General features: G+C 40.1%; 5 protein-coding genes and 1 long non-coding RNA gene across 11 annotated transcripts; 2 read left to right on the top strand and 4 right to left on the bottom strand.

Moving 5' to 3' along the window:
- Positions 1 to 22363: 22363 nt before the first annotated feature.
- epb41l5 (erythrocyte membrane protein band 4.1 like 5) lies at positions 22364 to 66139 on the bottom strand. Of its 3 annotated transcripts, none has more exons than XM_037789315.1 (26): positions 65969 to 66139; positions 63780 to 63991; positions 58048 to 58152; positions 56463 to 56505; positions 56083 to 56161; positions 55613 to 55657; positions 54219 to 54271; positions 51895 to 52015; positions 51536 to 51623; positions 51250 to 51338; positions 51064 to 51133; positions 48409 to 48578; positions 46745 to 46851; positions 46244 to 46262; positions 45211 to 45256; positions 44169 to 44284; positions 36664 to 36815; positions 36098 to 36195; positions 35771 to 35905; positions 35573 to 35640; positions 34656 to 34778; positions 33050 to 33131; positions 32560 to 32640; positions 31943 to 32005; positions 31538 to 31674; positions 22364 to 22526 (listed from the first exon to the last, which is right to left on the bottom strand). In XM_037789315.1, the coding sequence occupies exons 2-26, from the start codon at positions 63960 to 63962 to the stop codon at positions 22379 to 22381; spliced, it is 2421 nt and encodes an 806-aa protein (XP_037645243.1). In that variant the 5' UTR covers positions 63963 to 63991; positions 65969 to 66139; the 3' UTR covers positions 22364 to 22378. The 3 variants fall into 3 exon arrangements, with proteins under 3 accessions (XP_037645243.1, XP_037645244.1, XP_037645245.1); XM_037789316.1 differs by lacking the exon at positions 22364 to 22526 and adding an exon at positions 29685 to 31023 and having other exon boundaries at positions 65969 to 66138; XM_037789317.1 differs by lacking the exons at positions 22364 to 22526; positions 31538 to 31674 and adding an exon at positions 29685 to 31023 and having other exon boundaries at positions 65969 to 66138.
- Positions 66140 to 71629: 5490 nt separating this feature from the next.
- ptpn4a (protein tyrosine phosphatase non-receptor type 4a) lies at positions 71630 to 157431 on the bottom strand. Of its 4 annotated transcripts, none has more exons than XM_037790321.1 (27): positions 156786 to 157431; positions 119426 to 119580; positions 108762 to 108869; positions 106949 to 106991; positions 106257 to 106335; positions 104579 to 104623; positions 103367 to 103419; positions 100249 to 100369; positions 98571 to 98658; positions 96533 to 96621; positions 90311 to 90374; positions 88964 to 89136; positions 87961 to 88029; positions 87724 to 87879; positions 86911 to 87075; positions 81959 to 82118; positions 81115 to 81198; positions 80801 to 80857; positions 80413 to 80569; positions 78850 to 79016; positions 78525 to 78615; positions 78302 to 78363; positions 76478 to 76624; positions 75358 to 75486; positions 73179 to 73327; positions 72790 to 72925; positions 71630 to 72680 (listed from the first exon to the last, which is right to left on the bottom strand). In XM_037790321.1, exons 2-27 carry the CDS (start codon positions 119561 to 119563, stop codon positions 72204 to 72206), a joined length of 3207 nt encoding a protein of 1068 aa, XP_037646249.1. In that variant the 5' UTR covers positions 119564 to 119580; positions 156786 to 157431; the 3' UTR covers positions 71630 to 72203. The 4 variants fall into 4 exon arrangements, with proteins under 4 accessions (XP_037646249.1, XP_037646250.1, XP_037646247.1 ...); XM_037790322.1 differs by lacking the exon at positions 156786 to 157431 and adding an exon at positions 144041 to 144061; XM_037790319.1 differs by lacking the exon at positions 156786 to 157431 and adding an exon at positions 137176 to 137298.
- Positions 157418 to 159540, top strand: LOC119500550. Its single transcript, XR_005209638.1, has 2 exons — positions 157418 to 157557; positions 158975 to 159540. It is a non-coding gene; the product is annotated as an uncharacterized LOC119500550 (long non-coding RNA).
- A 1127-nt stretch (positions 159541 to 160667) lies between these two features.
- On the bottom strand, positions 160668 to 164628 carry tmem177 (transmembrane protein 177). Its single transcript, XM_037790324.1, has 3 exons — positions 164519 to 164628; positions 162808 to 163062; positions 160668 to 161736 (listed from the first exon to the last, which is right to left on the bottom strand). Exons 2-3 carry the CDS (start codon positions 163060 to 163062, stop codon positions 161005 to 161007), a joined length of 987 nt encoding a protein of 328 aa, XP_037646252.1. The 5' UTR covers positions 164519 to 164628; the 3' UTR covers positions 160668 to 161004.
- Positions 164629 to 166842: 2214 nt separating this feature from the next.
- LOC119500546 (nuclear factor 7, brain-like) lies at positions 166843 to 171608 on the bottom strand. The gene is made up of 2 exons (XM_037790323.1): positions 170868 to 171608; positions 166843 to 169515 (listed from the first exon to the last, which is right to left on the bottom strand). Exons 1-2 carry the CDS (start codon positions 170972 to 170974, stop codon positions 168027 to 168029), a joined length of 1596 nt encoding a protein of 531 aa, XP_037646251.1. The 5' UTR covers positions 170975 to 171608; the 3' UTR covers positions 166843 to 168026.
- A 5007-nt stretch (positions 171609 to 176615) lies between these two features.
- On the top strand, positions 176616 to 193533 carry si:ch73-116o1.2 (ras-related protein M-Ras). The gene is made up of 6 exons (XM_037790325.1): positions 176616 to 176893; positions 185805 to 186063; positions 187670 to 187823; positions 188462 to 188561; positions 190184 to 190263; positions 192276 to 193533. The coding sequence occupies exons 2-6, from the start codon at positions 185871 to 185873 to the stop codon at positions 192373 to 192375; spliced, it is 627 nt and encodes a 208-aa protein (XP_037646253.1). The 5' UTR covers positions 176616 to 176893; positions 185805 to 185870; the 3' UTR covers positions 192376 to 193533.
- Positions 193534 to 205660: the final 12127 nt, after the last annotated feature.

Raw genomic sequence — 205660 nt, 5'->3', positions numbered from 1 at the left:
CCAACAGAAAGGTCCGGGACAGCCAGTGGATATGTGGCCTCTCAGCCATGTTCTCATTCCCAGGGCGTCAAATACTGACATTTTGTCAAGGCTGTCAGCGTTAGATACCGTCGCGCACAGCACCCTTTAGTGGCGGTATGACCGAGCTTTCCATTAAATACAATGTAAACCCATCCATGTCAAGGAACTGTGGTGGTGTAGCTTTAAGAGCAAAAAGGGACACACCAGGCGGGCGGGACGGGAGGTGAATGAGTCCAACAAACACAAGGCTTTCATCCAGGAGACCACTGTTCGTGTCCCATGCATCACGTTACAATCAGCTGTTCAATCATGTCCCTTGTTCACAACATTCACTATCATTTTCACTTGTACAAATGTATTAATTTTAAGCCCAACTATGTTGTTTTTTCTTAAACCTAACTACGTGTTTTTATTGCCTTAACCCAAGCAAAGTGTTTTTATTTAACTCACAACATAAAGCACGTGTTTACTGCGAGCAAAAAATGACGCCGAGGGGTCTGACAAAGCGTCAGTATGTGACAAGTGGAGCCTTCTTGTTGTTTTGCTATAGCATTAACCATTGAGCTGCTCTATTATGAACCATTACTCCTAATATAATGTCAACTACAAATATTACATTTGCATAATGGGAGTCACCACACCAACAACAAACCCCAATAAAAAAATCTAAATTTGCATGAAATATTTCAACATCTGCCCTCACTGAGGCTGGAAATGAGCTAAGCCACACTGTTAGTTTCACAGAAGAACAGTTGATTTGATTCTCTGCATTATTATTATTATATCATTATTGTTTCTACCTTGTTGGCAATGCAGATTAAATATACATGCCTTCAGCTGAGACAGAAACTAGTATATTGATGCATACATAATCCCTTCTTTTCCTCTTTCCTTCCTTCTTTCTTTTCCTCCAGCCCTCGAAATTATTGTATATTTTGCTGACATAATTATTTTTGTAGCAAATAATCTGGTCAAATATTAGTTTCATTGTTCTCCCTTTCTGCCTTCTTTCACTCCATCTTTGCACCTGTTCCATTTGCTCTTTGTGCTCCCAGCCAATTCCCTCTCATTGATAAACTTTAAATTATTTGAATATCATTTCGAGGGAACAGAGCGGCGCTGCTATCAGCAGAGAGGGGACGGGACTGAAAAGGATTTTTAATATAATGAGCTACAAATTTAATTTGCACGCTGTGCAGCCTCTTACTGAATCTTGTTTTTCAATTTGTAGGAAACATGAAGTAAGCTAAGTGCAAAATGTCTCCTTTACAGACTGTATAAAATCCATTAGGTGTTTTGTTTTGTTTTATCTTCCCCCACCTGGGTGGGCGTCTGGGTGAGAGAGCTGTTCCTGGTTTTGGCAGCTTCCAGCACCCGGCTCTCCTAATGTCCCGAACTCACTGGCTGCACGCTGCTAAATCAAATTACATTTCATCAGACAAAAGCTCTTTTTTTTTCTCACTACACCAGTACAAATAAGATTGTTGTAAATCTAATCACAGTATAAGGTTTATTGCTTTCTCATTTCTGGGTTTTCATTTGGTTGGCTGTTTGCCAGGTGCTGGCAACTGTCCCGGAAATTTTGCCAAATTAAAAAGTTACTCTAAAACTGTGAGGCTCACCTGAGAAACTAGTTTAGTTCATAATTAACTCTTTATTTGCATGTTTTATTCTCTGCTTTTTATCCATTCTTAATGTTTTGTACATTATTCGTTGCCAATAGAAAAAAGATCATGGACGGACAAAAGGTTTGATAACCAGATCTAAAATGTAACTGCTTTTGGTGATTTTAACATCCACTGAATAAAAACACAACCTTTTATAGGTTGAGAGTGTTCTACGGCCATTTCATTTGATTTGATAAACATAGGGAAACAACACTGATGACCTACCGTGATCACAAAATACGATAAAGCAGCATAAAAATCCTACTATCAGGAGAATGACAATGAACTACAAATTGTCAAAAAATAAATAAAAAAACTAGAGGCAATCAAGTGAGCAGTCTACCATTAGAAAAATACTAATATATCCTCTAAATGCACAAGACCAACATCCACACATTCACATAGAACCAGGCATTCCTCCTCATTACATACTGTATATGTTTGTATGATATCTTATGAAAAGTTATTCCTTGTTTTTTTGTGTTTTCCTAAAAAAATCCAGCAGCATGTGAAGCACGTCTCAATTTCCGCTCCAATCTTTTCAAAATAAACTTCTGTTCAGGCAAAAAAAAAAAACGACTTAGTTTAGGTTTAGGAGAAGATCATAGTTTGGCTTAAAATAACTCCAGAAGTGACGTAATTTACGGATGTTATGTGACAAAAAAAATAACGTTGACTTCTGGTTTCACACGGAACACAAACGGTGGTCTCCTGGGTGAAAGTCTGGTGTTTTTGGACCGACCCATCCACCCCGACCTCCTCCCTACGCGGCGTTTCTCGCTCTTTATACTTCCTGGTTCACGATTACGTGGATTACATACAAATTTATTTTATGGGATATATTACTACGTGCGTACGAAAAGGTGTATGAGGACAGCCTGTCACTGGTGAGTTTGAAGATTTATTGTGCCTGTAGCCAAGCATACCTCTTGGTGTTAAGTACTTTTATGTATGCATGGTATAGATATGACTGAATTTTTCTTGTTGCAATTTAGGAAGCCTGAATATTCTGCCAGAAGAACCTGACTGGACCTTTTCATCATGTATTGTCCTCACATCTTTTCTTTCTTTCCTCCACTTTATTCAATATGTATTCTACTCCATGCTACTGTGAATAATCTAGAAAATCTCATCTTCCTCGCTTCTCTTATGAAACATTATATCATCAGTGTCTTCCTCGCCTGCCTTCTTTCTTTCTTTTTTCCATCCCTCTTATTTATTTGTAAAACATTTCATCAGTCAGCATTACAGCGAGCACATTCTGTTATGATGATATCAGTCTTTCCGTTCGGTAGCCTTTGGCTTATCTAAAACGGCTGCTCTGCCACAGACACTTGTGCTTTTAGAGGTGGTTGTTGACACTGAGACTCTTAAACTATCCAAGGCTGCGGTTTCTCCCCCTCAGTGGAGTGTGAGTGTTGACTTATGCAGATCCAGCCTCTGTGTGTGAATGTTGCAGGTCTTATTGAAAACCTTCAAGTAGGCACGACACACACACACATTCTCTCCAGATATAAGTAGTAAACATAAATACCTGCAAATACGCGCATATGGGTGTGTGTGTGTGTGTGTGTGTGTTGCAGAAACAGAAGGCCACACAAGCACAAAAACACACTGCACACCGGCATACCTCCTGCTGACTCTTATCCTATAAATAGCAACAATAACCCTCAACAGGGCCTCTAAGGGAGCCACAGAGTGGCCTGCTGCAGTGCCAACACTTTCATCTGGGTAGGTGGCACAAGTGTGTGTGTGTGTGTTGCAGCGGGTGTTGCTGGCACCAGAGTGTTTTGTACTCCCCGTCCTCACCCACACAGCCAACTTTACCTCACTGCAAAGGCTCAAACCCACACATAGGGCCTACCTGTCAATATGTGTTGGATCAAACCCGACCTGCCCACTGAGAAACTTTTCACTCAGTGTGCTTTTCAGAGTTACGTGGAGTCATACTTTAATGTTAGATTTTTTTAAAAAGTGACTAACAGTATCAACAGTGTGTTTTAGGCAAGCATACAGTAGCCTCAGTGCCTGGCATCATTTGTGCTGTCTGTGTTTATTTGACCCAAGCAGCTAATATAACCAACTAACTGTACAGACGTTAGCTTTAAGCTTGAAGCACCAACCGTGTCTGTGGGAGTGTGTTCGGCTCAGCCTGACTGAATTCAGAACTGCCTCCAGTCTCCCTTCATCTATCTCATCTCTGTATGTTTCTGAAGTAGATTTATAAATCCCCAGAATACGCACAAGTTTTGCTCAAGTTGAAACATTTTGAACTTGAGTCTTTCCGATGACTTTGAATGCATCCTCAGGTTCTGTCTGAACACTCAGTCCCAGTGAGTTCAACAGAAACACAATTTCACCGCCTTTGTGTGAACACATTCTACGCTTGTACGGTGAAAATGACACTGAAGGTTGTGAACACCGGATACAAATGAACAGCTGATTGTAAAGTAAAAGTGAAACTTAACGCACGGGACACAAACAGCGGTGTCCTGCATGAAAGTCTTGTGTTTGTTGGACCAATCCACCTCTGCTCCCGCCCGCCTTGTGTCTCCATCGCTCTTTAAACTACGTCACCACACTCCCAGCACACTTTCTCTAAGCGTTTACTGTTGCCGTGGATGGGTTTACATTTTAGTTAATGGAAAGCTTGGTGCATCACATACCGGCGCTAAAGGGTGCCTTCTGCGTCGGACCGAAAAGGTGACGCCGAGGGGTCTGACAAAGCGCCAGTATGTGACGAGTTGGGATGAGAACGTGTTGGCCGATCAAGTGAGCAATCTACCATTAGAGAAATACCAATATCCTCTAAATGCACAATAAAAACAGCTCATACGTAACACTATCTAACATCATATATTCTCATATTCACCAGACACGGAGCATCCTTATTATATAAAATCACTTCTTTAGAGAGAAAAAGAGGTTTCTGGTGAGCTGTGATAATTTTGTTTTTTAAAAAAAATGTCACATAATGAAACCAAAGAAAAAATAAGTAATGATGCAAGTCAAGTCTGTCATCACGAGGTTTCTAATAATGCCTCTGTTTTCCTGTGTGTGTGTGTGTGTGTGTGTGTGTGTGTTGCACTCTTTACCTCTCTAAGGGATGAAAGTCCTCTATCATTAATTTTCTAATAATGCGCCCGTGGCTTCACATGTGAACAGAGCTCCAAACACATCAATCACAGTTTACAGAGTGTGTGTGTGTGTGTGTGTGTGTGTGTGTGTGTGTGTGTGTGTGTTTGTGTGGTGTTATTTGTGGTTATTTGTGTGGTTTCCTGTCGGTGCCTGGGAGTGTGTTTCTGTGTTTCACCATGTTGTGCATTTAGCAGCGGCTCGGGGCAGTGTGTGCTTATTGGCTCGGTGACAGACTAGTGTATTATTCATCACCTGATGGAGAGTGACAGATGACTCCCTGAATGAGTCCATGCATGTGTATCGACGTGTTCATTTTAACAAGTGATAAACAGAAGCTGGTGCGGATGTGTTTTTATGGAAGCGTGTCTCTTTGTACCTTTTGTGTACTTTATGCGTGTACAAGAAACAGGTAGGAAGAGACACAGAAGAAGTGTGTGTGTGTGTGTGTGTGTCCTGATTTAGAAAATATCTATCAATCAAAACAGAATGAAAGAAGCCAAGAAGAGGAAGAGAGAGTGAGAAGGTGTTTCTTGTCTGTAACCCTGTCTCCTACAAAATTATGTTACCATCCAACTAAACTGCATCCTCAATTACGTTTCGAGGGAAATGTATTTTCTCCTGGATTACAGTTTTAGTTTTAAACACGTGATTAACATTATATATTGAAACAAAACAAAACAAAAACACAACAAAACTACTTGGTTAGGTTTAATAAAAATATCATGGTTTGGCTTAAAATAAGTACATTTGTTACATTATTTAAAGAAACAGTGTGTAACATTTCGGGGAGGTATTGGTAGAAATGGAATATAATATTCATAATGATGTTTTCATTAGTGTATAATCACCTGACACTAATAACTGCTGTGTTTTCATTAGCTTAGAATGAGTCCTTCATATCTACATATGCAGCGGGTCCTCTTCACTGAGTCTGCCATGTTGCTTCGCCATGTTTCCACAGTAGCCCAGAACGGACAAACCAGACACTGGCTCTAGAGAGAGCCTTTCACGAAAACCGGTCTCCTGGTTGAAAGTCTTGTGTTTGGTTGTATTAATAAAATGTTTACTGACACTCTTAGCAACTAAAGCATGATTAACATTCTCATGGTTAATTAGGCCCTCGTCATCCAGGTTGAATACCCATGGCATGACGTGTTTACTTTGTTAACAGTTAACCAAAACCACAACCTTTCCCTAACATTAACCTTTTATTGCCTAAACGTATAATCACTGGAATCAGGATGTGACTCCCTGCTGCTTTAAAGAGTACTTTTACTGTTGATACTAAAGTACATTTTGCTGATAAAGCTTGTTTTGAATGCAGAATGTTTACTTGTAATGGAGTGTTTTTCCAATTAAAGACTATTAAACAGATCTAAATATTTTTGTTCTGCTTCAGGTGGTCGGTGGTAAGCAATATGCAGGAGCGGAAAGACACAAAGAAGCTACAAAATACATGAACACTGTGTAAATCGTGAATTGAGATACATGCAACCACAACTATACAAAGCCCCGGGCCTATCTGACTATATCCACTCAAAATCCTAAAAGTTCCTATACCACATTCATTATACTGCACAAGACTGGTCTTAATCAGAGAAAGAGAGAGTGTGTGTGAGAGAGAGAGAAAGAGAGAGAGAGAGAGAGAGAGAGAGAGAGAGAGAGAGAGAGAGAGACCAGTGGAGGTTAATTTCCTGCTGAGTTAAGAGAAGTTACTGGACCTTGAACACCTCCTGCACAGCAGGGTGTTTGTGTGAGTGTAAGGTATGTGTGTAGTGCATTCTGTGTGCCTTCCAGTGTGTTTACTGCGTGTGTGCTTGTGTGTTTGCGTGTGTGTGTGTGTGTGTGTGTGTGTGTGTGTGTGTGTGTGTGCGCGTGTGTGTGTGTGTGTGCGTGTCCTTCTCTAGTCTCCTCTCAGCATGCAGCAGTGAGTGGCAGCTGGTGATTTTGAGCAACAACTGTTCAGACCTGAGGAACCCCGGTGTGCAGCTGTAAATAAAAGCTCATTCTGATTTATACGGTGGCTCTCAACCAATTTGGCCCCCCATACCTTATGTCCCTCCTTCCACACCAAACAGCAGACAGACAAAGTGAGGGACTAGCTGGTGGAGACATAGCGGAGAATTTAGCAACTAATGCCTATAGTTCATATTACACTTTACACTTTAGCCCAGATTTACCCTCCGCCGACAACAGCCCCAGATCATAGGCTAATCAACGGTAGAGTGTAACTGCAAAGTGAGCGTGTGACACGAGTTTCTGACGGGGAGTCAGGGGATTAGAAAATGTCACAAAACGCATCAAATATCTACAGCGGATCGCACCGCTCTCTCTCTCTTGTCATCCTTTCGCTTTCCTGTCTTTTTCCTTCTGTCTGTGGATTGTTGCAATGGGGGGGAAATGAAATCAGGCCAAGAGTTTGCAGGGAGGTGGGGTCACGGACATCAACCTTTTTGACTCGCGACTCAAAAAGGTTGAGAATCACTGATCTGAGAGATTTTGCTGTCAAAGCTGTAATTTCTGTATCAAGCAGTTAATGCAAACTCCTACTGCTCCTGCTTCACATTCAAAGCTTTCCACACACAAACCACAGGAAGACTTTGATTTTCACTAAGGTTAGCAACCTACATCTTACTGTGTTTGATTAAAAAAAAGTAGTCTATATCAGATCAGATCAAAAAGAGTGAGAAGCAAAACATGTAAAAGATAACAGCCACAGTGAGCTGAACAGAAGTTGCAGGTGACCAAAGCTTACTGCCATTTGGGCGAATCTTAAAACCTCCAATAACTGTTACATACGGGTATGTGTGTTTCATGGTTTAAAGACGTGAGTGTCGGGTGGAGAAGAGGATGCATCTCCATCCAAACTTCCACTCCAACCTCGTCTCTGAGAGGTTTTTGCAGCACAATAACAACGTCACGACCACAAGAGATCTCTGTATAACGTAAACATGACTCACGTTAAATATTTGAACATGTTGTTTTTATGGCGACAACAGTCTGTTGTGCTTGCACATTTGTGAGTGTATGTGTGTATATTCTTACTTGTCCAACTGCTTTTGGATTACTGTGAACGCCTGTGTGTATCTGTGTGTGTGGGTGTGCGTGTGATGTCATTATCCCTAATAGAGAACCACAGGTGGCTCTATTAATCAGTCTAAACACTGCAGCAAACACTCTGACACCGACTGGCAGCACTTCTCTCCCCTGTATGCAGAACACTATATCCTCCTCCAAACTTCTATTCTTGTCCTCATAGATCAAACACAAGATATTGTTCTGTCTAATTCCAGTTAAGTGGTGTTTTCTGCCTCAAATCAGACCTTTGCTGTTGGACAAAAGCATTTAGTTAAGTTCAGGGAAAAACATTGTAATCTGGGTTAAAATAACTACGAAGACAAAGACAACTACACGTTGTTGGTTTCTGCTCTTTTCATAATTAGTACGGTCGCTAGAGGTCGCTGTTGTGTTCTTTTATTCCTTCTTTCGGTGATCTAGCATTTGAATAGATGATAAAAACCTACTAATGGGTGTAGTAGGCCCCTATTGATCCACATTTATGGTGCTTATAGCGACTAATAATGCCTATTTAATAGCCTGACAACAGATTCAAGCTCAGAAAGAATGAACAAGTGAAATTTCAGGTTCACTTATACGTGACTTTTGGATCTTCATCCTTCATGTTTTAATTTTGAAAAAATATATTGAATGTTTAATTAAAGCTTTTTATTCTTTTAGACATTTTGGACTCCACATGTCACTGGTTTCCTAATCCTGTAAGATGTAACATGTCTGCTGTAATATTATTTCACATTGTAGTAGAAATAAATTGTCAGACATTTCTTCATTAGCCAAGACAACTAAATTATTAATGATCGCACGTTTATCAATGTGCCTTATTCGTTCCAGTCACCCTTGCTTTACCCCTTTCCTCTAGCTCTGTATAAATTCTCCGTCTCTTTTTCTCCTCCTCACATACTTGTGTCCTCTCTCTCCTCTCTGTCTTTCCCTCCCTACAGGCTACGGAGGCCCTTTTCTTATGAGAACCCTAGATCTCAGTCGCAGCTTTACAATGGCTCAATATTGTATCATCTATCACTCTGCATAGAGCTGCGGGCCGCATCAGCCTCAACGGACAGGAAACAAGATTTATTACAGAGGACGACGCCCTGCATGTGTGGTGGGAGGAGAGACGAAAGGGAGATGGAGACGCAGTTGGACAGAAATGAAGACTGAAATGTGGCAGACAGACAAACAGACAAACAGACAGAGAGGGAGCAAAGATGGAGACAGGAAAAGGTGTTTTTTGGCAGGAGACAGTGCAAGGTAGAGATGGAAGCAAAGAGAAATGAATGTAAGAGGAAGAGAAATAAGCAGAGAGAAAAGATAGATGAAGAGAAGGAGAAGGCTAATGAGCTTGAGTGATTGAGAGTATAACGTGTGTGTGTGTGTGTGTGTACATGATAGACGTAGTGCTTAAAGGCCAACGCCTGGCTGCGTGTCCATTAGGTGTTTAGTAATGACTGAGGTTATGTGTGTGTGTGTGTGTGTGCCTTCAGTAATCATCTGTGTCAGTGTGATTGATGACTGACTACAGTCGCTGTTTAAACATTTAAAATCTTTCAGGACGGAGGAGCAGAGGAGGAGAGTGATGGTGAGAAGAAAGATGGAGAGAGAGCAGAGGGTCTCAACGATCAAATTGAATCCTACATAAGCAGAAATCCACATCAACACCATCAATGTCAAAGCTTTCCTTCCAAGCTCTGTTCACACTCACACTCACGAGTAACAATACATCCTGACTTTGCTTTTAAAGTGCTATATTTTGCTGATGACTCACCATATCGCAGAGTAAGAAGAGTGTGAATGGAAGTTAAACTAACTCACGCTGGCATCCGGTTTAAGAAAATAGTTAAAGGGATAGTTCAGGTGTTTTGATGTAGGGTTGTATGGTTTTAATTAAAGTCAAGTCAGTCGTATTTGTATAGCCCAATATCACAAATCACAAATTTGCCTCAGGGGGCTTTACAATCTGCACAGGGTACGACACCTTCTGTCCTTTACAGTACGACCCTCTCATCGGATGAGAACAAACTTAACCAAAAAAAACATTTTTAACAGGGAAAAAAATTAGAAAAAACCTCAGGAAGAGCAACAGAGGAAGGATCCCTCTTATTGGATGGACAGACGTGCAATAGATGCTGTGTGTACAGATTAACAACATAATTAAAATACAATATAGACAAACCATATGACAAAATAAAAATGATATATATAATGTGAACGTACATGAAGAGATGGATCCAGGAGGAACTTAAGCAGCGTCCAGGCGTCGCCAAACGGATAGAGCCAGAGCAACACGACCTCCTCTCCACCATGTAACCTATAGAGAGAGGACCAGATTTTTGCTTTTAGCTCCCCGTTGCTTTGGTAATGTAAACGTATGTCTCCCATGCCAATAAGCCCCTTTGGACCGAATTAAAACATTGAATTACATTGTAGTCAGGTGCGTCTCATACCGGTGCTAAAGGGTGCCTTGTGCGTCGGTATCAAACGCTGTCGGCCGCGACAAAGCCTCGAATGAGAACAGGCTGCAAATACACGCACGAGGAACAAAGTTAAAAGGTTTTGCAGATAAATTAGTTCTTAAAGCTTAAAGAGTCATAAAGAACTAACTCCTAGTCGTATAGCCATGCTGATTGATTGAGATCTCTGCCTTTAACGGCCAACACAATACAATGGAGGAATGGAATTGACTTTTGAAAGTATCACAGTGTTTGTCTCTGCAGAAACAACATCCCAGTTACTCTGGATAATCATTAGAGTTCACTTTCTACAGTTTTTTACTGGGACTACTTGTTTGGTAGAAAGTAAAAAGAAAATATATGTTGTTTTGTTTTCGTGATGTGGGTGAACGGCACAAACTGCCGGCAGCACTGTAAGACATCAGTAACAGTAAACATCATTTATTTTAAATTGTGGAGTTTTTGGATTGCTTGGCTCGCACAAGACTCTAGAAACTGTTTTGTTTTTTTTGTGCACTGCGAGGGAGGTGAAACAGTTTTGGCAGGAGAAATGTGATCATTCAGTGTTTGGCCGATAAGACGTTGGACGCCACACAGAAAGCTAACAGGTGTGGGACACGGAGGTGGAAACAGTGGGAGGACTGGAGGGAGAGAAGAGAAGTCACAAATAAAGGAAGAATAAAAGGAAGGAAAAGTTGCCGTGGATGACAGATGGGTTGGAAAAAAATAAGTGTTTTACAGAGAAAAAGGCATGAAGGACAGAGGCGTGGAGGAGAGGGGGAAATGAGACAGACAAGCAGAGTGTGTGTGTGGGTGTGTGTGTGTGTGTGTGAGTGTGTACCAGCCTCAGACAGACAGTCACTCCAACAGTCTGGATGCTCGACTGTTCTCAGGCTTTCCAATATAATTCAGCCGTTCCGCCATGTCAAGTTCCCCAACGCGACCCTGTAGGGCCCGCCACGCCTCCCTTTCTCCTCGCTTCCATATATGGGCATCCTGTCCCCCCGCGGCGCTCAAAGGGATTATTATGTTTATGTCGGCGCTGCTCCAGTGACCCTGTGACAGAGAAGAAGAGAGATTGTTCATGCTATTTCTACCCTGCTTTCTGTGACGGCAAACCGTCTCCGGGACTTCAGTGTCGGACAGATGTGTGTGTGTGTGTGTGTGTGGGTGTGTGGGTGTGTGTGTTTGGGTATAATGGAAAGATTAAAGCATCAAATACATACAAGATACTCACAGATACTTAAAACAATAGTTGGACATTTTGATAAATACGCTTATTCACATTCTTGTTGAGAGCAAGATGAGTAGATTGATTGATAACGGTTAGGTTTAGGCAACAAAACCACTTAGTAAGGTTTAAGAAAAGTATGTAAACTAAGTAAAATACGTACGGGAACAACGTTACAGAGCCTAACAGAGAGTCGTCATCTTAAATACCCATACTGCATGCATACGCACATGTGACATACCACACCTGTTTAAAATATTAATTAGAAAATATATTAAATATTAAACAGATGCACCAGCAGTATATCAAGGCTACATGTTTTAATATATATATAAAAAAGGTACAGTAGGCACATAAGGAGTGAACACATAAAAAAGCTTTTAAACCAAGTACATTATTATAGTTATTAATACATATATTGGTGACCATGTACTAAATTATATGATTTCAAACCATTTTATTTGCTGTGTTGATGAGGTTTAAAAGTTGAATTTCGGTAAACAGTTTAGAGTTTAGATGTACAGTCGTGCCAGTGCAGTGCACTGAATCTGCAAGAGAAAGAGCAAGAAATTGAGACAAAGAGCGAAGAAAGGCGACGCTTGAAAGGAGAGAGGAGAAGGAGACTGAGAAAAAGGTCTTTAAATGAGTGTGTAGAAAAGCGTCCTGGCATTGGAGCAGACACGCCCCATCACACAACAGTCGAGACATTAACTTCTCTACTCTCTCTGTTTCCCCCCCGCCATCACTCTTTCTCTCCCTCCCTCTTTCCTTCCCTCCATCTGCTCTGCCGCTGCACCTGGCCTCTTCACTTTCTCTCACTCCATTTCCTCTCTTTTACTCCTTTTTTTCTCCCCCCCTTCTCTCATCATTTCTCTTTCTTCTCTGTTCGCGCCATCTTACCCTCCTCCTCTTCCTCTTTCTCCCCTTTTTTTGCAACTGAATAGTTCTTTCTCTGCTGTGTGTCTTCCTCAATCTGTCTCTTCTCTCCATCTGACAGCGTCTCCATCTCTACCATTGCCGCTTTTGACACCGGCGTCTCCTCCCTCTCTTTCCGGCTGACTTTTCCTTTTACGGCATTAAAGATAATCTCTAAATCTTTCTTGTTCAACCCATATTCTTCATTTTCTCGTCCTTTAGAGACCTCTCTTTCTACTCCACCCTCCCTGTCTCCCCATCCGGGGGGCTCTCTGTCTCTCCATCTTGGCCCAGCATGAGTGGGCCACGTCTGGGCCCAGAGAGTTAGGACCGCAGGGTGACTCTCCAAAAAACCCTGGAAGGGTCTGACATGGTGGCCATATGGCGGAGCATTGAGCGAACAGCTCTACACACTCAGACGGGGAGACGCACCACAGTCTCCGACAGACGCCCCCTCACGTGTGAAGGAATGGATTGTGTCCCCCCGCGGCCGGTGGGCATGTCCACCACTCATTAGTTTCCCATGGAGAATTGATATTATTCACAAAGCTGCTTGGCTCGCCTCGGATCACAACCCCGACCGCGTGAATAGGTGGATGACGTGTGTGTGATGTGGGAGTGCACAAGTTAAGAAGAATTAAGAAGGGGATTTAGTGAACCATTACAAATTTAACGTCAGTCTCATAAAAACACATTTGTATTCACCCAGACTGGCTAAAACCACAAATATGGACCTGCAAACTGTCTTATTTCCACCTTGAATAAAGCAAAAATAAATTAAGAGTAGATTTTGTATAAATGTGAAACATATTAAAAGTATATAAGAAAACTAGAGTCTACAGCCACGCTAGCTGCTCTGTGCAATGCTTTGAGCCAAATAATGATAATCCTAACACGTTGATGTTTAGCTGGTATAATGTTTACCTTCATCACCTTCTAAATTTAGTGTGTTAGCATGCTAATATATGCCAATATGAAATAACACATCAGTTTTACTGGTGTTTGATCATAAATCAAAGTACTGGACGAATAGAAATTCTGATCTGGTGATGGAGCGAGAGCTGCGTTTTCCAAACTTTTTTTTCTAGGAATCCACTTTTTTTTTTTAAATTACGAACTATCATGAATCAATATCACAATAAGCCTCATCTATAATTGTAAGAAGAGTGAAACTTCTTATCTTATGCATGTGTTATTGAAAAAAAATATAAATGAGATCATATAAATACATTTAAGAGGAGATAACAGGCCCCTTGTTTTTTCCCTCATCAATAAAACAAACAGAATGCCTTTCATATTAGATTCAATGTTATAAGTAGGCTACAATTATCAAAACAATACGAACACTCAGTCACTTTCATGTGGCTCAAAGGTTTACTGCAGACATAAATGTTAAATAAAAGACCATGGAAGGAATTCTGCAAATTTATTTGGCAACCCGAATATAATCGCCTTTGGGTCCCAACCCAGTCTTTGACTGAGCTAGAGGATACCTAGGTCACCAAAGTAATTCTGATTCATGCTTGACGAAGGTCTCTCCATGAATCAATGCTGATACTGTGTTGTCCTGCTTCAGACTCCCGTTTTCTGCAGTGTGTAGTGTGCGCGCATGCACGTGAGAGGTGGAGCGAGTGAGAACGAGCGCAGTGTGTGAGTGAAGGCAAGCAGGCAGGTAGAGGAGCAGAGAAGCATCGACTCCAGCCCTGGAGACCAAAGCTATGATCTCCCCTGTGTCTTTTGGCCGCGGTCGGGGGGCTGGAGCAGGAAGAGTTGACACTGTTTTGCAAGACGGGCTACACTAGATATAACTTTGCGGTTTTGGTGCTTCTGTGTAGTTTGTGTTGGAACAGCGTAGCCACACACGAGACACCAACCCGATTTATACGTGTAAGAAGTTACAAACACTCCCTTTAAGTTCAAACGAAAAAAAATGTTTTTAGTTAAAGATGTCGCCTTTTGTATTATTTTGATGTTTTACCGATCCGATTCTTTGCTTTAACTTTTCTATTGTTGTAATGTTTGTGTTTCATGCAGTCTGATTACAGGCTTGGTCCTCGCTGGTATTTTTGTTGTCATAGAGAAAGATGATGCTACATATGTGTGTGTATGTGCATGTTATGCAGTAGAAATAGTTTTGAATGTCACTGAGATATGATGCATTGTGTCGCAGTACGGGGAAGTGGTAAAGCAGTGATTGTCCTTACATTGGCTTTTTTTTCTAATAAGACAATCATTTTTATTCATGCCGCTGATTCTGCCCTATTCAGTGTGTTCCTCATCATTACACACACACTGACTAAATTAAAAAGATTATTCACTTTTGACAATTTCAGTGCTCCTTTTTACGACTGGCCCATCACAGTCAGAGTTCATGTGAAAAGATAATGTCTGCACCCAACAGAAAGAGTTTTTTTGTCCATTTCTTTATCTTTCTTCTACTGTAAGTGACAGCTGGCTCGTCTCCTGAAAGATTGTTATTCGATGAAATGCATCAGAATTCGGGTTGGTTGTGACACTTAAATTTACTTATTCACATTTGTTGGAAGGGTTGGGCACCCTGTACCATTACTTCTTACTTTAAGGTTACTTTACATTAATGTAATTGCACTGCTTTCTACAGTAACTCAGTACTAGGATGCACCACCAGTGATCAAATTACAGTTACACGCCAGGTGAATTTTTTGTTGTTTTTTGTGTGACATTTTATGCATTTCTTCTGGAGTTGACAGTAGAGATGACACAAAATGAAAGTGGAGAGAGAGAGATGGGGAATGACATGAAACAAAGGTCTCCAGCTGGACTCAAACTGGGAATGTTGAGACTCAATTAGCACTTTAAACCACCAACAGAGTGGCCAAGTGAAAATTGCATTTTATTTAATCTATTATTGCAATGTATTTTGCCATCATGTATGTGGGATTAGCAGGAGTTGGATGGTGTGGAAGGTGTTTACACTCAATAATATAAATGTATGCCATGCAGAAAAAAAAATAAAATGTAAGTTGTTTCCAGGTCCTGAGTGGCAGCAACATTCACAAGCAATCTGTCAAAGCACCTGGACAGAAAACATGTGTTTCAGGTAATGATTAAAATGCCCAAAAACACAGATACAGAGCAGCACATTACAACAACCAGCATTGTGCAGCAGTTGCACCGTGAGAACCGAAGACACGTCAGCAACCTAATCTCACGGGAAGGCGTATAAATAGCATGACATTACAAGGACATTCCACGTGTCACGAGGATGCATCTTAGGCTTTTTGCGTAGGCATTTGTACACCACGCAACAAAACTACGGTAACGTCCGCAGTTAGGTTTAGGCGACAAAACCACTTAGTTACGTTTAGGAAAACCGTCATGGCTCAAAATAAGAACGTAAACTAAGTAAAATACGTACGGAAACAATATAACATACTGTAAGTACGGAAAACACGTCACTCATGGCACTAAAAAACACGTTGCAAACTAACGTTACTTACAAAGCAAAACACCGGTCTCGAACACCAGCCTCTTGGTTGAAAATCCTGTGTTTGTTGGACCCATCTTAAGCAGTCTTTTCACTTTTTATTCTACATCACTTGCTCTGAGCGTAGCATATTTACGTGGATGCGTTTACATTGCAGTCAGTGCAGACTACATGACGTACAAATTACTTATTGCCGGCTAAATGTCTTTTTTTTTGAGCATCTGGGCCGGGTTGCGCAGTAGAGAAAATGCTGCTCAAGAATCACGGCAGCATCTCTCCAGACTCCTCTGCATGTGTTGCCCTTGGCGATTAAACTAACTCTGAAATCCCTGACTAACGCTGTGTATGTAACCACATTTGCATATGTAAAATCTATGAGTGTTGTTTTGAGACTTGTGCGAGCTCGTATTAGTTTGAGGAACAAAGCGTTGAGTTTTAACTGGGGCATCGGAAACACAAAAACAAACACATGACAAGGACAACAACACGGTCTTCAAAACAAAAACAAGCAAACTCCACACGTCTACTTCCTCTTTGTGCTGAACCATCAAAACACAACACACAAACCAAAGTTTAGATTGACCCATCCTCCATCAGTCTGTGTTTCTCTTCATGGATCTAATGATTAATATCCTCTGCTCCTCTTTTTCTATGAAGATTTTCATTGAACTGCAACATAAATGTTTGGCGACAATGTAAACACGTGTGTTTATAGAAATTTGTGTGTACGAGGATGAGTGGACAATAACCCTTTGGAAGACTTTCCATTTCCTGTTCTCAAATCCAGAGTCTGTCTGTTGCCAGTTTGCGCTCCCACACAGCCAGGTGTCACATATTGGGTTTGATTAGACTTCTGTTCAGGTTGAAGTTGGGTGGAGCTCTGCTGGAAATCAAGAGGTCACCAAAATCCATATATACTAATAAAAACTATGTAATTTGTGAGACAATATTTCATTAATTCTTTCACTGTGAACATTCAAATTGATTTTGGACATATGCAAAACTTTATGAACTGGAAAATGGGTACAAACGTACAAAATAATGTGTGATGTGATATTTTGTGATCTATGGACAGCAATATTAACTCTATTATTCAGCTTGTGATTATCCATCTATCCATTATCCGTAAACGCTCATCCTATTCAGGGTCGCAGGGAGCTCATGATTATTCTTGGTAAATTCCACATCCTCAAATCATCGTTTGATTGTTGAACTCAAGCAATATGGCACCTTACTCGAAAATGTTAAGAACAAAATAAGCTGCAAAGACTTTCAATATTTTAAAAGAAATACAACTTTAAATGAACAGACTTTGGACTCCAACATTCTGACACTAAAACGGCCTTTTTCAGACCAACACATCAGGAGAAAATTACCTTTTGTTCGAGACCTTTCTTTGTCTCAGCAACACACTCTCACGCCCTAGCTAAGTCTTAAATATCTAATGTTGGCAAAAGACAATATAAATACATTATGCAAATACAACCCAATCACATTCATTCATCCACACAAGGTTCACAACACTTCCAAAAGAGGAGGGGGGATGGGGAGGAGAGGTAAACACGCCATGACCACCCCCACTTCGGAGACTGGAAGATACCATTTCAAACTATTGGCGGAGCTTGTAATGTGTCATCTTTGTTATAAAGCATCTCTGTTAACGCTGAACAAAAACTAAAGTAGCCTATTGGACAAATTGAGATTTAGACCTGATGGTGGTAGATGTAAAGTCCAGGAACACCAAAGTTAATGTCTGTACAAAATTGAATTGCGATAGGCTACTTTGCCATTAATATAAAAAAAATACCCCTATCTTATGACTAATATTATCATAGAACATATCTTTATTTGCTTCCAAAAACACTCTTACTGTAAAATGACCAGAACTTGTGGAGCGCGATTAACTTCTTATGCAGCCTACACAATTGCAACAGTCACAACTTGTTATTTTCTCTCATGGTCATTCACTTCATTTTCACACTTTTATCTGAACCACTGATGTTTCCAGTGAACCAACACTAAGTCTGTCTTTTAATGAGCTGTTGCTGCACGATGAACCCTTAAGCTTCGTAACATTGTTATATTTTAAGATAAAACTGAGTCAAAAAATATAAATATAATGTGCTGTTGTCTGGGCAGATGGTGTCTTTATGGCACACTGACAGAGAGAGACCCTTCTGTATTTAGGCCTGCAGACTGACAGAATTACACTTCGCTAATTAACTTGAATAAGGCAGCTTGACACTCTACCAGGAAAGTGATGCACCGCTACCAGTCAGTGTGTGTGGTTGTGTGTTAAGGGATGGAGAGATGAGGAAAAAGAGTGATAGAAGTGACATGCTAATGAGTAACTAATCATTACTTTCAGTTTGATTCAGTGGAATAATGACGTCTTCAGTTAAGCAAATGTGACCCATTCTGTCATCTGAGATATTCTGAGTGTGTGTTTGCAGCATTTGCGTGGACAGTATGTGTGTCCATAGGCTCGTGCATCTTTCCCTTTTGAGTTAATTGACACTGTGCACAGACTGCAGTCGCCCGTCTCAATAATGGTTGTTATGGAAACGGCGTTTGGTGTGACAGATGCGTTTGTGGCAGATCAGGATGCGGCAAACCACGAGGGACACACATGGATTTGGATGAAGCGCCGGCAAATAGATAGCTGAACAATACAAAGCATAAGAACACAATACAAAATCAGCACAATGGACACAGTGGATGAACACATTCATAGAATAAAAAGGGATTACTAAATGCCAACAAACTGGTATGAATATTTCAATCTGCATTATTATTCCACCTGATTAAAGACACAGACTTAAATAAGGGAAAATATTATGAATCATATCATTCCCATGTGCAATTAAAAAAGGTTTCTCCTGTGTTATTCTAATCACTTTGGGAAGGTAAGCTGCAAACCTGTCGCCTAAAAATGGCGTTCCCATACAACTAAACTGTATTCTCTATGACGTTTCAAGGGAAACATATATTCTCCTGGATTACGGTCATAGTTTGAAACACGTGGTTATCATTGTTAATTAAACAAAACAAAAAGGCAACAAAACTTCTTGGTTAGGTTTAGGAAAACATCACAGTTTGGCTTAAAATAAGTTTGTACGTAACTTAAAATAAGTCAACGTGGACTTTTGGCTTCACTCAGGGCACGAACTGTGGCCTTTTGGGTTACAGTCTCGTGTTTGTCTGACTATCCACCACCCCAATCTTTCGTACGTGGACTTACGCGGACTTTGATCAAAAACATAGTTGTGCAGCTCGGTCTCAATAAATGGCGTATGAAAGACATGGCAATTTGTAAGTAATTTTGTGTGCAATAGCAATGCTGTTCTTGCTTTTTGGTTTTCCTACTTATATTACATGGTTTACGGACGTATTTTACTTAGTTTACATACTTACATACTTTAAGCCCAATTATGACGTTTTCCCTAAACCCCAAAAAAGTGGTTTTGTTGCCTAAACCTAACTACGGCAGTTACCGAAACATAACATAACCCGGACCATTTCACGGTAATGACGTGGTGGGAAATGACATGCGTAAAGCCTAAAATGTGTTATCATGACACGCAGAATGTCCTGCTATTTATACGTCTTCCCATGAGATCAGGTTGATTTGTGATTCGTCAAAAACAAATGTAATCCGAGAGAAAATACATTTCCCTTTGAAACGTAACTGACAATGCAGTTTTGTTATATGGGAACATAATTTTTAGGAGACAGGGCTGAGCGGAGATGTGTAAATATAAACAAGGTTGTAGCCGAGTTAAACTGCTTTAAACTCTGTAAATGTGGCAATAAAGAAGTTTAATGGAACTTTTCCTGATTGATGTCAGTCTTTCTGTTAAACCACTGATTTAAACAGAAAGAATATAAACTCAGGACTTACTCAATAATGGATTCTGGTAGCTAATGAATTAAATGTCAAGATGGAAAAGCTAAAGAGTTCAAAGGCTTAAAGCAACACAACCACAGGAGCTTTAATGTCCTACAGAGCCGAGCGACCAGCAGACAGAGATGACATGCGGATCGTCAACAAACATTTTGGCCGCAGCTCGTTTTGGAAAATTGGCTGCAGCTGCGTTTTCATGGTTGTTGTCTGTTTCTGTGCTTCCTTGTGTCCTTTGATTCTCTGCCCACGTTTGATTGGGCCAGACAGGTTCGGTCCAGGTTTGCCTGGCCTGATTTCTCCTAATTGCTTTGGGCATGATCTGGTCAGGTTTCACTTTACTCTGCAGGTTTTTTTCTTTCTTTTGTTAACAGTATGAATGTGACCCCCTGGACCCTGCCAGCACATTCAGTGACATTGGAGGAGCTTGTTAGTCTGCTCTGGGTTACACAGTTGACACAAAATCAAAATGTTTTGGCTTAATAGTCGCTGCTGTGGCTCAGGCTTTGATCAGGTTTAAACAGAGTCCAGGTCCACATGAAGCCACATTCATGGGGCCCAAAGAAACTACTACTACCCAAGTGATTCACCTCATTAAAAATGATTCTGTTTCGCAAATCAACTGGACAATAAAGTTCATTATTCCAATCCGGTCTCACGAGAAGGTGTATAAATACTACGGACATTACACGGACATTCTGCGTGTCATGAGTACGCATTTTAGCTTTTTTGCATGTCATTTGTACGCCACTTTCTGCGTGTCATTTGTTTCGTCACGCAAACATCTGCAGTTAGGTTTAGGCAAGACAACCACTTAGTGAGGTTAAGGGAAAACATCATTGTTGCGCTTAAAATATGTAAAACACGTACAGAAACAATGTAACACAACTCCAGAAAACACGAAAAAAAATTTCATTAACGTTTCTTACAACGGTCTCGAACCAAGTCTCCTGGTTAAAGGGCTGCTGTTTGTTGGACCCGTCAACCATAAGTCTAATTCTTACTGTAGCATTTATACACCGATGCGTTTACATTGCAGTCAGTACAGGATACATGGCGTACAAATGACATGCAGAAATCAAGAAAGGCGTTTTTGTTTTTTTAAGATAATTTTTTGGACATTTTTTTCCTTTATTAGATAGTGACAGTGATAATGACAGATGTGAAAGGGGGAGCGAGAGAGAGTACAGCATGTAGCCAAGGGCCGCGGGTCGGATTTGAAACCAATCCACTGCGGTAAGGACTGAGTTGGTACGTGGGACGCCTGTGAAAGCCGTTCTTATTGCACGCTAAACGCCTTGCGCATTATCGTTCAATTTTGTACGAACTGGCTGCAACTCATTATCATCTTTCAAACATGTTTACTTCTTTACTAATGTTGCTGGGAGATCTTTGCTGTTGTTTTCTGACATTGTTCATTAAATTATTCATTAATTCATAAAACAATGGACAAAAATATGACTTAAAAGCCCCAAAATTATGATTAATTATACAGCATTCACCTGTTTGTGGTACGCTGGTCTACTACAGTTCCCTGTGAAAACAAAACAAATTTAAAATCTGTTGTTATTACTGCCCCACTGTTAGTGCACACTGAAGACTTGAAGATGTCAATGTGGTTCAGTGATTATTCAAGGAGATGGCCTAACGAGGGGAAAATGTGGTAATCTGGCCGTCATCATTTGATACAGTGTGACATCAGTCCAATACTTTCACCAGGTGTGCCGCGACTAATGAGAGCTGAGAGGGAGAGCTTATTGGTCGCTGCCTGAGAGAGAAAGCTAGTGAGTATTAGAAAGGAAGAGACACCTGCTCCCAGTGTGTGTGTGTGTGTGTGCGTGCGTGCGTGTGTGTGTGTGTGTGTGTGTGAGAAATGATAGGAGTGATATGAACGAGCATGCAACATCACCTACCGTATGTGTGTGTATTCCAGCGTGTGCAGACACTCCTGTAGACTTGGTGCCAGGTGTTTGTGCGTGCATGTGTGTGTGTGTGTGTGTGTGTGTGTGTGTGTGTGTGTGTGTGGTTGTGTGTGTGTCTGTGTGTCTGGTCTGGCTTGGTGGGTAGATGTGCTGTCCCATCGGCATGTGGGATGATTGGCAGCGCCCGTTTGGGAGTCGTTGATAACACACAAGAGGGCGACCGCCACAGATGAGCTCTGTCAAGCTGTCTGCCCGTCAGACGCCCACACACACTCACACACACACACACTCTCTCACACACACACACACACACACTCCTTCTCTCTGTCTCCTTCACACAAGTCAAGTCACGTTTATTTAGAGAGCACATTTAAAAAAACAACAAATGCTGACCAAAGAGATTAAACACACAAAACACAGGAATTATCCAATAAAAACATCAGATATAAATAAGAGAATATCAGTAAATTAATAAAAGAATATCTTGATGCTCATCATCATCTTCATGATGATAATTAAGACACTAAAGAAAAGAGATGGGTCTTTAGACAGGTATTAAAGGTATCAACGAAGGGGGAAGATGTTATAGGCTTTATTCACGGAAGACATTTTGACTTGTCACGGTAGGAAAAGCACAGGTGTAAATAATGAAATGAGTGATGGCTGAAATCCATTTAGCCGTTTTGATTGCAGGTTCCTGGTATCTGCATGCTGGATCACTGTCACTCTCACCGGAACACCTGAACAGAGCAGAGCCATAGTTACTGTTGTTAGTAACACCTGTGCTTTTCCTACTATGACAAGTCAAAATCTCTGCTGTGAAAAAGGCCTGCTGTTAGTGGCAAACTGTTCCACAGTTTGGGGCCAACAACTGGAAATCACCTTTGAATTTTAACTGGATACGTGGAGTGCAAAGCAGTGATTGATCTGACCATTTGCAAACGGCGCATTCAGAAGCTTTGTACACCAAACATCCTCCCAACCTCCCAAATGCTACTTCCCTCTTTGCCTCTCATTATCCACATAGCCACCATTGTTTGACCAATGCTGTTGTGTGTCTTGTGTTAATAAACAGAAGATATCAGTGCCTCAAAAACCTCAAGTTTCGATGACAAAAGATGTTACCAACCGGGCCAATAGCAGCACTGATGTCATTCTTCCACTTTAACCTAAAACTCAGCTGCAAAACACAGACAATGTGAACACAGCTGCCAAAGCATTGAAGCAGCACTCCCCTTTGCCATTCTCAATAGCTGTATTGAAATATACTCCTCCAAATGTCAGCCTAGTCTTTTCAAGCCGTCCACAAACAAGTGACAGAGATTTCCTGACACATCAGAAGATCCATATGAATGAGACGGTCTCTGCCTGCAGAGGAGGAGGAGAGGGCTGTTGTTGCTGTTATCAGTATGCCAGGTTCAATGGCTGGCCACAGGCAGGGCTGACAGGTGTGTGTGTGTGTGTGTGTGTGTGTGTGCGTGTGTGCGTGTGTGTGTGTTTGTGTGTGTGTGTGTGTGTAGAGAGGATACTGTGGGGATTTTAGGCCTGTGAGAAGTATGTGTTTGAAAGCAGAGATATTCTGTGTGTTAAACACAAAGAGTCAAAGCAAGAGTCACTGTGTGTATTGCACCTTATTATATTTTCCTTATATATGCTTCACTTGGGGTCTATTTTTTTCTATTTTCTTAACCATGACCATGATCTTTCCCTTACCCAAGTAATCAGTTTATGTTTCTTTAACTTGACCAAACACTAAATGATTCTCTTGGCGGCAGTGGAACAAGTTATAACATATATACATATGATGCCATAAAGCTGATATGGCAAATGTGTTATCAAACAGTTCCCTATATTTACACATCCAGCAGACATGGAGCAACATTAGCTTTCATTTGGAGTTGTGTTCCTGGCCACCAGATACTTGTAAGTCCAACATTCACTCTCCTTTTAGCTCTGTTTTGGTCTCCACCAACTCCATGGTAAATGGACTTTCATTTCTATAGCACTTTTCTAGTCTTCTGACCACTCAAAGTGCTTTACACTACACGTCAATACACACACACACACACACATTTATACACTGATGGCTGAGGCTGCCATACAAGGTGCCAACCTGCCCATCAGGATCTAATATAAATACTCATTCACACACCGATGGCTCAGCCTTCGGGAGCAATATCGAGTGCAGTATCTTGCCCAAGGACACTCCAACATGCGAACCGGAGAAGCCGGGGATCGAACTGCCGATCTTCGGATTAGTGGACGACCCGCTCTACCGCTTGACCTCTGCGCCTTTAGCACCCATTAGCTACACACTAACTTAGTCTGCTGTGTAGAGCTGGGAAGGTAGCATACAGTGGGTTTATGAACAGTATGTCATATAAGTTCATCAGGTGAGCTGGCAGAAATCGACTTACTCTAAACCTCTGAATGATCCAAATACTCACAATAAACAGAAGATTTCATCTAGTTTTATACAGAGGATGGAACAACAATATACAATGTGTGTGTACGTGTGTATTGTGTGTGTGTGTACAACCTCACCTGGCACACAAACACACACACACACATACAAATGCATATAGTGCACACTTACTGACACAATGCAGCCCTTTAGGGATCAATTACCGCTCACTGGCGTCTTTATCATCTGAAAGCTTTGACTATGAATACCTCCCCACACCGACCAGACACACACACACACACACACACACGTATACACACACGCCGAGGCTATAAACCCATTCTGATAGTTGAGATGTATAAGCTTCTTTTCAAAATGCCCTGTCAGAGAACGCTATCTCCTGCTACAGCTCGCCAAACAGACACAATAGCCTTTATTGTAATGACTGACAGAGAGGATCTCGTGTGTGTGTGTTTGTGTGTGTGTGAGACAGAGAGAGAGAGATAGAGAGAGACAGAGAGAGAGAGAGAGACAGAGAGAGACTGTCTTTTCATTGTTTACCTGTTGAATTTTCAAGACCTCTCGATACACCTGAGACTTGAGGGGTGTACCATGAAGCGAGTTCTTTGCCTGAACTGGCTCGATGAAAGCCTGAAGCCCCAGTCAGAGATAACGGCTACCATGATGGTGGTTATCAACCGTCTCTGTTAACCCAGGATTTCTTCCTCAGGCTCTTTGTGTGTTCCCATAAAAGGCATCATTTGGAGCGTCATTTGACTCTTCTACTGCACAAAAATGGACCGATCGAGTGCCGTCTACTTCAGCCTATCAAGAGAAAGATTACAACTTGTGTAAATTTGTAAGTTAATATATTTATTTGACCACTCTCAACGCCTATTGACGAGTCAAACAAACACTTTGCACTTGCATTTATACAGCAGCTTTCTAGTCTTTTGACCACTCAAAGCGCTTTACACTACATGTCAGCATTCACCCATTCACACACACATTCATACACTGATGACAGAGGCTGCCATGCAAGATGCCAACCTGCCCATCAGGATCTAAGTGTGATACGAGGCATCCCACACACCCACACAAAGAGCAGTATCTTTACTTCTCCTTTTCCTCTTCCTCGTCCAGATGCTCCACCATTTGTTCACGTTTTGCTGGAGGAAACTTGTCATCATGGTCAGTTTATCCTGCAGCAACAGGAAACATCACCAGGACCTGACAGTCAGAACAGAGAAAGCGATGGAGACAGATGCGAGGGCAGGTGTAGAGTACGTTTCACCAACATCTGGATTTTACCCAGAATGTGAAAACGTATTTTAATTAGGAACACAAAAAAACCCTGCTTGATACAGGTGTCAGGTCCAATCCCAGGTCTGAGACTTAATGGGTAAGTCTAACTAAGCAATGCTGACTAAAAATGTTCCTACTTAACGTGTGTTCAGACAGAAAGAGAAGCAAATTTGACCACCAGTCCATGTTTATCCACCCCAAACAACCAATGTCAACAAAGCACAGAGAAGCTCGGATTAACACACACACAAAGGGAAAGTGACTTCATTCTCTGCTCAGGTAGACATTACTCCTCTATATCTTTACTTAGACAATATTGATTGACACTATATTATTGCTCTGAATATTGTTTAAAGAATCTTTAAACTTTCATTTAATGAATCCCTCTCAAAATGAAACCTAACAGCTGGTCAATAAAACTATAAACAAGGCTGATAAACAATACTGATATCCACCTTCAAAGAGTATTAACAATTAAGAGAGGACGTAATGTTTGCTTTAGTGGGATCTGAACTGGTGACATCAGGGTACGGGCCTCGAGCCAAATCTCCATGAATCCACCCGGAGCTTTGAGCATGCTTAAGCAATCATGACCTGGCATAAGGTCCATGTACGTAATCAATTATTCATTTGGAAGGTGGGGGAACATCGGCCCATCTGCTGAGGGGAGCAGTCCTGGCTGAGTTATTGAGCTGTGTGCTGTCTGCCGTTTACTAACGGTCCAGCTATGTATCGCTCTGTAGCGCGGACCAGTCGCAGTCAATCAGTTTCAAATCACTGCGGTTTGAAATGTGAACCAATATGGCAACTGACAAATAACAGCAGAGTCTTTGCTTTTTTATTCTGGGACTGATTGAAGATTTTTCTAACATGTTGCAGGCAGATGATGTGTTTTGTTCTTGTTGATGGAGCAGCTGAAGAGATGACGGACAGTTCATTTATTAAAAAAAAGTAGCTTAAACTGGCTCGTACAAGCCTTACTGGTTATTTGTTCACCCCTTCTAATACCAATCCACTCTCACGAATAACTGCTGTGACCTGCTGCAGACATTGAATCTGATTAACAGACCTCCCTGAGCAAATGAGACACTAATCTTGAACCTGGAGATATTAGACTGTGATTTATAGACCCGGCAAAGAATATCCAGGAGGGAAATATTCACTGAAATCCTGTTTAAGTCTCTGGTTGGGTTTGTATGGATTTTTTATTATAATATATCAGATAAGAAAATGATAATTCCATATATTGATAATAAAAGATCCACTTCTGCTGAGCCGGCACACTCACTCTGGAGCTCTACTACACTTAGAGGTCAGCATAATGCATTGTGGTACTCTATATAGGTTACTTTATCTAACCAGAAGATAAACTATAGGGTGCTGTAACTTAAGATTTCAGTCCTGGTTGATCAAGAATTTGTAGTTGAGAGAAAACAATGGACTTGTGCTCAGAGTTTAGCAGTCTGGAGTCTTTTTTGTTGATACATGAGCATAGAAATATTATAGAAAAGTTCTATTTTTACGTACATGAGCTTCAAGTTTTGAGAATTGTGTGCATAGTTAAATTTTGTGTGTGTATACAACGGAGAAAATCTGTATACAGAATTTGTCTTCCGGGAATGCCACCCAAACACCATTGTGTTACCTCATTTGACTATATATAGTGACTTAACAGAAATTTATTTAAATGAAAATCTTCGAGATTGCCTCTTTAAAGAGATCTGATTCATTCAGCACGATAGTTTGTACCTAAATAAATGAGCAAACACATCCTGTAACAGTTAAATATTAAACATTTTAACAGAATGTGTGTTTACAATGTGTTGCAGTCTCATAATATATTGGGTAATGTTGCACCTTGATTATTAAAGTAAAATACAATCAACAGTGCCATCTTTAAAGGGTATTTGTTCAGCTTGTTCATATTCAACTAGCTTCTTGGAAGAGCCTATACTTTCATAAAGTCCCAACTCTTTTAATGCCTTACAGCTTAGATATTAGCAGTATTGAATGAAGTGCATATATTTGCAGCCGTAAAGGAGATCTGACATGGAGTGAAAAAAATCAGCTGATCAACTTTACTCTACAAAAATGGTAAAAATGGTACTTTGCTGCCATCCAGTGGTGAACTGACTAACACACATTAAAGACTGTTACCAGCTGGATGAATTTGTTTACAGCTCAGAGACAAACAGCTACAACACTGAGATAGTTCGTCCCCTAAGTAGGCTGTAGAGTGAAAATGTCCTTAGTTAAAAAGCCTCGATCGGTTAGTTTTTTTGTTTTTTTTTACTGTGTGACTTTGGTGAATCCAAACTAAACAAAGTCACACACGTAAAAAAACATTTTGAATACACAGGCTTCTGCTGAGTCAGTTGTTAATTCTACATTTCTGATACAGATACAAGAGCTTTACTTCTCACAGAGTAAGTGAATTTAAACAGGACTGAAAAATCTGATTATTATTATTTTTTTGTTCCAGGTCATTGTTTCATAGCTGGTTTAGCAAAAAAAAAGAAATCACATCTGGTCCATCTGGACAGTAAATCAGATTGTTGAATAAATCCAACCTCCTTTGCAAGCAAATCATTTCAACAATAAAATGAATGAACAACAAGTGAATCCTACTGTAGCAAAGCTTTACTGAATCATGATCAGGTATTCCAGAAAAAAAGTTCATATAAAATTGCATCTGAGACGTCACAATCTGTGTTGTTCCAGTCAGTTTGATCGGTAATATGTTTCCAACTTTTACTGTAATTAGAAAACACCTCAATGCAGAAATCTTCTCTGTGTGTCGCAACATTACTGCCAACATCATTCTCAAAAAAATATATATAAATCTACTTCATATCTACAGCCAGCTGATGCCATTATACTGACAACACATTAGAACTGTACGCTACAACACTTTTGGACAACATGTAATATTTGAACACTGAGTAGTAGCATAAATAACTGTCGCGGCTAAGAAGATGTTGAAAAACAGTCAGCTTCCCTTGTTTAAGACAGATAATGAATAAACTACAGATATAGCTTAAATGAGGATCCAGACTTAGTTATGTACGGGATAATTACAGTAGATAAAAAGTGTATCTTTTAAGAGTCAATGTGATATACTTCATTAATAACTCAATTCCACATGTACGTATAAAATCAGCTTTTAAGATATTTCACAGGTTTTCCTCCAGTTATGAACTATATCAGCAATTGAGAATTTAACAAGTGGTAAAGGTTTTCATAATGTGGCATCTCCAGCGATCTCCAATGAGACTATTTGAATACATTCATCTCCATAAGGCAGAGTCGTAGCTACAGCGTGTTAACACCAGGAGCCATGTTCAATAACAGGGTCAGATTACTGTCTAAAAGGAATTCAGATATCCAGTTAGGTAATCCAAAAACTGGGATCACAGTTAAATTTAAAAGGTTTCAACAGCAACTGAGCCGCCGCTTGTATTTACATCGACAATTAAAGACGTTAAAATTATTGTGAGTGAAACATTGTCACAGGTAGAGGCCGTGATTTCAACTGAAAACAAAGTGTAGAATCACATTTTAGACAACATTTTAAAACATAATCTTCAACTTAAAGGGATAGTTTGGGTGTTTTGAAGTGGGGTTGTATGAGATACTTATCCAATGTCAGTGTATTACCTACAGTAGATGACAGTCAGCACGCCTGCAGCTTGGAGAAACAGACAGGAGTACTGACAAAGGAGCAAAGCAATGTACTGCTGTGGATGGGGCCGTCAGCAAATCCTATTTAGCCACCTAAAAGAAAGCCCCCCCTAAAAAAATCGATATCGTTTAAATGTATGCTATATTTAGAATATTTTCTCAACTTTACCTTGCTGTCAGACAGCCTTTTTCAACGGGAAAGTGAAGCTATTGTATCCATCTATGCTCTTGCCAAAGCAACCAGACTCAATTGAAAAAAAATAGTTTTTTTTTGTGAATCCAAACTAACCAAAATCGCACAATAACACAAACAAACAAATCGAGGCAGCGGTACACCAGCAACTCCCGTGAATTACTGTTTTTTTTCCAAAGGAGTTCGGTTGCTTTGGCAAGAGCATAGATAATGGCTTCACTTCCCCATATTCTAAATATAGCATACACTTAAACTGATATTGATTTTATTTAGGTGAGCCTTTTTTTAAGGTGGCTGAAATACGTTTTTCTGCCGGCCCCGTCCAAAGCAGAACATTGCTTTGTTTCCGTGCTGGTGCTCCTGTCTATTTCTCCAAACTGGGGGCGTGCCGACCGTCATCCACTGCAGGTAGTAACACTGGCTATGGATAAGTACCTCATACAACCCCACTTCAAAACACCCAAACTATCCCTTTAAAGTCATAAGGGTACACAAAGGAGCAGATCATCGAGGGTCCAAAAAGAGACAGAGAACTAACTTTCATTATGTTCAATCCCTCAAAATGTGTGAATTTCAAAGTATTGCAATGAGCAAATTGAAACATTGAAAAAGACAAAAAAAAACAGGATAATAAAAACATCAAAGTGGTCATCTCTATCCCAAAAAAAAATTATTTTAAGGTCCAGTGTTGCAAAAGTAATCCAGTGAAGTTTTCATATCCAGTGGCTGCCAACAGACGAGTTTCACATGTAGTATTGACTGGGTTTAAAAAAGGTTTGTAGTGTGCTACAAGGACAGTATCATATCCACACTTCATCTCGTAAAGAGTCCAGGCGTTTTTTATCTCTTAGAATCCACATATCGAGTCACTGTCTTTCTTTTTTTTTTAATAGATTTCTCTTTTTAGTCCTTCATCCAGTGTACTTCAGCACAGCAGCGCTACATGCTGTGTGATCTGTGCGTGTACAGAAGAGCTCAGAGTAGCAGGGATCCAGTGGTGTGAATAACCAGGAATAAAACAGCATGATTAAAAAAAAAAAAAGGGGGAGGAAAGTAGCGCTAAAAGACACAACCTACCCTTTGAGTCATAAGCCTCATGCTTTTAACGTACCTACAGTGTCATGAGATTTTGTGCGTCAGTCCCAACACCAGACTTTCCATCACTTGTCATCTACAAGGAGATGGTGCTACTTATGAGAGACTGAGGTTTGGTTGACTGGATGGATTAACACAGGTCACTAACAGTGAACTCATACAGGAGATTCACAAGTTAGGTGTTCTTAAGAGGTTAATACTTGAGCTACATGTTTAACTGTTTTACAAAAACTAGGCTTTGTGTTGTGTTATCACAAAAAACTGTCATCATATTCCTATTATTTTCCTGTGTTAGTTCAGTTTGTTTAAAATTGTGTGTTGTGGTGTTTGTAAGCTGCCTCTTCCCTGGTTCCAGTTTCCTCTTTTAGCCCTCCGTGTTCAGCACATCTCCAGCTTGCTTGTGTACGGATGGGTGAGGGGGTCGAGGGGGGTGAGGTGGGAAAGTAGTCAGGGAGACGAAGGTTGTGCTGGCTGCTCCTCGTTTCTCCATCAGAGCTCAGTGGTCAGGAGACCTCTGGGTTTGGCTCCATTCTCCGAGGCTGGCTGCTGACCCACAGTGCTGTGGGACAGAACGACTGCGTCAGAGATGGAGACTACTTTGCTGGTAAAAGCATTAAACATACACTTTCATGTTGACTGAGAAGTTATGAGCATGTCGGTCCTGAAAAATAATACTACTCTAAAAAGAATGAATCCCATCGCTGCATTCATTCAACATGTGAAAATACTATGATCAGGAACAGAGAGAAACTTTGACCAGTGGTGGATGAAGTGCTCAGAAAGTAGCAATACCTTCGTGTAAAAAAGACTCGGTTACAAGTAAGTACAAGTCATACATTCAAAATCTTACTTAAGTAAAAGTACAAAAGCTGTGTTTTACAGACAGAAACAAGGTTGAAGAAGCCTAAAAGTGAGCTCTTAATTTCTCAAAGTAGCCAGACCAAGCAAGAATCAAACTCTTCATTGTTGGGATTTCAGCCAAAGAAGGGAGACATTTTCCTGCTCGACCAGCAGAGGTCAGCATACTACCAAGCTTGCTTTAAAAACAAGCTTTGAATCTCAAAGAGTTTTACCTGCTGGAGATGGTGTTACGTGTGTGAGCGAGGTGGGGGAGGACTGGGGTGAGAGCTGCTCCCCCATCTGCGGGGAGAAGAGGGTTGACCTTAGCGGGGTCAAGGTCGAGCAGGCCGTTAGTAAAGACGCCGGGAGGCTGCATTAGAAGGGGATGAGGGAGAAGGAAGGAAGGTCATTCTCTACGTAGCTTCTACATCAGCCAAAGTGAACAGCAACTATGCAGGTGGAAAATTAAACACTGAGCCTTGTGTCACCAGTTTCAGGACAATGGATAAAACAGTTAAATACACAAGAAAACATTTTGAAACATTTCAGAAGAACCTGTAGGGGGAAGACAAAAGAGCCAGATAGACAGCTGAACAGGAGAAAAGTTAGACGAGTAAATACAGAGATTTATGACTCACAGCGGTTGTAGGAATGATCCAGCGAGGTGTGATGAGAGGTTTGGGCTGCTGCACTGGTGGGAACTGAAAGACCATCAGAATAATGTTGTCACACTATATTGACCATTTAAATTTATAGTGGTGCATTCAACCACCTCTGATCACTGATACAGGTTTACTTCAATAGATCCCTGCTAACCCACAGAACTATGTTACATCAAAATACCAAATTAAGTTTCCTTTTCAGTTCAGTTTCTCTCACATTTCTTTCTCCCATCATGTGAATGACAATCTGTTGTGAATATTTATCATCACTAACATTTAATTAAATCCTAGCTCTAATAGAAATGCCAGTACACTAAAGCCTGTTAGTGTTGGAACCATGAAGACATGGGTTTATCCTTTCTGAATGAGGGTGAATAAGTGATGTATTGTTGCAGTCCAGCTGGGTGGTTAGATTGTGTTAGTCTTTAGTCAAAGATCGGAGGTTTCCTCCCTGCAATGGCAAATCTTTCCTTCCTAGTATTCTCAAATAAGTCAATAAATCCTGTCCTTTCAAAAAGATGCTTACACAAATATATTTTTCAGGAATTGATTAAATTAAGGAGTTCTACTCATACGGTAAGACTGAGACATACCATAGGAGTTGGATCTGTGAAATCAATCAGGTTGTCAGACAGTGGGGCGGTGTGTTGCAGGTCAACTTCCTCTGCTTTAACCTGCAGGATGACACAAACACACCACAACACAACATATAAACAAAGAAATCTCCACAAATCCTGTATTAGACAATGTGTTTACATCAACACGACACATACAGTAGATCAAAGAGGCGCCATACAAGCAGCATGCATAGAGTACATCTTTAATAAAGTGGCAATAGACAAGTTTTGTGCTTTAACTTATCATTATAAAGTAAATGTTGATTGCACAATGTAATGTAAAGAATAACAACACCATCTGCGTTTAGATTGGTTCAGGAATGTAGATCATCTGGTATAGTCACCTTTCAGTCCATCTTTAATAATAAAGTGTGTACCCTTTATGTGAGTCAGATCAAATGGATAATAGAATGTAAAATGGACCTGTACCCTCATAACATGTAATAAATGAAATGTTATGAGTTACCTTTGGTGCCATGCCTTCGCTGGCAGATTCAGAGGGCATCTTAGGAACAGAGGGGTTCACATCTTCAGCGAGCCGCTCGGCACTGATGAACGGAAAAATTAATGAGCAAAGGACAGAGAATTTCAAGTTTCCTCACAGAAACATTAACAGAAATGTATTTCAAGTTCTTCATCCTTGAGTGAAATAAAAACATTTTTCTTTGGTACATTTTTCTTGTTCATATGATTTTAGAAACCCCTTTATTATCGGATCCTATCATGCAGCCCAAGGTGATGTCTTCAAATTACATGGTTCAATAGACCAAAACCCTAACGTACTTTTACACTGGTATTAAACATAGAAAAGCTTGCTAGATTAACAAGTTAAATTATTAATGGACTTTATTGATATTCTGTGATTGACAAATTGATGAATCAATGTATTGTTTCAGCCCACATGAGTCTACGTTCTCCAGACTGTAGAAGATAAACAGCCAGGATAGTTGCGAGCGTTTACTGCATCAATGAGCCCGAGGCCAAACAGCCTTTGTGAATTGTCCGTTCAAGCGTCTGCGTGTGTGTCTGTATTTTTGTGTCACCCTTCTGTAAACACCAATTGAGCAGAGACGCCAGCAGTATCCAGGCAGAACTCTAGTCATGTGACTCAACACACCCAGACACACACACAAACAAACACACACACACACACACACACATAGATGCATGCACACTGCTTAAACATGCCAACAGATGTCAGCAAAGACCACTAAGAACAAGCAACACCTTTATCTCTGATGGATTATTGTGAATTGTGTATTATATTTGTTTTATTTCCTGTTAGGGGGAAAGCAGGCCTATATAGAGTTATACAGTAAAGATACAGGAACTGAGCAGTAAAGTTGACGACACTGAAAGAAAAATAGGTTGGCAATGTACTTTTAACTATTGTTTATCCTCTGTTATTCATTCATTCTTAAAATCTGAATGGTCTGAAGAGCCTGTTCTTTCTTCCTACTGTCAAGGTCCTGACAGCTGAAGTTGGTCAAGTGAACATGATCATTACATAAGGTGTGTTTAAAGTCATCGGCACAGTGACCTATATCAATTTACGGCATCCTAATTTGGGCAGTATAATAATTAATCAATTCCAAACTTCTATATGATTTAAATAATAATACGCAAAGATTATTTAGAGCTGCATCGATTAATCGTTCAGTTATCAACTATTAAATTAATCACCAACTATTCTGATATTCGATTCATCTGTTTGTGTAATTATTTAAGAAAAAAAAAGTAAAGATTCTCTGATTCCAGCTTCTTCACTGGGAATATTTTCTAGTTTCTCTACTCTTCTATTACAGTAAACTGAATATCTTTGAGTTATGGACAAAACAAGACATTTTACAACTTAAAGTTAGATAAAAGAGAGGAGAAAAACAGATATGTGTGTCTCCCTCCTCTCAGAAGGATTAGGAATCTGCAGCTACTGCCAAAGATTCCCTCCTCCACTGATCTATTGTACCGGTTTCTCTTGTCTTCTACAGCTACAGTGGGAATAATGAATACATGTATACAGAATTTACCTGGTAGACAAATTACAGTGTGCAGTTTTTACTTTACTGACTGACCTGGCCCCTGCTGATGTGACCATCGAGGATTGCTTGAGCAGCTCCCAGGACTCTTGGATGTCGGGGCGACTGCTGACGGTCAGAGACGAGTTACTGCCCAGTCGTCCGGTACGCACTTTCAACCTGGAAACAGACGGTACATGTTCTTGATTTGTGCCAGGGATTTTGTGTTTTACTTAATGTGCAATTCCTGCATAAAATATTCAAAGAAAAGAAAAAAACGTGGCCCTCAAGATGAGATCAAATCACTACTTTTACACTGAGTATTATATCCTCACAATAATAAACAAATATAACATGATTCAAGTTTTGAATGGGGTACAGGAAAGGAAGGCATGGAGAAAATAGATGACATTTAAAATGGATTTTGATAAATTAGAACAGGAAAATATATATTATATATACTGTTTCAAACAGAAATCTAATGTGGCTCATTCTCCGCCTACCATCCCGAGCCGCTGTCTGCCTCTGATACAGCGACAGGGATTTGCGTGACAATCTGTGGAGCCTTGCTTGTAAGAATGAGCTGCAGGTGATGTAATGTTTTCTGAGCTACGCTAATAATCCTCATGAATATTCAAGTAGTTGATCAGCTCCAGCAGCAGCAGGGAGAGCTAAGATTGGCTTAGACAATGTGTTGACAGTTGGCATGAGTCAGGAAGATGGAGGAGGAGGAAAAGGAGGGAGAAGGCCCAATTTCAAGACAATGGAGCACGAGTGACAATGGCTTCTCTCCTGTCCATGTGAGCTCTGTACTGACTGACTGTAACGTTTAAAAAGGATGCTGAAAGAACTAAATAGACAAGACTTGGCAGAAACACATTCATTGTTTTCTTTATAATTTCTAACACTTGGAAGTTTAGTCTAATATCACATTTATAAATAAAATAATGAGTTATTGCAGTGTGCGGTCATACCTGGCAGAGGCTTCCTGCAAGTTACAGTTCTTATCTCCAACAACGACGACGTAGTCCTCCAAAGATCCCTACACAGACGAACAGAGAGAGTAATGATTTTAGTTAACAATAATAACAGTTCTAGACATGTTCATTGGCCTTTTATACCTTTCAAAGTACAATCACAATGGATGGAGTTTTGTGGTGTGTGTTCCTCACCTTGAGGGCAGCAGCCTCGGCTTGTGCTTTCAGGATGTTGCTCTTCAGACCCACTGGGGTGCACAGTGGAGTGACTACTGGACTACTGCCGGTACTGCTCAGACCACACTTCTCTGTGATCTTCACCACATCCTCCTGTTTGAGCAGGGTCGAATGGGACACACAAACCCCATACAAAAAAAGAGAGAAAAATCGGGTTATTTCTTCTGAACATACTAATTACTCTATACTGGGGCTTAGACCTAATACAACGTGTTACTAGTCTTAATCTAGGTTTTTTTAGGTCCTGGGGTAAAAGTACAAAATACTATATGAACAAACACCCACCTGATTGTTCATGGCCATATTGACATTGATGTTATTTCTTGGAGTACCGAGATGCGGACTGCCCTCCAACTCCAGCTGCTTCAGACGAGCTGCTGCTTCTGCAAAGACACAACGTAAAAAACATTGAACTTAAACTTTATTTTAGTCGTCACATACATTACATATATGAAATTTGACCTCTGCATTTAATCCATCCTAAGCATGCAGGTGGACATGAAATACCTTGCCTATTACTGACTGGAAAGATCTCATAGCATAAAACCGTAGAGCAATCATTAATTGCAAAGGGGCGTTTCCTCTCCTCATCCCTCTGTGTGTACAAATGTAGACGCACACTGGAGCGTTTCGAGGCTGATGCCTCCATGCACTGTCTCTCTGGCTTCGCGCCTGTGTGTAATGCAGCCACTGGTCAAATCTATATTGTAAAATCAATTGCTTAGTATTTAAGGAAACCTTAACTTAAGGGGTTTTGTGCAACCTCATTTCTGAGTAACAACATTTCTCATATAATTTTCGTTGTCACACTGAGTTCACTTTGTGGGTTGCTAGGTTTTCTGTAGCCTCACCAGCGAGGCAGAGAGGATCTTCCCCGGTGACACTGGGCGTGGCGTAGGCATTGCTTGGTCCGGCCTCGTCTGTAGCCGTCACCGCGGGAACGACAGGAGCCCTGAGGACGTCATCAATGCACGTCTCCATCAGGTCAGCAACCATGGGCATACTAGAGACAGAAAGAAGGAGAAGAGGATGTAAAAGAAGCAGCAGATCAAGATGAAGGTTTAAAGATAATCATGTTTATATATAAAGAGAGAGGAGATAATTCAAGTGTTAAATTACACAGCTGTAAAACTTACCTGCGGCATCCATAAGACATGAATGGACTCTGCAAAGATGTCAAAACTGGCCCATGATGATATGTCAGAGGACATTTTAGAATAACTTCCCACAAACGACAACAAAAAAATATAATAGGATGTCCATTTAGGCCCCTGTATTTGGGAAAAATATCTGGAAGCCTCTGGCACAAGCAAACCATGTAGGTTCAGAGGTGCTCCAGGGTGTTTGGCAAGTATAGCCAGGCATCCACAGCACTTAGAATTTAAAGAAAAAGTAATACAAGAAAGTCAAAGACAGTTACTGTTATTTCCACCAGAAAGATATGAGACCTGTGTGTCCAAAGAGGGAAGCTCTTAAAATAAATAACCCTGCTGAAAAGAGGTAAAGAAGCATGATTCAGTTCATGGAAATAAGTCTTCAAAGCAAGCAATAACTTTTGTGGGGAAAAAAAACCTGTGGTGTAATATTCTAAGAATTTGAAGCGACCTGAAGCAAGAACATTTGATACGTGGATTTTGGTAGAAGCTCTTCCAGCAGCCTCGTAATTCCCTCATATTTCTGTAGCCTGAAGACACAGTGAAACATGAGGAAGTGTATATATTACTGTATAATACTGCCTGAGAGAACAGGAGCTAAAGCACAACACACACAAAGATGAAGAAGTAAAGAAAAATACAATGCTTCGTCTTAGGACTCAAACCAAATGTACAGAAACACTCCCACATGTTAAGTAATCCATGAAGGAAGCAGTGAGGATCCTCATGTGGGCTGTAAACACAATGCGTTGTATTGTATTTACACTGAAATACGACACAGATTTCATTGGGAGATGATAAGAAGAAGCATTACAGTTACAGCTAATATCTTGTCATGTTCCATCCTAAAAGTAGCCTGGTGTATAGTATTCCTTTGTCACTGTGCTTCATAGTCAACAGCAACAATTTTACCAACCCACTAGTTTGTGGCTAGTGTTATTTAAAATCATATTTATTATGTTTTTGACAGCTAAGGTAAAACTTCAGCGACAGCAAAATAAGATACAAAATACTGACCAAAAGCCCAACAGCCTGGTAGTGCTTCTCTAACAGTGTGTATACTGTAGTGTGATAAAAGTGATGAAACACATGTAAAACTATATCTTGTGTATCAAGAGTAATCCTGTCTTTATTCTCTGAAATGATTTTAAACATACAGTTCAGAAAGATACACATCCTTTGGTCAAAGTTATGTTGTAAACATTCAACTAAGAAATAATATTAAGAAATCATCTTCATTGGTTGAACTGTGCAAGGAACCGTTGTACAGTAGTGTATTCGAGGTGTAGGTACTGTAAGCATTCAGTGATTATCAGTTAAATCAACTATAAATATATCAGCCAAACCCAGCATTAGCTTGCTGGTTGGGTCATTTCATAATAACCCTCCCAGCTGTCCCTACACCACTGCAGCAGTGTTCACAAAACAAATAAACAGATAAACAATTTACATTCGATTTACATTCACATTTTGATGGAACTATGCTTGTTGGATAACTCGCCAGAAGTTGGATGAGAAGGTCATTATCAATTTAATTTCGGAAAGCACATTGCTATTGAGTGAGAGACAATTTTGTTCCGCTCATTTTCTGTAACCAGTTGAGCATTAAAGCATGGTGGAATTAGCAAGATAGCTAACTAATGGACAGCTGGCTACTTAACTAGCGTGTTATTTCCACTATGCTTTAATGCTACACTGGTAGTCCGTCCGGTCTCTTCCTGGCAAGCTGCGACCACACTTTACAGCCCCACTGACACGTTATCACCATAACGACTAACAACAATCGACATTTTCTTTTGTACTAGTCAGATGACCACAGAAAACAGTTCAATGTCTGTTCTACTCCTTTTCTATTTCTATGGTCCAGGGTATGTTTAGGGACAAACAGCTAACTCCCAACAGAAGACCAAAAAGCATCTTCCAACATTTCTAAAATATGTTCAACACACAAGCAACAATGTGCAAATATAACAGATTCAGATTTTTTTGACCTGCTTCTATTTTTCGTTCTAAGCTAGGCTAACGACCTCAGACAAATCTCTACAGAGAAGAGATAGATATTGACCTTATTAAAGCTGCAACAATTAATTGAGTAGTTGTCAACTATCAAATTAATCGCCAACTATTTTGATAATCGATTAATCTGTTTGAGTAATTTTTTAAGAAAACAAAAAGTATAAATTCTCTGATTCCAGCTTCTTAAATATGAATATTTTCTGGTTTCTTTACTCCCCTATGACAGTAAACTGAATATCTTTGGGTTGTGGACAAATCAAGACATTTAAGGATTTCATTAGGAAATACTGAATGACCATGTGCACCATTTTCTGACATTTTATAGAGCAAACAACTAATCGATTAATTGAGAAAATAAGCAACAGATTAATCGACAATGAAGATAATCGTTAGTTGCAGCCCTAGACCTTCTCATCCAAATACTTTTTTGAAACAGAGCAGCAGATCCACGAAATGTGCAGAACAGATTAAATACGAAATAGATAAAATCATATAAAATCATTTGATAGAACTAATTAATACAGCGACAGTGTAAAAAACAGAAAACTAATTTTGAGAGAATGACATTGGGAGCAGAAGAGGACTTAGTTAAACCCTCCAGGCAGAAACTGTGTGACTTATTGTTTCCTTGCTGAGTCGAGAGTGGAGTCGCATTCCTAAGCCTCACATTGATACCATCTCACCCCGGCTAGCCAGTTTCGCCATGAGGTCAAGAGTGAAGGACAGAGGAAGGAAACAAGAGAGGAGAGACAGAAAGAAAGTGTACAGTAAAAGGTAACAAAATGGAGAAAATGGGAGAGAAAAGAGGGGGAAAGGAGCTGATAACTTTTAAGAACTCTCACCGGAGCAAGGGTCGGGGATAAGTGGAGGGAACTGACTGAAACATTGAGAAGAAAAGGGCAGAATAAGTGTGATGGCAAGCTTGGAGAGGTGTCAGTCTGTTACCAGACGGATTATGTGATACTTGGAATATTTCTGTTAATAAGGCACATCCGCATTCACACCAAATGTGTCCTTCCATGTGGTCCAGTCACTACCACAAATACCAGACGTTTTTTTTCATGGATGAGTCACTGTTGAGCCATTTCCATTTATTAGTGTGCTGTCCAATTCATGTCAGTACAGAGGGTGAGACCGTTGTCAGCTCCTCGGATCTGTCCCGACTCCTCGTGGGGAGCTTACATGAGCAGGAAGGGTGGAGGGAAGAGGAGACCTGAGGAGGACATGGTGGAAGGGGACAAACAGGAAGGGGGATGTAAAGACACAGGGAGTGAGTGAGTGAGGGGGAGTGTAGGTAAGTAAACTAAAAGCGAGACTAGCGGGGGAGAGGAAGGGAAGCATTGAATGAAAACAGCAAAGAGAGGGAGATTGTATGCAAATGAATGAAGGAGAGAGATAACATAGAGAGACAGCTAGTTTAACAGGTATAAAGAAAAATAGGAATAGGGGAGGAGCAGAGCAGAATTTGAGGCAGCTGATAACACGAGTCTGCGAGAAAAAGAGCGTGATTCTTTGGAGTGTATGACTTGACATGTAGGCTAACTTTGTAGTCTGCCCTTACATAAAGGCCCAGACACACCGAGCCGACATCAAAGAAATAGAGGTGATGAAGACCGAGTGTTGTGTCACCTCACGTCGCTTTTGTCTTGGCCCACAAGTTGCACTTGATCACACCGCAAAGATTACAGTCGACAGCAAGTTAGCACGTACGTTCTGCATCTGCGTGAGTGGAAATAACTCTCCACACCAGCAGGTGGTGATAATCTGTATTCGTCATTCAAAATGAGAAACCGGAAGACAGAGGACGGCGGATATAGAAGCCGTTGTTATGATACATACATGAAATAAATTTGCTTGCTTTCCTCACTTCCATTTCTCTTCTCGTGCACTGATTTGTTTAAGCTGAACAGCCAATCAGAGTGATTTTTCTCACTGACGAGCTCCGTCGCCGATTCAACATGCTGAATCGGCCAAAAAACCTCAGACACGGGCAGACTAGAGCCGATGGTGCAGGACACACCTCAAAAACTAAACCGTAAGACGCTCACTAACGGCCTAAAACTGTCCAATGGATGACTGTAGGCTTGGTGTGTCAGGGCCTTATAAGTAAACAGGGTTTCTTGAGGATTTCTACAGTCGTGCTCAGAGCTCCGTTTTATTTTGTCATAGGAAATCATTTGATTTTAAACTACGGCTTGGCAAGAGAAATCATGCTACTGATAGTGTTATTTTAGTGAATGCAAAACAACATGATTAAATAAATAAGGCGTTCATGGTCGTGATAAGTCCAACACTGACATGATACTGAATAAGACATGCAACTTATGGTACATTGCATCTGCTACACCGTACACTAGTGTACATTTAAGTGTACTGTGACAAGTGTTGTGACATGTACACTTGAGTTAAGTGAAGTGGACTGGATGTCTCTGGAGCGTCAGTGACCTGGCTTTGCACCTCCAGCGGCTGAGGTCTGATGGCTTGTGTCAAATGTGCGTTTATATATTCAGTTCTGGAGGCTCCGAGCCGGAAGCCGTTATTCGTGATGACAGCTCCACTAGGAGCACGAGAGGCAAGGGGGCAGACGGTTTCCCATCACCACTGTAACACGATGAACTTTGACTAGATATACAGTGGATGAACTTCTATTGACCTTTTATATTTTCCATATACTCTCTTGTTAGCGATGGAGGATAAAATGTGATGAATTTCTTCCAATGGCATTAATCTAAGAGTAGGGTTTACGTTAGCCGGCATATGCCGTTTTTTTTTGCCGGTATCTTGTGTAGTTGACCAGCAGATGAAATTATCAACGGCCAAAATGTCCGTTGGGAAATTTGCTTTCCAGCACAAAGTGAATAGAGTACGTTTTAAAGGACATTGCGGGAAAGAAAATTGAAAAATAAGCATTTACTGCCTTTTAGGGTTTATTGTTTACCCTTCAAGCAACAAAGTCTGAAAGACGAGGATACAGCAGCATAATTAGTGTGATAGGTCATCACTCTGTCGATGCACTGGCCCTGTCCAAGGTCACGTCTGTGCATCCTGTTTTTCAGGGTAATAAATGAAGAAAAAAAGGCCTCTGCTCTAATGCCACGCAATCCTCTTAGTACAACTGACCAGAAATTTGCTTTACTAGAAACAGGATCAGACTGAGCTGCAAATCTGAATGAGCTTTGTTCCCCACAAGCCAGCGTAGTCTGATCAGGAAGTAAGAGTGCCTACTTTACAGTGGAAGAAATAAAAACATGAAGGCATTTTTTCTTCCCGTCTCACAACTAAAAACCTGAAACGTTTTTTTTGTTAAGTCCCTAGCATCACTAATTCTGTTGGCCATAAGCTGACTGGCAACTTCCACTCATCCTCAGATATTGTTATAATATTTTGTGAACAATTTTACAATTAAAAATTATAAATAAGGGTTTATATATTAGTAGGTGGTTCACAGGATGCACAGCATGACATTAGATGACAGAAAGTAAAGTCCTCTACACACTGGATTGCAGCGAAGTCTTGAACAGAACAGATCCAAAGCTGAAATCACATCACTGATTCATGATGCCAAAAACTAGATCCCAGCACAGACAGCACCCCAAATCACCACATAGTTTCCTGCACCGATTAGGTTGGCATTTCATGCTGATCGAAAGTAGACAGACAGCAAATCACAGGAGATAATTCCATCGCAAGAAAACCCTTCTCCAAAGCCAAAAATCAGAAAGCCCGCCACTGCACAGCGATTGATTGGTTAAAGCCGGAGCAATGGCAAGGTTTAGAGTTTGATCGTACCTACCTGGCCTGCCTCCACACAAGACCAATTATGTCCTCAGTACATGTTAATACTGGAACACACAGGGGGACATTGCAGGTTTATATGAGAGGAGGGCGCATACATATTTGTATGTACATTTGCTTGTTCATTCACACACACGTTTCACACAACACATGAAAATGAATCCAGAAATACCAGATTTATCCTAGACAAAAGAAGCAGACCTATAGTATATTTATACACACTGCTCAGAGGCAGCAACTCTGACAGAATACTGAGAGACAAAAATACAGCATAACAGAGGACATAATGAGCTATGAGATTTAAACCCACAAAAAAACATTAAAAAATATATTACAGGTGGTATTGAGAAGAAGTCCGCTGAGTACTAGGACAGTTATATCAAATTAAAGGCAGGAGAAATGCTTACAGGAGTATGTCTACCTCTTCAACTACTCACTGCCCGTCCCTGTTGGCCACTCACTCTCAGTTTGCTACCTATCTAACTGCAGGCCACCTTTTTGAGCTTGAATCCGCCACCTGCTTGAATATTGTACTACTGCATTATAGTCTTGTGGTATGTGAACTCTACTAAGAGACATAAATGCATGTAGGGCAGCAACCAACGAATATTTTCATTGTCAATTAATCTGTGGATTATTTTCTCAAATATTCAGTCCCAGGATGACGTCCTCAATTTTCTTGTTTGGTTCACAACTCAAAAATATTCAGTTTACTGTCAAAGAGGAGTAAAGAAACCAGAAAATATTCATATTTAAGAAGCTGGAATCAGAGAACTTTGACTTTTTTTTCTTAAAAAATAAATGCTCAACCGATTTATCGATTATTAAAAGAGTTGACAATTAATTTCAGTTGACAACTAACCGATTAATCGTTGCAGCTCTACATGCATGCAGAAACACAAGTAACTACCTCTTTAAGGCCATCGTGTTTCTGAGAACAGCTCCATGTACATGTTACAAGTACACAACCTGTATTTCATCATGCACACTTGCAAACAGAGCAGGAACTTGAAAATAGAAGAGCCAAGTGTATAAAAATACACACAAAAATAATCTCTCTTTACTCCTCCAACCTTCTTTCCTGCCTTCCCTGGTTACAGCAAGACCGGGTCAGTGGATAAGCCCTGTTAAGCCACTCTCATGGCATTAGACCATGAAAAACACACCTAGCTGTCCACCCAAGTCTTCCAGCAACCAACAGGGATCAGTCGGCCCGCCCCAACCATCCCTAACCTGGACTCGTTTCATCATCAGTGAGCAAGCACTGTTGTAACCTGCCACTGGCTTATTAGCATATTTCAACAAATATTGTGTGAAAGGTGAGCTTTAAAAATAAATAAATAAATAGACAGACATTCAAAAGAACTGACTCTGAACTCTCAGGTACCAACCTCCTCTTTTCTCCTCCAGGACTCCTGGGTAGAGCTTCGATTTCCATCGGTGCACAGGCAGACGCAGCTACCGGGCTGACCACAGGCACTCCTGACCAGGCACCTCTGGGAGAAGGCTGGAGGCAGAAAGAAAGAGAGGAAATATATTGGAAGGTATTGAGAATATTGAGCAAAGGAAAAAATACACAGTTGGAATCTTTCATGTCATTGTCAACGCACTGTAATAATCTAAGCTGTTTTATGTTAGCCAACTGTATCTAGTCACACCAACTAACATTTTTTTATGTGAAAACATCAACAATTACTGGTCCTGTATCATTCCCTGTAGTTTGTCAAGTAATGTCAAATTAATTTTATTTGTATAGCCCAATATCAAAAATCACAAGTTTGATTCTTAGTTGATGCTTTGGGTTTCATGTCTGAGTTCAAAACCTGTCTAAGTCTGTTGCTCTGCTCTGTTTTGTTTACCTGTATAATAATAGAGTGCTGCAGGGATGATGTATTTTTGAAGACCAACCAGGAAGTTAGCATTGCACTGATTCCCTCGACAAAAAGCCAAAGAGATTTTTCCATTGGGTTTTGGATTATTGCTGAAAATAAGCTTGTTCAGTAAAATAATCTCCACAAATGAAAACCACTTTTATTATTTTTGAAGCATGAATACAATCGTCAGAAGTAAAAAGCTAACGCTATAAGCTAAAGGCAGACTAGTGTTTGGCGGGATGACGTTTAGTAGTCTCATTTAGCTACTTATTAGCTACTGTCTTTTTTAAGACACATAGAGGCTTCAAAATTCACGAATGGGATATTTACTGACATATTTTATATCGTATAACAAAACGTTAAAATCTCTTCAGCTTGTGTTAACCACAGGCCTTACTTCACCAAAAACCCATTCTAAAAACCCATCGACTTCGAGACGAGGGAACCGCAAGTGCTAAAATGCTAATTCATATCCGGGTTTTAGGACTCATTCCTCTATATGGACTCTATGGAGGAAGGATTAAAATACACACACCGATACACAAGTTTTTCTCCTCACCTTGATGCCTCTGCTGGAGCTGACTCCGTTGCCCGAGGAATGAGGCCTGAGCAAAGAAAGAAATTGAGATTTTATTCAAAGAACAAATAGCAAGCACCTTTAAAGAACTCTTAATAGTGTATAAAGATTCATACTATAAATAACTGAACTGGTTTTCATTGTGGCCTGAACATTTAAGGACACTCAAGATCACTTAAGAAATAAACCAGGGACTATTAAAGTCTCCCACAATGCTTTTCACCGAGCACATTGCTCATGTTAATTTGTCTGAGCAGCCACCATGGCTTTGTATTTTGTGTCTAGCCTTCAGGCTGTGACATATGAACCACATTTTGGGGCAATGCAGAGGTACAATTTAGTAAAATATATGACTATACTTTTTTCCATTATGCTCTTTTTAAAGTCTATTGAAAGTCTACCAGGTTGTCCATGAGTCATTTTGCAAATCCCCATCCTTCTATAAGGCGGCAATGCTGCGTCCTTTTGACACAGCTTTAAATATTGCAAATGCTTTGTTGCCTCAAAAGGACCTGAACTGTCACAGTCTGGGTCTGTCCAATCAAGTGTGACAAACAGTCATAGGAGCGTTTATCATCACAATGCTTTGAGTCAACTGGTCCCATGGCTGCTTAAAACTACCACTGACATCATGTCTTTGGCCTTCACACACACACACACACACACATCCCTGTAACAAAAGGCTACTTCTGCAACAAGATTACAAGTCAAAGCTCATGAATAAGACTATGTGAGTCAGAGCACTTTAAGCAACAGTACTTGATAACTGTAGATATATTTATATGACATTCCCAGTGGAAGGCTTTCCATTGTTGTTATTTATCGTAAATGACACAATGTAAACAGGATAACACAGCAGCGGTGATAGATATTGATAGATAAAATGAGATATAATTTCTACACAAATCCACTGATGTGAATGTGATCACCCTAAATTAAAGCTGTACAACAAGTAGATAAAGTCATTTAATTAGTCAATGGCATAATCACATAGTTTAAATATGAGTGTACTCACTCCTGGTGATGGAACGGTCCTGTAAAACACAACAAACAGACAAGTGTTAGTTCAGATACATTCAAAAGAATATAAACAAATACACATGGGTGCATTTCTATTTCTGCATGCAAGGGCAATGTCTCACAATATACGTATATACATATACTATAGAGCTGCAACAATGTTTCTGGTTTCTTTACTCCTCTATGACAGTAAACTGAATATCTTTGAGTTGTGGACAAAACAAAGCATTTGAGGACGTCGTCTCGGGCTTTGGGAAACACTGATTGACATTTTTTACCATTTTCTGACATTTTATAACCAAACAACTAATCGATTAATCGACAAAATTATCAACAAATTAATTGACAAGTTGCAGCCCTAATATATCATGTACACGTGCTTGCATTTATATTTTCTGCTATGTAATGCATTTTAAGTGTTGATATTGATTGTTATGTATATGGGCAGTATACAGTATTCTCATGTGCTGTGCAGGTGTGTGAGTGTTAGCCTCACCTCTGTGCTGCATGGTTCTTCTGGAGTAACGTCGGCTGGGCCTTCTCTCAAAGGAGGCTGACCGCCTGGCTTTATTGCCCTTGGTTGTCTGGTACTCCGTCTTTCCACTGGTCACACAAACAAACAAAAAAGTATTTTACACTTCTGTTTGTTTCCAACTATACAGTAACCTGATCAATGCAGACCAAACCATTAAATACAAAAGAGACCTTTCCCTAATGATACTTGGATAAATGAAATTGTCCAAAAAAAACAAGAGGCACAGCGGTGACCCCTGCTGAACTCTGGACCCATCCAAGCGATAACCTTCTATTAACAACAAACCCTGTAACCTCTGTGCAAAACCAACATTACTGCCAATGCTTACCCAACTGGGTAATGTTTAAAACACACACAGAAGGGAACGAGCTGCCGACTGCAGCATGTTGACACTGAGTGCCTGTCTTGTACCACTGCAAGTATCTGTGTGTACACACGTGGGCTTTTTTTGTATGTACAGAGAATGATACTGTGCGTCCAACTAGGATTATCTCTGTTGTTAAGTTCAAACACAGTACAGAAACAAACACACTGTTCTCAAAAGTTGTGGCACTTAACTCATCAGCATAACACACTGGAGTGCTCATGCTGACCACACCAGATTTTTTAGATCAACAGGAAGAGACTCGTTAATGTCAAAGTGAACCAACCAACAGTTGGACCTTTCTGATAAAACAATGTACTACAATTGCTTGTAAATCTTGTCTGTTATGCGACTTGACTGAAAGCAGTTGTTGTCACCATTGATTTAGGTGTTATATGAAATGGGGCTGAATACTGGTAGAATCATTTATTTTAGGTTTTATATTTGCACTTAATTTAGATTAAAATAAAGAGATATATTTTTACCTTTCAGTTGATTAGTGGGGAAAAATCAGTGTAGTTTAACAATAAAAACATGAAAAAAATAGCTAGAGCATTAATTGTTTTTGCAGCAGGAAGTTAAGGCTTCTGTCTTTTGCGTCATCACATTGTATGCTCAGGATGACGTCATAAAGTTATGTTAAGTGCGGAACGTAACAAAACTATCAAAATGCCTTTGCACTTGTTCTGCTCATTAAAATGAGCATTTCTCAAAAACTAAAAAGCACAGTTCAAATATCCTATGGAGTGTTAAGAAATATTTTGTTCATGTTTCTACATTTAGAATTTTTTTTTGGATTAGTATGTTTTGTGTATTTATTTAGTAACAATTTTGTATTTTTCTTTTTTAATTTCTAACAATTTCAATATTTTTGTCAATTATAATGGTATACTGATTTATATAATCTTTTAGCTTTGGTTGTACAGATTTTAGGGATATGAAGAATTTGAAGATACTCCAAGAAATGAAATCACAATAAGCAAAAGTACCAATGTAGGCACTGGGGGACCATTTCTATTGCAGAGTTCAAATGGGTAAAACTCATTCCCACCAAAAATCTGCGTAGTAACTGTTGCCATGTCGGGCTTTGCATGCAGAGTTTATTTAGTGAATTTAATATCGCCAGAGAACTTTAAGCCCTGTGTATTTGATACAAAAGGATATTGCAACCTTTGTGTATCAACCCACTCAGCCAAGAAAAAAAGTGCTTCATTCAAAAGCATCTTTAACCCTTTGATCTGCCAGTACATCAGTCTATTACCTGTATCTGAAGCGTGATCCCATGCGTATGAATCCGGAGCGAGCAGAGTTCTTGTGTACCGGCCCTCTCAGCCTGAAGAAAGCATGGTGCTCCACGGCACACTTCCAGAGGTGCTTACAGGCCTTAGGGTGGTCCATCCTGAAGACAAAGGTGTGCTCCTGTTCTTTGCCCTGGGAGGAGATTTGGGTGATACAGAGGAGAGGATAAGTTCTCAATACGGTGATATACTACATGTACTTTACATAGTAGACATCTCCAGTAAGAGTGGAACCTGTAGCCATGGCACGGTGTTTGTCACCCGCCAGTCTTCAGTCCTAGCCAACATATTTTCAGTAAAACAAAGCTCATGTGCTAGCTCTTGCTTATGGAAGGAGACCAATATGTGAAGAATGAATGGCTGCACTACAGTGTACAGGTGCTGCCGCGGTAAATCGGATTTCTCGCTGAGGTATTAAATCTACATGGTGCCCAAAAAGGACCCCTGACTCCAACCTCCAAATAAAAACTGGCACATTTAAAACATAGTTAACTTCAGTATTGCAGGAGTAAAACGATTCTCACAAGCAGATTTTTCTGTGGTAATGATGCAAATAAACAAAAAATCTCAACAACAAGCATGGCTGCCACAGTTAAGTCTGCTTTGTTTGGCATTGTTATTGCTCAACTGACAGTGTGCTAAAATGAAATGTGTTAGTCTTCTCATGCCCCTTTAGGTCTAATCAAAACAGACCTGAGACCTGTAGCAATTTATTGTAGGTAGGACCCGATCACCAGTCAACTAGAAAGCAAAACTTGGATTCAGTAGGGTTCTCTGGTCTTCCCAAAGACCTCTAATAATGACAACAGACGAATTTAATGCCCAAACAGAGAGACGGAAGCACATTCAAGATCACAGACAAACTGTGCAATGTGACAAATACGCTTCTTGATAGATAAATCAAGTATATACACAGTAAGTTCCTGTGGTGAAAAGTCTAGCATACAGCATAGCGTGTTTAGGACAGAGGCAAGAGCTCTGTGTGTGCGTGTGTGTGTGTGCGTGTGTGTGTGTAGGAGTCGGAGAATGGTGCATACCAGAAATACCAGAGGGGGCAGGCTTCTTTATTAACCTCACTCACAGACCTCCAGGATGGACATAAACAGACTCTCCTTCTCTCTCATATACACTCGCCTCTGGCTAGAACAATACTAAGCCTTGTTTCATTTTGAACTGAAACCAGCCTCCTTTAGGGCTCAGGCACAGCTTCAAACAAAAGTTTTATGAGGAATATCCCTTGATTGAACATCTAAAAAAGGTCTAGCATGGTTTGTAAATAATTTTGTCTTCGTCCTGTTAGCATGTGTTAGCACGGCTTGAAGACTTTTCAGTTTGCCGATGGCTTTTAGTAAATAATTTCTTACACTGCACTGTAACTTTTATTCTTGTATTTTATACCTGTGTCTTATACTATTTTACCTTGTTTTTTATTTTCTATTCTCTTGGATTTTAAATGACTGTTTAATTGTATTTAAATGTCCTTTTATAATGTGTTTCTATAGCACTTTGTTTTGATGCTTTTGATGTTTTGAATTGCCTTGCTGCTGAAATGTGCTATATAAATAAACTTGACCTGCATTAAAGTGCAAAGTAAATGGTTAATGGACTTGCATTTATATATTGCCTTTCTAGTCTCCCGACCACTCAAAGCAATTTACACTACATGCCACTATTCACACACACATTCATACAATGATAGCAGAGGCTGCCACAAAATGTGCCAAGAGCTCATCAGGATCTAATCTAAATACTCATTCACACACCGATGGCACAGCCTTTGGGAGCAATTTGGTGTTCAGTATCTTGCCCAAGGACACTTCAACATGCCGACTAGAGGAGCCGGAGATTGAACAGCCAATCTTCTGATTAGTGGACGACCCATCTACTTCCTGAGTCACAGGCTTCTTTAATTGTTTCCTTTTTTTGTATCAAGACAGATGCGATGGGGTCAGTTTTTTTTTTTTTTTACAAGCTGTTCAATCAAATATTTTGCACTTCACAGCGGATGGCAGATGAAGTCAGCTTGTATTCACAGCAGTACTGTGGTTAGATGTTTATCTTGGTTGTGAATGACAGATGGGAACAGCTCACTACACAATCAACAAACAAAAGCTGTATATTTAGACATCATTTTGCATACCTTCACAATGGTCTGAATAATTGGTCCCTTACAAATGGACCCCAGAGAAGGTGACAATGCGGTAGGAGTGATTTGAGAAGCACATTTTAATACTTTTTTTGCCATGACACTGTGTCTCTATCTGTTATTGCCTAACTGCGCCTGCCATCCTCTCCAAAGCCGCAAAGTTAGTAGAGTCTGGTGAGTGTTTGATACCCACATGAGATGGTTGCGTGCTCTTTCAGAGTCATTCACAAGCCCACACCTGCATAAAGTGCTTACGATACCATCTATAATAACTGCAATGAATTGGTAATACATTTAGGTGTGGTATTCATTTGTGTGCTCCGGCTTACAACAGGCACATTCATTCCAATGACAAGGTACCGTATGTGGGGAGCATTGACATCGGGTCATTGATAATGAGACTGGATGCATGTTCTTCATTTTCAACATTCCACTGTATGGTGAGTATGTGAGTGAGTGTGCTCATGTTCACCTGGTCATCGTCCTCCACTACAATAAGCGTCAGTTTGCTCTTCTTGAAATCCAGACAGGTAATCTTGGGCCTATAAAAGTGTTTTTAACAAACACACACAGACGAAAGGAATAATGAAAACTCAAAGGTGTTTCTATAAAGCATTGAAGTAAATATTTCAGTAAATTAGGACATAACCAAGCATACCAGAAGAAGAGCCCTATCTTGGTTTCTCCTTCAAACACCAGAACTCCGGTGGGTGTCAAACCCAGACTGTACTCATTACCATCTCTTGCCTGCAGGGCAGATATAAAGAGTAAAGAAAAAGAAAGAAAGAAGAAAAGACAACGTTATGACCCTTTCACATTTTATGTTCTTATGCACATTCCTTCCACTTCCTCCCCTGCACATTCCTTTCCCTCTTTCATGAAGGGCACTTCCGATTTAGGATATACAGTCTATCAGCTAGTGAGAAAGAGTATGTGTCAGTTACCTTGACCATATGCATGTCCACGCCATACATTTCTAGCCACTTGGCTTTATTCAGGTAGTTAATTTCAGCTTGGGCTGGCATCTGACCTCTGAAGGAGAGGAGGGAAAGAAGGGAGGAGGAGAAACAAAACAGAAAGAAATGTTCGCACGATCAAAAACATAACTGCCGAAATGATGAAAAAGATGTGTTTATGCATTATTGCCAGTAACTGCCCAGGACCACACAGCATACAGATTACAGAATGAAGCACATCCATTTATTATCATAAGATATCTGTGGCCATTTTGTAAAGGCATTCCTTAGTTTAACTGACTGGCTATACAGTATGTGCAGTAGCTAAGTTAACGTGAAACGCTTACCTGCACTCCTTCCATCCGTTGTATATCGCTAGCTCCACGTCCTCAGTCTGGTTGGGGATGAAGCGAAACTCTGACACAAGGTCCAGATTATGTTCTAATGGGTCACAATCACCTAGCTCAGCTGAAAACAAACAGACATGCACACATATCAGTTCACACTCTGAGCAACACGGGTTCAGTGTTCACTAAGTCTGTGACCTTAAAGCCCTGGAATAAGACCCTACGATGAGTGCCTGATACTGTGGCAGTAGGTAATCTTAATGGACAAAATAATAAACAAACTCTCCCTCAATGTCACAGCAAAGATAAAGTTGTTTAGCATTAGATCAGGGACTGATGGGTATCGGATCTCTCTCTGGACAAGAGGTCATAGATTTTATCAGTTGAAAAAAGGAGATAAAAAGATTGAGGCAAGAAAAAACATAAATCTTCACTAGATAAGAATGAGAATAGTGTGTTGAAAAGAAGACAAAGTGGAAAAAAGACAGAAAAAATTCATCTCTGGTACTGTGGTGTAGAGAAATAGGACAGACACTGAAAAGTGTTGGGGTGTTTAGCTGGTCCAGCTGTGAGCGTAGTCTCAGGATACAGAGGAGAGAAAAGATAATTTTATCCTATCCCTATCCCAGCTATTGTCAGTGGACCAAAACATAATTCTGAATAAAGGAAAATGAAGGGAGGAAGCTCAGCCGAAGGAAAGAGAGAAGACAGAAAGGGTGCTGGATTAGGGGGCCTCCAAAGAGGACGGAGCACTAATGAGCTGGCATTTACCCCACAGTGACTGTGTGTGTGTGTTCAAGAGTTTGTGCACGCAATCCCATTCCATAAACGTCTCTAATGATTCACACTGTTGTTCCTCTGAAACAGCACTCTTTATGTTGCTCTTGCAGTTAAATGCTGCATTTCTAATTATTAGAAATATGTGTAGTTTAAAAGGTAGGGTCTCTTTAGCATTCAACATCTGGTAAAAGAGAAATCTATTTCTGCTTTTTAGTGCCTTTTTAAATTTACTTTATGTAGCTATGGAAACACCAGGCTCTCCTCCTCTAAACTTTCTAACTCAAAGTTTGATAAGCAAATATTCCCAGGAAACAGGAGATACTATTCCTGCAGTTGCAGAGATATTTGACTGACAGCACCACTGAATTAATAGGAGGTGAGAGAGAGGTAAGATAAACCTAGTCTAGGTTGATGTGGCAACAATATCCTTCAGCTTCTCCTGTAAAAATCTGTAGCAGTTGCACCACCACCTCAGCTGGCGTCTCTTAAGGCAGAGGAGCAACGACTCACTTCTAAAGTTCTTCTGAAAGTCATTGTTCTTCCCCCTATAAAGCTGCAGTTGGTCATTTTGAGCAAATATGATAAAAAGTCTCCAAGCAGCTGTCAATCACTGCTTGCAAAACTCACAAACTCCGATCAAACGGTCAAACTAGGCTGATCAAATATGAATCAAGATTCTGTTACTGTAATGCCTATTTCTCGCAAAAAAATGTTTTCAGAAACATTTGATCACAATCACTTCTGATTCACTTTACTACCAGCCAGTACTTTCACATCTTGGAGCCACAAACGATAATTTTTTTCATTAAATTTGTTCTTTGAGGTGGAAGGAATTGCTGTGTCTATTAACGCTTTGATTTTTATTTAGATTCTGGATTAGTTAATGTGTCTGAATAATCCCATGAGCTACACCTATCCTTGTTTTGCAGTCTTATTGTAGTGGAGGGGTTTATGTGCCTCAGAGCCCAGAGCAGCTATGGTGCCGGGAGCGTCAGTCAAAGAGGATGGTGATTCACAAAGACAGCCATGACTGGTTGGAAAAGATCAAGGAGAACTCTTGTGGAGCAGAGACACATGGGTCCACCCCTGAAACTGGGCTTGTGAGTACAGTGCAAGGCTCTGGTGAGTGCACAGCTCAACTGAGATGTGGGGACATTGCTTTATGGGTTCAACAGTTACAAAGCAAGTGTAGGGGTTGGGAGCAATGTCTGTTGGGCCTGTGGCACGGTTATAACATAGAGTAGCTCTTATGATAGGGATTTAGTCACTGCAGATTGAAAAATATTAGACTTCTTGGTATGTGAGTGCACCATGCTCCAACCTAAAACTGACAAATACTTGTCTGACTCACACCACACTAACTAGTATATGCACATGTTATATTCTTGCTACACAGGGCTTTTGGGGCTCTGTTCAGTGAACACAGTACACATCTCAACTTTGCAAAAGGAGTGCGCACTGCAAAATAATGGCAGCTAATACAGAGGTGATCCCAATTACCAAACACAGAGCTGGACAGAATCCAGGATACCTGCTGTGCTTACCCTGTATTGAGAAGGCAGCCAACTCCACCGCTGTGTCGAACGGACATTCTAGCCTGAAAATACAGACGTGGTCAGAGTCAATGATCAATGAAGCTAACGCACTGCCCTAGGCCATTAAAAATTCCCCTATGATCTTCACTGAGGCCTAATGGTCTCTGTTGTTATTCAGCCAAACAATCCAAAAAAAAGTTTCATTGTAGTAAAACTCACACAGTGCATTCCCAGTCCACTTATTGGCTACAATTAATAATTCGGTAACACTTTATATGACACCCATGTCTATAATGCATTATAAACATACTTATAATGCACTATAATCTGCTTATAGCGTTGTATAATCATAGTTATAAGCACTCATAAATATTAAAAATGAACACATTATAAAGAATTTTATCATTATCATTTTTTTGCAAGGATCAGGTGTATTATAATTACCATTGTTGTAATACATTATAATATTTTATAATGCATTATAATCACTGTTATAATGCATTATAATTACAAGTTGCTATAAGTGGTCATTGGGTGCTTTAATAAAGTGAAACAAAGTTCACTAAATCTCTGCAAGAACCACACACAAAACCTTGTAAAATTATTTTTTACTTTACTTAAAGCAAACAATGATCACTTACTTATAACTATGATTATACAGTGCTATAAGCAGATTAAAAGACATTATAAGTATGATTATAATACGTTATAGACATGGGCGTCATAGAAGGTGTTACCAATAATCCTGTAAGCTTCTTATAGTAACATGGCCGTGACTACCAACACAACAACTCATGCTTAAAGAGATAATAACTGATGAAGGCAGGAAGTAGTAGTAGTAGTCTTGGTCAAGAGATTTAAAAGTTAGTTGTGTGAAATAAAAGTTAAATGAGAGGACAGCTGGGCTACTTTAATATGACAAATTAAATGCTGTACTCAACAATAACTGTTAAAGGACCAGTGAAATGTTGACTTGGGCCAGTAGTGAGTGGCCAGTTTCTGTGTTTTTCACCCTGTGTGATAAGCTCTGAACAATCAGACTAGAAAAACACTCTGAATGTTTTGAACAAACATGGGAGCAGGTACCCTGAACTACAGAGTCAAACATTTACGGTTATTAGGTTGCTTCATTGGAAAAAAAACCTTTTTTTAGGGATTTTCTAGAAGAGTAGATCAAGCTTGTTTGTTTTGAAAGACTTCTACAACAATTATCTACTGGCAGCACCTAAAATGTTAACTGCCACCACCAGGTCTGTTTAACGTTATGACAAGTTATCTATCTCTCCGTCTGCCTGGCTTTCTTACTGAACATTTATTTGGAGTACCATGACACCATGATAAAACAATCTGTGCATCATTCAGGTGGATGGCCGTTGAAAATTAAAATGCAGGAAGTTACTTACTTTCCACTGAGGATATCTTGCTTTAACTGTAACACAAATAGGTATCTGAAAGAAAAACAAAACAATGCAGTTAAATATGGTGATGAAATGTGACTAAATATTGCAGTTTTATGGAATATGATACAGAAACAACCATCTGTGCAAAACTGGCAGCATGAAACACCGCAGCAAATGACATTTTGTTTATAAATCAATGGATAAATATCCCAAAAAGTACTTGCTACAACGCTTTAAGAAGAACCCTGTAGGAAACCTACATTTCTTATTTCTGCATATAAAAAGCGGCATTTCACTTCATTTTTATGTTTGAACACACACAAGAAACAACCCACTTGTATAGCAACACTCTTCCTGCAGAAGACATAACACTGACTTTCTTTTAATATATGACATTGACAGATTTACAAAATAAACAAGGTTTTTAAAATGTGAGCTCAAGAGAAAGTTGAAATGTTTGTGGCTTGACTCACCTGGTGAGCTCCTCGTGCAGGTTGTTCGGTTCTGAGGAGTAAAACTTAACTTTCAGGTGAAGGCAGTATGGTGGGCCGACTAAAGGACAGATCAAAATGACAGCTGAGTAAATATTATCAAGCTTAACAATCATATATCATGTGATAACAAAAATACCATAGTGACATTTTGTTTTAGTAAACTTGTCTTAAAGTCCAGATGCACCACATTCACTTACACTCGCACAAACATCACAAAAACATAACTTACACTTATGTCTAATAATACAGAATTGTAAACAGAGCAGTTGTTTTCATAGGATGGTTTGATATATAGCAAGTAATTATGCATGTTTGGGGAGAAGAGAAGTAATGGGTAGAGGGAGAGACTGTATACTTACTTTTCACTTGTTTTTTGATACTTTTTGTGACATCAAGCCAGTGCTGAAACAACATGAAGGTTATAACGATGTTAAAAACACAGCAGCTTCAACAATGTAGAGATGAGGTTAGGTTTAGTAACAAATCTACACCGATAGCAATTAGATATTACATATAGGGTGCTTTCACACCCACCAAGCGAAAAAATAATAGATTGTTGCACTTTAGTTCTGGTCTGGTTCCTATTCACACTGACTTTTTACAAACGAGAAGTTATACAGACTGACAGGTAACTCACTTTTGACCTATTAATATGCGAAAATACACACTCTGACGTGCTTATACACATGGCCTTAAATACAGATCACGTCCTGAACAGATTTCACGATCAGCAGATGGATTTATTAGTAGTTTAGCTTTTGAAATCATGCAAAAATCACATATCTGCTATCATAAAATCCTGTGGTTGGTTCATTGCTTTCACACAACAAACAAACTGTACCAGAGCTTTCACACCAGCCCAAACGGACCGTACTAATCGGGCAAACGGACCTGAGTTCGTTTTAACCGAACCAAACGGGTTAGGTGTGGAAGCACCGTCTATTATAGCTGCCTTTATTCAATTTACAATTTTAGATGTGCAACTGGAGGAACGAACAACAATTAAGTGGACAATTACATTAATGAAAAGTTGAATTCTGGGAGGTCCTTTGTCAAAATGCACAGACACACTAAAGTCAGTGTTCTGCTCTGTGCTGTAATTCTTCTTGGAAGTTTAGGCTCTATGAGGCATGAAAAATGTCAAGGAGAGGCGGTAGAAGTGGTGTTAGTGTGTGTGCATATGTTAGAGAGAGACGGAGAGAGATAACAGAGGAACTCACAGCCCTCTCTAGTCTCCTCTCCCCCACATTCCTTATCACAGCCCCCCTCTCTCTCTCCCTCTCTACTTCAGCTCTCTCTCCCACCCTTTTGCCTCTCTACCTCCACCCCTCTCCTCGGTGTCCCTCCCTTCAGTTACATCCTCCCACCAGCTTTCCCTCCTTCCACGGCCTTCACAGAGCATCAGGGTGAAGGGACAGAGTTACTGGCAGACCAGTGACTTGAAACAGTTTGTCTCAAGCAGACCACAGTCTGACTCCCAGAGCTGACAAAAGTCCCATAACCAATCCCCTTAGCCTGTTCACTGGCAGGGAAAGTCCCTGCCTAAAGCCTTCCTTCAAATGGGTGAGTCGTGATTTGGACTGAAATCTGAAGTCTGGCTGTGAGCAGCAGCTGAGAAGACTGCCCGAAATAACAGTACTGAACACATGGTTAAAATACTGATTAGTTCAGTACAGTAAATATTGTGATTAATTACTGGCATCAACAATTGCAGGAACAACATTCTTTGACAATATTTGTTTGTCAAAATGTTTCAACATTGTTGACAAGTCAATTTTATATGTTCATTAATTTTAGAAACAAAGAAATCTTGAAACGTGATGATACAAAACAAACCCAACTAAATAGGCAACCCACGGTATGGCAATGAAACAAAACATTAAAAAAAAGCTAACAGTTCAAAATGACACTGGATTATTGTGTAACGTGTATCTTCATTCTTACCGGCACTTGTGCCGAGTCCATGAAGCGCAGTCCGAAGTAGTCTTTCTCTACGATATCCAGATGGTACATGATCTGGTCAAACAGCTCCTCGCCTCTGGCTTTTTTCTGATCAGGGAAACACAAACAAACAAACAGAGGACTTAGATATCTGAGAGAAAAATTGCCTCACCTAGACTCATGAAACTAGTGATAGTAAAAATAAATTTACAGTGTGAATACTGATACTCATGAGGACGATCATGTTCTGTCAGCAATACACACATGATAGGTAAGAAAAGCAATGATTGGGATGATCCATATCTCAAAATATCCAGTGCTGCTGTTATATATTATATGATTATTATAATAAATAACAATTATTATATCATAATTCTTTAATATGAACATACCATCTTTCAGTGTCAATATATATCGTACCCACTCTATATACAGTATAGATACATCTATACATGTACATACTGTACATAATCATCCAGCCTATGTATATCCATTCAGTATTTAATTTTTTTGCACAATTTTTATTGTTTGTTTATAAGTTACGGTAAACTTGACTTGTATATAGATGTTTTATTCTAATTTTATTTTCATTGTTGTTCATTGGTGCTTTTTACATGTATTTATATAATATTTATAAACCTATTATTTCACCACTTGTGTACATTACAGTCCTGTCTATTCTTTACCTTTATTTGTCTAGCTTTGTTGTCCTTTTTACAAGCTGTTATTTCTTTTTCTGTACATCTACATTTAAGTACATCGAGAGAGATGACATTTTTTTTTTTTATTTATTTTAATTAGACACATACTTTGCCAATAAAGGTGATTCTGTTTCTGATTTGTCTGAAGAAGTTCAAAAGACCAAAATATTATTTCCCCCTCTGGCCTAAAATAAATGTTTGGACCTCTTTTTTTGCACCTCTCCAAAATATTGTTTTGAGCAGAGCTTTGTTTAAGTGTACAAGCTCTGATTTGTGTTTGTGTGGATTTGAATAGAGAGAGATATGCGAAAATATTAACATGAGGTACTTGTGAAGTAAGTTTGAACAGGTGTGGCCCTCTCTGACAAGGCCGTACCAGTTACTGCCTGTGTTCTGCCTGGGACTGGGAGATCTCTCCCTCACATGTGCACTCACTCTCACACACTCGCTCACACACTCGCTCACACACTCGCTCACACACTCGCTCACACACTCGCTCACACAGGCATCCAACTTCCAAACCCCACCATGAGGCACAGCGACAGGGCTGCCATGGTAACGGGGACTGAAGTGCCCCAGACGCCGAGGAGCTGAGGGAAGTGGGGTGGCTGGAAACATCATGTGATCATCTGGCTCTGTGGGCCCTTCACTATGTCAGGAAAAGCCGCTATTCAAGATCAGGCTGCTGCTGCTGCATTTTTTCCTTTTTTTAATCTGCAATTTCTGTAATGGCACTGAAATTATCTGTAATTTTAACCAAGAGTAGGACTGACTTTCTACTCTTTCCCATATTTTTTCTCACATATTTACAAAACATTTTCACCAGTCTTGATTTTCTCTCATGTTTTTATGAAAATCAAAAGCATGTTAGAACCACAGCATCCATGATTTATTGTTTCTTTGAGCCATCTCGTAAACAAAAATATCAACGTCAAGTCCCCACACAGGATGCAGGGTAACTAATCATGGCATTCATGTGACTGGCCCGTTAGTAGTCAAGTCCAAAAGGTTTCCCTTCAGTAAATTACTGGGGTGTAAGGAAGGTATTTTGTGCACTTGTTCACTATTGGTGATGTTCTCTTCGCATCAGGACTTTAGAATGTCTTTTCCATTTGCAGCACTAGTTTCATCACCAACTTTTAAGGTAAAATTTACAAAATATGTGCAAAATTTTACCCACAGAAACCAGGGACAAATCACAGCATATAAAAAAAGAAACATGGCAACATTACATGAGGAAATGAGAGGGTTCATGGGTGCTCTAAAGGTTTAGTAGAAAGTAGCAGCGAACACAGCTCCAAATCTTGAATAGTGTTGGGTGTGCGGTAGTTGCAAGGACAGAAAAAACAAATCACCTGCACTCACAGATAAAGGGTCTTTCTTTGTTTCTTGTGTCAGCTATAAGCCATCATCAGCGTGACTGTCACTGTGATTTGTTTCTTCTGTTCTAAAGGTTTCCCTGTGTGTCCTACACACACACACACTCTCTCTCTCTCACACACACTAAAACACACCCCAAGAGAGCTCCTGGGCAGCTCAGGGGGGCTGGCCCCATGCTAGCTGGCATAGTTGACAAGGCATACCGCACCCCTACAGTACCCAGGGAGAGAGAGAGAGTACAAAGGACTCATTGTGTATGTGTGTGTGTGCCTGTTATACTGCCTGCAGTATTGTTGGGCTGTTTGCAGTCTTTCTGCCTGCCTGTGAGCATACAGCTCTGTCTCTCAGACGCTGAGTGTCACAATGTTTAAGTTACAATTGAGGTATTTATCTGATGTGGCAATTTACAAGTCCATTAATCCAACCAACCAGCGTAGTAATGCATCCATTTTAAATGGCCAAAACACAATGTCTAGGACAGGTGGACGACTAGAGGACTTTAAGAAGGAAAACCATGTGGTTTGGATTATTTTACGCACTTGACTGTTCATTTATAGTATGGCTGTCCAAAATGGGAGTAATACTCCGTAAGCGATAATGTTCGGGCCATGTTTACACTGCAAGAGATAAGTTAAAGCAAGCTTCAACAGACAGCAACATCAACAGAATGACTTATTTTATGTAAAAATAAGTCTACAATGAGAGGAAAGGAGGATGGAGGAGGTGACAGAGTGGGTGGCTGTAGGGTGGGGAATGGGTGGAGAAAGATAAAGAGAGAAGACAAGGAAGTAAATAAATTCAATGGGAAGGAATGTGAATCATAAGGCTGTGTGGAATTATGTTTGGACATGGATGCTGCCAAACAAAGGTATCCCTAGGAGGCAACCCTTTGGGTGGCCTTACATACTAGTGACACACACACACACAGCTGGAACGCCAGTAAAGCATGTGAATGAGCCCTATTCAGTTGTGGCATCTATTTACAACCACCTGAACATCTAAAAAGAAAAAAAAGAAAAACGGCACCATTTCGCAGGGGGTCCTCCAAATTTATGCCAGCTTGAGTTGACTTGACAACTGTTTAGCCGGCACCTGCCAATATGCAAACTATTAAATGTGTAACATAAATCTTGTTAACCCCAAAACAAACAATAACATTGAGAAAATATGTATGTATTTTGCAGAGCAATACAACATGAATCCGAACTACGACAAGGGAAACTATAATATTTTAATTGACAACCAAACTTTGTTAAACATTCACTCCTACTCCACAATCCCTGGAGTCTTTTACACCGTATGCTTAAGCAAAGAAAGATTGCTAGCAAAAGACAGTAATGTGCTAAGTTTAGCTTTTTTTCCTCAGAGTCTGGTTGACTAAATGATAAGCATGGCTGAAACACAGATAGTGGGAAGCTGCAATGTTTCCCTGCAAACCTGCTCAGCTTCCCTCTCTTCTGTCAGAGGATCTGTCTGTACTCTGTGCTGTTCCTCCAATAAACGTTCAGTTCCCCATCATATCTGAGCATTTAGGAACAACTCAGACAGCATAGAACAACCACAATAACAAAAAAACATTCAACACTATCAAGGCCCCTCAAGGGTGAATATACACAAGTTACCTTGAATCAATTCTCTTAACTAATTAGACACAACGCTACTGGTTTAGCTCACATTTCCCCAGCAGGGATCTGCGGGAAGGAGGGAAATGCATTTTCATCTGGATCTTCTAAATTAGAGCAGAAATTAAAAGTCCTGAATTATTAATTCCACATTGTACTCACGCAAACTACAAATAAGTAAGGCCCTGATGACAAAATACTCACTGCTAAATTTTGCACCAATCTACTGTGCACACGAATCCCTTCTCCTCCAGTTTATCTCGAATGACTTATAAATGTCACTATTTTTGCAGACTTTATCTCTTTGGCCTAGATGTCAGGCAAACATCGGACTTTTGCAGAAGTCCAGGTCAGTCCTCTCCAACTCATGTTAACATGTTGTTTACCTGTGTCCATCTCAACAAATACCCGAACAGGCAGCCTGTGTTCTGGTGAGCTTGTACTGTTGTGCGTACCAAGACAACTGGTCCAAGACCGCTTGCAAGACGTGGTCTCGGACCGGTTGTTTTGGTCCGCACAAGAGTATGATTACTGCATTCACAACTGCGCAAACGAACCGCACAAGAGTTCAATTAAAATGGATTTAATGTTGGCTTATGAAAGCATTGTTAGGCTAGTGTGAAGTCAATGAACTCCATAAATGAAAAAGGAAATACAAACAAATCCCAACTAACAAGTAACACTGGTAAAACAGTCTCGTACAAATTCCAGTAATCACTTCAGTCCAAAAGAGAGAGGGAGGGAGAGAGAGAGAGAGAGAGAAACAGAGAGAGAGAAAGAGAAACAGTCGGAGCAGATAACATTCCACTAAAAGAAAGACTGAATAACCTCACTATGCACACAATGCTTAGCTCATAGGAAGGATTACATGTTAATGATTTGGCAGCTCTTACACTAAGACATGCTCAAAAATGTGTGACATCACATGTGATCAAGATAAGATTGAGTCATTTGGGACAGTTAGATACCAGACCGACTGGCCTCGATGGAATGCTGCAGGTTTGGCACATGCAATGCCAGTGGAAAACAAAAGGTACCCAAAGAGCTGTGAGCTGAGGAGCAAAAATAAAGATCACATGAGGGAAAAACATCCATATATTCATGCCCTCAGTTCTAAAATGATGTGTAAAATGACACATGGTGTTATTCCTAGAAGAAGCTTTGTGTTTGTCTAAGAAAAGTCGATACAAATAAACAAATAACATAAACATGAGAAAGAAGAAAAGGAGGAAAAACAGGAGAAAAAAGACAGAAGAGAGAGTAAGAAGTGGGGGGAGTGGAGTTCTGCCAAAGAACATATATTGCCAAGAAGTGAAAGTCCATTGTTCATTCCATTGCAACATCAGCGCCCAGCAGCAAAGCTACGCTTCCGCCATTTTGGACTGAAAGCGACTACCGGACACCAGTAAAACGTCTGCCTAAAAAATATCCATACAAAAGTATAACAAAATTATTTCTATTCTATTGTCATTTTCCACCAAAATGGCCTGTATTGAACAATACAATATTATAAATATAATAAGCGTTTTCAGTCCAAAATGGCAACAGCGGCTGTTGTAAAAAAACAAAAACACTGGAGTTCCATCTCTTTGCTTCTATACTCTTTGGTTCTGCTCTGTGTCCACTTGGTGATGAGCCCTACATGTCATGTGATGCTGTCATGTGATTAAGTGTGTTCGCCCCAGAGAGGATCATGGTATTACAGGTGATCAGCAACACTACCACAACACACACACGCACACGCACAAACACACACTATAGCTCAAAAGGACTGCTCTACTGACACATTCTTCTTGTGCAGCCACTAAAAGTTCTTCAGGGCTTCCAAAGTGCTGTTACTCTGAAGTTAAATGTGAATTCAAAAGTCCTTCCAAATGTTGTGACACCCTGCTTCTCACTACAATCAAGTAGAGAAGAATGCACAACCTCCACAATGATGCCTGGAGATTAACAAGCATCTGGGTGGTGATCACTGTTAACATCCACACTATGGCACAACCTAAAAGGCTCAAACTATAGCAACCCTCCTTACCGGCAGGTCAACGCTGACGTCTGTCCCGTCCAGTAAAGAGACGCGGCAGGTGATGATAGACTTTGCATCCCCAGCAGCAGGGATGTGCGTCACGGCACGCTGGGCCTCCCGTAACCGACTTTTCTCTGCATGTTTGCGGATGGAGCGTCGCCCCAGCGTCCTGCGCAGGAAACTCAGCATCATGGGGGAGAGGGAAGGTTACACTGCCACACCTGTAAGAGAAGAGAATAGATATATTAACACATATAAGAAATTAAACATGAGATGTAGTTTCACATATTTTTAGTGTGGATTGTTATAATGTCAGCTGGCTAGTTATCCACCATGAATACCTGACATAAACTGCAAACTAACAGGTGCATATATATATATATATATATATATATTAGGGCTGTCAAAGTTAGCGTGATAATAACGTGTTAATGCAAATTAGTTTTAACGCCACTATTTCTTTCACAAATTAATGCAACTTGTGATTTCGGAGGTTGTGGCAGGCTCAGTTTTAAAGCTAAAGGGAAGAGAAATCCATTGGTACCAACCATGTCATACTAGCTTGTCGCGAAAGAGGCTAAATGACGCTCCAAACTTGTGCCAAATTTTGGCGAGGAAGGGTTCCCTTGACCTCTGACCTCAAGTTATTTGAATCTAGGCCGAAGAGATAAAGTCTGCAAAAATAGTGACATTTATAAAGTCATTTGAGATAAACTGGAGGAGAAGGGATTCATGTGCACAGTAGATTGGTGCCGAGTCAAAGTGAAAACACTTTGACAGCAATATTTCAAAGTCTGCGATTCCCTGCATAGAAGTGGCAGCTCTCGAGACGAAAAAGCAAAAATGTGCTCCTTATCACATGTCCATCAGCAAATGCATTTTTTTATTTGGTTTGCTTTAATTTGTGCACTGTGAAACCAAACTGGACGACTCTCATACTAGCTTGTCGCGAAGGAGACTAAATAACGCTCGAAACTTGCGCAAAATTGTCAAGATATGTGAATGTAAATGGGTTCTATGGGTACCCACGAGTCTCCCCTTTACAGACAAGCCCACTTTATGATAATCACATGCAGTTTGGAGCAAGTCATAGTCAAGTCAGCACACTGACACACTGACAGCTGTTGTTGCCTGATTTGAGCATATATTTTATGCTAAATGCAGTACCTGTGAGGGTTTCTGGACAATATTTGTCATTGTTTTGTGTTGTTGATTAATTTCCAATAATAAATATAAACATATGTTTGCATAAAGCAACATATTTGTCCACTCCCATGTTGATAAGAGTATTAAATAATTGACAAATCCCCCTTTAAGGTACATTTTGAACAGATAAAAAACGTGTGAATATCTAATATTTGGGTCTAGGCAAGGCAATTTGCTACTATTATGTGGTCTTAACATTTGGTAACTAAATAGATTGCCTAGCTACCACTTATGTCTGTAAACTGACTGTTGACGTCACAGGTGATAAACAAAGATAAATGGTGGCTAACCAAGATAGTTATCTGTCATCTTCTAACAAGTCAAAAACTGGTCGTTAACTGAACTAACGGTTTTCAGTGTCATAACGGTTACTATAATACAGCTAACGTTAACCTAACGAGGGTAAAAACGCCTTATAGTTAAACATTTAATTACTTTTAACGTTACTGTGCAACTTAATTCGACGAATACAAGAAGCAAAGCAAGAAAAAAGAAGATATTTGAGCTGGAGTTTACACATTTAGCTAGCTAAATTAATTTAAAAAAGTTGGCTGACCGTTAGTCGACCGTTAGTTAGCTGACCGTTAGTCGACTTCAAGGATGTAACCGTTAACATCATATATTTGCTATTTGTGGTTTAAGGTCGTAAAAGAAACCGCTGACAAAGTCTGAAATATAAAAGACAAGCTAAAAAAACGTCTATAGTCTTTTAAAATAATAATAATAAAGCAAAACATAAACATTTGATCCCTTTATTTTCACAACTGTGAGGCCTGAGGTAACGTTACCAGTGTAAGCAACAGGTGTGCGCTTGTTTTACAACACAAGCTCTAACCGTTAGTGAAGAATAGAACAGAATGCACGAGACTCCGACCACACCAGCGGGTCCCGTACAGTAAAACAAGCGCCGCCTTGTTGCTCAGAGAGACATACACTTGCTCCGCAGCCACTTGTTTGTGGATGTCTGCTGGAGGATATAAATGCATACTTACAAAGACCTCCTCGTATGAATTCACGGTGAAAGCATGTCCGCTTGCATTGTAGACGACTAAACAGCAGCCTCGTACGTTTCCATGGTTTGTAACTTGTTGTTTTTTACCTCTGCGGGTGATTTTCTCTCCCAGGTCCCAACAAAAAGTAGGAGGCAGAGCTTCACTCCGGATGTGACGTCACGATAAATCCCTAACAAAAAGGTAATTAGCATATTTAAAGAGACACACCTTTTTTTAGTTTGAGCTGGAATGGTTAGTTAAAGTTTGCTTTTTTGTATTTTTTTTATTACCTAAAAACACTTAAATTATTGTTGCCCTGGCTGATTATATTCAACATTTCATATATATATATTTTTAATACAAGGCCAGATAAAACAAGCCTGCTAATCAATCAATTATACATTATTATATACAAATAATCATACATTCATGAAATAATTGTCATGCGATTTAAAACTTCCAGTATTAAGAAAATTGGCCTCCTCATTCATTTTCTGAATTTGAGCCATGCAGTGTGCTGTCACCATTAGACAGCAGCACCTCCTGCTGGTTGGATAATAGGGAATAATGGTTTAAAAATGTGGTCAGAAACTAACAGACCTGTTTAACCTGTGGTTCATTTAGGGTTAAGAGGTCATTAAGCATTGGCAGGCACTGTGTAAAAGGAGTTAGTTTCCTGCTCTTAACAACTATTTTTAATGTTTTAAGTGTCTTTATGACGACATTGAATCCCTGCTAGGATGCGGGACACTGCTTTCAACATTATCCTGACTCTCACCTTATTATTTTCAAATAAATATTAGGGGTGCACAATTAATCGAAATTTTATTGAAATCGCAATATGGCCTACTGCAATTTTCAAATTGCAGGATGAGGAGGAAATCGCAATATTAGTTAAAGGTGAAATGTGTGGGAAAATACCGTTTCAAATTAAATATTGTAGTGCTGAGATGTCCCGGCCTACACATCAGATTCTACAGACTTAAGAAAACATCTATGTTTGGTACTTTGGTTCTTTGTTTGGTTTGTTTTTCAATGAAAATGAGTATAATGATCTAATATCGCAAAATATTTGCCAAAAATAAATCCCCAGAAATGATGCTTTATGGGTGCTACTGTACTGTATATACTATAAACAAGCCATATTTATGTCTGAGTCAATTGTCAAGAACTGCCTGCAACGATATGGCATGATCACTAAAATGTATGTGGACAGCGTATACTAGGGCTGCAACTAACAATTATTTTCATTGTCAGTTAATCTGTCGATTATTTTCTTGATGAATTGATTAGTTGTTTTGTTATAAAATGTCAGAAAAAGGTGAAAAATGTCGATCAGTGTTTCCCAAAGCCCAAGCTGATGTCCTCAAATGTCTTGTTTTGTCCTCAACAAAGCTATTCAGTTTACTGTCATAGAGGAGTAAAGAAACCAGAACATATTCACATTTAAGAAGCTGGAATCAGAGAATTTCTACTTAAAAAAAAAAGACTAAAACCGATTGATCGATTATCAAAATAGGTGCCGATTAATTTAATAGTTGACAAATAATAGATTAATTGTCCAGCTCTAGCGTATATGCTGTGCAGATACAGTGTTTCACCCCTCAACCCTGCAAAATGTCTAGTTATACTCCCTCAAAAATGTGCCTCTGCTCCGCCACACAATACTAATAATCTCATACTATATGCTAGTATACATATAACCCAGCTGTGGTCTATACATTTAAGCAGGCCTTCTTGAACTATTATAAGACTGCATCACCTTTAAAAATGAGCACTGGTATACGTCAGAAAGTATGGCGACTGTTCCTTTGTGTGTTAAAACTGTTATCATTACAAGAAGTACAGTAGATGCATCTTTTTTTCTGTTTAAGGGCTTTAGTGTGCAGTAATAGCTCCCATTATGGCTCGATAATACCATTATAAAAGGAGATGGTTAGATCCAAAGTACCTTCTTCTATCAGATCATCTGACATGATCATAAATCTTTAAGGTTGGCTTGTTTCAAGGCAGTGGGAAAGCCGTTTGTTTCACTAGAAAACCTTCTTTCACAACTGAAAAACGATTTTCTTTTTGCTCTTGAAAAGCCTTCTTCTGTCAGTGTGTTTGTATTTTTCTTTGTTAAATCTCAAACATCAAAAATACAAAACAAGTGGTTGTGGTCGAGGTCTTCAGCATCTCTTTCACCTGCTCGCTGCTCACTCTCTGTCATTGCCCAACCTCACTTTTACAGTGTGGAAAAGCCAGTTGATCTGAATCCACGTCTCCATGCTTTGACAGACAAGCTTCAATTGTTCACAATCGAGCTCATAGACAAAGCGCCGTAAAAACCATGATACCAGAAAGAAACAAGCAACTGAGGACAAAGGTTTTTATGACACAGGTAGGAGTTAACCAAGGGTATAATACGGTAAAACATTTCTCAGTATTTTGTGTTTCATTATATATACACTCGCTGTTATAGATTACGTCTCAAACAAAACAAAAACTTTTGAAATAGCAGTCTTGAAATACACACCAGTTGTGTCACATTTGAATCATCCAAAAAAGGAAAAGAAATCAAAAATAAAATCAAAACAAAATCTTTCTGCTCACAATTGATTTTCCCTTTTATTTTAAAGATTTTTTTTTCATATACAACATTGTATTTACATGGTCTAGTATTATTTACACAAAATTAACAAGTGGCACTGTGTAGTTAGGAGTTCTTTTTTTTTTTTCTTGTTCCCTACTAGTCTTGTTTTTAAACAAAATAAAAATGACAAATTAAAAAAAAAAACAATGCTTTATGTCTCCAAATTTTTCTCCAGTAGCACTACCTGCCACTCAGCCTTCTACAAAGTGCTGTCCTGTCTCTACCCGACTAGAGCTGTTTTCATCTTTACAAAAATACAACTAACCCGAGCCCTCCCCGCGTCTGGTCCCCTTCCACACTACCTTTGATCAGTACCCTAAACGCACACACACACTACCAATTATGTGTCAACAACAAAACACTTTGAACACAGACAGCTCGTTGCTGGACATTTTGTGCAGATGGAAACTCTGGCAGCCCTGATTTATCAATTATTAACTTTTCACTGCGGGGCCCAAGTTTTTATTTTCCTGTTAGAAATAACTTGTTATTGATGCGGCTTTGTCACAAGGCCTTCAGCGTTAATTAAATTTGATCCAAAAATGGATGATAAGAAGCCACTGGGTGCTGAACGGTTGTTCTTTTGATTAGAAGCTCATACATGTAGGGGTCTGCCGATAACAAAAAAAAAAAGTTCTCGTCCTGTGGAAAACAAGCCTGATTCTGCGCTACTGTACCCATGGTATTCTGCTCAGATGTGTCATTTGCCTTGAGGCCGTGCAGAGAGAGTGGGATCCTTGTATAATGATCCAAAAGAAGAGGCATCTGGGGAGGAACAATGAGAAGAATGGACTGTGGATGTTGCGTGGGCTCTGCTGAAATGACTGATGTTGCCTGAGAGAGGCAGATTTTTTTGGGAGAGGGAGAGATAAAAAAATTGAGAGAGAAGAGGAAAGCTTCTTGATCCCACCTCTCCGTGTGGCAAAAGTATGATTCAGCTGTTTAAAAGGGAGGTTTTGAAATGTTTCACACGCAAAAAAAAAAGACTCTCCAAGAAGGCTCTAGCTGAGTTTCTTCAGTAAAACTTGAGACCAGGTGAGATTAGGTTTGTGGCTTTTATGGCACAACCCTTCATTCCAGTTAACGGACAAGCAGGCTTAGACCAGACAGCTAACAAACTAGATGTTAGAGATGGAGGAGGGAGAGAAAGAAGAGGAGGACACACACACTCTCACACACTCACAGCAGTAGGTTTTTCCAGCAGAATCCAATGACAGCAGGTACCGAAGCAGTCCGTAAGAAAAATATCTCAACTTATCAAGAGGCTACACTTCATTCCATACCACTATGTAAAGTACAAATTTAAACCTGTACTTAGACAAAAAAAAAAAAAGACTTGATGCTGGGATTTGTGAATTAAAAAATACAAGTCATCACTTCTTATTAACACGTCATCATCTCGGCTTTAAAACAACATGTGCCTTAAAATGAAGTACCGTTTGGGAAAGATCAATAAAAATAAAATTAAAAAAAGGAAAAGTGTTGGTTGAATGTTCTGTTTGTGCTGCTTCTTTGAACTGTTCTCTGGCAGACAATCAGACAGATTGAGAAAGAAAATTAAACAGCAAAGGTTGGTTTAAAGCACCGCTCCAGTGACCTCTGAATGCTGGGGGTCATACGACAGCTCGCACAAAGCGATGAGCCACCAGTCTCAACTGCAAATGTGTGAGGAGAGATACTGTTTACAGGATTCAAATGTATATTAACCCTCTGTATGTAAACACTGAGGGGAGGTCAGTGGAGGGAGTCACGTTTATACCATTCACACTAAGGTTGAGATCAGTTCACTGTCAATTCAGCAAGCGATTGATTGCATGAAAATTCTAGCAGCTTTCAAGAACTAATTAAAACATACAGGTGTCTGATTTGTTTGGGTACTTTTGGTGCCTTCAAATGGTGTCGTGTTTACCGTGTTCGCGAGAAGATGCCATATGAACGCTCTCATATTCACGATCTTGTAAGTGGAAAGTTTCTGAAAGCTCAGAGTTCACGAGTTGTGACGTGTTTGTTGATGTTGTGAGAAATGGCGGAGGCCATCGAAGTTCATGTTTTGGTGCATAAAAAGTTAATATATTGTAATTTTAGTCGTATATTGTTTTTCTTCATAATTAATAGGTCTGAGGAAAATGTTGATATTCCCAACGGCCTCATCTTTTTCCTCTGTCATTATGCATTTCCTGCATTATGTCACACACTTGTTAGCTTGCGTAATTGTTAGCCTCTGTGGCTTCTAGACACGGACAGTAACGTTACTTCCCATGTTGTAAACACAAGCTCACGAGTTTCATTTGAAGGCACCATATGACCACGATTTGCTTCTCAGGTTCAGGGGGGAACCAATCAGAGAGAAGCCACAGAGCTTCCCATACGGCGGGGATTTGTTGTCAGTGTCTGGCTCAAGGACACTTCAGGGTTTGAATTAAATATCTAATTGACTGCATGTGAATTTAATGAGAGAAGTGAACTGAGCTCAGCCTTGTTTCTTAGCTTCATCAGCCAGGAGACGGCTGGGAAATAGCTTAGATTGTAACTCAGTGAGGCTGCGTGTCTACTGGGGCCTCTCTTTATGACGCTGCCTTCATAATGTGCTGTTACGCAATGTGACGTGAATTTGTTTTGAATAATCAATCAAAGCTGAAAGTTTAATTTCATATCGTTATGTCACTGGGAGGTCTGGCTGTAGCCGCTGTGGCAGAAGTGAAAGAGAGGTGCCCAGTAAACACTGGCCGTGAGGATTGTAAACCAGTTATGATCTTCACCACGCCAAACGATGGCCGCTTCAGAGCGCACGTGTCTGTAAGCTCAAAAACACAGCACAAAGCAGGATCAAGAGTACAACTCGCCACAGCATTTGAACAAGAGGTGAGACACAAAGTGCTTTCAGCTGTCCATCTGTCAGTCTGGGCTGTCAGAAACTTAGACGAGAAAGCTGAGAAAGATAAAAACCCAAGTACAATAAATTAATTTTTTTTTCTCCACGAAAAGCAAAAGAAATAAAGAAGTAGTTAGAAGAAGAGGAATCACACTACTTTACTACCTAAGATTTAATCAGGAAAGCATGAAGCTCTAGATTCATACAAACAAACATACAAGTTTTTTTTTTGTTCAGTGGACAGGGTTTGACACAAACTAAAACACAATAAATACTCTTTCTGAGGAACAAAAGATAAGGTATATCTCTTTATCAGCTAAAAGGACACTAAAAAAAGGCAGGTCCGTCTGGCAGACTCGCTCAGAAGGGGGCAGGGCGACCCTTTGAGGAAAAAAAAAACTTCCCATCGACGGGGGCAGCCCTTCCCCTTCGTACTTATGGCACTACAGCAATTCCCCATCCACTTTTATTCTCTCGTACTTTTATCTTTTCATTCTTTGTAGACTGTTTTCGTTTACCCTGAACATACAATATCCCCTAATGGTACCTATTCAACACAGCTGGGTTTCTTTTTTTATTCTAGCTTGTCCACGACTTTCACGTTTGTTTGTTCGTTTGTGTGTCTTTTTTCCATTTTTGTCAGCATAAAGTGCAACAGTGCTTTTGTTCTCTCCTCCGGCCACCTGGCCTCCTCCTGGTAACCCCCGACAACTGCCAAACGTCTAAAGTCAAGGGTTAGCAGGATCAGGGTCAGGGTCAGGATCAGGGTTCACGCTGGTCTCGCTGGTGGCGCTTGCAGCGCTGGCGCTGGTGGCGCTTGCAGCGCTATTGGCGCTGGCGGCGCTCGCAGCACTGGTGGCGCTAGCGGCGCTTGCGACGCTTGCGACGCTTGCGACGCTTGTGACGCTTGCAACGCTATGCTCCTCCACTTCCTCCTCCTCTTCATCCTCTTCTGTCACTTCCCCCACATCCAGCACCTCCACCTCTTCGTCGTCATCATCCTCTTCATCCAGACCTCCTTCCAGCAACTCCACCACAGCCGACTCCCCCTCTTCCATCTCTGATGCTGCTCCTCCTGCTTTCCTCTCCTCCTCCCTCTCCTCGTCCACCTTGTCTCTCAGCTGGTAGACGACGGTCTTGAATGGTTTGACGAGGCCCTCCTCGTAGACTCTCAGGATGGCCTCACATACAAAGCGGTACTGACTCTGATGGAGAGACAGAGACAGAGAGAGAGACAGAGAGAGAGAGAGATTTCAGCTGCTGGTTTAAAGTGTCTGAAAGCAGCTAGACAGACAGATGAATGTGTCTACATACAGGTGTTTGTATCATCATGGCCCTCTGGTCTCTCATGGTCCTGACGATGTCTAGAGGATACACTGGCTGACCGCACTCCATTAGACACAACGCCGTCTCCATGGTGATCAGAACCCCTGTCCGACCAATCCCAGCACTGGAAAAAAGACGGACGACAGAGAATTAGAGTCTGTGAACATGCAGAGACCAAAATATACACAACACCGGTCAGTACAACACACAGGCATCAAAATATACCAAACACCGGACAGTACAACACACAGAGACCAAAACACACACAACACTGGTCTATGTCTAGGACTCTGTCAGTCAATCAACATCAAACAACACACCAAACAGTCGATAATGGATCCACCACTTCAGATAATTCAAAGAAAGAGTAACTGTACCTGCAGTGTACCACCATCGGCTGGTCTTGTCCGGCCCGTTTGGTCCGTACCAGAGATACAAAGTCCAGGAAATCAGTGGAGTCATCGGGGACGCCGTGGTCCGGCCAAGCCAGGTACTGGATCTGGGTAAGCTCTCTCTCCTGCTCACTCTGAACACACACACACACAGAGAGAAGGAAAAGAAGAAGACAAATTATATTATGCACTGCCTTTCAGAAAAGCTTCTTTATTACTGGAAACAAACGGTCTCACCTCAGTCAAGACCCAAGCTTACGGAGTAATGAATTATTCTCAGATATCACTCATCCTCAGAACCCAAAACAAGTTATTGTATTTCATGTGGGCGACCTCCTAGCATGTTTCATTGAGCTCTGCGTCCTAGGGGGAGACTGCACAGCACCCTGTTTGTGTAATTATGGCCTTTAAACGTGTTATGAAACGAGCAGTGTGAATAACAAACAGTGGTTTTATTTTCTTCCTCTCTGCTGGACCACTTGGTGATTCGCGTTGTTCTTTCCCAATTTTATTAAACCCCCGATACTGAAGACAATATTTTCTGCTACAAAATGTACATTTTTATGTTGCTGCGATCAAACTATAAATAAATATATGTCACATTTTGTCACAGGGAAAGAAAAACAGACAAAGAGGATAGTATAGCAAGGTAATGTGCACTCAGTGAATAAGAAAATAAAGAATTAGCGAGATTTAAACCCAACATAATGACGACTTTTACACACATACAGAACCTACAGCAGATAACCACTGACCGCTGTTTCATGTGCGACTCAGAGCCCCTGTGTTCCTCTTTAATATTGCCTCGCTGCATCGCCATGGTAACACATCTATCTCCATGGCAACAATCACAGGCAGAGGAGAATGCTAATTGCCTCCTACAGCCATATATTTCAAAGGTCATGATGCATGGGCAACACACACGGGGAAGTAATCAGGAAAACACAGAGAACAGGACGTGATGAGGAAACAGCAGGAGCATTTCATCCTCCATTAAAAGTTCATTTTCAATTTGATTTAGTCCTCAATACCGGCGTGGGTGTGTCAAATTTATCACATGACACAATGATGTTGACATAAGAAGGCTTCAAATGTCAAAATAAGACAAACTAACATTCTCCATTTCTGTTTTTCAAACTATCGTCGTCCCACTCTCTGCTCCTCTCTCTCTCTCTCTATTTCAGCAATGTGACTGACTAGGGTGGTTAGGTTGTCATGGTAACCAGAGATCCCAATACGTGGCCCGCATGCAGCAGAGGGAGCCAGAAAAAGAACAGCCCACACTGGTCACTATGGCAACACACCTCCTCGGGGTCCTCAGCGGCTCATCCTTCCTGAGACACGCTGGTCCCTCGCTTTGATTGGACCCAGCGTCTCCCTCTGTGATGCCTTCGGCCTCCTCGCTATCCTGCGCCGCTTCACTCTCTTGTTCCTCTGATTTGCTCCTAATTTTCCTTCCCTGTTTTTTCCCTTTTGAGTGTGTGTGCGTGTTCCTGACTTAGGCTACCTTCAGGGACACATTTCAGACTAAAGACCGGTTAATAGGGGACAAAAGCTGTGTCCCCAATTTGGAAAAAAGCTGATTTCTGGGTCAGTGGTTAAGGTTAGGGTTAGAGTAAGAGCGCTTTCACATCAGGGACCCGGATCCGATCACACTTGACCCCAAAGTCCAGCTCGTTTGATTAGTGTGAACGCTCCGTACTCGGGCACGGTTCGTTAATCCATACTCGAGTCCACTTGAAAAGGTGGTGTGGAGTACGGTTCATGTGTACTCAGGTACGGTTCGCATCAGGTGTGAAAGCCGAAAGCAGGAAGGCAGGCGAGAGGTTCTTTAAAATAAAAACAACAGTAAGCGATGGGGCTAGATGACATTTGTGATTTTATTTAGCTAGTTTAATGGTCTGCCTCTGATGAACGAGAGATGCTCAGCTGCTCAGCGGGCAGAGAGAGAGAGACAGCGGGGGGGAAACAGAGTGCAGAGCCGGCATATTTTCACATCGAACTCAAACCGGAGTTGGTGATTTTTGGAAAGACCAACGACGATGGTTTTGGTGAGTTTTATTTAGTTTCTGTCAAGTTTGAATGAAGTTTTTTATGACGCTCCGCCACTAGAACACCTGATTTCAACATAAACAAGTAAACGTGTGTGTGTGTGTGTGACTACCTGTGTGTGCATGAGAGTCATCTCCCGGACCAGGAAGGCAGAGTTGCCCTCTTCATTGTGGCACGTTACTGTAAAGTCTCCGTAGGTGGTGCTGCTGTCTGGATTGGGCCAATACTGGTGACACTTTACCTGTAAACACAGACACAGTATTCTGTTTACAACTGAACATTTAATTCACTTTAACACGCCACAACTGGGGTCAGAGGTCAGGCTCTGCTACAGAATAGCATCTCTCTTAAGCTAGCCAACTGTTCTTTGCTATCATAATACACAAACATATAGCATATAAAATACATTCAGTCCATCTGGGATCATTAAAAACCTCCAGTGGCATGTAGAAAAGATGACGATTCTCAAAGTTTCCTTTTGCAACTAAACAATTCTTTCTAATGTCAAGAGAATTATCAAACTCTGCATATTTGCAAATTCACACCTAGTTTGATGATTAAGGGATCCTAGTTCTATTGTTTTCACAGTTACAGAACTTTTACTCACTTTGTGTATCATGAATAATGCTCGAATGAACAAAAGATGAAGAAGAAGTTGCATAAAAACAGTGTTGTAAATGATGAAATATTGTGACAGAAGAATTGAGATTGAGAGACGTGTATTTCATGATACACCGTCATTATTTTGACATTTAACAGACTTACTCAGTACCAGAGATTGGGATTCTACTAGGGCTGTCAATCGATTAAAATAGTTAATCGCGATTAATCATCCATTTTTTATCTGTTCAAAATATACCTTAAAGGGACATTTGTCAAGTATTTAATACTTGTCAACATGGGAGTGGGCAAATATGCTGCTTTATGCAAATGAATGTATATATTTATTATTGGAAATCAATTAACAACACAAAACAATGACAAATATTGTCCAGAATAGACAACAGACAGCCCTAGATTCTACAAATGGCAAACCTGGGTTTTATTAGGCTCGCTAAATTCAAAGCGATGCAGCCCTCTCTTTATGTTGTCAGTGTCAAGCTATATTGTGTAGTTGCGGCCAGCAATGCCACATGTACAGTAAAGGTTTCAATAGATTCCCTGGCAACAAAAAAATATGTTTTTTCCATCATGCTGCAGTCCATACTGTTTGTGGTTTCCAGTCTACATACCCGTCCTCTCTCGACCTGTGTAGTCAGCATGACCACCATAGACGAGCCCTGCTCCCACGTCATTTGCCAGAAGTCGGGGCAGGTGTTGGGCAGGGGGCCCTGGCACGCTATGTAGCGGTTTATAAGACTCGATGCTGGAATCTCCATCTACAGAGAGAGACAGAGACACACATACAGAGATATTAGGTTGCAAGGATCTCCCTTTACAGCTACTCTTTCTAAATTATTTTCAATTGAAAGGATTTGCTTTGTGTGTTTTCTGCAGTGCAGAGAGCCAAATGTTCTCAGGTTACTCTAAAAAAGGTACAACCACTTCAAGTCTGGCCAAAAAATAAATCAAGCCCCTTCCAGACATGCTCTTCAATACTTTAACGTGTTAGCAGCGCTTGGTCTCCTGTTTGAATAAGCCTCTGAGTCACTTACAAGGTCAGACCCAGAAACATTATCATGGCACTAAAATATTAATTGAATGCCATCCCACAACGCCGACGTTACAGCAGCACAAGGTTAAGTAAACAGAGACATATTAATTGTGCGTCTTGGTCCAACTTCTAAAGAGCACTGCTGCACATTTGATTTTAATTTCTTGTTGACACAGATAAAATCAGGTTCTCGAGGAGATTCTTCTCATGTCAAATCAGTCGAATAAATGTGCTTTCATGGATACTTTTTACCACACAATGAGGCGCAAGAGAGGAAAACACATCTCAGAAAACTACTATAACCATTGGAGCTGCAAGGATTAATCGATTAGTTGTCAACTACTAAATTAATCGCCAACTATTTTGATAATCAATTAACCTGTGTGAGTATTTTTTAAAGAAAAAAAAGTGAAATTTCTCTGACTTTAGCTTCTTAAATGTGAATATTTTCTGGTTTCTTTACTCCTCTATGACAGTAAACTGAATATCTTTGAGTTGTGGACAAAACAAGACATTTGAGGACGTCACCCCCGGACTTTGGGAACCACTGATCGACATTTTCTGACATTTTCTAGACCAAACAACTAATCGATTAATTGAGAAAACAGTCGACAGATTATTCAACAATGAAAATAATCGTTAGTTGCAGCCCTAACAACCATCAGACCATCATTCTCTCTAAACTTTCATCAATGCCAGCTCGATGAATATCCAAACACTTCACATACAGAGGAAACTAAATGAGAATAACAACTGTCATTTTTAACTGTATGCCTGGGCCCTGTCAGATTCACAATAAGCAGCAAGATGTGTTTCATCTAATAAATGATGACATTAATGAGAAAATGTATTAGTGGATGTAAAGGGTTGATTAGACGAGTGAGAAGCTGTGTCCTTCACGCTCACAATGATCATTAATTAGAGATAAGAGATAAACAATCATTCAACTGAAAAAGAACAGTTTTAAAAATCCATCTTTGATGCATCCTGTGAGAAAACTGAGAATACTGTTCTTCCACCATATTTTCCAACTCACTGCTGTTTCTCAGTGTGCTACTCTATCTGTAAAGGTCCCACCATGTTTAATACAAACATCACAGGGCATTTATGTAACTTCCAGAAAGGCATTACTTAAACAGATGTCTGAAAGGGGCTTAAATGAATAACATCCACAAGCTGCTGATAGCTTAACTGACTCAAAAACATGCAAAACATTAACTCACGATGTTATCCGCTTGTGAGGCTCATGTGGTTAATTCATTCACCAGTACAACGACCATAGTGTTTCAACATGTGTTTTGATGGTTAGCACAACAGACCACCCACTACGTCTCAGACGAGCAGAACGCAGAGATACTGATGGAGGGATGAAAGAGAGAGAAACGAGGAGGAACAAACTCACATTGATGTAATTTGCATTGATGTAGTCATCTGTGCTCTTCAGAATGACCCGCGTGGCATCATCTGCAGAGGGAGAGAAGAAGAAGAGAAGGGAGTGAAAATTACAGATGGAGAAAAACAAAGAAACTATTGACAAACGTGCATGGAGAAGAGAGAAGGGAAGGAACAATGTTGGTACATATTTAAACACAACAGAAAACAGAGAACCGTGTGCGGTCACGTACATGGAGAGATGTCTCTGTAGCGATTTTTGGAAACGTTCTGAGGTAATTTGGCACACAGCATGGTCATCCCCGGCCTCTTCCTGTACAGTTGCTGTAAGAAAAGGAACACACATATATATATATATTAACAAATTTGTGTCAAAGACTTTATTTAATCTTATAGGTTGTGAATGTTTCATTTACATATCTTGAGGTCAGAGTTCAAGGGACCCCTTTGAAAATGGGGAAGTTACAGGAATGTGAAGGAGGAAAGAAATGTGTGACAAAAATAAAAAGCCATCAACCAATCAAAAACAATTCCACAAGTTTGTCTCTTTCTCCTCACATCAAACTGTGCCAGTATGGCTCCACCGATCAGGCCCTCCTTCAGTGTGACCATGGAGTCCCTCAAAGCATGCTGGTCTAGCTGGGCGGGGTCCTGAGGGGACTTCTCAGGGATATACTGAAAATCTGGTTCCGAGTCCACCTTCTCCTCCACCACGTCATAGATGGCTGAATGGGACAGAGGAGAAATATGTCACAGTTTATATACACACAGCTGTTTTATGTAGGTTGAGGCCCGGGGGAGTTCATTTACCGTTAAGTTCATAATGAAGAAGGAAAACAAGATAAACTAGTCACAGCTAAAGGAATATATAGTTCATGCAAATATCTACATGCCGACATTTCAGAGAAACAGCTAAATCAAATAATGTAAATTGCCAGGCATTCAATACATTGATGCAATCATATATCTACTGTGATGTAAGAGAGGAGAGAATACATAAATCTCTCTCTGACCCAGTTAAAATACCAAGAATTTCCATCATCTTTAAAAGCTCCCCTCCCATTTCTCTGATGCAGATTAAAGGAAATGATTTGCCGTCATTCGACACGGTGAACACATACAGCTGAGATGTACAGAAAGCTAAATGAACAACTTCATACATTGTCCTATAAAACTACAAGAGTGAGAGTGAACAGTCCAGAACAGAACAGAAGAAGACTGCTGACCAGATGTGTAGCTGTTAATCTTCAGGAGTGGGCTGAACCAGCTGGCCGTGTGTTACGCTTTGTCTAGTTTAGTGTTTACAAATCGGAGAACCGTGCATCACTGTATTAAAATGTGTTGCACCACACAAAGTAGAGATTAGCTGTTACTAAATGTTTACGCCCAGTAACTAACAGATGAACCTGTGATGATGTAGCTGGCTGAAACAACTGAAAAAATGCAAATATATGACCTGATATATGAAAAAATTAATTTTCATACTCATGAGATGATAACTCAGCCATCTCCATGACAACAGAGCAAACTCTATCTGTTGAGGAAGACCGTGAAATAAGGTTTATAATGTTGTTATTTATGGCAGTTATGTCACAGCTTGTGATGCTACAGTGATTTCCTGTTTACACTGTTGATTGCTTTTGATTGGACAGCGCTAGAGATGTTTCCTAGCAATGATTTACACGAGGGCTTCGTCCGAAATCACATACTATGCACTACACTGTGTACTATCGTTCAACATACTTTTGTGTGAATAAACAGTAATATGTATCTTTTCGGACGCACTGAGGGGTAATTTACGTCGTCACTTCCTAAGAGCCTCCTTGCCGGTTGGAGATGTGTAACCATGGTAACACATTGACGTTACAGAGATGTCCGTTAACATCTGTTATGAACGTTGTCTCCACTGCCACACTGCATTGTGGGATATTTATAAATTATTAAAACACTAGTTTGACACAGACACACTCTTCTTTGTCATTGGTCGAGGCTGCGACTTTGCCAGTCAAAAATCACCAAAGTTGAACTCGCAGATCGCGATACTGCGAATTTCACACATGTGACTGTCAGTGCCAAAAGGTAAAAGTGATACAGTTTATCCAACCAATGGGAACAACTCACCGTTCGGTCTGACCAATAGGATGAGCTCTCCAGAGTGGCTCTCACAGCTGGCTTTGATGAACATGACCACCTGGTCGTGGGTGTGGTCAGAGATGTCCCGCCCGTTAATTAACACCACCTGGTCGCCCTCGTTAAGTCGAGGAACACACAGGTCGGCCTGAAGAGGGAAAGAGAGGAAGAGGAGGAAGAGAGATGGAGAAGAGACAAATGGAGACACATTGAGTACGGTGGCATAACATCATTATTAGATTAGTAACATGTTTAGTTTGATAAAATGTCTCTAGTAGGGGGGGAAATGTCTTCACATATGAGAAGATAGTGGCAATTTGTGAGGCTGCATTTGTTTCATTAGTCATCTACTGACTATATGTGGTGGTTGTTGACTTACCGATGTTCCCGGAGCCACTCGAGACACAATGATGGGCATCTTCTGGTCAGCTCCACCCTGAAGACACACACAGGCAAGATCAGTTGCCAGCACAAAGCGTTGCACACATTTTCTCTCTTTCTAGGGAGCAGTTTAGGCAAGAAGTGGTCATGATGCATGCAGACAATTTGTGCCAAGGATTTTGACTAGTTGGCATAAACAAGTGGGGAAATGAAGACAAGATAAATGAAGAGATGAACCAAGGAACAAAAAAACGATAGGTGGTCCATGAACAGACTTTTTCCGATTGTGTCCCAATTATTATCAGCTCTCACCTTGACATTGAAGCCAAAACGTCCGTGTTCATCAGGTCTCATCTTGATCAGAACCAGATTATCATGAGGGACAACTCCATTTAGCTGCAGGAGCAAATTGGGATACAGATGCATCAGATTCACATACTGCTTTCCTCCAAACCATCCTCCTCTGGGGCTCTGGCTCTAACACTAGGCAATACTACTTGTTTTATAGTTGAGAAACTGTATATTGTTTTACCCGGTTCTACTGTTGCATTAAGAGTAAATTTGCACTTGACTGGAATACAAACTCCACCTCTTCAATATAAGATCAAGATTTAAAGCAGCAATTAATTAATTTACTTATTTATCTTATTTATTTATTTATTTAATCTATTTTTCTTTTCCATTATGGACATGTGGGCGTGGGGAGGAATTGATGGCTGATGCTGTTTCTATTGACTGTATTGAAATATATATTATAGTATATGAAAATCTCAAACATATTGTTTTAAAAAAAGGATTTAAAGCAGCAAAAAAAAATATTTTTGGCCACTTGGGGTCAGAAAAAACACCAAAACAAACTGACAAAACAGAAAAATTGCTTTGCAGAATAAAATAACCTTTTTAATTGTGAGAAGTAGTCATTGGAGGCATCTTAGGTTGTCATTTAATTTCATTGCTACTTAGAACCCCCAAATGCACATAAATATAAAACAATTTATTTAATGAAATCTCCTGAGGACATGCGCTTGTGCAACACATTTTATCAAATATATTGAAGAGGACTACTGGGGTGAGTATTTTACTAAAATGCTTTATCATCCTACTAACCTTTTTTAAATATGTAACGAGTGTTACTGTCTTGTTGTGACATACTGACCGTGGTCTTATCAGCGTTGACGGGAACATCGTACATCTCGTTGAGGTGGTTGTCCAGGAGGCTCTGCTGGGAGTGGGCCTGGATGATCTGGCTCAAGGTCTTCCTGCTCAGCTGCTTGGGTGGCAGAGCTGGAGGCTGGCCGTCTATCCCCTCTGGAGACCTGAGGGAAGTCAACAGAGAGAGAGAGAGGGGGAAGAGGGAGTTTAGTTTTTTATGGAACAAGTATTTCTCCCAACCAATCTGATTGTTCCAGCCATGGTGTTATTCTCTTTTGCATCACTATTGTACATGATCACACTTGTATAGAAGTAAAGAACAAAACATTACTTCTAGTGATGCACCAATGTGATTCTCAGTATCTGTATCAGTATCGGTCCGATACTGGCCCAAGTCTCGGATCGGAAGAAAAACTCAGATCTCTACTTGAGTAAAAGTAGTAATAGTACAATTGAAAATACTAGCTACAAGTAAAAGTCCGGCATTCAAAATATTAGGCTACACAAGTAAAAATATTAACATCAACATATACTTAAAGTACCAAAAGTATGATGCATGCAAGTGTTCATCACTTTAATGTTGCAGCTGGTAAATGTGGAGCTCATTTTAATATACTGTTGAATATACTGCTGAGTAGTTTAATCTATAATAATACATCATAATTTATTAGTTAGTAGTATTTAGTAATAATAATCTGAATCTGCAAAGTATCTCAAGTATTAAATTTATTAAACTTGGTTGTTTAAGAGAGGTAAAAAAAGACGGTATCGAATTGGTATCGGTATCGGCAGATACTCAAGGTTGCGGTATCGGACATTAAAAAGTGGCATCTCTAATTACTTCATTACAAAAGTTAAATTAAAAATGAAACTTGCTGTTTGGCAGAATAACTGCTGATGAAACGAGGGAAACGAGGGAAACAGCCTGGCACTTTAAAGATAGTGGCAAACCAAAAGGTACAAACAGAAAAAAGGTACGGGGAAAAGACATAAGTAATAATGGTCTAGCTGAAGATTGTCGTGTTTGTTAAAGAGGTGGGTGCTTTGGTAGGAAAAGAGACAAACAGATAAAGGGGAGTGAGAGAGAAAGAGATTGCAAGAGACAGAGAGGCTTAATAGCACTGTGTTAGTCACAATGCATTAACCTCAATAAAAGGGCTGCAAGAGGAAGGAAAACACCCCTCCCACCCCCAACCCCCCCTCCATCATCCAGACAATAAAAGGCAGTCAGTGTGTACGATGAAACAACACGATCAGTCAGGTAAGGCTTTCAGCAGCATCATGGCTCTCTCTCTGGGGGGTAAAAGCCAGTCATTTCACTCTACGTCTGTATCTGGAAGTGTGTGTGTGTGTGTGTGCAGGCACTCCTCAGGGGCGAGAGCACCAGTCAAAGAGCATTGCCTTTGTTTTGGCTGCTGCTACTGGTGCCACTTTGTGTCTTAAACACACACACGGAAACTAACATGTATTATGGGTCAAAACCAGGTCAGGCTTTCAGCAGGCCTGAGCTGAGACGGAACATCCTCCCTGCATTACTGTGTTTCCTCAACACGACATGGATGGGTGAAACGGATATGAAAGTATCTTCACATCATACCACAACGTAGCCAAGGCCCTGGTATAAGGAGATTTAACCCCTTTTCTACACCTGACATCACTAAGCTCTAGGGGGGGGAAAAAACATATACAATACAGCATACCTTTTGCATGGCAATATTGTATAGATACACGGACGTCATGTATATAGATCTTTTATTATTATCAACTAACCTCTTAACAATTCAACGGCCCGACACAGTTGCATGCAACGCTGTGTTATATTATATGATATAATTGTACCTTTTTGTTGCCAGACACTGTCAAGGAAATATAGACAGTGCATTTTCAAAAACCATCACTGTAGTGCGCCGCGGTTAGCTAAACAGATAATTTTCACTCTACACAACTAAAAACAGAACATTATAGAGCGAGTGTCTGCGGGTTATGGCTCTGTTGTACTGCTGATGTGTGGAACTGACACAGCGTATAACTGTGGCCTGTGGGAGGGAACGCAGATTCTAATTTAGCTTTTATTGGAGGAAAATCTTGGGAGGAACGTTGGGAGAAATTTGGGCCTGAGTGAAGTGACAGACGTGAAAATATTGAAATAAGTTTTGAGTCGTGTCAGCTAAGATTGCAAACATACAGTCACTGTATATGAATGTTAAAGATTAAGGATGCCTGATGCTCACCAAAGAATGCAGACTGATCTATTTACAGCAAAGAGGTGGTTATTACATATTAGATTTAGAACTGATATCTCCCAAACAATCAAATTGAATCTGGACTGGAACCAAATCTTTTAAGAGAACATCACAATTGGGTTGGCGGAGGAGGTAATTCGGAGTCACAAAAGCGAAGCACGTTTCTTTTAACAATAATCTACTTTTGGAAAATTGTAACCAGTGAACTATATCTGGAATATTTGCAGCCCAATAGTAATATCTGAGATTAGGAAGGTCCAGCCCACCCTAAAGGATTTCTTTTCTCATCTTTGGGGTTTTTCATGGATAAACTAATCTTCTCAACAGACCGGAAAAACTATTCAGGCAAGAAAATTGGGAGATTGGGAACTTGGGATGCCGAAACTGCTCACCAGGTTCCCCTTTTCCTGCCATGCAGTGGTTGTCTAAATGAGCTCTATTTACAGAAAGTTATCAAGTAAAGGCATCGTGTAAACAGCTCAGTTTAATCTTACATTATAATAACATTATGGTGAATAGCTTTTGTGCTACAGGCTGAATGTGGGTGTGGACAATAACAGCACGCATACACGAGAACAATCATTGTCACGTCTTTGATTATTTTGTCTGCAAATTACATAAAAATATGGTCGAGCAATTAATGACCTATTGCTTTTTCAAATCACAGGATGAGGAAGAAATTGCAATATTTGTTAAAGGATTAATTGTGCAGCGCTATGACTATCATGATGGACAAATCACATAAAGCCAATAAAATAATATGGATGGGTAATGTGTGTGTGTGTGTGAGTGTGTGTGTGTGTGTGAGTATGTGTGTGTGTGTGTGTGCGTGTGTGTGTGTGTGTGTGTGTGTGTGTGTGTGTGTGTGTGTGTGTGTGTGTGTGTGTGCGTGTGTGCGTGTGTGTTGTCTGAGGAAGAGAGAGCAGGTGATTATGTCATCGTTTGGCTCTGTAACAGAGCGATGAGCCAACAACTTGGCGTGTGTGTTTAGCTTTGTAGGCAGCGGAACTACCACTGTAATGTTACTTAATCACTCTGATTTCCAACTGAGAAATGTTCCATCTTTCCATCTTTATTCTTTCTCTCTCTTTCACACACACACACACACACACACACTCCTACTGTGGCAACAGATGAAGCATGCCGTATCTACTGTACACAATGCATCTTTCGCCTCATTCAAATCAGAGACTTAAACACAAATGGTTTCAGGCCAGCAGCACATATGTGCATCTTATATCCATGACTCATTTCCAGCTCAATATAGCAAAATGATCCAGCTGGACAATCAAACATAGCATGATATTTAAACGTGTATTAAGTGTCTTTTTCCTAATCAGAACAACAATTTTGACAACCAGTCATTGATAAATGCTGTTAAATTTGCACAGACCATCGACCATTCTCATAGACTTCTATACAATCAGACTTCTTTTTGCAACCAGAGGACAACATATCGTCATTCAAAGCCAACAGAAACAAAATAAAACTCACCAAAACCGTCTTGGTTTGTCTTTTCCACCGGCCTCTTCCACTGTTCCAACAATATGGTTGAAATAAACTCTTAATCCATAGCGTTAGATGGGAAAATGTGCCGACCCTACATTCCCCGTGATTATCGAATGCACATCCCTAGCACAGACTGGTAGAAACGTCGTCACTGAATATCATTTTATTACCGTACTAGCTCGGAGAAAGGCTCACACCAGCATCGCTGAGTGAGTGAGCGAGCACCTGGGCAAGAGAGCGAATGAGTGGAGGCAAGTTTGCAAACAAGTCGTTGTTAAGTGTTTCCACCTCATATTCCACCAAGTTTTTGATCAATTAGCCAACAAAGACCAAACTCCTGAAGGCCGCGCTACAGTTTCAGGCAACGTTTGCAACAAAGAGGATTAGAAGGTGAGGTATGTGAGTGCTGAAGTTTACTGAAAGAGATTCGAAATAATAGTTTTCTGTTTTCAGAATCAATAATGTACAATAGCAGGAACATTTCATGAATGCACCAATATTTTATTTTCTTCTCTAATGTCCCGCCATTCTTTAGAAGAACCGATCTTCTAAAATTTTAACATGAATAGTTTAAAAAGTCACTCATAACTCACTTTACTTTTACTCATAGGCTTTCAGGCTTTGATACAGAAATGTTGAACTTTATTAGTTCAAGGAATTCGCCCAAATACTTTATAGTGTGTGAGCACAATAAGGACATGCCGAAAACACACACACACATGCTCACACACTAATTCCTAGTTCAGCCCTGTTGTATAACCTCTCCGCCCTGCTACCCGCTATAAACACATTTTACAGGCTGTTTTTCAAAGGCTTCATCTTTCAATGGGGCCAGCTAAGTGACAGTGGGAGAGGGTGTGAACTGTTGGGAGAAGCCACAGGCACAGACAGACATTTAAAAACCAGCCAACTCAGCAGCAAAGTCAGACAGAGTGGCACTAACGCTGATGAGTAAAATTAAACTTCTAAATTAAAGGGGGGCTTTTTTGGTGGGGGTGCTTTATTTATGACTCGGTTAATTTACAGGGAAATTTCCCTGCCACCAAGGCAAAGGTTGGTGTGTTTTTTTTCCCCCCAAAGACAAACAGCTTTAAAGAAAGTGTGCAGGATGTGTGTGTGCATCAAAAACAAAGAATACAGAAGAAGAAAGGACACGTGGGAAAATGAGAATGATAGTAACAAGTTTCCCATGACAGAGACTTACGGTGTGGAGTCCAAGCTGATGCTGTTGGCCTGCGTGGACGACGCTGACTTGTGATTGGAGGAGGAGAAGACAGGCAGGCTTGGTGAGGCGTGGATCACATGATCGACCAGGTGGCCAACGGACGACGGGCGTAGTCGTGTTCCTTCTTGTACAAACAGTGAGTTTCTGATGAACAAAGACACATAGTGTTTAAGAGCTGAGAATACAACTTCAAAAGTTTTTTTGGTACTTAACAAAATGTGAAAATGTAAACTGCAGTCCAACAGGCAACAACAGCTGTCAGTGTGCTGACTTAACTATGACTTGCCCCAAACTGCATGCGATTATCATAAAGTGGGCATGTCCGTAGAGGGGAGACTCGTGGGTACCCATAGAACCTGTTTTCATTCACATATCTTGAGGTCATAGCTCAAGGGACCCCTTTGAAAAGTTTTTCCTGGCCAAAATTTAGTGCAAGTTTGGAGCATTATTTAACTTCCTTCGCTACAAGCTAGTATGACATGGTTGGTACTGATAGATTCCTAGTTTCATATGATACCCGCTACACCCCCCAAAAGATCGGATGGGTTAATGCGTTAAAGAAATTGGTGGCGTTAAAACAAATTTGCGTTAACTAATTAGCGTTTTAACTTTGACAGCCCTAGAAATGATGCAGTGTTTTCTTGATTTTTATGGGAGAAATAATCCAGTCAGAGCTCAGAGGTCATGGTTGGGCTTCAGAGACTCTCTCAAGGACACTTCTAGTCCTGAAATGATTCAACGATGATCTTCAATGAACCTCAACCTGATATGAACCCTGAAACTTGGACTCACTGATTGGGCGTCCCAGGCGGCGAGCGAGTTGGCAGGCTCTGGGTCTCCAGTCTCTCATCTGATAGGCTGTTCCTGCTGACCGACTCCCAGTCCGTTCCGCCCACCAACTTCCTGGCCAATGGCTTGCTGGGAGATCTACGCAGACCGAGACATTTGCTAGGTTGTGACCAAAATAAAAACAATAGTAGCAACATAAATTCATGTGGTGTTCATTGAACTAAGCGAGAAAGACAATACCTGGCAAACACTCTGTCCTTGATGCCTTTATCCTTTCCATACTGCACAGACTGCACCTCCGTCCGCCCGCTAGAGACAGAAACAACAACAACTGTCGGTGGACTGTCAAGGAAAATCAAACTTTAACTGGAATAAAACAAGCTGACTCTTAACTCTTGGATTTGTAATTTCCAAAGTTATGTTTATATTTACTTGCCCTATTTTCTTCATGGACATGTCTACCTTAACATACTCAATATGGATATTTTAGCATATGATACGCTGTTAAAAACATGTTAATAGCACAATTCAAAAGTGTATCCTTGCTGGAAAGTCAGTCAATATCTTAAGAGCGAAAACACACACACACACACACACACACACACACACACACACACACACACACCGTTAAGACAAACATCAGAGCAAGACTCGCTGTGGTTACATCACTGCTGCTCAATTATGCATCGCAAGACCTCCAATTCTCACTCACATTTCTTAGAAAAAGGGAAAATAGCCATGAAGTGAAACTAAGTTGTCACAAGGCATAACACAGTACCGAGTAAAATGTTTGTAGAATTGATTTTATTTTGATCATTCCATCCCATTTTCAACTTTAAAATGTACGGTATATCACCAATGTAAAGTTAGAGAGGTGCACGTGGACACCATGAATAATTAAGTTGTGGTTTTCTGCAGGAAGATAGCATGAGAGAGACCCACAGTAGCCTTCCAGTGTTTCAGCCTCTCAACCCAAAGTGAAACAACTGCATCAACCTCCAAACAAACATGTGCTTCCTGTTTCCCTGGAGTGGGACTATTGCTCAAAGTCAGACAGAGGCAATACAGACAAAGCATCCACAAGTCTGGTCCATGTACAGTGTGAGTGTCTGAATGAGTGTTTGTACATGTCAATCTGTCAAAGTCTGGCTGTCAAGGGAAGACTTTTCAGAAACTCTGTGTTGCTCCGTGGATTCTCTCCACAGTGTATACTATATATATGTTTGTGTCCTCTTGTTCTTACCAGTATCTGAACTTTGAGCCGAGAGTGAAGTAGTGAGCAAAGAAGTTCTTCTGTGGTGGGATGGGCCGATCCAGCCTGAAGAAGGTGTGGTGCTCCACACAGGCCTTCCACAGGTTTTTACAGGCCCGGTAATTCACCATGTTGAAACCCAGCAGCGTTTCCCGGGTCTCAGTCTGTGTGCGGGGAAGGAAAGAGACAAAAAGTTAGTGGGCGTTGAATAACACCTTGGCATTCAGCACGTGAGGTGACTGTGGGTGACCAGCGTTCAGACAGTTTATCCGTTTCAACTGTTTATCCATTACTTTTAGCATTAATCGCTATGGAAATCATGTTATGCGCTCGGTATGGCACACCCTTGGTCACCTCTACAGAACACCGTTAAGCTTAATGATCTTCGGTACACAGGCGGAGTTTCTCAAAACTAAACTATTGGTCCCAAAGACATCAATCAAAGTGTAGATTATTTAGGGATATTCCCCTGAAGAACGAGCACACAAACATGTTTGTCTGGCTCTTAACAACAGAGGAGTGCTCCCTGGTGTGGTGCTGAAGGGTGAAAAGTGTACGGAACATCGTTAGTCTACATTTACCACTTCAACTGTTTATCCATTATACTTTTTAGCTTACATTTCCATTACCTTTCATTGTATTCAGGTGATATAGCTGACTCAATATGTGGTTATATTTTCTAAATCAAATTCGTAACTTCTAGCTATATAATCTGTTGAACTACTCTACAATCTTTCCTTTAACCCTGGCAACTGCAGCGGTACCCCGTGGGGTACAAGTACACTTGGTTGGGAATCAAACAATTGTAAGCTACTGGGGATGATGTTTATTTATTTCAATAGAAAGTTAATCTAACACGCAAAAGCAGGTTGTGTGCAGATACAAATATATATGCTGAAGGCCAGTGCAACTCTCTACGGAGGAGGAGGAGACAAGAAATGGGAGAGACAAAAAAATGAAAATAAAGGAACAGCAATAACTCACTTTTTTACATTAAAAAGAAGGCTTCAAATGTGAGAGCCGTCTGTAAAATTGTTTGTTACATTGAGAACAAAAAGAGATGCACGTGTCAAACAAGGGATGCTGGAGGACACAGTGGGGGAATTAGAGCAGAGTCAACCAGGTCACAGACAGCAGGAGGTTAATCTGACACTGATTACACACACACATATACAGACGCATCGCAGCAGTACATCTACAGTATATACACACAGTTATACAGTCAGTATGTACAGAAACACACACAGGGTAAACTCCATCTGTTCAAACGTCACAATTGCGGGAGGGAGGTGTTGGTTAAGAAGTGTGTGTTGTGTATGTGTGTGTATGTAAACCTACCGCCTCTCTTCTCAGCTGGATGAAGAACTGTTTGCACTTGAAGGAGATTTTCACTATTTTCAACCTGGAAGCAGGAAAAGATAAAGTTATTGTCTCCACAGTTAATGAGCCTATAAACCTGTATTGAGACACTGATGTTACATTTTCACACTTTTGTTTAAGGTCAGTCATTATACTTTGGAAAATATAAGTAGTAGACATAGCCCAACACAAAACAGTGTAAGAAACCTGAACACAATTACCATGGTATAGCTTGTTAATTGATCATTTTGTAATACTCAAAAGGAATAAAATCAAATGGCAAATGTGTTTCACAATTGTTTTACAGTAAAGTATATGAAAATGTGTTTTTAGCATTTCAATACGGATAAAAAAAAACACAGTAACACAACCAAATCTATTAATAATGTACAAAAAAGAGGTCAGTGTCGTGCGATGGAGTCAAGCAGTGTCACGACCTGATGTTTGACATTATGATCACTGCTTTTTAATTTAATTGTGTTTGCTGAAAGGCCAGCTATTGTGATAATATTCAATGGTTATTGCACTAATATAATCATTAATACTGTTTTTTATATATATAGAGATAGCACTGAAGAAAGTAGCACTGCTTCCGATTCTTGTCATATTATCTGAGTAAGAAAATAAACCAAATACATTGAAAGAAAAACAAAGAACAGCTTTATTTTCAGCAGCTTTCAGGATGATATAAGTGGTTATTTGTCACAACATTGTGATCCTCAACATCTATAGTTTTTCCCTTGTAACTTTAAGGTGGGGGAAATCATCTTATTCCACACTGCGTGACATTATATTAAACACATATTCTGTATCAGCTTCTTCCAGTCCATCGTTGAAGCTTTATGATGTGAGTAAATATTCAAACCCCAAACTCCATAATTTGTTACGACTGAATATAACAATTGCTATTTCTGGAAGCTAATTTACAGCGCTCTGTACAGCTCCATCATTCTCGTCCACCCAGGACATCTTTCTGATGCTATTTTTTCATGGGTGGAACTAGGTAGCTAGCTGGGTATGCAGGAAGATGACGTTGACATTCCTTACCCCGCTTATAAAGCTCTAATTGGTCGACTGTTTAACCAACATGCCGTAAATGAGCAAAACACCAGACTTATTTTAATCGCTGCAAGAAATCAGAGATCTGGGTGACTATTCAGACGTCTGAAACCAAGCTGGGCATATTTTTGGAAACTTTGTGATAAAAACTGGAATTTAAAATGTTTTACAAGTCTGAACAATGTTTGAACGCACAGCATAACTTTGTAATGACTGACCCTCCGGCATCTCAGTGGTATTTGAAAGGTTAAAATATATAATAAAATATGAATATCTTTTAATTTTTCCATGCACAAGTTGAAGCCTAGCCCAATCAGCCCTATTTAAGCATTATATAGGGCTGTCGCAGTGAAGGAACTTTCTCTTGGGGGATAATGATTGGCTCAACAGCGCAATATACAATATTATTAACCTTTTTCTTTTTTTGGGGGAGAGGAGTTATTCTGTGGTATTTGTACAGCCCCTCCTCCATTGTGATTGGGTGGCTGGGTAAAACGTGACAGTGACGAGCACAGCGTTTCACCCAAAATTCAACATTTCTCAACTCTGCGACCAGAAAAAACACCAAACGTGCAGAACAGACGCTCAGCGTCTCGTCACGCTGCTGGCGTTTGTAGCATAGCGGAAATACACGGCACTTCCATTGCAAAGAATTCAAAAAAGAAAAAAACTTGACCGTAACGGTTGTGGCGGTTGCACGTCACCCCCTGCAGTTGGCTTGCAATAATGCAGTTTTTGCGACAGTCTTAGCACTTTATAGGTGAATTAACGCATTCATGACTGGCATGTAGATAAACGAAGAGCATGTCCACACTTCACTTTCAGGAATCATAAATAGAATAGAAAAGCACACTTCTCAATGAATGAAAGTAAGCTGATCCATGTGTCACATCCCCACTGACCCACAACCTCCGACCAACCGTTCCTCCTTCCATAGCTGGAGGGTGAGAAGAGTATGACCACGCCGGAGTCTCCCAATGGTTCAACGATGCCTATCCTTTCTCATCAATCTGTGTATTATCTAGTTATAGATAGGTATAAAATAATATTGGAACCAGTAGACCACACACGCGGCCGCAGTAAGAGGTCTGCTGACGAGCAGCAGAGCAGAGTAACATAATCCCTTCCTAGAGCTCTGTTGCTGCTGTGACTCATCGCTCGCTGCTGCTAAATATATTTTACATACTTACTCACACACTCTTGCATGGACAAACACACACACACACACACACACACACACACACACACACACACATGCTTAGGCAGAGTGTGAGTCATGCCCCATCTAAGTGTGGCTCATTTGTCAGGCTGCTGTGAACAGAAATAGGAAAGAGGCAAAAAAATCTAAATGTCTCTCCCTCTTGACCCTTCATTACTGTATCTTACAGTTCAGTTTATAGTAGAAGAGAGGGACAACGAGGAGAAGAGAGGAGAAGGGACAGATGTAGAAACAGTGAGCCTTTGTTTAAGAGAGGATGAAGAAAGAAAACATGAAGAAGAGAGAAGAAAATCAGTGAGGGTGGAGAGACACTGCTGACTATTGTGTTGCTCGCTCTTTCTCACACATGGCAGTGGACAGCTGTTGGGGACACCACTGTTGGTCTCTAAATTTAGCTCAGCTGACTGGATATGCAGACACACACACACAAGCAAACTGTTTTTTCTCCACTTCGGGGGAGGACTTTGCATTGATTCATTATTATCCTAACCCTAACCCTAGCCCTAACCAAAAGCCAAGTCTTTACCCTAAACATTTCATGGTTTGACCCCAAATGGGAGGCCAGTCCCCAGATTTATGACTTTGGTCCCCATAATGTCAGTAATACCAAACCCTTCATTCTATAAACCTTACACGATCACACACTCATCTTATGCCGACCTTACACCAAACAACTTTTCAAGCGATTTCACTGTTGCAGACATATTTCCAATCATGTCAGGATAAAATCACAAGAGTTTTGCTAGAGTTGCGATGTGCTCCTCTGATGTAAAATGAATCATAAAACTCAGTCCAAGCTGTCTTAAGTCAGTCTTTTTCCCGTTCTTGACGTTCCGATAAAATCAAAGAAGTTTAATATTATCGTAAGTTCAATGACGTGAACATTGTCAACAACCAATAGGTGCACTCTCTCTCCAGCACCAAACAGGAAGCAGCAAATGGGGTAGAAATTAAACATGGAGATACTGGTGGAGTCTTTGACGTGTCCTCCCATTTGTACTATGATAGAGTGGAGAAGGAAAAAAGCTGCAGCTCTCGAAATCCCCAGTGTGCTATATGCTATAGCTAGCTAACCACTTGGTGCCTTCAAATGGGGTTGTGTTTACCGTGTTCACGAGAAGAGTCCATATGAACCCCCCCACTCTTGTGGTATTCACGACCTCATAAATTGTAAAGTTTCTGGAAGCTCTGAGTTCACGAGTTGTGACGTGTTTGTTGACGTTGTCAGAAATGGCGGGGAGGCCATGGAAGTACATTTTTTGGTGCATAAAAAGTTAATGTATTGTAATTTTAGTCGTATATTGCTTTTCTTTGTAGTTTTATAATATGTCTGAGGAAAATGTTGATATTCCCAACGGCTTCATCTTTTTCCTCTGTCATGCCTTTGCATTTCCTGCATTATGTTACCAATTTGCTAGCTTGCTAAATTGTCAGCCTTCGTGGCTTCTAGTTGCCGACAGTAACGTTATTATTGCCGTTGCTTGGCAGCGGTGTTCTCACGACTTAACCACTTGAACGCAAAGCATATCGTGTACACGACTTCCCATGTTGTAAACACGAGCTCACGAGTTTCATTTGAAGGCACCAACTGTCCCAAACGGGGCTACTTACAAGCTTACGTTAGCCGTAACGTAACCGTACGTTTCAGCTGCCTTCAATCATCTAAATCTGGCTGCAGTACTCGTTCTCCCTCTTTCTCTCATAGATACATGTGTGTGTCGATTTATATGATCGAAGCCAGCAATCTTCAGCTGAAACATACAGATAGCTCGTAGGTTAATGGCAAACATTCCAGTTGCTAAAGTTAGATTGCAAGTAGCCCCATTTAGGGCGAGTTTTTCTTCTTGTAAATTTCCACCAGGATGTGACATCATATCAAAAGGAATCTAGTTGTAGTCTTGTAAACAGTGACCCTGCAAGATCCACAGTCTTTGCAAAATATTATTGTCTAAAAACTCTGTGACTTAAGACACATTGTCTTTAGATGTGAGAGGGTGTCAAACTCCTAGTGTGTGGTAGGCATTACTGTTGTCAGACGTCCACTGATGTTCACACGCATACACACCAGCTGCTATGTGCATTTGGTCAGGGTGTGTGTGTGTGTGGGTGTGTGTGTGTGTGTTAAGCCTACACACGAGTGAATTATCTTCCGGAGTTACAGGGATTTGAGTAGTTACTATCCCACCCCCGGCACCCATTAACATTTAGCCTCCCACAGTGCAGCAGCAGAGGATGGGAGATTTCCAAGAATCAATGCTTTGGAGAGAGAACGAGAGCTAGTAGACATAAAGAGTGATGTGAGTAAGTGAATTAGACAGAGAGAGGTGAAAAGAGGACAAAGAGAGAAGGAGAGCGAGCAGATTGGATGCCTGTAATATTTCCAGGAAACCTAGTTCAACACAAAGCCCCTCGCCCTAGAAAAATCTGGTGGAATCATCTGCATAATTCTAGCAACTAAGGCTTAATGTCAATAATCACTATGTGAGAGGCTACCAAAATATTACGCAGCACATTTCTCAGCAAAAAGGGTTCGTGGAGGCGGTTCAAGTGGAGCTGGCAGCAGGTTGATGGACAGAGAGGTGGGTTTGTGACTAGAACATCCACAGTTTGATTCCCCAGCTGAGGGGAAATCTGGCTGGGAAATGACTGAGATGTGATCTCTAGTCCATAGAAAGACAGTGGAGCTCCTAACAGTGACTGTGTTTTTAGTAGGAAAATATCAACGGAGAAAGCTTGTTGTTTTCTACTTTCTTTCTACTTATTCACACCGGAGAGCTGCCAGGTTTTCTGCTGTTGCCTACAGAGTAGCTCCACTGAAACTGTTGGTTTTCAGCTACCTTGCTTGCGGGCTTGATTCGTTTAAGCTTAACATCCAATCAGAGTGATTTCTGTCACCGATGGGCTCCGCCGTTTCAACATGCTGAATCGGCCGAAAGACACTGCCGCGAAAACTAGGCCGACAGACACTCATCGACGCCGGACCATTGGCTTGGTGTGTCAGGGCCTTTAGGCCTAGTCGTACATAGTTATTTTTGTAAACAGCGTTCTTCCTTTGTTCTAAAAAAAAAAAAAAAATCACGTTCACACAAGCGCGTTTTCTAAAAAAAAAAATCTCTGTCCAAATGAAAACGCAAAAACACAACTGAAGCACTGTCAAGCCAGTGGGCAGGTTGGGCCACACACACATACACAGGCGACGGAGTCTGTGTTGTGGGAGTGTTGCATTGGATAAGTAGCAGTGACCTCCGTAGACACCTCTGTTCCTCAATATAGTGGAAGAGTAACTGTACATTTATGTGTAAACATGTAAAAAGCAGGTTATTTGGCCACGTCATGGATGTCTTAATGCTGCCGATGCACAACATGTCACTTCATTACTGACGCCTCACAAAGGAGATAACAGTGCACACTCAAACCTCAGTTTTCCCTGTCTACATGTCAACATTGAAAACAGAGTTTCTGAAAATCTTCAACCTGGCCGGAGTTTTACAAAAGCCATTTGGGTGTGGACGAAAGCACAAAACTTACAGAAAAAGCTACGTTTACAAAAATACCCATGTATGTGTGGACAAGGCCAGAGTCTCTACTTCCGCTGCTGCACCAATGATTACACATCCACTAAATCCATCGCCACTGCAACTCACCCCAAAACTGCCTCACTGAAAATAAATCGTGGACGAAAGCCAACTCTCTAAAACTGGACTGTGACAAATCTGATATGCTCATCACCGGTCCCAAAGTTCTCACCAAAACCACCCACAACTGCTGCCTCACCATCCACAACTTCACTCTGCCTTCCTCAACACATATTTACAACTTTGGAGAAAGTAACCTCTCAGCGGAACAACATGCAAATCCCACCTGGAACCGGCAAACTAAATGACACGTTGTTATGTTGTGTGCATGATATGTGTGTCACTCACCATGGGAAATAGTTGATCCGTACCCTGTTCTTGTAAATAACAATGCCGGCGGACATCACCCCAAGAAGTATCTCTGTGTTGCTCTGGTCCTGAGGAGAGGAGAAAACAGAGTGTGTAAAGGAGAGTGTGTAGTGAAGCAGAGCCAAACAGAGACACAACAAGAGTACAACAGAAAAACAGAGAGGCTTCCTCAGTGCTACCAACTGAGTAGAGGTTAATGAGACACTGAGAGAAACCCACACAGATGGAAATAAGAATCTGTGTGGGACCAGAAGAGAGCATGTGAGGAACGACGGGATCAGGCCAGGGTCCAATAGACATCTATGGTAAAATAAGAGAAGAACTTCTAACATGTTTCGACTCTGGTCCATATTGATTATCTCATTTAGAAATGTAATTTTATACAGTACTGCGCTGGACATCCTGCATGTGCAATTTGATACTGATGATGACAGAGAGCTGAAACATGTTCCTCTTGTGCTGCTTTATGAAGACAACACAATTGATTATCTTAAAGTTTTAATCAATAATTATAAATAGACTAAACTGGAAAACCAGCCTGGAGACCGTTAACCACCTCAGATTGACATATTTTGTTCATGATGGTTTCTAGCTGGTGACCACAGGAATGGTTTCTTTCTTGATTATTCCATTGCTGCATACATACATACCATAAATGGGTTTAACCCTTTACCATGCCACCCTCTGTTTTTAGAGAGGGTAGGTGTGGGGGACAGGGATGTTCAGCGGTAGATTAAAAAGTCAACACTAGATGTTACATAGAAGTGGTATACATCATCTGAAAGCTGGGAACCTGAAGATTAATTTGAGATGCAGCTCAGCACTGTGTGTCAAGTTCTTCTAGTCATAAATCAGAAATAAAAATGAATGAATGAATGAATGAATTGATTAATTAAAATAAATTGTGAAAGGGTTTAGAAAATTATGTCAGAAGTATGTGATGGTCATTTCCATGCTCTATTATTTAAGTTGTTGCAGTCATTTTTGGGTTGATACCATTTGTTACACCGATTTGGTGCTAAATTTAACGTTTTTCCACCAGAGAATTGATATAAATGATCAATAATCCCTCAAATAGACCACATTAAGTCACCAAGACCTTGAGGAACACCATAGAAAAAGCCATGACGTGATTTGGTATTAAAAAAAAAAACTTTTGACATTTTGAGATTTCTGCAAGAATTGCATTTTCCGGCGATGAGATGGCGAGCGCTTCTGTTGTGTAAACTTCTCAGAAACCCCGTTATTGTAAATCTACCTAGGAACACCATCCATCCTCTGAATGCTCTAGGTCTCTAGTTTGTGTCTGTAAAGTTTCACGAGGCTGTGATTACCCTAGAGGTCACCACAGGAGTCTTTGGTTTTTAATTCAAGTGTTGTCTCATGTGAGGCAGTTATTCTTTTTTTGTATGGAAGTTCCAAATAAAAGAAAAAAATAATCAAATGTAATGAAGTATGGCTGTTTTAAATGATTTCTTAATTGAATTTATAGAACATTTGATATATACTGTTACCGCGATATAAAATGGCATGTACCGTGATAAAAGATTTGGCCATATCGCCCGCCATCCAATAGAAATACTAAGACAGCAATATGTTGCTGTTTCAGTCAGAGCTGAATGTAAATGTGTGGCATTTCTGCAAGATGTGGGCATCAACATCAACTGTACACACTGCAGCTCCTCCAACCTGTTCCTCATTCCTCCTCATCTGCTGAGGGAATGAAAACAGCCTTGGATCAACCATGTTGTGACAGATTGGGACTTCATGATATAAACTGTGATACCACTGGTTGGATGGACTACATGATCTAGTACTGCTCAGGGAGAGGGAGGAGTGAGACGGCCAGAGTGAGATCATTGATCACATGTCTAACAGGTCGGATGACTTTTGCTGGGAATAAAACTATGAGGCACTAGACAAACAGCAACACAGAAACTCAAAACGTATATACAGTACAGCCGTCTTTAACACACCAAAACAGACCAGTGTTAACGCAGAATAAAAGCTTACTTACCCTTGCATAGTGCAGCTCTACCCCGTAGAGCTCCAGCGTCCGTGCTGTGTTCAGATAATTAAACTCTGACTGGGCAGGAGATAGACCACTGAGAGGGAGAGAGAAGGGACGGGTACAAAGACAGATGGGGATGTGTGTGAGAGCGAAGGGAGTGACGATGACGACAGGGTAGGTAAGAAAAAAAGAGAGTGTGTTAAAGAGACATATGGAGAAGGAGAGAGGAAGGGAAGGGCACAAAAACAAACATGAGTGATCAGAGATAATGAATGAATTAACAGCAGGGAAAAGGTCAGATAAACTGTGCCATAGAAGTCATTAGTGTGCGTATGTGTAAGCGTAACAGTATGTTGTGAATCTTACATATTAATCAATATATAATTTAACTAATTTGACAGGTCTCAATATGATGCACATTTCGTTGTTGTTGTTTGTCTTTTGGCTGCTCCTGTTAGGGCTCGCCACAGCGGATCATCTGAGATTTCATGATCCGCATGTTTGACTTGGCACAGGTTTTACGCTGGATGCCCTTCCTGACGCAACACCCAACAACTTTACTGCAACAAATACAGCTGTTTGTGTTACTGTGTCACTACAGATTTTCAACAGAGTTAACAGGCAATGCAACCCTTTTACAATCAAATTAACAGACCAGCCCTCAATGTGTGAACATATACAATACAATATCCTCGCCACAGACCGAAGAGATGGTAACACTGTAGGGGTGGGGTGGCGATACACGGATGTCAAGTATCGATCTAATGAACCTCTTAACAATCCAATGCTGTTCTGTCTAACAGGGGTTGTAGCGGGGCTCAGTCTTAAAGGTAGAGTGAAGATACTGGTATCATATTAAACTGGAAAACCTACCATAACCATGACATGTTAGCTTGTCAGGAAAAATGATAATAACGCTCCAAATTTACGCTACATTTTGGCAAGGAAAATCTGGCATGGCCATTTTCAAAGGCACCTCTGACCTCAAGATCTGTGAATGAAAACTCTGAGATGAACAGAGTGAAAACGATATCTTAGTGATAAAACAGATGTTGACAAACTGCATAACTTGCAGTTGAAGAAAAGGTAATAAATCGAAATATATCTTATCGCATACTCAGCGTATCGCAAAATGTTGAAAGTCGCAAGAGGATTTTATCATGACTTATGATACCGTATCGTGGTAATATCGTATCGTGGGGCCTCGGTGATTCCCACCTCTATAAGACTGTGTGAATAAATATCTTAAAGAATATGTCAAAAACTAAATGCCAAAGGAATTTAAATGTGGCTGTAAAAAAACAAAAGACAGTAAGATCAAAAATACAGCTTTTTTTACTCACAGATGAAGAAAGGAGTGATTGTAGATAACAGGATAGAAAGATAAAGAGTGAAATGATCCCCAGATCTCTAACAGCGTTTCAGATTTGATTTGGCATAGCTTTTACGCTGGATGTCCTTCCTGACACAACCCCCAACAGCAACAAATGTCTCTGCAGTGAAGATGAACTGCCACTTTATCTGGACATAGAGCAATCTGTTCAAGGCCTGGAAACCAATTCATTTTTGAGTGATTTTCCTGCCACATGCACGGCAGAATGTGTCAGTTCCTTTTGTGTTTTTACTTCTGAATGTGTGTGGGATCACTACTGTGCTGCGCTTTGTTTTGTGTATCTCGGCGTACCTGTGCTGCTGGTGATGTTTGGCGACCTCTTTGTGGAAGTCTTGCGGAGGGGCGGGCATGAAGCAGAACTCCGACAGATAGCCGGCTGTATGCTCCGTTTCACTGTAGTCCCCCAGCTCAGCTAGAGAGAGAGAGACAGAGAGAGATTGATGTTATATCAACGCTCAGAGAAAAGAAAGTAAGTCACAGATAAAGGCTCTGTGGAGGTATTTGTGTGTATGTGTGAATACAACAAATATCTTAAAGAATATGTCAAAAAACTAAAAGGCAAGTGTAGATGTTTCTTTTCTAATGAATTGAATATTTCATACAGCAGATGGCCAGAGGCATTTAAATGTGGCTCAAAGTAACAAAAGACAGTAGGATCAAAAATACAGCTGTTTTTGCTCACAGATGAAGAAAGGAGTGATTGTAGATAACAGGATAGAAAGATAAAGAGTGAAATGATCCCCAGATCTCTACCAGCGTTCAGAGCCCTCAGAGAGAGGAGGAGCTCAAAGCGAAGCTCCAAAGCCATTAGCTCGCCAGCTAGCGGTTGAAGCTCAAAAGCATCAATTTACTCAAGTAGTCCCCCCTGGACTAACCTGCTAGCCGCTAGCCTAAGCGTATTGATCAATGAATCAATTCAGGCTCACCCGCTTATTGATGCGCACACGCCTCCAGGGAGAAATTTATGTACAGTCGATAGCTTACATAGAACAGTGGGCTAATGTTGGTTTTACTTTATGCTGCAGTTATTACTTTAACAAGGTTCAATGTTAACACCAATGAAGCTCAAAGACCAGCTGACGACCTGATCTCTCTCTTTATGTATTCAGCTATTGATGTGAAATCAATACTAGCTCCAGCTCAGGCTCCTTATAATGATGCTATTGACCAACGCAGCACAAACAAGACATTCAACTCTCCATTCGTGATGATGGATTAACGTGCATTGTGGGTAATTTAGTCCAAGTGTGTAAGCGTGTGTGTGTGTATTTATGCTTTTCCTTTATAACAATTACCATTTGACAGAAAAACTGAATGTATCCAACATTCACCACTATCAATATGAATACATTCACAAAAGCAACATTATGCATCTCAATGAAATCCAGCTTTAAGGCCGTCTGCATTTTTTTTGTGTGATTAATTTGCACGTCAATATATTTTTATTCGAACTGTTGTTTTTGTCATGAATACATTCACACAGAACGTGAATATTACATGGCGAAAAAGCGTAATTCTTTTACAGAACAAGTTTGATTTTTCTGAGCTTTCTCACCAAGAAAAAAGGCATGCCATCAACTAATCATAATGTGTGGAACAGGTTGAGTTGCGCCTTTATTTATAAAGATTATGAAAGTCCAAACCAAGACGGCAAACTTTATTACTCCTTTCAACCTTGACAAAGGCAGCACAGACCTGATCCACTCCTTTTGTTCTTATCTTTCACAATAAAAGCCCTAGACATATAATATTTGCAAAGTGAGTATTTCACATTATTTTTGTGTCATTTATTCATCTTGCTTAATCTTGTGTAAAGGCCTTTAAAGAAGTTTATTGATGAACATTTTTTGTATAGATGAAAAGCTGAATTACACAAACTCATATCTACCGCTTTAAAATAAACAAAAAACAATTGTTATTTCAAGATGTTTTATAGAGGACCTACTATGTTTTTGTGCTTTTTCCCTTTTCTTTAGGGCAGACGCTCACCGATGGCCCCATACTGTCCGCCGGCCGACTGTCAGCTGGTGTGTGAGGGCCTTTAGTGTGTTATATAGTTTTTTGTGCATGTAAAAGGTCTGCAAAGTTACAAAGTCCACGCCAAAGGGAGATACTCTCCCCCACAGAATCACTGCTCCTGACCTCCCTGAAACGCCTTGATTAAAGTCCCGCCTTTTCTTCCGTAACGTGGTGATGTCACCAAGTAACATACTTGCATAATACCTGCTTAGCGGCCAGTTTAGCATGCCCTCAAACAAAGCTAGTTAGAGCGGAGCTGGAGTGGAGTCCTAAGAGTTTAGTTTGGTTGACCCATCACAATAGAGTGGGCCAGCTGACCAATCAGAGCAGACTGTTTTTTTTTTTTTAACATTAAACCATGTAAATATGTTCTAGTAGAAAACCAAATACAAGAATGCAGCTGAAAATGAACATAATAAATCCTCTTTAACCAAAATGCCTTATTTCCAAGGAAGTGGTTGCTATGTTTTCAGACAGTATTTGTTCAATTTTAAACAAGAATGTAGGTCTACTGGGTGGGATTTGTGGTGTTTTGAGAATGCGAGCTTTAGTGTGGGATTTAGAGTGATCAGTGGGCCGAGCTAACTGAATTAGCAGCATAGCAGCTGCTTCAAGCCGTTTTCCCCAAAGCAAACATTTATCTTCATAATCTGGGCTGGCACTGAGAGAAGTGACGACATGGACCTAGCTACAGAGAGTGTGTGTGTGTGTGTGTGTGTGTGTGTGTGTGTGTGTGTGGGGGTAAAAAGCAGTAGTGTCATGATGGTGGTAGACTAGGCCAAATCTCTTCTCTGACCTATATACTGTAGCTGTAACAAATTCCCCACAAAATATGGCAGGAGAGGTGGAGGACAGAAAGCGGGAGAGGGCGGAGGGGAGGGGGGGTTGTGAGTGTGAAAAAAAGGGATAAGCAGAAAGGGATGAGACAGACTAAACACAGATAAAAGAAAGAAACAGACAGGCTGCGTGACAACAATGAGCAGCAGTAAAAGAGAAAGAGCGAGTGACACAGACAGACAGAGCAGTGTGTCAGGAGTCATTATTGTGATGACAGAGGGGCCCAGTCAGCCTTTAACCCAAACGCTAAATCACAACTGCACATTTCCATTCGCCTCTCTACCATATTTGACCAATGAGAAGAATTTTTTACTAGTCTGACTGTATAAAAAAAACAAAAACCACAATCACATTAAATATTTATATCACTGCAAATAATATCAAATATCACCACACAGCTTAATTGAATCATAATGGCTTCAGAGCAGCAGCTATAAATGCACTGGAGCAACCACAGCCATTACATTTAACAGTGTGTGGAGCTAAAGGGAGGCCTAATGAATTGCCTTTCCATCGCTGTATAGAGTGGATGTATCCAGGGAGCGCTACTTACATTGAACAGAATAGGACGCCAGCAGTGCGGCTGTGTTGTGTGGACAGGGCAATCTGGAAACCACAGGAACACACACACACACACACACACACACAAAGAGACACACAGATAGTCAGCTTTGGATCAATACAAAACTGCAATTACTCATCTTTGATAATAACAGTAATATTGAAAAAAACATGAATTATTTTTTTTATTTGAAGAGACCAAGAGAGACAAAGCAGTAAAGCTTATCATCACTGACAATAATGAGCTTGTATGTATGTGTATTAGGGGTGGGCGATATATTGAATATACTCAATGTACTACGGCTTGTTCTACGTGGGAAATGACTATATTGCGAACATCGAGTACAAATATTAATTGTCACGTAATATTTTTAAGCCACCGGCATGAGACTCGCTTTAGTGTTTCGCTTCTCCCGCAGCTCTCTCCCTCTCACAGACACACTCTCCTGGGTGAGTGTGTGTGGTGTATGAGCATGGATGTATGTATGAGGCGTGTGTTTTTGTATCCGGAGGGAAGCAGGGAACAGGAAGAGAGCCTGGAGAGAGCGGAAGAAGTGACGCGCCAAAGGGAGTTTATATATGTTGGCTGGAAAAGGTTTGAAAAAGACGGTTAAACTAGCCGTCACGTTGTTTTGAGGGTGCGTGTATATATTAGGCATTACGGTAAGGGCGTGTAAGAACTGGTTCCAAAATAATAGTTATCTTCCGGTGAACTTGATAGACAGTTTAACATAAATTTAATAAGTCAGTCAGCCAATAATAAATAAAGAAATAAAACAAAGTTAATAAATATAAAATAATAAATAAAATGAATGACTGACTGTATTTCGGAGAAAAATTGGGATTTCAGTTGTGTGAATAATTAGTCAAACTTAATAAGAATACATTTCCAAAGACCAATTTGACAGTACACCGCCGAGTGTTCAGATTAGTTTGTTGATTACGTTGGTATGATCATACTCATGAAAGAGTTGAATCAAACACATGTTATTTTAGAGAAAACATGAAAATATCAAGATATATATTGTTTATCGTTATATAGCCTAAAAATATTGAGATATTATTTATAAGCCATATCGCCCAGCCTTAATGTGTATGCATATAAACTCATATTTTCTCCAGTCATTCACCTCTTGGCTGAATTTAGACCCACTAACGCTGTCCACCAACGCTAATAAACCTAGTACCTATTGACGACACTCACCTTCCAGTTACTATATCCTGCTTGATCTGAAGATAATATTGGTACCTGGGGGGGGGACAACACACAGCATTAGGATAAAAGACACCAGTGCACTATTACCGCTGTTTAAATTGAATATTATGTAGAGACAAGCAGCCAACAGATGCCTGCTGGTCAGATTATAATGTGAAACTTCTGATGGCTGTTATGTAAAATGAACGGACGCCCTTCAGCAGAGGCCTTTGTTTAATTAGTAGTACAATTTAGCTAATTTGCCATAACAGAAATAATGCAAAGGGGAAAGAAAGGGCTTTTCTTGTCATGTGTTTTTATAACAAATATCAATGGAAACAATATATACTGTACATGTAAACTGATATGATAAAGGAAGACTAGTTATATTACTGAAAATATCACCCTACTACTACTAGCAATACTTTAAGGAGCCATTGTTATCATCAGTATTGTTTAGCCCAGTGTTGCTGTGTACCGACTACACCTCCGATGTCATAACACATCGTCGACGAAGCTGTCAGGAGTGCGTTTGTTGTCGTGTTTTGACTGTACAATACATCAGATCAGCGTGTCAGATCCGAGGCTCACCATTCACTGTTACGATCCGTATAAAAACTGTTGATAAGACTCAGAGAGCGACGCCACGGCTGAGATGCTGAAATAAACACCAGGCGGGAAAAAAAAGAGGCGACACGGCGCTGTGACGCCTCCTCTGCATGTTGTTTATGTAGAACGCAGACCTTATGTTTGCAGAACTGTGGGCTGGAGTCCACTTTACAGCCTTGATGCACAACACACTGTTGTCTTATTTTCTTTAATGAGCCTGCGTCAGCGAGACAATGAGCCCTGGTTATCATAAAAACATTATTTATATCATTACTGTGTTTACTTAACATCCACAGAAAGAACATACCTTTACTTTTTAAATACACTATACAATATGTTCTTTCTTGCATGATTTCTTTTCTCTACTCTTAGTAATTGTACCAATTCCTCCTGAAGTAACAGGTAGCCAGCTGTTTAATCTGATGATACATCTGCTCTAAAAAAATACATTTTGTTGCTGTGCATAATTTCTAATGCAGATTACAATCTAATTGACATTTGTATATTTATTACATGAATACAAAGTAATGAAACAGCGTTTTTTACTGGCTCGCTGCAAATTCTCCTGCCTTTTCCCTCACCAAGGGTGAGGCATTGCTGTTTTTCGCCGGCTCTATAGCGCAAGCCCGTGTGCAGAACGGCGCCCCTTTGCCGGAGCTCTTCGCCGGTTGGCAAAGTCTCACTTTGGGGGGCATTACGTGACCAGGCATTAGCAATCCACCTGACAAGGGCGGCTTCAATCACAGGTGCTTTCCCTGTGTGCATTCGCTTTTTATTCAGAGAAAATGACTTTTTTTCCCGTCGTGATCTCAATGTGCATGCAGCACCAGCCTCAGGTATCCAGGCAGAGAGTAGTCTAACGTAGTTTCGAAATGTTTTTCCATATGTTGTCATTTATGAAAAAGACCTAAAATGAAGACTGTAAGAGGACTACTTGATTGTTATAACTGAATTATTTTTAACAGCGTTTGTATAGGAATGATTCTCTCCCGAGATTTTTTATCATCATTGTAACCGTGATCACTATAAGCGGTTTCCACTGTAACAGTCTTTTTCTCTGTAAAATGAACACTCTTACCGTGTGTATTCTTCCTGAAGTTTACCGGGGTCTGTCACAAAGAATTTGACTCTGAAGCTCAAGTTATAGGGCGACCCTCCTGGAAAAATAATAATGAACAATTAGAGGGGAAAACACAACATGGCAGATCTGTGAGTGGATCCAAACTGTAAGTATAAGCTTTTATACTGTAATTTCTTTTTTTTGTAACTGTTACAGGATATAAAAAAGTGGTATAAATGACTCGAAGTGTAAAATAAGCAAGCCTACATTTCTACAAACACACCAATCTAACTGTACTGTGTGTAAAACACAATATCCCTGTGGTTATTCCTCAATGAATCAATCACTCAGCATAAATACAGAGTTGAAACACAGTTCAATTATTGCTGGAGGACGACTGCGTTTCTCACTCGGGCTACTTCTTAATTCCTCTACATGTTACAAATTCTATTACTCATTATCAAAAAGGAAGAGCAGAGTTGAAATGAAGTTGAACCATTGCTTACAGCAGATTCTGAATTTTAAATCATCAGTGTGGACAAGAGATTTGAGCTTGAGGTGGATTTTTAACCTTCACTGCTGCTTCAAACAGCTGGTAAATTGTGAAATTCAAGCAATCGCGTTGGACTTGAATGAACCGTCTTTGCTTTACTATTTTCTGTTGACTCTGGACTTGTTAGTTAAGGTGGTGTGTTGCGGACTTCACCTACTTTTCAACTGTTTCCTGACGGGCTTGTTGGGATCGAGCCAGCGCTGTAAAAAATTGATTGAGAGACACTTAGAGACACCTTCCAGAGCATGGTTACACAAGTTAAATTATTCACCACAGGCCACTCAAACACCTGACAGAAACACTCAAACACTGTCCACATGGATACAGACATATCAATATACTATTCACACTGACATGCAGTAAATGTACATTCTAGAGAGTTATTTACACACAGTCATGACGTATTTGGTTTTATGAGACTGATCCAAATACAGAGCATCTCTAGAGTCCTCTTGTAGGCAAACACACACACACAAACAACACAGGTTTGAAGTCAGTGCACCCACACAATGGATAAAGGCTACGTTCACATTACAGGGTTTAATGCTCAACTACGACTTGAGTTTGAAGTGACCCATATCTGACATCAGTGTGAACGAATCTCTGCTCTGAAGCGCCTCACTTGCAACCGATACCGTCACAACACATGGGGGGGCTCCCCCTTGGTCCGAAAATACACACTGGAGTTGTTGGAGTCCAGTGACTGCCAGACTCCATTAACATATTGCTCAATTTAACAGATCTAGGTTCCCCGATACACAGATGAGACTCCTAAATCATAACGTATGACTTTGTATGACTCCTAAAGAGAGACTTTTCATTTCGGCTGATATTTAACTTTAACAGCTCTTCTGTGAACCGAGTTAAATAAACTAAAGGAAGATGTGTGACATCACGAAACACCGCCAGTCAGCACGTCCACGCAATTTTTATAACACGTGATTTTATTAAATCAGAGTTCTGCTTTGTGAAACATGTGAAAAGTCTGTTTGATAAATCAATTTACATTGTAAATGACTGAAGAGGCAAATAAAGTCCTCTGTTGACATATTGTTAAATTTAACAGAGCCGAGCTTACCGGTACACATCTACACCTTCTAAAAGATAGTTCATGATTTATTACGACTCATAAACAGACACTAACTCATTCGAACATGATTCAACATAATTTGCACAGCAGAGATATATCTTAAATCTTATCTTAAATTCTAATTTTATTGTATTTTTTTCTTTTATCTAGTATAAAGTAGTTGGTATGTACATTTATATAGAGATTTGTAAATACGGTGTTTTGTGTGAGTGGTGCATGTTTTTTATGATCTATGTAAATTGCTGCTTTAACACCGCAATTTCCCTCTGGGGATCAATAAAGTCAGTCTATCTATCTATCTATTTAATTCTGTATTAATTTTAGCTCCATGTAAATTGAATAAACGTGATAAAGATAAAGCTCATCTGCCTTAACGACGCAGTTTGTAACTGCTAATTTATTAAATCAGAGTTCTACTGAGTGAAACATGACGCAGAATTTAGCAGAAGAACTCTGTAATGTAGAAACAGTCTTTTTTGTCAGATAATAAATATAATCAGTGTCTGATTGACGCACTGTCACTGTGGAGAGAGAAGTTCTTCTTCTTCTGTAGTTTCAACAGACCGCTCAAACACTGTATGGTGAGTGATCAGCACCTGCGCAGTGAAGTATAACGTGGAAAAACACACATGAATTTTGATATGAGCGTTCTCACAGCGGTCGCATGGACCACATACGAAAGTGTCCCAGATCTGATCGGAAAAACTCCGATTTCTGTGTCACATGTGAGCAAAAAAAGAATTCAATTTGGGCCACATTTGCTTGTAATGTGAACGTAGCCTAAGACAACTTTCTTCTGACATATTTTATAGCTGAAACATCCTACACCTATTCACATTCACTCACACACACACCTATAGATTGATAACATCATACTCACTGGCGCATCTAAGGAGTCATCAGCCAAGTGCAGGCCAAAGTAGTCTCTCTCAGTCAGCTCCAGGTGCTTAAAGACAGCATCCAGCAACACCTGTCCATGATCCGACTTCTGCAGAGAGGGACACAAAACACACCATGAATTAAAACTCGTTTCTCAATATCCATAAAAGCAGAAGGAAGAGATAGACGGAAAAAGACCTCTGAATCACGTCCTCGCCATGCTCCTCGGTGAGAGGTCACAAGAGAAACACTGAGGTCACGTGAAATAGACATCTAAATTATTTAAATGCTCCGGAAAAATTTCACCACGTTCAGATTCATGTGTGATTCATCCATGTTAAGCCTTATTTAATATCTTTCTAACCACACGGGGAGGAACATGTATAAGGAATTAAGTTGATGCGTGTCTGTGGGCTGTTGTCGTATATTTATCTATTTCACTACGTGGTTTGTTCAGTGACCGTGTAACGCCATCTGACATCAAGTTACACACAGCCATAAAAAACACATATGAAACATTGTTAGCTTGTAAATTTGACATTAAGAAATACATAGAGAGGTGTTTAGAGCCATTAACATATAGATGTACATATGAGCTTGTTTAAATGTGACCTCAGATTCACCAGCTGTCTTAAAGACAACAGTAACATTTGGTGATTTGTCTTGTTGGGTAAGCATCTGATCATAACATCAAACATATTACATTCACATATAGAAACTAGGGCTGTCCTCGACCAAAGAAATTCTTAGTTTACGCTCGACAATTGTTACGCCACGCAACTAAACTATGGAAACGTCCGCAGTTAGGTTCAGACTAGAGATGTTAATAATTAACCGTTAACCATCATTAAGAATTTTAATCGGTTAAAAGGTTAAAAGTTTAAAAGAAATATTAAAAACTAATAGAAAAGCTGATCAAAACTCAGAGGAGCAGCTTGTCACTTTGAGGAAAAAAGCTGGTCCACCTTAAGAGAGTCTGAGCCGGTGTTGCAAGATACAGGAAGGTCTTGAGCTGAGGAGGTGTAGCATTCATTCACCGACAAATAAACTGTACACACACTGCTACATTTACAGCTATAACAGCACCGACAACCACACACTCACCGCCACCACCACACACACAGTCTGACGGAAAGTCGCTATCATTACGCCGCACTGACAGACCGCATGTTTGTGACAACGGTGAGCACAAAGCCACCAGCAGCGCTACATCTCCGAACATACTACAAACCAAACTGACACAGTCTGTCGGACACTCGCTATCATTACGTCAGGTAAACAAACAGCTGTCAACCTCGCAGCTCAACTACATGGTGCGGTGGCTGCAACAGTAACTCTACCGGATGGGTGAACTGGGGACTCATTTGTTTGTTGTGCTCATACAATGCAGCTGGCGCACCGCTGCATGAGACGCACTAATCTTGTCGGTTAATAATTGGTTAACGAGGGTCAGTTATCAGATAGGAAAAAATTTCTAAATTAGCATCCCTAGTTCAGGCAACAAAACATCTTAGTTCGAGTTAGGAAAACTGTCATGGTTGCCCTTAAAATAAGTTGCACGCTAAACGCCTTGCGCATTATCATGGCACTCATACATCTTTTCCTTTTTATTCTTTTTTTTAATCATTCATACATGATAGTAATAGTAAAGCCCTAGGGAAGTGAGCAAGAAGCGGGGGGAAGGAGAACAGAGGGTATCAGGGTTGACTCACTCCTAACGAGGCTTTAACAGCAGTAGATTGCTAGCAGACACACACACATACACGCACACACATACAAACACACACATACACACACACACACACTCACAGAGCGCTAAAAGACTGCCGGTGATCCTAGAGGGCTGCCATGTCAACATGTCAACTGTCAACCATCATTCCATTCGTTCCCCACACACACTCTTTACTCACACATGCTGGGCTGGAAAAGTGTGTCACCAGGGTAAAGGGGCGAGGTGGACGAGAACACTGTGTGTGTGTGTGTGTGTGTGTTCTCCCATGGGAGATCTGATGGAGTTACACACTCACACTGCCTCCTTCTCTCTCAAAGTGGCGGCAGGATCAGGTGTGAATTTCTGCTCCACTTGTGGTCCCACAGTTTATCCTCTCGCCCTTCCTACTCTCTCATGAAGCGATGGGATATTAATGATCCGTTTCATAAATGATTCCTCCGCCTCTCATCCCTCTCTCTCCCTCTTTTCCCTTCGTCTTGTTTTTCTCAGTGGCTCTAGGAAATTCCTTTTCTTTTACAACCTCGGTTGTTTTCAGCCGCTGACTGTTCCTACCGTTATTATGACATTTAACCCACTGCTTCCATTGCAATGATACAACAAAAATCAATTTGTTTTAAAAAAAAAAAGGGTATGAAATCCAAAATGTACATTATAGTCATTCATTACGGTGTTATTATTATTGCATAAACAGTCTTCTTCAGTTAAAAAGCGAATAATATAAAGCACGAAGCAGCACTTCCTGTCCAAAACCTTTTTAAAGCAGAACTTATAGATTTGAAGTTACTTAGTCATGTCAAAGCAGATACTTTGAACTCTCAGTCTCTTCTTTCTCGGAATGTTCCTCTTTCCACGTCCCGCTCTTATGGAGGCCTGACCTCAGACAGACGGTGGTTTCAGTCTTCTTTCTTTACTCTTTCACCACACTGCTTTGTTTTTTTTCAGAGTTCCTCTGTAGTAAATTTCTGACTCTTCTGTATCTGCTGCTTTCTGATCTTTTGGCAGATTTCATCAAACAGTTGCCCACACATCATCGTCTGTGTTTATTGATAAGTTTCCAGTTAGTTAAAGGCAGCAACCAGTTGAATTGTTGCTACGTTTTTTTTTTGGAACAGATAAAAAATGTGTGATTAATTTGCGATAAAATATTTTAATCGATTGACAGCCTGAGAAAACACTGAAGTGGACTGAAAATATCTGACACTGACAGACAAAATAACACACAGTTTATTCAGAGACAAACTGTCTGTTTGATTAACTAAAAAGAGCAATGATTCAACCAGCGGACCGGATAGCAGACTGGGGTCACACACACAAAATGAGGAAGTGAAAAAACATGCAAGCCTCTAATATGATGTTTCCCCATGTACGGCTATTCATAGACATGTCTGAGAAACTATGTGTGTGTGTGTGTGTGTGTGTGTGTGTGTGTGTGTGTGTGTGTGTGTGTGTGTGTGTTTGTCCACTGCTTCCCCTTTGTATGTAGCAGCTTTTCAAGTTGGATGTGGGAGCCCTCTGTGCACTTTCTATACTGCGCTCCCAGGAAACCCATCGCCACTCTGTATGTGTGTGTGTGTCTGTTTATATACATGTGTGTGTGTGTGCGTGTGTGTGTGTGTGTGTGTGTGTGCTAGCCTTTTCTGGTATTCTAACAGCATGCGAGCCAAATGTGCAATGGCGGCCAGTAAAGAAGCAAACAGCAATACACTGTTACACACTTTCACAGGATTCTCTCTCTGTACTTTAAAGGCTGGCCCACACCAAAAGATATTTCAAATCTTAACAGTTTTTGAAATTTGTGAGAAACGCCACACATAACGACATGTTATGTTAAATTTAATAGATTTGTTCCTATAGTGTGTGGAGAGCAGCGATTTGGCCAAAACAGAACACCACACTAACAGATTCACCCATGAACAACAAGAGTCCCGACTAAACAAAACGGGCTCAAACGTGACTTTATTGTAAACAAACACTGCGGACGACGGGCAGGAAGAATTAGCCATGTTAGCTTTGGCACTACTTTGTACTGAAAATTCATGAAGGATGGACGAAGTCATGGAGACACGTTAAATAAACACTTGTGTTGTTACCACAAATCAACAAATTGGTCCTCCATTTCTCGGGTCCATCTTACTACTACCTTATGCTTCGCGCTTTGCATCAGCTCATGCATTAGCTCATGCATTAGCTCATGCATTAGCGGCGGCCAACATGATGGCAGTTGTTGTCCTTCCGCTTCAGTCAGCTTGGTTCTCAATTGGCTATCGTTCTTTCCCGCGTGACTGAGTCATCGGCTGTCCTCGGGGTTCCCCACATACAACAGGATATCCGATCGTAAATATTGAACACTGACCATCGTCGGGTCGGGGGGGGGGGGGAATCGGGCCTAAAATTGTCTTGATTCTCGTGTAGTGTGTACCCGGCATTACACAACAAATTACAGCAGTAAGCTCCATACTGTGGATAGTTCATGTGCTACAGTGAGAGAAAGAGTCACAAAGAGCAAAGATAGAAAGAGTAACAGAACAAGTACTAAAAGGAGAAGAAAAAGAGAGAGAAATATAGGGAGAACAACAGACGACTGAGAGTTGGTAAGAGGAAGACAGAGAGTCATAGAGGCCCACGGAGAGAGAAGAAGAGAGAGCGAGCAGGGAAAAAGAGAAAAGGAGTGATTGACGATGCGGTTGTGCGAGACAAACGCTCTTTGTGTTGATCTCCATCAGTCCAGCAGCACCACTGACTGAAATAGTGTCTGTGTGCGTGAGAGCGAGGAGAGAAGAAGAGGGAGACTTGGTGATAGAGCGCCATCAGAGCACAAGAGATCGGCTGAGAGAGAGAGAGCGAGAGAGAGCGAGAGAGAGATGCTCTGATACGTTTTTCACCCTGAGGGTTTATCTAAAGTGTTGGAGGGGAAAAGAGCCCTGAACATCCATCACACCAGACGGACCGAAATCCAAAAGTGGCGCTCGAGGGAAAATCAGTGTGTTTTTATGGCAGGTTAACAAAAAAAAAGTGTGACACGTTTATTTCCCTCCTTATTTCTTTTCCTTCCACAGGAAACAGCTGAATGTGCTGCGTGTACGTGTTTGTGTTAAACAATGATGGAAATTCAGGAATGCGTGTGGCAGCTTGTCCAGACAGGAAGAGGACTACGTGAAGGAGGAGTTGTTCACATCTACCTCTCTCTCTCTTTCTCTGTTTCCAAAACACACACACAATTCTGGAGAAAACTCCGTTAACTTACCACAGTCTAAATATCAACCCAATGCTTTATATGAATCCACCAATAACATTTAAAGAGGTTATACTATAGTCTTTGACACTTGAGTAAAGGAAAACACCCCTACTGTCACACAGCCGGCTTACACGTTACAGCTGTGATGGAGCTGAGGTAGGCCTGACAGTTGTAGCCCCAAAAAACAGTTAGTGAACATTTTCAAGGCTGCTAAATATTAGTATGCCTAATCTAAACTCACATCTTAGATAGCTCATTGATGTTTGTAACAAGAGACTTGCTGAGTTTATCGGAAAAACACAACGGCGTATGAGGGCCATTGCAGGTAAGAAAGAATGACTATGAAGCCGGGGGAGGGAGATAATATTCAGAGAAAAAAAACTCGGAATTTCCGAGATAAAAGTGGTAAATTTACGAGAAAAACTTTTACAAAGTTATAGATTTATCAAGAAAATATCTGAAAAATATTGGTGGCTCAACTGTGGTAATGAAAAATAATGTTGTTTTTTTTTGTTTAAGGTACCACATTGCTTCACTTTGCACATATGCCAACGTTAAACACTGCGGTAACGTGACCCGCCAAGTTCAAAATATATTATATTGTAGAGGACTCTCCATCCATCCATGCATTGTCATCCACTTATCTGGGGCCGGTTCTGTTTTGTAGCTGTTCTTTCAATCATATCACAAGATTAAATGATTGATTGATGTTCCATAACAACTGGGCAAACTCCATCTGTTGACGAAGATCATACGATATACTGTAATCAAATGACCCCCTGAATAACTACTGAATGGACCTCGTGGTGAGGCTGTTTTCTGGAAAGCCCGTCTAAAGGATTAAATCCTTTCCTCAGATTTTATCTACAAAAACAACATCATCTTACATATATTTATGGATACACAAATAGGAAACAACTTGAGTTGTATATCCCAGCCGCACTACTACCCACTTCTGGAGAGAGAAGGAGCTCTGTCCCACGGCCACACCCATCCCACATCACAAACACAAATATACTGCTGAGCCTTTCAGTTTTCACACAAAGTCTAACACATAATTAAAATGAAATAATTTTAACAAAAACACACAGAGCGGTTGTAGTCTATATTTTGGCTCAGCCAGTGCTAACTCTTGGAGCATTTCATATTAGGACTGTACTAAAAGAATAATGAGATAATGAGATGATGGGTCATTGGTCAGCTAAAGGGAAATTAATATATGGAGTGGAAAAAACACTCAGCTAGCTTCAGTGATATTGTGCTGGAGAAAATGTAACATGACTGTAAAGCTTTAACTTTTGAGATAACGCTCGTCATTTATCATCACTCATCAGTGTGTTGTTTTGTAGGAAAATATGTTTATATCAGGCAGCTACCAGGTCTGAAAAGTGAAGCCAATGCTGAAGTGCCTTAAACTTGCATTCTTTCTTTTGCGAGTCCTCTGGTTGCAAAAAGAAGTCTCATTGTATAGAAGTCTATGAGAAAATGAGCCTACTTCTAACTTGATTTATTATCTCAGTAAACATTGTAAACATGAGTTTATGGTCTCAATCGCTAGTTTCAAGTCTTATTCAATACAGCATGATGTTCATTTAGTAAATTATGGTCCCATTTAGAGTCAAATAGACCATAAAGCAGGGATGCTTTAGGGCGTGGCTACCTTGTGAATGACAGATTGCTACCACAGCGTTGTCCGGTCTGAGAGTTGTTCGTGTTTTCCTCTTAGGACTTTGACCCTTTCACAGTGTGTTTTTGGTTCATGAAAGTTCATTTTACCCTTTTTAGTCACCTAAACATGTCTTATTCAGCGTTCGGTTGTACTTTGCTCCACCCTCTTGTGTCACTTCAGGTTGCAAAAGAACTAAAAGCCGAACTCGAGGCTTCAAAACGGCAGTCCACAAACCAGTGGGTGACGTCACGGTGACTACGTCCACCTCTTATATACAGTCTATCATCTGATGATGATGATGATGATGATGATGGTGATGGTTTGTACGATATTATTATTATTATTTTGCTGCTGTGTATTTGTGACAAATTGTTTTTTGTTTCTATTGTAGGCCATTGTTTGTTGTTTCATATATAGAGGAATTTTACTTTTCTGATCCTTACATTTTGTTTGTTTTGTCTTTTCTTGTTTTATTGACAGATTTTAAAACAGTTTTTATTGTTAATGTTCTTGTGTGGGCCACAGAAAGACTATCAACCACTTTGTGGAAGCTAATGGGGATGCAAATAAAGATTGAGAATTATACAGTCTATGGTTTGTATTCCTCAAAGTACGAAAAAAAGTATGGCCTTCAAAGCCATTGGCGAAAGTTAAGGAAAGAGTTACTAGCAAAACTATAATTGTTTAGAAAGAAAATCTACTGTTTTTAAGTAACGTTGCATTTGTATTCCATCCAGAGTCTCAATCAGCAGTAAATTACAGCTGTTTCACAGGATTATTTATCCGTTGCCTCTTGCTGCTCTTACTGACTCATTATTAAGAGCTACTTCATTACTAGATAGCTCTTGCGGACAGCAGCATGTTTATGTGGTGTGTAGTGGTTACTATGGTTACCGCTGCATGTCACTTTACTCTGAATAAATCCTGCTTCTGACCCTGCTTTTGTATTTGTAGAGAGGTGGGTCAGTAGTGGGCTGGGCTTTTTTTAATTTCTTGTCATCTATCAAGCCTTCAACCAGATTCTGCTTCATACTGGTGTAATGGTGTCACAGCCAAAGACTTCCCATCTATAAAGATCATCAGTACGAGCCCTCATGTGCACCCACCACCCACCCTTTTCGCACCACGAGCGCTCCGGTTCCCATGACAATAAGCGACTGCTTCTGGATTTTCACTCTCCGCTAGAATCAAGGCCAGTCAGGGCCAGGGAGAGGATCAATAGAAGTATTGTTGCTCTCAGGATGGCTTGTCTTTCCAGGAAGTTAGTGCTGCTGCAGGGGTCTGATCAATGACACTGACAGAGAGACTGACAGAGAGCGAGTCATTCATTCAGCGAGAGGCGGGGAGAGAGGCGAATGGAGCAGGAAGCAGAGAGGGAGAGGAAAGAGTAAGAAGAAATGTAAAGAAAGGAAATGGAGAGGAGAGATTTTATAAAAGAGACTGTGTAAAGCCCCCGACACACCAAGCCGACGGTCGGTGAGCGTCTTTCGGGTCTAGTCTGCCCGTGTTGGAGGTTTTTCAGCTGACTCAGCAGGTTGAATCAGCGGCGGAGCCCATCAGTGAGAGAAATCCCTCTGATTGGCTGTTAGCTTCAACGAATCAGTGCACGAGAAGAGAAACAGAAGTGAGGAAAGCAAGCCAACGACTAAAGTCAAGAGCACACTAGGCTTGTCGCATTCGTCGGTGTTACACGGTGGTCAGGCACACATCGATTACATTACGTACCCACCGCCCCCACCGTCATTTTGATTTTTTTATAGAAGTAAAACCCATTTACTTAATTTTGGCGTATCAGCTGATATTTTCACAACGACATCAGGAAGGAAGCTAAGAGTTATTTCCTTTAAGACACTAATAGTCTTAGCGGTGTGTTCAAGCGCAACTTGTTGGCCAAGACAAAGGCGACGTGAGGCATCCATCGCTTCTAGGTCTTTGATGACGGTTTGGTGCGTCTGGGCCTTAAGATGGCGATTCACAATGATGGCTAACGTGAATATCCATCCATGAAGAGAACACGATGCAAATAGAAGTTTACTGGCCTTTTGGTTGAATCCCAAAATTGTTTTCTGTACACGGTTCATACGCAGAATTTGTGTTTCGTCTCTTCTGGTGGGAACAGCAGAAAGAGCAGAAGAGTGCCAGGAAGTGAAAGACAAACAGCTACAGGCTAGCTTGTGGCAAAAACATTCAAAAAATGTTTTGCTTTTCGTCATCTGCTCCTCTCTCACAACGAAACAAAAAAATAATGCTATTATGTAACAACTCTGCAAAGTCATAATGTGCATATTTGTGTATTTCTCTATGCATGCATATACATGTTCACATGCAGTCACAGGATGTGATCTGTCAGAGGGGATGTTATTAGAGGAATTGTGTTTTCTGACTCACAAAGGGAATTTCCCTTCTCGTGCTGTCAGAAGTCAGATCAAACACACGGTGACACAGAGAGACACAAAGACAGAGAGGAGAGGAAATGTGTTATCACATGAAGCGACAGACGACTGTCACAAGTCAACGTGTCACCTGGCTTCGGGTAAAACATACAACACACACACACACACACACACACAGCCACGCAGTCTGTTTCTCTCCCCTCGAGGTGCGACTGACTGATTGTAAAACAAGATAAAGACCGACCACCTGATCAGCTACTGATGGAAGCCAGCGTGAGAACAGGAAACATCACAATAGAACAGAAAAAAATACTTTTTAAATGTCTGCAAACATGCAGAGACACACAGAGGCCTTTTCCCCACCAACTCTCAAGTTAATTTGAAGTGGGCTTGAGGGGAAATTTACAGTAATGGGAGAAGTGGAGGGAGGAGGGGGCACAACACTGTTGCTCTCATTTCATGTTTCTCTTCCGAGGGGGTTTTGCTCGGTTTAATGTACGATTATTTGAGGGCTCATTTCATGGCTTAATGAACATCCCATTTTGTTTGAATATCAATTTTTAAAGGAACAGCGTGTAGGATATGACGGTATCTATCAACTTCTGTGTAGGTTTGCTACGGTGGCCGACGCGAAAAAACACGAATGGTGCTCTCTAGAGCCAGTTGTTGTAAGAGTGCATAGAGTGTGTGTGCACGTGGGAAGTGAGTGGTGAAGCAAGAGAGAGAGAGAGCAGCTGCGACGGCAGCGAGTAACGTTATCGACTCCGACCCAAGCAGGAAAAGTGTACAGAGTTTGGTTTGTCTGTTCTGGGCTACTGTAGAAACATGACGGTGCAACATGGCGGACTCCCTGAAGACGACCCGCTCCTTATGCAGATATAAACGGCTCATTCTAAGGTAACGAAAACACAAATATTCTTATTTTTAGGTGATTATACACTAAAGAAAACATACTTATATATATTATATTCCATTTCTGCCAATAGATAGCAGACTTGTCCTTTGAATAAACCTCGTTCTGGAGCATAACCAGGCTCTAAGTTTTGGAACTACAGTACATCATTTGGGGGCTTTGGGGCATGTACACAGGAAGTATGATGTTGCCATGGACTCGGTTAGCTGTAGGTTACAACATGAGTGCTGTTTTTTATACTATATTTGTTTACATCATCATTAAAAGTATGTAGAATTAGCAATTAACAGTTCCTGTTTGCAATGTACCCGAGGATGTACAGACATCTGCACGGGATTACTTTGATCCTGAAGAAAACTTAAAGACGTTATGATTCTCAGGCAAGTTCTGGCTTTATAAGGAGCATCTTTATTCCAAGGATTGACATCAGAGATAATTAAATTTTCTGGAAGTGTAAGTTACACTGAATATAAGTTAAGAGTTAAGACTCCAAGAAGGAGCATGAATTTTGATGCAAATTGTGGCTTGCTACGTACACCCACTTCAACTCTGCCACGCCTCCTTGGGGAGGGGCGCTTCACAGTTGGAAAACATCTGTTCTCTTAGAATGCAGTATTTAATCATGTAAGTCATGTCAAACCTATACAGCACATTTGCCATATCTTATTCTAACAAAGTCACTTTTGTTAAAATCTCTTATAGACCAGGGAGAGCGGTACTTACGCAGACTTTGAATGCCTGGACAGTGTTGTCCAGCAGCAGTATGTTGCACACAACCTGTGTGTGCTGCCTGTCTCGCTCCAGCTCCGTCGCCCGGACATTGTAGGATCTGCCAGCAGGCAAGTGGAAGCGCGCGCTCATCACGCTCCTACCAGGGTCTGGAACGAGCAAAACACACAGCAGAGAGGAGAAAATGATGAGAAACAAGAGGTGAAACGGCAAAAACAGTAGGACAGGAAAAGAAATAGAGCGTCATTAAAGCAATGCTGTATGACAACTTAGTTGTGCTAAAGTCAGAAAACACACTTTGGAAAAGGTTCAATCCATCTACAAAGAACATGTACAGTACGACATCATGTATTTTTCTCCCCACTGCCTTAGTGAAGGCAGCCACACAGCAAGGCAAGCCCGTACAAGCACGGCGAGGCAGCAAAGACCGACTGCTTCATGAGAAAAGAATGTCAATGAGTAGGCAAGCAGCAGATCCCCTACCAGGGGATGGAAACTATACAGCAGCGCAGCACTAAATCACTCACGAGCTACTATAAAACGAAATGAGGAAAAAAATAACTTAGGAAAAAAGCTTAAAATGCTTGCAATCCTCCATGTTTCATTAAATGTATAATTTCATCACCAACAGAACACCAACCTGTCTGGAAGTGATTGGTTGGTAAATGATGGCAGAGCAAACAGTGGCTGAGGGTGCCCTGTCTGCTCATCAGTGGGAATAAATAACAATAATTCAATCTGAAGCTGCTCCATTTACAACAAACCAAAGCCCATTATTACCGAGGCCACGTCTGACTGCTTTCCTTGTCTCCGTCGATTGCAAACTGGTCGCATGTGGCTTCAATCCAAGTCTACAGTACACAGATAAAAAATGGCCTCTTATACTTTGCAGTATATCTTCACTTTGCAGCATAAGAATGATTAATTATCTCTTATAATAACAGCCTAACCTACTATTTCCCGATATTGGCTTACCACAGTTAAAATGGTATTGGCATATACTGTGTAGTTACATGTATTAGGGTGCATTTTTACTTATTTTATTTATTCCTTAAAGTTATTTTGAGGAACTTTTCTCTGGTTATGAAACAGTCTCAATTTAATACTGATGCCTCGATATGATCTACATAAGTAAATGAGACCAAGAAGATTGTCTATCTCCAGTGGTGGAGGAAGTATCAGATCCTTTACGTGAGTAAAAGTACTAATATCACATTTTGAAAATACTCCACTACAAGTAAAAGTCCTCCAGCAGCGACCAGCCCACCGCGGACAGACCCAGATCCAGCTTCGCCTCGCTGCTCCGCCGGTCCCCGCTGAGATCAACACCTACACAACGCAGCTGGAGGCCTAGGCCGTATTGCTGGGCCCGCTGGAGGGAAGGGAGGCTCGGGAGAACCAGAACCAGGACTAAGTGGGGCAGACTGTCAGACCTTGCTGTAGTAAAATGAGAGGTTTTCTAAAGGGACTCTGGTGCTACTGTTTTTGTCCATCGGGACCGTCAAAATCGACACTAAATTGAAGTTCCTTGTAGTATCTTTAAAGGATTAGTTCAACATTTAAGGAAATATGCTTATTCTGAGATCTTCACTGGTTGCCTGGCAACCTCACAGTGGTGACAAAACTCCAGGAAGTTAATGCCCCTTGACAAGAAATAGTCCAGCACATAACCCACCGTAACACCATGTTGTGTTGTTTTTACACTTTGTTGTTAGTACGGGTTAAACAACCAAGATATCCCCTGTTAATTTGTGAGCTTTAGAGGAACCGGTAGACATATTTTGTTACTGGCTGACTGTTTCCCTCTGTTTCCATTCTAAGCTAAGCTAACAAGCTGATGGCGATAGCTTTATATTTAGCATACAGAGTGGGATCAGTCTTTTCATCTAACTTGCAAGAAAGCAAATAAGCGTACTTCCCTCAATGTCAGACTATTTCTTTCTCTAAATAATTATTGTACAGTTAGAATTAGCATTCAACATGTGCTATTATCTTGTACGTGTATTAACTTATATTTACTGTCATATATATATACTGTCAGCTAAAATGTTAATGCTAACATGTTCTGGTCTGATGTGTATGCACTGAGAGTTTCACATGCCAGCTCTTTCTGTTTTCGTGTAGTTGCAGCAGTGTTTTGCTTGATTTTGTTGGGGACCATATGCTGCTGCAGTGGGATCTGTGCCCTTCCTGTCCGCCTCATGCTTTTTTTTTTTATTCTTTGGTGATCTGTCTTGACAGGAGACATAATAACCCCACAAGGGTCATGGCCCCGTCATCAAGAGCTGCAGTATTTGCAACGATGGCTCTGTGTGAGCGTATTTGTGTGTGTATATAGTATATATGGAGGGCCCTCTGCGCGTCTGAGCTGCTTGTCACTACACATCAGCACAAACCCCCATGACCACTGGCAGATGGTGTGTGTACGTACACACGCACATACTAATGTATAGTTGAGGAGGCCACCACTAACAGCAGCAGCAGCCCGCCTCGTCACCTCCAGACACTCAAGCTCCACTTGCATCATTAACAGGTGGTTTTATAATATGTACAGTGTATAATTTATTGCATATGTTGAGTGATTGCATCTTAAACACGTTATTCTCAGTCAACAGGGGAATCTCAACCACAGAAAGTGCAGAAACAGTCCTACACTTCTGGAGCAGGTTCATATGATGTGAGGGAAACATGGGACATCCATGATGGATATTTCAAAATAGCTTTCAGGAATAACATGCATAATTCTTAGATACCCGAGTACATGATGACGTTATCAACATATTTTTAAAGGAGCACTCAAAACCAGTTTTACACATCAATATAAGTTTCATGACTCAGGGCAATACTTCTTAAGCCGCACACACATGCTGCGCTGACTGTGCCATTGTTTTCTTCTGGTTCTGACTAGGCGGAAGCGCTACCCTTGGCGTGGTACACCGCTCGAAATTGCCACGGAGCCCTGCGCTCAAAGTTCAAATTATTTCAACTTTGACCTCGGCTGCCGCTGACCTTTCAAAGCGCAACCAATGAGATAACAGCTGCAACTGTTGTTGTTGCCTAGAAACAGTGAATGGCCTTCCTTGCGCACTTTTTGAAAGAAAAATTATGAGCTTTGGCTTCACATCGCAAAACGATCTACTCGTACAGAAGGAGTAGGAAGTACACAACATTTCTAAAATTGTACAGTGTATGCCCAGCTTAACACTCATAACTCAAAACTGAGTGTCTCCACAAAAAATCACACAAAGGCACCACTTTATATCTTGTGTTTACAAGAGATGTGCTCATAAGTTTCTTGGAAATAAGTCATTCAGCATAAAAAATGACTAATCGACTAAAACCAAAACCAAAACGACCAATTAGTTGACTAATCGACTACGAGGGGGCGTTTCTACCAGGGTTATCTCAGTTTGGGCTTGGAGACTACACATTTTTACTGGAAGGTTTGCTGCATTTCTCTATAGCAGTGGCACACCTCTCCTGAAATAAAGACCTCCCCCACTAACGTCAGAAGAAATTCCTACGCTGTTATGAAATACAGTATTAGCCTACACAGGAAAGAGAGCAGAGGCGTTACACATCACACAGCATGGATAATGCGTGAAGTCATTTAGTACGTAAACTGATCACAATGCAAGATGCATTCATATCCGTCTGGTTCAGCTCAGCAGGTGACGGTGCTAACCACCTCCACTAACAACTTCCTGGAAGAAACCCTGGTAACAAACTGGGGGTGTGGAGTTGGAAAACGTGGGCATTTATCCGGCAGGGAGGCGCTAACTAGCTGCATTACAGGAAGTGTAGGATCCAGTGGTTCACAGCTAGCAGGTGATATCCAACCAGGCGTGATGACGCTGTAGGTCATCCTGGTGGTGAGATACATTTTTCTGACAGCCAACAGAACAACCACATGCACGCACAATCAAGGCGCATACGAACTGACGCATGCACACTGACGCCGGCCGCAGGACTGTCGGCTCGGGAAACGGAGCGAATGGACCAGCGAGATGAGCAGAGGAGTGCAGAGATCAAGCCATGCAGAAGGAAGGAAAGGAAGGAAGGAAGGGACCCTCTCCTATCGCTGGCTCACACTGTGGAGCAGTTACAGGATACATAGATGATGAGGTCTGACACACAGACTCTCTCCACAGGCCGCCTCGCCTCCCCGCGCTCTTCCTGTCCTAACATTTCTCTGCCATCCCGCTGAAGACAATTGGATATTCTGAATTAGGCTTTATTCTGAATGGAGCATTTTCCCCACTAAGACATGTGGGATTTGCAGATATTAATCAGGTTTTAGGAGCAATCTTTGGACATGTATTCAGCGGATTCATGCGTTTTTAATTCTTTATCAATATAAGCGGTTGATCACTGTAACCGTGATCACTATAAGCGGTTTCCATTGTATTATGTTTTGCACAGCTATATAGTCTGCTTTAAAGTAATGTATGTTTGCTCTGCTCTTCTACATCCTCATGTCATTGTTTTCTCATTTATACTCTCTGTTTTGCTGTTTTATTCTATTAATTTCGGTTCTGTCCTGCTCTACTGTATCCTATTCTATTGCATCGTTGTCCATTCTACTCGTTTCTATTCTATGATTTTCTGCTCTACTGTGTTTCTTTTCAGTTTTGCTCTGCTGAGCTGGACAGGGCAGCAGCCACGCTCCCCTGAGAGAAGCCTCCGGAACTCCGGAAGCACGCTACCATTATTGCTTCCTGTAGTCAGCAGAGCTTACAAACAGGCAGGAGTGAGTGTGTGTGTGTGTGTGTGTGTGTGTGTGTGTGTGTGTGTGTTGACCCCTAAAGCTTCCCTCAGTGGTGGGCTCCTCTGGCTCTCTCAGCTTATTGCAAACACAGACGGTCCTGGAGCCTTCCCGTCTGTACACAGAGGAATACACGCCCTTCATATACACACATATATACGAACGCATCCGCTGCAACACATTAATAACTGAGACACGCATGTTATCCAACATCAAAATCAGGCTGCGCTGATACATACTTGCACACAAACACAGAAACACAACAATAAAAGTTTTCCGAATGTTACCTACTGAACTACGATTCTCCCCGGATATTTCTTATTTATACACATCAGAATAAAAGTCTTCAAAGGAAAAGCTGCACAACAGGCAACGTCCTTTCCCGGTTCGAATATGGGACGACTAATGAACTTCATTTGCCCCATACATTTCTATTTATACCCCCCAATTCCTTCAAAAGAAACTCAAAAAGAAATGCCTTGTGTGTTATTTTCTGCTCCTTTGTGTTGCTTTAAAACAATTGAAATAAGAGGCTCACAGTTGGGAATCCCAGAGGAATTATACATCACCGCTCCACAGCGTTTCATAAAGCGGAAACTAGGCCACAGACAAACAGGTGGTCAATTACAGATGTGTGCCAGTGTGTGTGTGTGTGTGTGTGTGTGTGTGCAGACAGCTTGTGACTGCTGTGAGTTTTCATAATAAATGATTGAGATAAACTACTTTAAAGCGCTCATAGATCTTTCCCTCTCTGCGTATGACGTTTAAATAAGGACATATAAATGAAACATGCAGCAAAAACAAAGAGGTATGCTGGGTATTAAGCTAGGAAGGCCAAGATTTGCTCTTAGCCTAGGAAGAAAAAAATAGGCACTTTCCTTTGCGCCCACACGTCCTCTTTCTACCTGTCCTTCTTTATTTATTTTTTTCGGTAACACTTCATTTTACAGGTCCGCAACTAAGGTAGGTAATTAGCAAGTAATCTATTTGAAATTTCTTTGGAATTGCTGCCAAATTACCCCAATATTTACCTCAAAATTTATCAAAAAATTACTTTTTTATAAACATGATTTAATAATTATATGCTAAAATAGCATATAATGGTTAAAATAGGGCCCTTAGGCTTGAGAAGCGGCTGTGCGCTGCTCTTCATCGGAGTTCGAAAACCAAAACTGATAGAAGACACTTCTCATCAGGCACAAATCTCACCATTGTGGGACTTATTGTCTCCACAAATGTAACCTGGTAGCTAATGTAATGATTCAGGGGGATTTTTTAAGAAATTTTAAAGAAGTTATTTGCTAATTATTATCTATTTATCAGCAGAAATTGAAATAAAGCACATCAATTAACGCTATTGTATTCTTTTCCTGGAAATGTATTTAATAAATTACCAGCTATTGGGAAATAGCGGAATATAATTATTAAATAATGTTTATAATAGAGCAGCGCACAGCTCTTCTCAAGCCTAAGGGCCATATTTTAACGATTATATGATATTTTAGCATATAATTATTAAATAATGTTTATAATAATAGGTAAATATTGGGGTGATTTGGCAGTAATGAAGGAAAAGACAAATACTAATACTAATAATAATCATATTCATAATCTTAGTCATTAAGATAACAATATTACTAAAAAAATGTATGTAAACAGGCAAATATCAGCAATGACAGAAAACAATGAGCTGACAGACATAGAGCAGAAACATAAAAAATACAGCCTTGGGGTGTTTGTTTTTTTAACGGTTTAAGACGGAGTATGGGTAAAGGGTGGGATTGTAATATGAAGATGATAGTAGTGACGAGGTGACATTTAGCTCACTGGCATATTGAGAGACAGGATCAGGCATGATAAATGTTTATTGAATTCTGTGATTTGATTATTTTGTTTGGCAGAGACTTGCTCTAGTGATATACAGTATGTTCTGAGATATGATGTCCCTCTTTAGACCCCTACGCCTGCCCTCATTGAACTTTGCCCAGTTTTCGCCACCCTGTTCCCTCCCAATGTTTGGTGTCGCACCCTTTTTTCCTCCCCCTCCCACACCCGGTCACCCCCCATGATCCCTTTAATACTACTTATTTTATGTAGGGCAACAACAGCAGCAGACAGAGTGCTGTTTCATGTCTCTGTGTGTGTGTGTAACTGACAGATTCAAACAAAGCATTTAAAATGTGTGTGTGTGTAGGGGAGGAGGGGTACCAGGGAAGTTGCAGCTTAAGGAATGTGGGCAGCAAAAGACCTCTGACCTCCTTTAGGGATAGCCATATGTGGCCCTGGCTGATGGTGAAGTCATACAGTGCAGCTTGTAATCGGATTGCTAAAGGCTCTGAGAAAAGAAGAGTTGATTTTTTCTGAATTCATTTATTAAGAAAACTCAGATTTTATGTTGATGGTGTAGTTGAAATGTTTGTCTTGGTCTACTGCCAAACCAGCACATGCATAAAAAAACGACAACACCAGCAGTCAGATACAATAAAAAGGCTTGGTTGGGTGTTAAGATGCTTTTGCAGCAGGCCAACCTTTATATGTTACACTTCCACCACTGTGAAACCAAAAGCGTATGGGCGGTAAATCGTGCGGCGGTAGAAATGTGTCCACCGCTTGAGATATTGGCAATACCATTTCCACCGCGGTAGCAATGATCTCGCAAATCCAGCTACCTCGCAAGGTCACGTGATTTGGGCGGATGTGGAGGAGGAGAGTAAAGTAGAGCAGGAGGAGGCATCGCGACCAACCCAAGAGGAGGAACAAGTCTGGTTACAGTTGGTGCCTTTAAATGAAACTCGTGAGCTCATGTTTACAACATGGGAAGTTGTGTACATCATGTGCTTGGCGTTCAAGTGGTTAAGTCGTTATAATGCAGGAAATGCAAAGGCATAATGACAGAGGAAAAAGATGAGGCCGTTGGGAATATCAACATTTTCCTCAGACATATTATAAAATTACGAAGAAAAACAATATACAATTAAAATAACAATATATTCACTTATTATGTACCAAAAAATGTACTTCCATGGCCTCCGCCATTTCTGACAACGTCAGCAAACACGTCATAACTCGTGAACTCGGAGCTTTCAGAAACTTTCCACTTACAAGGTCGTGAATACGACAAGAGGGGGGCATTCATATAGACGGTAAACACGGTAAACACGGTAAACACGACTCCATTTGAAGGCAGTAAATATTACCAGACGTTTGTAGTTTATTCCAACAGTGTTTTGTCAGCTTTTTGAACTGAAAGATGAGCAAATCCTGCAGGAGAAGTCAAGTCTTTTTCTCTTTTGGTATCCTCTAAAATTCAAATTTGTGTGATTTTTTTATTGCACCGACTGAAGTCAGGCTGGTATTCATTTGCACCTGTTAACCTTAAAATCTGTAACACTTGAAACTCTTGTTCTCAGGAACCTTAAAGCTATCATTTAGAAAGAATTTTGGTTTAAGTGTTTTGAGTCATTTGTTTTTAACTCAAGGGTTTTGTTTGTATGCACATAAAAGAAGAAAATAATCAATGTGATGAAGAACGGTATGGTTATTTTAAACCATTTCTTAATTTAATTTGCAGAACAATTACTGTACAGTGATATAAATCGTTACAGGGATATAAAATTAGATTAACCGTGATGGAAGATTTTGGCCATATCGCCCACCCCTACCAAAAACAACTGACATTACAGTCCAGTTATTGCTGAAAAACTTGCATTGTAATCGTCCATTAGAGCTACTTCTTGGTTCAAGTTTGAATTATAGCACATGGCCTCAGTTTCAGTGAAGTGATTTAGAAAGTGTGTTTCAAGTTTTAAAAAGAGTTAGCGTAAATAAGTCAATTGTAGTGATTATTATGAGAGGAGAACGTCATGTCGGGTTTCTCATCTTCGGTCTGAAAAAGTTGCACACGTCTGCAAACCTCTGCTTGAACTTCACTGAACCCTTATGGAATAAAGTGCATGAATGAAAAGCCTGAGTCAGCCTGCCCGACTGCACTGATTACAAAAACTAGAGAGTTCAATTCAGTTCTTCTCAGCTGCCTTATATTTTTCATTTCGACGTAAAAACGTGCTACAACAGTGAACAGGAAAGCAGTAACTTTCACTGTTCTTTCACTGGATGAAGCTGATTAACAGCCAGAGACACACAAGAGAGCCACAGACTTTAAACAACAACAACAACAACAACCCACATTAGCGTTCTCCATCTCATCTACAAACAAGGCAGCGTGTCTTATTTGATACTAAATCTAAAAGTCACTTTGACATTGACTTCTGACTGCAAAAAGGAACAACAAAAGGAACTCCATTTCGGTGATAAAAATGTAAACAAACCCATGTTTACTGTGAAAACTCCACAGGGTACATTTAAGATGCTCCATTTGTACTTTTGTGCATTTGTTCTGTTTTGCAACAAATAAAGTTGTGTGTCGGTCAGTCAGACACTGCAGCTTCTGATTGTGACATCGGTCTTCTAATAACTATGAATAGCTATTCCAATGAAACTTTATACATTTATTTTTGTTGCAGCTGTTGTTGAACTGCTGTTAAATGTTGTAGTTAGTGTGTTAGTTAATTTTTATCCTGATATTATTTTTGTTATGCTAGTATATCTGAAAATGGATTATGAGAACAAAAAAAAGTCTGTATGACTTTATTTTCTGGACAGTGAGCAGTTTGTACAAGACCTCAGTGAAAGATAAATGTATGATACTGAGACTATTCCATTAACATTTGCTAACCATGGTGGTTTTTCCATTAAAATGATCATGTTTAGCAGCTTTTCCCAACCGAGCCCCGACCCCTTCTCAATCACTTACTGTATCATAAAAACTGAAATTAAATCTTTTAATTGTGTGACTGCTTATTTTCTGGCAAGGGTGGAAACTGGTTAATAAGCTTCATCATTTCATTAAATCTGAAGAGCTGCAGTTCAGAAAACTCTTCTATCACTTCCACTAGGTTTCCTCCTGTGGTATTTACAGAGGGCCAACGCCACTGCAAGTAGACCTACAGTAAACATTATCCAACTGAACGCCGCAAGGGTCAAACTAGGTGAGTCAATCAGTAAGCTAACAGGTTAAAGGATTTAGAGGTAGGACGGCAGCATATGTTATTTCAGTTCAAATAACTTTTTCTGTCATGTTGAAGGAAATGTGCCTTATTTCACATATAGAAACATGAAGTTCAGGATATTTTAGGGCAAATATAGCAGGAATAAAATTAACTGCATGTTTCTTTTCACCCATGCTGATAACTCTGTTATCATTAGAGTACTCTTTTTTTCTTTATATTAGACTCTTTAACTTGTCATAGCAGAAAAAGCACAGGTAGAACCAGGGCTGGGCAATATGGCCAAAATCTTCTATCACAAATAAATAGTCTGTATGAAATGAACCAAATGGTAAGGCCCATTTTTGTATACTCAATGTGTGAATTAAATGCTTGACAAATGAAAAGTACTGAGTATTTTCTCATTTGAACTTAAGTGCAAACTTAACATCACAGTTTTAAGTGAAAAAATAGAGAAAATAAGAAAGAAATATGGGCCTGGCCTTATCGCGATAGAAACAATATAGAAAAATTCATACGATAGACATTTTTATGATATATATCGTCATATTGCCCCAGCCTGAGGTGGAACTAATAACATTAAGAAAGGATCTGGCCCAGCAGCTACTGCAGAGCAATGCAGCGATTAATTATGTTATTAATTACACCTGTGTTTGACAAGACAACAACATGTCTCATCTTATGAAAAAACTCGACACAACCAAAGATGTTGAAGATAAGCTGCTTTGGTAGACACATTTCTGACACAACCCTTCTAGTGCGTCCTAATGTACTGAAACTCTAGGATTAAAAAAACGGGTATCAGATCTAATTCTGACTGGACCACCACATGAGAGAAGCCCCACTAGACTTCTCCTGATAACAGCTTTTCCTTGTTTTTCTCCTCTCCTCTCCAACTGTCTTTAACTGTCAGTACGGTCTGTGAGGCCATTATGCAAATTATAGTCATCAGTGGCAGAGAGAAGCCGTTTACTAATACACACACACACACACACACACAGAGCCATTCATAAAAACACCTGTCGCAGAGATTCCTACTGAATCAAAGATAGTGATAATGGAGACTGACGGGCGTTTTCAGCTCATTCTGGTCAATGTCACTACTGCACTCATCTCCTCTAGATGGATCTCACATGTTCTACCATCATAATATCCACATCCACCTCTCCTCTCTCCTTGCCTTCATTAGCGTCTATGTTCTTCTTCTCTCCACTCTAATCTCCTCTTCTATACGTCTTCGTGCACCTTTTTCTCTTTTACAGCTGCTTGTTAGCTAGTTTTCTCTTATCACCTTGCTCCCCTCCTCAGTTGTTTTCCTGAGTTTTTCCCCACTCTCTCTCTCTCCCCTCTTGACCTTGCTAACATACATTTCCTGAAGTCGAGGAGACAAATTAATGTGCATGGATATTTCTTCTGCCATCAAATGGCTTCATAACATTCATTCTTTCTATTGAGTCAAAGAGCAAAACAATGGTTGCTATTAGGGATGTCATGATACCAGAAATTTAGTTGTCGACACCAATACCAGGGAAATTCCACGATTCTCGATACCAATACGATACCACGGTAAAAAACAAAAGTAAAACAATAAATCCCATGTACTTCAACATTTATTCAAGTTTCATTTTACAAGATTACATTTAAATACATCATGATAACGTTAGAATTTACCTTTGCCCAATACTCACTGAATAGAGCTTGAATGCATCATAATGTAAATCAATGGCACCTCCTCTAACGTTAACTAACTTTTCAGATTTTTGGCATTGATTTGGTACTAAAGTATTGGTAACATTCATTCTTTCTACACAGTCATTGAGCGTAATGTTCTTTAATTATTATTTTTCTCCATGTTGGAAGAAACAAGTGAAAGTAAAACACTGTTCTGGATACTCTAAAAAGTGGCAAGAGTTACGTCAGGCTTTTCCAACTATTACTGTGATTTACTAGAAATGGCTACAGGTGGACAAGTTGGGAAAGAGACAACTCCACTCCCTCTCTATATAACCTCTTCTGTTGAAACAGCCTCCGGCGAGGAGCACATTCCTCTAATCAATGTGACTTCCACAAAAACGTTAGCCCCTGGCAACTACAAAAGCTCAAATAGCTGAGGATATTTCATTGGATGGTTCGCATGACAGAATTTACAGTTTTGTGGTTGTCAGTCTACAAGACAACATTCAGCTCACATAAATAATGACAGTAAAGACTGTGGAAAACTAGAGGTTTCTTTTGAAAATATCCAAAACAGAGTAATAAACTAACTGTTGTGTGCTTATAAAAACACCTAGGAATGTGATATTTCCACTAATGTTCTCAGTTACTGTCCTAAATATTCCAGAGAAAGAAAAGCGTCCAGCTGTGGAAACCTTCGTGTGAACACCTTTGTCTGATTTACGTCAACAGCATTATGATCATAACTGCTGTGAGCGCCGCAGTAACCACAGTGAACACACACCCAGGCTCTTCCTCAGGCACACTTTGACTTCTCTTGATGTTTTTCAATTTACATATAGCACAAATGTCACTGTGATGGCTGGCTAGCAGCGGTGGAGAAAACCCACATTTTAAGGGTTTCCTGCTTTCAGCAAACACGGCAACTAACAACTTGCTGCTCCTCTGTAAATTCATGAACATAAAACACAGCAAATACATTAAATTTGAATTCAATTGATGCGTATTATTTTGTGATGCTATCTAGATGTTTATCTGGCACTACATAAACTACCAGAATATGATCGGGTTCCTGTCGTGCTGTCCAGCAGTTTCATGTAACATCCAACTTTTACATATAAAATTATTCATTCACAGTGTTCAAGTTGTGCTGCACAACAAGAGTCCTGGGTCCGATTCGATATATATTGAGATTTTTAAGTAATGCGATTCGATATTGTGATTTATTAAGACTTTTGTTCACTTTTTATAACACTAGACCATTTGGAAAGGTTGAATCATACACTTCTAGGGAAAATATCTAAATCAATACAGTAAAAATGTTTGATTTCCAGCATGTACGTAGTCAGAGATGTCCTGAGGTCAAATATATCTGTCACTGTCAGGAATTATTTATTCATTTTTTTCCAGCAACCCAAAAATCAAAGAATTTAAAATATGCGGGTGCAGGTCGTATCCATGCAGACACTCCGCCGTTTTCAACTTTTTTGTTTCGGCTCGCTGCGTTTTGTTTTGGTTGACGGATACGGAATGGTTACTCAGACTACAACAATAAAAGCAGTAACTTCCTTCTACCTCTGCATAGACTCAAATAAATGAAATATATCGATTCTGGCATTAAAAAAATCTATTTCAAAATCATAAAAAATCCTGCGATACATAAGTGAATACATTTTTTTCCACACCCCTAGTAACCACCTCTGCAGGCAGCACAGGTGACCACTATTATAAAGATGTGACACTCTCTAGATATATTTGACACAGGTCTTTTATACTACCTTCATTAATTTAAGTTGCAAGGAGGTCCTCAACAAGAAAAAGCAAGTATCACCTCAAAGTCAATTTTCCCTGGACTAATGGATTAGTTGGAAAAGAATAAAATAATATCTTGGCTTGTCAGAGTGGATTTTTTTTAAACATACAGGTCATTATCTACCACTACTACAATGTAGTGGGGACAAATTTAAAGGAATTTCAAATGAAAAAGCTAAACTGAACACACAGATTGGAAACATGAGAGGGGTGGGGACAGTGTTACCTCATTTATATAACAAGAGGCCCTCCTCTCTACAGTAATGCACACACACACACACACACTCACACACAAGAATGCACACACAGAAAAACAGAGAAACAGAGATGCAGGTTTGATTAAAGCAGCACATTCCCCTGATTTTTCCTTTCCTGCTGACGCCGGCACCTTTAAATGTTACCGGGGGTCGTGTTCTGAGCACGCTGCACATTTCCACCCGCATCCACCTCAACCCTGCACATTCCTGCCCCGCCAGCAGGGAGGCCAGGTGTTCTGTACTACGCACACGCACACAACACACAACACACACACCCTGCTGCTATAGGTTAGCGGCATAACAACTCAGCTACATGGCTGAGAACTACAGCCACATTTACACCTGACAGAAACAATAATGTCTGTAGTCAAATATTATCAAGTGAATTATTTCTAGTAACATGTATGTAGAACCTGGACCATTTAATGGGCAAGTATAGTGACTAGTTGAGGTGATGTAGTCACAATGGACTTTTAGATAATGCGCATTTCCGGGCCAAAGTTTCCAGTTTGTCAACAGACGTTTCCCCTTCTAGCAACCAGTGGTTTCAGTTCACTTCAGTATACTTTAAAAATGAGCTTGAAACCTGCCTGGGAGGACAATTCTGCAGTATTGACAGTTAGTATGAGCAATTTATAGTTATTGAGCCACCTGCACTGTGCTTTAAACACTCGTGTGGAGTAGGGGTGTAAGAAAATATCATGTATTACGATATATTTTGGGATACTGTATCGAATCTCAGAAAAACTATTGATTTTTAATAGTTTGCATGCAAAGATTAACTCAGTCAATACTTTATTTAATTTACAAAGAGATGCACCCTCTCAGTGTACGTGCCCTCTCAAAGTAGTGCTATGATGTTGGATGTTACAGCGACTGTGATAAATAAAAATGTGCATCCCACTGTTCTGATTGCATAAACATGTGAAGCTTCAAATACCTTCATATATTACTCGCCGAAGCATCAAAGCCCAAAAAATGGTATTCGGTACAGCCCTAGTAAGCTGAATCAATAAGAAACAAACTTTGACATTTGCCCTCCTTCACCACTCAGAAGCAGCTTTAGCCTCTCTTTGTACCATGTTGTTATTCTTCTGATAAAAGATCTATCTGGAGGGTATAAATTCTTTAACCACCGCTCTCAGCAAGTGTGTGTTTAACGGTGTGTAGGATCAATATAGTTAATCAGCCTCCCATCATTGGAGTGTAAAAGCTCCCTTGACACCATAAAGAACAAACACACACACTGTGCACATAAGCACAATGCATATTCATGTGTGTGGGAGAGTTGATCTCAGCTCTTTTGCATCTCAATTGTTTAAGCTTCAATACGGACTGTGTGTGAATATCCACAGTAACCTATGGCATCCACACATATAAAACATAGATGTTTACATGCCTATCTGTATAGAAGGATCACAGTTCTCCACAACAAATTCTGTTGAAAGCTAAAAAAAAAAAAATTATGATATTTCAATACAGTTCTGCAGGTGTATATTGTAGGTCAAAGTTTACTGTCTGAGCATCAGGGACCTGCGATTTTCTCGGGTGTCAACACTCCCAACATTAAAAATAAGAAAGGAATTACGCAGCTTTAAGCACTTTGATGCTGATCATGTGAGAGCAGCTCTAGCTTTGGCCTGAAGGCAGCGGGGCAGTCATACAGGTCTCACAGTGAATGAACCCGATTGTCATGAAGTATGAAACTATTCCACCGCCATTCTGTTTTGTAATTCAGTGAAAGGCAACGTCACAGATTTTTTTGGGGTCAAGAAGACCGAATTACTTGAATTTAAGCAAATAACTGACGTTATGAATGAACAGTGCAGACTAGCAGAATAAATTGTTAGTATAATAATGGCAGAATAATTAATGGAATAAAATAGTCAACCAACTCAAAGTTAATCTAGTGGGGGTTTTTTTCAGAACAGAAAAATCCACACCGGTGTTTTACTTTCAGCACCTTGTGCTACTGGTAACAACACATAGGATGAGGTTAATATAAATATATACTCAAGGTAGGGCTGCACAGTTAACCGAATATTAATGGTCATCACAATTTTGGCTTCCCACAATTAAATGAACATGATTTCATCAGATTCTCGTTGAGAACGGGTTCCTAGTTGTCTGATTCCTTGGAATCACATGCCTCCATGACTATTGATTCCTCTCATTGATGCTTTCCCACAGTTACACAATACGCATGCACAATGACGCAACGGCATGCGCACGCTGTATCATGTTTCAGTTTGTTTGGGACCGGAGACACGGCAGCGTGGTGTAATAAACCAGAGGGGACGCACCCTATTTTTTCCCTGATAATACTACACTGTGTACAACAAATCCATGTTCAAATTGGCAGGAGGAGAGTTAGTAACGTTAGCTGTTAGCAGCCGGTGGGCAGCACAGTCCTGCTTGGCTAAATAAAGAACAGAGCTACTAACGTTAACGGAGGTTCTATTCAAGCTCTATTCAATAAAAAATGGACAAAGAATTGTGCGAAGGGTAATTATAACATTATCATGATGTGTTCGAATGTAAAAAATTCGATCTGCCAAAATTTCTGAGTGCCAGACAAAAAAATACCCTGATTGCATTATTGACGCTTAAAACTTGTGCTCCGCTCATAGAAAATGCATATCAAAACAAACGTTTCCTAAACCGACAGCCAGCCACCAGCCGGCGATCAAGATGTTGCCTCATTTTCAGGGAGCTGTCATGCCGCTACACAATGCACCCTACAGCGGCAGCCTGTGAAAATATTTTCCTGAAAATTGCCGCTGCAGTCCAGAGAAGAAGAGTAATACACAACAGAGAGCAGAAAGGAAAATGCACTGAATTCAGGTGAAGAAGAACCGTAAGTCTTATTTTGATGCAAAGATTTGTACATTAGGAGGGATGTAGCACAACAAGGAAGTGAAAGCAAAGCTCTAATTATTTATGTTTTATGCGAAAGTGCAATAAAAATATTTTGTCCCTAAAATCAATGAATAATCGTGATGAATAATCGTGATCTCAATATTATGTAATATAATCGTGATTATCATTTTGGCCACAATCGTGCTGCTGCCCTATATTAAGGCATGATTTTTGGCATTACTGAAGCAACTAAATCTGTCCGGCGTCTCTTAGGAAGAGATAGAGAGAGGATAGCATCATGTGACATAGTCATGATGACTACATGATTTCCTTAATCCCCTGCACCCTCAGGATAACCCTCTATTCCTATTCTTAGAGGCTATATCTGTTCAGACCTACACTAAACCAATCAGAACTCATCTCATCAAATTTCAACCCATCTCGTTCATTACCCGTCTCCCCCTCACACTACTCAAGCCTTTTTTCGAAGAAGCCTCGGATCTTCTATTCTTTCTCTTTGCTGAGAAGCAGAATTAGACCGAGGTTGACATTTAAAATGAGAGATCGGCAGCGGGTAGTTGAGGAAAGAGTACCAGGAAAAGGCTTTTATCATCAGCCTAATCCTTCAGAGGCAATGCAACAGTCATTTTCCAGGAAACTCAGCACCTCCTGCCGCTGATCGGAGCTTTACTAAAATGTGTCCATATTATTATCAATGCCGTACTGTCTCTAAAAGGTCACTTGCTCAGGCACTGAAAAGAGATTGCCTGATTAATTTTTCACATTTAACAATGAGTTCTCAAGGTCTCTGCGGAAAGATTACAATACAGCCTAATCTGCAGGCCTATTTATACTATAGACATTTAACAAACTGAAGGAATGATGAAGAGATAGAATATAATGACACAATAGGATGCACAAAAGAAACAAAAAATATAAGCACTTTAAATCCCTGCCTGGATGCATCTGGATGGGTTCTTACCTCCAGCTAAAACATCTACAGTTGGTTATGTTAATGTAACATATGCACACACACATTTGCATTATTACACAACTACTATAACGTGTCAATTGAAAGCGGAGAGGGAAACCAACCTCATTTAAGAACGCGGTGAGGACAAATCGCTTCTACCTTTGGTAATATACGACCAAAAATACAAACATATATATTAGGGCTGTCAAAGATAACGTAATAATAACGTGTTAATGCAAATTTGTTTTAACGCCAATAATTTCTTTAACGCATTAACCCAATGTGCGATTTTTAGGTTGTAACTGGCTCAGTTTTAAAGCTAGAGTGAAGATACTTACATCGTATGAAACTGGGAAAATCAAGGAATCCATTGGTACCAACCATGTCATACTAGCTTGTCACAAAGGAGGTTAAATAATGCTCCAAACTTAGGCTAAATTTTGGCCATTTTCAAAGGGGTCCCTTGACCTCTGACCTCAAGATATGTTAATGTAAATGGGTTGATGGATACCCACAAGTCTCCCGTTTACAGACATGCCCACTTTATAATAATCACATGCAGTTTGGCGCAAGTCATAGTCAAGTCAGCACACTGACACACTGACAGCTGTTGTTGCCATGTTATGATTTGAGCATATTTTTTATGCTAAATGCAGTACCTGTGAGGGTTTCTAGACAATATTTGTCATTGTTTTGTGTTGTTAATTGATTTCCAATAACAAATATATACATACATTTGCATAAAGCAAGCATATTAGCCCACTCCCATGTTAATAAGAGTATTAAATACTTGAGAAATCTCCCTTCAAGGTACATTTTGAACAGATAAATGTGTGATTAATTTGCGATTCATCACGATTTAATATTTTAATCATATATACACATCAGTATACACGCAGTACAACATGCTCAAACACACTCTGTCTCATTCACACCCACATGCTCAATTATGGCACATTTCCACCAGATCCAGTGACGGAGGGCGCCTCAACGCTTTCCCTTCATTTCCTATGGAAAGCAGGAGAAGCAGTCGCCCAGTGCATGGTGGGAGTGTTGCGGCAAGTTGGAGGGGGTTGAAAAGATTCAACTTTATGCAAATGAGCCCGTCTAGCGTGACACGTCGGGCTCACGAAACTTGGACCAAGCTGTCAAACTAGGCGATCTAGTTCTAAAATGAAACAATACTCAGCAGTGGCATAGACTATTTCTCGCCTAAAATGTTTTCAGAAGTAGATTTTGGTGGATTGTTTTGACGGACAGAAAGTTTACAATAAGGCTGCCATGCTGTTTCCTGTTTGAGGTGTTTGGGTCCGGTGGACATGTATCAAACTCGTGCACAACATCTGCTGCTTTAAAACATCTGAAAATTAATTGTCTGGGTGCCTTCAGCACAAATGTTCACTTCTGAGAGAAACAGTTTTTGTGTGTGTGTGTGTGTATACGCCCACGGATGGGACATACTGTAGGCTTAGAGAGTCTCCTCGATACTGCTGATAAAAGGGATTCTGCTTGATTTATAATTCATGAAACTTGAAGCTCTGCATGAGTTTCTCTCTCTCTCTCTCTCTCTCTCTCTCTCTCTCTCTCTCTCTCTCTCTCTCTCTCTCTCTCTGTCTCTGTCTCTGTCTCTGTCTCTGTGATATTTTGTGATGATCGCCATCTTTTAAGTCAAAACAGTAAGCTCTTAGAAACAAACGACAGTCTGCTCGTGTGACTTATTTAAAAAAAAACACAATTCAACATAAGGTTGCTGCGGTTCAATGTGTGTCTGGTCTACCACGTTGCTTTCTATGTCACATTTTCTCGTCAGACAGCAGCATGGTTTTGACCTGCTGTGGTTCAAACCTAGAAGTTTCTGCAGCTGGGGGAAAAAACAGGTGTAATTTTTAAATTGTTTGGGTTGTGTGTGGCTAGCAGTACTGTGGATGCTCAAGATAGAAGACCTATAAACTCTCCACATATACAATCTATAAGCTTAACAACCTTAAGGTGGATAAACTGCAAGCCCAGAAAGAGGAAGAAGTGATTCAACAGTGGAATTGATGATTAAACAGTTTGATTGAATGTATTACAGAGCTCATGTAACGAGAAGCATGTGTGTGGGAGAGGTGTTAGGGGATGTCTCTGCACCACTGGTTGTATGAAGAGGTGAAGATGAAGAGATGGAGGTGGGTGGAACACATTGTGGTTGGTAAACAGGGCCAAAACAGGAAAGCGTGGGCCCACCTGACAATCACCTCACAGCCTGTACAACGTTTCCACGCTGTAGAAAATAAGGTTAGCTTCTCCTGGTGAACAAATACTGAGATGGCAATTAGTTTGGTTTTTGCACGTCCTGAGAGGTATGAAGCCAGAATTCCCTTTCAAGGCCACAGTTTGCTTCATACAAAATACTGAGGTGCACGCTCATGTGTTCAACTCAAACAGCTGATACAAAATCTCCCGAGATCATCAGGCTTTTTAAGGTTATTTCTGCTAGCATCACTCAGCACAGTGCACCGTCAAAGTCCTGACACAGTAGCGAGTAACGGCCTTTTTCTCATAGAGCAGGCGTATCTTTGACACAGAATACAGTCAGTGTGACAATAACATGCTGTAGCTTATCAAACTATAACTCCAACCTGCCTAACTGTGGCCAGAGCATAGAGAGGTGAAGTCCCGCCCCTTCCGGTGGACCCAATGGGACCTTATTTCGGAAAAAATATGTACGGTAAAATATTGCTGTTAGTACGAGTCAGGACGTAATGTTTAAAAAAAACTAATATTGATATGAACACTGCCTTTGTTGTATACATTTTCATAACATACCAAAACATCAACGCCCTGCCTTTCCAAACAAGTATATTTGCATGCACAAATACTACCAAAACTGTTTCATAAGCCATGGAAAGGCCGAAAAATTTAAGCAATTGCTATTAGGTTGATTCTATGTAATCTGTAGCATTTAGCATGTTTAAATTACATTGGTAATGTACATGGACTACATGTTCTTTGTAGTTTTATAAGGTTACATATGTAGGCCAGTACAGCTATGTATGTGTGGTGATGTTACCAAGCAGATGGCATTTCCTCTGCAGCACTGACCTGATATACACAACAACCTCAAACCAGGTTTCACAAACATGGGTTAGACAGTGTTTCATTTAGCCTGTTCTGCATTAATCTGATTTTACAAAAGAAGATTAGTGCAACCCCAGACCTAAGAGAGGGCTTAAATGAACCAATGAAACAGATTCAACTCCGGAGTAATGCTGTTATATATAGTAGTATGTAGTACATCCGTAATGTTGTAGAGAATAGAAATGTTAAGAAAATGGACCACAAAGCACAAGAAACAAACAGACTGACTTTGGATGGCTTCATATAGTGTTTGATGATGTAATGTTTGGCTGTGGAGTAACGTTTAGTAGTGCAGTCTGTTTAGATTCATGTCTAATAGCTATTGTTGCCTTTTTTATTCCACTAAACGTGTAAACTATACACATTTTAAGGCTGTTTACTACTAAAGACACCCAGATGTTTATAAGTCTTGATTATCTGGACTCCAATGTCAGATGAACACCTACTCTTCTAAACTCTTTCTGTGAAATCACTCTAAATGCTTTTGTTTTGTCACCTTGCTCCTATTGAACATAGGCACAATAGCATCCCATTCACTTCCAACCAGCGTACACAGCTGCGTTCTTCTAGAATTGTATTGTATTGTTGTTGTTGTTGTTGGAGTTTATCAATGAAAGAGCGTGTTTGTTGCGTTCATGTAGCTATGACAATTTATCAACTCCTAAAAAAATCAATACACTGCAATTGTATTGAAACACAACCGATCATATAGCAGGATATCAAGGGCAAGTCCTCAACTGTTGCATCTGCCCTCAAATGGCCTGAAGAACAAACCTAACAAACTCAAATTACTGCCACTGCTCACAGTAGTAGCTTAGCCAGTGTTAATCAGTTGCTAGGTTAATGCTCGAGCAAGAGGTGCTAAAATATGCATAGATTCATAGTCCTGTAATTAATGTGTCACAGATTAAAGTGTCCAAGAAATGTCATGTATTGTCCTCTTGCTAGTAGCTTCCATGCTGGCGTAGAGACCAAGAAAGAGAGAGAGGCAGAGAGAGCAGGCCGAGCAGCCGTGAGTCAGCCAGAGCCAGCCCCCTGCCTCATGCTGAAATCAGAGAAACCACAAGAATGTAACAGCTTCTGTTATTATCCCTCCCTGCTGCCTCGCTGCCTGATAGCCTGCCCCAGAAAACAGCAGCGAGGCCGCCTGTTTCTCCCTCTCACACACACACACACAATCCTGTTCTCAGGTTCTCATCTCTGACACACACAGATTCTCTCAGGGTATGGTTGTTTTGCGCGCTCTTTCTGCGCGCACACACACACACACACACACACACACACACACACACACACACACACACACACACACACACACACACACACTGTATATAAGCTCATACACACACAGGACTTGACAGTGCAAAATCACATAGACTGCAATTTGTTTTTCCAACTGTGAATTGCTGCAAACCCAGTAGGGCTGTCAGACACGCAGAAACATCTAGACCAATGCCCACAGAAAAACCAAGCTGATACAGTACATAGCTAACCGGCAAACACACAGTAAAATAGGTCAATGGACTGAAAGAATGACACTGATATACTATCCAATATTTTGATATTCAGCAACTTGCTGTGTAACTAATCAATGCTTTAAATGGACACTTAAAATGTAAATGAACTGTTACAAGTTACTTTACAATACTTTTTTCCTACATCTTTTTATTTTTATTTTGATGTTGAAAGGGTTGCCAGGTTGCTACAAATACTAACAAATACTACTACAAATAGTCAATGTTTACATTTTAACAAGCTAACATGTTATCTAGAAGTCCAACCATGTTTTAATGTAAATCATGTGACATGTCAGCTGTCAATTTAGCCGTCTATAGCTACAAGATCAATCCATCTTACACATTTAATACCAACATACAGTAAGCTTACGTGTCCCTGTTTAACTCACCAATTAGCTACAGTCGTGTTAAGCAGCTATACAGCAACAATGGATGACTAACGTTAGCTTGCTAAGGTAAGACAACTTTTTTTGCTACACAGTTATAGCAGCAGTGCCAGCTGCAACACAGCATTATCGGCTTCATCTATCTGTTTAAGTGATGGCTTTTTGGCATTCAAAGATAGGTCTCTGTCACATGAATGTCCTGTAATCTTTCTATTCAAACATAGATTTGCTATATTGTGATATAAATCGATATTTTAAAATATCCTTATTAATATTAACTGGGAAACGTATTCATTTCAACCAATTGCCAAGCCTGCACACACATGCACTTTCAAGATCCTTCTCCCAGTGAGAAATCAGTGACCAACTATTGAACTGAGAGAAAAAAATAAAATAAAGTAATGAGCACGATATACGTTATACATTTTATTTGCAGTGTCTCACGGTTCCTAAATACAACTAAAGGGTCCTTGTGGAACAAGTTAGCTTGAGGAAAGGATCATCCCTATCCTCAGGCTGTGAGTTAGAGTTAAGGACACACCCTCCTAAAAGCATGCCCATCAGCCTTTGTAACCAGATATCTCTACACATGTTGTTGATCCTTTCACTCTTACTTTCTCTACTGCATCATCGCACGTGCACAGTGACGACACTCACAGCCCCACCTACATTCGTCACACGTCTGTTGACTAAAACAGATTATGGAAAGACAAAAACAACAAACAACTTTGTTTTGAACAAGGATTCAAGACCAGTAAGGATAAAAATAAAGGAGAGAAGGAGGGAAGGCTAGAAAACAAGCCTGACGTGGAGAAGCAGTATGAAGTAAAAACAGCAGCACTAAAGTCCTGTGTTTTTAGACTGCTCTTTATGTTCCTGTTTGAGTTGGATATGGAACCCCTTTGCGTTTCCTCCACACATCTCCAAGCAAAACAAGCAGCGGGTAAAACAAGGTTTTACCATGTAAACTGTTGATGGTCCAGAAATAACCCTGTCAAGTGTCACACAAAAACACACAAAGAGGGCAGGAAACTTAAGGTTTAGAAATACGGAAACCAAAGTAAATTAAAGTCTCTCACTAGTAGGGGTGGGGGAGAAAAAAATCGATACAGCATAGTATCACGATAGTTTGCGCTGCAATATTTTATTGACACAGGGACGTCAAGTATCGATCTTTTATTACAAACTATTAACCTCTTAACAATCCGGTTGCTATTCTGTATTTCAGAGGTTGTAGCGGGCTCAGTCTTAAAGCTAGAATGAAGATACTGGTATCATATGAAACTACAAAACTCAAGGAATCGGTGGTACCAACCATGTCATGTTATCTTGTCGGGAAGAATGCTAAATAACACTCCAAAGTTGTGTTAAATTCTGGCAAGGAAAAACTGGCATGGCCATTTTCAAAGGGTTCCCTTGACCTCTAACCTCAAGATATGTGAATGAAAACTCTGAGATGTACTGAGTGAAAACGGTATCTTATTAGATAAAACAGATGTTGACAAACTGCATCATTTGCAGTTGAAAAAACTGTAATAAATCACAATATATCTTGTCGAAATAGATGAATTATTTGAAGATGGAAACGGGTACTATAACCCCTAGTGTCGCCACTTTTCAGCCACATGATTGTTAGTAATTTCATCGAGTTAAACTCTGGAGAGATATTAGTGTTTTTCTTTAACCCCAACTGGTCACATCTCAACCGGAGATCAAAAACAATGAACCTTGCTAATTCTCATGAGGGGGGAAAACAGCAGAGTAAGGAGCGCAATCCATTTTTGGCTCTGCCCCACTGTTCTTAAGCAACTGCGTCCTTTGACCTCCTGAGGTATTCAAGGCTCTTTAAGCAGCTGTTTCAAAGGCAGACCTGAGGATCTGAAGCTGACACACACACACATACACACACACACACACACACACACACACACTCGCTAAGCTCAGGTTGCACAAGCAGCAGGTTATAAAGGGCACATGGCAATAGATCTACAAGTCTTTGCTGAGCAAATCGCAATACACCTTTAGGAAATGGTGCGTGTAAATGTGCATAGAAGGACTTGAGTTTTCTATGCATTTTGGGGGATAGTGGTGAGGATGATAGTGAAGGAAAGGACAAGCCAAAACACGCACTGGAACATAACTCTTGAGTAAAGAGCAAGGAGCCAGCTGTACTCACATACCTGAGGAGTGTAAAGGTGGGGGTGGGGCTGCAGCGGAGAGGAGCCCTCTCTTTCAGATGAGAGATGTTTAGGTGTAATGATCCAGTGGTTATTCTATAACAATGTGACATGGAGCAGCGATTGGTCAGGAAGGACTGATCTCACCATATTATCCCCATGCTCAGTCTATTTTAGATGCTTGACAAAGATTGATGCACTAATTCCCAACACTTGTGTGTAACTTTTTTAACCATATCTGGGCTAAGTTCTAACTACATTTTTAGTATGTATTTAGATTTTAATAAGGGACTACACCTCTACTCCCTGTGCTCAAATTCAACAGACGACTTCCACGAAAAGTCAAATATGATATGATCATATCACTCTCTGAGCAGCTTGCCAACATACTTGAGCCAAGGGGTGTGGTCACACAACACTGACTATGTTTACATGCACACAAATATTCCACTATTATTCTGAATATGAAAATATTCTGAATTTACTATGAGTCATGTACAGAGCATATTCCATTTGGATATTTTGAATTAGGTCTTATACCGAATGGAGCATTTTCTGATTAAGATATGTGGGATATGAAGATAATATTCAGGTTTTAGGAGCATTCTTTGGACATGGATACAGTGCATATGAAACATGCGTTTTGGGGGTTTTACGGCCTCTTGCCTGTTTGCAGCTCTGTGTGTTGTACACAAACCAACTAGCCGACAGTTTGCAGAGATGCATGCGCAAAAGAAAAGCCCACATTTCCAGTTGGAAGGAGAAACACAGCTACCTTTAAACATTAAAGATTAGGATATCAACAGGTTTTTGGATATGAGCAAATATCACAACGCCAACCTTTCAAGAAGGTGGATGAAGAAATGAAAGGCTGTGTTCGCACGGTCGAACAAGTCCGCCCGCCGGTTATGTTAATCGGAGTATGCACAGCTGCATGTAAAGGGGAATATTCGTGGAATATTCATTTTCATTAATAATAAGGGCAAAAAAGTGAATATTTTGTGCATATAAATGTAGTCAACGCCTCATTTTCATTTGCTTTGCTAAAGTTTGCACACACTTTCAAGCATTTTAACACATGACTACTTTCCTCACAAAGTAAACTGAACACTGCCGGACCAGTATGTTGCTGACAAACACTTCAACATTTACATTTAACATTTACATTAGCTGACAGCTGAGACAAACCATGGATGCAACTGCAAGCAAACATAACATGCCTACCCTAGAGTTAAATTAATGAATGATGTTCAACAACCAATAGCAGCACCAACCGCCAAGGAGCTCATTAGTATTTAGGTTCAGACTGATCAGGAACAAGCAATAATATAAAACTGGTTCTTGGTATCAATCTCAAAATACTATAGATCTCTGGATGGATAAAATGAGAAGAGAGTCAGCCAGAACAGCTTTTAAAGTAGAGCTACACATGTTCCTTTACGAAAAAAATAGTAAATATTTGAACTTTTGAATGTACTATGAGAATTGGATAGCGTCCCAAAATGGTACCATGTTTATATAAAAACTGCCTGTTTATTTTAATCCTGCATTAAGTATGTTTTTTATCAATAAAGCCAAACATCTACTACTGCTTTGCTTCACATCACATCCACCCATTGATGCCAATCATTGACCCCCGGTCCCCGGCTGTTTTGTCCAGCCATCCTCGTCTCCCATTCCTCCATATAACCAAAGACCATCTCTGCATCTATCCATGTCATATCCAGCGATCATCAATGATCATGTTAATCCTTTAATGTCTTTATGTTTTGCTGTCTTAATCCAACCTCTGCAAGGCTAGCGTAGTTTCATCTCACACAGCCTCCTAAACTATAATCTAGCTATCTTTATCTCGTGGCTCTGCTGGCATAATCTAGCCCTGCATTTTTCAGAAACTGGGTTAGAACACACAAGTGACTCATAATAGGGCAGATACCGATGATGAATTACAACAGATATCTAGAGCCACTATTTATGTTGCCAAGGCCTAAAGGCTTGTGGGCCAGTGGAGTAAAAAGTCAATCTCCCCTACTAAATCACGTTTTGAGTCATTTTGTAGATGCAGGTCCCAGAAGACCGAGTGGTCTTCAGAAAAATCGAACAGAAAACGATACTTAACGCTGGGATATCAGTATTTTAAAAGCTAGAGCGATTTCCAAGAGTCTGTACAGTATATTTGAACGCGATATGCTCTACAAATTTTACCCCACCTGCAACAATTTAAAATAACAGTAAATAAGTCATTTGTTTCAATGTCATTGACAAAAATGTGTGGGAGCAAAACAATGTACTGCTGTGGACGGGGCCGGCAGCAAACGTATTTTAGCCACTTAAAAGAGAGGCCCACCAGATCAATAGCAGTTTAAGTGTACGCTACATTTAGAATATTTTCACCTGTTTACACTGCTGTCAGACAGCCCTTATTCGATGGGGAATTGATGCCATTGTTTCCATCTACACTCTCGCCAAAGCCACCAGACTCCATTGAAAAAACTTGTAATTTTACCTCGCAGAACACGGGGGTTTGCTGGCGTACCACTGCCTCGATCGGTTAGTTTGTTTGTACTATCGTGTTGCTTTGGTGAATCTGAACTTACCAAAGTCACACAATAACAGAAATAAACTAACAGATCGAGCAACGGTAGCCAATATATTGGTAGCCAATATAACCAGCAACTCCGTGTTCTGCGAGGTCAAATTCTGGTTGCTTTAGCGAGAGCATAGATAACAGCTTCAGTTCCCCTTTAGAAAAATACACTGTATAGCTGTCTCACAGCAAGGTAAACCAGCAAATATATTCTAAATGTAGCGTACACTTAAACTGATATTGATTTTTTTAGGTGGGCCTTAAGGTGTCGGCCCCGTCCACAGCAGTATATTGCTTTGCTCCCGTGCAGTAACTCCTGTCTGCTTCTTCAAACGGGGGGCGTGCCGACCGTCATCTACTGTAGGTAATACACTGACTATGGATAAGTACCTCATATAACCCTATGTAACCCATATGAAACATAGGGCTACTAAACCCATTATGTCATTTAGAGGTGTAGTTGCATATTGTTCCCAGAGGGAGGCGCAACATGCAGTCTGTGGAAGTCAAGTGTAGAGGATGTGACGTGCAGCATGTGTATTTCTCACTTCCCTTGAGATCGCTACCTGGATACGTCGTGAAATCGTGCTCTGAACAGACTGTTAAGCTAACACGACATACAACGCCATTAAGTAGTCCGGAAAGTATTATTTTCTTTAAACGTCTAAGCCGTTGAGCTACGTCTTTAGTTGGAGTCCCAACTACTTTCTGTTAAGATGTAAACTGCTGGAACCCGGTGAGTTGAAACACACGTGCTGTTTTGGCTAGTCTGTTTTAACCACTATGTAAGGAGAAAAAGATGCATAAAACGTGTTGTTTAAGTTCAGATACTGTTCATAAAAACCAACCGAGGTTACAAGAATGTTTTGTAAGGTATTTGACGAACTTTAGTGCCTGTTTTATTACTGTTTTATGATGCTAAAAAGATCGCTAAAGCTAACGGCTAATCGCTAGCTAAGGCTGTTAGATGGTCTATGCTAACTGCTGGTTTAAGCTAATCGCTAAGCTAATTTCTAGCTCTGGTTGGTAGCTTAAGGATAGCGTGGTGAAGTTTAAAGGTGTGTTGTGGTTTGTTTACATTACAGCCACTCTGGTTAAGTGAGGCTAACACATAGTAATGGTCTAGTACAACTGCACCGTGATGCAACAGATTTTGGTTATTAAAATGTTAATTTAAACAGCAGTAATTCATTTGATAACACCAGTTAACTTCATGTGTGTGCTTAATATAAGTTAGTTCATAATTAAAGGTTAAATATATTAAAAACTATATAAAAAGTGTTTGAGAAGATGGATGAATAATTCATTGTAAGTTAAAATACCAACTGTATTACAAGATACTGTATGGTAATCCATTGTTTTGAAGTATATCCTTAGTTATTGGTTATACATGATGAGATACTGTGAAAGCAGATAAGAACTGAATGAGCAAGATTACTTACTATCCTGCACTATTTTTGTAGGTTGGGTTTTCTTTTGGTTCTATTAAACGACAATCGAATCTGGAGGATTCAGTGATGGCGAGCCAAGCCCAGTGAGACTGTGGACGGTCGTGGAAACGGTGTGGCCAACCGTAGGACCTGCCACAGAGGACATCTGACTGCTCAATTCTGTTGGATACCAGATAAGAACACGAACACACTTTTACTACCCGGCTAGTTGGGTAGTAGGAACTAAAATATTGGAACATGAAATAGTGTGGTGGTGTATTCACATTACACCCACACCAAGACAGAAATTGCACTCTTTGGATCATCTTAATTAGAGGAAGAGGATTTCATCTTAAAGGACACTGATTTTGGGGGAATTTTCTATTTTATTTGTATTTTGAAAGAGCTCTCTTTTATTTATTTTTACATTTCATTTCATACTTTGACATCTATCTGAAGCATTTTGAATGTTGTTGAATTGTTGTGGTGCAATAAAATTGTCAACTGTTCAATCTATAATAACTCTCCTGAGTTATTTAAGGCAACTGCTCATCGAACCTAGGTAGATGTTGGCGTATTCATTATTCCCATCGGCTGAGTACCAGAGGCGCTACACCTACTTCAAAACATCTGAACTGTCCCTTTAATAGATATTTGTTAGCTATTACGGCAATATGGGATCACCAGACCTGATTTCTGCTACACTTAATAATAAGGGTGTCAAAAATATTTACAGATAAGAATCGGATATTGTGCACACATGTAGAGAGTCACAATTCTCTCTTGTGTTGTCTGAATCATGTATACTTGAATGTAACTGTTGTGAGAGAGAGAAATAAGAAGTAGGGGGTCTGTCTCTAGCTCCTCTCGCTGGCTGGATAACATGCTGTTTCAGCTAATCAAACCATTATGACTGCCCACTAACAGAGAACACCATTACCATAATATGCAGTTTCATCTGATTAGTTATGCATGATCCAGATACGCCAACACTGGGCAGAGAAAGAGAGCGATAGAGCGAGCGAGAGAGAGAGAGAGAAAGAGAGACAAGAGGGAGGGATGGAAGAGGTGACCCTGATCTGATAAAAATACGTCTAAAATGAAATCTTAAAATGGAACAGAAGGAGAGCTACAAACTCACGGTCCATGAAAAAGGTACTAAAGAGTGATTTAATGATTTGTCAAAGAAATGACTCACAAAACTCCTTATATAAGCATGAAGAATCACTGATATACATGTATATGACGATACTACCACTGTCCAACTATGAATGAATGTTGTTTATTTCTAAATAAAATAACATCTTTTTCCCGCTAGAACTGAACCCATCTACATATAATTCACAAGGCCACTGTTATTTTTGTCCCAGTGTTCATAGGCAGAAAATAATTATTTTTAGTCTTAAAACTTATGCGAACATGTTGGTCTTCTCTAGGGCTGCAACTATCGATTATTTTCACCAGTAATCGATTACTTGTTTGGTCTATAAAATGTCAAAAAATTGTGAAAAATGTTGATCAGTGTTTCCCAGAGCTCAAGATGACGTCCTCAAGATGTCTTGTTTTGTCAACAACTCAAATATATTCAGTTTACTCTCATAGGAGTAAAGAAACCATAAAATATTCACATTTAAAGCTGAAATCTGTGGATTTTGACTTTTTTTCTTAAAAGGATACTCAAAATGATTAATTGATTATCAAAATCGTTGGCCATTAATTAAATAGTTGAGAACTAATCGATTAATTGCAGCCCTAGTCTTCTTCTATTTTCTGAATTATATTGAGAGACTACAATGCTAAAGGCCTTAATGATGCATCCACATGATACTTTATTTTTAATATTCTTTACATGCCTATTAATGTGGCACTACTTGCTTTTCATTTTGGGAGTCTGGATCTGTCGAGGCACCTTTGTCCTGGCGTTCTGTAGTTGTGGTATCTTGCACAGAATAAACACAGCTGTGTTTGGGGCTTGGGAGATGATTTTCACTAAGGAGTTGTGCCATATCCGCCCCAGCAACAGACCACTAACTAGCTGCCTCTCTGAGAGCTATCTGGCTGGATATTTATGTGAATGGATGGCTGTTTGGCTGGTTCACTTAAGGACTGCCAGTCAGACTCAAAGTACTGTAGCTCAGGACAATGATGGTGATCTGAGGGTGCTACCAGCCTGGGACATGTTTGGCAAAATTGTATTTGTGCCGTCCTGTGGCGACTCTTTTCCAGAATGACTTATTGGCAGTAATTTCCCTTCATGTAATTAGTGATGCACAACATTGAAGGAATAAGCTGGCACAAAACCACCAGTAACTTGGCAACAGTCGGGTCGGTGTGCAGCCAGTGTTAACTGAAAATGGCCGAACTCTGTCTATCAATGGCTCTGCTTACTGTGCTTCCCAACTGCAAATAGGACTGTGAGCTTTCCAAAGGGTTATAATAGAACGAGCAGGCAGCTGGTCCTCTTGGTTAAACATGAACAGGCTGCTCTTTGACAGGGCTGTCACCAACAGTCAGCGTAGGTCACAGCGAGCCTCGTCTCACTCAAATAAAGGAGGAGGATCTTATTAAAAGGTAAGTACCACTCAATTTGAAACATGTACAAGAGTTGGGCTGTATTTGAAACCTCATACTATACTAGTAGTACATACTGATTTGGCAAAAATGTAGCATGTAGTATGTAGTATGTAAACAAAAGCAAAATCTACAGTATGCCAAAAATACCCGGAATGTCATACTACAAAATCGGACCAGTCTACCTAGCCTACTGTATCCCACAATGCAAAACGCTGGACAGTCTATGGTCACAACAACAGCAACCAAAAACGGCTTTTTTTTAAATATATTTTTCGTAGCTGTTTCATCACTAAATTCACTTCTGAACATTTTTGAGGTGAGAAATTAACTGTAGATTTTGAATACTGGCAGTTTTACGATATTAGATGGCAAATTGTATATTTGTTCCAACGTTTTCGGAGTTGAGAAGCTCCACAAACTGCCGTGACGGCTAGCTAGCGCCTGCCGGGGTCGCTACCTCACCAGCCGGGCAGTTACGCTCACAGACCGCTATGAGCTGGCTGGAGCTCTCAAGACACCGGTCTCGTAGACAAGAGGCTTTTATTTCCTTGTTTAAATATCACAACACAAATGTCCATTATAAAATTAACAGGAACCTGTGGTTATCCGCCTTTTTTGGAGTTGAAAAGCTCCACAATCGCCCGCAGGCGTAGCTCGCTCGAGAGCCGGCCAGTGACGCTCTACAAAGCAGCAGGCGGTGGCGAGGGAAAGAGCTGTATTGTATACTGCGTGCTGCATTCGTCAGTAGTATGTAGTAGGCGGTTGGCGGAGTTTTAATAACCAAGTCATTCATTTGTGTATGGGGTCAAAAAAATCAACTTGGAGTAATATAATTTTATAAAAAAACTACATTATTGTGACATAAGTGAAAGTGAATTAATACTTTTTTTCATAGCTCTTCTGGCAAGCCTACTAATGTAAGATACGCCAGAATCTTTGAAGCCAGATAGTGTATCTCGCCCGCAGCAGCACCCAGCCAGCCGTCTTCTTACCATCACTGTCAGTTAGCACCAATACTGAGCTGTCAGCACTACTGAGCACCATGCTGAAAGGAAGGGTGTGTCTCTACAACGCTGAGACTAAGCAGACATAAGGTGTCAGAGTAAGATAGAGAGGAAAGCGAAGGGTAGAAAACTCAAAGCAAAGAGGTGAGAAAGGAGGAAGTGTTGGAGAGACAGAAACTGAAAGCTCAGGGTGCATAAAAGATGACGTCCTGCTGGACTGACACAATTATGAGACGCAGCATTAAAATCCAAAACATCTAACACACATAAAGAAGTGGTAGTTTCCTACTAAACACTGACTTCTTGTATGAAACAGAGGATCTTGAGTCTTATAATGTCCTACACATTCTCTGATGTTCGGTGCCCATCCCACAGTGTATACACATCTCAGCCTTTCAACCCGACGAGAACAATGGCCGACCTTTGACTGCTTTGCTATGTGGGCTAGTTTATGATGTTTAACCAGGAGGCTGTCATCTTAATGCATCTTCTCTACAGGCACCAGCCAAACCTGTGGAGACACATCTGGAAAATGGCATGATGATGATAAATTGGTGGTGAGAAGTCTGAGGACGTCTAAGTGGACGTGAATTTGCTGCACCTCCTAGTTTACCACATTAGAGTTGCAACGAATCGATTAGTTTTGTCAACTATTAAATTAATCTGCAACTATTTTGATAATTGATTAATCAGTTTGGGTAATTCTTTGCGAAAAAAAAGTCAAATATCTCTGATTCCAGCTTCTTAAATGTGAATATTTTCTGGTTTCTTTACTCCTCTATGACAGTAAACTGAATATCTTTGAATTGTGGACAAAACAAGACATTTGAAGACATCACACTGATCGACATTTTTCACCATTTTCTGAAATTTTATAGACCAAAAACTAATTGATGAATAAGAAAATAGTCGACAGATTAATCGACAATGAAAATAATCCTTAGTTGTAACTCTATACCACATTAACACTAGTAAACCAGCCTAATGCACTCATCAACCAAAGCATTGAAGATATAGTGTTAGCAGTAAAACAGAATTATTCAAACAGTAATCCTCACTTCATACCTTCTTCAGTTCAAGACGAAAAAACAGAATATCATCAAGTGATGGATAAAGAAGAAATTACTCACAAAACTCTAATAGTAAACCTATTCTTTGCCCTTGTTGTCAAGCTACAGGCAATGTCGACCAACAAACTCTGAAACTGCCTGCAGGCTACGCCCCAAGACTGAGAATAATTCCAACTAAAGTGAGACCTTTGGCAGAAATGATTAGTCAACCTCCAGATTTTATTGTGTTGGTGAACAATAGCCAAAAATGACTAAGAATTGTTGGGAATAAACGCAAGGGTAAATTACAGTTTGCCCCCGCATCATGTCCACACTTAAATTTGAGCAAGTTGCTTTGAGATCTGATGATACCACCTAACTCCCAATGTGCTCCCATGGGACCCCCTGCCCTTTGCTAGCAGGTGCAGATTATCCCCATTACCCCAGCCACACCTGTGCCTCCTCTGTCGTCCAGTATCCATATCCATCTCCTCACAACTGCCCCTCACTTTTTACTATCTGTTCTCTCTCTCTATGTCTCACACACATCTGCTGTACACCGTGGGGATGGCCGGTTCAGGTGCGCTGCTCAAGTAAACCAGGGCCATCGCCACAGGCAATTTAATCCTCACCAGCTGAGTCCATCCACTCCTAAAACTCAAGGCTTCTCTGTGTTTGGGGAGCGCAAAAGCAAAGAAATGTACAGGTCAATCCAGGATTCTCCTCAGCACACCATTTACGAATTTATAATATGCATATGGTTAAAGTGCACGTAACAAAATCTGTGAAAATAAAACTTTGCTCAGCATTATTTAGTCACGTTTAAGTGCCAACGGCACCACATCTTACTATATGTTTCAGCTGTCAGAGATGGGATGGGCCTTTTAAAGAAACATACTGGATGCCTGACTCTCCTATTTTTACTCTGGCTGAGCTAAAAATCCACTGTTGCAAAAATAATCCTGACTACCACAGCTTTAATATATAATATGGTGCCTAGAATGGTGGACCAAATAAAAAAATGTGCAACATGGCAGGCCTAATTCCCAAGATAAGTAGTTCAGCTTCAGCAACCATCAGGATTCCCAAATGTATTCAGGTCAAACATGGATGTCAAAGACATCCATGTTTTTGGACCCCCATCTGCTGAGGTTTTTGTTTATATGGATTCCTTCCGAAATGGATACTGTAGAAAAGCTATTGTCAGAACAATTACGACTGTTAAATCTTACAGATTACAAAAAACAAAACAGTAAAATTACACAGGATATACACACTGTCGTTGATTGACCTACAGTAGGTATCGCAATTTTTTTTTTATGATTTTGAAATCGATTTTTTAATGCTAGAATACACATATTTGCTTCATTTGAGTCTGTACGTTCCGTATCCGTCAACCAACACAAACTGCAGTCGGCAGCGGCGAGCCGAAACCAAAAAGTAGAAAACGAGGGAGGTTCCACGTGGATACAACCTGCACCGTCACATTTTAAATCCGAAACACTACACATACAGTAAAGTATGGAAACACTTTGGATATCACACATAACCAGGAAAAGCAGAGCTAGACATCACAGCTAAAGCTGCACGATAACTCTGTCGTGGACAGGAAACGTTATCGTATCGTAACGTGCTGTCAGGCCAGCCGTCACTCTCATCTCCGTGGTCAAATCGGCCGACGCTACAACTGTAGAGCACCCATATACTGACATTTATGTTAAATGCATTCAAACAGCGCCGATGGAGCTGACCATGGATGTACAAAGAGAACAGATGACGGGGAGAACTAGCGATACACTTGGTGAAGTTAGCGGAAGTATACATGTGTGACTACGTCCAGTTTTCAAAATGTTCAAAAGATGTCAACTAAAAAACAAGAAATACGATTGATTGGATTATGTTTACCAGAAGAATAAAACATGACATGTCCCTTATAAAGTAAAAAGAAAATTTGTGAGGGAAATGTCTTTATTCTCTGATTTTTGGGTTGTTTGAAAAAAATTCAATAAATAACATCTGACAATGACTGATATATTTGACTTCAGGATATCTATGACTACATACATGCTGAAAATCAAACATTTTTACCTTATTAATTTAGATATTTTTCAAAGTAACAGTCCCTAGAAGTGTATGATTCAACTTTTTCCCATGGCAAATCGCAATAAATCGTAATATCGAATCGCAATACTTGTAGAATCGGCACCCAAGTATCGTTATCATATCGAATCGGGAGATAGGTGTATCGTGCAGCCCTAGTTTTTGGAGAACACTTGAAAAACTGAACCAAGCTGCTGGATTTCATTCACAATTCCTCCCTTTTGCTGCCCCCTAAACTGAGCTCCCATTCAGAACCAATTGTGACTCTCTAAAAAAGCAATGACTCTAATGTCATTTTTGCAGCTTAGATAACGATAGAGAGAGAAAAAGACAAGAAGAAAGAAAGCCAAGGAAGGAAGGAGAGGAGGGAGAGATAGATAGAGGCTAGACAAACAGGACAGAGCAGGGTCCATATGATGTGAGCAGCGGCAGCAGACTGGCGAGCAGCAGGCAGCACAGGAACCCACTGCGACCCAAAAGATGTGGCACGGATGGTGGAGGATTACGTCATCGAGAAAAAGGAGGACGCCTCATCATCACAGCAAAAAACCTTCACATCTATTACTTAACAGTTAACAGATTATCAATCAGCATGCACGGGTGCTTTTATATACCATTTATGTTTGCAAAAAAACAATTATTGATGCATGCGCAACAATGAGCTGCTTATATCCACACATATAGGCCTATAATGTGACATGAGAATACTGTGACAAACGGTGCTCCACCAAACCTATGGCAATTATTGACGTCTTTTTTATGTGAAGGCTCTGTGCTCGCTATATCTATCTACCTGCAAAATAAACACATTATCTCAGTCAAACAACACCTCCACTACAATTCGGCATAGCAAAATAACCCAAATAATCACTAATTAATGTCTAAATGATGAAGAAATGTCATCTTTTCAACGCAGAAATGGTGCTCCACACCAAACCTATAGCAATTATTGACGTCTTTTATATGTGAAGGTTCTGTGCTCGCTATATGTATTTACCTGCAAAATAAACACATTATCTCAATCAAACAACACTCCCACTAAAATTCGGCATAGCAAAATAACCCAAATAATCACTAATTAATGTCTAAATGATGAAGAAATGTCATCTTTTAACGCACACACTGTGCTTCCCATTGAACACCAACTGGTCATTAAAGGGCTTATTGGACATTGTCTATGAATGAGCTATTAACAAACCTATTGAACTCAAACAAAACGGCTCACTTGATTAAAGTTTAATAATTAAATTAAACCTTTTAAATACATACCAACACTGCGCACACAGCTGCGTAAAGTAAGCAGCCAAGATATTGAATGGAGAGAGAAGCAGCAGCCTGCTAACATGCTACACAACCACCTGGCTATTAAATGGATTAAAAATGTATATTACGGCCTTATACTTATTATAGCGAGGTGCCACTCAATTAGACACAAGTGTATTAACAAAACAAGCCTAATTTGAGAAGCGTTATCACAATATTAGTAGCCTTTTTTAGCTGTGCAACTTGGGGTTAAAAAGTGACAGCGCTAAGCTAAAGTCAGTTGGAAGCAAAAGCTAACGTCAGTTGGAGACTAAAGCTAACGTCAGTTTGAATTTAAAGCTAACGTCAGTTGGAAGCAAAAGCTAATGTCAGTTGGAACCTAACGCTAACGTCAGTTGGACACTAAAGCTAACGTCAGTTGGAGACTAATGTCAGTTGGAGACTAAAGCTAACGTTAGTTTGAATTTAAAGCTAACGTCAGTTGGAGACTAATGTCAGTTGGAGACTAAAGCTAACGTTAGTTTGAATTTAAAGCTAACGTCAGTTGGAGACTAATGTCAGTTGGAGACTAAAGCTAACGTTAGTTTGAATTTAAAGCAAACGTCAGTTGGAATCTAAAGCTAACGTCAGTTGGAGACTAAAGCTAACGTTAGTTTGAATTTAAAGCTAACGTCAGTTGGAATCTAAAGCTAACGTCAGTTGGAAACACTGTTGGCCTGGTGAGTGAGTCTCTTTTCTTACCGTCATAAACTGCTCCAGGGGCGTCCAGTTTTTAAGGAATATAATTGTTTTGCCGTGTGAGGAAATGTTTTGTGTAGGGGCCAAATAGCCCGAACATCCAGAAGAAAAAAAAGGATCAGTTCACCCGCTGCCGACGATGAAACCCGAGCATCATCACCATCATCATCACTAGTATCACCGTCTTCATCAGTTCAGGCTCGCTGGGAGTCCGGCTGCTGCTGCTGCTGCTGCTGCCTCACCACCTCACACACATCCATCCAGATCCAGATCCAGAACCAGCTTCCAGCTTCCAGCATCCAGCAGAGCAGAGCGGGGCCTCCTCCTCCGGGGCTCGACCATGCGACTCGGTGCTCGGCGACGACGACGGATAATAATCCACAAGACCTCCGAGGAGCTCCCCCGCAGTAAGCATTGGCGACTAGACGACTAGGAGGCGACTAGCAGTAGGCATTTCAGGGTCGAAAGAGAATGAAGAATATATTCCCACGGTGTGCGTACAAGTAAAGATGGGCGAAAAGGTGAAGAATCTTTGGACATCAAGTCACAGAAATAGTCCAAACGTGTGTGACTTTTCCTCTCTCTCCGTTGTTGTCAGCGTCCCCTGGTCTGGTTCTCTCTCTCTGCAGCTGCTCCGCTCTGCTCTGCCTGCAGCACAGCAGCGAGCAGCACAGCGACGTCATGGCGCAAACAGAGCGCACAGCCATGGCGCACAGGGGCGGAGCCACGGAGCGGAGCCGGGAGGCGCGCTGTTTGGAAAGGAGCGCACCTCCAGGTAGGACTACTGCTCCAAAATACACTACCATCTTTTTAATATCCCTTATTAGGTATTATATTGTAGGTCTATGGTACGACGGTATGACAGAGTATTAGGGCCACATTGGGGGAAAAAAATAAATCTGAGATTTCGAGATTAAAGACAATATTACGAGAATAGAGTCATAAATCTATACGAAAAAAGTCGTAATATTATGAGAATAAAGTCAGAAGTCTACGAGAAAGAAAAAGTTGTGATATGAGAATAAAGTCAGAAGTTTACGAGAAAAAAAAGTCGTAATATGAGAATAAAGTCATACGTTTATGAGAAAAAAAGGGGTAATATGAGAAAAAGTCACAATATTATAAACCAGTAATTTTACGTGTTATTTTCTTTTTTTCTCGTAAATTTATGACTTTATTCTGGAAATCTCCGATTTTTCCCCCCTTTTTTTGTTTGTCTTTTTACCTAGAATGGCTTTTTTGATAGTAAAGGTTGCTGACACCTGCCTTATCTTAATATGTACTGCAAAACGTATGGGTGTATATGGGTGTTTCTGCAACTAGGCTGCGGGCATTTTTAAGTCCCAGCAATGAAATTTGGGATTTTTGTTATAATTTGCAGTGCAATGCTTGATAACTATACACACAGTCTTATTGACCATCTTGACATAAAAAGTAATTACTAAATAATATGATTTAATGAAATTTATAAAGCATTTTATGGGTCCAAACACCCCTTTTCTTCATGTTCAATGTTGAGATAGCCTACGTAAAATTAATTAATTCACTTATATGACATTATGTCAAAAGGAATTTTTTTTTCACATTACTATACACCATATTAAAATTATTCATTTACAACACATGTAGAATATGTGTAGCCTAATGTATTGCAATGCAGTTTGCTTATATCATTATGTAAAACACATAAAAATTAAATAAAATTTAATTTATTATTATTTTTAAAGGCATTTAAAAAAAAATGTTCTAATGTGTTTGCAGAGGGCATTGGCAATGAGAATTTATGTCATAATATGGCTGATAATGCCTTGTTCGTAGTGGGAACCAAACGTCAGATATCTTCCACAGAAATAAACAAAATAATCATTTTAGACATGCCAATTTTTTTTTTAATTCACAATCAGATTTTTTTTCAGGAGAAGCCAAACTTTTATTCAGCACCGTTCTAAAAGCTCTGTGAATGTATTCTTTTTTTTTTATATACAGTATATTTATATATTCGTCTACATAAAAATATGATCAATAAGCCCTTTAAATAAAGTTATTCATTCATTGGAATGCATTATTAACTTGAATTTAATTTATAAAAGAACCATGTCCCTACAGGAATCTTAATTTCAGAATGAATATCACTGTGTGACTTTTAAAATGAATGTAATTATGAAAATGTTCTTGTTCTCATTCACTTCAAGTCCAAGCCTGCCCATTCAGACCAGATGAATGTGTGGCCATGTCATTCATAAGACGCTGTAACAGAGGGATAGTAACACATTGTGAGAGTGCTGATGTGGGCTGTACTGACCTCAAGTGGCTTGAAAAAGAAACAGCCTACAATGCAGCTAACAATGGACCGTTGTACAGTAACTGTGTTTGGCATACAATGAAGAACGCAGATGAAGCGGAGTGGAGAGAACAAGACAACAAGCCCAGTGTTGTTGATACGCATATCTTAATAGACACTTTGTAGTCGGGGAAATGATGGAGTAGATCTAAAAATACACTCAAAACGTTGTTCTTTTTTTTACATTCATCATCAGATATTTATTTATTGATTTTTTTCAACTGTGTTTTTAATATATAAAGGGGCTTATTTTGGGCTTTTTTGATGCATAGTGCAGGGTGTCAAAGCCCACAATCTGCTGCATAATCGTGGATCTGGAACTAATCTTGCATCTTGCTCAAGGGCACTGTGACTTGCTGTCAGAGAACACTGAACCCAAGCTGTCCTGATTAAAAGCAGTCCCTCTACTCCACCAGATCTGCTGTCTGGATGCTTTTTATGTCCAGATTTTATCTCAACACGTGCCTTCTAGTTTCGACCCATTGAAAGAAAAAAACACAGTGGATTGTGGATTCCACTTAGTAGCTACTTCTACGGCATCCTCTACCTCAGGACAATGATGTTATAAGTCAGTGAATGTCTATCCTCAACACTATTAATTATATGCTTCTATATTTAGCTCAGTCCACAGGGTACAAGATTGGAACTGTAATTAAAACAGCATATCTGAAGCTTGTTAATATGCAGACAGACGACCTGAGGGAACTCGGGTGCTATATGATGAGTTGTGAGCCACAATAAGCTGCATATTAAGATTAATATCGCTAAACACATTAGTTAGGGTCATGCAAATGATGTGTGGGTACATCGAGTGTTACTTTGAGACCTGACCGGAGAGGAATAAAAGAACACTGCTGTTCATTATAGTGAATACAATTATTCATATAAGGACAAATGGATGGCTATGGGTATAAAGAGCACAGGGAAAGAGCTTTTATATAGTTGCACTGGGAAAATACTGCATTAACCAGTTCAATATCATGATGTCTACTTTAAGAATACACATATGAGCGGTACATACGGCTGCATTGTTTGGGGTTCATTGTCTCCAGGGCTGCAACTGACGATTATTTTCATTGTTGATTAATTTGTTGATTATTTTCTCCATTAATCGATTAGTTGTTTGGTCTATAAAATGTCAGAAAATGGTGAAAAATGTCTATGTCTATGTTTCCCAAATCCCAAGATGTCATCCTCAAATGTCTTGTTTTGTCCACAACTCAAATATATTCAGTTTACGGTCATAGGAGTAAAGAAACCAGAAAATATTCACATTTAACGGACCAATATGGAATATATTTACTATAATTATTCATAAAATGACCATTATATGTCATCAGAGATTAAGGAAACATGTTGAATTGAAATACTGGATTCTCTGACAACAATGCTACAGCCAGTATGTTCTCCTCTGAAATTGCAACACTGATCATTCCTAACAGATTCTAACTGTAATATCTAGAGCCAAAGAACAATGGCACCTTATTCTGCATGACAAAGACTGTTCACTCATATCTATTCAACAACATATATTTCATCAGCTCTTAACAGGTTTCAAAAATGTTTATTTGCACATTGGGTAACCACCTAAATCTTGTCTTTTCAGTCTCGCTAGCCACTAAATATTTGACACTTCCGGACTTTACAAAACTTGTCTTGTAATTTGCATTGTTCTGCACTTCAGGATACATAAAACGTTGCACAAAATAACATTCAGCACACGCGGGATGACATATTTCTATGAAAAATATGTCAAAAAACTATTTGGACAAGGTTTTTTGCTTCTAAAAAACGCTCAGGAAGCCTCCTACTCTGCTATTTTTCACAGTGATAAGCACAGCTTCATTCATCATTACAGGTTCAGGTGACATCCATTTCTTTTCAAGCTTTTTCCTCTCTGAGCAGAGTGAGGATCCCTTCCCTCCTGGATGTGTATGGTGTGTGTTTCAGCTTGAGGAGGTGAGCAGGAAACAGGTTCCCACTGGGAGCATACATCTCCTGTCCCTTCTGCCCCATCAGGGAGCGCAGCGTCTTGTTTCTCGACAGAATCTTATCGTAAAACTCCACCCCTCCTTTGGCATAATCACGGGACACTCCCGCCGCATGCTTGTCTGAGCTGTAGTCAATCCACTGGCTGACGGCATCCGAGGTGAGAAAGTAAGACACGGCACCCACTCCCAGCGCCACAACGTTCACACCTCCACGAAGTAGTGGAGGCCCAGCGTGGATCCCGAACAACTGCTTCATTAGCAAGCTGTATATCCAAACCCCTCCCAGGCAGACTGGGGCGACAGCGGCACTCAGAACAGGTCCTCCAGACTGCAAGCGGGCCACTTCTCGTGCTATGGCAAACTTCTGCGCCTCGAGGGAAAACACCAGCGCCTCCTGCAGAGCAGAGCCAGTGTCGCTGCTCCAGTCCACCGCTTTGCCGTTGATGAAAATGGTGCGGTTGGTGATTCCGCTCTGGTCATCGGACGTGCTGTTAAAGTTCGCTGGGATGCCAATTTGGGCTCCTGCAGAAAGCCACGGGACGCCAGCACCAACCGTGTGGAACCCATAGGAGGCGAAGGCAGAGAAATTCTTTGGTGAGCTGACACCGTAGTCCTTCAACACCTGCAAATGACAACAACAACATTGGAATTTAGATTTTTATGTCACTTTATTTTCTTTGCACATTGTGATACTATACTTTAATGGTACTGCTCCTCCATGAACTATGAATGGCTGTCAAAGTTAAGGCGATAACGCGTTAACGCAAATTCCTTTCAACACCACTAATTTCTTTAACGCTTTAAGGCAACTTGCAATTTTTAGGATGTAGTGGGCTCAGTTTTAAAGCTACAGTGAAGAGACTGGCATCATATGAACCTAGAACTAGAAAACTAGAAAACCTAAAGAATCCATTGGTACCAACCATGTCATACTAACTTGTCGCAAAGGCTAAATCACGCTCCAAGGTCAGGCTAAATCTTTGCGAGGAAAAACTGGCTTGGGGATTTTCAAAGGAGTCCCTTGACCTCTGACCTCAAGATATGTGAATGAAAATGGGTTCTATGGGTACCCACAAGTCTCCCCTTTACAGACATGCCCACTTTATGATAATCACATGCAGTTTGGGGCAACTCATAGTCAAGTCAGCACACTGACACAATGACAGCTGCAGTTTGCCATGTTATGATTTGAGCATATTTTTTATGCTAAATGCAGTACCTGTATATTTGTCATTGTTTTGTGTTGTTAATTGATTTTCAAGAATAAATATATACATACATACATTTGCATAAAGCAAGCATATTTACCCACTCCCATGTTGATATGAGTATTAAATACTTGAGAAATCTCCCTTTAAGGTACATTTTGAACAGATAAAAAATGTCTCATTGTTTCATTCATTGTTTTGTGAAGGGAATCTATGCTTTGTGATGCTGTAATTTATTGAATTTGACTATTGTTCTTACTTCAACTCTGGTAAAAATGTTGTGCATACTGACAACAACCCTGACATAACTGTTATTTCTAGAATATAGTGTTTTTTAATAGTTCAATAGCTGGCAAAGAAGTGAATTTCTCAGTGTAATGTTGTTTGGGTCTTTTATCTCATCTGTAAGTAACTGTACAAATCTAACTCAGTATAACAACAACTGTTATTAAATGTAACCTCGAAGGTAGATTGAACAACACTACCTGCTGGAAAACATCCTCGAGCTTCTCAGACAGCGTGACCGGTTCTCCTTTGGACCAGGCCTGATACAGCTGACGGTAGGAGATGTCAGGGAAAACATGGTAGAACATGTTGGCCGCAAAGACGCCACCACAGCTCGCAATGATCAGCGGAGTCCTGTACTTCTGAAGTAGCACTGCGTACTTGAGGAAGCGAGACGCCATGTCACGTCTTTGTTTTGTCTTTGTCTTTGGTGCACAGACTTCAGTAGGTGGCATCTGTGAAGGAGGCAGAAGACACAATCATGAGTAAACCAACAGACCTGTATGTTGTATATATGCAGAAAGTGAACTCAACAGAAAAGACCCTCTCTATACCAGGGCTTCAATTCAATGAATACAAATTCAACCAATTACATAAGGCAGCACTGGGAAACCTCCAGTCTACTTCCACTAACTCCTTGTTTGGGAGAGATTTCTGCTGGAAAAACTTGGTCCCCCTCAACCAGAAATCCAAATTTAGTGGGATTCAGCACCCAAGAACAAGAACACTTCAGGCGAGGATTTGAACCTTTGTTGTCCTGTTGAAGGTATATTTTCTTTAACCACTAAGCCTCCGTAACATCACCTTCACAGACCATATTATTCAGTTAGCTTTAGATAAATGGTGTACATGGCAGTCCCTGATCATAACAACAGAGACACTGGGAACACAGCATCATGGCAAGTTGACTTTTCCTGGTCTTAAAGGTTGCATATTATAAAAAAATGAGATTTTCATGTTTTTTTTATTATAAAGCAGGCTTAAATCCTATATAAATACTGTGAAAGTATCGAAACACTCAATCCACAGGGAAATACACACAGCCCGTATTCAGAAACTGAGCTTTTGAAACAAGCCGTCAGGATTCCAGCCCATTCATGATGTCACGAATATACAATATTTAGACCCTTGACATAATTTTAAACATAAACATTCTAAATGTGTCCCAGTTTATTCCTGGTTGCAGTGTATGAGAATGACATCAGCTGACAGGAAGTACACATAGACCTAAGCTGTTGCCTAGCAGCGCAATTCTGTTGCAATTCTGTCAAAATGTGCTAAAACGGAGCGTTTCAGACAGAGGGTGAATACAGGTATATTCAGGCCGACAGTATGAGGAAAATAAAGGGTATTTTTGAACATTACAGCATGTAAACATGTTCTAGTAGAAACACAAAATACAAGTATGAACCTGAAAATGAGCATAATATGGGACCTTTAAAAGTGCATTTCACCACAGTTTTCTGAACTTATTTGATATTATAAACTGGGTGAAATGACTAATGAATCTCCTGCATGAGTTTGAAGTCCCAAAATAAAATATAAGACCATGTCAACAGTCATACACAAAATATGTTAGCAACCTTATGAGTCACAAAGACTGCTATATTTGATTGTCTTAGCACCTCTGAATTGAAGTACATGTCAATCACTATCTGTAGGCATTTAACCTGCTAAAAACAAGAGAAAACAGCACTAAAATGCCCCAAAAGTACCCTTAAACCGACACATTGAGTTTGTAGTTATCTACAATGTAAAGCAACCTCAGCTAACTGAGCCAATAATGAAAAACTACTATGAGCTACTTTAGCATTAGTTAGCTTAGTAGTTCACTGAATGCAAAACATATTGAGGCTAAAAACAACAGTAGTTATTGTAATTCATAGCAAACAAACAACTTGTTAAACTCACGTGTTCTCCACATCTCTGCAAGGACAACCGAAAACTGATCTTACATGACAGAACAGCTGTCCGTAAAGCGATTTAGCTGTCGTCAGGGTGTTGCACGACAGTTTTACGACAGTCGATTTTAAAGTCTGGCAAAGTGTTTAACCTCATATTTATGTATTTAAGACTTTTGTATAATGAAAATCTTTATTAAAAAAACATAAAGCAATGAACACAAGAGCAGCTGTCATTCAGACTTAGAGAACGCTGAATTTAGGAGCACAGAATATTACAAATATATAAATAAAAAATGTAACTAATAGATATTACCATGAAACTTCCCCAGTTGATTACTTACATTAAGGCAATTATTTTTTTATGTTTAAATATGCAAATAATGCATCATCCTAATAAATATGAACATGGCATAAAGCCAGGCTTAAATTTTTTTACAGAAGGAATTTTGGATATCTCTTTGTATCACTCCATAAATCAGAAAATACTGTCAATAGCCAAAAAACATACAAAAAAATAAAAATGAAAATAGAAATGCACATGGGCGCCCCTCCTCATTTTCTGCATTAAGGTAACAAATGAACAAATAAATAAATAGAAAAAGAAAGACACTTTTCACCCCTGTAACTCTCATTTTAGTGGAACTGATTAAACACTTTTAAGATAACCATATCTGGGACCAATTGTTTATTTATATTATAATAAATACAGCTATTTATTCAAATTAAAATCTTAACTTTTGTCTAAAAACCATTGTGATGTCTGATGTGTGTCATGGTTTACGGGGTGTTGAACCCTAACCGTGTCCAAATCCAAATTTTGCCTAGGGCACCAAAAGGGCTAGAGCCTCAGGATATGAATGATACTATATGAACAAACTCCTCTGTAAAAACCTTCGAATATAGATGGGAATGAAACTGGAAAGTTTGGTGGATGTAAGAGCTACTGATGTGGGGATTTCCGGCTCAGAATCTGAGAAAAAAACAAAACTATTTTTTGTCATTTTGACCTTCACAGATATGGATACATTTTGCAAGACACTACAGGTGAATAATGTAAAAAATAATTAATATATATCACCATGAAACTTCCCCAGTTGATTACTTACATTAAGGCAATTCTTTTTTTTATGTTTAAATATGCAAATAATGCATCATCCTTATAAATATGAACATGGCATAAAGCCAGGCTTAAAGTTTTTTACAGAAGGAATTTTGGATATCTTTTTGTATCACTCCATAAATCAGAAAATACTGTCAATAGCCATAAAACATACAAAAAAATAAAAATGAAAATAAAAATGCACATGGGCGCCCCTCCTCATTTTCTGCATTGAGGTAACAAATGAACAAATAAAGAAAGAAAGAAAGAAAGACACTTTTCACCCCTGTAACTCTCATTTTAGTGGAACTGATTAAACACTTTTAAGATAACCATATCTGGGACCAATTGTTTATTTATATTATAATAAATACAGCTATTTATTCAAATTAAAATCTTAACTTTTGTCTAAAAACCATTGTGATGTCTGATGTGTGTCATGGTTTACGGGGTGTTGAACCCTAACCGTGTCCAAATCCAAATTTTGCCTAGGGCACCAAAAAGGCTAGAGCCTGCCCTGAATCAGGATATGAATAATACTATATGAACAAACTCCTCTGTAAAAAACCTTCGAATATAGATGGGAATGAAACTGGAAAGTTTGGTGGATGTAAGAGCTACTGATGTGGGGATTTCCGGCTCAGAGTCTGAGAAAAAAACAAAACTATTTTTTGTCATTTTGACCTTCACAGATATGGATACATTTTGCAAGACACTACAGGTGAATAATGTAAAAAATAACCATGAAACTTCTCCAGTTGATTACTTACATTAAGATAATTATTTTTTGTATTACAAGTTTTCTGAAATGTTATGCTTAAATATGCAAATGAGGCATTATCTAATGGTAACTTTGGGTGAATTGAGGAGAAATCTACAGACACAAGAAGACAAAGTAGTAAAATAAACACCTAAATGTGTATTTTGGATGTTTTCTTTCTACTAGTCTGAAAGAAGACATGTTATGGAAGCAAAATAGCCCAAAATCTAAAAAATTGACCAGTGCATGAAAAACTACATTTTTGCCTGGGTCTCACCTTAAAATGAAAGGCAGCATTCTTGAGATGTTATGCAAAATAACATGTTTGTTAAATTGCAAATGATCGACCTGACATTGTTTTTATGTGTAATTAATAAACAATCGCTGGAAATAATAGTGTAATGACTTGTTATAGAATAGCACCTGTTAAGTTGTTAACCTTAACACAACCTGATAGTCTAATGATTCACACTCTTTTTCAGAGATAACGTGTTTTATTGTTTTTGTTTATATTTTTTTCCTTACATAAGTTCTTCACAAAGTTATGCATATTAACGTAGTTTTAATGACAAAATAAGGCACTCCGGTGTGGCAGAGAAATGCAAAAAGAAAAAATACAATCAATCAAAACTTTTAAATTGTTAATTCATTGCAACAGTATACGTGGCCATAACAGTACCGCCACCTTGATGGTATGTTAACAAAGTGAAAAATACAAATACAAAACAGTAATAAAGTGTCCAACTACTCAAATTGAGTAATTCTGCTACCATTTAGTTAAGCTGGAAAAGGTCCCCAGTGCAGCTTTAGCATTTCCATTCACAGGTGTAGTATAAAGTATATGGTCTAACCACACCTCGACACCGTCATTATCATTAGACCATTCATATTTCTGCAGTTCTGCACAATGTTTTCAGTTAGAAATACAGCATGTTGGTAGTTTTGAGGCTATTTTACATTGATTGCACACATCTCTGAATATACAATTACTATTATTAAAGGGTAACTTTGGTATTTTTCAACGTGGACCCTATTTTTCCCATGTTTTGGTTTCTAATTGTTTCTTTTTCTCAAAGAAATGTGTGAACAAGTGGTATTGTTGATATAGGGTGTTCAAAGGCCAAATTTTAGGAAAAATGCACTCCTTGTACACTTAACAAAATTTTACCTTTCACGTTTGGTTTGGGCTCAAAAAAAAAAAAAATAAATAAATTGTTAGCAGACACCTGTACCTGTCCAGGGATCAAATTATCTTCATTATGGTTCAAGTACGTGAGTAATTGAAGGTTATTTAGTATTAATACAAAACTGATTCCGCTCTCCCCATCACCAACTTATGAAAATAGTCATTTTTACAAATGTTTCCTATTTTCACAAAGAAATGTGTGGACAGGTGACACTGTAAATATAAGATGTTCAAAATCAGACTGTAATTTATTCAATTTAAATGATCATTTTAACCCAGAACAAGGTGTCCCAACTGTCCTGGGGAGGCAGAATTTGGGGAAAATGCACTCCTTGTACATTTAACGAAATTGTGCCTTTTCATGTTTGGGTTTGGCTCCAAAGAACGTGATAAATTGTTAGCAGACACCTGTATCTGTCAATTAGTCTGTGAGTAATGGAAGGTTATGACAACCGACACCGCTCTCTCCATCACCAGATCGTTTTGATCTCGTAATCCTCCAGCTCCTGCGTTGTTGTCACAGAGAGATTCAAAGGGAGTATCTTCAGTGGGACGTCGCTCCAGGTGTTGAAGTACGGAACCAGCCTGTCGGTGAATGTGTGTGTGAAGGTGTGTACGACTGTGTTCGTATCTAGATCCAGGAAGGATAGCCTCCCTCTGTCCCAGTCCAGGTGCACTCTGACCCTCAGGAGCCGGCCCTTCAGCCGGCCCTTCAGCACAGACACCGGGCACGATGGGGAGAACGCTGTGAGTTTACCATTACAGGACCTCACCATCCATAACCCAGACAGCACGTTTCCCATCCTCTGAGCGTCCGGTGCCATCACACCCAGAGCCCACACACGGTTATCCCCGACCTCCACGTCCCAGCTGTGACTCCCAGACACGAAGCCCTCAACTCCCATCACACTGCGGTGTTGCTCCATCCTCTCCGGGGTTGGAGCGACAGTCTGTTCTGGTCCATATCTCACACTGGTTAACCCTTCAGACAGGTGGAGCTCTGGATGGGTGGTGTTGGGGTTCAGGATCACAGGCGTGTATGACACTATCTCTTTCATTTTGCACCACACATTGAAGCTCATGTTTCCCAGGTATTTGGCAACGTGGATCAGGGCCCCTGTGACCGGCTCTGGGTCCTCAGGCAGGGGACGCTGAGCTGCGCTCCTTAAAGCTTTCACTTTAAAAAGAAAGGATGTGTCATTTTCTCTCATCCCTCCCTCTATGGTGTTTATGGTACTTTCCAAGGTGTTTACCTCACCAGTCAAAAGTGCAATCTTGTCCTTCATCATCTCCCTCTTATACTCTTCTTCTTCCTTTAATGCTGCAATCCTGACCTCTTTCTCTCTGAGCAGAAACTGCTGAAGCACCTCAAACTCCTCTGTTATCTTCATCTCTGTGTCCAGAGCTTGTTTCTTGATTTCTTCATGTGTTTTCTCGCAGTTTACTTTCACTTCACTGAAGAGTTTCACTTTCTCTTGTAAAGAACTCACGTACTCCTGGAGATCATCTCTGTGAGTCTGTGCAGCCTCGTCTGAAGGGGTGAAGCAGTGGTTTCTGTGCAGGTTGGACTCTTTGCAGACTACACAGATGGGGGTCTGGTGGTCTCTGCAGAACAGCTTCAGCCTCTCGTTGTGGAGGCTGCAGTAGACACCTGAGTCCACCTCCAGCTGAAACGCCTCGCACAGGTTCTTCAACACTCGGTTACTTGGTAGCACCTTAGTGGAAGACACTCTGCAGACTGGACACTCACGTCGTTGCTGGGTTCTCCACCATGTCTGCACGCAGACTTTGCAGAAGCTGTGGCTGCAACGGAGGAGAACAGGGTCTTTAAAGATGTCCTGGCAGACAGGACAGAAGAGCTCTTCTCTTGGTGCAAGCCAGGTGGATGACATCTCTTCTTCTTCTTCTTTGAGGTTTAAGACTGAACTTCCCGACAGGTTGAACTTGTAGGTTAATGAACTGAAACACAACACTCTAGTTGTTTATTATAAAGTTGAGTGAAGTTGCTCTGCTGCCGGTCAGTCGTTTACTTTCACACATCCCTCCTCTGATTGGCTGTAGTGGGATTCGACGCCTTGCTATTGGCCACTGAGCTGATGACGTAGAGCAGCTGGAATTCACCTGAATGTGTCACTTTAAAGCTGCACCGCCCTCTGCTGGCAGACTGCTAATATAATATAATATAATATAATATAATATAATATAATATAATATAATATAATGTAATATAATGTAATATAATACAATATAATATCATATCATGTAATATAATGTAATATAATATAGTATAATATAATATAATATAATGTAATATAATTTGATATAATATAATATAATATAATATAATATAATATAATGTCATGTAATATAATATAATATAACATAACATAACATAATATAATATAATGTAATGTAATATAATATAATATAATGTAATGTAATGTAATGTAATATAATGTAATGTAATGTAATGTAATATAATACAATATAATATAATATCATGTAATATAATGTAATATAATATAATAGGTCAAGTTTAAAAAAAATGGTCTCACTTAATGAAATGGCTACTATCGGGACTAACATTATCACACATGAATACAATCAGGCTCATTGGATCCACAAGAGTCTCAGCTTCACAGTGATACCCAATTTATGTAATTCCAAGACTGTTTAGGGACTCCAGTATGCAGAAATATTCAAACCATCATTTTTAGAATAGGCAAAAATAACACATTTATACTGCATTCAAAAATCTGCATGTTTTTTTGTGTCTGTAAAGGGGAGACTCGTGGGTACCCATAGAAACCCATATTTATTCACATATCTTGAGGTCAGAGGTCAAAGGACTCCTTTGAAAAAGGCCATGCTAGTTTTTCCTCGCAAATATTTAGCCTATCTTTGGAGCGTTATTTAGCCTCCTTCACTCCTTCCTTGTTACCAGTGGATTTCTTAGGTTTTTAGGTCTAGTTACTAGTTTCTATGATATCTGTTCCTTCACTCTAGCTCTAAAACTGAACCTGCTACATCCTCTGAAAGACAGTAAAGTCGGTCAGGATCTCAAATAGACTTTAAAAAGAAAAAATGTGCATTTTAAGGCTACTGTGGTGACTTAAAAATAAATTAAAAGGTCAATATAGGCAAGTATTATATCATAATTTATTATTGTATGTATGTATATTATGTGTTGTTATGAGAGAAATCTATAAAGCCGAACAGTAAAGGTACAGAATAGATCAAAAAGAATCATAACAGAGTTATAAAACAAACTAAAACAAAGAGAAATGAGGAACAAAACAGGTGGAACTAACCAGAATCTCCCCCACATCTTCTTTTTTCTTTCCGAGCTGCTGCCAGTATCTGTGGGTGTGATGAATAGATGGGAATGGTTCATTACAGCCCTATTGGTATTTCCCATTCTTTCAAGAGACCCCGGCTATACTGCAATTACTGCGTGCTGTTTCACATCTATCTTCTATGTTCCACATTTCTCCAGATTGAGTCAAACATGCAGATTAGAAAAAGGGGAAGGGGGTGAGCACATGTGCGGTTGCTGTTGATCTGTAATGATGTGTGTTTCCTTTGAGGAGCTCTGAGACGTGGCTATATGCCTGTGAGCTGTTGTTAAATTTTAATGGTGTAGCTGAGTGTGGTGCGTATATGCACAGGATGCAAATGAAAGCTGGAACCATGCAGGTACACAACAGCTGATTTCCATGCACTCAGTGGCTGCACACATGGTGGTGGTGTCGAGGTACAGGAGGAAGTGAAAGTTGTGCAGTTGCTTAAGACGGTATGAGAGAACTTTCAGTATTGTACTCTTATTGCATGATGTGACGACCACAATATTTAAGATCAGCAACTTGCAGCTGCTGAAACAGTTAAATGTTTAGTATTCAGAGGGTTTTCATTAACATGGGACTTTAGATTAATGTTGATGCCAAATTAGTATGGTGCTAGTGTTGAGGTGGAAGTGTACTAGGGTGGGGCAGCCTAACACCCTTTTAAAAGAAGTTGTGTAACACACTGAGGACTTGTTTTGATTTCAGTTCTCATCTAATCCTGTAGATCCAAAGCAAGTCAGAGTGCAGGCCATTTTTGAAAGACCAACTAGGGTTGTAACGGTATACCACTATCAAGGTATACCGTGAAAGTTGACAGACAACTGACATATGTGAGTGTGTGAGTTAAAGATACAGACAGGAGCAGTCTGGCTGCTCTGTTGTACACCTACAGTATATGTTCATTGTTAAACCTGCAGTAGGTAGAATGTTTTTGGCGTCACTGGGCAAAAATTCCATAATAACCTTTCAGCATATTGTAAGAGAGAGAAAACTAGACTTCTACACCTCCTCGTGGCTCTGTTTTCAGGCTTTAAAAAATCTAGCCATCATCTTGAAGTGTACTGTTTAGCTGTAAAATTAGAAAGTGTGCTCTGTCTGGTGGGCAGTGCTTGGTATTTCCTCAACTGATCTCAACATGGCTGCCAGGTCACATTTTACAGCTAAACAGTACACTACAAGATGATTCTGAAAACATTTGAGGCAAGAAATAGGCATTATTGTAACAGAATATTGATTCATATTTGATCAGCGCTGCCTAGTTTGACCGTTTGATCGGAGTTTTGCGAGTGATTGACAGCTGCTCAGAGACGGCAGACTCCAGCTTGGCTCTGATTCCGGAGGACAACGGAGGACATGAAGGAACATTATTTTTTTCAGATTACCTGTTCCATGCACTACACTGTTTTATAAGAATAACTTGTTTTAATCATATTTGCTCCAACTGCTCCAACAAAAAGCACATTTTATCCTCTCAAACCATCATCACACTCTGTTCACTGAGCTCAGTTTACCCCTATCCAACTTGCAGTTTATCTCTTCATTAAAATACACTTCATTTAACATGCTCTTTAAAAATATTTATATACTTTCATCACATATAAAAATGAAATCTGCACAATCGGGAAAAGAGAAACTATGCAAATGAGAGCACTAGATTCATATAGTCATCTATACATAAAACCTTTAGAGTGATGATGCAGAATAACTAATACAACCTGGTGCATGTAGGGATGAGCTCTGTGTAGGACACTCACAGTCATTTTAGGCTAAAACTGAACATCCATCACTTTGCAGTGTATGTGTGAGCACGCATGTGTGTGTGCATATGTATTGTGATCGAGTCAGACGGTCTGATTCTAGTGAAGAAACAGCTCACTACTGTCTCCATGGAAACAGGCGAGAGGCGATGGAAGTGTGTGTGTCTCTGTGTTTGTGTGTGTCTGAAGGGAAAGAGACAGAGAGAGAATCCCCATCCTCTATTCTATTCTTTTCTATTCTAGTGTTCCTGACAGTCATGTGTAAGGGATGTATCCTGTGATGGACTAGAAGAAACCAAAACTGAATTCAAACCAGGTGCATTCTGTGTGATCTTTGCAGGATCTGAGACATGTTGATGTGTCCACGTGTTAAGTCAAGTGGTGAAGGAGTCAAACGTTTTTTAAGGGCAGCGTCCTGCATTTAGAGGTCAAGGAGGCTATTTGCTGGGCATTGATGTGCATTGGATTGTGACTGTGTTTTTTTTTACACATATACATGCATCAATACTGATACACACACACATACACACACACACACACACACACACACACAGAGACGTCACTGGTGCTTAATGACCCATGACACTGAAAGTCAATTCCACTTTTCAAGGTGATGAACACAGGTGATGTCCCTTAAGAGAAAATCAAGACTTAAATGTGTACAAATGCTACAAATATTCCTGTGAGAATAAACATGTTGAACACATCATGTGGTCTTGTATCATTGTGTCCATGGACGTTGATCCTCCAGGGCTGCCGTCAGAAAGGCTCACTCTACCTGACGCCAGCAGCATCTGAAGAAAAATGAGAGACACAAAGCAATCAATTCTCAAATTAAGATCCCATCAACTTGTCGTCCAATCCAGTGGAGTGACCTCTCAATGAATGGATAAATCAGTAACCCGGTCGATCAATTCACCACCTCCTGATTGCTTCCTACAAGTCTTCCAAAGCCTAAATCAATATGTCTCTACGTCAAACAGACTCCCCAGACACACTGGAAAAACAAATTCATGTGTCATTGCAGACCTGTTGAAAACATGTATCCTGTTGTGTACTTTTGATTTACTGTAAGGTCTTCCATACCTGAAGACTTCTAAAAAAAATAATTAAAGTCTGATAAGGCAGTGTCATATGACTTAAATGTACTGGATAGATCAATTTTCCAATTGTAGAAAAAATAACTTTTCTTGAGATGTCAACATGGCAAACTGCAGCCCAACAGGCAACAGCTGTCAGCGTGTCAGTGTGCTGATTTGACTATAACTTGCCCCAAACTGCATGTGATTATCATAAAGTGGACATGTCTGTAAAGGGGAGACTTGTGGGTACCCATAGAACCCATTTTCATTCACATATCTTGAGGTCAGAGGTCAAGGGACCCCTTTGAAAATGGCCATGCTAGCTATTCCTGGCCAAAATTTAGCTTAAGTTAGCAGCGTTATTTAGCCTCCATCCCAACAAGCTAGTATGACATGGTTGGTACCGATGGATTCCTTAGGTTTTATAGTTTCATATGATACCAGTATCTTCACTCTAGCTTTAAAACTGCTTAAAAATCACAGGTTGTGTTAATGCGTTAAAGAAAGTAGAGGCATTCAAATTAATTTGCGTTAATGTGTTATTATCGTGTTTACTTCGACAGCCCGAATGTGTATATATATGTATATATATATACATGTATATATATACATGTATATATATATAGAGAGAGAGAGCACTTCACTTCCCATCAGTTACTGTAATGTCAGTTATAAAACGCCTAATGTCTGGATTATGTACAGAGGTAACTCTAACCCCCACAACATGCTCCCTCTTCCTCATTTCAATTGAATTATTCACATCTTTCTCTCCCTCCCTCACATGCACGCGCACGCACACACACACACACACACACACACACACACACACACACACACACACACACACACACACACACACACACACCTCTGACTGTTACTGGTAATGGGCTCCTGCATCATAAACAGTCTTGCCAGTAATGTAGAAAATGTGTGTGTGCTTTATTTTTCTGAGCATGTGTGTGCTCTTATTAACTACACTCTGTCAAATCTCTTTAAATAAATAATATATCACATCTCATGAGATATCAGCATTCCTTAGTGTTGGAGTTTGCACCCCGTCCTCTGTGGTTTCGGGCTGATATCCTGATGATCTACTCATCATGCTCGCAAACAACCTCATCATTACCGAGGTTTCTGGGAAGCCGTTCTTTTAAGTAGCTAGTGTGACAGATGAATAAGTCATTCAGAGCAGCCTCTGTTTGAATTTGGTAACGGCAGACCTCGCCTGTCGGAGTTGTACCGCTTCATGACCCCTGGTATTTGCATTCAAATTATTTATCGACCCGTTACTGAGTAAGTTATGAGATAAGGAGTGTGATTGCTCAGCAGTGATTTATGATCAGTTTTTAATCTGTAAAACAAAAAATATAGACCTTCTTTATTCCTTCAGCACAGATCTGTTGGTATGCAGTCCGGTACATGCAGATTTACTGCTCAGCAAAATTAAACTGTAGACTGCAGCATCTGCCCTAATCTATTCTCTATATCACACACACACACACACACACACATACACACACGCACACACACGCACACACACACACACACACACACACACACACACACACACACACACACACAGTTCCCCTTTTTACTCTTGATTGATCAGATCCTTATCTGTTTCGTTGACCTCTAGCTAAAACGAACTTTGGGTGCAGTATCATATCCTTTTTTTCTTGAGTAAAAAATGGTTGACGACTTTACTTTATATTAAATGATTGCCTTTTATTTGACAAAAACACATGTGAAAACACATGTTTTTATTTTCCACATTTGAAATGTCAGAAAATCTACAAGGGTGCAATGCATTAAACAGAGAAGAAAAAAATGGAGATTTATTATTAGGCAGCAGCACAGTTACAAACATAACAGTTTGAAACGAAGACAAAGAGCAAATAATGATGAAAGAACCACCTAAATAAGTGAATAAATCCAGAAGAGTAAATGACAAATTAATCAGTTTTCAAATGTTTTATAACCTTCACCTGTTGCTGAGTTTGTCAGTATATAAAAACATAAAAAGAGTTGCTTTTGTGCTAATAGCACACTATTATTTGAGAAAAGGTTTTATCAAGTTTTCTCATAATATAGCAAGCAGGAGACAAAAACATCTGTAAGGTATGGAAAATCATAACCTAATTTAGGCTATTTCTGATTTAGACATAATGGGTTTATCAATTAATTCGAACTATTAGTTGTCCTTAATTCAACTAACATAAAATAAATCTCTAATTAATCCAATTAACTCCCCTTTAAATTAGGTGCGGCTAATTTGACAGGACTATCCCTTTAAAGAAGAAGTCCGCTATATATAAAGGAACAGTCCATTTCACCAAAAAAGGGGGAACCCTGTCACTGCTTCGTGAGATTTCTTAATTTTAACACAAAATATACACTAAGAAGGAAAACAAATATGTTACTATCCAATTTCTCTTCAATATAAATATCATATTACACTGAAAACCCAATAAATTAATAAATTCAAAAATTCAAAAAATAATATTTGTATTCATACATGTGTGTATATATGGATGGATATGATATATTTTTTTGTCTTGTTTTCTTCCTTTTTGATTTAGACATAATGGGTTTTTATCAATTAATTCGAACTATTAGTTGTCCTTAATTCAACTAACATAAAAGAAAATCTCTAATTAATCCATTTAACTCCCCTTTAAATTAGGTACAGCTAATTTGACAGGACTATCCCTTTAAAGAAGTCCGCTATATATAAAGGAACAGTCCATTTCACCAAAAAAGGGGGAACCATGTCACTGCTTCGTGAGATTTCTCAATTTTAACACAAAATAAACACCATGAAGGAAAACAAATATGTTACCATTCAATTTCTTTTAAATATAAAACTCATGTTAAACTGAAAAACAATATTTAATGGGTTAATGTGTTCACAAAAAAACGTCGGTCACCCCCCCTTTGGGTCTTTTCTATTTATAGCATCAGCTGTTGCAATACAAAGATGAGCTATTGAACAGTATTGTTGATCGCAGATGTGGGCAGCAGCAGCTCAGGGCGGCGGTGGAGCTGGTGTGAAGAAGAAGAAGAAGCCGAGGAAGAAGAGGGAGATGAGGAGGAATATGTCGTTGTGAGGAGGAAGAGGACGTTTTCTTCTTTTGTGTGTTTCAACTCTAAATCGGTGAGTAGCTTGTGACAGAGGAGGAGGAAGAGGAGGAGGAGGAGGAGGAGGAGGTCGTGAATGCGGAGTAAACAGTCAAATGGAAGTTAGAACGTTCTAATTAAGAGTATCGAACGTTTTGGATACATTTTGCGGAAATTGCTTTTTGAAGAAAGAAACATTGTAGCAACCGAGATCCGGTTATTCATGGGCGGCTACTGTCTGGTTCTCCATACGGCCGCTCACACACATAGACATAAGGGCCCTGCCTCTGTGTGTCAAAAAATGTCCCTCCAAGGGGACGAAAACAAAAACACAGTGTCTTTTATCATATGTCAGACATGATCACCAAAGCCAGGGCACAGTAGAGGTTGTACAGTTGTGAAGCAGCAGAAATGAGCAGATTTAGACAGAGAGAGAGAACAGAGAGATTCTTCATGTCTCAAATCATACAGTACGATGAGATCTAAAACAAAAACACAGTGTCTTTAATCGTATGTCAGACATGATCACTGTGTATTTACCATAGTACACAGTACACAGTAGTAATGAGCAGATGTAGAGAGACAGACAGATTGTTCATGTCTCAAATCATAGGATGAGATCATTCAGAAGCTACTCAGTCTGCAGAAACACACGCACACGTTAATCACTATTAATAGCAAAGTGAAATCACCAGATTTGTCTGCTGGACAGATCCCCCTTTTATCCTTCATCATAACTTCAGGGCAATGTCAATCCCTGCTGATGAAGATGATGATGATGATGATGACATTGCTTGTGTAATTGTGACCTTTGACCCGGAGAAAATACCCTTCTGATTGGTATTTGCTGATCACTCAGGTGAGTCTGTGTGTCACACAGACACACAGACAGGCCCATGTCAGACATGATCACGAAACCCCCCCACTGTGTATTTACCATAGAACACAGTACACAGTAGTAATGAACAGATTTAGAGAGAGAACAGAGAGATTCTTCATGTCTCAAATCATAGGATGAGATCATTCAGAAGCAGTCTGCAGAAACACACTCACACAGACACACGTTAATCACTATTAATAGCAAAGTGAAATCACCAGATTTGTCTGTCTGTCTGTCTGGTGGACAGATCCCCCCTTTATCTTTCATCATAACTTCATGGAAATGGCATAATGCTAGCTGCTGCTGCTGCTGATGATGATGATGATGATGATGACATTGCTTGTGTAATTGTGACCTTTGACCTGGAGAAAATACCCCTTCTGATTTGTAGATGTTGCCCACTCAGGTGTGTCATCTATTACATGTGTATGAAGCCTGGTAATATCAGGCTAGTGATTAAATAATGATTCCTGCGTGATTCAAATTGTCATTCCACACATCTGATCTTTCAAAGTGTGTCAAAAGATTGGCCTATATAGGGATATAAGAAACTATCCATACACTTGAGTATTGTCATATTATGTTATGTAGAGATAGATCTATCAATCTATCAATCTATCTATCTATCTATCTATCCATCTATCTATCTATTGCCTTGCTTACAGTATCGCAAATTATTGAATCGTAACTCTTGTATCATGATACTTATCGTATCGGTAGATTCTTGCCAATACACAGCCCCAATAGTGTAGAAAAGTGGGCTTGTGTCATAAGGTTTTTAATATATGAGCTATGACTGCAAGTAACGATTATTTTAATTGTCGATTAAACTGTTGATTATTTCTTGATTAATCGATTAGTTGTTTGGTCTATAAAAAGGTGAAAAATGTCGATCAGTGTTTCAATAAATCGTTTATGTTTTCATATGGCTTTTCAAATTTTCTGTTGGGTGATATGGTTGAAATAAATTTGTGTTTTTAAGGGTATTTTCCAATATCAATATTGATGAACATTATGGCAAATACAAAATCACATAATCAATGTCCAAAGCAATGAAGTATGTGTCCTATTATGCATTACATAAGACCATACTCTTCTTATGAGTGAAACAAAAACTTCATAAGTTTTTAATCACAGCTTGGACAACAAAGTGTTATAGAATGATCACATGAGGATCATTTCATCAATTTACTAGAAGCCAATAAACTATAACATTTATATATTTCAACCAGCCATAATTGGTAGTTTTGAATTATTGCTTGACCATAGTTTACGAGACCAAAAGAGCATTTTGTGCTATGCTGACTAATAGATTTACACTCTAATTTGTGTGATGTTTTTTTTAATTCTTGGCCATGATTGACAAAATAGACTACTGGAAGTTTATGTGGTTGTTTTCATTCAAAGATATCTACTTCATAAATCACACTCACATCCTGTGTCGTGTATCCTGGTTGAAATTCCCAAATGGCCAGAAAAAAATGTAGATTATCAGAATTAATGAATGGAAAGGTCAGAGTAGGAAATGCCCCCAGCAAGTCACAGTACATTAGTGACATATTTGGGTGGCGTGTATGAATGGCAGCCTTATCCACAGAGAATTTCATATGAAAAAAGACATTAGTGTAATTTATGGCTAAATGGGTTCTCAAACAATGCTGTGAGACTGGAGGCAAGTTAGTCATTGGTGATGAGCCACAATCACATGAATATCTATACATCACTCTGTGTTAGGATGTTTGCACTTTGTTCTCTGGGCCAAATGTTTGCAGGGTCTTAAGATGTGGCCATAAAGTCTGTCGTCATTGTAAGGAAATGTGATGAGGGGGCAGCTGACTTTCTTAGTTTCAGGTGATTATACACTAATGAAAACATAGTTATGAATACTATATTCCATTTCTGCTAACAGATTACCCGAAATGTTACACACTGTTCCTTTATGGGCTGTATGCGTAATAATATATTAATATGATTTTTTTACCACATTAATAACTGGAGAATATTGCCAATATTGATGCTGGTGAAGAAATGTGTGGGTCCTTTTGTATATGTTTTCATTTCAGCTGTCTTGGTGACAAGAACTAGCAACCTGCTTGAAAACCAAGTTCCTCGAGAAAGTCAGCCAGGGCTTCAGTATTTATATAAAAATATACGTTCTGGTCAACCATGGAGCAATTCATAAAATTATACTATCTATTAAATAGTTTTCATAAGTCAAAGGTAAAATAAAAAATCAGATGAGCTCTCAATCCAAGAAAAAACAAAGTAAGGGTGTAGTTTGAATGGAATTTGTCCTTAATAAGTGTTGGACTCGATGAACTGTGTCTTAACACCTCCCTGGAATGATGGATGAGTGTTGATATCAAGGCTACAGTACAGGCCGGGGTGTGCACCGCCGTGTTCCTCCTTATTCCTGTTCTGTGAGATGTGTTGCTGCTTTGTTCCCATGTGAAGAGGGAAGTCTCTTTATCCTTTCCCAAGGCAGCAACTGACCGCTTCCCTAGAGGCCAGAGAGGCTTTATGGAGTCACGGTGACGGAAACCAAATATGAAGTCCAAAACACACCAGTTGCTTCTGTTATTTTATATGTAAAACACACGCCTGTGTAATATCGGCTTCACTGGTCCTCTAGCTATCACATTGGATGAGGAGCTACTTATTATGTTTCCTAGTTAGCCACAGCTGTAGAGACTGGCTCCTCAGAGGAATCGAGTGCAACAACAAACAAAAAAGCTTCATATAATGATTTACATGCTTTGCGATCCTGTCGATATTAAGTCACGACACAATCTTATTGCGATTTTAAACATTTTGCAATATAATAGTAGTATTGCAATAAGATATATTGCGACATGTTGCAAATTGTTACCTTTTTTTCAACTGCAAATTATGCAGTTTGTCAACATCTGTTTTATCTAATAAGATACAGTTTTCACTCTGTTCATCTCAGAGTTTTCATTCACATATCTGGAGGTCAGAGGTCAAGGGACCCCTTTTGAAAATGGCCATGCCAGTTTTTCCTCACCAAAATTTAGCGTAACTTTGGAGCGTTATTTAGCGTACTTTCCGTCAAGCTAACATGACATGGTTGGTTCCAATCGATTCCTTAGGTTTAGGTAGTTGCAAATGATACCAGTATCCTCACTCTAGCTTTAACATTGAGTACACTACAATCTCTAAAAGACAGAATAGTGGCTGTCGGATTGTTAAGAGGTTAATAGTTTATATAATAAAAGATTGATACTTGTTGTTAGTGTATCGATGCTATATTGCCAAGCAAAATATTGTGATTCTATGCGGTAACGATTTTCAGCGTGGATGAAAAACCAGTACCGAGAGGAAAGGATTCAGATTGGTTGGCATTAGTGTGAACACGGCGAGTGTTGTTGTGAACAGTACAGTAAGCATGCAGTCTCGGTTGGCTCTCATGGTTTGTAAAGACATACAGACAGCCACAGACTAACTTTGGTTGGGCACATAATAACATTTCCTCCACCAAGCTTCCACTCCCAAAGGAATTTGGTGTCTGTGGATTATTTTAGTCTCACACAACAGTGAGCGGTGTTCCTGAGGACTGTGCACTCCTCCACCAAGTAGCCTCACAGAGGGAAATGCTGACACACCAACCATACAAGGTTGTGACCTGACTTGGCTTCAGCTCAGCCCCACCGGGCATGGTGTGAGCACCACCACTGGTGGCAGGTACTGTGACGTCATGGTGCTTCCTAAGCTGTTTTTGTTTTTCTGCACAGCACTGAAAATCCATCTAAGGCTGTGTCTTGTGAAATTGTATTGTGGCGTAGACATTTACTCTGTGGCTTTATGACAGCCAGCCAACTAACTGACTGAAGAGGTATTTTAACATCAGGAATTTGGCTTGGAAATTCTTTGCCCAACCTGGCTGGCTGACTGGTCGGCCGGCTGGTTCTGGAAAGGAAGGAAACATCTTCCTTCCCTCCATTGTGCTGGGCAGGAAAGGATGGACTGAAGCCAGCTGACAGCTGTTTCCTGGTGGATGAAGGAGGAATGGGTGCGTGGGTGGGTGGGAGGGTGGTGTTGTGCTAGTAGTGAGTGAATGTGCTTTTCTGTCTGCTTTTGTTGCTACAGTTTAACTAGCTATCTGAAGGTTTCACAGTAAGATGGAGTAGATTAGTTTCATTTCAAATGTGTTTAGTTTTAAATGTGTATGAACGCTGATGGCTTGACTTACAGTAAATGGTTGTATCAGTGGTGTGCATGTTTTAACCCATTCACTATAACTCGCATATATTAAGCATTACTCCCATTATTACTGTAGATTTCCTAACTTACAAGCAGCAGTTGTTTTAATCTTAAATCAATAGAGATGCATTTGCAGAGACTTGGGGAAACTTGCTTGAGATATTAAATTTATTCAACCCGGTTTCAGGAGAAGGCGTATAAGTAGTACATTACACAGACATTCCGCATATCATGAGGACGCTTTTAGGCTTGTCATTTGTACGCCACGCAACAAAAACTACCGTAACGTCCGTAGTTAGGTTGAGACAACAAAACCACTTAGTTGGTTTTAGGAAAAATGTCAGGGTTGGGCGTAAGCTAAGTAGTTCTACAATACGTACAGAATCAATGTAACATAAGTACGGAAAACTCGTCACAAACGTCACTAAAAAACGTGATAAATGTCACTAACGTAACTTACAAAACAGAACAACGGTCTCCTGGTTATAAGTCCTGTGTTTATTGGAGCCACCCATCTCCCCTCCCATCTGCCTACCATAAGTGGTCTTTTTCGTTTTTTATTCTACGTCACTAGCTCTGAGCGTAGCACATTTACGCAAATGCGTTTACATTTCAGTCAGTACAGACTACATGGCGTACGAATGACATGCCAAAAGCATTAAGGGCGTTCTTATTGCACGATAAATGCCTTGCACATTATCGTGACATTCATACGCCTTTTTGTGCGAATGGGCTGAATTTATTATTTAGGTCTTTTCATTGTATGTGGATTTTTAAAAACAACTGTCTAGTTTTCTTGTATGTTACGTTTCCACTAAAATGCAAAAATGTTTTCCCTGAGGCTTCACACAAGTGTTAAATGCATTTCCTTCCTCAAAAAAATTGACAAATCCATTTTTTTAATATTATGAATCATGAATAGTTTACATCTATGTATGCTAGCTTGCAGAATAGTGCAAAACCACCGGCAGGAATGTGTATTGTGTCATGCACATGAGCAAGCATGCGGATGACACAATACACATGTCCTCGTAGGCATGCACGAGGATGCACATGCACAAAATGGGGACCCACTCACTCATAAAAACATTGCCCAATAGCACTACTTTAACTTAGCTTGATTTGATTGACAATTTGACTAGATTTTGCGTTGCAGTGGCGGTTTGGCGCGTCGCGACTGATTTGATCGAGTTGAATAAAGTTAAACCGGTTCCATTCCAGTCTGAGCCAGTGGCAGTTAATAGAAAATCACACAGTGCTTTTTGTTTAATGATTCAAATCATTTTCATACTCTTGATAAGATTTTTTTAAAACATGTTTGAATTTGATGTCTTGAAACAGAGCCGTCAATATCATTTAGAAAAAGGAGAAGGCCAAAAATGGGGTGCGTGCGGTAAAATAGAGGCGTCTATAACACCATAACATTTCTATCAACTTTGTCCTCATTTGCCCTCGCTTCCTCTCCCTCACTCTTCTGTTTCCGATTTTCTCTCACCCTCCTCTCCCTCTCTGTTTCCCTCCAATGTCTCGTTCTTTGGTAAGCTGTGGTGTGAGCTTTTTGCCACAACGGCATAAGATCACACACATATTAAAGCTCCTATGTCATTGCCTTTAGTGATTTGAACCATACAGCATCACTGTAATGTAAGACTCTTAAAAAGGGCAGAGTCTGAATCATTTACAAATGTTTAAATAGATTTTTTTTTTTAAACCTCTACTGTACTTCACTTGTGTGGAAAAAAAGACTTGTCTCCTCTGTTAAACCTCTCATATTGTAGCAAGATGAATGTTTATTTTTGTTTTCAAAAAGCCATAATTACAAACTACAGTTATGTGGAAGCCATCATATTCCTCTGCTGGTTCTGTGGTTATACTGGACCACTGAGAGTAGACGTCATTAGACTGGTTCCTGCTACCGGGCCAAACCAGGCTCACCAAGCTTCACCCGCGTTCCCATACTGGGATATCCATGCTGAGAGTGGCTTTGATTAGAGACAATGACGCCGGAACAGTTCAAGTGGTTTTCTATAAGGCCTCTTCATCCAACCTGTTTTATTGTGGCTGTGGCTTCCTTTACTATTCCTCCTTTTATATTTAAAACATGTCAGCTTACAAAAAATGTGACAATGCTTTCCATAAGGCACTAATCTTGATGACAAATGCTTCTGCATTTCCTGTAGCTGCTTCACAATAAAAGCCGTCTGTGTTTGTTTTCCAGTGGGAAACTCTTAATATGAAGCAGCAGCTGCAGGAAATGTTTGCTTTGTATTAGCTTTGTATCTCACAGGTGCCCGACTCATGATAAGTTACTCCTGATACCCCTCGTATTGTGTATGCTGATGTCCACCACACACAGGAACATTTATGATCAAACAAGTCTTTTAATCAGAGTCAGGTACTCCTTTAGCACTGTGGGTGGACTTTATGTTGCTACTTGCTGTGTCACAGAGCTCTCCAGGGCTCTGTGGTTTAATTTCTGCCCATTTTGCATAAATACTCAAGTCAATACAGTAGTTCCCATAAGATGCAGTTCCTGTAAAAGCTACTAGAAATTGGCTACAAGACTAAACGGACTGGAAAAACATCAGCTTCTCTGTAAAAAAAAGTCGATTGTTCTATTTCAACATGTTTTTACTTAAACTTTATCGCTCTTCTTCTATATTGTAAACAGTGTTACCAACTATTTTCCATTTAAAGTAGCTGGCACAAGCTCTAAAAGTCGCCACACCAGATGACGTCATATACCCACATTTGCATATTGGTGACGTCATTGTGCATCATTTGCAAAAAGCATAGTGGTTGTGTCGGCTGACTTCCTGCCTGTGCCGCAAGCCGTGGACTGTGATTTCTCTGAGCAGCATGCATGGGAATGAATTACAATATTATATCTTTCTCGCTTTTTCCTGATGTGGATAAGTTGTCGCTACTCGCTTTTTAGAAATACAGCTGCTAAGAGGGTCTGAAAAGTCGCTAAATCTAAGGACAAAGTTGCCAAGTTGGCGACCCAGATTGTAAAGCCATGTCATTCAGCTTGTCGTCTCTCTAAATGACTGTTACCCAGCTATGAATATATGTGTTTTAGGTGAGCTTAAAGGCTGCTGAACTCTCTCTATTTTTGGCTGGACTGCAGAGGGCCAACCCTACAAACGCAAAAGTCTGTCACTGAGTGAGTGACTGAGTGAGTGATGAAGTTTCAAGATTGGTCGGCCCAGTGTTGGAGTTTCCTCATTGGCTGTTGCTCTTTCAAAATGAAAAGGCGGGGAACAGTCCTTTATGCAAATGAGCCCGTCCAGCGCGACGAGTCCAGCTCACGAAACTTGGATCAAGCTGTGAAACTGGGTGATCTAGTTCTAAAATGAAACGAGAATCAGCAGTGGCAAAGCCTATTTTTCTCTTAAAATGTTTTCAGAAGTAGATTTTGATGGATTGTTTAGACGGAATAACAGAAGCAGAAAACCAGGGACCAATCCAGTGTATTGAACGATACGGTACGCCACCACTTGAACCGCCAGTTGAGTGGAGCAGTGCATGGATTTAACATTATAGACATGAACACTGAGAATTTCTATAACAATTTAGCCACAAATTCACAAACTGACCATTCACGGTCCAGACATACAGTATACTCGGTTTTGACCGAGTCTTGTTGTTCAGTTTTTTCCCCATCTTTCTGCTTTGATCCACAACTCGTAGCTGTGGTCTCCATGGTGATGAAAAAGCAGCTGCAACAAAAAAAACCTTAACACCTCCCTCCCTTGTTCTCTCTCCCTCTGTCTGTTGTTCCCTCCCCTCTCTATTGTCAATCCCTTGTTCCCTCTCTCTCTCTGTCCTGGTCCTCCATTTTCAGCCAGGTGTGTCTCCTCAGCCACCTACTAGCCTACTTCTCACCTTTACCACCACTATCGAGGTAGCCATGGCGACCAGCGCCCTGCCAAGTGACAACCTGCCAACGTACAAGCTGGTGGTGGTGGGGGATGGCGGTGTTGGGAAGAGCGCCCTCACCATCCAGTTTTTCCAGAAGATCTTTGTGCCGGACTACGATCCCACGATAGAGGACTCGTACCTGAAACACACAGAGATAGACGGACAGTGGGCCATACTGGATGGTGAGTAGAAATGTGCATGTGAAATCTCTCTCTTTTCTTTTGGTTTCAATTAAACATGCATCATTGACCCATGAGTGAACACTTGTATTTGCTCTTAAACATGTTTTAACTACATTCCAGTGGTCGCCGTTTCCTCCAATGAGCTAACTGTTCAACAATTCCCTGGAAGAATTAATGACATTTAGAAAAAGGCTGCTGTGGTTGTTGCATGTGAGAGAAATTATGCATCATTCCATGTTTTTTATCCTTCCATCAATAAAGTATTACATTTATGTTGGAAACATATAAAGCTCTGAAAAGAATCAGAAAACCACTTTAAAAAGAAATACAGTTTATGGGAGTGCATTTTGTGTTAACTATTGACAGCTACTGACCTCTGCTAAGGCCTGAAAATTGTCCTGACACAGTTGTTATGTAAGGGTGATTGGGTCACCGGGTTAACAAAATCTACAAGTGTGTAGGTGGAGGAAACAAGCTCTTATTCTCAACAGGTACCTGCAGAAAACTGAAACAGGTCACAATAACAGAATTGCACAATCTCATTGTTCAATGATTACTGCAAACTGGGTCAGTTTATATCCGTTGGGGTATAAACGGAACAATGCTTTTGGTTAGGAGGGGTTCAACAGTTAATATTTGGAATAACTGACTTTTTATGGCAGCTTTGAAAGGTCTAAACATGCTTGATTAATTAAGAAATAAAATAAAAATGACACGAAATTGCCAATTTGCCACTGCAAAAAATATGCGGTAGTCTGTATATATAGTAGGAAACATACTTACTCTGACAAGCTATAAAGCAGAGGTAGACCAGATGTTTTACAAACTATCATTATTGGTGGAACTGGGCTCAGATAGTGGCCGATGGTTGCACAGCCGCCACCAGTCACGCGGCGACGTACATCACCGTTTTGCTTGGAGGCTCCATACACAGAGTCAAGGTAGAGGGGGATGAAAAAAGTTATCTGTTGAATATATAACGCAACACTATCAGCTCTTTGTTCCAGATACAAGCCAGGCAGACAGGGAGGAAAATAAATCATTCACTGTTACTTTAACTTGCTTACTGCACCAATTTGGTGTTCTCTCTTCCAAATAATCCAGCCACGTAACCGTCATTTATGAAATTAAACCGCACACTTAAGGATCCTGCTAGTGCACGAACATCAATGGTTTGCAAGAGTGGCATTTAACAATGTACAAGATGCACGACAGAGGTAATCCTGGCCAGACATACTGTAAGCCACAGTACAGCACAACGCCCACTGCAAATAAATAGAAAATCCTCCAATGATGTAATCCACCAAATCACACTTCAGGATATTCTCTTTTGACAAAAAACAGATTTATTAAAAATGGCGTGTGCAAAAGTAGCCTTCGAGGCTGCTGCAGAAGTAAAGAAGATATTGGCCAATTAATCGTTTATCAGCTTTTTCCTGCTCCAAACTATCGTTATTATATCAGCCTTTTAAAAATCCGCTATCAGTCGACCTCTTATATAAAGTACCGTATGCTCAAAGCCTGTGTCAAATACGTCCATCATCTGGGTGTGTTTTGATTGAAGAAGTCAGTAAAGTAACCCATTTGTGTCTGTCCATCTTGTCAGTGCTGGACACAGCCGGTCAGGAGGAGTTCAGTGCGATGAGGGAGCAGTACATGAGGACAGGAGACGGCTTCCTCATCGTCTTCTCTGTGACAGACAAGGCCAGCTTCGAACATGTCGACCGGTTCCATCAACTCATACTACGGGTCAAAGACAGGTAGGTGGCAATGACTGCAAAACTCATGACTCTTAAATGATGTCGTGTTATGATTTAATGCAAACCACTCATTTGCACTGAAAATCAAATCACAGAATGCCATATTTTTGGGTATTTTGAAAGCCAAACTTTTCCCGCCTCAGTCAGGGCAGTTTCAGTTTTGATGACTCAGCAGACATGGTTCAGTCGGCGCTAACGGGTAGCGTCGTCATATGTCTCAGGATCAGAAAGGTTAAGGATCTCGTCCTGGCTTTGCTTTTCCACAAGCTGCAGACGAGTTGGACAGAACGCCAGATCTGTTTCCAAAATTGTAATCAGTCGTGTTGCGAGAGAAGAGATGCATCTGTTCTCCGACAGCGACTGACAGCAGCCAATAAAACTGAGCTTGAGAGATGGAACAAAAATAGAAACTGGAAGTGAGCAAGTTGCTGTGTGTCCATATTTAGTGGTGCTCTACCGTCGCTCATTTCTCTACTTCTTGAATGTTGCAGAAATCTGACACCTCTCACACAATTTGTGAAGCATGTGATCTTTCAGTCTGAAGACCACGAGACACTTTTAAACACACTGCAAGTGGTTTGGAAAATGCATTATTCAGCTATGCCTGAGATTGTGTGTGTGTGTCCTTTTCTGCTCAGGGATGCCTTCCCCATGGTGTTGGTGGCCAACAAAGTGGACTTGGTCCATCTGAGAAAGATCACCGCCGACCAGGGCCAAGAGATGGCGGCAAAACATAATGTAAGTAATGGACCTCATTGAGGGCATTTAGCATTAAACTGATATCATATCTTTAACCTAAACAGAGTTTTTACATGTGCCTGGAAGTATTTCTGAAGCAACAGTGAGAGGACAGATCACAGAGCTGTGTCCTTGTATCTGAAATAATTCAACCCAAAATCAGAATAAAAGTCAAACTGTAATAATCATCAAGAAAAAGAACACCTTGGTGATACCGAGTATGACGTCAAAATCAACATAAATCCAGGTTAATGACCAACAGCTCTATTGGCATTTAAAATGAACAACGACAGTGGAAGTTAGAAGCTGTCTTCTCAACTTTGCTGCCACAAAACCCTCACTGGGCTTACGTCAGGGTTTTGCAAAAGCTCTGTGTATCCGGCTAACACCAGGGTTATTATAGAAAACTAAAGCGAAAATAAGCAGTGAAAAATATTGTTCGTAAACTGAAACTAAATAAAAAACTAAATCCTTTAAGAAAAACTAAAACTACACTGAAATGATATTGTCTGGGTAAAAACTAATAAAAGTAAAATAAAAATGAACGTAAATTCATTTCAGTTTTAGTTTTTAGCAATAATATATTACTACTGGAAAAAAAGGAGACATGAATTTCAAACCAGGTGACATTGAACCACAGAAATTTAACACTTTAACTTGAACATCCTGGAGTTGCTTCACATCGGACAGTAGCGCAAAGATTAAACGTTAAACATTATGGCCGTTCCTACACAGTTGTCCAACCATGCATTTTGTATGTATATGCTACTACATACTTCTGAGATATTGTAGCTGGCTCTAACTGAAACAAACTAAAACCACTGTAAACTAACACTAAATGTATAAAAACTGAAACTAAACTAAAACTAGCAAACACACTCTGAAAACTAACTAAAACCAAACAAAAAGTTTATTGAAAAGTCAAAACTGAAAGAAAATAAAAACTAATCGAGTGTCAGTGAACGCAGCATGACCATTGAAACAGGCAGAAGCAGGCGAACATGACTGTGCTTATTGTAAAGGATCACTTCCATACAGAGCACACCAGTTTTACTGATCTGAGACAACTTTGACTTTCTCCCTGAGGTGTTTTGGTCCAGACAGATTCAGAGAAAATGATCGCTGATGATGACACTGTGACATCTTGGGGACTTTTTATTTCACACTTTTTTTCTTTTCTATTTTGGATTCAAGGGCCCCTTTTTCAATTTTTCAGTTTTTAACTGATCATATAAGTACAACACTTGGGGCTGTTTCCACACCGACACAGTTGATTCATCACTGTCATTTCAATGACTGCATCTGTCTCAGTCTTTGTCTGTGGTGAGACTGAATTAATGATAGTGGCCAATTATGTTTAATTGGTGTTTTCACGGGTTCAGGTTCTGTCTTCATGTGACTTTCTACCAGCTCCAGGTCATCATGTAACTTTTAATTGTGACCCTTATTGTTTCTTAACCACGTAGCATTTGGCTGCTATCATATCATATCATGTCTCCCTATACTGTTTATTTCTATACTTTATACAGTATAATTACGTAGTTATTCAACCAAATTGGTTATTTCATATTTCAGTAAACAACTTATACCACTCTTAATAGCATCTCTGCTTGTTTCCTCAGATAACTTATATTGAAACCAGTGCCAAGGATCCTCCGATGAATGTGGACAAAGCCTTTCATGAGCTGGTTCGGGTTATAAGGTAACTCCACGTTCACTTCTCTTTGGTCTCTTATTTTACTCTCTTATCTAGTTGAAGGCTGTGACATCTTTGCATAGAAAATAATGTTATAAAGACAGTAGAGGCGGGAATCTCTAGAGGCCCCACGATACGATATTATCACGATACTTAAGTCACGATACGATCTATATGTTGAGTATCGCGATACAATATATTGTGATTTATAACCTTTTTTCAACTGCAAATTATGCAGTTTGTCAACATCTGTTTTATCTAATAAGATACAGTTTTCACTCTGTTCATATCAGAGTTTTCATTCTCATATCTTGAGGTCAGAGGTCAAGGAACCCCTTTTGAAAATGACCATGCCAGTTTTTCCTCGCCAAAATTTAACATAAATTTTGAGCGTTATTTATTGTTCTTCCTGACAAGCAAACATGACACCCATGGATTCCTCAGGTTTTCTATTTTCATATGATACCAGTGTCCAGCTTTAAGACTGAGCTCTCTACAACCTCTGAAAGACAGAGTAACGGCCGGAGGTTAATAGTTTATAATCTCCTATAAGACAGATCTACTTGCAGCAACAGCTGCTAAACTGCTAGTGATTGGCCCTTAAGATTTACAACCTAAAATAAAGTTACATCTAATAAAATGGTCTCAACTCAAAGTGAGTTCAGTATTTCACTTCTTTAGATCTTAGTGGCACAGAGAGAGTGTTAATGCTGGTATGTGAGGGCAGTGAAAGTGTTTTTAGGAAGAGTGGAAAAGCAAAGAAAAAAAACCCCCAGAGCTATTTCCTGTCTTGACACACATGTAATTTCAGAAGAATTTTATTTGCGTCCATGTTTCGAATGTGGTCATATCCTGTGTTAAGGCCTTCTCTTGTTGCAAGAACCAATAAGGAACAAGTAGAATAAACTCAGCTTCCCAAATATACAAGAAATGAAATAAAAAGGAAATAATCCAGATTAGGAAGAGTTGTCGTTGTCCACATGTCAGGTCTGTAAGTGACTCATGAGGAAACTTCTCTGTTTTGGTACATTATGGAAAAAAAGAGAAGAGAGTCTATGATGTCTATGATGAATCAACATTGCCCTCTCGTGGTCAGACTGTAGAAAGCCGGTCATCCAGGAGGAGGATAAAGACATAATGGTTGACTCATGCATCAGCAGTTCAGGCAGAAAGTAGCCTTCCTCTTTGTACTTGTGCACGTTGCCATAGGCTGCCTGGAAAACTCAAATGTTTAATGTGAAACACATGCTGATGACTGGCTTTAAGCTTAGTATGACTCCCATAGGATTTTGATCCTGAGTTGAAAGGAAATTTAGGTCTAAAAAGGTCTAACATTGTCTTAAATATGATTTTATGGGTCTTAAAATCAAAGCTCTACTTTTGTGTTAACTGCAACTAATCAAGAGGATCGTCAGAATTTATTAATTTTGTTTTTGTATTGTGTTTAATACGTGGTTGAAGCCAGAGGGGAGCCCATACTGTATGAAGCCTGATGCTGCCTTTGTATGAAGACGTTAGGAATATTAGGAATCATACATAAAATGTTGAAAACATTAAGTCGCTATGAATTTGTGTACTTAAAGTAATTCTAGGACTTATTTTCATTCATACAAATTTTCCTTTATAATTTTGTCAGTATGAAAATAAAAAAAAAACATTGTATGTGGTCTTGAAAAGTTCTTGAAAAGTTTTAAATGTTACTTGTTGAAACCTGCAGATGGTTAAGATTATTTTATTACACGGCTTTGTTGAATACTCGATTCTGATTGGTGAATAATGGCGTTCTATGGTCTGTTATTTCTTTATAGCAGACCGTTGCTATGTATAACAGACTGTTGCTATGGATAACAGACCGTTGCTATGGGCACAGTTCTGATATCTGACTGGCGAACAGTTTTTGAGTCAAATTATTGATTTCTTCAGTAAGTAGCTGTGTAATAAGCGGGATAATGTAGAGCTAGCGGGTCATTGTTGTGAAATAAACCACCTTGTAAAACTGTTTCTCGTGTGTTTTTCAGGCAACAGGTGCCAGAGCGAAACCAGAAGAAGAAAAAGAAGATGAAATGGAGAGCAGAACGTTCAGCGGGTTCCCACAGGTTCCACTGCGCCATATTGTGACCTCCCTCGTCCTGTTTATCATTCGTACCATACACAAACATAACACACGCGCACCCACATTACCTTTGGATGTCAGGGAACTCCCCAGCAGTGGTTAACTACTGGAGCACAAAAGGGTCGATGAAAGGCTGAAAAAGTGAATCTGAAATGTTGGACTGATGTCCCCTCACCCTTCACAAGGCCTTGGGATGAGCGCTGTGCCCTCTCTCCTCGATTTCAAACGTCTATAGAGTCCTCCCATCTTTATTCAACACAGAACTACGCTGTCACCGAACTGTTTCTCAATCAAGTGTAATTTAATTTCAAATGTGTCACTCGATGACAGACTCTGGGGGGGGAAAAGCCAGAGATCATCTTGATATTGGAACTTCTGGAGACAGGGAGTAAAAGGGAGCACTCGGCTGAAAACGGCACCTCGTTTTTCACGGGGCAACTCCCAACAACCTGCTGGTCGTCACCTTTCTACCCTCACACTCCTACAATCTGTGGAAGAAAAGCATCTGTGTGATCTTTCGATATGTCGTCTGTTGTTCTCTCTCTTTGTGGAGCGGACACCATAAGGGCGTGGTGGATGAATAAGAGAGCGGTGATTTGTGGTGGTGAAAATAGAAGTTGCGTGGCGTCGTCGGTGGATGAGTGAGCCGTGAGTGTAGCGTGAACTTCATGGTCATGTGACGCTCTGGTTTTGAGATGTCAGTTCAGGGAGGATGGAAGATGGACGTGTCGTGGCAAGCGAGAGAAACGTGATGCGGAGAAAATGTGTCATATCGGTCGACAGGTTAGCGGGGTATGGTCATATCAGCGTGTTGAATAAGTGTTTGAATATAGTAATTGTAAAGGAGTATGTGGTTCATGTAAAAATAACAGGGTTTATAGAGAGGCGAAGTCCCGCCCTTTTTGTTATTTAGGAAAAAATATGAACGGTAGTCAACGGCGTGAGACAAATATTTTTTTGATCCTGTTTGAATTGCGCCATGAATTGATGTTTGTCAATTTAAAACATAATTTTGCAAGTCAAGAAAGTCACAGTTTGTTGTGAAACTGATGAAATATCAGACTGAAAATATGTAATTAGAAAGATGACAGACACAAAAGTTTGTAAGTGACGTCTCCCTCGCAGAGGCTACGATTATTGTGTGTTTCATACTGGGATGAACTCACTCCAGCAACTTACTCGTTCTTTCTCTTCCCGGCTGATAGAAAGACCAGGAGTCGCTGGATAAAACACATCAGGGAAGATACTTCGACAAACTGTGACTTTCTTGACTTGCAAAATTATCTACGTCACTTACAAACTTTCGGGTGTGTAGTCTTTCTAATTACGTATTTTCACAGTCTGATACTTCAACAGTTTTACGACAAACTGCGACTTTCTTGACTTGCAAAATTATGTTTTAAATTGACAAACATCATATGTGTGATTCATGGTGCAATTCAAACAGGATCAAAAAAATATTTGTTTCTCGCTGTTCATTTTTTTCCCCAAAATAAGGTCCCATGGGATCCACCAGAAGGGGCGGCACTTCGCCTCTCTATACCAACACTGATGTGTCAGCGGCCATGTTTACAGACACTCTTATAAATGTATTATTTTCCCATCGTAACGACACATCAGAGCCCCTTTACATCAAGTGTTTGTTTAAGTTGCCTCTTCAGTCGATGGCGTGATGAGTGCAGTCTTCATCAGTACTGTATGGACAATAGCCCTGATTTTTTTTTTGTCTTTGTAGTCTTAACAGATCGTCTTCAAAACAAGTTACTTTCCATGTTTTTGTATCAAAAAAATATCGAAAATTACAATTATATTTGTGATATATATATATATATATATATATATAAATATATAAAATAAATCTAATTATAGGTGGCAATGTAAACAAATTCAATGCTGTTTTACAAAAGATCTGTAGGAAAATTCTTAATGAAATAGAATAGATAAGGGATAACGAGAGCTTTCAGATCTGAAGCCGGCTGGAGAAGCTGATTTGCACTGGCCACTAACCAAAATAATGTGATGTCACTTTATTTCAATCTATAGGGGCTTTTCAGACCGCACCGCTGAATTCAGGACAATGAATCATGCTCAGTAAAGGAGTTACATACTGTAGCCCTGGGAATACGTCAGAGTTACCAGGCGGCGCGATGCTCCTGGGGCTTAAAGCCATGTTAACCTTTTAGTTAGTAAGATAACCACACACTCGAAGCAACAAGACATTCAGTATATTCGTGTCTGTCGTCGTGAGGTGGATAGGAATGTACAATTTAATAACCTATGAAATGGCTTGTACTGTTAACGCACTAAAGTTTCGGTGGACAACTTTTTTTGTCTGGATGAATGCCGTCTCTTGAAGGAAATACATTTTTGCACTTTTAATACAATTTCTGACTTTCCTATTGGCATGTTGTTTTCTGTTCAAACCTGTAAGTGAAATGAAAGGCACGGTTAAAAAAAAAAAGAAAAAAGAAAACGATTTGAATGTAAAAATCGAAATAACAAAAACAAGCAAAATAGGCAATTAGTGTTGTAGCGCTGTGTGCCTGTGTGTGCCTGTTGCCTTGGCGATGATTGAGATTAAATAAATTTTAATTTAATCATCGGAAAGGTGTTGATAGAAAAGTTCCATGTTACTCTCAGTTATTGAACGGCATACAAATTCACCTCAGCAAAAGAAGGAAATGGGTTTTAATCTACATCTACTGTTAAAGGGACTTCACAAAGAGTTTCAAGAGAAGGACAGAAAACTTTGGATCAATGAGCAACGAACTCTGGATCGTGGGGGAGGGAAAAAAAAACAAAAAAAAAAACTGAATGTGTTTGATGAAAATGTTGCATCATGTATGTTTGATACCATTTTGTATTATTGATATGAATTATTGATATGATTCTTGCAAAGTGTTTTTTAAACAACTGAATAATTTATTACTGTCTATGTTACCTCAGCGTGTCCCAGACCTGGACAAAAAGCTAAACTCCCCCCTTTTTTCTTTTCTTCGGGACTCTCAACGGGTCATCGGCCTTTTGCCTGTGAGCCCCCATATGAAGAGACTTTTTCATGTGTTGTGGACCAAGATGAAGAAACAGGACCTCTTCTTTACTGGAGCTGGTGTGGATGGCCTCACAAGAGAAAATGTAATCACACAAGGGTCAATACAAGGAAAGTTTGTCGTCCAGTTTGTAACTTTAAATGTTTTATTTGTTCAATGTGAAATTTCTTAAATGAATAGTTTGACATTTTGTAAAATACGCTTCTTCACTTTCTTGCTGAGAATTACTTCGGTAATATGAAAGGGATAGTTTGGGTGTTTTGAAGTGGGGATGTATGAGGTACTTATCCATAGTCAGTGTATTACCTACAGTAGATGACGGTCAGCACGTCCCCGGTTTGGAGAAGCAGACAGGAGTTACCGCACAGAACCAAAGCAATGTACTGCTGTGGACGGGGCCGACAGCAAAACGTATTTTAGCCACCTAAAAGAAAGGCCCACCTAAAAAAATCAATATACATTTAAATGTATGCTATGTTTAGAATATTTTCGCCGGTTTACCTTGTCGTCAAACAGCCCTTTCCAACAGGAAACTGAAGCCGCTGTATCCATCTACAGTATGCTCTCACCAAAGCCACCAGACTCCGTTGAAAAAAACTGTAATTTTACCTCGCAGGTAGTTCAGATTCACCAAAGTCACACAAAAGCACAAACAAAACTGACTGATCGAGGCAGCAGGTAGACCAGCAACTCCTGTGTTCTGCGAGGTAAAATAAAAATATTTTCAATGGAGTCTGGTTGCTTTTGCCAGAGCATAGATGGATGCTTCAGTTCCCCATCGGAAAAGTCTGTCTCACAGCAAGGTAATGCGGTTAAAATATTATAAATATAGCGTATACTTAAACTGATTTTGTTTTTTTTAGGTGAGCTTTTCTTTTAGGTGGCTAAAATATGTTTAGCTGCCGGTCCCGTCCACAGCAGTACATTGCTTTGCATCCGTGTGGTAACTCCTGTCTGTTTCTCCAAACTGGCGGGGCACCGACCGTACTATAGGTATTACACTGACTATGGATAAGTACCTCATACAACCCCACTTCAAAATACCCGAACTACCCCTTTAAAATAGAGTCTGCAGTTGCTATTTTATCTTAGTGTAAAGACTGGAAACCGCTAATCTGGCTCAATCTCAAGGTAACATCAGCCAACCAGCACCTATAAAGCTCACTGAATATGTGATATTTAGTTTGTTTAATCTATACAAGTTGTGGTTTTACGTGGGTTTATGTGCCGAATTATTTCTCACCTTTAGACAGGACCAGGAGAACTGTTTCCATATTTCCTGTTTTCATATTTAGTGTGTGCGGAACCAAGAGAGGTATCAATCTTCTCATCTAACTTTCAGCATGAAAGTGAATAAGAGTATTTCCAAAAATGTCACACAGTTTTTTAAAGGTACAGTGTGTAGCATTTAGGGGGATCTATTGGCAGAAATTGGAATATAATATTAATAAGTATGTTTTCTTTAGTGTAAAATCACCTGAAAATAAGAATCGTTGTGTTTTCGTTACTTTAGAATGAGCCGTTTATATCTACATACGGAGCGGGTCCCCTCTTCCGCCGCCACCATGTTTCTACCCAGAACGGTCAAAACAAACACTGGCTCTATAGAGGGATCATTTGCGGTTCCACATTGACCACCGTAGTTCTTCTACACGCTTGGCACACAGGAGAGGTTTGAGTTGGTTGCAATCTGCAACCTCATCACTAAATGCCGCCAAATCCTACACACTGCACCTTTAAAGCAGACTGAGCTCATGTACCAGACCGATGTCTTCTAGTTGATTATTTAACTTTTTGGTTTGAGGTCCAAAATCCAGTTAGAAATGAGAAAGTTACCTTTCTTGAATGAATCCTTGTGGCTGGTACAAAGAAACCTGCTGATTTATTGTCTTCACATTTCAGGCAGACCAAACACAAATGCCCGAAAGTGAATATATAACGTATCGATTATCTGACCCTGGATTATATGTGAGCCAAATTGAGCGCTTTTGTTTCATGAATTGGAGAGGTAGCATTCTTTTTCAAATAGACACCCGAGAATTGTTGAAGTTATGCAATTGATTTGAGTCGTGTACGTCCTGAAACGTTGTCAGTATGTGGCAGTAAGGGCCGTGTAAACTTTAGGTTTGGATTACAAAAAAAAATACAACATTTGGAGTTGTGACACCAGTCGTGTAATATGTGTGTTTTTGGACAGGTCTGTTGTGTTCTAACTGGCTGTGTCAGACTGAGGAGCTAGACGAGGCACAAACAAAACTGTGGCCTTTTTATCTAGCCTCAGGGGTCGATTATATTTCAATAAAGAAATACAAGTATTGTGACTTTACGTGTTGGACTGCTTTAGTTTTTGTTGGATGATATTAAAGAGGACACGTTGTGCTTATTTTCAGGTGCATACTTGTATTTTGGGTTTCTTCTAGAACATGTTTACATGCTTTAATGTTAAAAAAAACACGTTATTTTTACAACCAAACTCTTCAAACTCTATATCCAGCTCCACTCTGACTAACTTTGTTTGAGGTCATGCCAAACTAGCCGCTTAGTGGGTATTATGCAAATGTGTTACTTGGTGACATCACCACGTTACAGAAGAGAAGGCGGGACTTCAATCAAGGCGTTTCAGTCAGTTCAGGAGCAGTGTTTCTGTTTGGGAGAGTAACTTCCTTTGGCGTGGACATTGTAACTTTGCAGACCTTTTAAATACACAAAAAACGATATAACACACTAAAGGAAAGAGAAATTGCTCAAAAGCATAGTAAGTCCTCTTTAAAATGCGAGCCACACACTAACTCATTGCTGTGATCAAAGGCGTGAACAGCAGTCACGGTGAACATGGCTAAACGTGTTTTTAGAGTTGTCGTGTGTCTTCAGCTGAAGCTCCCCTCATTAATCTTCAGGGCCGTCACGGTCCATTGATTTCAACACTGTGAGAATGCTGAAAGCTCCATTTTAGCCTCATTGCTTTCAGCCCCTCGGGGGACGTGAGGCACACAGAACGGGTGCTGCATCATTGCCATTGATTTACATTCATGTTCTTTTCAGATTGAAACTGGTTAAGGAGAGGCGCTCATGAGACGGGGGGCAAGAGAGGTGCAAGATGGTGTTCAGGGTTATTAAAAAGATGGATATAATTTCCACTCTCCAGTGGTCAATCAAGGGAAACCACCTTCAGAGCTTAATATTTCATGTAAATCAGTTAACATGGTTAACCTTTACTTGATCTGAACAGTTGCCACATTAGTAGGGATCTGACTTTTTCAGTCCCGATAGCGATACCTTGGCATTGGGTATTGGCCCCATTGTCACCAATACCTGATCCAGCTATTTGAGTCAGTATCGACCCGATATCCGTTATTGATATCAGTGCATCCCTACACATTAGTATAATCAGCACTAATGTGGGCAAGGCAGCATCACTGAAGCAGCTGCAGGCCAGCAGAGCAAAACCTTCAGTCCTTTAAAAATCTGCAGATTGTCCATCAAAAGGTGTGTATGGTGTGACGCCCGTTCTGTGTTTGGATCCTCTGCTTTCTCTCTCCAGGGCTGCACACCTGATGAGTGTAATAATCAGCAGCATGGGAAACACCTGGGCCCCGTGTGCTCCATGCTGAAAAGACAGTCTGAGCCAACAGATCTCATCTCACACCATACATCTGTGCCTTGGTTTTACAGCACAACATCCACTCCCTACACTACTGACTCTACTGATTCCCCCCATACATTCTTTTGACTTACTTTTTTAGATACTTTGGGGTTAATAAATCACTATATTTGTTCAGTATACCCGTGTGTCTCCCGTTTTTGTCGCAATTCTAGAGCCGGGCTGTGACAAATGGAGGCTCGTCCAATTCTTTTTTCGGCCTTTGTCCCGTTCCAGGTAACTTGGAGCTGTGAATTTTTCCACTTTTTTTTTTTCTCAGGACCTCAGCAGGCACAGTTGGTAATGTTTGTCACAGCCCAGCTCTTGAATTGTGAAAAAAACGGGAGACACATGGGTACACTGAACAAATACAGTGATTTATTAACCAAAAAGTCTGTAAAAAGTTGCTGCATGCTTGGGCTTTTAAGCATGGAGCACACCGCGCCCAGGTGTGTCCCATGCTGCTCATTACACTCATCAGGTATGCAGCCCTGGAGAGAGAAAGCAGACACAGCAGAGGATCCAAACTGTTAAAATGGAGACAAAAATGTCCACATTTTGCCTCTACCTTAAAGTTTCTGTTCTCTCACTGAGTGCTATTCGAGGGTTTTACCACTGGAGGTCAGCACTTTGCTGATTACTTGTCCTCTCTCATAAAAACAAACTTTAGATCAAACCATAAGAGAAGAAACATAAACATAAGAGATGTGCCAAAGATTACCTGAAAGCACACCAAGGCCTATTTAATACTGTCAACTTTCTGAAAAACAATTTCCATGATTGCAATTGTTTTACATGTTGAAAACAAAACACATTCAGCAGGTCTTCTGCAATAACTTTGATAGAAACAGCTCATTTAAATGGAAATAAGCAGTAGGGGGGAAAAAAAACTATTTAGAAATAAGACGCATACTAAATACATTTTGACAGAACACACAGATGTTTGTTGAAGGAGTAAAGAGACATGATTTTAGGCCACACAGAGTTTTTTTTTTTTACACCAGTTTCAGCTTCATTGCACTGGCTCCCGATCCATTTCAGATCAGACTTTAAAGTGCTTCTGATGACCTATACAATTGTAAATAGGCACGCTCTTTCTTACTTGTCTGATCTACTTAAACCTTATACTCCAATCAGGACTCTCTGCTCTCAGAATACAGGGCTCATGTCTGTGCCAGAGTGAGAAAGAAGTCATCAGGCCTCTTCTTATCGAGCCACTTTCCTCTGGAATAACCTCCCTATAGACATCAGACAGTCTGATTCTGCGGAGGCCTTTAAATCAAAACTCAAAACCCATTTATTTGCCCTAACTTTCAATTAGTTAGCTGGTGGGTCGGTCTCAGTCTCAATGTATAATTTAAGCCTATAGTCCTGCTGATGAGAATAATATTAACTTTAAGCTACTGCCTCTCAATAACCCTCTGTCTCTCTGTTGAAAGTTTTTTTTTGCCTTATCCAATGAGAGGGTCGTACTGTAAAAGAGGGTGTTGTATCCTGCACAGATTGTGAAGCCCCCTGAGGCAAATTTGTGATTTGTGATATTGGGCTATACAAATAAAACTGGCTTGACTTGACAGAGCTCAGAGCTACGAGGTGTTTAAATGAATGGAGTTGGTTACTCAGCTGTGACTACACATCACATCACTGTTACAGTATGTTATGTGAAATCAGTGGGTTTTGACAGGAAAAGCTCATGTCGCCTACGATCACGTCAATGCTCTCGCAATCTCACATTCAATTACATGCTTCTCAAAGTTATGCCTGTGGAGTATATTCATTTAACACATGAAACACACCTTGCGTGTTATATTCAGTCTCAGACACCTCCTGTTCTCATCTCTTTATTATAATAGCATGCCAGATTATCCAGGTTTATTTATAATCATACTTATTTCAGACCTTGTGCTGTGACAATGACGTCTATCCCATAATGTAGCTGCAAGAGGTCTGGTTAGTATACGTTTTGTCTGGGTTTATTGTACAAGTATAACTGTATGCACATTTATTGCTGGTCTGCCTTTCTTTTTAATATCATTTCAAGGGAGCTGTGACACAACATTCATGCAGCTCAACAGTGGGTTCATCATTTATGCTAAAGTGTTTGTGCATGTTAGATTAGATAAATTAAGAGAAGTTGTTGTGAAGATGACCTCACATTTGAAATGAAAAAGAAAGGCGTGCACATAAGGTATAAACTTCTACCTGAGTGAACTTGGACAGACTTGATTTAATGTGCAGATAATGATGGCGGATTGAAACAGCTTGCCATGAAAGGTTTAAATTAGATTCAATTTGAATCTGCAATATTGCTTTGAAAGATGTGGAATCTTTCCCAGCCTACTGTTTGTTCCACTGTTTTTTTTTCACATTAAAGGGACTGTATGTAAGTTTTTACACGTATAAACGTTTTTTAATTGCTTTTTGATTGTTTTTTGATTGTTTTTTTGATTGCCAATGTGTGAACAGGTTGTACCCTAAAAAAAGAAACCTTCCACGACTTTCTGAGTTTCCTCTATCAGCCTGTAGACTGCTTTTAATGTGAAAAACCTGGGCCGTTTTTCTGGGAGAATCTAACGGATGTGACCTCATGTGCGCTCGCGAGTGTCTTTACTCTCTCCAGCTCCGCTACAGGGCTAATGGTACGTGTCCACAGGCTCTGTCCTTTCCACGCCACCCATTCATTGTCTATGTAAGCAGCCGTGCAATGCATTCTGGTAGCGTGGCGGCACGATTCGAGAAACGGACCATCATGTCGCCCTCTCCTCTAGGCTACTTTATGCAAATCAAGTTTGTCCGGCGTGACTCGCCGCCTCTGGAAACTCCCGAGAAACTTTTAAACTAAACATTGTCGATCTAAAATGAAGACAGATTCAGCAACTGTGTGGCTTATTTCTTACATAAAATGTTTTCAGAAACACATTTCGGTGAACTATTTTCGTGATATAAGAGAAGAAAGTTTCCAAACGAGCCACCATATTGGTTCCGGTTTGAGGCCAAGTGCCTTGTATCTAGTGGCAGCCCATCAAGCGTCCAATGCTGGGAAGCGAGGCGATCCCTGGTGATAAATAACGCCCCTGTGGACACGTACCAGTGTGCAACGATAGCTAAAGTTCGGTTAGAAATGGAGTCTGCTAACGCCAACAAACGACCAGCCCCAACAACAACCCAGACTCCAACACAAACAAAACAAAGTTATATCTAGTGACGCCCGTCTTGCAAAACAGGAATGTGACCGACGGGGGAAAACTAGGATCAACATTGACCGGGCCTTCGATTCACAGAGGGACCTTCGTTTGGTAAGCGAACATTACTGCCAAGCATGTTTAGATGGCCAATGTTGCTAACGTTAATCAACATGATGCCTATCAATCACGTTCACTTTTGTGTGTCGTCTCACTGTTTTGACCGATGCTCGCTCGCGTCTACGTAGTGCGAGCACAAGCGCGAGCAACAGGACGCTGACTGTCGTTGACGTCACTGTTAACACGCAATCTCTGATTCTTACATAGAGCCCCTTTAATAGCAGCTTCAAAAAAATCATTACAAAAATCATTGTAATTGCAAATGGAAGATGTAACGTGTGACTTTAAGTGATTGCCAGATTGTAGTGATTTTCTGAAAAATAGGAAGTAGAGAGGTGAGAAAATCACGCAGGGAATAAGAGCGAGAGAGGAATGCAAAGGGGGAGTGATAAATGAATAAATCAAAGGGAGTGGAAGACAAAATGATGAAATAAAGTCATGTGAGGATGATGGCACTGGTGACGATGTGGGCAGAGGGACAAAAGAAGAGAATGAGAGAAAGACAGACAGGAGTGCGATCATAGTAATAAGGAATGAGGGAGAACGGACAGCATGGCAGGACGGAGGTGTTGCATTATTTAGCAGAGACAAGTGAATGAAGGAAAAGATAATTGTTTATTATAACAGATGATGAAGTAATGACAGAAAGTCTTTGGTGCTTAGACTCTGTGGGAAGATTTGTAATCGGAAGGCGTGTGCCCTGAGCAGCCAGCTCGTTCTCATTCCCGAGGCGTCAAATACGCTGTCCCATGAGGTCCACCGGATGGGGTGGGATTTAGACTCTCTATAGGATTTAATCTCATTTTCTCTTGAGATTACAGGGCAGCAATGAGATATTAAAAAGGAGCGGGGAAGAGAGAAAAACGATAAGGAGAGAGAGGGAATATAGATGGAAGTCAAGACCTCTTACTAAGAATTTATCTGATATCAAACTTAATTAAAGAAACACAGAGAAAAGAGTGAAATACAAATGTAATGAGGGAGAAAGAACAGATAGAAAATGTGCAAGAAATTTGGGAAAAAGAAGGTAAAATAAAAAGGGGCAGGGAGGGTTTAATAAACTATCAAGTTGCATTGTGGGCAGTATAATTCAGAGTTTAATGAAAGCATAGCTGAATCCAAACATGTAGCTTGGGCTCATTAGAAAACTCACCACACACGCTGTGATTGGCCTTGACCTTCCACCATGTGCAGCAACAGACACTGAGACATTTTGACTTATGTGGACTAAAAGAGATTTAATTTTCTGACAAAGACCCTCCTTATGTTTAGTCATGCCATGTTTTTTTTTTAGCTTTTCATATCCTCAGATTTCCAAATCGGTCCACACAGCTGATGTACCGACATCCCTGCCAAAGCCCCTTCAGCAAAGAGAGCAGTTTGAGCCTGTTTGGTCATCTGATGGAGACGTCTCCTTCATCCAGACTCTCTGGCTCATACAACCCCTAATTCCAACAGTAAAGCTCCCCAGGGTTCATGTAAGTATTCTCACAAATCCTCCATCACCTTACATAAACCCTGGCGTTCTCTATAACTTTTGTTGTGCCGGTGTTTTCACTCACTGCCTCTCAGACTGTTTTATCTGTTTGCCAGTGATCGTAATCCCTTTACTCAGCCGTTCATTTATAAGCCTTTCAAATAGTTAAGCTCTGCCTTTCCATTGTGAGCTTTCTTTGTATTTGGTTTGTGTAGTAGATCAGCGTATTCTCGTACACATGATATCTTACGAAATGTTATTCCTAATTTTTCGTGTGTTTTCCTACAAATGCCCAGTGTCAATTTCTGCTCCAGTCTTTTCAAAATAAACTTCCGTCTTCACAGGAAACAACTTGGTTAAGTTTAGGAAAAGATTGACTTGTTTAGGTTTAGACAAGAAAACTACTTAGTTAAGGTTTAGGGAAAGATCAACTTATTTAGGTTTAGATGAGAAAACTACCTTTTTAGGTTTATGAAAAGATTGATTTGGTTAGGTTTAGGCAATAAAACTACTTAGGTAGTCTTCATGGCATGTAAGTTTAAGCCTACATATGATTTGAAGGTAGCCTATACATTGAAGAGTAAACTTGGCTTCACTATAACTCAAGTCATGGCTGCCTACGAGATCATAAGATACAGTACTTGCATGGAGAAGTATGAGAAAAAGTATGGAAAAAGTCTATATCTTGAAATATAATCAGAATGTAATGTGGCACGTGTCATACTGATGTATCATCATCATATTCTAAAATCAGGCAGATGACATGAAGCAGAAAATGACAGCAGGATGATGATAATCAGCTCAGAGGGGAACGTTGTTGAAGGCAATGATGTACGTGATGCTATTAGTCATGGCTGTCATGATAGGGATAATAACATTAATGATTAAAAAAGGAAAGGTGACTGCCATCCATTATTCATCTATATACAGAATCCTTTATGTCACCTTTCACAGCAATTTATCTTGTGACTTTAAAATACTTCCTTAAAGAGTGTTCGGTGCCCCAATCAGTCCCTTTGGCCCCTCGGAAAATGGTTCTGAATTGCAATCATGTATGTGATTGCAAATCTGAAGGGATTTTTACATTACTGGAAACTTTAAACTAGAATAAAAAGAATGACAACCAGCATTATGGTGTTCATTTTTAGGGCATGAAAAGAGGTAGCGGAGGTCTGATGTCCAAGTTGTTTGTCGTGTGGCCTGAAGTCTGTTGGTGGTCTAAGAAATGATACCTTTCATCAGATTTCTGAGAACTGATGCTGAGGTCTGAGGATGTAGCAGACACTGCTGCAGACAGACCGAGTTGCCTGTAGAAGTGCCTGGCAACATTGTTATAAAGATGTTTTCCAAGAAAACCCAGTTAACGTCTGACTCGGCTGATGAAATCTGATGTACAATACATCAAAGCTGCTTGCATAAAATAGAAAACTCAAAAACACAATTTCCTTAAAATATTACAGTCTAACGAAAAATCAAAAGACACCACGTTGAATGAAAATCCCCTTCAGTCTCCAGACAAACACCCATCTCCTTGGAATGAGGTAAGAGCTTTTTGAGCGAGCGACGTCCTCATCCTCCTCTCGCATGTCTGGCATGTAAATTGTCTCTGCAAAGTCACAATTTTAATTCTCACTGAGTTTTTGGAGTGTTTCTTTGATATTCATTCTTAACCGTGGATCTATTATTTGACTTAACCTCAATTTCCCTCAAAGCGAAAAATCATTTTACGTGGGAAAAATCATGATGAGGGATGTTAATTGGGGTTTTTATAGTGTTTAAATGAAGTTCTTTGACAGCCTGATTCTAATAAGATGATACAAG

Source organism: Sebastes umbrosus, chromosome 13 (genome assembly GCF_015220745.1).
Source record: "Sebastes umbrosus isolate fSebUmb1 chromosome 13, fSebUmb1.pri, whole genome shotgun sequence".
Taxonomy (NCBI): Eukaryota; Metazoa; Chordata; class Actinopteri; order Perciformes; family Sebastidae; genus Sebastes; species Sebastes umbrosus.
Note: the sequence above shows the minus strand (reverse complement) of the source record. Positions and strands in the feature narration are given on the sequence as shown.

What these genes read in the sequence shown, in the direction of transcription:
- epb41l5 (XM_037789315.1), bottom strand. Translation starts at nt 63,962, where the DNA reads ATGATGCTGAGTTTCCTGCGCAGGACGCTGGGGCGACGCTCCATCCGC. An exon ending in GCTCCAGCAGAGGCATCAAG is followed by an intron (nt 44,285 to 45,210) that starts GTGAGGAGAAAA and finishes TTCTGCCTCCAG; the next exon opens with CCTTCTCCCAGAGGTGCCTG. An exon ending in GGATCATTCCTACAACCGCT is followed by an intron (nt 31,675 to 31,942) that starts GTGAGTCATAAA and finishes CTTCTAATGCAG; the next exon opens with CCTCCCGGCGTCTTTACTAA.
- tmem177 (XM_037790324.1), bottom strand. Translation starts at nt 163,062, where the DNA reads ATGCCACCTACTGAAGTCTGTGCACCAAAGACAAAGACAAAACAAAGA. An exon ending in TCGAGGATGTTTTCCAGCAG is followed by an intron (nt 161,737 to 162,807) that starts GTAGTGTTGTTC and finishes TGTCATTTGCAG; the next exon opens with GTGTTGAAGGACTACGGTGT.
- si:ch73-116o1.2 (XM_037790325.1), top strand. Translation starts at nt 185,871, where the DNA reads ATGGCGACCAGCGCCCTGCCAAGTGACAACCTGCCAACGTACAAGCTG. An exon ending in ACAGTGGGCCATACTGGATG is followed by an intron (nt 186,064 to 187,669) that starts GTGAGTAGAAAT and finishes CCATCTTGTCAG; the next exon opens with TGCTGGACACAGCCGGTCAG. An exon ending in ATACTACGGGTCAAAGACAG is followed by an intron (nt 187,824 to 188,461) that starts GTAGGTGGCAAT and finishes TTTTCTGCTCAG; the next exon opens with GGATGCCTTCCCCATGGTGT.
- LOC119500546 (XM_037790323.1), bottom strand. Translation starts at nt 170,974, where the DNA reads ATGGGAAATACCAATAGGGCTGTAATGAACCATTCCCATCTATTCATC. An exon ending in AAGATGTGGGGGAGATTCTG is followed by an intron (nt 169,516 to 170,867) that starts GTTAGTTCCACC and finishes GTTGTGTTTCAG; the next exon opens with TTCATTAACCTACAAGTTCA.
- ptpn4a (XM_037790319.1), bottom strand. Translation starts at nt 137,221, where the DNA reads ATGGTTGGTACCAATGGATTCCTTGATTTTCCCAGTTTCATACGAT. An exon ending in CAGGATATAGTAACTGGAAG is followed by an intron (nt 103,420 to 104,578) that starts GTGAGTGTCGTC and finishes TGTGGTTTCCAG; the next exon opens with ATTGCCCTGTCCACACAACA. An exon ending in ATCAGCTTGGACTCCACACC is followed by an intron (nt 82,119 to 86,910) that starts GTAAGTCTCTGT and finishes GACTTCCCTCAG; the next exon opens with GTCTCCAGAGGGGATAGACG.